The sequence below is a fragment of the Alternaria metachromatica genome (assembly GCF_023757995.1).
Source record: "Alternaria metachromatica strain BMP 0045 chromosome Unknown scaffold_12, whole genome shotgun sequence".
Taxonomy (NCBI): domain Eukaryota; kingdom Fungi; phylum Ascomycota; class Dothideomycetes; order Pleosporales; family Pleosporaceae; genus Alternaria; species Alternaria metachromatica.
In genome coordinates this window covers 638,996-890,185 of record NW_026055503.1, presented here as the reverse complement: position 1 = coordinate 890,185, position 251,190 = coordinate 638,996, and the positions used below count along the sequence as shown (strand labels likewise).

Sequence of the window (251,190 nt, the reverse complement as noted above, 5' to 3'; positions counted from 1 at the left end):
ATGCTAGCAGCCTATAGTCTATTCTTTAGTAGCTTTATATAAGGTAATTAGACTTCTAACACTTAACTATTCTAGAGCTTTATAAATTCTAATAATTAACTAGGTTAGAGCTTTATAGCGCCTAGTAATTAACTAGATTAGAGTATTATAATAACTAGAAGCTTTAGTAGTAATAACCTCTATAAGAATTATAAGTAATTAGAGTTATATATTAAGCGTACCTACTTAGGTTATAAAAGCTTTTAGTTTAATAACCTTAATAATAAGAATGTCTAAGAAACTATTAAGCCTATTTCTAAAAGTAGCATCTTTATTACTAATAATACTTTCTAGACTTAAGATTTAGGCCTTTAGTAATCTAACTATATTAAAAAATAAGGCGCTTAAGATTAAGAGAAGTAGACGTCTCTAAGCAAAGGTTATAGTTATAGTTACTTTTCTAAGAACTCTAAGAGTAAGGCTTCTATAACTAAGACTCTTCTAGATTATCTATACTTAATATATACTAGTTGTTTATATAAGCGAGTTAGAGTATTGCCTAACTATAACGCTTCTTAATATCTTTAGTATAAGCGCTATATTTATTAGTAACTTCTTAATTCTATTCTAGAGCCTAATTACTTTAAGCGGCTCTACTAGGTTATATATTATTTATTCTACTACTCTTATAGCTACTATCTAGCTAATTAAGACCTTTAAGATTACTATATAGATATAGTAGATTACTATAGTGCTAAAGTAAGTTTATAATTCTCTTTTCTTTAACTTTTTTAACTTTTTACTAACTTAATAATAGCGCTAAAACACTAAGAACGCTTAAAAGTATTATAAGTAGCTCTATTAAGATCTCTGCGCTTATAAGAAGTAGAAGAAAGAAGCTAAGAGTAGTTCTAAGACACTAGCTAAATTATTAGATAGAACTTCTAAGTTCTTAGATAAGAAGAGCTTAAAGAGTACTCTACCTATAACTTCTTAAGACTCTAATTAATGTAGTGCTTATAGTAAGTCTATAATACTAAGTAAGAGAATAAGAGGAATTAACATAGGTAGTAGCTAGATACTTCTATCTACTTTTTCTACTTAGAGTTATCTACTTATAGCCTTTAATTTATTATTATAATACTTAGAATATTACTATTAGAGCTTATTCTAGTAGCTACTACTACTAACTTTCTAGCTGCAGGCTTCTTAATTTAGAAATTAGCTACTATAGAATTAGTAGTAGAATTAGTATAGTTATTATTAGTCTTAGTAGTGTAACTTTTAGTCTTAGTAGTGTAATTATTAGTCTTAGCTGCGTAATAATTATTCTTAGTATTATAATTTTTATAATTCTTAGCTATATAGTTACTAGTCTAATAGCTCTATATCTAGTATTATAAGTAATAAGTTCTATTACTATACTTAGCGTTAGCTAGCTAAGGCTAAGCACTAAAAAGTGTTACTACGTACTAAGCATAATTAGATATAGCTTAAGATTTATATATAGAACTAGGCTACTAAGACTACTTATCTAAGAGCTTAGGTTAAGAATTTTAAGAATAGCTAAAATAATAAGCTAGTTTTTAATAAGCGTAACTATAAGAGTTATAATTAGAGAGATTAGCGCTATAGTAGTTAGTAAGTTAGTAGCTATGTAGGTTAGTCTAGTAGAAAAGTTTAGTAATTTCTCTACTTTATGCTTACGTTAATTATTAGTAATTACTTCTCTATAACTAGGCGCTAGTTATAGTAACTAAGATCTAGCTTAGATATAATTAACTTTTATAGTAGTAGTCTAAATAAAGATCTTTCTACTCTATCTACTTCTTAAGAATTAAATATTATAAATCTTATAAGTTAAGTAGCTATTTAAACTTCTTAAACTACTATTAGGTAAGTAATTTAGTTAATCTATCTATAGATATAATTATAGTCTCTAAATACTTAACCTTAAATAATCTTTTAGTATATTTCTACTATAGCTACATATTCTAGATATTAATATACCTAAGCTAAGTATTAATACACTTATTCTTTCTAATAACTAGCCTAATTATCTACTAATTATTACACTAGATAGTCTAGAGTTCTCTAAGATTAAGCGCTAGCTTCTTAAAAAAGCGCCTAAGCGCTATAGCTTTCTTAGTAGTATACTTAAGAGTAAGTAGCTCTACTTCTATAGTAGAGGTAGTAACTATACTTTACTTTATAGCTTTCTATAAGATTACGCCTTTATATAATATAGTAATATAGCTATAAGATAATTAGTAAGTCTCTAGATTATTAGCAAAGAATACGTTTCTAGTAATTATTAGATTAGGCCTATTATAGTTGCTATACTAGATTATATTATAGTAAGTGTAATAAAGATATATAATTACTTACTCTACAGCCTTTTTATACTTATTACTTAGATTTATAAGAAAGTGTAAGAGCTTTAAGGTAGTATACGCTATATCTAGTTAGAGTATAATTACTATATAAAGCATAGAGCTAACTATTTTCTAGTATCTCTTAATCTTAGGCTTAGTTACTTCTCTAGTATTCTTAATTAGCTTCTCTAATAGTAGAAGCGTTAGAGAGAAAGATCTATTTCTAAGCTTAAACTTCTTAAGTATCTTATCTATATACGTATTATAAATAAGTATAATTATCTTTAGATATTAGTCTCTTATTACACAAATACTAAGAAACTACTCTACATCTTCTTAATCTTAGATCTTATACTTGTTAGAGATCTTAGCTTATATAGCTATTACGCGTTACTCTACACTCTTATAATAGAGTAATAGAATATTATTAACGTAGAAAAGAATAAGAATCTTACGTTCTTAATTAAAGAAAAGGTAAAGCTTTTCTTAAGAAGCTATTATACTAATAGCTCTTAGTATTCTTAAGAACTTCTTATACTATAATAGTAGAAAGTCTTATAATTTATAGAGCGCGTAGTTAAGCTATACGCATAATTCTAGCTTTCTAAAGCTATCTAGTATCTTATAGATTACTAGATTCTCTACTATAATCTTTGTGTTAAGAAACACTTCTATAATATTAAACTATTTAATCTCTAGATTACTCTAGGTAGTAATTACTATTATAGCGCGAAAGAACTTTGCAGTAAGTATTACTATATAAGTAGAGTTAATTAAGTTCTTCTTCTAGAGATTACTATAAACTATAATTTAAGCTTTATATTTAAAAAGATAGCTATTCTAATTATACTTATAAGTCTACACCTATTTTAATAGAAGTAGCTAATCTTAGGCTTTTAACTTATAGATTTCTATCTAGGTTTTTTTTTTACTTAGCTAATTAATCTTTCTTTTAGAGGCATCTTTAAAGAGCGTACGCATTAGATACTAGATTAGTTATTTCTATAACCTAGGTAGCTCTTAGAGATTATTATAGTGTTAGTAAGTAGCCTTTAGCTTGTGCTTACTAAGCGCAGTAGCTATAATAATAGAGTTTATAGTTTTATAGCTAGCTTAATTATTCTAGTCTTTTTAAAGACTAGAGAGGTAGGTCTTATAAAAGTTAATCTAGGCTTACTTATTAACTAAGCCTATAATTACTATATTTACGCTATCTACGCTATTACCTCTTAGTTAATTACTAAACTAAGTAGACTACTTACTCTTACTCTTAGAGCGTCTTAATAGTTAATAGACATTTATAGAAAAAAAGCGCTTAGGCTCTTTACTTATAACTCTTCTACTATAGCGCGTTTTAGAGAATTTAGCTACTAGCTAATTCTATAGCTACGTTAATTATTAAGAGGTAGCTACTAATTTAGATAGCCTACTTCTTAGTCTCTTTAGCGCTTACTCTAGTTAAGCTAGTCTTTTATCTATTTCTATAGAACTAAAGTTTATTACAATAAGCTTAATAGATAGAGTTAGATCTTCTAATTCTTGTATAGAAGGCTCTCTACCTCTAGGCTCTAATAAGTTAGCTCTCTTAGGCGTATGTACTACTCTTTAACTATTAAGAACTCTATAATTACTTTAATTACCTATCTCTAAAATCTTACGCTTAGGCGTAGGTTCTAGAGTAGTAAGCCTAGTAGAAAGCTGCTAATTATTAGAAATTTCTAATAGAATACTAGCCTTATACTCTATTGCTATTAAATTAATAGAGCCTTAATTATGTTTAATAGGTAGGCTAACTTTATTACTTTAATTATAGCCTATATTACCTCTAAGATCTTACTTAGTAGTTAACAGCTCTACTATACTTACTATTTAATTAATAGAAAGAATATTAAACTTCTTTATAGAATTAATAAGCTTACTATTATTAAGTATTTTAACCTACTTAAGTGCTTAATCTCTAGTTAGCTTCTCTTTACGTTTATCTTAATAGAACTTCTACTTATTAAAAGTAATGTTGCAAGTTGTAATTACCTAATTAATTACTAGTACTTATATATAATATATATTAGAAGCTTAATAGCTAATAAGATATTTTATATAGCTATAAGGCTTAACTTTAAAGTCTTAATAGTGCTTTCTAGCTACGCAATTACTATTAAGTAGATACGCTTAATAGCTATAAGTATAGAGTCTACTCTAATCTAGGCAAAGATTAGTAGTCTAGTGTCTAATCTTAGATAGCTAATAATATTAGAAATACTTTCTAAACTATTTATGTAATACTTAATCTAGAGATTAATAGCTATAAAGCTGTAATAGACTTATTCTATAGAGTTAAGCTACTACATTTATAATTACTAGCTAGAGCCTAGCTAGAAGATTAGCGCTTATACGCATCTTAATTAACTTAGTAATAAGCTCTTAGCTAGCTCTCTCTGCTAAGCTATTAGGCTTATAGGTATATAGCAGAGGCGTTATAATTATAATTCTCTTCTCTTTAGCCTATTTCTTATATCTTAAGTGCTCTCTCTAAGATAGTGTTGTAGTATTATTATCTTAATAGATTTCTATAATCTTCTACTAATAGCAGCGCTTAACTACAGCTATAAAGCTTATAATAACTTTTATTATAGAGTCTAGCGTCTTATTCTTTAGGTTATAATTATATAGCTTATCTAAATAATTCTTCTTTATAATTAGAGCCTATTTATTAAGTGTATAGCTTATAGAGAAGTTAAATAAGTTCTATAATACTCTAAAGAAAAGACGTAGTAATAGCTTATAAGAATAATAAGAGATTCTTTAAGATATATACGTAGTAGCGTAATTATTACATTTACTACGCTATATACTTATAATCTCTACGTTCTAGGTAGCTTTAATAAGAGCCTTAAGCGCTTACTTACCTAGGTAGCTAGATCTTTAGTACTAAAGATTAGCGTTGCTAGTGCGTAATTATAGAACTTATAAGTAGGTAATAGTATTTATAATAATAGAATTAGAAGAATAAATAGAAGAGTTATATTTAATAAATAAGAGGTTAAATCTATACTTAAGAGTTATAAGAATAATAGACGCTTTTAGCGTGCCTATTCTAATTATGTAATTATAGCTTATATACTATATACTACTATTTCTAAGAAGCTTCTCTAAGATAATATTAGTGTAGAAACTAAAGATAATCTTAACGCTAGTAAGCGTAAAATCTACTTTTCTAGGTTCTTTAGAGGTGCTAAGAATAAGACAAAGTACGTAATTACTAATGCTAATTACTAGAAGAATTTAGCTACTAGCCTTAACTATTTCTCTATTAGTCTTAATAAAGAAATTAGGCTTAATTAATACTTTATTATTAACTAAGTAGACTATAGCTCTACTATTAAGAATTATACTAGCTAAGAGCGTATAAAGCTTAAAGCCTATACTAAAGATTAGAGGCCTAAACTTAGTAATTAGCTTCTTTAGATAAATAATTATTAAGACTATATTATCTAGATACTTAGAAGCTAGAGCGCTTATCTTCTAGCTAGATTACTTAACCTTCTTACGTAGGCTACTCTACTTCTCTTTATAATAGCGCTTTTAGATCTTTTACTTATCTTAAGCTAAGAGTTCTATTAGTAAAATACCTAGTAGCCTAGATCTAGTAATTATAGTCTATAATCTATAATATAAGATAGGCTTTTACTTATATTTTGCGTTAGGTTTATAGAGGTAAGACTTAGGTAGTAAGCTTAACTACTTCTTACCTAACTTAGTAGAAGTAGAGAGTTAACTTATAACAGCGTTAAAGATTATATTAGCTTTTCTCTTTTTAGTAGTAATTAACATCTTCTAGAGAATAACGCTAAACACCTTACTAAGATTACTAAGGCTTAACGTATTCTTTCTAAAGGCTATAGCAAATAATTAATTATATTACTACTAGTAGGCCTACTTAGAATTAAACTTCTTAATTATAGTAAGAAAGTTAGTAATTATAAGAAGTTCTTTAATCTTTAAAAGCTTAAAAATCTTTACCTTCTAGTAGAGTATTAACTAGTTATTAAACTACTTTTTAGTAGTTTCTTTCTAGGTCTTCTTAAGATAAGTGTAATACTTTACGTAAACTATATATTACGTAGTCTAATTAGTAAAAGTAAGTATAGTTTTAAAAGTCTTTATAAGAGACTAGACTATTCTTTTATTATTACTTATAGTTATAAGTAATAAGTACTTAGGCGTAATAGTGCGCATAATCTAGCTCTTAATATTATTAATCTTCTTACTCTTTCTTAACTACTACTTAGACTTATAGTTCTAGATAGCTATAAGCGTAGTACTATTCTTAGTCTTATAATTATAATCTTATAAAAGAGCATTATACTTATAGATAGCTTTATTATGCTTATTTTTTTAATTCTTAGTTAGCTCTACAGAGAAAGAAGCTAAAGCTATAGACTCTAAAACTAGAAAGTTAAAGAACTTAGGCTTCTAAGTATCTATATATTTAATATCTAGAAGATTAGAATTAATCTCTTTCTAGATACTTTTCTTATTATAGTGCTGCTTAAGAAGCGTAAACTAGGTATTCTAGTTAGATTGCTTTTTAAGAAGTACACCTATAGCTATAATAGCTATATTATAATTACTTATATTTATAGAGTTAGAGTGTAGAATTAATATAAAGATATAGAGAGGTAGTAAAGAGGTAGGCAGTAATTAAGTAATTACGTAGAAGAAGTTCTAATTACAGAACGTTTAGAGAAAGTAGAGTAGAATTAAGATTAATTAATCTATCTTCTAGTAAGCTTTAATGCGTAGTAGAAATTAGTTCTATAATTAAGTAGCTAGGCTTATAACTATTAGAGCTAGAGACAATTAACAATTAGAGATAATTAAGTATATTATAATTTTTTTCTATAAAAGAAAGTTAAGATAAAATCTCTAGCTATATATCTAAGAGCTAAGCGATTACGTGTCTGTAATTAGCTAATTATAACTACTCTCTAACTTTAATATTTATAGAATTAGCTATAGATATAGTAGACTAAGCGCGCGCTCTTATATATAGAGTTAATAGTAACTAGAAGTTATAAAGAAGGTTTAGGTAGCTTATAGGCTTATTATACTTCTTTACACTAGGCGTAGTAGTTAGAGTTATAGTTATAATTACTAATATAGAAAATAAAAAAGGTTAAGTTAATAAAGAGAGAAAGAAAATATAGCCTACTTCTAAGAAGTAACTATAGTATATAGAGGTAAGAAGAAAAGATTAAGAAGGTTAGAAAAGAAAAAAAGAAGTAATAGCTATAAAGAAGTATATATATATATAATTAAGAGATATCTATCTATTATAGTATTATAATATTATAATATTAATAGATAAAGTTAGAAAGTAAAATTATAGTAAAGGTAAGGTAATTAATTACGTAATTAGCTATTATATCTAGTAGTGTTCTTACGCGTATAATAGTATTAGTAAATAGATAGCGTAGTATTATTATAGTAGTAATAACTAGATTTTAGATAAAATTCTAACCTACCTAAAATCTATATATTAGAACTATTATAGTCTATAATTATTAGAATTATAGCTAAAAGACTATAATAACTATATAAATATAGTTTAAAGAGAGTTTAAAGCTAGATAGAATAGTTAAAAAAGTAATACTTATTATAATTAGTACTAGTATTTCTAATATTAAAGTTAGAAGAGAGCTATAATACTTATAGCTCTCTTTTTTATTACTTCTAAGAGTATATAAAAGTAATAGAGTATTAGTTACTAAAGATAAGATAGTTATAGTTATTATAGTAGTTTCTAGGTAGTTACGTATAGAGTTACAGCTAGTTATTATATATAGAATTATAGCTACTATATTCTCTAGACGTTCTAAGTATATTAAAATAGTAGTAGAATAGATACGTTCTTATCTATCTAGTAGTAGTTACTTTCTAGAGACCTAACTATAGGTAGGCTAATATAACTAGAAATTACTATTCTAAGCTCTAATTTAAGTAGCTTAAGAAGCTTAGAATAGTAAACTAACTAAGTTTAGGTAGTTATTACTAGGTAGAAGCAACGCTTTAGTAGTTATATAACTCTATAGTCTAGTTAACTAGTAGTAGAGAATTTAATATAAGATAAAATATAGTAAGATAGTAAGAATAGTAGTAGCTATCTTCTCTACTTTATCTTAAGGTTTATAGTACTTATACTCTACTAAGAGTATTTAAATATATACTATCTAGCGCTTATAAAAAGAGGTATTAATATATATAGTAAACTTTTTATCTATATTATCTAGTATTAATATTATAGTAGAGAAGTTAGAGGTAGTAGAGAGTACTTAGAGTAGCGTTTACCTTAGACTATAGTAGTAGCTTCTAGCTAAACGCTGCTATAAGTACTACACTATCTTTATTACTACTTATCTTATAGTTTATAATACGTTTATCTAGTATAGTTTAAGACTATTAAGAGAAGTTAGATACTAGAAAAAGAGTATAATAAGTAAAAACTTATTATTACTATTAAAGTATAAGTATAGTAGAAAAGAAGCTAGAATAAATTAAAGTTAAAAGTAAAGAGAACGCTATCTCTTTAGTTTTAGTAGAACTTATAGAATACTTCTCTATAAGACTAATATAGTCTATATATATTTATAATATTAAGATTCTTTATAGTATAGTTAACGTAATAGAAGAGAAAGAAATAAAAAGAAACTAAAGAAGTATACTTTAAATACTTAGTAATAGTAGACTATATATTATTAAAAAGGCTTCTAGATAAGAAAGCCTATAGTAGGCTTTCTCTTCTCTTTCTTAAGTAAAGGCTATTCTATAGCCTAAGCTCTTTCTCTATCTAATACTAATAATATATTAGAATTAGAGAAAGAAATAAAGTCTAGTCTAAATACTCTCTATTCTTCTTTTATAAAGCGCTTAGTAATAACTATACTTAGCTAACTAATAAGCCTTAGAAGAATGCTTAGCTAGCTAATAAGTTTTAGAGTATTACTTACTTTATCTTTCTTAAGTTATAGTTAGAAAGAAGTATTTTAGCTATCTTTCTTATTATTATTAATAGAGCTAGCTAGCACGTTAGTAGAGATATTAGTATTCTTTTAGTTATCTAGGTTATAGAGCTTTATCTAGCCTTAATATTACTTAGTAATATCTTCTAGTATTTATTAGTTAAAGAGCTTTAGCCTCTTACTAGAAATAGTATATAAAAGTAGTATTCTATTAAGATTCTTAATCTAGTAAGTATCTTTCTCTAGCTATAGACGTTAAATGTAATATAAACCTACCTACTTAGCGTCTAGCTTTTTATTTCTAGATATATTAATCTTTTATATAAAGTTCTATAAAAGAACTAGATTACTAAGTTAAAGCTTCTTATAGTGTATCTTCTTAGTGTTATTCTAATAATTCTTCTTAGCTTATTATAATTAATTAGTATAAGTAATAGTATTCTTAGTAAATTAGTTCTAGAGATCTAGTTATATTACGCGTATTACTAGAAGTTATACGTAATTCTTTACTTCTTAGAATAGAAGAGTCTACTATATTAGAAGCTCTAATTCTAATAAAAAGACTAGATTTTAACTAGTAATTAACTAGTATAGTAAATAGCCTATCTAAGACTAAGTAGAAATATAGTTAGTAAGAAGAACTATAAGTAAGTTATTTATCTATAGGCCTAATAGCTTAGCAAAAGTATTAATAATAGACTTATATCTACTCTTAATCTTACCTATAGCCTATAAGTTATATAAGAATAACTAGATACGCTTAATCTTATAGTTAGCTGTAAGATACTTTACTACCTTAGTAAAGTCTAGCCTACTATTAACTAAGAGCTTATATATTATACTTTATTAATAAATAATATTTTTATAAATAAACTTAGTAATAGTGCTAGACTTATTATTAAAAAGCGCTCTAGCCTCTAGCTATCTACTTAAGTATTCTCTAGCAATAATAAAATACTTCTTACTTTAGTAGTAAGGCATATAAACTATATTAATTATAACTAACTTCTAGATTATAAAGCTATACGTATTAGTTAATATATTAACTCTTCTCTTAGAGAAGTAAAGCTAGTATTTAGAATAACACTAAATTCTTCTTTAAACGTCTTTATATATATTAGACTACTAGTAATATTAGAAGAGTAAAGAGTATATAGTATTAGTTCTATAATAGCTAATAGTCTTATACATTAACTATATAGTTTATAAGTAAATATTAGTATTATTAATAATATAGTATATAGCTATATTTCTTAAAGTTTTATAAAAGAGCGCGTAATTACGTATAAAGAAGTTTAGAGCTCTTTTCTTCTATATATAAAGCTCTTTTAGTGTTATACTCTTAGAAACCTTAAGATTAATAAAAAACTAGATAATCTATTTAGATTATTTAGTATACTTATACTTAAGTACCTAAGACGCTCTAATAGGTAGTAGCTCTTCTTCTATACTTTTAATTATATAGTTAATAAACTTCTTAAGATTATTCTTAAGCTCTTTTAGTAGAATCTAATTATTAGGTTTAGAGTAGTAAAAGAGAGTATCTATAATAATATTTTTCTTTCTAGAGACGTAGATAATGTTAAAGTTCTAAAGAAGAATAGTAGAGATTTACTAATTTATAACTAATTCTAAGTTATTAGTAGAAAAGTAATTAAGCTAAGTAATAAGTATTACTATATTAGTTTTAATAGTAAAGTATATACTATATAGGTATATACAAAACTTCTTTAAAGTTTATAGCACTACTTTATATTCTAACTTAGTAGAATACTAAAGACGTTCTTTTACTAACTAGAGTATACTTTTAAATTAGATAGAGTAGCGTCTACTATTAGTCTATAGCTATTTAAGATAAGCTTCTTCTCTATTCTAACTAGTGTTAGTTATAAGAAAGACTTTATACTTTAAAGTATTAGAGTAGTTAAAGCTTACTAGCGCTAGTACTAAGTATATAGTATACTTAAGTGTATATATTACTTAATTCTAATCTAGGCTCTACCTATACTTTATATTTCTGCAAAGAAAATAGAAGAGAGGCTTAGTAATAGTAGTAAATTCTTTTATCTAGATATAGTAGTAGATATATAGTCTAAGAAATAAGTAAACATTATATATATTATAGTAAGATAGCTAGTCTAAAAGCTTCTAAACTTTCTTACTATTAAAATAGTGTTTTTTAGAGCTAATCTTATAGCTAATAATCTCTAGGCGTTTTATAAAAAAGTAGTACTTCTTACTAGAGACTATTTCTTCTACGCGCTTAATATCTATAAGAATATAGTTAAGTTAGAGAATATATTTATAGATGTAGCGACAAACACTAAGTATAGCTATCTTACTACTATAGTCTATCTTAGAACCTCTATAAGTAATATTATTAATAAACACTATAGTGTTTAGCTAATAGTTTTTAAGAATCTTTATTATAACGCGCTAAAATACTATAACTAAGTTAGTTACTTTTATAACTATAGTATATAAATAAAGAAGACTAACTAGTATCTAAAAAGCTATTATATTCTAGCTTATAGTGTAAAGAGTAATCTAATTATAACTAGAATAGAGATCTATAAAAGAGTTAATAAGATATCTAGTAAAGTGTTTAGAGAACTTATCTACTATTAGTAGTAGGTTTATATTACGTATACTAATAGTATTAATCTTTTATATATTAGAGATCTATTAAGCTTCTTTATTCTTCTTAGAAACTAAGTGCTATAGATTATAATACTAACTATTATAGCGTTTCTAAATACCTCTATTAAGGTAAGTATTAGCTATATTAACTATAATCTACTTAAGCTTCTTAGAAATAGTAAAGCCTTATACTTACTAAGCTTTATATTTAACTATATAGATCTTATATAGTAGATATACGTTAGAGTATATTCTACTAGATTTAGTAAATTTCTATAATAAGGCTATTTCTCTATTATAGAGTATCTAGATAAAGAGATTTCTCTCTTCTTACGTAATTTATAATCTAATATAAAAGTTAGCTAGTCTCTTAAGTATAAGATAAGTTTCTTATAGAAATATAGCGTATTATAGTTTAAAAATATTATTATATAGTTCTAGGTCTAGTTTATAAATAGATAGATAAAGTTATTAACGCTAAATAGCTTATTTCTTCTAGTCTTTCTATCTAAACTCTATTAGCTTATCTACTTAAAGAATATTAATAAGTTAAACCTTCTTATCTATAGTCTTATATAAAGTAGTAACCTCTAGTTACTAATAAGTTTTATACGCGTAATTAAGTATCTTCTTATAGTTAATCTTATATATAATAGTGTACTTAGTAAGCTTCTATTTATACTAAATAATTAGCTTAGTATTCTTATTAACCTAAGGTGCCTCTACACTATTATTAAAAAGAAAGTATATCTATCTTCTTTATATTTATTAGATACTTACTAGAAATAGTATATTATATTACCTAAAACTATATATTAGGTTACACTACGCTTCTTAGTGTAGGTACTAAACTATAGAAGAATTTTAAGGTAGCTCTAAAGTAGAGTTAGTTATAGTGCTAACTTATATATATTCTATAGTATTATTATTCTTATTCTTTTATTTATAGTCTATAGTAGAGAATAAGTATATAGACTTAGAGTCTAAGATAATAAAGAAAACTAACTTAGTTCTATTTTTAGACTAAATATAATATTATACTTTACTAAATATATTATATTATATTCTAATATATAACGCTATATACTATAGTTCTCTAAGTATAGCTAAGTATATAAGGTTTATAATAATATAGAAGATAGTGTAAATAACTATAGTACTAATATATATAGAGACGTTAAATATAGTACTAATAAATAGTTTATAGCTACTATTAGTAGAGATAATACTTTATAGTAGATTACTAAGCTTCTATATCTAGTATTTATATAGTATCTTTAACGCGCGCGCTATACTAAAGTAAAGAATATTTATCTACACGCCTATATTAATAAGGTATTTAATAAAATTACTATAAATATAAATCTAAGCCTCTAGTAAGTCTATCTAGATAAACGTATATCTAGCGCGTCTCTATACTCTATATACTACTTTAGTAGGTATATAGTTAAGAGTATTACTCTATAAGTTACTATAACTAGTAACTTTATATTAGATTTACGTATTTAAGTAGTATATATTAATAGTATTATAAAAGGTATTAGTATTATATTAATATAACTATATAGTTAGTAGAGGTTATAATAGATATTTATAGAAGTTATAATAGTAGAGTATAAACGCGTAGAAGAGTGTATAAATTTTAGGTAAAAATAAGGCCTACCTAAAATCTATAGCGTAGCTAGCCTTAAAGCTATTTACTATTTTAATACTATCTACTTTAATACTATTCTTCTTTAAAAGATTACGTAATTAATTAGTAATATTATTCTAACTAATTAGGTTAGAAACTATTACTTCTTACACTTTCTAACTTAGAAGTACTATTATAATATAATTAGGTTATTCTTTAATAAGCTTCTTAAGTTCTAGGTTAGAAAGAGCGTCTAAGAACTTAACTACCTTCTTCTTATAGCTTTATAATAAATATCTAGAATTAGCTAATATACTATTATTAATATAGATATTAGTAAGTAGGTAAATAACTATAAATAGCGTATTAGAAGCTTATAGAAGAAATAGCTATTCTAACTAACTATTTTCTAGTATTATAGTAGTATCTAACACTTATAAGTTAGAAATCTATCTAATAGTATTCTTTTTAGGTAATAGCTAAGAGCTCTATAATTACTTAGAGAGTCTACCTCTCTTCTTAATATAGCTATTATAGACTTAATTAGAGTTACTAAGAATACTCTTATTTAGGTATTTAATAGTATTACCTTTAGCGCTATAGAGAAACGTAGTATTCTTACTACTAATAATAATACTATTAGAATTAATATTATTAAGTAGCTAGACCTTTTTAGAGTACTTAACACCTTTCTAAAACTAGATAAACTACTATTAAGCGTTCTTATAACTAACGTAATAGTCTAAGTAAGTAATTATATTAGCTAAGTTTAATTACTTAAGAATATACTTAGAGTAAGAGTTTTTCTTAAACTTCTTAGAAAGAATACTAGACGTAGGCTATTCTATTATATTATTAGTAACGTTAAAATACTTTTTAATTTTAAATCTAAGCTATTTAAGCTTATAGATTAATAGAGAAGTACTAGAGATTTAGTTAAGGTAATTATAGAGTAGGCTAAAATAGTACGTTTCTTACTTATACTTACTATTCTAGTAATAGCTAATCTAACCTAGGTTATAGAGGTTATTATAGAGTTTATAATTAGTAATCTTATAACTCTTCTTATTATATATATAGTAAGTATTAGTATACTTAGTCTTTCTATACTAAATAGTTCTACTTTTAGAAGCTATATTTCTAGATACTTAGGTAATAAAAGAACTATTATTTCTTTTAATAAAGAGCTCTTTCTTAGTTATATAGTCTATAAAGTATAAAGTATTATAAAAGTTTTTAAAGATAGAAGTAACTAATAAGTAGACTATAAAAAAATAAACTATATCTATATTAAGCTTTAATCTATTTAGTGTCTTTATAAAGTGTTCTACCTTAGAATCTACGCTAGAAGAAATTAGAGATTCTTGCTTCTCTTACTACTTCTTAAGATTAGTAATAATATTCTTTACCTTTTCTAGGTTAAAGATAGCGCGCTTATTAGTAAGTATAATATATTTTATCTTAGTATCTATACTACTACATTTCTAGGTATATATATTATTAATAGTATTATTCTTTCTATAGTAATTCTTAAGAAAGGTATAAATCTTATCTATATAGTACTTAGTCTAATTATTACCTTTAGAAGCGTTAGGTATTATAAAAGTAACTATCTACTTATTATACTTTAGAAGTCTATAGTAGAAAAGAAAGCTAAGTTTCTTCTATAAAACTTACTTATTAGTAATATAAGCTTTAGCTATTACGTAGAAGTAAGTGTAATACTTAGTAAGACTAGGTAGATTATTTATATACTTATAGATAAAAGCCTATAAGTATAAGCGCTTATCTATCTTAATAGTAGTATTCTTATCTACTTAGTATTTCTTTATATTTACCTTAAGCTTAGCTTAGTTTTTTTTCTTATAACTAGTAAAGAGCTTAATAATATAAGTAATAGAGTAATTCTTATCGCTAATATAATCTAGAAGAATAGAAACTCTTATCTTATTAGAGAGGCCTTTATTATTAGCTTATTAGTTATAGTCTTTAAGAAACTTAGTAATATTATTACTAGTAAAAACTAGAGTAGCGTATTTAGAGTAAACTATAGAGACTATACTATTAGTTACTATTATAAATAATAATATACTCTCTACTTTAGAGATAGTTTTAGAGATTAGTATCTTTAGTGTTAAAGTAGTTAAAGAAGTAGTAGATAAATACTTAGAAGAGAGAATTACTAGATCTCTTAACGCCTTACGCTTCTTCTATTCTTTTAGTAGTTATTATAGTTCTAAATAACTTATAAAGAAGCTAATACTTCTTTACTTAATAGCTTAAATACTAAATAGATATTATACTATAGAGATTATATAATTAAAAGATAAGTTTTAAATACTTAATAATGTTTAATACTCTTTATCTAATAGTAGAAGATACTTTCTAAATACCTTTATAGTTAGTATAGCTTAGCGTTTTACTTACTATAATACTCTATTAAGTTAGTAGTTCTATTAAACTCTAGTTCTACACTAGTGTACGTTCTAAATATACTACTATAGTGTTATACTAACCTTATTAGCTTAGCATTTTATTATACTTCTAATATTACTATTCTAGGTATTAGTTAAATTACTATTTTCTAGTATTTCTAAGTAGTTACCTTATCTACGCAATTATCTTATCTAATATTACTTAGTAGTAAGAACGTAGTTAGCCTAAATATAACTACTATTATAGTTCTAGCTAACCTAAAGAAAAGAGCTAAGTCTATACTTATTATATCTATTATAGTTATTATTACTATATGCGTTATATTAATATATACTAACTACTTCTTATACTACGTAGTAGAATATATCTCTATAGGCTTTTGTTAAAGTTAGAGAGTAGTTGTAATTAGCTAATTATAGACACGTAATTGCTTAGCTCTTAGGTATATAGCTAGAGATTTTATTCTAACTTTCTTTTATAGAAAAAAATTATAATATACTTAATTATCTCTAATTATTAATTGTTTCTAGCTTTAATAGTTATAAGCCTAGCTACTTAATTATAGAACTAATTTCTACTATATATTAAAGCTTACTAGAAGATAGATTAATTAATTTTAATTCTACTCTACTCTCTCTAAACGTTCTGCGATTAGAACTTCTTCTACGTAATTACTTAATTACTACTTACCTCTTTACTACCTCTCTATATCTCTGTATTAATTCTACGCTCTAACTCTATAGATATAAGTAATTACAATATAGCTATTATAGCTATAGGTATACTTCTTAAGAAGTAATCTAACTAGAATACTTAGTTTACACTTCTTAAGCAGCACTATAATAAGAAGAGTATCTAGAAAAAAATTAATTCTAATCTTCTAGATATTAAATATATAGATACTTAGAAGCCTAAGTTCTCTAACCTTCTAGTTCTAGAGCCTATAGCTCTAGCTTCTCTCTCTATAGAGCTAACTAAGAATTAAAAGAATAAGTATAATAAAGCTACCTATAAGTATAATACTCTCTTATAAAATTATAATTATAAGACTAAGAATAGTACTACGCTTATAGCTATCTAGAACTATAAGTCTAAGTAGTAGTTAAGAAAGAGTAAGAAGATTAATAATATTAAGAGCTAGATTATGCGCACTATTACGCCTAAGCACCTATTACTTATAACTATAAGTAATAATAGAAGAATAGTCTAGTCTCTTATAAAGACTCTTAAGACTATACTTACTTCTACTAATTAGACTACGTAATATATAGTTTACGCAAAGTATTACGCTTATCTTAAGAAGATCTAGAGAGAAACTACTAAAAAGTAGTTTAATAACTAGTTAATACTCTACTAGAAAGTAAAAATCTTTAAGCTCTTAGAGGTTAAAGAACCTTTTATAATTACTAACTTTTTTACTATAATTAAAAAGTTTAATTCTAAGTAGGCCTGCTAGTAGTAATATAATTAATTATTTGCTATAGCTCTTAGAAAGAATACGTTAAGCCTTAGTAATCTTAGTAAAGTGTTTAGCGTTATTCTCTAGAAGATATTAATTACTACTAGAAAGAGAAAAGCTAATATAATCTTTAACGCTGTTATAGGTTAACTCTCTACTTCTACTAAGTTAGGTAAGAAGTAGTTAAGCTTACTACCTAAGCCTTACCTCTACAAACTTAATGCAAAATATAAGTAGAAGCCTATTTTATGTTATAGATTATAGACTATAATTACTAGATCTAGGCTACTAGGTATTCTACTAATAGAACTCTTAGCTTAAGATAAGTAAAAGATCTAGAAGCGCTATTATAAAGAGAAGTAAAGTAGCCTATATAAGAAAGTTAAGTAATCTAGCTAGAAGATAAGCGCTCTAGCTTCTAAGTATCTAGGTAATATAGTCTTAATAATTATTTGCCTAAAGAAGCTAATTACTAAGTTTAGGCTTCTAATCTTTAGTATAGGCTTTAAGCTTTACGCGCTCTTAGCTAGTATAATTCTTAATAGTAGAGCTATAGTCTACTTAGTTAATAATAAAGCGTTAATTAAGCCTAATTTCTTTATTAAGACTAACAGAGAAATAGTTAAGGCTAGTAGCTAGATTCTTCTAGTAATTAGTATTAGTAATTATATACTTTATCTTATTCTTAGCACCTCTAAAGAACTTAGAAAGATAGATCTTACGCTTACTAGTGTTAAGATTATCTCTAGTTTCTATACTAATATTATCTTAGAGAAGCTTCTTAGAAATAGTAGTATATAGTATATAAGCTATAATTATATAATTAGAATAGGCACGCTAGAGGCGTCTATTATTCTTATAACTCTTAAGTATAGATTTAACCTCTTGTTTATTAAATATAACTCTTCTATCTATTCTTCTAATTCTATTATTATAAATACTATTACCTACTTATAAGTTCTATAATTACGTACTAGTAACACTAATCTTTAGCACTAAAGATCTAGCTACCTAGGTAAGTAAGCGCTTAAGGCTCTTATTAAAGCTACCTAAAATATAAAGATTATAGGTATATAGCGTAGTAAATATAATAATTGCGCTACTACGTATATATCTTAAAGAATCTCTTATTATTCTTATAAGCTATTACTATGTCTCTTCTTTAGAGTATTATAGAACTTATTTAACTTCTCTATAAGCTATACGCTTAATAAATAGACTTTAATTATAAAAAAGAATTATTTAGACAAGCTATATAATTATAACCTAAAGAATAAGACGCTAGACTCTATAATAGAAGTTATTATAAGCTTTATAGCTGTAGTTAAGCGCTGCTATTAGTAGAAGATTGTAGAAATCTATTAGAATAATAATACTATAATACTACCTTAGAGAGAGTACTTAAGATATAAGAAATAGGCTAAAGAGAAGAGAATTATAATTATAACGCCTCTACTATATATCTATAAGCCTAATAGCTTAGCGGAGAGAGCTAGCTAAAAGCTTATTACTAAGTTAATTAAGATACGCATAAGCGCTAATCTTCTAGCTAGGCTCTAGCTAGTAATTATAAATACAGCAGCTTAACTCTATAGAATAAGTTTATTATAGCTTTATAGCTATTAATCTCTAGATTAGATATTATATAAATAGTTTAGAAAGTATTTCTAATATTATTAGCTACCTAAGATTAGGTACTAGGCTACTAATCTTTACCTAGATTAGAGTAGAATCTATGCTTATAGCTATTAAGCGTATCTACTTAATAGTAATTACGTAGCTAGAAAGTACTATTAAGACTTTAAAGTTAAGCTTTATAGCTATATAGAATATCTTATTAGCTATTAAGCTTCTAATATATATTATATATAAGTACTAGTAATTAATTAGGTAATTATAACTTATAACATTACCTTTAATAAGTAGAAGTTCTATTAAGGCAAACGTAAAGAAAAGCTAACTAAAGATTAAGCACTTAAGTAGGTTAAAATACTTAATAATAGTAAGCTTATTAATTCTATAGAGAAGTTTAATATTCTTTCTATTAATTAAATAGTAAGTATAGTAGAGCTATTAACTACTAAGCAAGATCTTAGAGATAACGTAGGCTATAATTAAAGTAATAAAGTTAGCCTACCTATTAAATATAATTAAAGCTCTATTAATTTAATAGAGATAGAGCATAAGGCTAGTATTTTATTAGAAATTTCTAATAATTAGTAGCTTTCTACTAGGCTTACTACTCTAGAACTTACGCCTAAGCGTAAGATTTTAGAGATAGGTAATTAAAGTAATTATAGAGTTTCTAATAGTTAAAGAGTAGTGCACACGCCTAAAAGAGCTAATCTATTAGAGCCTAGAGGTAGAGAGCTTTCTATACAAGAATTAGAAGATCTAACTTTATTTATTAAGCCTATTATAATAGACTCTAGTTCTATAGAAATAGATAAAAGACTAGCTTAACTAGAGTAAGCGCTAAAGAGACTAAGAGGTAGGCTACCTAAATTAGTAGCTACCTTTTAATAATTAACGTAGCTATAGAATTAGCTAGTAGCTAAATTCTCTAGAACGCGCTATAGTAGAAGAGTTATAAATAAAGAGTCTAAGCGCTTTCTTTCTATAAATGTCTATTAACTATTAAGACGCTCTAAGAGTAAGAGTAAGTAGCCTACTTAGCCTAGTAATTAACTAGAAAGTAATAGCGTAGGTAGCGTAAATATAGTAATTATAGGCTTAGTTAATAAGTAAGCCTAGATTAACTTTTATAAGACCTACCTTTCTAGTCTTTAAAAAAACTAGAATAATTAAGCTAGCTATAAGACTATAAACTCTATTATTATAGCTACTGCGCTTAGTAAGCATAAGCTAAAAGCTACTTACTAACACTATAATAATCTCTAAGAGCTACCTAAGTTATAGAAATAACTAATCTAGTATCTAATATATACGCTCTTTAAAGATGCTTCTAAAAGAGAGATTAATTAGCTAAGTAAGAAGAGAATCTAGATAGAAATCTATAGGTTAAAAGCCTAAGATTAGCTACTTCTATTAAAATAGGTGTAGACTTATAAGTATAATTAGAATAGCTATCTTCTTAAATATAAAGCTTAAATTATAGTTTATAGTAATCTCTAGAAAAAGAACTTAATTAACTTTACTTATATAGTAATACTTACTATAAAGTTTTTCTACGCTGTAATAGTAATTACTATCTAAAGTAATCTAGAGATTAAATAGTTTAATATTATAAAAGCGTTTCTTAACGTAAAGATTATAGTAGAGAACCTAGTAATCTATAAGATACTAGATAGCTTTAGAAAGCTAGAATTATGCGTATAGCTTAACTACGCGCTCTATAGATTACAAGACTCTCTACTATTATAGTATAAGAAGTTCTTAGAAACACTAAGAGTTATTAGTATAATAGCTTCTTAAGAAGAGCTCTACTTCTTCTTTAATTAAGAATGTAAGATTCTTATTCTCTTCTATGTTAATAATATTCTATTACTTTATTATAAGAGTGTAGAGTAACGCATAATAGCTATATAGGCTAAGATCTCTAATAAGTATAAGATCTAAGATTAGAGAGATATAGAGTAGTTTTTTAGTATTTATATAATAAGAGACTAATATCTAAAGATAATTACACTTATTTATAATACGTATATAGATAAGATACTTAAGAAGTTTAAGCTTAGAGATAGATCTTTTTCTCTAACGTCTCTACTATTAGAGAAGCTAATTAAGAATACTAGAAAAGTAACTAAGCCTAAAATTAAAAGATACTAGAAAATAGTTAGCTCTATGCTTTATATAGTAATTATGCTCTAACTAGACGTAGCGTATACTATCTTAAAGCTCTTACACTTTCTTATAAATCTAAGTAATAAGTATAAGAAGACTATAGAGTAAGTAATTATATATCTTTATTATACTTACTATAATATAATCTAGTATAGTAACTATAATAGGCCTAATCTAATAATTACTAGAAACGCATTCTTTACTAATAATCTAGAGACTTACTAATTATCTTATAGCTATATTACTATATTATATAAAGGCGTAATCTTCTAGAAAGCTATAAAGTAAAGTATAGTTACTACCTCTACTATAGAAGTAGAGCTACTTACTCTTAAGTATACTACTAAGAAAGCTATAGCGCTTAAGTGCTTTCTTAAAAAGCTAGCGCTTAATCTTAGAGAACTCTAGACTATCTAGTGTAATAATTAGTAGATAATTAGGCTAGTTATTAGAAAGAATAAGTATATTAACACTTAGCTTAGGCATGTTAATATCTAGAATATATAGCTGCAGTAGAAATATACTAAAGAATTATTTAAGGTTAAGTATTTAGAGACTATAATTATGCCTATAAATAGATTAACTAAATTACTTATCTAATAGTAGTTTAAGAAGTTTAAATAGCTACTTAACTTATAAGATTTATAACATTTAATTCTTAAGAAGTAGATAGAGTAGAGAGATCTTTATTTAGACTACTACTATAAAGGTTAATTATACCTAAGCTAGATCTTAGTTACTATAACTAGCGCCTAGTTATAGAGAAGTAATTACTAATAATTAACGTAAGCACAAAGTAGAGAAATTACTAAACTTTTCTACTAGACTAACCTATATAGCTACTAACTTACTAACTACTATAGCACTAATCTCTTTAATTATAACTCTTATAGTTATACTTATTAAAGGCTAGCTTATTATTTTAGCTATTCTTAAAATTCTTAACCTAAGCTCTTAGATAAGTAGTCTTAGCAGTCTAGTTCTGTATACAAATCTTAAGCTATATCTAATTATGCTTAGCACGTAGTAACGCCTTCTAGTGCTTAGCCTTAGCTAGCTAACGCTAAGCATAGTAATAAGACCTATTACTTATAATACTAGATATAAAGCTATTAGACTAGTAACTACGTAGCTAAGAATTATAAAAATTATAATACTAAGAATAATTATTACGCGGCTAAGACTAATAATTATACTACTAAGACTAAGAGTTGCGCTACTAAAACTAATAATAACTATACTAATTCTACTACTAATTTTATAGTAGCTAATTCTTAAATTAAGAAGCTTATAGCTAGAAAGTTAGTAGTAGTAGCTACTAGAATAAGCTTTAATAGTAATATTCTAAGTGTTATAATAATAGATTAAAAGCTATAAGTAGATAACTCTAAGTAGAAAGAGTAGGTAGAGGTATTTAGCTACTACCTATATTAATCTCTCTTATTCTCTTACTTAGTATTATAAACTTACTATAAGCACTATATTAATTAGAGTTTTAAGAAGTTATAGGTAGAGCACTCTTTAAGCTCTTCTTACCTAAGAACTTAGAAGTTCTACCTAATAATTTAGCTAGTATCTTAGAACTACTTTTAGCTTCTTTCTTCTACTTCTTATAAGCGTAGAGATCTTAATAGAGCTACTTATAATACTTCTAAGCGTTCTTAGTATTCTAGCGCTATTATTAAGTTAGTAAAGAATTAAAAGAGTTAAAGAAAAGAGAATTATAAACTTACTTTAGTACTATAGTAATCTGCTATATCTATATAGTAATCTTAAAGGTTTTAATTAGCTAGATAGTAGCTATAAGAGTAGTAGAATAAATAATACATAACCTAGTAGAGCTACTTAAAGTAATTAGGCTCTAGAATAGAATTAAGAAGTTACTAACAAATATAGCGCTTATACTAGAGATATTAAGAAGTATTATAGTTAGGTAATACTCTAACTTACTTGCGTAGACAACTAGTGTACGTTAGATATAGATAATTTAGAAAAGTCTTAGTTATAGAAGTCTTACTCTTAGAGTTCTTAAAAGAGTAACTATAACTATAACCTTTACTTAGAAACGCCTACTCCTCTTAATCTTAAGCGCCTTATTTCTTAACGTAGTTAGATTACTAAAGGCCTAAATCTTAAGTCTAGAAAGTATTATTAGTAATAAAGATGCTATCTTTAAAAATAGACTTAATAGTCTCTTAGACATTCTTATTATTAAGGTTATTAAACTAAAAGCTCTTATAATCTAAGTAGGTACGCTTAATATATAACTCTAATTACTTATAATTCTTATAGAGGTTATTGCTGCTAAAGCTTCTAGTTATTATAATACTCTAACCTAGTTAATTGCTAGGCGCTATAAAGCTCTAACCTAGTTAATTATTAAAATTTATAAAGCTCTAGAATAGTTAAGTATTAAGAGTCTAATTATCTTATGTAAAGCTACTAAAGAATAGGCTATAGACTACTAGTATTCTAGAAGAGAAAGGTAGAACTTAAGTAGTAGCTTCTTTAAGTTAAGCGCAGTAGAAAAGTTAAGTACTTAATTATAGAGTATTATTAAGTAGAGCGCTATTACGCTAAGCGCTGTTATACTAAGTGCTAGCTTACGTATTATAATTACTACTACTAGAGATATTATAATTAGAGCGTAGAACGCTATTATAGTAGAAGCTAAAGCGCTAGCGCTTATAGCTAGAGGTAGAGTTAGAAGTTAGGTTATTAGACTAAATTATAATAGTTAGCTATTAATTTAGGTATAAAAGTAAGAACTTACTATAGTAATAAAAGAAATAGAAAAGTAAGTAAAGTAGAGAAGTAAGTAGAGTAGTGTATTAAGTAGAGTAGAGAATTAAGCGTAGAACTTAAGAGCGCTAAGGCTTAAGAGCTAAGAATCTTAAGTAGAAGAGTTAATTAGATAGGCAGCTTGTTAGCTTATTAGCTTAAATATCTTAATAATATAGAAGTAGATAATTATAGTAGAGAAGAAAAGAATTAGAGGACTTATTATTATAAAGTCTCTAATTTTAGCCTAAGCGCGTACCTACGTAGGTAGCTAGCGTAGCTTGTTAAGCTTTTAATTACGCTGCAAACCTTACTTAGAAGAGACTAGAAGCCTAGATCTTACTATTAGAATTGTCTCTTACTAGTTAGATGCCTAGATTTCTATAGCTATTAGCTAGATTCTAGGCTATTATAAGGTAATTTCTAAACTAATAGAGTTAATTTCTAGGCTATTAGGCCTTATTTAAACAAGTAAGAGCTTACTACTATTAGTGTTAAGTATAATTAAACGCTTAATTAGGCTGTAACCTACTACTACGCTCTAGATTCTTAAGTCTAGACTCTGCTAGAGTATACTAATTACAGTAGATTTAATAGAATTAATTTTAGTAGAGTAGATTAATGCTCTTACTACTCTAGAGAGTGTGTTAAAGTTAGAGAGTAGTTATAATTAGCTAATTGTAGACACGTAATTGCTTAGCTCTTAGGTATATAGCTAGAGATTTTATTCTAACTTTCTTTTATAGAAAAAAATTATAATATACTTAATTATCTCTAATTGTTAATTGTCTCTAGCTCTAATAGCTTTACTATTTATATAGGTATTAGAAAGTATAAAGATATATTACTATAAGAATATAAGGTAATTAGTATAGGTAAGAAAGTATATAGATATTAGTTTAGTAAAAAAGAGTTCTATTATAAGAAGATTCTATTATCTAAAGTATTATATAAGAGTCTAATACTAAAAAGTATAAGTAAAAGATAAGATAGTAGATAATAAGATAATTTTAAAGAGCTTCTTATTAAAAGACATTCTCTCTCTAAGTAATTCTTAGGTTATTAAAGATTTAATTTATATAAGAACACCTTATACACTAGTATATTACTAGTAAGATATTACTAGTAAGAGAGTAGAGGCGTAATAATTAAGAATATAAGTATAGCTAGTTAGACTACTTAAAGGTAGAGTTTTAAAGTTATCTATATATAAAGACGTGCTACTATTACTTTTACTAGAGTTACTCTTACTAGTAGTAGTTTAAAGTTATTTATATATAAAGACGTACTACTATTACTCTTAAAGATAGAGTTTTAAAGTTATCTATATATAAAAATATACTACTATTACTCTTACCTAGTAACTTAAGGCTAAAGTTAGTACTAGTAGGTAATATAAAACCTATACTATTAACGTTTATAGAAGTACTATTATAATAAGTAGTTATTATAGTAGTGTAGTTAATAGCTTCTAAGTAATCTAATATCTTCTTTAACTAGTATAGAAGGTAATATATAGTTATAAGGTTAGACGTATAGAGTTACTATAAGGTCTTAAGTAGCTATATAGAGAAATCTTTATTAAATAATTAGACTCTATACTACACTAGCGTAATACTAAAGATATACTAGTCTTACTAACTTATCTTACTACTATATAGATAACTACTTATTTTCTTCTATATTATATAAGTACTATAGTAAGTAGATATAAGAGAGAATAATAGATAGTAATTAAGAATAGTAGAAAGTAAAGAGTCTTACTTTAGTATTAGTTACTTTATCTTAAGAAGAATATAATTTACTTATATATTAAAGAGGTATATTAGCCTACTAGCTAGGCTTCTCTAGTAGCTCTACTAAAAGCTTCTCTAGAAGCTCTTCTAAGAGGCTCTATAAGGCTATTAGAGTATTAAGTAGAAGTATAAGTAACTTTATTACTACTATCTTCTTAGAGCTTAAGAACGCTATTCTTTTATCTTAATATTAGTTTTAAGTTTCTAGTACCTACCTACCTCTATATTAATAGTTAGACTAATAAATAACTTAAGCGTTACTAGTAAGATATTAAAAAAGGTAGACTAGCGCTTATTTTATAGTTTAGGTAGGCTAATAGAGTAAGTTTATCTTTACTAGTTTCTAAGTTAGCGCTAGCTTATCTTATACTTATTAGTAATAGTTCTAGGCTTATAGTTAAGTATAGATAGTAAAGCTTTATTTATAGATAAGTTAGAGGTATTACTAGTAGAATATTACTAGCGCTGTTCTCTATCTTTAGTTTCTAGTACCTACCTACTACTATATTAATAGTTAGACTAATAAGTAAGATATTACTAGTAAGCTTAACTACGTTATACTAAGAGTTATTATATTAAGTAGCATAGTAGTAATTACAAGGTATAACTAGTCTTCTAGGCTTTTTAAACTAAGGCTTAAGTATATTATACTATAACGTATAGTAGACTACTTAATAGTAAGGTCTTAAAGTTATTAGTATATAAAAGAATACTATTCTTACTATAGTTATTATCTTAGTTAAGAGAAAGAACATTAGCCTACTAGCTAGGCTTCTCTAGAGGTTTCTGTAGAAGGCTCTTTCTTATAAAAGGCTCTTTTTACTATACTAGCTAACTATTATAACTTTATTATATAGTATTTCTTTTCTAAAGGCTTCTATAAAGAGCTACTTAATATTATAACTTTATTATATTATATTATTAACTATAAGATTACTTAGTATTACGTATAAGAATATTTATATAGTATTATAACTACGTTATATTATAATTATTATTATTATTATTAGCCTAACGTAGAGTAGTAAGGTTACGTAGAGTTCTAAAGTTTTAAAGTTTCTTACGTAATAGCTTTTAATTACCTTATCTTAAATAGCTAATTAGATTTTATAAGCTTAACTAATTAGCTTTTATACTTCTATTTTATATTTATTAGCTAAAAGACTCTACTTTATAGAGAATTAACAGCGTTTAAGACTTTAGTTATATTCTTTAATAGTTAGTTTCTAAATAATAGTAAAGTTAGTAATTAGAGAGTCTAAACTAAGTAGTTTTAGCTTTAGTAGGTACTTACTTATAGCTCTTTACGTTATAGATTTAAATAGATATTATTAAATAGTTTATCTTATATCTACTACTTAGCTTTATTATAATATTACTATAAGTAAGAAATAGAAAAGTGTAGTAGTCTAGAGAGCTAGATAAGATATTACTAATATAATAGGCTAGAGCTATATATAGTAGTAGAGATTATACCTAGATAAGAGTAATATTCTAGCTTTTAGTTCTATTAAATAAGGCGTTCTAGTAGAGAGCCTATACTATTCTTATAACTATTTATGTCTCTACCTAATACTACTCTTACTTTAGATTATTTATTAATTTTCTATCTAATACTATAGTTTAGATTAGAGAATTAAGTCTCTTTCTATTATAAAAGATAGTTTTAAAGTCTTAATAATAAAAGGTTAACGCGTTAATAATATAGTAGACTACTTTCTATATAGTTTCTATACTAATAGCCTTTTCTCTAAGTAGCTTTATATAGCTAATAATAGTTATAATAAATCTTTCTATATCTTATAGTATAGGTAGCTTCTTATTAGTACTAAATAATAATATTAGTAGGCTATAGCGCCTTTTTAAAAGTGTAAACAACGTACTTAGTTACTTCTAGACTATCTCTCTAAAACACTAGTAGTTAATTATACTATATCTATATAGCTCTCTTTATTACTATACTTCTATATATAAGTTAGAGGCGCTTTACTATTCTCTTTAATAATATCTAATTATTAGTAGTAGTTTTAAGTATTAATTATAGGCTTTACTTACTAGTATATTTAAATTATAGAGTAGGTACTAGTCTAAAGTCTTAATTATCTAAATTAATATCTACTATATTATATTAGTATATCTTAAGAATAATTACTAAGGTAAAGATATTAAGAACCTATTTAGTAGAGTGTATTTAAGAATTTAAAGTATTACTATTATAGCTATAGAGCTCTATCTAGTTACTAGTTATAGAAGTTACGCCTAAAGATCTATTAAGTAAGAGTAGTAACGTAACTATAAGTAGTAAGATAGAATAGTGTAGAGAGTTACGTCTACTAATACTATAGCTATTAGATACGCGTATATTATAGTACTACTAGAGCTACTATAGTAGTATTTAGACTACTAGGTAAGTTATAAAACTTAGAAATAACTACGCGTCTACTATAATATACTCTCTATAATATTCTTAACTTATATATTAAAAAGATATAGTATAAGTAGAGATTAAGATAAAAAAAATAATAAAGTTATAGTAAGATTAATTTTAAAGTTACTCTAGTGCGTTAAATAGTAGAGCGTATATAATCTATTAATATTACCTAGATAGAGCTATATTTTTTAATAATAATAATAACTCTCTAAAATATTTATTAACTTAATAACTAAGTCTCTATGCAGCTGTATAGTTAGTAATAGTACCTATTATTATAGTAAACTCTATCTAATACTATTCTACGCTACTAATATTATTATATTTAGCTTTTAACTCTAATATTATCTATCTCTATACTAGTGTATTATAGCTTATAAATTTATAAAGTAATAACACGCTTACTATTAGAAAAAGAAGAAAGCTAATTAATATATAACGCCTTTCTTACCTTCTACGCCTAGAGAATAAGTAAGTATAAAACTTCTAGATAATAGAAGTAAGACTACTAGTAACTCTACTAGTAGAGAGTTAAATAGTAATCTAGCTAATATTATTAGTAGCTTTAGATTATTATATAGCTTGCTAGCTAAGATTAGAATATATATCTATAGCTAGGTCTATAGCTTTAGTAAAAAGTACTAAAGATATATTCTTAGCTATAAGTAGAAGTAATAGTATATCTTTATTAAGTACGTAGATTACCTCTATAAAGAAGTAGCGTAATTTAAGTAAGACTACTTTACTATTATATTACTATAAGTAGAATATAGTCTATATAGACTATATCTACTACTCTATATCTTATAAGGTATATAATCTAAATATAGAGTAGAAGAGTAGAAGTAATTTAGAGTTAACTACTAAGTAGAGTTTATAGAAGTTAAGTTTATAGATAATTAGATTTACTTATAGAAGTAGAATAAAGATATTAGCTAAGTATAGTATATTAATCTTATATACTAGTTTAGTAGATATTTTTAAGAATAGACTCTAGATATATTTAAAGCGTTGTAATCTTTCTCTAATCTCTAGAGGCTAAGCTTTATAATACGTAAGATTAGGCCTAAAGAATAGATCTATATAGTATCTACTATTACTACTATATACCTAGGTTTTTAGGTTATATTTAATATACTCTTGTAGAGTAGTAGCTTAAGTACCTAGAGCTAGTAGTTATAGGCTTAGCTATATATACTAGTTTAGATCTTTCTAATAATATCTTCTTTCTATATATTCTTATATCTTAATATTAATATATATATATATATATACTAGCTATATAGTATTATAGATCTACTAGATTACTTAATAATATATTCTTTTCTATCTTTCTATAGATTATCTGCTATATAGCTATTCTCTTCTATACTTAGAGTAATACTATAAGTTTCTATACTAGCTCTATACTTAGCTCTACTACTACTAGATCTTCTCTACTCTAGTCTACTTTATAGTTTAATATAAGCGTCTTAGACTACTAGATAAGTAGGTATAAAATATACTAGACTAGTAGTCTATATACGCTGCTTAGATCTTTAACTTATATATTCTATAGCCTAAACTCTATTATCTACTTAGATATTATAATATAAGAGTAAAGATTGCGTAGCTCTCTCTAGATATATATCTTAATACTAATAAGATTTAGCTTATATAGGCCTATATTTATATATAGAAAATCTAAAATATAGTATAGCTCTACCTAGGTATTATATAGATATAATAATTAAAGATAGCTAATAGATACTTATAATATAAAATTAAGTAGAATAGAGCTAAGCTATAGCTAGGTAAAGCAAAGAGTAAGATAGCTAATATTTATAAAATATATAGTAATCTTTACTATAGAGTATACTAAGCTTATAATAATATCTACTACTAGATTAGACTATAAGTAATATAATACTCTTCTAGTATATATACTAGAAATAGGCGTAGTAATAGAAATATCTAGTAAGTAAAAATACTTTCTTATTTTAGGTATATAAAGATATAGATTAAAAAGAGAGATACTATAAGAATAAGCGTAGTAGCTATTATAGATTATATAGAATATCTTTAGTTAGACTTTTATATACACTAAAGCTATAAAGATAGTAGTAGCTAAAGATAAGAGTAAGCTAATACTATAGACTATACTTACTATATAGATATAGTTAGCGAGTATACCTCTTTTATATAACTATAGCTTCTCTAGCTAAAGAGTTTACTAAAAGTATAAGACTAATATAAAAACTACCTTACTATTCTATATTATAGTGTAGATAGATATTAATGTATATAGCTTAGAGATAAGGCTCTCTATAGGCCTAGTACCTACTATAGCTATCTTTTCTACTACTTTAATATTCTCTAGCGTATATTATATAGTAGTGCTCTAACTATAACTAGAAACTATAGCTTTAAACTTATAGATAAGTATAGACGTTAGTAGTATAAATTAGATAAGTAAGATACTTTTTTATATATCTTTATCTACGTAAATAGTCTCTAGCTTCTTAAGTCTACTATAAGTAAATAAGATATATAGATAGTAAAAGAGAGCGCTAAAACTAAAGCTTACGCTATTTTATATTTATTATAATACTAATCTTATATAATATATATTAGAGAATTTAAAATACTTAAAAGCTATAAAGGTAATCTCTAGTAAAAGATAATAAATAAGTATATTCTTATTACTCTAGATACTTACTATATTACTTATACTTTATTTATTCTAAATAGTTAACACTTACTCTATTCTTATTAGTAAAACTATATATACTTAGGTATCTTATTATTTAATTCTTATATACTTAATCTATTTAACGTAATAGTAGTAGACACTAAGTAATAATAGAGCTAGATAATATAGTAGTAGATAAGAGAGAAAAGAGGTAATAAATAGAAAAGCTTATATTTCTACGTTGTCTAAGTATACCTATAGTAGTAAGATACGCAGTATTCTAATATTATCTCTTACCTACTAGTTTCTAATCTATCTCTTTTATTTATAGAGTTATATATTCTTACTAATATATTTACTTATTTACTATTAGTATTATTAGTATAGATCTATAGACTTCTATAATCTATATAATCTAAGAGCTACTAGAATCTAGTAGCGTAACTAGTTGTAGAACCTAACGCGTAGTAAAAGTCTTAGATAATACTAGAGGCTTAGAATATAATAAGCTAGTACTAGTACTTATTACTTTATTACTACCTAGCTATAGAAAGTGCTTACTGCGAGCTACTTTATTATTACTACTTACTACTACTATCTTCTCTAGTATATGTCTGCTAAGCTTCTCTATTATACACCTATTACTATTCTTAGATCTAATACCTAGCTAGCTCTTAGAGCCTAGCGTAGTTATTACCTTATTAGAACTTTCTATTTCTAGTACTCTAGTTATTATATCTATAGCTAGATATACTACTATAGTAAGAAGACCTAATTTACTTTCTCTATCTTTTATTATAACTAGAAAGAGAGTAGTAGTTATTTCTATATAAAGAGTAGAGTCTTAAAAGCTACTACTATATTTTTATAAGCTAGCACTACTAACACTATTTACTATTTCTACTTCTCTCTCTTCTATATAATACTTATCTACTATAGTTACTTTACTTTCTTATTAGAGAGATCTAGAATTTATATATAGAATAGAATTATAAGAAATATCTAGTTAAGAAGTAGAAGTCTAGCGTATTATAGCGTTATTAGAGAATATCTAGAGTAGACTATAGAATAGATAGTAAGTAGGTAGAGTAGTTACTTTAAAATAGTTAGTATAGAGTAATTAACTTAATACTTTATATATATATTAATAAAGCTTACTTAGCTCTATAGCCTAGAGACTATAATCTTATACTTTACTATACGTACTCTAACGCGCACTTTACTAGGCTTTTAAAATCTATCTATTATAACTACCTAGCTATAAACTACTCTAGATTTCTCTAGACTTCTTTAGATTACGCTAGTCTATATAAGTATAGGCTTTACTAGTATAGAAATTTAAAGAGCTCTTTTATAAGTAGTAGCTTTACTTAGATTATCTAGTAGAGGTTTACGTTTATATAATTCTATATTAACCTATTTTACTTTTATAATATAAATCTCTATCTATAACTATTAGTAATACTATAAATATAGTTTAGTTATAAGTACGTAGTGTAGTAGAAAATATAGTGTTCTAGGCCTAGCTTAGGCTAGCTAATACTCTATTAGCTATAACTACTACTAAAAAGAAGCTATAAGCTCTAATACCTACTAAGAAGATACTTCTAGTTAAGAAAGAGGTACTTATTAAAAAGCTAATACTACTAACTCTCTAGTAAAAACTTAAATAAAAGAAATAGCTTCTATTAGAAGTAGAATAGTACATAAAGATTACTACTTTATACGTCTAACGTAAAGCTCTTAAGACTATAATTACTAGTAGTAACTTTTACACTCTATCTCTATCTATACTAATACTAGCTCTAACTACGCTAGCTAAGAGTAACTTATACTAGACTAGGTCTTTTAAAATTCTACTTTTAAAGTTTAATTCTCTAACTTACTTTAAAAGTAAAAATAGAGTATAACTTAATAGCTAGACTAAAGTCTATAAATACTTCTTTAAAGGTAACTCTACTCTAGCTAATCTAGTTATATAAGTTAATTTTATAATTAGATAGCTTAGAGACTACTAACTTAACTACTAAGAAAGAATAGCTAGAGCTATTATAGTTAATCTAGAGGTACTAGTTCTAATCTAGACTACTCTAAAGTTAGCTATACTTAAATCTTTTAGTTCTCTTTTTAAACGTAAGTAGATAGCTAAAAAAAAGATTAAGAATATAAGGTAGCACTATTATACCTCTACTAAGCTTCTTAACTATCTTAAAATATAGTAGAAAGAGCTTAATACTTAGACTACTTTTAATAATACTAATAAAGACTATATCTATAACTTCTACTCTACTCTTAATTTAAAAATACGTAAATAACTAAATAATATTAAGTAGAAGTAGTATAGCCTAGTAGCGCTAAAAGCTAAGGCTAACTAGTAATATAGAGCTCTAGAGTTTATACTTTAAGTTAGATAAGTCTAGATAGGTATAGATAATACTAAAAAAGACTAGTTACTCTTTAAGTAGATATAGTATAACGCTAACTAGCGTAGTCTATCTAGCTAAGAAATAAGACTACGCGTGCTACTTAAGAGAGAACTTATAATAACTCTAGTAGCCTAGATAAGTATAAGAAACGTTAGCTAGATTAAATACTATAACTACTACTATAAAGAACACTATAAGAGAGAATATTCTAACTCTACTAGTATCTAGAAGAGAAAAGCGTACTCTTAGACTATCTAACTCTATAGCTTAAGAAACTTATTATATACTTTAAAGGTCTTATTACTACTATAAGTAGTAAACGTAAAACTAGACTAGAGATAGTAAGCTTATCTCTAATTACTATAGAAAGTATAGTTTTATATAAGTCTAGACCTATCTATATTTAGGCGCTTCTTAATAGTAGCACTAAGGCTAACTTTATTAGCTAGACTATAGCTAATAAGGCTAGATATATTCTATATTATAATAGTATAACCTAGTTCTATAGCCTTAATAGCTAAGAACTAGCTATATTAGGTTAAGTAGACGTAAAGTACACTATAACTAATAGCTATAATACTACCTAAGAAGAGTAAAAAGAGTTCTACCTTGAAGATCTTAAGAGTTTTAATATAATTCTAGATATACTATAGCTAGAATAGTAGTAGTCTACTCTAAACTTTATCTTAAAGTCTATATAATTTATAAAGTAGGCTAGATACTATAAGATTACTTTAGAAACCTCTAAGTAGTTTATAGCTACACTTCTTAATAAAAATAATAATAGATTTCTACTAGTAGTAAGCTAGGTAAGTTCTAATAATAGTACTCTACTTTATTAGTACTATAGTGTCTAGGCTAAAGCCTTTTCTAAAGAAGATACTACTATTCTTACTAAATATAAACTTTATAAGATATCTATTAATCTAGAGAAAGAGAAAAACCTACTCTATAAGCTACTCTATAGCTTATTAGTAACTAAAGCTAAGATATTATATAAATATATTAATAAGAACCTTACTAGAGAATAGATTAGATAGTCTACTTCTAAGGTAGAAGCGCTAATTCTATTTATAAAGAAGAAGAATAGCTTACTCTAACTATATATAGACTACTATAGCCTTAACACTATTACTATAAAGAACTACTATCTACTACTACTTATAGAAGAATTTCTTAACTAACTTAGATCTATATTAATTTATACTAAACTAGATCTAAGAGACGCTTACTACTATATTTATATTAAGAAAAGTAATAAATAAAAAATAGCCTTCTATACTAGGTATAGCTACTTTAAATATACTATAATACTATTTAGCCTTACTAATATCTTTATAGTATTTTAGAATTATATTAACTTAATTCTATTAGACCTACTAGATATCTACTATATTATCTACTTTAATAATATTCTTATCTACTTCTAGAATAAGAAAAAGTATATTAGCTAGGTCTAAGAAGTACTATCTAAACTTATCTAGTATAGACTATACGTAAAACTTTCTAAGTGTAAGTTCTATATCTAGAGAGTAGATTACTTAGGCTTTATAGTTACTTTCTAAAAGATAGAAATAGAGACTAATTATATTAATACTATTTAATTCTAGTCTATACCTACTTTAGTTAGAAATATCTAGATCTTTCTAAGCTTTACTAACTACTACTAGCGCTTTATTAAAGAGTTCTCTAGAATAGTAGCTTCTCTACACTAGATTATCTAAAGGCTACCTAAGGTAAGTAAGAGTAGCTACTACTAATAATAGAAAGAATTACGCCTAATTAAGCTAGAACCTAATACTATTAAAGCCTTTAAGATTCTTAAAGAAAGATTTACTATAGACTCTATACTAGTCTATTTTAACTCTAGCCTACTTTATAGAGTAGAAACTAACGTCTTAGACTTTATAATCTCTAAGATTCTAAACTAATCTAAGCTAGAACCTAATAGTAAGAATCTATAGTATCTAATTACGTATTATTTATATAAGATAATCTCTACTAAGCGTAATTATAATATATATAATAGAGAGCTTCTTATAGTAGTTAAAGCTTTTAAATACTAGAGGTATTACCTTAAAAGCGTAGCCTATAATATTACTTTCTATATAGACTACTATAATCTATAAAAGTTTATATCTACTAAGATACTATTATATAAATAAGCTAGATAGGTAAAGTAGCTAGTAGCTTTCTACTTTACTATAGTCTACTAACCTAGGTAAACTAACTTTACTAATAGGCTATTTAGATACCTAGATTATAAATTAGGTAAGAGCGTAGTAGAGTTAGCTAGTAGTAATAAAAAATTACTAGTAGAGCTTTAGTATAAGCTATAGTTAACTAATAAAGATAGCTCTAAAAAGTGTATAGTTACTTTAGAAAAAGTAAAAGAACTCTAGATTAAAGTAGTTATAGGTATAACTAAAGCTATAGCTCTAAGTTAACTATTATTATCTACTAACTAAGCTAAGCTACTATATCTAATACGTAACGCTATTAGAGAAGGTATACTTAGTAATAAGTACGTAGGCCTTACTAGAAAAGTACTATTAATACTAGATAACGCTTAACTATAGTAGGTAGGCTATTAGAGTATAAGACTAAATAATATACTTTTATATAAGAGAAGACTTTATATTCTAGAAGTAGCCTACGTTAAAGTTCTATAAGCTTACTATAATAACTCTCTAGCTAGTTACTTTAGATTTACCTAAACCTTAGATCTTATATTAAGAGAATTCTAGTAGCTAGGCGTTTAATAGATAGTTAAGAACTACTACTAGTTCTATATAACCTGCGTAAGAATAAAATCTACTAAGTATACTAGATATAGAGAACTATAGTTACTACCTATACTAGCTAATATCTAGAAGAATATTATAATAGACTTTATTACTAAGTTATCTCTAAGTACTCTAGAAAGATAAAAGTATAATAGTATACTTATAGTTATATACTACTTCTCTAAAATAGTATACTTTATACTATCTAAAGGTAATCTAGATATACTAGAACTAGCTAAAACTTTCTATTAGAAGATTATATACCTTTATAGCCTACTAAAGTTAGTAGTTACTAATAAAGAAGTACTATTTATATTAGTATACTAGAGCACTTTTACTTAATACCTAGAAACTAGATAACTACTATTAATAGCTTTTTATCTCTAGACTAATAGCTAGATAAAGTATATAAACTAAGTTCTAGAGTAGTACTTTAAAGCCTATATAAACTATAAGTAGAATAACTAAGTAACTCTACTAGCTAACGCAGAATTTGCGTATAATAACTCTAAGTATAACTTAACTAGTGTTACTTTCTTTAAACTAGTATATAGCTATATAATTCTATCTATACTAGAGTTAACTAGCTTAGATCTAACTAAGCTATCTAAGCGCGCTCTATAAAACTAGAAACTATATAAGAAAGTGTATAAAACTATATAATAGAACTTAGTAAAAGTCTAAGAATACTAATAAAAGATATATAATAAAGCTTATAAGCCTAAGAAGTTTAAAGTTAGTAATTAGGTTATACTAAATACGCGTAATATCTAGATAATAAAACTAAAAAAGAAACTAGACTATAAGTAATAGAGCCTACTTAAGGTAATAAAATAAATTAGAAAGTAAGCTTACTAACTAAACTTCTCTAAAGATAGTAGAATATACCTAGTCTTCTATATTAGCTTACTAGAAGACGCCTCTAACACTAATCTAGTCTAAAAAGACTAGAATCTACCTTATTATATTACTTTATAGGTAGATAATAATATATATAAAGTAGATAGAATACTTAAGAAGTAAAGAGTAAAGAACTTCTAGATATACTTAGTTAAGTAGATAGATTACCTAGACTCTAATAATTAGTAGTTACTTTTAGAGAAAATCTCTTTTAGTGTAATAAAAGCGTTTAAGAAGTTCTAAAAATACTCTAATAAAAAGTAAATACGCTAAAGTAGGCCTAGAAAGAGCTAGATAGACCTAGATTAACTTAGTTTAGAATTCTAAAGAGGTAGGCTATAAGATATAATTAAATTATAAATTACTAATAAATTTTTTAAGTATAAAAATTTCTAAAATTACTTAAATCTTAATTATAAGTATATAGAAATTAATAATTATATTCTTAAAGCTAAAGCTAACCTATACTAGTCTAGACTTATTAGAGCTAAATAATGCCTAAAGGCTATATAAAGAGTAAGATAAAGTAAATTAGAACTAGAGAAGGCTCTAAAGAGCCTAATCTAAACTAATTTATACTAGAGTATATTAAACGCTAAAACTTATAACTAGATAACTTTAAACTAAGATAAAATAATCTAAGAAAACCTAGAGATAGCTCTAGATAAATCTAGGCTAGACTAGACTACTTTAAGATAAAGTAGAATAATTATCTCTAAAGCTATCTCTAGTAGCTTTAAATAGCTTACTCTTAATTATAAATAGTAACTTTATAAGATTCTTAACTTTAGCTTCTAGGCGCTTAACTTTCTTTTCTAAAGTATCTATAACCTTCTTCTTCTAGACTAGGTTAGATAGGTCTAGACTAGAATAAATAAAGATATACTTACTTACTTAGATAGAGTCTTAGAAGCGCTATTACCTCTATAGCTAGGCTTAGACTTCTAAGTAATACTAAGAACTCTAGTATTAAAGAAGATATACTTACTAGAGTAAAGTAGAGTCTACTTATTATTAATATACTAAATAGTATTTCTATCTAGATTAGTATAGATAGGTATAGATAGGCCTAGATTACTTATATTGTAAACTTAGTAGCTTAGACCTTAACTAGCTTCTTTAGAGCTACTTTATTATTCTTAGAGATACTTAAAATATTATAAACTAAAGTATTTAAGGCTACTCTAGAATATATTATATAAATTTTATCTTAGATTACTAGAATCTTAGAGATAGAGTACTTAGAAAGCTAGACAGGCCTAGATTAGCTTAGATTATACTAGAGTAGTACTATATACCTAAAAGTAATCTTAGCTAACTAAATTATAGTTATAGTAGCGTAGAAGAGTTTTAGTCTTCTCTTTATTAATCTTATAAGCTAGTATAACTACTATTTTACTCTATAAAGTCTAGGTTAGTATAGAATAGTCTAGATAGCTCTAGAGAGAGATACTAACCTATATCTTATAGTTCTTATTCTTTAGATAATAGTAAGACACTAGAGAAAATAGCTAACTATTCTTAATAGTAGTATATAGAGTATTACTATACTAAATATAGCTATTAGAGTTAAACTTAGTAGTAGTATAAGTAGCCTTAAGACTCTAGGCCTAAAGGTCTTATATTATAGCTAGATTAGTATAGATTAGACTAGATTAAGAAATACTAGGCTAGATTAGTTTTAGATACTACTAGTTATTACTAAGAAACTTTAGATAGTATAAGAAAAGTATAGATAGCGTAAAATAGTACTAGATTATACTAGATTAGATTAATTAAGAGGCTTCTATTCTTATTAGTAAAAGAAGAAGAAAGGTAGAGCTAGGCTACGCTAAGCTAACCTAAATCTACCTAATCTAGAGTAGTCTAGACTAATCTTAATATATAAAGAATTTAGAAATACTTACTAAATAATAAGTAGAAGTAAGAAGTTTAGGTAGGTAGCCTAAAAAGAGATTCTCTAATATTAATATATAGACTATATTTTAGCTAGAGCTTAGCGCTTATATAATCTTCTAAATTTTTTTAATCTTTTATCTTATATAAAATATACTTCTAGAAAGAAGAAAAACTTTATTATAACTACTTAGCTATAGACTACTCTAGATTCTTTTAAACTTCTCTAGATTACGCTAGCCTATATAAGCGTAGACTCTACTAGTATAGAAACTTAAAGAGCTCTCTTATAAGTAGTAGCTCTACTTAGATTATCTAGTAGAGGTTTGCGTTTATATAATTCTATATTTATCTATTCTACTTTTATACTATCTATCTTTCTCTAAAATCTTCTATATAGCTACTATCTAGATTAGAAAGTATACTATAAATAGTAGCTTCTATTCTAGTAAGTTAGTAATAAAGAGACTTATAGATAATAGGTACTTATAGTATATAAAACTATATAGATACTCTTTAAGAATATAGTTAGTATATTTAAATAGACTCTAGAGCTACTTTAGAGTTCTTAGCTAATAGTAGCTATAGAGAAAATTAGTTCTATTTTATATACCTTCTTTATAAGTCTTATAAGACTTTCTATTTTTATAATTAGCTTTATCTTCTTCTATAATAGCTACGTAATTAAGAATAGTAATAAGATATACTTTATTATAAAAAAGCTAGAACTAATTATTCTTATAGTAGAGTAGGTCTATAAGGCTTAGACTATTAGATAAAGATATAGATATATACTCTACTAGCTCTATAGAAATCTAGTATTACTTAATTATAGAATTATAGAATACTAATAGAATAGTTACTATAAATAGCTATAGCTACTAGATAGCGCTGTCTCTAACTAGTCTATACTATCTATTATTTACTAATTTAATTAGCTTATAAGTAGAACTACCTTTCTATTAGCTTTATCTTACTCTAGTCTTCTACTATATTCTCTACCTTACTAGTATCTATATTATTCTACCTAGCTTATATTACTACTAATAATAATATTAATAGTTACGCTTATAAGTATTATTATACTTAGATAATATTACTAAGAAAGCGCTTAGCTACCTAGTATTAATGCAATTTTATCTAAGCGAGTTAACTTTAAACTAATTACTAAAGTAATTAATAAATTCTAAGTAGATACTAACTTTAGCTACTTTCTATTCTATTTTCTTTACCTCTAACTTATATTTCTTCTCTTATCTAATTTATATAACACGCTGTATAATTTCTTAAACTATTCTTTATCTCTACTTACTATAATAATCTTATAATAGTTAAATTTAACTTAGAAGTTAATAATATATATAATCTATACTACTTTCTACATTCTTTCTAAACTACTCTTTAACTCTTTACGTTACTCTTCTTTAAATATAACATCTTAACTACTAGATAGATTCTAATACTATTACTTTATAGACTAAGTGCTACTAGTATAAAAAAACGCTATTCTAATATACTAGTAACTAAACTAATTCTAGCACTATCTAGAGCTTAAATATATCTCTATAACTTTACTAGTAATAATATTTATAAGTAGATATAACGCTGTAGCGCTATATTCTATTAACCTTTTAGTATTAAAATATCTAACTTTAAGAATCTATAAGTATATAAACTAATATTTTAAATATTCTACTAATAGTGTTCTAGGTAAAGCTCTCTAGTAAAGTCTATACTAAGTCTATCTCTATATAACTAGTGTAACTCTAGCTACTAGATTCTCTACTCTAGCGCTGCTCTACTAGATAATAGCTTTTACTAAAATATAATAAAGAAGAGTATTCTATCTACTTTAACTTTTATAGTTATAACCTTTCTACGTAGATTTAATATAGTATAAGAAGAGTTTTACAAACTCTATAACTACGTAATTAGACTTCTTTATAAATATAACCTACTCTATACTAATCTAACTAGATATAAAGAAGCTCTTAACCTAGATTAGGCTATAAAAGATATAATAATATATAATATACTTATATCTAAGATATATATACCTATTACTTAGAGTAGATAAATACTTCTTAGTTTATTTAGATATACGTAAAAGTAGTAGACTAATAGTCTTCTAAAGTAATCTAATATAGCTATTAGATTAGACTATAACTCTCTTATAAACGCTTATACTAACGTTTAACTTATACTTAAGAAAGACTATTTATATTCTAAATTTAATAGATATTACTAGTTCTAATACTAGACTATAACTCTATAGTACTAAAATAATAACACTAATTCTACTACTAGTACTTAACTTAGAGATTTTAGTTTCTAAACCTTAATAAATAGATATAATATAGATACTAAGCCTACACTAATAGACATAAACCTAGAAGATATATCTTTCTAGTTACTAAAGCTAAAACTTAGTAAGTTTAAAGCTATCTATAATAAAGGCTAAGATATATTAGTATATATTAATAAATTAGAAATCTACTATAAAATTAAAGATAAGAATAGACTTAATATTATATATAATAATAAAATATTCTAATTAGCTATTATTATAATAAATATCTAGAGTAAGTAGAGATATAATCTCTATATATTTCTAAAAGAAACTATATATATTTATATCTATAATAAATTCTTTACTAATAGATTAAAGATACTCTTAGCTTTATCTAATAGCTAGAGTAGTAATATACTAAATAAGAAGAGAAAGGTAACTTTATAAACACTTACACTAAGAAAGATATAGAAGTATAGTAGAGACTTACCTATTACTCTAAGTTATTAAGTTAGACTAGAAAAGTAAAATATAGTTTATAAAGATTATATTATAGCTATAAGAGAGTTATAGTTAATAGTAATATAAAGTTCTAAGTTACTCTTTATAATATAAAGAATAAAAAGGTAAAGTTATTTAAGATAAGAGTAAGCGTAAGCACTATACTTCTATACACGTTAAGATATATATAGAAACTATAGCTAATATATCTAAGTTATATACTAAGTACTAGAAAAAGATAATAAGTAAGACTATAATATAGTTAGCCTATTTAGCTACTTATTAAGTAATAGTAATACTAAAATAAGCTAAGAGCTAGCTAATAAGGCTAAGAGAGTTATAAGTATATTAGAGAGATATATAATAAGTAGGTATATAAAGTATCTAATTACTAGAGATAGACTTTCTATTAGTAAGCCTTTAATATAGTAGAGATATAGAAGTAGAGAGTAGCTCTAGTTCTTTTCTATATAAGTCTTATAGAATTTTATATTATTACTAAATTATATTACCTTTAGTACTATTATTATTTCTAGAGCGTAGGCTATTTATAAGTATTAGCTATTTTTTATCTCTTTAGAAGATAGAATAGAGACTTTTTAGAGAGCTAACTAGTTAGTCTAGTACTAGAGCTAACTACTAGAGCTAACTACTAGAGCTAACTACTAGAGCTAACTACTAGAGCTAACTACTAGAGCTAACTACTAGAACTAATAGATAATAGGCCTAGAATGCTTAGATATAGTATTAATATAATAAGTTTTATTTCTTTTAGTCTATATTCTATATATATAAACTATAAAGTATCTATATTATATATACTACTATTACGCACTATCTAGATCTATATTAGATCTAAAGTCTATATTACCTAGTAGCTATATAAATTAAAATATAGACGTCTATATTAACTATAGTAGTAGCTAAAGTATATAATACGTACTTATAAACTCTATAGATAATAATAAAGTAAGATTACTATTAGCTTTAAAGTTAATAGTACGCTAGTTATTATAAGCCTCTAGCTATATACCTAATATCTAGTTTAAGAATTTACTATCTACTATAAGCTATATATTTTTAGTATCTAGTTTATTATATTCTATATCTTCTTTCTTCTACTTATTTTCTTTCTTTTACTTATCTTCTTTCTTCTACTTATTTTTCTTCTTCTACTTATCTTTTCTCTTTTACTTATCTTCTATTATTATTATAGATTAATTAGTAATATATATAGTATTATCTAGGTCTAGGTAAAACTTAGCTTTAATACTTCTAGTTTTATAAATAGTAAGCTAAGTAGTATAAAAGACTAAGTAAGTACTACACTATTATATATAGGCGTCTAAGTATCTTTAGCCTAAGGCTAGTACCTAAAGTAATATAGGCTTTAACTACTATAGATTAGTAAGTATAAAAGTAATAAGTTAGCTATATATAGACTAATAAGTATACGTAGTATAAGTAGTAGCTATTTATACTATATTTACTACTTACGCTAGCTATCTCTACGTAGAAGTATAAGAGAAGTATATAGACGTAGGTATAGATATTAGTAAGACGCTTTTATCTAAACTTACTATATACTTACGTAGTAGCTAGTATAAAGTAGATATATATAGAGTTAGAGTTAATAGATTTAAGCGTAGAGAGGTAAAAACTTAATATAAAAGTAGCGTGTTATATTTTATATATATTAGTTATTAAGACGTAAACTTAGCGCTTATTATATTATAGACTTTAAAGCTAATTAGTATATAAATTAGCTTCTATAGTAGCTACTATAGTAGACTAACTTATAGAATTAGTATAGAAGGTATAGTCTTTTATACACTTTATAAAATATTTACTACTATTACTATTTTTAGAAAGCCTCTTTAGAGGTATATTTATAATTTATACATATAGTAGAGTTTAAAATATAAAATAGTATAGTGTATAAAATCTTTTATTAGAAGATAGCTAGTTTATAGGTATATATAATACGTTTTAGTAGCTTAACTTTAAATCTCTATTAAAATCTTTTATCTTAACCTATCTACCTTTAGTAGCTATATATTTCTTTCTATTTACTTAACACTTTACTCTAATATATATATACGTTTCTATATACTTATAAATATATATATAAATAAGTCTATATAACCTCTTTCTCTACTCTATATACCTTACTTATCTAATAATATAGCTTTTTTACTTCTTATAATATATAAAATTATTAAGTTTTTAGCTATATTTAATTATAATTTCTAGCTTATACTCTCTAGTTTACTATTTAAGAGCTTTAAGTTTACTATATAAGTTTACTCTTATATAAATCTAGCTTATATAAACTTACTATACTAATTCTAGCGCCTTCTCTCTCTAGTAGCTTTAAACTTACTATAGAATTTCTAGATTTTTACACTTTCTCTTTCTAGTAGCTCTAAATTTTATCTATAATTATCTACTACTATAAGAAAAGAGATAAAGAATACCTTAGCTATATAATCTATATAACTACGCTAATTTCTATTATCTAGACTTATAGTGTAATAGCTAGAGATAATAATATTTAATCTTTATAAGTCTATAAAGAATTATTAAGTTTCTAGCTTACGTTACTAATAGTAACTATATTACTTTCTAATAATAAGGTTTAGTTCTAAGGCTCTATACGCGTATCTATCTTTTTTTTACTATTATTATTATATATATAATAAGTTTAACTCTCTTCTATTCTATCTTCTATATACGTACTATATAGCTCTAGCTATCTTTTTATCTCTATAATATAATACTATATAAGTATAAAGCTAAGAATAAGAAGAGTAATAGACGCTAAGATTATATCTAGATATCTAGAAAGATTATAATACTGCGTAAGTGTAAGACTAAAGCTATTAAGAATAGTAATACTAGTATTACTTCTAGAAATACTACTCTTAATAAATAATAACTAGTAGGCGTAAGACTAATACTACTAGGTATACTCTTACTCTCTCTTATATAGTATTATCTACTATAGTAGTAGTAGCGTAATACACTAGTTTATAAAGACATACGCTTTAGTATTATCTAAGTTCTTTTATAAGTAGTTATACTAGTACTCTATTAGATATATAGTAAGAATAACTTTATTAAATAAGAGACTTTAAGTATACTATATATATATACTATTTATAATATACTAGTTCTAAGTTTACTATAAATATATTATTATTAATATTATATTAATTTCTAAAACTAATAAGTTATAGTTATATACGCTAGTTAAGTGCTATACTCTCTCTTTATCTAAATCTAGACTACCTATATATAAGATACTATCTATAAGACTCTTAGCGCTAGTAAGTCTAGTACTAATAACTAAGAAAAGACTACTTTTATTACTAAGAAGTAGTAAGTGTAAGTAATTCTAAAAATAGACTAAATAGATATTTATATTATTTTCTCTTAAAGTGTAATAGAATAGTATAGCTTCTTTCTATATTTATCTAAAAAGTAATTATAACTATAGGCTAATACACTAAGTTATAGTTAAGATAATTACTCTTTAAGTAGTTAGTAATTCTAAGACTATAGTAGCTTATATAGTTATTTCTATTTATATATCTCTAGTTACTATTCTTATCTATAAAGGCTTATATATATACTATTATAGCTATAGTCTAAGTAATAATTATACTTTAACGCTACTTATCTAATAGCTTTTTACTATTTTTTTTTTATTATCTTTTATACACTCTAAGCCTAAATATATATAAATTTATTAGTCTTAGTAAAGTATAAAATAGATATAATATAATAAGTATAGTAGAAGCGCGTAGTTATAAAATAAGAGAATAAGACTATAGTATTACTAGCTAATAGTTATTAATAAAAGACTTAAAGAAAAGTAATATATAATATTAGAGTATAAGAGAGATAGTAGTAGTAGTAGTAGTAGTAAAGTTTACTTTATTATAGTATTAGCCTACCTTATATATACACTTAGCGTAAGATATATTAGATATCTAAATTACTTTAATAGCTACTTTGCGAGAAATTTGTAGATAGATATAACATTTATAGTGTTAATATGTTGTAGTGTTAATATATTGCGGTGTTAATGTATTGCGGTGTTAATATGTTGCGGTGTTACTACTAGGTAGTTGTGTTGCCGCTAGCTAGTTGTGTTGCTAAGGCTGTTAGCTGTTATTCCTAATTAGACAAAAAATTATTACCCTCTGCGGGGCTAATGATTTTTTGTCCGCATAAATTCGTATCCGAATAGTTCGGCTAGTGGGTAGCTGCAGCGGGGTATGCGATTGGGGTAAGCCGAGGGTCTTGGAGCTTTGACGTTGCATGATTGGTTGAATGGGACGTACGCAGTGGTGTTTAGGGTATCGCAGTAGACAATTTGGAAGTGTGTATACATGGTTCATATGATGCATACGGGGTATGCCGCTGCAGAGACGCGGCCATAGTATACCATACTCGAGAGTATGGATGTTTACACGGTACACCTAACATAACCCTTCAAAACTCCAATACGTCCCTTACTTCTCGACTATATAATGCAATCGAAGCCATCATTTCTTCGGCAGCTCCCGGAAGACTTCCTTGAAGATCTTCTTGCTATTGTACAGGTTGACTAACCTCAGGCGCTCGTTGTCCAAATGCGCGCTGTCACTTGCTTGGCCGCACGGCAGATGCGCAGCAGGTGCATTGAACTCTTTCTCCAAGAATCTTATACTGGGGATAGAGCCACCTTCCCGGATGTACAGAGGCTTACGAGACGCTGCTTCGCTTCGAGTGTGGTCCGGCGTCGAGTTGCCAGATGATGGGACAGGCCCTGCGAGAGCCGGATCGGATGAGTTGGCCAGGGTGTTAGATGTCGCTGGCGCAGGCTTGTCTTTGGTAGTAGGTGCTGAAGGCTCGGCCGCTGCTCGTGATAATGGCGAGAAGTAGTCGGGCGGCTGAACTACAGACATGCTCTCTCTTCTCTGCCCAAGCGTTGGACCCCATACTGACATGATGGCACGCTCAAGCGTCTGGAAGATCTCGTTGTTGAAATCGCCAAGCCACGGCTCGGCTTGGTGGTCAATTGTTACCTTGAGCTGGTTCTTTGAGTCAAGATCTTCAAACTCGGATTGCATGAAGGACTTCAGACTCTCTGCTACGTCGCCAGCTTCTTGATTCGGTACCAGTCGTATCGATAAGGCAGCTTTAGCAAGACGAGGGATGATAGTTGAGTTATCAGGACCAGAGGTCTGGAAGCGATGGATGGTGAGCGAAGCCTCTCGCCATCTGCGCATCAATGACTGTGCTAGCTCTCCTGCATCGCCAAGATCTGGGTTACCACGTAAAAGTGTTTCGGTAATCTCGGTATAGAGCCCCTCCTCATCCTCTGTCAAAGGTAGGATAGGGTCGTAGAAACCTGGGATCTGAACCTTGCCGTGTCGTGCAGTCAATCGTGATAGCAACATAACAAGGTCTTTGAGCGGTTCGTCTAGCAAAGCACTTCCATCCACACCACTGTGCAAGTCAGGATGCTTACTCTCAATCTGTACAGTAGCATGTATGACTCCTCGAAGTCCGTAAGTAAGGCAAGGCACGTGGTCGTCGAGCCAATAGCTGTTGGCCAGGAGGATCCAGTCAACATCACCAATGAGATCTTTCCTGGCTTGCACAGCTCTTTCAAAACCGCGAGAGCCACTCTCCTCTTCACCTTCTATGAGGAAGATGATGTCGGAATCCAGGCGCTGTTCGTTTGCAAGCTCATGAGCCGCGTAGATGGCAGCCATAATCGGCCCTTTGTTGTCAGACGTCCCGCGACCATATAAATAGCCTCCCTCTCCCGTCAGCTCGAAGGGATTGTGTTTCCACTTGCGGTGTTCATTTTCTGCAGGGATAACATCGTAGTGTCCGTAGAACAGAATTTTCTTCCGTGAGGCCGCTGTAGCCGGGTTGCCGCGAAATTTTGCAAACACAATGGGGTTGTACTCGCTTGTGTTGATCATCTCGGTAACAGCGCCAAAATTCTGGAAGACGGAACGCAAGTAAGACGCCCCTCTACGACAGTCAGCGCGATATTTGGGCAGCGACGATACGGTCCGAAAAGACACGAACTGTCTCAATGACTCCACCATGAGATCTACACAATGCATTAGTTGAGCAAATCAAAGTTTCGGATGTGTACAAACCGTTGTTGCTTCTGCGTGAGACGGCGTTGGGCTCCGCACAATCTCTGACCTCCCAGATAACCACAGTATTGTCATTGCCGCCGGTAACGAGGGTTGGCTTATCGTTGTATCTGGTAAACGCGGAAGCGAGAATTAGGCCGTCGTGTGCCTTGAAGGTCGTGATGGATTCGTAATGCTCGTTGAATTTCTATCTATGTTAGTCATGGTTCTTACAAAGCAATAAAGGAGACTCACCTGCATTACACCAGTTTTACCACCAGCGTACAGAACGCCGGCACCCAATGTTAGGGTATGAACATCACCGGTAGTCGCTTTCAAACTTCGCACTAGTTGTCGGGTTTCAAGATCCCACACGTTGACCTCGCCGTCGAAGCGCCCACTGTACAGGAAAGAGCCCTCTCTGGCGAGTGAAAGTATGGATTCACCTTCCTCCCTCCCATCTTCCAATGTGTAGAGGCTTGTGATGGCACCACGCTGTGCGGGATCTATGCGCCACAGCAAGATACGCCCGTCTCCTCCACCCGAGACCAGAATCTCCTCGGACGGCGCCTCCGGTATGATGCCGCTGCCCAGGAGCATGCAATGTACGTATCCGTAGTGGGCGAATTGGCAGATGTCATGGCTGTCGATTTGCAGTTCTTGCCCGCCTACTGCGTCGCGTGGTCTCGTATCTGCCCCGCTGGGCTTCGGGGTTTGCGCGCCGCCCGGTCCTAGGGAGTCGAAGAATTTGTTCTTTCGCTCTGCAGGATGCGATGACAGACTCGGGGCCGGTCTAGTGTCTTTCTCTTTCAAATCGTACCACTGCTACTGTCAGCCCATGCATTTCAGTTCAGTCTTGTTTCCTACTTGTATGCTTGTGTTCTGGGCTCCGAGGTAGACGGTACGATGTTGGGAGGAGTATGCGACGCAGAAGATGTCTCCGATATCGTATGGCGACCAGAGCGCGTAGAGGTGTCTGAAGGTCGACGTGCACCAGACCTAACAACTCAGCATACACCGACGATGGACGTTCCAGACTCTCTCACATTGACAATCGGATCTGCTGCACTCGAGAACAGCCACTTGCGGTCATGCGACAGACACAAGCCGAGTACGCTGCCCTTGTGCGCGTGTATGACGCTGCGTCGCTCGTAGGTATCGAGGCTGAAGACCTGCACGTCATAAGCCTGGCGCCTCTGGAGCGCGCTTGGACACGTACTAGGATCTCCCCGCCCTGTGTTCCAGCGAAGATGTACTGTGATGACACTGCTAATGCGAGGATCGATTTGTCGTGCTTCATCCGATGCGCGAGGGCTGGCGTTCGATTGCCATCTAGACCAGACTTCTCTGCGCCCTGCGTCTCCAGGATGCCGTCATTATGCGGAGGCGCTGCTACTGGCATGGTCAGCCCGGCTTGGTGTTGTGTCTCTGGAGTGAGTGCATGGTCGCGTGTAAAGGTTTCGCGACTTGGTGGGAGCGATGACGGCACATTCAGGGTCCAGGGCCAAAAGCGCCGGCTGCGGGGCCCTGATGCATCACCGATGGACGCAGCAACTCGACTAGACGTACCTCTTAGTCCTACACCTGGAGCTGTCTTCACTTCCTGCGATGTAAGCGACGCTGACAAGATGCACATGGTCCTTCTTTCTGCTGAGCTACAGCCTGCGAGGAGATGGAACGGAAAGATGGCAGAAGAAGAAAGTCCCGCGCTGTGCGATAGCGGTGCCTCCCTTACCGTGCTCGAAAGAGGCAGCCGTTGATCGGCTTCATCTACCTCGTTCAGCGTAATATCTGAAGACGTCTCGTCGTCGCTAGGTGACCTCTCAGGGGAGCTCGAGCTTTGCTGCTCGCACTCAGTAACGAGCTCACCGCCCCTACATGGCGAGCGATCTCGCTGCAATGACGCCATATCTCAAAGTGGGAGTGTGCTTCACAGTAAGCTGAGATCACGGAATAGCATCGCTGCTTCCTTTTTCTCGATTCCCATATCAGCATATCTCACAGCAAGCGCAGAGTGGTGCCAACATATGTGCACCAGCGTGCAGTCACGTATGCACGTGTCGTACAACTTGGCGGCGCGCTGTCAATCATGCAGTCGCTCCCTAGTCTGCGAGCTCTAAATAATAGATAGTTCACCGTTCGCAGGCCCGAATACGTGGTCGCAGCGTAGAGAGCGGCTTCCGACGTTGAGCTACCAATTGTAAATGACGCGGTTGGTGTGGCCCGCCTCGAGTCGCTCCAGCTGCTAAGGAGACTTAGGACAGCCTCACGGGAACATGCATATCAGGGCGCGGGAGGCTGGAGGCTGCCGCATGCAGGTCGAAGAGATAGAGTGAAGATCGTCGGTGTGCATTCTGGAACACTCTGCCGCCAAGTTTGAGGATTGCGAAGCGCGGCCGAAGATTGGACAGGATGGGAAATCGGCGAGCAGAGATGCCTGTGTAGAGAGTAAATGGGACCAGTAGCCTTGATCGACTGCGGGCAATGAATCGTCGATAATGCCTCACCAGCACCACCAGGGAGTGCCTTCCTGTCTGCGTTGAAAACGTGGGAAAAGTGGGTTGAGAAAAAGGAGCGTGGGACCCCAACCAAACTACAGCCACACGCTGGCGATGACCAAGACTGTCAAACCTCCGACAGCCTCGATATGACGCAGCTTGCGTAATCTTCTCAGATTTCCAACCTGCTCAGCTCGACGTGGACAGTCTTTTGAAGTCTCGGCCGCGACGATAGAGCGCACCGCCACAGACGCCACAGCAGCACCGCCACGGCTGGCGCGGTAAGGGCAACCTTCCCAGCTGAAGGCTACCAGAGGCTGAACCTAGAGCCGATCATGCCAACTGGACAATGATTGACAATCTCGATACCAGACGGCTCCATGTTGGGGTTTGGGCAGCAACAGTCGGGTTATGGCTGCCAGGGCCTGCATCGTTGCATCAGCACGCGTGAGAACTGAGGCTGCCGAAATTTAGTTGTCCAGTCGCTGTCACGACACGTTCACGATGGCTGCAGTAATAAAGCAAGACAGCCATCCGCACCAATGGCAGGCGAAGCCGGGGCCTCAGTGCTGCAGCGTCTCGCTGCCCGCATAGCCGGCGCCAGGGAAGCGCCTCCAGTTACATGGCGACACGCGCTGCGACTATGCCCGGACTGCACTGGTTGAGTCTTCACGCCGCAGCCCACGAACCAGGGCGAGACGTCACAGACAAGCGATGCGAAGTATGCGGGCAGTCTCGTGAATGGCTTTGCTGCAGGTCGCTTCGGCCACTCTGGTCGCACCCCGCGCTCCACCACCATCATGGCTGCGTGTCGCGGTCGGTAGAAATCGCCTCATTCCGCGTGTAGTGTTCCGACAATAGCGCCGTCAGGAGTGACTCTGAAATTCCTTATAGTCGCAGCCTGGCCGCGACGACTTGGTGATCCAGGTGGGACCTTGTGGAGTTGCGCCAGCTGCCGTTTCCGCGAGCACTGACTGATACATGCTCACCGCCGCCTTTTAGGCCCAGGACACAAGTACCATTCTCACCGCAACCAGCCTCAAGGTCACACAAAACCCCTCTTGCCGCGCGCTGTGCAGCTGCTGCAGGAACACAACGCCCTACTACGTCACCATGGCCGTCGGACTCGGAGAGACTATTACTGTTATTAACAAGAGTGGGAAGGTCGTGAGCAGTGTGAGTGCCCGATAAGCTCGCTAGCCCCCCGATAAGCCCCGTACTCGTACTGACGCCCCGCCCAGAGCAAGCACATTGTCAACGTCTTCAAGGAGGCCAAGGCCGCCTACCGCGAGCGCAAGGCGGAGATCAAGGCGGAGCGCGATGCCGCCGTGAAGGAGAAGGAGCTCGCCAAGGGCGTCAAGGCCATCCGCCTGGATGACGACGATGCCCGCTCCCAGGTCTCGCATCGCTCCAAGGCGTCCAAAGCCCACACCCATCGCACCAAGGCCCATGACCGGCCCGTGATGGAGCGCGGCTACAGCGACAGCTTCTATGCCAACGACAGCCCGCGAAGCAGCAAACACCGCTTCGAAGCCGACCTCGCCGGCGACGCACACAACAAGGAGATTGCGAGGAGGAATTCCGATCAGGCCGTCCAGCGCTCGTCGCAGAGCAGCAAGTCGCGATCCAAGTCAGTCGACATGGACCTTTGCTACGGCGATGTGCCCCCGCCCCTGCCCGACAAGAAGTACAACGACGTCGAGCTGAAAGAGAAGGCTTCCAAGATCGAGTTGCTCCTGGACGAGGCCAACTGCTTACAACACACGGCCACGGCCATGATTGAGAACCTGCAGAAAAACCCCGAAGCGCTTGCCGCCGTATCACTCACGCTCGCCGAGATCAGCGCCATCGTCGGCAAGATGGGACCTGGTGTCCTCATGACGCTCAAGGGCAGCTTCCCTGCCGTTGCAGCTCTGCTCCTCAGCCCCCAGTTCATGATCGCTGGAGGTGTCGCTGTCGGCGTTACCATTGTCGCACTCGGTGGATACAAAATCATCAAGAAGATGCAAGTCCAGAAGGAAGTCGACGCACCCCTACCTGAGCCGCAAATGGCGATGCCCATGCGTGCCGCTACCATGCCCATCGAAGACTCCAACAACCAGCTCGACGAGCTCGAGCCCCAGGAGCTCAGCCGCGTAGAGCTGTGGCGTCGCGGCATCGCAGACGTCGAGGCCAACAGCTCCGGCACCAGTGTCGACGGCGAGTTCATCACGCCCGAAGCCTCCCGCACCCTTTGCGCCGCCGGCGTACTTGACGAAGACGATCTCAAGTCCCGCCGCAGCACCCGATCCAAGAAGCACAGCAGCGAATCAAAACACAAAGAGCACAAGCACCGCGCACCCAAGTCCGAAGTCAGCGTCAAGACCAGCAAGACCTCCGACTCAAAACGTCCCTCCAGCAAGGTTGCCTCAAGTAAAGTCGCTTCCAGCAAAGTCGCCTCCAGCAAATCCGGCAAGGAGAGCAGCAAAGAAAGCAGCAAGACCAAGAAGAAGGAGAAAGAGCCTTCCGGCCTCAAGATGTTGTTCCGCGCCCACACTGTCGCCGTCTAATCCCCACGGCTTCCAACCAAATCTCCTCTATCATAGCGTTTGGCGTTTCCTTCGTCCTCATCATCCTTCATCATCGTACATCAGCATTTAGCGTTGCTTTGCTTCCTCACGTTTATACCATCTAGACGACATTACATGGGCATATCAAGATCCCGTCGTTGGCCGCTTGCTTGCTTGCTTTGGAGTCTTCTGGGTTCGTTCGGCGCAGGGGTGAACATAATGGGTCATGACTATCGCGAGTACTACGAAGATTCTTTTCACGCTGCTTTTATGTAACGCATACGTATCAATTACACATTTACGGACTCGAGCACGAATTAATATGTTGACAGTTGTTCCTCACAGGTATCCCTGTTCTTGCCACTCTTACACCGAGCACACTTCATCGATCCCAAGTCATTCACCACGCACATGATCTGATACCTATCCCCTCCCCACTCCCCACTATTTACCCCTACAACTCGCACCGAGTATAATCAGACCGACATCTACCCCTTCTCGCCCAGAAATCCAGCCTTTCCCCTCTCCCTCTCTCCGCGTCATCTGAAACACCGAACAACCTCATCGACCCAACGTATCGCGCCTTTGTCTTTTACAATGGTAGTTCAATATGTCAGCTTCGTGTTAAGCCTATCCTCAAGCGCAAGATGAGTAACGAAGACGATTCCGGCAGCAGAACGATACGAACAGACGACAAACATAAACATGAATAAGAAGACTACCAACGTGAAAGTATGGACATAACAGGAAAGAGGAGGAACTGGTAAAGTGACCTTTAAGCAAAAATAAGGGTACAAAGTATAAAGAGGAAGGGGTATCATAATCTATCCAGACATCTGCAGTGAAGGCCGCTCGATGTCGCTGTACTGATAAGGTCGTGCCAACAAGCATAGCCATATCGTATCTTCATAACCGCAATATTTGCAGTTCAATCGGCGATCATTTTCTCGAGTCGCATGCTCTCATTTGGGGGAGGGGGGCGGGGTTGCCAGGTGTTACCCCAACATCAGTATCAGCTTCATCAGCGTTGGCCTCAGTCTTTTGTCGCTTTGATGCTGGCTCCAGTGACGTGGATGAGTCAGCGGCTTGCGTACCAAAGCTGTCGGTTCCTGTTGTTGCGATAGCATCTCCCATTGCGGCCTGCTGTTCAGCGTTCACAGAGGTGTTTCCCTCTGTATCGTCGAACTTGCGCTTCATCCAGGGTGGAGTGACTACACCTAGACCAGGTGGGGGTGGCAGGGCTCCGTTCTGATGAGGCGCTCCCGGCCCCTGCTGGGGTGTAGGGTTGGTAGTACCAGTAGGATGTGGCAGAACTCCGTTGTGATGGGGCACTGTTGGCGTCTGCGGAGGTGTAGCAACCACAGCTGGACCGGTATGACGTGGTAAGTTACCATTCTGCTGAGGCACTATCGGCGTCTGCTGAGGCGCAGCGTTGGTGGCGCCGATCTCTGGGGTCGTCAAGGACCCAGTATAGCTTGGATCCATTCCTCTAAGCCAAGTATACGGGCCATAATCGCCTGTAGAGCGCTCTTCGGGACTAATCATCCTGAGATACAGCCACTTACGGTAGATATCTAGGGTGCGGATCTTGCTCTCTGGCTCTAGGGAGGAATGCTTTCGTACCCGTGCATCTACGTTCATGGTGAGAACCATCGAGAATCTGACCAGAGTGTTGCGCTTGGGGTCGTATGAATCATTTTGGTTGACCACCGCAATGCAGTCGAAAGGTGCCCATGGATGACTGTTAGGAGTGGGTGTATTCATTGACATCTTCACATCAGAGTTCGGGTTCATCGCCCGCTGTTGCTTGATCCTTGCTTCGTATCGCATTCGACGATCGAGTCGGATTCGGGTCATTATGGAGAGGTGCGAAGCACAGAATTCTGGGGATTTGGGGATGGTTTCTCCGTCGTCTTGCCAGGCTCCTTTGCCGGAATAGGAGAAAAAAGGCAAGATGTCGACGGTTGCGATGCTATCGTCGTATGATACACCAACTACAAGGCCATCTCGAGATTCCAGGGAGAAGCCGTGTGGCCAGTCCTGCCCGTATCTATTACGTATGTAATCGTTTGGCTGAAACTGAAGTACGCACTTATCAGTATCAGCAAACTCCCAGGTTCCGTCCGGGTGGTGTTTGCGTCGCTGGTAAGCGTCGAGGAGACAATGCTTGATCATCCAGAAACTGACAATGTCTCCGGGTTTGAGTTTCTCGCTCTCTGGCAAGACTAGTCCTGGTTTGCTCTGGATGCGTTGACTGATACGCCCATGTCCGTCCAGAATTGGGGGTTGGATGGCACCGTTACGGGAAGGAGTATTCGGCCGAGCTCGTTGCGAGGGCGGTCGGCCACTCCCGCTTCTATTTGAGTTCTCGTACTTTGTTCCGCTGGCTGCGGTTCTAGCTGCATAGTTGATACCAGCACCATTGCCTGCAGTTGCAGTAGGCTGTGTAGACATGACAGGAGTCAAAGGGACCGAGGTAGAGTTGCTGGTGCTCCGAGCACCAAGAGGTATGCGGTTTGGATTTTGGCCATTGTATACATTGGTCATGCCATCTCCGATATACATGTTGCCTGTCGAACGGTTCCGCTGCAGACCTGCATGTTGGGTGGGTCGTCGATTCCCAGGAGTTGTATCATGTCCTCGAGCTTGGGGTGACAGGGATCGATTTCGAGGCCTTCTGCCCTGATCATCATGGTGGGTGCCCCTTGGTTCCCGACTATTTCCACGTGCATTGCGATCGTTGGGTTGCGTGCCGTCCGCTCTATGCCTCCGATCACCCGACTGGTTTCTGTCTGTCATAGCTAGTTACGTATTGTGGCTGGGTTGAGGAGGTTGTGGTTATATCGGTAATAATAGGGGTCTTGATTCATCAAGTAGTGGCCATTAATATATGACAGAGCGGGCGCAAGGCACCTCTCCGAGTTTAGCGCAGCGGATTTGACCATTTCACCTGCTTTCGCTGTCCAAATTGAGAAGGATTCATAACATTCACGCGCATCCAATTCACAGCGACCGAAGCTGTCGACGCGATGTGGTGTGTACTGATTCTGCTTATGTAAGATCACCGAGTAACAAAGACGGTAATATGACAAAGGCAAGCCTATGCCATTGACTTCCATGTCTTTGTTATTGGTGCAACTTCAACGTTAGAAGACTCATCCTCGCTGCAGTCCTCAAAGTAATGCCAAACAACGATACTTGCGCTGTCATGCACTCAAGAACCGATTCGTAGATACCCGGCAGTCACGACCGATTACTCGTCCAGTGTCAAATTCCATGGCTAACACCGGAAAGTTCCATAGGAAAAGATGCTTTCAAGACATCGTCGACGATGTTGGTCTCCAGAGCGCCATTCATCCGACGGGACGACCATACAAGTTTCTTCGTCTCACGGAGGGCTCTGCACCCTTTTCTCCGGCCACAGCTGGGCGGAAAAAGGCCAGACCTGCGTCGAACTGGCTTTGGCTTTCTCCCGAGATTCACCCTTTGGCCAGTGAAAGAAAATACGATAGGGACTGCCGAGCTGGGGCAGGTGAGCAGTTCCTCAAGCTCGTACCGCAGATACATCCGCAGTACGTAGCCCCAGCCGAGATAGGTAGTAGGCCAGTCGGACGTTCACCGGGCACTTCGCCTGATCAGTCAAAATCGCAAACCGACCATCTATTACACGGAGCGATCTCACAGTCTCCCACCCTGCGACAAGATCTGGACTTGAGACATCCAAAACCTGGCCGGTTCCACCCGGTCATGTGGTGGCCAGATGCCATAAGAAGGGAGAACTTCTATGAGGAAAGTGGCTTGCTACTGATTGGTAATGGCTTCGATGAGTGTGCAGGCATCGTGCCGACGTACGAGATGTTCAATGCCATCGTAAAAGCTGGGTCGGCCCGTCGTAAATTCAATGCATCGTGCGCGTGGCGTGACCGCGAGCTTGATACGATTGAAGCAGAGTATACCAAAATGCAGCACGACGATAATAAATTGGGGGTAGAGGCGAAAGAACTAGATAGGGTGACTTCAAGCAACTACGGTGAGTATGACGAAGACACCTTTGAGTGGGCCATGAAGCGTCGCTCAGAAGTCATCCTACGTACCCAAGCAAACGTTTTACAGAAAGTAAAGCTTGAAGAACAGCAGAATGATGTCTACGCTCGACATGAAGCAGTAGAAACAAGCATGAGAGACGCAGAGCATACGCTATGGGTCTTGCTGGACGAACTGCTCGTAAAGATAGGCGTTCTGCCTGGAATCGACGACGCCGACAAGAATCCGCGGGTCCAAATCCTAAGCGCAAAAGAACCCGTGGACGGTTCTAGCTTGAATTGGTCCGAGAATAATTGGAACGATGAGATACCCGGGGAGTGGAAACCCGCGCCAATTGTGGACAAAGGTAGTGAAGTATTTGGAGCTCTGGGAGAAGAAGAGCCAGAGAGTACTTGGAATAATGCATGGGAGGACTATCCTCGCAACGACCACCTGCTGGCATTACAGGATGTGCTCTACCAAACGGCGGACGAGGCAATACGCGTTGAGCGGGAGTTTAACAATGTTCGTGAGCAGTACGACCAGGAATTGAAGACTTACATGTTTCACCAGAGAGGGAAACGTGGCAACGCAAGTGTAAGGTCGTATCAGTTAGAAGAAGAATTTGGCCCCATATGGCTGGAGAAATGCCGTAAGATTTCTGCGAAGATGCAGGACGCTGACAGAGGCCATGCACAGGCGGAGTGCGCTCTCTCTGATGCAAATCGGCATGATCGCGAGGTTCGAAAAAGGCCATACAAACCGGAGCTGGGCCCTCCGGGTCAGACCGAGGCAATCGAGCCACAAACTTTTGGAAAGAGGATATCCTCCCGTAAGCGGCGCTGGATCGACGAATGGCTTGAAGATGTGTATATGAATCCGGGTGACGAGGATCGCCAAAATCCTGGAGAAGAACCGGGTCAGCCCTTTACGGTTGCTACGGATGAGGCGAGTAGATCACTGCGCTCCGAGGATGTTCCAATGGCTACGGGTAGCCGACGTCGAAGAATCGACAGACATGTACTTCGAAGCCGAGATTTGCGACCAGACACGTCAGATACTGCTTTACAACAGCTGCATCTTGAGTGGGCACGGAAGGTTGGTGAACGGATGTAAGTACAGATTCACTGGTCATACCGGCGGCGATCGGGAGACTTCCATACGTAGATTAGATGAACAAAGTGGTTAAAGATAGCAGTAAGGAAGCGAACAGGGTGATGGGTAGTGTAGAATTAGGAGCATTGAGTGCATTCTTTCTGCGACGGAACGCGGAGATGACGATGACGTAATGATGACATACGAGACCCTGAATCCCTTCGTGATGCGTATCGCCCACAGCACCAACCAACCCTTCAGCAAGACGTCGCGCATCAGCGACCGCGGTCTGCAGCCATTACCGCCCACGTATCTTTTCGTCAAGGAGTTTGTTGACAACATTCATGTGCGCGAACCGAAGGGGCAGTGCTTTCTGAGGGGCCATGAAAAAGCCCACTACCCAGACTTCGTCTTCTCATCAACAACTTCCGGCACCTCATGCTCTCCAGACTCAGCTGGCTCACGGTTAGCAGCCATCGCCGTCTTCCTATCAAGCTACACGAATCGTTAGCACACGCCAAATCCCTTATTCACCAATGATACTCACCCATCTGACCACGAACGCCCATCCAATGAAAGCAAAGACCACCACGATCATGGTGATGCTTCCCTTCTTCCAGTATGGTACATCAGTCGCTGGGTACATGACGATACCCCACCATGTATACAAAATCAGGCCGCCCATGGCCATTGTATACACGGTCACACCCCTCACCGCATCGTCGCCCGTTCGCTGGCAGATGGTTGTGGCCCACCCGTACATGATTGGATTCACGATGAAACTCGTGCCACTGAGGTAATGCGCTGTGAAGATTCCCGCATCTGGAAGGTTTCGCACGAGCAGAAGCGATGCGGTGATGAGCTGCATCGCTCCACTAAAGATGATCATAGGCAGACGATGACCTGTATGGTCGATAAAGGCTCCGCCCAAAATCTGGGAGACGATCGCAACAGCTTGAATCCCGAGAGGGTACGTGTTGATAGCGGTTTGGGAGAAGCGAGACTTGTTGTGCTTGAGCCAGAGGAGGAACATGCCCTGGAAGGCGAAGGCTTCGAGCATGGCGCAGACGACTGAGAAAGTTGTGAGGATGTATCTGCGGAGGAGTCAGTATGACTTCCTGGTTTTGACTAACACGCCAGGTGTTTACTCACATAGTAGGCGTTAGGAGAACACGCTTCGCAAGGCTCTTGAACTCGATGTTGTGGGTGTCTGCTGTCTTAGGTGGTAGACGAGTCATTGCGAGTTGTCTTTCCGCCTGAGTGATGTAGGAGACTCTGGTCGACTCTGGAAGATCCGGGAATGTGAACTAGGGTTACGATCAGTCCTCAGGCTCGGGTACAAGCGCCGACGTAACTTACGAATCCGAAGAGACCAACTGGAATTCCCATGAGACCGTCTGAACCACATGTATCAGCAACGCGCGCGTGACGGCCCTCGGAACCGCTCACGTACCAATGATGAACACCCATTGCCAGCCTTTCAAGCCGCCTTTGCCTTCCATCGTCTGGTGCATTGCCGTCATCATGAGACCAGCGCACATACTCCCGACCTGCCCGACCGCAGTAAAGATGGCAGCCCGTTTGGCTATCTCGGAAGGCTTGCTGCAGGCATCGTGAGCATCTTCCCATGAAAAGGAACTCGATCGACTTACTACCATGAACCCATCACATACACGCTACCACTATACAAACTGGCCTCGATCAAACCCTGGAAGAAGCGGACTGCACAAAGCTGCGAATACGTCTTGCACCCAGCTGAACACATGGTCAAAAGGGACCAGAGGATAAGAGTGAACGGAAGCCATATGCTAGGGCGAACTTTCTGGATGATGAGACCATGGGGTATCTGGCCGACAACGAGACTGCGAAGCTGTCAGCTAGAGTGCCATGACACACCGGCACACTGAACGGACCCCGCAGTGAAAATCGACAGCAAGATGCTATACTCATTGCCTTTGAGGCCGATGTCTTCGCGGAGACCAGCAACATAGGCATTAGCGAAAGCCTGGCGATCCAGGTAGTTGAAGAAGTAGGCTGCACAGCAGAACACCTAGTCAAGACAGTCAGATATCATGAGTAGTCGAGTTCTACGACAGTACTGACCATGATGAAGATGTCTAGTTACATGAAAGTTAGCATGGTTGCGCCATGGGGATAAAGATGCTCATACCAAGCTTCACAACGAGCTTCCTCTCCAAAACTTTCTTCGCATCGCCAGAGTCGCTGGCCCTGAGCCCTGCGCACTTGCATTAGCATCCAAGCAGCCATACAATTCTGGAACCACAAATTCCTCACATCCTAAGGCACCCATCTTCGGTTGTGTACGTTGGTGGATCAGATAAAGCAACGATTATCAGATTGATTAGTCGTGGTACCAATCGCCCAGTTTTAATCCATCTGATAGCACCCGCGTGGGGCCAAGGCCTGGCCTCGGAGCCGGCGTATTGGCATAGAAGATTCTTCGCGCTTGATGATCGTCGACCGAGCATCGGCCCGTTGTTAGGGTGAAATAGGGCCTTGGCCTCGTGTCGAGACCGGGTGTTCTACCAAGAACATCACTCTGGTCCTTTGATCTGCTGATTTCCCAGTCATCATCCATGCTTACCGTTCCCGTTGAGCCCAGAGACTTGAGCGGATGGAGTCACTTCTCCATTACGGTGGTAGAGCTTTGCATTTATGTTACGTTCTCCGCGGGATGTGGGCTGCTTGATGCGAGCGAGCAACCCTCAAACTATCCCTCACATGTTTCTGTCCCGACTGAGTGGTAGCTGGGTCCGGATTTGGCACGATGCATATGCAGTTGAACAGAATGGCCGCGGTATGCGCGACACAGGGAACCAACACTCCCATTCGCCAACTCACTACCTGGAGAACGGGAGAAGCTGTAAAGCTGTTCATGCATATCGGAGTGACCTTCGGTGAGCGACGCTCTGGCTGTGGCCCAATTTACCCGCCTTTTAACCGCTTCTGCTCATCTCTGGCCTTAGGCGTAAGCAGTCACGCTCTTCATGAAGGCAAAACTGCCGCATACACCCAGTGCTAGGTGAGCGGTCGTTGTGTATCTCTCATAGGACCAGATTCCATTGTGGAAGATGTTCAATCAGGATAGAACCCATGCCAACCCACTGGTTTAACGACAATCCATACTGCTTGTCTAGATGAAGGCCTTACCTCAAGTCCCCCCGCTCTTCAGCTTACGAGCACAGCCGTAAGGTAGCAGCCAAAGCGCGTTCGCTACACAACACACAAAACTTCTGATATCTTCCAGTATATACAGGCCAAGATCTAGTCATCATTAAAGCCAGTATAAGCTTCCCAATTTCTGCTCCTACGAAATGACCAAAATCGTACAGGTGATCCTTTCTCCAATACCCTCGTCATATCATCACGAGTCCTAGTCACCCTTCTGAGTTCCCATGATAATGAGAAGGTTTGCTACAGTGAGATGCGTAATACAAAGCTTCAGCTCACAAGCTAGCCCAGCTCGTTAGTTCCAGCAACAGAGCTACACTAAAAATGTCTTCTAATGACCAAGGGGGCGCCAACCGTGGCCCCTCTCCTGTACCTTCTAAAGACAAAGTCCCCAAACTTGTTCGCCCTAAATCTGATAGCTCTGACCATACTGATCACCCTAGTGAGGAAGGCGACTCAATGTCGACTATCGAAACCACAAGCACTGAGAGTGTCGAATTTGATGATGAAGACCAACCCAGCGATGAAGAAAGAGGGGTGCCGATCGCAGAACCACATGATTCGCCTAGACACGTCATCCGCGAGGGTGATGAAGGAAATGAAGGAGAAATTCGAGAAGCGAACCATGAGGCAGATCCAAGGCGACATCCAAGGGAAGATGAAGGACGCAATTAGGAACGCTGGAAACTAGTCTGATCATGAAGCTGATCCGGAGTTGCAGGAGAAATCAGACCATTGTCATCACGTACATGTAGAACAGAGATGTTTGACGGATTAGTGCAAGAGCTTGGTCATCTTGGTGATACATCTTAGTATAGTCTCATGGAGATGGCCTAAACATATTTACCAGTTGAAGATACAGATCATGAAAATGCCTGACCGCGATATATCCCTCTAGACTCATCGTCATCAGCTATCATATTACTCATCTCAGCGGTCGCGACGCGGAATTTTTGAACCAGAACGATCCACACCATCTGGTCTCGACCAATCATCTTCTGAATCATACGGAGCATCCTCATATGGAAGACCATCACCCCTCCTGTACGAACGATCCCGGTACTCACCCATAGCGCCACTGTCACTATGTGGGGCGACGCGGCGACGAGGTGAACGAGATCGACGGCGAGGCGAATTTGAACTATACTGAGGTGAAGTTGGTCGATACTCAGGCGATCCATACTGAGGCGAGGTTGGTCGATAGTGAGACGAAGCTGGCCGATAGAATGGACTATGAGGTGCTTCATTGGCGCGTCGCTGTGGTAGTGGAATTGCGTTCTGCCCGGTTGCAACTGCAAGGCCTTGAGGCGAAGTCGGCCGGTAATATGGACTGTGACCGTAGTGTGGGTTACCTGGTCCCTGATCGTCGCGCCGCTGTGGCTGTGGGTTTGCAGACTGCGCGACTGCGACTAGAGGGCCTTGACGCGGTCGCTCTTTGCCATCCTTTTTCTCAAAGTCCATCTTTCCGATGACGTCGATGTTTTGCTGTCCACTCCCGGTGTTGACGTTTTGGTTGTAGACCGGCGCCGTCACGCGCATGTGCGTGTTGCCATGTGGGCCCTTCAACGTTTGGTTGTGACCCCCGGGATTACCGTCGCCGGCCGTCTTATTGGTAACGGTATCATTGATCGAGAACTTTTGCTGTCCAGCGTCTCGGTTTAGACGATGCTCTGGCTCGGTAGGGATCTCGTACTCGGTTGGCGCGGCGCCGGTAGCTGAGGGTGGCGGAGGTTCGAATACACCATAGACGTTGATATTCTGCTGACCAGACCCGCTGTTAATGTTTTGGTTGTAGATTGGTGCGCTGTTCGTGAGAAAGCTGGTGGCAGATGGGGTTTCGATCGACTGAGAATGGCCGTGGCCGTGTGGACCATTCTGGGAGTTAGTGACGGTGTTTTCCTCTTTAATGTGACGGACACGACCGGATTGATCTAGAGCCTCAGATTTCTGATCTATTTTCCCAGACGGTGGTGGTGGCGATGGTCGAATAGGCTCGCGCTGTTGTCGTTTTGATGCATTAGGTGCTGGTGCCGTGGAAGCTGATCGCTTCCCGCCGTTTCGCAGAACCATTTCTTTGCCATCAGCTTCATTCTCCACGTTTAATGACATGTCGAACGGTCGAAGGCCAAACATCCTCCGAGCTTCTTGAGCGAGGCCCAGAATGCTGTCGCGAACTTCCCGAGACTCTTTCCAAGCTTCCTTCTCGACAGCTTGGGTAAGATTGTTTGCATATGAGGTCTCTATCTGGGTTGGTTGTCGAAGTTCTTTACGGACCTTGGCCATCAAAGACTGTAGATGACCTTGGTTAGAAGTGGGCAACTTAGTCGTTGTACCTGTTGGAGGCGCCATCGTTGGTGTACTTCTGATCTGAAGCTAGGCTGTGTATCTGGTTGGAAGCTGGTTGATAAAATGCAGGTGCAAAGTTAGAGGAAGTCACCAGAGGACCTTTCTCCTCCGTAGGCAGAAGCGTGAAATGCGGAAGAAGAGGTTTCACTTTATGAAGTTCCCCCATTGTTTGTTCATCGAGCAATTTCCTTGTATCAATATGAATCTATATGCGCTTGTTGAGGTTGTTTGACCAGGTAGCATAGAATGGTAAAGACCGAGTTGGCGAACATCATGTTTGGCCCATGTCTAACGACATATCTCAACAGCGTTCGCTACACAGGTGTACCCATTGTTACGATCCGCAGTCTAAGTTGGTGTTAACCCTGTAGAAGTGCCGCTTGTATGCTCCAGTCGTATTAGTAAATGTCAATAGATATCTCGTCGTTCTCGCAGAAAACATTGCAATCGACAATAGTAGATTGATGAATAGAGATAGAAGAGAGGATGGAGTGACGGCTGAGATTTAGCAGGATCGCGCCGGAGATAGCGCGGAGATAAGTACACCAGCCACCTGGACTTCGCAGCACTTCAGCATTCATAACTATAGTCTCTGCAGCAATGATCGCGACACATGTATAGAAATGTGGCGCTTCGATTAAATAAGCTCTTGTTGTACCCCGATTTACATGCTCATGCCAGCCGCCTCTGCTGCATCATCACCGGCTTCCCCAAACCGTGCCTTCCTCGCGACGTCATCCCCCCTTCTCCACCTCCGCACCTGCAGATCATCCCATCCTACCCCAGACGCGCATTTCTACGCGACCATACAACGCCACCAATAGCTCGGCAAGGCTTCCAACGGTACCATTGCGTCTTAATCATTCGCCAGAGCCTCTTGAATAACCCTTGCCCCGCAATTACTCCGTCAATTATGCGCGCAGGCAGCTTATGATAACGGCGATTTTGCCGACTGACCATCTTTTGTGACGTCGGGGTCAGATCTGGCATGCTGCGTCTATTCGGGTGATATGATCCGGGTAGCGAGCGGTGAGGTATGAAGATGTAGGTATAGATGCATGGGCCCGGTGCACAAGGTACTCCAGTCTCCTTTGCATACCCATCACCTCCATCGCGCCTGTGGCATCCCACCACTCAATTCCAGTGGACGTAGCAAGACCCCGCCCACGATGTTTCACACACCCCATTTCAACTGGTACGGTCGCGGCTTCAAACTCCGCGCCGCCATAACAATCGCCTGCCAGCTCGCCTTCGTTCTCTTCGGCTATGACCAAGGCGTCTTCAGCGGCATCGTCGGCAACGAAGACTTCCTGAACACTTTCGACCACCCCTCGCCCGGCCTCGAAGGCATCATCGTGTCGATATACAATCTTGGTTGTTTTACCGGATGTATTCTCAGCTTTATGTTCTGCGAGAAGACGGGACGGAGGCTGGCTATGTGGATTGCTATGGTTTGGATTATAGTAAGAGGGCAGATATGTACTGGTGAGATTGTGGCTAATGATTATAGGTCGGCGGCGCGCTTCAAGCGAGTGCGTACTCGGTGCCGCATATGATGGTCGCGCGTTTTCTGACGGGAATTGGCACTGGGATTGAGACATCGACTGTGCCTATGTACCAATCTGAACTCTGCGAGGCGAACAAGCGCGGTCGCCTCGTCGCGTCGGAACCGCTTTTCGTTGGTGTGGGGATCGAGCTGGCGTATTGGTTCGACTATGGGATGTCTTTCACAGAAGGATCGATCGCCTGGCGTTTACCCATTGCATGCCAAGTAATCTTCGCGATTATCGTCATCGTGCTTGTTTTCGGCCTCCCTGAGTCGCCCCGGTACTTGTATGCGCATGGCCGACATGAAGAGGCGCTTCAAATTCTTTGCGATGTATACGACGGTACGCCTGATGACCCAAAGATTGAGAAGGAGAACAGAGAGGTGCTTGAGGCTCTACAAGTTGAGCGAGAGCATGGAGAGTATAAGTGGTCGCAACTACTCAAGAAAGATCGTGTGCAGACTGGACGTCGTGTGTTGCTTGCATACGGTGCGCAATTCATGAACCAGATGGGCGGTATAAACTTGGTGAGTATACATAGACAAACTTCACGAGGTCGGTGCGCTAACTTCGTACGCCAATGCTATAGGTCGTCTACTACTGTTAAACTTAATAAATTAATGTAGAATAAGATAATAGAGTAGAGTAAAGCTCTACCCCTCTTATATACCTAAGAAGTAGTGTTTATATTTACTATAATATAAACCTACTCTCTAACTAGAAGCTTCTAGTTTTATCTAATACTTCTACTAACTAGAGGCTGTTACTCTATTAACTTTATACCTAATATATCTTAAAGTAATAAGAACCTCTTCTTTATAAATACCTTTATAAATACGTCTACTATATTCTCTTTACTACTTACTCTCTCTAGTAGTTGTTTTTCTTTCTATATATAATCTCTAAGTATATAGTATTATATCTTAATATACTTTGCTCTTTAATAATATTTAGAGTTATTAGCAAAAATATAAGCGCTATTATTATTAATAAGCATCTTAGTTTTCTTTTGTCTAATATTCTCTTAAATATCTAGACTTATTAGAATTTCTTGCGTAATATTCTGTATCTATATAACTTTATTTAATAGATCTACTACTATAATATACTCTACTTTCTAAGTTAACTAAGCTGTAATCTTTTATCTTCTTAAAGTATATATAATTAGAGATATACTAAACATAATAATCTAGCCTATAGTAGAGTATTATGTATTTTTGTATATTACCTAGTTACTATTAGTGTATCTAATTATCTAGGTTTTGTTATAAGCATTATAGAATAATTCTATTATTATTATACTCTTTAGATATTAGAAGATCTAAATTACTATGTCTATGTAATTCTATAATAGGTTTAAGTAATAGCGTAATACTACTTCTACTATAAAAGCTATATTAGGTTATATAATAATTAATAAGTATAGTAGTGCTTCTACTATAGACTAGTATCTCTTAATAAAATTCTTTAATACCTAATTAGTGTTCTTTTTAATTTCTAATAGATTAGCAAAGTATAGTGTTAAAGTAGTGCTAATATTTTCTAGTTAGTATCTTTCTAGTAGTTATCTAATGTATTCTTATTAGTAAAGATAAATTCTATTATCTATTTAATATACTTTAATACTAAGATAATACTAGTATAAACCTATGTCTATTAAAGCAAAGCAGTCTAATAAAGTTCTTTTCTAGACGCTAATATTGTCTAAAGAATCTTCTATAAGTAGAATATTATCTACGTAGATTTCTATAATTAACTTTTTATTAGTATAAAAGTATAATAAGAGATTATATATAGATACTTTCTATTCTATAGAGACTAAATAGTCTATAAGCTTTTAATACTATTATTAAGAAGCTTACTTTAGACTATATAGTGCTTTTTATAGTTTTAGAATAGTGTCTTCTTTAATAAAGTATTTAGATTATTCTATATAGATATCTTCTTTAACATCTTTATATAGAAAAGCTATTTTAATATCTATTTAATAGATATGCTATCTATATTAAGTAGCTAATACAAATAGTAGGTAATAAGATAATATCTTTAGAATAGTAGTAAATATTTTATTATAGTCTAAACTATAATATTATTAAAAATCTTATACTACGTATTAAGCTTTGTATATATTAATTATACTATTAGAGTTAAGTTTACGTTTTAGTACCTATTTTTCTATAAGTAGTTTTTAGTTTTGTTAATATTTAATATAGATCTATACTTTATACTTTTAGAGTAAGTTATATTCTTTATCTATAGCCTTTTTCTATAAGAGCTATTTAGAGAATTACATAGTAACTTTAAGGCTTATAACTTTAGATAGGTCTTCTAAAACTTCTATGTTGTTATAGATTATTAGTATTATTATTTAGTATTCTTAAGAGTTATTCTAATTATCTAAGGCCTCTAAGTAATATAATTAGCTATCTTAATTTTTACTATAATTCTTAGTATTCTCTTCTCTATTATCGCTATTGTCGCTACTATTGTTATTATTACTACTATTATTATTATTACTACTATTAGAGTCTATATTCTTTATTTCTTTATTACTTAGTTTATAATCTAAATTATTTTCTTCTTTATTATTAGATAATTTAGACTCTAAAACCTTCTCTTTATCTTTACTATTAGAGAATTCTAAAACCTTCTCTTCTTTACTACTATTATTAATAAGAAACCTTATATTCTTCTCTTTATTATTATTAATAAAAGACTCTAGATTCTCTTTATTATTATTAGTGTTAGAAAACTCTAAAAGCTTCTCTTCTTTATTACTAACGTTAAGTTACTTCTTCTTACGCGTAAGTGTCTTGTTGTATTTTAACTCTATTCTTAGTAATTTTACCTCTATACTAATAATATAATTATTAGAAACACGTTGTATATTCTTATAGTAACTATTAAGTAGTACTTATCTAACTCTCTTCTTAAGATTATAGAAATAACAACTACGTTAAGTGTAAGATTAACTACCTATTATACTATATACTATAGGTTTATTATAGTAATTATAAGGTAGTTCTCTATTATAGTTTTATAAATTATAAGAATAACTTTTATTCTATATTTTATATAAGTTGCAAGTAGGTCTACTATTACTATCTTTGTATTACTATATTATTATGTCTATTAAGTCTAGATAATAGTACTTTATAGTAGAGATATTATTATTATTTAGATAAGTATACTATTTATAGCCTTTCTTTATATAATATATATAGAGTTAGTCTAAGTTATAGATAAGCGTATAATAGCTGTAATATATATATTATTTCTATTTTAGCGCCTTTTTAATATACTTAGATATACACTTCTTATTTCTTTTTATATATATTAAATAAGAAGATTCTCTATTACACGTAAGTCTTGTAGCTATATATTCTAAGTATTTCTTTTCTTTTACAACTTCTAGTTTATAGAATAGAGCTACTAGTTTATCTATATAAGAAATATTTTATTCTTTATATATTAGATAAGATTTAATAAAAGAAGGTATGCTATAACATATATAGTTCTTTTAGCAATAAGGTTTATAGCGTTTACTTCTTAGAAGTTCTCTACTTAGTTTTAGAATTTTTAGTATACCTTAAGAAATATATCTATATCTTTTCTTTTTATAGTAAGTATATTTTTTGTTAAAAGAAGAAACTCTATTACAGACTCTACATTATTTAGTATAAGCTTAATACTTAGTGTCTTTTTATAGTATAAGTGCTATAGATAGTCTATTTTGTTTCTAGAATAGTAGTTTAGACTTCTTATTCTTACTTCTACTATCTAACTATTCTATATTATTATTAGCGTTAGTATTATAAGAACATACTAGTGCAGATCTTCTATATATTATATCTTATAGATCTTAAGATACTTCTCTACTTTTAATATCTATAATATTAGTAAGATAAATCTTTCTAGAATTAGAATTCTATATTTTTATTTTTAATACTTCTTAAATACTAATAAGGTAACCTATCTATACTTAGACGTTAAGCTTCTTTATTTAATGTGTTATAGTATCTATACGTTATAACTATAGAATTAAAACAAAAGCTCTTACTCTCTATAGTTATAGAATAGATATATCTAGTTTTCTACTATAAAGTGCTTTGTATAGTGTTTTATCTAATTTTAAGGCTCTAGTTAGTATATAATTCTTAAGATACATAGTATAGTAATATACTTTAGGCTATAGCTTTTCTAGTAGAGTTATATTTTCTAATAATTCTTATATTTTTGTATTAAGTATTCTAAGAATAGTTTATATAATAGGTTTATTAGCGCCTAGCTATCTATCTCTAAGAATAATAGTAGTTTAGTCTTATATAGTTTAATTTACGTGTTTAATTACTTCTTCTATATAATATTAATATAGAGTAATAGTCTTAAGACAAATACTCTCTTCTTTATAGAAGGTAGTAAATTTATTTAAAATAATTCTATTATCGCAGCGTATTCTTTAAATAATAATTTTATTAGTAATCTTTAGCTCTTTAATATATTATATAATAACGTTATTAGTCTTTGCAGTCTTTAGGTTTTTTATCTACTAGTATTAAGTTGCATTATCTATAATGTTTAGTATACTTTAAGTACTATTATAACTAGTTAATCTATATAGACTCTAGACATTAATATAAAGAAGATCTCTAGGTTTACTTATAGTATAGCTTACTAGATCTTAAAGTATCTTAATAACGTTCTTTATAGCAGCGCAGATAGAATAGTGTTATTTTATTCTTACTTTAATCTATGCGTAGGTAATAGTAAGCTTAACTTCTATTTTAAGTAACTTTTGTATATTCTTAAGAGTTATGTATTCTAGGTTTTAATAACATTTCTAAACTTTATTATTAAATAAGAAATCTATATATATAGAATTGTCTTCTAAAGTTTTATTTTAATTAATCGCTAGAAATGTATACAAAGGCGTAGTAGTATCTTATAGAGTAGTAGTGTCTATAAGTTTAATAAGCTTTAGTTAATAGAGACTATTATTTTCTAGCGTAATTATAATAGTTTTATTAGTTTTAGTATACTAGAATTAAAAGATAGATTTATTTACTAATCTATTAATCTTTCGCTTTATAATCTATAAGACTAATACTAAACTATAAATAGCATCTAGTAAGTATATAACGTTAGATAGAGTAATATAGTTCTAAGTTCTGTTATCTAGATTAATATCTAAGTATACTGTACTAATTCTAACTATTTCTAATATAGCGTTAGTGTTAGCAATTTATATAGATCTTAGTTTAATATTATTTAAGTCTATAAATTAGTTTTAATTATTATATAGATGCATGCTAGCTCTAGAGTTAATAACCTATTTATTTATTAATAAGTTATCTTTCTTAAGTATAAGTGTAGCTCTTATAACTATATTTATCTTTATAGGTATATAATCTCTTAGTACTATCTCTCTCTTATTTCTATACTCTATATTAACACTAACCTTTTAAGAGTTAGTTAAGAAGTAAGAATAGAGAGTAGATTATATACTAGATTAATTATAATTCTAATAATAGTTAGGCTAGTCTAAGAAGTAACTATTAATATAGTAGCCTTAGTAGTAATTAATAGTAACTAGTTTATTATTATTGCAGTTATCTAAGACCTCTAAGCGCTCTAATTAGCTACTTTAATTTTTACTATAATTCTTAGTACTATTATAAGTAACCTTATCTATAGTAAATTAAGCTTTTACTTAGTCTAGGTTATCTAGCTAGTTAGATAAGTAATAGTTAGTGTAGAAGCTTTAGACTTTTGTAATCTTAGTAATCTTAGTAGAGTAAAACATAAGACTAATTTGTTTATTAAATATTTTATTCTAGTTTTCTTATTTATTTGCTTTATTCTTTAGCTTTATCTAATCTAGTTTAAGTTCTAGATACTTAATAAAGCACTTATCTTAAGAGTAATTATATTCTCTATATTCTTATACAAAGTATTTTTTGCCTTAATTCTTCTTATTATAATAATCTTTATTGTTCTTCTTATTATTAGGCTTTTGTTTCTTCTAATCTTTCTTATTTTAATAGATATTAATTTTAGCGTCTTAGAGTTATTATTTAATATTATTAAAGTAAGGCTATTTAACGTCTTGTCTATTATATAGTATATTTATAAATTAAATAGTTTTATTAAACTCTAGAGTAAGAGAATAGAAGATCTTAGCTTAAAGAGCGCTTATATTATATATACTCTCTAGTTCTTAAAGATAGATAATATTCTCTTCTAGCTAACTAAAGAAGTTATTAAAGTCTTTACAGTTCTTTAGATAGAGTAATTTAATAGTCTTATAAAGAATTTACTTATTTTAGTAGTTACTAAGTTAATATTATTTCTTAAGGTATGTCTAGACGTCTATAGAATTAGTGTACTTATTTAAGACTAATTAGATAGAGTCTAAGATATAGAGTCTAAGAAGTATAAGTACTTAATTAGTTTTCTTATTACGTTTATTATAGTTATATAGAGCACTCTTATATTACTTCTTAGCTTCTTTAATTATAATATTCTAGTAGAACTTAGAGTTATTCTTATTAACCTCTGCTTCTATAATAAAGTTTCTATACTTATCTAGAGTAAGTTAAGTATTAAGTTTAACTTTCTTATATATAGCTTGTAGGTATATAAGAATATTAGATTTATTAATATTTATGTTATTACTATTAAGAATATTCTAGAGGTTAAGGTATTAGGTAATAATCTTAATATCTTATTTCTATTTAGTAAAGTTAGTTTATCTAATAAGCTTAGTAATCTTGTATAAGAACACGTCTTTAATAGTAAGGTTAGTAGTAACCTTGTTAAGAGAGTTTCTGTTAGGTATAATTAGTGTAGTAGAAACTTCTAGGCTTATAACCTGTTAAACTTAATAAATTAATGTAAAATAAAATAATAGAGTAGAGTAAAGCCCTACTCTCTTTATATACCTAAGAAGTAGTGTTTATATTTGCTATAACACAAACCTACTCTCTAACTAGAAGCTTCTAGTTTTATCTAATAACTACATCACCTCCGTCCTAGAAGACAACGTCGGCCTCGACAGAAATCTCGCTCTCCTTATGGGAGGCGTTATCAACCTAATGTTCCCCATCGGCTCTCTGTTCCCGACCTTCACACTGGACCGCACCGGTCGGCGGAAACCCATGATGTGGGGCTCTCTCGGGCTCGGATTCTCCATGATGATGATAGCCATCCTCTTGAGTTTCCGGTCCGAAGGAGGCGACGTATCACAAGCCACTGCTTCCGCTAGTGTCGCTTTCTTCTTTACGGCAAGCAAAATTACCCGTTGCGTGGGAAGTTAGAAGCTGACGAATTGTAGTACATGCTGGCGTTTGGTATGACAATGAACTGTATTCCTTGGGTCTATGTACCCGAGATCCTACCGCTACATGTACGAGCGAAAGGGACAGCTGTCGGGATCTCAGCAAACTGGATTTGGAACTTCTTCGTCGTTATGGTCACGCCTACGCTTCTCGATAGCTTGGCGTGGAAGGGTTACCTTATCTTCATGGCACTGAATTTTGCGTTCATACCGCTGATCGTATGTATTCGAAAAGATATTGGAACCTCCATTCGCTAACGTGTTGTGTAGTATTTCTGCTATCCCGAGACTGCTAATCTTACGCTGGAAGAGGTCGACTGGCTATTTTACGAAGGCGATGTCGTAAAGCGAAGCCGACGTATCGCAAAGGAGGGATGGGAACAAGCGGTTGGCACCGATCCTGCGACTATGGTGGAGACGGGTAGTGTGTCCAGCGGTAATAAGGCCGGACACACGACGGAGAAGGCAGAGCACAAGGTGCACTAGTCCTCATTGGCATTCCAACTGGGACGATGTGACTGCGCTCCTACACCATCGAGTACTTGGTATCAGTCATCATACTCACCTTTGATCAATGCGATGGATTGATGTCTATATCAAGCATCCGCATGCATTGCGGTCAAGAGACAAAAGACAAGCGAATGAGAAAGTGAACGTAAAACCAAGGAAAGGTGATATAGTCTATATGATGTGCGAACCTACATATCGTACAAGGTGGTGATGTATACTACAATGACTTCTCGGCAACCTTGGCGGCCTCGAGTCGTGACCTCATATGAGGAGCAGTGTGGGATCCCGCGCTCTGCGGCTTCATGATCTGGCGAAGGATAGCGCGACGTGGCATGGTAATTCTGCTGCAGAGAACGACCGCTCCAGTCAGCAAAGCAAGAGCTCCAGCTTGATGTGCGGAAGCCAACCACGTAGGGACCATGTAGATCAGCGTGCTGATGCCGAGGGTGACCTGGAGAGTGACGAGATGGACCATGCCTTGGACGCCCTTGTGGGCATCCTTGGTAAGCTTAGTCCGCACACCCTTGCCGAAGCGAGTGTATGCGAAGAGACTCATGATGGCAGTGAAGGTAGTTGTTGCGAGCATGCGGTGGTCAAGCTGAACGAGAGACGGATTCTCGAGCATGTTGCGCCACCACAGGTCTGATTGGTCTGGGACGTGGCTGTAGAAGGGGTCGAATAGTTCTTTCCTGGGTGGAGTGAGACCCATACCCATCCACGGGAACTCGTTGTAGATGAGACCGGCATCGAGACCAGCGACAAGGGCACCTGACATGGCAGTAGTGAAGACCAGAAGAGTAAGACCGAAGACAGAGCGTCTGAAGATGCGGAGTGCAGGGTGCTGCAGAGTCTTGATGGTCTCTGCCGCCTTGACTGGGTCGGCCAGCATGCGGTTCTCCTTGAGGATAGAAAGACCAGTGTATACCATTGAGCAATAGACGGTGAATGCAGCGCCCAGATGGGCAGTCAGGCGGTACTGGCTAACACGGGGGTGGCTACCAGGCTCAAAGAGGTCGTCCTTGAGCCCACTCTTGACCATCCACCAGCCGATCACACCCTGGAAGCCGACCATGCCGCAGATACCGACGAGCTTCCAGGCCATTGAGGGTGCTACCCTGCGACGTGCGATGAAGTATGCAGTTGGTACGAGCATCGTGATGCCAATGACGCGGCCCCAGAGCCGATGAGCCCATTCCATAAAGTAGATTTGCTTGAAGTCGGCCATGTCCATACTCGAGTTGAGCTGGGCAAACTCAGGTGATGCCTTGTATTTGGTGAACTCGCTGTCCCATTCGGCCTGGCTCATGGGCCAGAGGGAGCCGGTGACAGGGCGCCATTCCGTGATGCTCAGCCTGTTCAACTTAGCAGGTGCGGTGGAAGAGGTGACGTCGGTGCCTACCCAGACTCTGTGAGACGAGTCAGACCACCAAACACGACTATACCGAAAACGCTCGCAGCACTGCCCAGCAGCCAGTATGCGACGCTCTTGGAGGTTGTCTTGGGGAAGCTGCTCGACTGGCTCTCAGTCGTGGTCGCAGCTTCCGCGAGTATCGCCCTTCCCGCATTCGGTCCCTCGATGGTCGCGGTACTGCGGAGAGGCTGGGTGGATTTCCACCTCACCGATTGCAGGACGGAGGGTCGGGATGAAGATCGTGAAGCGGAGACGGCGGCTCGAATCGGCGAATTGAGGCATGGCCTGCATACAAAGAGGCGTCGTGAAAGGCGTGGAGCAGCAGTCCGTAGCTGCGGAAATGCCTGGAATATTGAAGCCATTACAGCGACATCTGGGGAGGAAGGAGGAAGTTTCAAGGGCAGCAAGTGTCTACATCATCGACTTTGACTCTTCGGTGGTTCGACGGCGCGGCGGCGCGCCAAGAACGAACCCTGCATATCCACGCCCGTTGACAGGCGGAAGCGACGACCCACTCCGCAGGTTCGCAACTGCATCACCGGACCCCTCCTAGTGAAGATCGCCATTTGGCGTCTGCCGTGCTGGCAGCGTGATGCGCCCAGCCTCCACCGTATTTTGCGACCGCTATCTTCCCTTCTCCTATATGACTTTCACCGTCTCTCTATCGCGTACGTGACCATCCCGTGTTATTAGACCCGGCGTGCACTGCGTTACCCCACCCGCCCCGGTCGCATACCCAGCCGTCGTCGACCACCACGCCCCATGTACTTCCAAAGCAGCTTATAGCATAGCATGGATCCCGCCCATCAACCACCCACAGGTCACGGGAACAACAACCTCGATCATGAGAATGAGCCGCAGATTGGTGGATTAGAGCGCAACGAAACATGGCCGTTGGGCGAGGGAGAGCGTACAGAGGGCGGCGCAGGCTCGAGTAGTACCCCATACGTCAGCCTCTTCTCGCCCAACGTACCCGCCATACCACCATCTGCGCCGTCCGACGTCCCCGACAGTCCCAGGGCACACGTGAGCCACTCGAGGTCTCTCAGCTACTCGCGCTCGATGCCGTCACTGGCCAACTACTCCAGCATGACATCGCGTGCGTCCAGAGCTCACGGTCAAGAGGAACGACCGCCCATAGTTCAGCTGCAAACCCGGATAGACCAAGCCCAAAAGAGCGCCGATGATCCAAACACCCCGTTGGAAGAACAAGGCAAAAGGCGCACGACGTTGGACCTGATGCGTACAGAGCACTCTGTTCGCACCGACATTAGTAGGTTGTTCAGCGAGAGCGCAGCCATGCCTGGAACTAGGGCACCTTCCTACAACAACGCGACGGGACCATTGTATTTGCGAGGTGAGTCTTACTATGAGATTCTCGTGTGTACAGGCTAACATTGTCAGTTTCAGGCGAAGCCATACCTCTGCCTGACCACCTTTACACCCGCGGGCTGCTCGAAGGACGACACTCGGACATTACCATCATCGCCTTTGGCCAGCGATATCCTCTGCACCGCCTCATCCTCGATCGCGCACCCTTCTTCACGACCGCCCTCTCTGAGCCATGGCTCGAAAGCCGGTCCAAGGAAGTCAAACTACACCCGGAAGAGATCGATTCCAGCATTACGCAGGCTTCGTTCGAGCTGGCTATACGCAAACTCTATGGTGTCGATATCTCGAAAGAGCTAGATGCTGAAGCCATTGGTCTCTTCGCGACTGGCTGCTGGCTAGAGATGCAGGACCTCATCGACTCTGCGATCGAATCCATACTGCGGCAGATGGCACCGGAGACGCTGGCCTACCTCATCCGCTTAGTCACCTCCAACTACTATGGCCGATCTGGAGACCGCATACTTGAGTCGGCCAAGGCGATGCTAAGCAGGAACGGCTGGGAAATGCCTCTCAAATACTGGGACGATATGCCCGGCGACATAGTTCGTGAGCTAGTAGGGTCTGACGGGTTCTTCGTGGATAGCGAGTGGGACCGCTGGGTACTTTCCAAGCGTCTTCTCGACCGCCGGCTACGTCAAGCAGCCATCGAGGCTGGGCTTATCCAGCGAGGACAGAGACCCATCCCACAAGCACCCAACTCCCTTCGTCTCATGGCAGTTCGCTTCGACGGTGTTTATCGACAGAATGCCCTGACAACGGCGCATTCCTCATCCGACGCGCAAGCTGACTGGCTTGCTCTCTACACGCTGCCCGACATTGAGCGCATACTCGTGTTGCTAGACGAGGGCATCCACTACATTCACATGGAATACGAGCAGCTTGAGTTTATCCGGAACGCTCGCGACGTATTTGGCCTACCAGTGATGCCTGAAAGGGTCATCTCCAATGCGCTATGGCAGCAACTGGCTCTTCGCCAGAGGGTGCTCAACACCGATGAGTCTGCTCAGGAGCTGGGTCTATGTCAATCAACCCCAGACCCCGAAGACGCGAATGTGGCGACGAAGACTGGAAGCGAGCTCACTAACAAAGGAAAGCAAAAAGAGTTGGCGGATCCTATCGACGAAGGCGACATCGAGTCGGATAGTTGGGACGGCAATGGCAAGCCACGGAAGTTTTGGATCCCAAGCTCGGACTGCAACATTGTCTTGGGAAACGGTGCGGATCCTGTTGTCACGACATCCAACTCTTTCCAGCGCCATGCTTCACGTCTTTCAGCCACAATACAGCCAGAGGATGCGCAATGGGCCACCGACTTTGCATCTACTCCGTCGACGTTGACGAACCCAAATACTCGCATGGACTTTGCACAACGCCCAATCTCTGCTGGTGGCGGCAACGCTGGTCAGCCAAAACCAATCGCTTACACCGAATTTCCTCCATTCCGCTTCTCGGCTGAGTTTCCTAATCCACGATTTCTCAAAGAGAAGAAGCGCGTCTATTCGAGGACGGTATCCTACGCAGGCTCTCTGTGGAACATCTACATTCAGAAAGTTCGCTCTGCCAAGAATATCCAGTTGGGTGTATATCTCCACCGTGCCAAGGAGCGAGAGGTAGATGAGGCTGGACATGTCAGTGGTCTCAGCCAACAGAACAACGGCTCGGTTGATGAGCGTATCGGCCAGCTAGAGCGCGAGATGCTCATGCGTAGTGACCGACGTGATCGGCGGCGCAGCACCCGAGTTCCGTTCATGGATCCTGCTGCTGAAGAGGATACCTCTGGCAGTGGTGGAGATCCCGACCCTGCTCTCGGCTCTCTGGGACTGCGCAACCCACTCTTCTCTAGCGGCAGTCTTGGTCGCCATCGTAGTCGTCTACCCACTCGCGGTATCCCACAATGGGGCTTCCAGAATCTGGCCTCTTCACCACCCCAAGACGGCGATACCATAGACTCTCCCTCCTTCGCTAACGCTCCCTACTCGCCATCCGAACACGACTCAGACCCATCCGATGACGACGACGAGTCAGACGCCGCCGCCTACATCAACCCCTCTCTCGCCTCTAGAGTTCAGCGCAAAACGCGAGCCGTCATGCCTGCACTTCCTCCCTATGTCGACGGCCGCCCCACAATAAAAACCTACTTTAAGATCTACAGCCCCTCCAAGGGTGGAAGGATGCTCAGCATCTATGAAAGCGCGCCTGACCGCTTCAATTTCAGTCAGAGCTGGGGATGGAAGAGCAGCACTTTGATGCTGGACGAAATCACGATCAATAACGGCGGAGATGATACCCTGGCTGGTGCCAACCCAGCTGCAAGCAAGAAGACGGATGGCAAATTGAGATTCATGGTTGTTATCGGCAATTTGTGAATGGCGTATATGGGTGGAATGGTACCTATGGGATGGACTTGGATGGGTGCTGGGTTTTGGGGCTATGCATCAGCGATGGGTGTTTTGGTACAGGCAATAAGGATAAGGCGTCTCGGATTTATGGTGGGAGATGGTTTAGATACCGATTTCTACCTATGCACATTTATAGTTTTCGCATCAACTCGCGCACAAGATTGGGGTGGTGGCCCATGTAATGGCATGCGCTAGCGGCGGACCTAGGCTCAGAAGGATCGCGGCTGTGACGCGTGAACGCGACTGCTCGGTTTGTCGAGACTATGTACCATCACGGACACATTTGCCGGTACTCCTCTCCGCAAATTCCGATCCATCTACTGAAAAAGCAGATCTCACGATCGTACCCAGTACTTTCGATTTTCCAGCGCTGGCGTACACACGGCGCGTGCGGCATGCACTAGGTAGACACTTATTGCGAACAATCACAGCAGTCCGGGCTAATTACTCACGAAACTCAGGCCTTGAGAGGTCAATTGAGCCATATGTCATTGGTTCCAGCTTGTGCACTAGAGCTATCTGTTATCAAGTACATGATACCGCCAATCGAGCTGTTGTGCAGCAGCAGCAAGCACTTTTGCTGGTCTCCCCCCACCAACTTCCACCTTTATCCTCACTCAAGCTTACAACACAGAAGGCTGTCTTCCGCTAAAAATCCGAGTACCAGGCAAATGAACACGGAAAATGAACTCCAAAGCGTCGTCAATACGAGCCAGAGTTTCCTGCACACGATCGTTGAACTCAGGAGACCTGTTGACATCCCATCGCTCCTCATCTAATCCCGCGCCTAGATTGTGCAGACAAACTGGACCCAGGTTCTGAACCTGCTTGCGAGGAATCGGGTGTACGGCGTGCACGATTCGCTCGGTGATGTCGCTCTTCTCGGGGAACTGGGCCTTTGCGCGAGGATCGACTATGATGGTCGTCTTGGTGTAAAAGGGAGACTCGACGACGAGATCACGGGTGGTATAGCCGCTCCACAAAGTGACGACTTCCTCGAAGTCTTGAGAGACGAATTTCCGCAGTTGCATGGGGCGAGTGGGCGCGATCATGCCAGGCGCGGTGCCCGGGGCAACTCCACTAGATGCACCACGCGCGGAAGGGCGAGTCGGGAGTTCGACTAGGGGACGTGCGGTCGAGGGCTGCGCGAGAGTCTCGGGGCCAGGAGTCGGCATCGGTGTGGTGGGCTCGTTGCTCATATTGTAAGATGTTGTAGTAATGGTGTTTGGACTTAAGATTGATGTCAGTGTTTTGATGCGCTTCGCAGTATGGTAATGAGTCTTGGTGCAAAGAAGTATTGAGGATGCTGGTTGTGCTGAGCAGAAAGTTGACTTCCCATTGACTTTATAGGCATGCCGCTACCACTTGCCGTTGGCAACAACTCACCATGTAATACAAGTGTTCGCGAAAGGTAGCTGGCTTTGCTGACATTGTACGTCTCTTTCCTGGTCTGGATCAAGTCAACCAACGCTACCTCGACGGACTCTCGATGTCCGTTGTCTTTTGACAACAAAAGCTTGGCACTGTTTACTTCACCAAACCAAACCAAACCAATATTTGTCACGTTCCTTGCTGATGCTACTCGTCATACCAGTGCTCTATCAAGGGAACAGTGCCAATCTATTTTGACGAATTTGACAAAATCTGATCTTATTCACTGGCGATACGTATATCCAAGGCATGGCCTTTCTATTTCGTCGCTGCATATAGTTTGTCCCACGAAAGGTATGGAGGAATAGAAGGAACGCGCCAAGGGGCGGTTGAAGCTCACAGCGAACTAATCAAGGGAATCTTAAATTAAGGATACACGGTACATAATAACACGGGCCCTTAACCATGCGCAACATAACCCAAACAATCACAGGACTTCATCTTCTCCCTCATGCATAATCTGTCCAATAGCCTCCACCGTCTCACACATCCGTCTAGCAAGCTCACCATCAGGCTGGATCCTCTTCTCAGTCCAGTAGCCGAACAGAAACTCCAACTGATCTTGCGCGAGGCTACGTAGGTATCGCGTTGGTATAGGATGAACAGCGTGGAGGGTAACATACTGTTCCGGCTGTTCTTGATCAGTATGTATATCGCGACTCTCAAAGCTGGCTGGACATAGTCTTACTATAGTACATTCTCGACTTGGTGAAGGATCTGGAAATAGAGGAGGTGCAAACATGGTGTCTGAGGACATGGGTAGTCGGATGTAAGTGTAGTATGGTGAGGCGCGCATCTGATTCAATGTCTGGTATTGACCCCAGGAAGCAACTATGACCCTATCGTGATCAAAATCTAGCAGTGACTCTGCTTCGTACGCATTCTGTCGAGCCCCGCGAGTTGCGCCCAGTGCCGCGGAAGGTAACGCAGGGCTCTCGGGGTCTGCTCGAATACTTGCTGTTGGCGGGCTGTTCATGTCGATATGATACATTCTGATGTATGAAAATTAGGCGAGAGTAATAGAAAAGGGGATAGAAGTGCTGTGCAGCAAGGCACAGTTATATTGCCAAAAGCATGGGTCGTCTATCTTTGTTCTGAGCTTGGAATGATGCAGAGTTCTTCCATTTCGCTGGCTACAAACTATAGAGCTGTCCACGCGAACACTGTCAACATCTTTACGCCAGTTACCGCTTGATAGATATAGCCTGGCTTCGTTGGCTGTCATGGTCCTTCGCGTGAGAACGATCATATTTGCTGTGGTATTGGCGACAACAACCAGCTTCGTCTAAATTCTCAAGCAAACCATTCGTCAATACTGATGATGCGCATTCGTGTTCACAAAGTAATGTTACAGATGAAATGCTTCATTTACAAACGGAACATGGCTATGGCTATCTCAGGCAAGAAAAAAACTTGTAGAACCCTACCCAGAGATTTACTTCCAACCGCCAGCACCACTGATGCCATCTACACTCGTGTCGATTAGCCTATGTATCATAAATTTTGGAAGGTTCACTTACTCTTCTTTCTCCACGCTTGCTGTTCGTGAGGAAATATAGCACCAGCCTCATCATAAGCCCTCTTGTTCATTTCATCCAAGAGAATGGCCGCTGCCCACTTGATCTCAACCATACGTTTCTCAGCATGTTGTCTCTTGGAGTCTGACATCGCAGTATCGAGTGTCTTCTGATGGATCTTGTTCAACACTGTTTGGGTAGTCTCGATGTCTTTGACTGGTGTGCGCCCTCTGTCGGGCAGACCAATGAGTTCGTACGGGTCTTTCCGCTTTTCTTCGTCGCTGTCGGAGTCGTCATCGTCGTCGTCAGAAACGAGCTGATTTTGTGGGATCGGGGAGGACCGCCGTGGTCTTTCCCTTTCCGGTAGCACGCGCTGCTGGTTGTATGATTGACTATCCAAGTCATTTGTTCGGTTTCTGGAGGCATCCAGCTGTCGCTGTCTCTCCTGATCCCGTCTCTCTTGATCCCGCCTCTCCTGATCCCGTCTCTCCTGATCTCGCCTCTCCTGATCTCGCCTCTCCTGATCTCGCCTCTCCTCCTCTCGCCTCTGCTGCTCCCTTTTTGCGGCTGCTTCCTGACGTGTTTGCGCAAACCTTCGTGCAGCATCAATCTTTTCCTGCTCTGTCCTCTCCGTCATCTCACGCGTCTTACGATCCAGCTCGTCTTGTATGCTCTTCGCTTCGTCAATGCGCAGTGTTGTGTCCTCTTTCAAATTATTTTCAATCCTGTTCCTTTCGAATCTTTCCTGGGCCTCCTTGAACTTACGAGCCTTCTCTTCCGCTGCCTCAATCGTCTTCTTCGCTTCAGCTTCCAACCTGGCTCGCTCCTTCACGGCTAGTTCATCCTCGTATCTGTTCTTCATCTTCTCGTTGCGGTTGTTGTCTTTGTTGAGTCGGTCGAGATAGAGCTCGTTTTTGTCTTGTTCGGAGGACCCTTGGATTTGAGCGGGCGCTGGGGCTCCATGCGAGTGCACTACAACGTTCTGGGTGGGAGCTGAAGCTATATGCGAGTGCACTACAACATTCTGGGTGGGAGCCTGGCCAATCATCGCTGGTGGTGGTATCTGCTGATTGATGAAGAAGTTTGGTTGGGGCAAGTTGAAAGAGTAATTCTGTTGCATCTGCTGGAGGAAGGACTGCTGGTGCTGTCCAAGCTGGAGGAAAGCCCATCCGCCATGACTTGAGAACACCAAATCCACGATGTTTTGAGCGGTGATCATCATATCGTCAGCCACTAACGAGAAGCCTTCCAGTCGTAGGACTTCTATCTCTTCCAGTAGGATATGAAAAGCCATGACCAGTTCCTCGTCAGGGTAAGCACTCAACGCAAAAATCGAAATCGGGTGCCGGCGAGTCAGCACAGAACGGCGAAATCGGCCTGAAATACGGAGGGTAAACATGTCGCAAGCTGAAAAGCCAATTCGGAATATGATACTGATGTGAGTACGATGATGATAGATAGAAATGCAGGAGATACGATGGGGAGGGCATGCGCATAGAAAAGGACGGCTTTGTATTGCGTGCGGGTGCGCTCTTCGTGTGATGCTTAATATGGAATCCCAAGGGCGACTTCCAATACCCACCACATGTCAATAGTTACGCATGTCAAGCGTCGGCCTGTGAAGATTCGATCATCCTCGTACGTGTTTACCGCAAACGTCGTGGACACTGTAACGCACCAGGCTTCTTGGGCCACGCCCAATCTTGGAAAAAATGTGGTGAAGCATGATCAACCCGAAAGATTCACAGTCGTTGATAGCAAAGGCAGAGTGAGATCAGCGTGATGTGTAGGAACTTGCAACCTTCCCATAATTGAGAACGCGGAAGGATCAATAGCCAATGATGTCATCATTACTAAGCAACCCGAGGTCCACTCGCTCATCACCACAGTCGTCCATAATCATAGCAACAAGCACGTCTGGATATGAATCTAGTACCATGTATCTCTACTACAGCGGCTCTGTATGGTAAAAGTTTCTGGCGATGTCAGCGCAAGTAAGTGCCCATCGCTGGACAGCGCCATAGCGTGTTGATCCACAGCAGCCTGAACGCGCACAACAGCATGACATTCTATAGGTCACATCAGACACGCTTTCTCTGAATCGATTTCGTGTTCATTTGATCAAGCTACCAGTTCCTCAACATCTCCATATGCGCAACAAATTCCGACTTCGTCATGCTCATCCGGCCCTCTTTCTAAACTAGGTGCTTTCCCTGTTCGCCCAACGTAGCCTGACGCCTCCTACTTGGCGCCATGCTCCGCCTTCCAAGCCGCATATTCTCTGTCGTCCTTCTCCTTCTCCGTCTCGGGGCGTACTCCAAGGCAGTTGCCATAAGCGTCAAATTCTTGAATCATATGTTTGTCTGGCAGCGCTGCCGGGGACGGTAAAGGAGCTGGGGCTGGAGGGGGTACAAAAGTTATGTTTTGCTGTGGAGCTGGAATGGTCTGGATGGTAGCATTCGGCATTGGCGCTGTCTGTGTGATTGAGGGTCCTGACCACAGACTCGGGAATGAGCCTAAGCTTTGCTGGTGCAGACTGATGCGTGATATGCCCATGAAGCCTCCGTTCCTCCGGTTAAGGGTAGACATAATTCTCGACTGAGTCTGCTTCACGCCTGGTTGTTGAAATACGGATATGAACCCGCCCATTCGCTTCTCATCGATCTCATTGTAGAGACCAACAAGGTCTTCATCCGAGAAAACATCCAGTTGAAGATACCCCCAAGGATGTGGGTACAGGTGCATAGAAGGAGCACCGAGTGATCGCATAGTGTTGAACATATTTCAGTAGCGTTTTCGATGATATTTCTGTGTGCTTCGAAATATGGGTACAAGTTGGCTTTGCTCAAAGTTGGAGGGAATGGGACCGTAGATAATCAGGAAGGGTAATGTTTAGTATAAAGAGGAGGTACTGCGGAGATGGCTTTTATGATAGACTGACATTGAAGTCAGGGGTCTTGAGTATGTGTCGATTGCCAGCATGCTGTGGAAATGTGATACCTGAATCGTATCGTTCCGCAGGGACACCACTGAGTCTTCACATGAGATCGTGAAGGTTGTGAACAAAGAACTCCTTGTGCCGACGTACCTTAGTTTACATGATACGTAGAGACCGTGACCGATCCTCAATAAAAACCTACTCACGTTGCAGAGAAGATCTACTTTGTGACAGTCTTGACGCACACTCCATCTACCGGGCTCTGAATCTAGCATAGCAGCGGACCTGTTCACATTCCGCCTTTTGCAGCGCATCCAGTGATAATTTAACCTATGAGATAAGAGCAGAATGTAAAATCAGCATCATTTACAACTACTTAATCATTGGATGTCTCCGCCATTGCTATCGTTATCATCATCCCTCCTTCCTTTCCCACACCCCCATGCGTTCTTCATCCTCCATCATCGCCCGGAGCCATTAGCTTCAATCGCTATCACTGTCGTAATCGAAGAACCCTCGCCTTCCAAAGCTCCTAGGACTTCTCACATACCCGATGCGTGGTGTGACAATTCCCCCAATCACAAAATTTTGCACCGGTGTAGAGGTCATAGTCAGTGTGGCCACAGGAGCAGGAATGCTGAGCACCTGAGGTTGTTGCAGTTGCTGATAAACCACGTTCTGCTGCAGCTGCGGCTGTACTTGCTGGTGGTAGATGACATTCTGCTGCGCGGGTTGTTGTACTGGTGGCTGTTGTACTTGTTGATGGTAGATGACATTCTGCTGTGCAGGCTGTTGGACGGGCTGCTGTTTTACTTGCTGATGAACGACGACATTCTGCTGAGGCGGCTGTTGAGCTGGCATCTGCGCCTGGACTGGTGCTGGTGCTGGCGCTGATATCTGCATGTTGATGTTACCACCCCCTCCCACTTCTCCGAGCATCACCGCGCCGTGCGTCCTGAGATACTCTTCGATCCTACTAGCCGTGCCTCGAACGTTACTTCTTTCCGGGAACTTCTGCAGTTCTCTGTACATGTTGTTGTGTGTCTGAAGAAGGTAGTCCAGACTCTGCCTCTCGATCCAATCCAGGGGCCAAGGATGCTCAGGATAGTCATCCATTCCGCAAAAGTTAGGAGCATGCCTATATGAGAATGCCATTCCAAAAGGCATGATAAGCAAGGTACGCGTAGACGGTCTCGGTATTATGCGGTATTGCGGTGGGTTTTCTTATCGTGTCGATCTGTCGTTGGCGAGGTTTTGCTGATGCTGGTGATGAGTATAGTCAAAAGAAGGGTTGGGAAACAAACCTTATGTACTTGGTAGCGTACAGATTGTATCACGGTCTTGGAAAGCCGCGAACACGCAGCTGTTGCGCACTAGCCTTCTGTGACAGGAGACCTAGTTCACTGACGACGGATACGATCAAGGGAACGCCATGAGTTGTCTTTGCCAACGGTGCATACACCATCTCTCGGAACCGTGTTTGCGAACATGATATCCGAATGTTCGATGCCTCTTCACAATAGTCGGCAGAAACGTTGTGCGTGGAACAACACAGAAGTTGAGGTGTTCCTGTCACGTCAGCGAGCCTTCACAATTTCGCAACTAACGTACCCAACCCAATCCCCACTCTCCCTCACCCACATCCCCAATCCCCGTCCTAGATCTACCTCTATAAGTCAAAGTCCACAGCCTAGGACTATCTCGATAACATAACAACACAGCATTACCAACTGAACACAATGTCAACCTCCCCAACTCTGAACGCCTTCTCTCATCCCCACCCCTGGGCACCCACCACCATCCGCCTCTCACCCACTCCATCTCTCATCTCTGCCCAAGCCTCCATAACACACCAACTCTACATTCTAGACTGCCGCGGCCACGATGCACGCGACATGCAGCGAACGCTCAACTACATCACTGCCGAGCTGCGGATGCGAGAGATCGAAGACCTAGCTCTAGCAGAAGCCAGTCGCAAGATCGCAAGTGCGGAGGGCAAAGACGGTAACACGGAACCCTGGATCAAGAAGAAGGACGGAGGTGCGCGGATGCGGGAGATGGAAGATGAAGATAAGCGCTGGGAGAAGGAAAGTGGTGGAAACCCGCGGTGGGGTGAGGGTAGGACTGCGCATCTGTACGGCAAGTAGGCGATCACGTTCACGGTACCAAGCACTGATTCAGTGATGAACTGGAAATGGATCGAGATCCTGCAATGCGCTATCAAGTAGTAATGTATATGATACATGTTGCGATCCAGTATTGCTTGGGTATCATACCTGTACGCCTGCAAATGCCCAAACTTTCGAGACGCTGTGTCAAATCAATCTTCCGCGTCTCCTCCGCCGCGCTCCATGCGCGCTCTGATGTCTCTCACTAGTGCTTTAGCATCTTCTACTTCTACGCCGTCTTGGCAGAGCTCGTTCGCCAGTTCCATGGCCCGTTGGTACATGCCGCGCATGTACTCCCACCGAGCGAGCCAAAGTCGGGCTTTGCTTGTCGTTGCAGTGACGCCGACACCACCGGCAGCTTCAGAGCCCACTTCTTCGTAGTCTGGCCCTTCTTCTTGTGCAAGCACCAGTTCCATGTATGCAGCGCATTCGTTCATGTTGTTTATCCTCTCGTACAGCAGGGCGATCTGGTAGAGTACTTCGGGATCGAGGATACCTCCACCAAGACCAGTGACCTCACTACTCCCGAAAGAGGCACCAACGCCGGCATCATAGTATGAGCCTGCGACTAATGCGCGTTTGTATGATCGAATGCCATTCATGATCTTGCCCACTTTGCCGAAACATTGGCCAACCGCCATCCATAGCTTTGGATCGTAGGGTCGCAGGGCAGCAGCGCGTTGGTGATAGAAAAGAGCGTATGAGTGCATCTCCAGCATTTCGTATGTCTGACCAAGTCCATACCAGGCGCGATAGTCTTTCCTGTTGACGTCGACGGCGCGACGATATGATTCAATAGCGGCGTGGGTGTTCTTCATTTCCACGAACTCGTGGCCCATGAGCGTCCAAGCGGAAAGGAAGGTCCGGTCTAGAGTCAGAGCTCGCCGGAAGTACATGACGGCCTTCTCATGCTCCGACTTGAGCGAGTAGTAGTTTCCTACCACGCAACATGTCTCTGGTCGGAATTTGTCGGTCGCTGTGGCGAGCTGTGCCAAAAAGGCAAGCTTGGGTCGCATACCCATGACATACAAGATATTGGAGTAATTGTCAAGATGATCGACCCGGTGTGGATCTGATACGAGCAAGTCGGAAAAGATCTGTTCGGCGTCGTCGAAGTCTTTGTTGTGGTAGTGGAGCAATGCCCGTTGGGTCTTTAGGAAGGCCGATGACGGGAAAATGGTCAGTATTTGCGACAGCGAAGTATGAATCTGTTCGTTGACCACGTAGAGCTCCTGAGATGACGTAACATGGAAGATGAAAGTCATGAGGTTTTGCGGTAGGCGTGTGACGATGCCATTGAGCTCTTCCATGGTGGTCAGTAGAGCTTGTAGCTCCTGCCACGCACCCCAGTTGTATGTGTATTGGTGAACACTCTTGATCAGATAGTCGATGGCAAGCTGCTCGTTCTTTCCCTTGGCCAGAACCATGCCGTATAGGTACTCCAGCCAGCCCTGCGGTTGCCGCCCGCTGTTGGGCATGTCTTTGAACCACTCTTCAAGAACAGCAGATACTGTGGGCAACTCCTTGTTCAAGGTGACGCCTCCATCTTGAGGGCCGAGAATCATCTCGCTGTCCTCGTTCATGCGCTTCTCCCCAGCTATGTATTTGGCATAGAGGGCAAGGAACAGCGCCTTCTGACTGATGCCCTTCATTGTATCGTTGGACAGCTTGGACTTGGATGGCGTGACCATCTTCGCCTTCCCCTTGGCGCCTTGCTTCGCCTTTGCTGTAGGCGTAGCAGGTGCCTGTGAGGCGCCCTTGGGCAGAGGGCCAGGCAGGAAGACGGCGGCGCATCGATCATACTCGCGGCAGTCGAAGTATGTCTTGGCGAGGAGAAACTTGTGCGTCTCACGTGCTTCTAGACGTGCTTCGATGGGGTCTTTGCGTACGAGTTTGGGTGTCTGCGGCGGTTGCGCATCCGACATGGGGGAGTCGACGTCGGTGTCCGAGCCTTCGTCATCGGCCGATGGGAGCGAATCGAGTAATTCTGCGGCCCTTGTCAATATCAGCATGCAAAAGTCAGTCTACGTAACCATTGGTACTCACCATTTCGCCGAGTGATAGAGACAGCGCTCCGTGCAGCCGATGACGGCGTCCTGGAGCTGGGCCTTGAGTTGGGCCTCGTCGGCCGGCGATAGAGTTCCCATCGCGTCGCTATCAGGAAGAGATTACTGTTTGCGCGCTTCAGATCATGGTTCAGGGCTCTATCGCGTGATGTCGCTGACGCCGATGCGCGTGTTGATGGGGAGCTTCCTGTCGTGGTAGGGTGGGGCACAAACAATGGCCCGGCGAGCGGTTAAAGGTTGCGCCGCTGCGCCGCGGAAATTAGCCCCTTCACCGCCCGCACCCCTACATCTGCTACTGCCCCTCTATCTTGAACACTGCTCTGCAAAGATACCCAATTCACTGCGTTCAAGATGCCCACCACACTCAAAGAATTCGAGAGCGTATGGCCGCGCATTGTGGCCGACCTGCAGGAGCACTGCAAATCATACAAGCTGCCCCAGCAGTCTCTTGATTGGTTCACCAAGGTAGATATATCCCGAGAACGCGTCCAGGGTCCAGCTCGCTCACCATGTCCCATAGTCGCTGGACTACAACACTGTCGGCGGAAAATGCAACCGTGGCATGTCTGTTATCGACACCACTTCAATTCTGCAGAACAAGTCTCTTGACCCATCATCAGAAGAGTACTTCCGTGCTGCCCTGCTCGGATGGATGATCGAACTCCTCCAGGCTTTCTTCCTGGTTTCGGACGATATCATGGACTCTTCAAAGACCCGTCGTGGCAATCCCTGCTGGTACCTTGCACCCAAGGTCGGCATGATCGCCATCAACGACGCCTTCATGCTGGAGTCGGCCATTTACGTGCTTCTCAAGAAGCACTTCCGTCAGGAGAAGAGCTACGTCGACATGATGGAGTTGTTCCATGAGGTCACATTCCAGACCGAATGCGGTCAATTATGTGATCTGTTGACTGCACCCGAAGACGATGTCAACCTTGACAACTTCAGTCTCGACAAGTTCACCTTCATTGTCATCTACAAGACTGCCTACTACTCTTTCTACCTCCCAGTCGCGCTGGCGCTCTACTATGCCGGTGCAGCTACACCAAAGAACCTTCAGACCGCAGAAGACATTCTCATTCCCATGGGCGAATACTTCCAAGCACAAGACGACTACCTCGATGCATTTGCTGACCCAACTGTTCTCGGCAAGATTGGCACCGACATCATGGACAACAAGTGCTCATGGCTGATCAACCAGGCCCTGAAGAAGGTCACTCCCGAGCAACGAAAGGTGCTAGAGGAGAACTACGGTCAGAAGGACTCGCAGAAGGAGGCCAAGGTCAAGGAGCTGTACCACGAGCTTAAGTTGAAGGAGTTTTACGAGCAGTGGGAAGAGGAGCGCGTTACCGAGCTGAGGGCGAAGATCGACAAGGTTGATGAGAGCGAGGGCTTGAAGAAGGTCGTCTTCGAGGTTTTCCTCCAGAAGATCTACAAGAGGAGCAAGTGAGCTGAAGACTAATTATACCATAGGTGGAGAAACACCTCGGGTGTCCACAGAATCTAAACGGTCTGTCCGAACTTTCCATGTGGCTCGCAACAAATTGTCGCATCGATCAACTAAAATGCCATTGACACATATAAAGTAAAATACAACAGCTTGCAGTGAACCACCAGCGCAGATGCCATTGGAGGCGTGGGTGATGAAGGAACTTGCACATCCAATGGCATACACGTGGACGAATCGCGCTAGGCGCGGGCCGGCCAAAGTGGAGCGAGCCATCCCACCACCCTGTCGCGAGATCCAGTGACGCCGCGTCGCGTCTGCAACCACGAACCTTTTGTCCCACCACTACTAGAACGACAACACGCATGCCTCTCGTTCTCGCGTACTCATACCCGTGCACCTGACGGGTACTATGATCTATTCTTATCTTTGCGCTAAGCGCAATCTGAAGGATGGTGGTACCTGACAATATGGGGGCCGGATTCTGCGACTCAGGCGCCCTGTCAATCAAAGTGGCGTGGTTAACGATGCCCCGTCCCGTGTAAGCGACCCTACTGGAAGTACTCTTTCGTCTTCTGGTCTTTAGTACTTTACTGGGCCAGCATGTTTTCCAACTTTGCCAGTGCAATATCTGGTAATGCTCCAGAGAGAGCAAGCAAAGACGAAGGCGCTTCGCTGACCTCGGTCCTCGAGACACCCACCCTACGCGTCGAACTGGCACTTCTCGTCCTCCTCAGTATCGATGCCATGCGAAACGACCTCACGGCCACCTTTGAGCCATACAGCAACCCCGAACCGAAACCCTCCATTGCGACTCGGTCGCCCGCACCCAAGACTGGAAATCAGGCACCAGATCTCATGAGCTTCGACCAGCCGAGACAGACCACCAAACCAGCGCCTCCCACTAGGCAATCATCACAAGAACATGAGTCCACACAAATGCAGGCTTTGCGACGGAGCACCTTGACCTTTTTTGACAAATGGCGGGCGAGCGTTATGCATCGTATATGCGACGTCCTCTCTGTACGGGGTGAGACTGTCCGGCAGGCGAAAGCAAAGCGGAAGCAATTGCTGGACCAAGCCGACAGGCAAAACCAGGGCATCTCTTCGCTTATCGATTTCGACGACCTCGATCCCTTCGCAAACGCGGCTCCCACACGACCCAAGAACACAAGACACGGACACTATGAGGTAATCGAGACTAGACTGCTAGCTCTTGAGGAAGATAAGCGTGTGCTGGTCTTACACTGCCTCCTGCTGCTCTTACTGAGCTTGGAGCAATACTCGGCATATTCGCGCATCTTGTTGCTACGTCTGGCAAGCAGTCTTAAACTAGAGGCTGATTTGCTGGGCGAGCATGAGAAGTCGGTTGCACAAGGTCTGCTAGCCACGGCTGCCTCTCAGATGGACGCCGAAGCGACAGCCAAGAACCAAGCGTCAAATGACGCAGTATCTCGCCGTTGGAAGGTTGGTCTCGCGACTGTGGGCGGTGCGGTCCTGATTGGTGTTACTGGTGGTCTTGCTGCGCCTCTACTAGCCGCAGGTCTGGGTACTGTCATGGGCGGACTAGGCCTGGGAGTCGTTTCAACTTATCTTGGTGCATTGGCGGGCAGCTCGGTGCTCGTTGGATCACTGTTTGGAGCCTACGGCGCGAAGATGACAGGGCGCCTCATGGATCAGTATGCAAAAGAGGTTCAAGATTTCGAATTTCTCCCAGTCCAGGGTATGTCAAGCAGAGATTAAGTCTTGCTTGAAGCTAACTATGCCAGATCCCGATCGGCCGACGAATCAACGCGAGCTCGACTGGGCTGACGAGCAAGATGCCCGTGACCCACAGAAGCGTGAACAGCATCGGTTACGCGTATCCATTGGTGTCAGCGGCTGGCTGAGCTCCCCATCCGACGTCAGCAAGCCTTGGGAGGTGGTCGACTCCGGTACAACTGAGCCATTCGCATTGCGTTTCGAGCTTGATGCCATGCTGCGTCTCGGCAACTCCCTCAACGACGTACTCTTTGGATATGCCTTCGACGGCGTCACCTACACTGTTGTCAGTCGCACGCTTCTTGGCGCTTTGTACGCAGGTCTGTGGCCTCTTGGTCTCGTCAAAGCTGCCAGCGTCTTGGACAACCCCTTTCTTGTTGCACTCGCACGAGCCGACAAGGCTGGCAAGGTTCTTGCGCATGCTCTCATCGATGGCGTACAAGGGAAGCGACCTGTCACTCTTACGGGCTACTCAGTAGGTGCACGTGTCGTATACGCATGTCTGATCGAGCTTGCGGAACAACATGCGTTCGGTCTTGTAGAGTCAGCTGTTCTCATGGGTACACCTGCTCCTGCCAACAGCAAGCGTTGGAGGCAAATACGATCAGTTGTCGCGGGACGCGTTGTCAATGTTCACAGCACGGAAGATTATGTACTCGGCTTTCTCTATCGGTCAGCCAAACTTCAGGTAGGTGTCGCTGGTCTACAAAAGATCGAAAATGTCCATGGCGTGGAGAATATCGATGTAAGCAAGCTTGTCAGTGGCCACGACCAGTATCGGTACTTGGTCGGTACGATACTGGTCAAAGTTGGACTCGGTGATGTGGACTTTAATAAGATAGCTGAACAAGAACGCGCTCTCGAAGAGGCGGAAAGGCGAAAGAAAGAGGCTCAAAAGGAGGCTAAGCGTAAGGCAACGACTGAGCAAACAAAAGAGTCTGTCGCCAGGCCTCAGCCCCGAAGTCGACCGGTTGCTACGGCTCACGACTCTTCGAACTCTCTGATAGATCTTACAGAGCCAGAGCCTGCCAAAGCTCCAGCGTCCAACAGCGATCTGTCTGGTCTTTCCTTCACCTCCACTGGTGTATCCGCGACTGAGCAACCCTCTTCGAACGTCGAATCATCCACCCCGGCTCTGCCTAAAACATCTATGGAAGAACCCAAGAGCTTTCCTGATACCACTACGAGATCGTTCCCAGAGCCACACGATCTATCAAGCCCCGAGAACTCGGCTGTCCGGCTGCAGAAGAAAGGGACCGAAGTCGCTGTTACTGAGGTTCTTGTCTTGGAAGGCAGTGATGCTGCTAAGGACAAGAGTATTGATGACGAGCATGATGATGAGTTTGAAGACTTCGACTATGATGCCGAAGAAGTTAGTAGCGAGTTTGGAGAACTCAGCATGGTAGAGCCGCTGCCTATGGACGACTTCGATTATGGGTTGATGTAAGGGCGCATGGACCAATCACATCTTCCTGATAGCTCGCAAGGTCCGCCTAACCTGTCTAGTGGTCGTTAGATGGTACGCCTGGATTATGCACGTTCCTTGTATGACGGCTTACATGTAAGGCACCAGCTTGGCTTTCAAAGAACCAAGACACGCTTCTCAAGCCTCGGATGATAAGCTGGATTAGTGAACGCGTTACGCGCGTAACGATATAAAGTCATGTCTTCAACCAAGTTCAGGAAAATCTTTCTACATCCCAGTTTAAATTGATCAGTCGAAGCAGGCGCTGTGACAAAAACACCAACCATCTTGCTGACTTCAACTCATCCATCATGTTATTAGCAACGCACCCTACACCCACATCACCGCCCCCATCCTTCTCTAAACTCGGACCGCGGATATCTCTCTATACCCCACCATCACACGTCACTGGCGAACTCATCATCCTATGCACATGGCTCGGCGCTGCCCGAAAACACATCGACAAATACATCGCGGCCTACCGTACTATCGCACCCAATGCCAAAATCCTACTCATCCAAAGCGACGTAACATCAGTTACAAGCTCCTACCCAGCACAACACAAAGCCATCATACCAGCCGTCGAAGTCGTGCGCTCTGTACTGAGTGACTGCACTTACACACCATCTCCAACAGCAAACACCACCAAAATCCTCATCCACACCTTCTCAAACGGCGGCCCCATCTCCGCTACCGCCCTCCTCCTCGCTCTCCGTGCTCAGACCTCCACGCCCTTACCCGTCACCGGTATCATCATGGACTCTGGACCTGCGGCAGGATACTACTGGAAATCATACAACGCCATGATTCTCTCTCTCCCACCAGGTTCCATCCGCTCAGCAGGCTACGTCTTCGTCCACGGTATCTTAATCATCTTGCGGGCGAGTGTGGCGTTGGGACGGTACGAGCACCCTGAGGTACTGGTTCGGCGGACGCTGTTGGATGAGAAGTTTGTGTCTGGGGTGGAGGGGGGAAAGAAGAGGAGGGTGTGTTATTTGTATAGTAAAGCTGATCGGATGACGGATTGGGAGGATGTTGTTGCGCATAAGGAGATGGCGAGGGAGATGGGATGGAATGTGGGAGAGGTGGTGTTTGAGGGGACGCCGCATTGTGGGCATTTTGTGGGGAATGAGGGGGTTTATGTTGGAGAGATGGGAAAGATGTGGGAGGGTAAGACGTTTGGACAGTAGAGATTCTCTGATTTGCTGGTTTGCCTGGAAGGACAAGTCGCTATACGAAAGATCCGTTGCTGGCTTGGCGCTCATTGTCTTGTTGATTATGACTCTGGTACTTCATCCGCCCATGGTATACTCGATTGCGCACCTGCCTTTTGAACTGTCATTGACGCCGCTCTATTGGCATGCGCAATCGCAGCGTCGAGATCAAAGTCTGCTCCCCTTGACATTGATTTCCAACGCGCAACGGCAACCGTGTACGCGCCCGCAAACGTGTCGCCTGCGGCCGTTGTGTCGACAACCTTGACTTTTCGTGCCGGCACAACATGACTTTGCTGGGATGTCTCTTGCTGCTTCGCAGTCTTATAAAACACGCCCTGAACACTCAAGTAAGTACGAGTCAGATTGCACATCGGGGGATCACTTACCTCGCCACCGAGCGTAATAATAACATTCTTTACCCCCCTCGCAATAAACACGGCAGCAACCTCATCCCACGAAGTCGGCTTCTCGATCCCCGACAATATCATCGCTTCCGTCTCATTAACGATAAGATGACCGAGCCCATGATAGGCTTCATCCGGCAACGGCACCGCAGGCGCAGGATTAATAATAGTCTCGACGCCCTTTTCCCTCGCCGTTTTCATATTATGCAGCACAACCTGCAACGGCAATTCCAACTGGAAAAGCGCAACCCCCGCATCCTCATCCACAAGATCTTGCACCTCAACATCTCCATTCGCCCCAGGACAAAACATGATCCTGTTCTCCCCGGACCCCGTCTCGACGATAATGACCGCAACACCCGTCTTCTTCCCCTCGAGAATCTGCACCTTCTCCGTCGACAATCCATCTTCTCGAAGAGCTTTCAGGAACCCCTCGTGGAACTCGTCGTCACCTACTGCGCCCACCATCCTAACCTCGACATCTGACTCCTGGGACGAAGAGGCTTGCGCTTTGGTGCGAGAGAGACGCGCACATGCGACGGCTTGGTTTGCGCCTTTCCCGCCCCAGCCAATGTTGAAGGATTCACTGGTTAGCGTTTCGCCGCCAACGGGGACGCGAGCTGTACGGGTTACGAGGTCGACATTGAGGGATCCGATGACGGATATGACGGCTGGTTTGGAAGACATTTTCGTTGTTAGGTATGGGAATGTGAAGTTTGGTGAGGGTAGCGTGTTGTATAGGATATGCAATGAGGCTCTGGGAGGTTAGCCGAAGACGCTATCTTGATTAGGCTAGCCGAGCCGACGATGTGGGGGAGGACATCGAGATGTAATGCTGAGGGTAAGAGATCTTGGAACAAGTGACTGGACTGATCGGATTGCAATTTTTGGAAAAGGAATTGAAAATTGGCTTATCGATACATTCGCTTCGCAGTGTTTCATCACCTGATTCTACGAGTTATCCAACCTTGGACCCTCCAACAACGTTCACACAACCTCTCCGCCCAACGCATCAACACAACATCACCGACACGACAATCATCCCTCGAAATGCCTTTCAATCTGATCCTAGACCTACTTCCCGAGGATTTCGACTACCTCCATATATCGCCAGATCGCTGGCAAGATCAAGAAACCACAATAACCCTCATCACGAAGCAAATCCAACGAGAGGAAAACCATCCCTTCGATCCGCACCGAGATCCCCTCCACGTCTCTCTCAGCATCAACAATCCCCAAACCTTAGCAGAACTAGGCGAGCAGCTCTCCAACTTACCACCCAGGACCCAAACCCTCACCCTGACTCTACCCCAAAACCCGCCTGGCGCGAAGCTTTCCATGTCAGATGTCTCCTTGCCGGTCAAATACATCACCGGACTCCGCGTCAAAATCTTGCCTTCCGACTTCCCCGAATATGAGCCCACGCCAGAAGACTGGAATGAGCTCGCTCAGGCGTGGGGGGATGCATTTTTTTGCATGCCAGGGCGACATCACATCGAGAATGTTCTGCTGGACCTACGCGGCATAGACCCTTTCGTGATACCAGACATCGTTCCTCTTCTAGTGGAGGTGACGACGGAGTTGTACACGAGAACGAAAGAAGAAAGTGGGAGGGAGTTGGTTTTTGGCGTTGTGGGTGCGGAGAGGCAGAGGCAGTGGATAGAGGGGCAGTTGCCGGGGAAGTCGGAGGATGACTTGTTTGACGAGGAGTTGGCTGCTGCGCGAAGACAGCGTGGTAGGACGTAGAATTCAGTGGTATGTGGTAGTTTGGCTGGGAGATTTATGATGAGTATGTGCGGAGCTTATGTCACGCGATTACCTCACGGGTACATAGGCTCTCCTTCCTTACTAGATAGCACCTGAGCTTTTACAATAACAATTCCATTACCACATATATCTCGCACTTATGTGACTTGACGTTGGTTTGGGTCATCGTAAATTGACCATATCGTCCTCGCTCGCTGTTTGCTACACGCACGCTCCATACTCGTCACATCTTGAAGAAGGTCGTGTTAGCTGATAGAAACATTGCAACATTGATATTCGTGCCCACACGGCGAAACCGTCATCCTACAATCCTCTAACTCAACCTACTCATCAACTTGACATGGGACGAACTTTTCGCAATCCGCCTCAAGTCGCATCGCGCATCTAAATACCACTTTCCACAGAGATATTGACTCCCAAATTCCGCAACTTATCCGTCGCGGCCTCAACCAGCATACTATTCCGCTGTATAAGCTCCTGGACCTGCTCATTCTCTGCTTTCCTCGAGTAGCTTGGTACTTTGACACCGGTACCTCTCGCTGGCTCGTGTTCGCCTGCTTGCTTGGCATTCCTCATAGCTGCTTCGATTTGTTGCGCTTGCTCCTTCTGTACCTCCTTGAGCCTGTTGAGACGCTGCCATGCCGGGCGTTCGCTACCATCAACAGTGTCGGTCAAGGTTTCGCTTGCAGGGTCAATGGCGCTGTCCATTGTCTGCAACTCTTCGATCCAATTACTTTCTTTCTCGCTGAGCTCACTGGAGCCGATGCTGACCATCTTTCGTCGAAGAGCTTCGTAACGCGCGTTGATCTGATCTTGTCGCGCGGTAACCTTCTCCAAACGCTCGTCGATATTGGCGCTGCCGTATGTTGATCCGTTGTCTGAGCCGACTTGGTCGTTGCCGGTGACACTGTCGATGTTTGCTGCGATCCCCGACGTCCGGTAGATTTGATCCCTGAACTCTTCCTGGAGACGCGTAGCGCGGTTGAACAGATCGGATACGGCGAGTTGAAGTTTGGAAGTCTGAGCAGAGAGCACGCGATGAACATCCATAAGAAGCCCCAGGTTCGCAGGAGATAGCCTAATCTCATCCTTGAGAGCGCCTCTATGCCGTGCGGGGATGTTGATAGAATTGTAAAGATCGAACGGCTCGTAGAGTTCTTTGGGTGGTTGCCAAGCTTGACGCACTTCGTTGTTAGGGCCAGTGATTGCCATGTATTCGGCAATTTCCTCTTGGGTAGGGAGTCCTTCTTCAGGTGCATCGAGCAGAGCAGCTTGGGGTTCACCGTCGATTGTGGTGAGAAGAAGGTAACCGACGTTTCCGTCTTCAATAACGGCGACTGCGGTGACTTCTTGCTCGTCCACATCGCCAGTGATGCGTCGCTGTAGGTATTGGTCCACGGAGGTGTTTGCCGATTCCAATACGCGCTTGATCCGGAAAGGTGAGCCCTCGGTCTGTGGCTGGGATAGCTCGGTCTCCAGCTTCCTGACCCAGGGCTCCATGGAAACGTAGAAGACCCCACTAGCGTGTGAAACGAAGAATGAGAAGTCGGTGTGCACATCTGGCGTGATGCTCTGGTTGAACGAGGGTTCATCGCTCTGCACCAGTGTAATTGTTTCCGCAATGATCAGCTCGTGTTCGGTTGGTTCGGTTGTGTCGATCTCGTCTTCTGGTGATGGCAGCCATCGCCCAACGATGCCCTCAAGGTCCAAGCAGACATGTACCTTGCTCGTTTCGGTGAGCAAGCACACGACAGCGGTCGGCAGACCCTCTGCAGCCTCCTCTTCTTCGCTCTCGGAGAGGGTCTTCAGGGAGAAAACAATCATGTCGCTAAGCTCAAAGTCATCGACTTCAGGCGAGATAGTGAAAGGTCCTTGTAGTAACGGCACCGCAGGCGCACTGTGTGGGCGAGCGAAGACCTGAACTGTGTCACCCTGCGCCCGCTCCTCTGCGAGAGGCTCCTCGTATAAGATGTCCGACAGCCATGAGACCTGCTTCTCTGATGTTTTCAACTCGTCTTTGGGCGATGTCTCGTCTTCTGAGAGCTCGGCGTAGTTGATGTTGATCGACGAGGTAAGGGTTTGGAGGAATGTGTGGCTGCCGGGCGACTCGACCAACTGCCACTTGCTCGGTAGCAGAGGACAGAGGGCGTATACGTCTCCAAGTACCGTCGCGATCCACAGTGTCATCGGCGCCCAGCCATGGACACCTTCTTGGTCTGGGAAGTCGCCAAAGCATGCGGATGCAACTTCCAGCTCGACTGAGTCGGGAGAGAAGCCCTTGGAAGCTCCGAACTTGGAGGCGCTCAAATCGTCCTGGTCGCTAGTAGCGTTTGCGAGTTTGGGCAGATCGATGGAGAGCGATGGCTCACTGAAGGTAGACCTGTCGGCGCGGTTGATCTCCCACAGCCGAACTACGCCCGCCTTTGTGATAGTGACTAGGCAGCGTCCATGATAGCCCAATGGATGCCATAGTGTTGTTGCGACGGGCGACTCTTCGAGAACGTGTACGGTCGGTCCCAACTGGAAGGCCTTTGGCTTCAACGGGCCGTCGTCCTCTCCAGCTCCGAGCAGCGACGAGTCGGGAAGGTGTATTACGTGTACCGTATGCGAGGTGGAGACGGCGAGGTAGTCTTCTTCGGGCGAAATGACGAGACGCGTGATCGGGAGTGGTATCGAGACTCTGAGTGTTCGGTATGCGGGCTGTTGCTCTTCCTTGAGGTTGACCAAGTCTGCCCATCGTATTTCGTTTCCAACAGCGACAAATATCTCGGATCCCCTCGTTGCGATCGTCTTTCGCGGTCCCGGTTCCTGCTTCTTTGCTGCGACTCCATTCCCGTTGGTCTGCTTCGGCGCAAACAGATGATAGCCTGGGTTCGGTCGGCTGAGCCAGTCTGGCGTATAACCCAGTACTTTTGGCATGACGGCGAGCTCCCTCGGACAGTATTGAGAGAGTTAAGAGTGGGTAGGAAATAGCTGCGTGGATTGTAGAGGTAAGAGTGTGGACAAACAAAAGTTCCAGCCGCGCGATACAGCGCCAAGACCGACGCGTCTCGAGAGCTCCGAGCTCGACTTTCGACTTCCGATCCTTACACTCACTCCAAAACAACCCTCGATCTTCTCTCACTCCCCCGGGCCACGGTCGCTTCCTACAAATCTAGCCGACATCGAAGTTGAGGGCGCGCATCATGCCGGCGCTTCGCAGTACCATTGACCGCCTCGACAAGCCGAGTTCGTACGCGACAGCAAAGGTATGGGAGGCTACAACACATCGCATTAGTACTCAAAGACTGACTCTCTTCTAGAAGCGCAGACGCGACCGCAATGGACGTGACGATGACCGCGGCCGCTCTCCCTCGCCCGAAGACAAGCTCAAAGACGCAACCACCCTCTACGTCGGCAACCTTTCCTTCTACACCACCGAAGAACAGATCCACGAGCTGTTCAGCAAATGCGGCGAGATCAAGCGCTTAGTCATGGGCCTTGACCGATTCCAGAAGACACCATGCGGATTCTGCTTCGTCGAATACTACACACACCAGGATGCGCTGGACTGCATGAAGTACATTGGCGGAACTAAGCTTGACGAGCGTGTCATCAGGACGGATCTGGACGAGGGCTTCGCCGAGGGAAGGCAGTACGGACGCGGAAAGAGCGGTGGTCAGGTGCGCGACGAGTACAGAGCCGAGTATGATCCTGGTAGGGGCGGATACGGCAGAGCTGTGGACGAATACCATGAAGCGCAGTAAGATGACGATGGACTGCTATCTCTCAGATCACCAGGACGTTAATCACGAGAAAAAAAACCTAGGCCATATTGATCAGGAGAACCTCGCGCCGCCGCGCCATCCCACGTTGGCAAGCACGACTACGCTGAAACTGAGGACGATGAAGGGCACTTCAGTTACATGAGGGAACTTGCCCAACCCAATTTCAACTGGGTGTCGAAACACTGCAAAGAAGGCGTCTGGCGTCTATCATTCGGCATTGTTCATTAGTGCTAGTTATAAGCACATGCTCATAGGGGGTAAAGATACCATACTAGATACCTTCGCAAAACTCATTCCCATCTTCCAAACACCCTCTCTTATGCTATACAAGAATTCCACCCAGCCATGCGCCCGTCAATGTCTAACAATTTATGTCACTCATCTAGTCCGGTCCGCAAGTTCGAACTGCTGTCGCCTTTCCGCGGCCTTTACAACCTCTCCCAACCACCAGACATGTATCCGTGGGTCATCCGTCAGCTCAGGATGGAAACTGCACCCAAACACATTGCCCTGCCGTACCGCTATTATATCCTCCGCACCCGGATGGTCATGTGCCTGATTCTCCTGCAAAGGTTTCGCGTTGGTCGACAGCGTAGCCATGACCTCAACCTCGCTTTCTAACTCCTTCCTCGCCAAATCATCCACTGGCGTCTTACTCGGCGCAACAATTGTATCGTCCCTCTCGCTCTCCCCTTTTTGTATTCCAACTGCTTTTTTACTCGGCAACAACTCTTCTACCACAGGCGCGCGAATGAAGACGCATCGGTATGGATCGGTCTTGTTCGTTTCGCTCGTCGACTCTAGGAAGGGCAGCTGGAGGTTTGTCTGAAAACTCTCGGTCTGTCGCCCGAAATGGTTTCTGTTCACTCGCACATCTAGACCTCCAATCAGGTCCTGGCCTCCCTTCTTGGTTCTATTGGCACTCTCTGCTAGTAGAATCAGGCCGGCGCATGTACCCCACGTTGGCTTGCGCTGCACTTTGACGAAGTCGCGGAGAGGCTCGAGCAGAGCGCTTCGTGCGGCTACGAGTGACATTGTTGTGCTTTCACCTCCGGGGATGATAAGGCCGTCGCATTGCGCGAGCTGGGCTGGTGTGCGGACTTCAATGAAGTGGAAGGTTTGCGACGAGGGGATGTTCGAGGATGCCGCACGGAGGAGTTGGATGTGTTCGCTGAAAGCGCCTTGGAGGGCAAGGACGCCCACCGTAATATCTTGAGTACCGTTCTTTACCGTCATAGTAAAAACAAATCAGATCCCAGGAACTCCGTGACAGTAGGAAAAAAAGGAATTGAAGCGTCAAGCAAATGTACAGTCATGCAACGGAAAGCGACGGCAAAGGCGAAATCTTTATCGATAAGCCCAGCCCCCACTAAAACGCGGTAATCGCCCGCGCGAGCACATGTCACCTCACACATGCGTTTGGTTCAGCCCTATTGATCCGCTTACCCCGACACGGTGCCGCTCTTCGATCTACCTCTCCATCATCGACACTTCGGACCCCCATTGATGCCGTGAACGATCATGACATGTAGATCCCCACGCGTTCTACACATCACGTCAAGAAAGGTCGTACCTACACTAAGGCTTCCAAGGCTCATATAAGGCCAGAGTCCTTCTAGTAGTCTAGTCTCACTACTTTAGCCGATAACGCAATCCGGCCCAGTATCAGCCTAGGAGCAGTGGATGAAGGCGCTATGATCGACAAACAGGATGAAGAGCCAACGGGACACGGTCTCACGTGCTGGCTACTGGATACGCGATCACTATGGCCTGGGGAAAAGATTACAGATTCAGAATCAGTATGTCGTGGCTCACACACCTATCTGCCTAGAACACCGACTAACCACGTGTAGGCGCGAGAAGCGCTCTCCCTCGTCACCCCCGAGGAACAAGACCTCATAAAACGCAAATACCACATAGCAGATGCGCGAATGAGCCTAGGCTCCGCCCTCCTCAAACGCCTTTTCGTCCACAAAACTCTCGGCATGCCATGGAAAGACATCCGCTTTGGCCGCAAACGCGATCCTAAACACGGAAAGCCTATCGCCCTGCTAATACCACCGCAACATGGCCCCGCTCCCGTGGAATTCAACATCAGTCACCAAGCCGGTCTCGTCGCACTCGTAGGCTGCGCAACCAATGAACTCGATGCAGAAGTCGGCGTGGATATAGTTTGCGTCAACGAGCGAAACGACTACCGCGTTGTCGACGAGGAAGGCTTCGATGGCTGGGTGGATATGTACGCTGAGCTCTTCAGTGGAGAAGAACTCTTCGATATCAAGTATAACGTCGATCCGTTCCCTCTTCTCGATGGCACAATGGTCACGCACGAGATTCTGGGTCGACACGATCGCTGTTGTAGGCGAAATGAGCATCTCAACGTTACGCTACCAAGCGGAGAAAAGAGGGAGCTGGATTCCGACTTACTTATCGACGCGAAACTACGGCGGTTCTACACGTTTTGGTGCTTCAAAGAAGCGTACATCAAACTTGACGGCGAGGCATTGCTCGCAGAGTGGATACCGCAATTGGAGTTCAAGCATGTTCGTGCGCCGAGGCCGGGGACGCCGGCGCGGTGTAGTACGCATGGGACTTGGGGTGAGAGAGCCAGTGACGCGGAAGTTTGGTTTTCGATGAAGAGTGATGGGAAGGGACCTGCGGGTGTGCGGGGCTTGAAGAAGGGCGAGTGTGGCAGATTAGATGATACGAGAGTGGAGATTCAGGCGTTCGAGGAAGACTACATGATTGGGGTTGCGGCGAGGGAGAAGAGAGATTCGGCTGTTGATGGGAGTAGGAAGAAGCTGCCGGATGTGTTGACGCATTTTAGGGGATTGCATCTGGAGGAGGATGTTATGAGTGTTGCGAGGAGTGCATAATGTACATTCGGTCTTCCAAGTGAATTGGGTGTACTACTGGGGCTCGAGCTACAGCGGCGATAGACGGCGAGGCTGCCACCTCGATCTTCAGCTTGTTAGTCGTCGTTCGATAGTATTCGTTAGGATATCATACCGTTCCAGCACATCGACCACATCCTCTTCCTTGTGCATGCGCTCAACATGTTGTCTGAAAGTCTCCATTCGCGGCCATATCTTCTCATGCTTCCTACAACCTTCTATAGCGCAACGGTAAGCACCTGCATCTATTTCGATACTATGCACAGATTTCTTATGGCGTTCAAGATCATTCGATGTAGTAAACCCCTCTGTCCTTTTACATCCAGGAACGTCGCATATGAATGGCTTTTCATGCTTTAACATATGCTTCCTGTGCTCATGTTAGCAGGCAGCTAGTTGCGGGAATCTGGTAGTTATACTTGAATTCGGCATTGCATTTATAGATCTCTCCACATAATGAACATGGGAAATCTTTCTTCGTGGGGGAACGACCAGAACGACGCACGATCGAATCCGAAGAGGCTCGTACTGCTGTCGGGAGAAAGGTCCAATCTTCAAGCGGTTCCATCGCGCCAAAAGACGGCCCCGTGCCAATCAGACGTCCTGAGGATGGTAGAACGTCACCGGTTCGTAGTGATGACGCATAGGCCGATGTAGCAGCCTGGGCAGGGTCGGCCCATGGGTGTATATGATAACCCTCTCCGGACGTTGGCGGTGACTCCGGCTGAGGTACCATCTGCTGCTGAAACGGGACATCAAATATGGGATTCGCCTCAAAGATAGGCATTGCTGGTGATTGGAACCGGGGATCATAAGACATGAGCGAGTTCTGACCGAACCAGTAATCCTCGACTATCGCTGGAGTACAGACTGAATACACTGGAGGTACGAATTGGGCCTGTAAACTGAGACTCCTTATGCACTGCCCACAAAAAGCGTCTGGCCAGCACGTCCATAGCTGGCTCGTAATCATTTCAGCCGACGGTCGGCCTTCAGGTTCGACGTTGAGCATCTGACATGTTGTGTCAATGACAACCTGGAGCCAGATGTCACAGTTAGGACTTGTCCTCCGCATGAGTGTGAAGAACCCTTCGATGTGTTCTCGATATGGAGTCATGTCTGTGTCTAGTGGACCCAGTACAAGTGCACTAAGGATCTCAAGATAGACACAACCAAGCGAAAATACGTCTGTCTTAGAACTGCGTGGGGACCGTTCGTGCAACTCCGGGGCAGCATATTTGCGGGTTATGGAGGTAAGGCGGCCTGTCGTAATGCTGCGCGTGGCTGCGCTGTAGTCCAGGGACGAGCCAAAGTCCGTGTAAATTACAGACTCTCCATGTACTAGGATGTTCGATGGCTTAATGTCCTTGTGTCGTACTCTTTGAGCGTGCATGAACTGCAAGCCACTAGCGAGACACCCAAACGAGTTGTACAAGGTATTTAACTCAGTCCCCGTAAAGAGACCGTCATGAGCATCCTGGAGGAATGTTTCCAGCGAGCCGCGATCGGCGACTGGTGTCAGTAAGATGCCTATTTGACGCCTCCCTACGTATGTCGCAAAGATCCGAGTGATGTGGTGATGCGGGGCTAACCGGCGTATGACCTTGACCTCGTTGTCAAAAAGGCGTTGTCTCTCAACTGAAGAGCCGACAAATTTTAAGACCTTGCAGGCCAAGACCGCGCCAGTATGTCGGTCCTCGACCTCTTCCACGTTGGCGAATCCCCCTTGTCCCAGATTGCGAAGTAACTTGTACGGCAGCTCGTCGTTGGGTTCGAGGAAGTAGTGTTGACCCTCTTCGATGCGCAACATCCGCTTGGGGCCGTTGCCGCCGTTCATTGTGGGCAGGAATTACATGTACGTGAGGATAGGTAGTCGCTGTGTTGTAACGATAAGCGTAGGGCGCGGCTAACACATGTTAGCTGCTGGCCTGACAGCTCTACTATCTTGCCTTGAAGTCCCCACGGCTCGTAGCTAGAGTAACGACCTGGATCGCAATCTCAGCAGGTTCAGAAAGCTAACGTACAACACGCTGAGCTCTGGGCTCGTTCGGTGGTGGCTAGGTAAAGACGGCCTTCGCAGTATCTATGGGGAAACGCGTTAACAGGCAACAAGGAAAAAGGTAGGTAGCCTCGAAGTTCTTGAGAGGCTAGAAGTGAAGCATACGATCGAAGTTGACAAGGCTGGCTCGCGCCTGGTTGCATGGCGCAGGCTGAGCGCTGCATAGGCGATTGGCCCTAGTAGAAGCACTGCTTGTAACGACGTCGGCAGCCGCGATTGAGTTTCAACTAGACCTCTGAGTACTGCGGCGGAGCTAGTCTCTGAAAACTAACACTTCAGAGGCTGCATGAGATGTATCTCGAGGAAGATGAAGCATTAGGGCTCGGATTCGTCAAGAGGAGAAAGGTGGCGTATGCGATTCGCGAACGAACAGAGTCCGATAGAACCTCAACCTCGGTGCGACAACTCGCCAGAAGAGAGACGCTTACACGCTATTTATCAGTATTTTCATCAGCGGTTGGCTGTCATGAGGGTCAAAGGTGTGGCAGCACGGCGAGTCTGGCGTGTTTCGTAGCGTGGCTGAGTAAGCCCAGGTTCTATTCCGAGATGGCCTCGAACGGCAGGCGCGTCGACCTTGGCCCCTCGATGTAAGTTCACTGGGACACTATTTGGCCCTTTCACAATACGACGAACCCTACGAACATGCCGAGAAACTCAATATATCGAAGCACCTTATGTTGATGCCTTGGGTGAAGATGCCGAAGAAGATACGCGTCATGATTGCTGGACCCTGAGCCCATAAGGTTTGATAGCTACGTCAACGCACCCGAAGTCAACCCGCAGCTATGTCCCGATGTATATTACACCCCTCACCAACTCGATATCACGCCCGCAGTTTCCGCCTTACTCCAACTTAGTCAATTGAACGATATCCTCGAAAGACGCACCCTCAAATCGATCCAGAGACCGCCACAATGTCTTCCAACTCGCTCAACTACCCGCTCCTCGCCATTCCAGCCTACTATGTCTTCTCTCTCGTCCCGCACATATACGCAGCTAGCCTTCTCACAGCCAACGGCTACAAGATCAACAACACGAACCCCAAGGCGGCGTTGTCACCGGAAGCCGTGAAGGGCAAGGTTCCCGATGCTGTGTAAGGCTTCCCCACTCTCCCCACCAAAAGTCCCTTGCTAGCACGATACTAACATGCCTACAGCTTCAAAAAGTACCAACGCGCCGAGAACGCCCAGTCGAACAATATGGAACAAATGCCCCTCTTCGCCGCCGCCGTTATCGCTAGCATCATTGCCGAACGCACCACCGCAACAGGGATAGGACGAGAGGTCATCTCAGGCGATGCGACGGGCTTGACAACATTTGTCACAGCTTGGTTCGTAGTCAGGGCCGCGTACTCTCTGGCATATGTGCAAATCGCGACTTACTCGAAGAGCATGATCAGGAGCGGCCTTTGGGCTATCGGAAGCGGTCTAGCGATGTACCAGATCTACAAGGCTGCCGCGATCTTGGGCTAGAGATCATGGACAATGAAGCGGTACGGTGAGGACGACAAATACAACGAAGACAACATGGAACAAGAAATCGAGTGCTAGGACTACCCTGTAGAATCGATGTGCAATGAGATCAATTACTACTCAATTCAGGTGTGCCGATAACTAGGAACTTCCGAATCCACAATACCAGCGATCGACATTTGCCAGTGTAACCTCACGTCGCCATTCCAAAACGAACAAGGTCCAGGCACGAACCCGCACAACGGTCACACGAGTATATCACGCGTGGTGGCGCAGTCACACTTGGATTGGTCTGGAACGAACGACGAAACTCATTGAACGTACAAGTTACACAACGAACCTGCAGGAGACTTTGGCAACTAGAGGGCAGCGGTAATTCCACGCAGTTGTCTATATTTGACCCATTAACTCTGACATTTCGCGAGCGTGGTGTCATAACCTACTCCTTCAATGCATGCGCTCACTTTCTACTGAAGATACACCAGTCGTTCTCTATATTACATCATGATTCACCCCAAATCATGGCAATCACTTCGTTTTGTCTTGGCAACTCTTCTACGCTGTGCCGCGACACAATCGTCTTCAGCCTCTTTCCTGTACCCGGAAATCGCTTCTTCCATCTTGACGATCAACGTTTACGATTTTGTAAACGTCAAATGGACGTCCAACTACGATCGCGCTTACTTGAACTTGTGGTGTGATGCCACCACTGGAACTGGCGACCAGGCAGAATGTATGTAATCACCCTTGTAAGGTTTCTCAGTTAAGCTCAACATCAAATCAGGTTAAATTGCTGAAGCTGAGATACTATAGGGTCTGGAGTGAATTTAGGGGAGGTCGAATCAACCGGCGAAATGACCTTTTCGCCCCAGGAAAAATTGGATACAAGCAGCGGTTGGAACGGTCCCATCGCATGTTACTTCGACATCCAATACTATGATCGCGGCAATGACGGGCCGCAGGGTCCACTGTTCACGATCGTGTCAGATATCGATAGTGCCCCAACTCTCTACGATCAATCGTTCACATCGCTCTTGACTCCTACGACCAGTGAGATGACGATGACCTCCCTGCCATCCTCTTCAACCATTACTTGGTTGCCAGTCTCCAGCGTAGCAACGGTATACGATCAATCATCCACGTCACTCATCGCATTTACTACTAGTTTGACGACGACCTCCGTTTCGGTCTCTTCATCCACTGGTTTATCGCCTGTATCCAGCGTAACAACCGAGAGGCACAACAAGACACTCTCGGGCGGTGCAATAACAGGGGTAGCATTAGGCGCAGCGTTCGCAGTGATGGCATTGGTAACAGTAGGATGGTTCTTTTGTAGGTACCATCGGAGGATAAAGGCGTTAGAGACAAGAATGTCTGGAGCTGGCGGCCCAACGGGACATCCATCGCAGAGGTCGATACCTATACTACCCGCGGAGAAGCGTGACAGGCCACAGGCTGAGTTGTCTGAATTGGTGGCATAGAATGCGGGAACCGATGTTTTATTGTTAAGAGTCGGACTGGCCTGGTGTCAAACTTTATCGCCGATACCTCCCCACGCTCCATGTTCGCCCTCCGCCTTTGTCTTCCCGATCCTCTCTAGCTGCGCCTTCATGCCTGTATTCGTCGCCATAGTCCTCATAGCCTCATCACAGTACTCTACACCGTCTCGGAAGTAGAAGTTCTTGCCAAAAAGCTCCACAGTCAGACCCCAGTTGTCTTTGCCCGCCACTTTCTTTCCGTTACCGTCCGCAATGTCTCCTCCATCCACCACCTTCACCACGGCGTCAACGACTGTCTCCATGGGTGTCATGAAGCTCTCTGGGAGAGATCCCCATTCCTCTTCGCTCAACAGGCCGGTGCGAACGATGCTTGGGCAGACCGTGAACGTCCTAATGCCAGCATGGTGGTATGCTACTGTGATAGCACGGTTAAAGTGGATTACTCCCGCTTTAGCACCAGAGTACATAGGGCCGAACTCGGCTGGATAGAGGCCACCACAGCTCGCAGTCATGACTAGGGCCGCGTCATTGTTCGCTCTGCCATGCTTGGCCTGGGATTTCCGGAAGTAGTGGAACGCGAGCCATGAGGTGTTTATCACTGCCGTGTAATTGACATCGACTACGAGGCTGTTCGGCGGTGGAGGCGGCGCGTCGAGAGCATGTTCTTCGTAGAAATCTAGGTGTTGGTGATCAAGTCAGTTGGTGTCTGATTTGCCATACGAACAGGATTGCTACGCACTGTCTTTTTCGGCGATACCAGCGTTCGCGAAGACGAAGTCGAGACGACCTGACTTTGTCCATGCTGATTCGAAAGCCGCTACCAGCGAGGCGTAGTCGGCTACATTCGCCTGGTGAGCGTGCCCATTCTTGAGCGAGGACGTGGCTTTCGTGAGATTGTCAGCGCTGAGGTCGACAAGGTACAGGTCCCACTCTTCATTAGTACGAGCTGCGAGGGCTTCAGCAACAGCGAGTCCCATTCCACTAGCCCCGCCAGTAATGAGAGCTACTTTCTTGACCATGCTGAGATTGTTCAGTCGAGTAGATGAGTGATTCTTGTAGAAATGCGTATTGAAAATTGGATGGTTTGGGGTGCAAGAAGGAAGTCGTTGGAATTTATAGATTATGCGTACGAGGGCGACCAGCGCGCTTGAAGAACTAGAAGGGCTGAAATGGATAGTACTAATGTTGCGATATCCCTGCTCTCCATCAACATTCCACCGTAATAAGGTTGCGATATGTGCGATGAAGGGCACTTCTGCGAGCACGTGATGCCAAGGTACACGCTAGAGCCAATCCTTGTGTGCATCGGCGTGAGGACGCCGACGTCATTCTGACTCATTCTCACTCATTCAGCGCCGGCTTTACAATCGGCCGGTGGCTGAAGCGCATCCTCGCGTAGGCATCCGGGTCTAATGCGCGAATGTGCCCCGAGATAGTAGCAAATGCGGCCTCAAGGTTGCGCATCATGCTTTGGATGGCATCGTCAAGCGCCGGCTTTGTCGGACTAGACAATGCAGCGAGAAAAGGCGCCTTTTCAAATTTAGACCAATACCCCAGTCAAATCTGTCGGAATAGGGTCCTTTCTTGACGAACTTAGGCCCGTACTTGGACTTCAGCAAGTGAACCCGACGTTGGTTCGGGAGGTCAAGAGGCAGAATGTCCCTCATGCTGTCCTGTGCAGACTTCTTTTCCACCCGACCGCGCTGGTAGTTATGCCGTCTCTCCTCCTTTCGTAGCTGGCACTCCGACATTCTGCCGCCTTGGCTCGACATGCCGCCGTTAAGCGTCTGAGCAGGACTTCAAGGCAAGTGCAATGAAGACTAGAGTGTGGTGTTGTGGGCAAGGCGCAGGAACTTCGGTGGTAAGAGAACTGCGGGTTGGGGCCTGAGCGGCGGTCGCGGGGAAGCGACGGTCTCGAGTAGGCGTCAGTGGTCAGGAAGTTACCACGGCGAGAGAGCGTCGTTGGTCAGGAAGCGGCAATCGCGGGTGAGCGTCGAGGAGGGAGCCGCGAAGTTGATGGCTGGTGTCAGTACAACGCCCATCGTGGGGCTCTAATGGTGATCCTGCGACGTCTTGGGCTCTCGTCCTTCGTTGGCTGACAAGAAACATGGACGCGATAAAGGCGCGCAAGCAGCGGGTGCAATCAGCGGATACATGCCAGTGGTCATGTCGCGACTCCGGCGTTGTTGTTGTGTGAATCGAGGGTGGGTTTGGCGGGCCCGAACAGACAACCACAATTGCTGACGCATCGCTCTGACAGCTGGGCCGTGCAGGCACTGGTGAAGGAGTATGGGCGCAACATGACAATGCGCGTTCGAGGCGGAGGCGTAATCGGTGTCAAGGTACAGTCACGAAGATGTAGTCGTGAGGATGTAGATGAAATTGATGATATAATCGCAGCGGCTGCCTGCTTGGCGCAACAGTGTTGTCTGATGTGCACGACGTCATTCGAGATAGGATGCAGGTGTGGCTGCATGAGCGATGTCATGTCAGAGGCTGCAAATAAACGAACGATTGTTGCTAAAGTTCCATCCGAACCCAGTGTCTGCCAAAATGCTTTTACACGCATACATGTCGGCATCGAGATGTCGCCAGCCAGCGTAGGCAGGGTGGAACGGATGGGCTCGTCCATCCGTATCGAGTTGCGTTAGAGCAGCCAAATAACAAGACAGGATATCGGATAGACACGGATTACAAAGATAGCAAAGGCTTTCCTGTGGAGGTATATTAGAGAAGACATTGAAGACATCTTGTTGAGGAAAGAGCGACTTAAGTCGCTCGTGCAGATTGCGCTGCACAGCACCAGTTATTTGTATCTTTCTAGGCATGGAGAGGCGGCCTTACTCATACCTGCGGTAAACTGTCGCAAGCGGTCGAGAGCCGCATGGCATACCTCTTACATTGTAGATCAAGCAACGCGCAAAAGCATCAATTGAGGATAGCGCGACCAACAGATTCAAGACATTCTTCAAGGTAGGCCCGAACTTGAATCGTAAGTGTGGGACCGTTATCTCGGTCGTTCACGTCGGCAGTATTGATGCGCCAGGGTTCACGCATCCTAGCCCCCGCAGTATTTCTTCTGGAATCTCAACATCCCCGAAGGCTTGGTTCTGCATTCTCACTCGCTCGTTTCCTTGTTCAATTCGCTGCAGCTGGTAATACGGAAAGGATGTTGTCGTCAACTCCCCTCAAGACAGCCGCATGGCTTGCGTTCACGGCTTCTTTCAGCTCAGCCACACCCCAGTATGGCACTCCTCCAAAGGTCCAGTTCAAGCACTGGCCTGCTGAGGCAGCGACTGCCCTCTCCACCATGATCGCAAAGAACGCCAATCAAAGCAACTATGCGGTCTTCGACATGGACAACACTAGTTACCGCTACGATCTCGAAGAAGCGCTTCTTCCTTTCCTGGAGAACCGTGGAGTCCTAACGCGCGATAATCTGGACCCCAGCCTCAAATTGGTCGATTTCAAGGACACTGCGAACTTTACTGAACCGTTGTACAGCTACTACAACCGCCTGTGCGAGATTGACGACTTTGTCTGCTATCCATGGGCCGCGCAAATCTGGTCTGGTTTCACACTGCGCGAACTCAAGACCTACGTGGATGAGCTCATGGCATATAACTCATCCATTCCCACGAAGTACTGGGACGGTGACGAAGTCACATCCAGCAGCGTAAACCCGCCGAAGGTGTTCCGGGGCCAGGTCGAGCTCTACAATGCTCTCATGGACAATGGCATCGCCGTTTATGTTATCAGCGCTGCGCATGAGGAGCTTGTCCGCATGGTGGCCAGCGACCCGAAGTACGGATACAACGTACCACCTCAAAACGTCATTGGTGTTACCACCGTCCTGAAGAACGTTACCTCCGGCGAGCTCACCAACGCTCGCAAGCAGATCACAGAAGGAACCTACAACGAGACCGCTAATCTCGACCTGGTCGTGACTCCGTATCTGTGGACACCTGCTACATGGTTTGCCGGAAAATGGGCTGCTATCCTTACCTACATCGATCAATGGAAGCGCCCCATCTTGGCTGGTGGTGATACTCCCGGAAGCGATTCGTACATGCAGTTCCATGGGGTCGACACGGCAAAGGGTGGTGTGCATCTGTGGATCAACCGTAGAGACGCGTACTTTGAGGTTCTGCAAGAGGAGATCAGGAACAACACTCAGGCGCAGATTGCCAATGGCAGGGAGGTTACGGCGGACAAGAACTGGGTTGTTGTCAAGCCCGAGGAGATTCTGTAAACATGTAATGCAAAGGTGGAGAGGCAGAGATGCAATAGATAGTGGCAGATGAATGGTAGCCCGCACTCCAGGGCTGCCAGAGAGACAAAACGCGCTAGTTGACGTAATCGCTCGGCTAAGCTTTCTTCCAGCTTTTAGTCTCCCCCTTCTCGTGCCTGTTGTCGACGCGTCAAGCTCACCAACCACCTCACCCACCCACGCGCCGCCACTAACCATGCAAATGACGCGTTAAACCAGAGCGCATGCATGAAGGGATAGTAAGTTGCTCTCTCGTCGCCTTCCACCTTGTCCTTCCTTCGATGATGATCCCACATTACACTTGAACCGAGATTCTTTAGTTCCGGCCCTTCCTTCGTGCGCCTCGTGGTTTGCGAAAGCTAGCCCGGGTACACTGGGTTGGGTCAGACTTTGGTTTCGATGCGCGAGTAGAAGATAGCTCTGATTTGCACAATATTGTACCAGTAGAACCAATTGGCATGTTATTAGTGCTAACGGAGATCAAGTAGTTCAATGTACAACAATTTCTATAATATAATATAGTGGCATCTAAAGCGCTGGCACGATGCGAAACGAATGCCGAAAGAAAATTTATCGAAAAGAAAACCTAGCTTTCATCTTTCGATCAGAACCACATCAGCGTCTGATTCACTCTGAACATCTTCCCGTACCTCATCCGGCTGATCTTTTGGCATTTCGGTCTTCTCTTCCGGTTCCTTGTACCAGACTTCACTTGGGTTTGCCAAGATGCTCTTCTGCAGCGCATCGCTGAACATCTGCATCACACTAGACGCGCTCGCATCTTTGACACGGGTCTTTCCCATGGTTGTGTAGTGCCTAACGAAGTTCCCGTTGCAATCCGATATATCCTTGTTGGCGGTACCAGGACGAGATAACATATCCTGGCGGAAACCGGGCCACCCTACCGCATCGTCGCAGGGTATGGTAACGATCGTTTCTGGCGTCTTGTTGAAGTCGTAGCGGATGTATTCTGAAAAGGCGCGCTGTTCGTGGCTCCATTCGTATTTCCATTTCGCGCAGCCTTTGTAGCGTGTTTCGGATGTACAATCGCGCCACGCATCCAGTAGTTCCAAAGTCGTGGATGAGTTTTGCGCAACCACAAGGCCGGTATTGAGGACGCGCATCCCCTTGCTGTCTAGGCTAATCGAGCCTTCATCCCGGATTTCTTCGGTATCCCATGGAAGAGCTATGGATGTGTGCTGCTTGATGCCCCAGCGGTTGAACATCCACTCGAAGGGAATGTCCGGATGCGCTATCGTAACGTCGGCATCCATTACAATCACGAACTGATATTCAGGTATCAGTTCGCGCAGGACGTGGGGTAATATCCACGTGTTGTAGTGGTCCTTCATGTCGCGCGCTTGATAGAACTTATAGTCGTAGCCATGGACCATGGCGTACAGATAATGGTTCATGATGGAGTTGGAGACCAGGCCGGCGCCTTCGGTCTTGAGGTTGTCCCAATCTAAGCGTTCTGGGTTGAGAAGCTCGTTCTCGCCAGTCGGCACACGCGTGTCGATATCCACTATCAAGACCTTTTTGCCCAGAGGCTTCGTCCAAACCGTTTCACTTCCACCTTCATAGTATGTACCGGACGGATCAACATATTCGGTCGCGCTCGGATCGTGTTTTATGGACGCAAACAAACTGGCAACCGTGTCTCGGAGGGTTGGGTTCGACGACCTACACTGAGTGTTAGTGAAAGAGGCTCTATATCAGGACCTGGATTGACATACGGACGTGTGATCCTCGCCACGACGAATACACCTTGGTCGCGGAATGCATAGAAAGAGAGTGTGGCCACTATCACGAAACTGGCAATGGCCACAATATAGGTACGTTGCGCAGCGAGCATGATCAAAGGAGCGACAACCGGGGAAGCAAGAACCATTACCTGTTCCCGAACGCTACGAGACAACGAGTGCTCAAAGGAATGGGATGACGCAGGATAGCATTAGTCCTACGGGGAGCGAGTTGGCTATCATCAAATCGTGCCATCACGCCGAGCTCTCCAGCAATGCGCGTCGCTGGTTCCTACCCTGTCACTTAGCGGAATGATACACGGTCAATCCATGTGCTACAAGCTAGGCAAGCTTCCATCACAAGAGATCTGATGAACACCGCCGGCCCGTACGGTAAACCGTTGCGTTTGAGTTCCCCTATGCTAGATTTGGCGAGCGGTTTATCAAGACCTGCAGGTAGCATCAAACTTGTCTACTCTACGACCGCATTGACACATCATTATAGGACTGAAACGCATCGTTCACTCGCTTTGGGATTGTACGGCAGATTCCCAAAGAGGCCCGTGGTATGACCGTTTACTGATCGCGATCACGGACACACCAATCGTTGGTTTCTCGGCCCCATCCGGATACGTGTAACGGCTTCGCGATTGTGGCTGACGACGAGTCTGATGGAAGCTACTAGCGTCGTCGACAGCGTTCTCATCTGATCTCAAATGACTGTAGCTAGAAGCAAGTACGATGCGATCAACCACTTCACACACTCGGGCAGATACACACGGTGGTGCTTTCGTCAGTACGGAACAAAGGCTTTTTGTCGCAACTTCATCGCGGTACCATCATTTGAACGCGCCCGACACACCAGATTCATCATTGCGTTTCGATCATAAAACGTGGCGGATCGTTGAACGTAGTATGATTACTTCGGTAGGAACGTGACGGAGAAGAGGCCGCGCCGTGGACGCGACCTCGGGAAGTAGCGCCGATTGATACATTCCGACGCTCCCGCCGCCTTATTCTTAATCAAACTCAACTTTACTAATCATTAACACAATGCGCAACGGCGTGTAAAGATGACAGTCATTTGACAGAGTTCCGCATACGCTTCTAGCATCGGTGTTGCAAGCTGTAGTACACTCAGACTAGCGAGGTGATGGTGAACTGAACGAACCGACGCTTAAGTGTCAACAATTGCTATCTCGCGCGATTTTACAGATTGCTTTCACATGTAAACAACCACGTAAGGGCGCACGTAAGAATGATGGCATGTCAGCACTAGTGCGCAATGTTCAATCCCATTCGTAAGACACGGCATTTCACCATTTTGCATCTACGACGATCACAATTGCGTACACCGAGATAGTTCTGTCGCATTGCGTATACATGTATCTGTCACGGCCTTATTATTCTCCCATTCTCTACTATTCAGACTCTATCGTCTTGCTGTAAATACTACTGCACGTAGTACTCATCGCAGATGCCCAGGTGCCAACAGTCACGATGACCACAAGTTCTTTTGGAATCCTCGCCCCTAAATATTTCGTTCGTTCGAAAAGACCCCGTCGAATTTGACGAGATCGTTTTTCTAGCATGAGATCGCACGTTTTTGTTTGAGACGCGTGTTGAAGAAGGTAGGCGGGATGAAAGCAGGAGAAGCGCCAAGCATCTCGTGACCGAGGCAATTACATAATCACGTTCAAACTTCCGATCTCCGCCCGCACTCGCTTTCGTTCTCGAGAGCGCAATCCAATTGCGCCACCCCAGCCCGCATTCATCCATCCACTCACGTACGGACGGGACGTGCATCTGAGCTCGCGCGAATGCCTAGGTTCGGCTCCAAGAAGACGCGTTCGGGATGCGCACAATGCAAAGCCAGACGCGTCAAGGTAGCTTCCCCTTCAAAATCTGTCGCGTTGGCGTATACTTACCCACATTCAGTGCGACGAGAGTAGACCATGCGGCGCGTGCACTAAGTATCACGTCGAGTGCAGTCTTCTGGGGGTTGCGAGCCAAAGTCCAAGCCGTGTAGACACAGCATCTCCACATAACGATCCTGCCCCAATAAACGCATCAACACCTACGAATGGAAATGGTGCAACCCCACTGGACACCGGCCTAATCCAAGAGGAGAGCGCATCTCCATTATTGGCAGGTGTCTCAGCAGAGGGTTGGATGCAGGACTTGGAACTGACGCACCATTATACCGCACATGCATACCAAACTATGCCGGGCGCCGATCACGTGAAGCAAATCTGGGGACTCGCTGTTCCACAAGAAGCCTTCAAGTATCCTTTCCTCTTACACAGCATACTAGCCTTTTCCGCGAATCATCTCGCTTACATCAACACTTCCAGGGCCACACACTTTCGTATGGCCGCCTCGACACATCAAAGCGCAGCACTCACGGGTCTAAATCAGGCCGTTGCCAACATTGGGCCTCTGAACTGCCATGCTATCTTCGCTGCAGCATCAATGACTGTTATCAACGCATTCGCTGATGCGCGTGCGTACAACTTGGACGTTTTGGTGGAGATTTTGCAGCTAGCACGCGGCATGGATTATGTACTTAACAGTGTGACTGACATGCTGAGAAAAGGCCCCTTCGCAGCCATTGTCCGGCCTGCTGAAGAAATGCCTAAGCCACCGTCCTTGTTATCTGCCCTCCTCGTGGACATCCAAGCGCTGAGCTGTCCCACTTCTGCCAACCCATCGCCGGACGACATCAATGCTGCTAGGGCGGCTGAAGTACTCCGAAATGGTCTTCAATATTCGTTGGAGACTTCTACTCATCCAGCCTTGCGAGCGACCATGATCTGGCCGATCGCTGTCGCGCCAGAGTTCATCGAAGCGCTCAAATCAAGGACACATCCTGGAACTAGGGCCATCTTCAAGCATTATTGTAAACTCATGGAGTATGCAAGCACTGACTTCTGGTTCTACACAGGATGGAGGGGGATTTCGCAGCACCTGTGAGGTGTCTTACACGTTAATCTCCCCTATAGTCTCCGCAACAAAGGAACGAAAGCATTGATGAGTAAGTCTAATCATTTCCTTCTAGATGTCGTAGACTCTGACATTGACAGGTTTGCAGGATCAAAATGAGATGTGAAAGTACTCATGCCACCCCCCACAGTCCACTCGCAACTCAACATAACTCTACTGCTTTTCACTGCAGCTTCTTATTGCCACACTGTCGGCCGGTTCAACCTCTGGAAGCTCACAGTTGCTTCCACTCTAGTAACTTGCAGTAGTGAATCAACATCACGAATGCATCGTGTGCATATAAGCTCCCTGATAAATCACCTTCCAAAACTCACATCCAAACACGACCACCCCCTACTTCTTCGCCTGGGCAAACTGCGCTCTCGGAATCCATCTACCCGACTACCAAAATACCAGTCACTGCAACTAAATTCGAATATGTCAGGCGCATCCTTCTTCAAGGCTCTGGGCCTTGCCCCGACGGCATCGGAAACTTCGGTTCGGTCGAGGTTCAAGATTTTAGCTTTAGCTTACCATCCCGACAAGACAAATGCAGTTAACAAAGCAGTAGCTACTTCCCGTTTTGTGGAAATACGACAAGCTTATGAATATTGCATGTCTCACCTCAGCCCGGAAGAAGAAGTGGAAGAAGACTACGAAGATGAGGACGATGATTCGGACTGGCGAGGCAAGCTTCCTGCCGGGATATTTGATGCGAACAGCGCATGGTGGGACGGACTACAGGGCGATGAGCCCATGGCTATCTTGAAATGGGCCGAGGCTTGTCAAAACGCCCAACGCTTCGATGCTGTCAAGCTTGATGAGGTGGAGCAACGTAAGCTCAACGTCAGTTATCTTAAGGCCTACGAAAACTTCGAATACTGGCGTCGTAAGCATATTGAAAGATATGACGAAGAGGACCGCATACAGCAGGATATCAATGCTCTTCCAGAGCGTCTTCAGGTCCACGTCCGTCGGTCTCTTGAAGCTAAACGGGCTGAACAGGACTACTGCTATGAACAATATCAGGAAGACCATGACGAGGAACAATACTTTTGGGAGCAAGAGGCCTTGGACGATCCCGATTCCATACCCATGCCGACCGACACATGGCGCTACCGTCACAATGCGGTGGAAAATAGCGCCACCCCCAAACAGCACCTCACAAATTTCAGAATACAGTGTGCGGCAGTCGAGAAGCGCAACATAGAATGGAAGGAACAGGGTATTGAGTACTATCCTCAAGCGGAGATGGATCGCCGTGCCAGGAGGCGCAAAGCCACGGAAGCTAGGCTTCTCGAGGATGTTGCGCGCGCTGAGAAGCAGGCTCGCGAACGCTTCCTCATCAACAATATCAACTCCGCGAAGCGTGTTGGCCGCCTTGCCAAAGCAACCGCTACCGAGCTGATAGACGGTGTCATACCCCAGTGCCAGGAAGGTAGTCCCGAAGACGATGCTGTACCTCACAGCCTGGAAGACTGTGCTGAGGATGAGGCCGCATGATTCACCCTTCCCTCAATTTGTAAGCCATCGAATTTGGACATGGAGGCAGCTGGCTCTCTTCACCCTCACTCCAGCACTCATGGCCATCTTCAAGTGATCCAGAAGGAACCTCGAGAGCCCCAATTAGAAAGAATCGATCAGAAAATTTTGAATTCAGGTCTTGCTGCATTGCTTCAACTTTGTCTTTCCACCTTCTATTGCGATGATTTCTACATGCGCTTTGTATTCCCTTATCAAGTACAGTCAAATTATCTTCGCCGCATTGTCTGCCTGGCTATAGTCTACGGTGGAGTGAGTCCCCACGCTGCTGGCCTCATGTCAAACTCCGAAATCTCCGAAACCATCTCCGCCGCCTTTAATCCGTAACACTGTCCCACAACCCATAGCGAAGTGTCGATACCCGAGCTAACTCCACCAGCGGTCACAATGCGCACACCCGCCTCGGTAGTGCCCGCATCCGACCATCGTTGCCTCACAACGTTGATTTTCGAATCACCGCCGGCAGCTTCGTCGGCGAGCGTCTTCTGCAGGTCGAGCGACAAATGATGTGTTGTGACGGTACGGCCTGCAAGTACCCCAGAAGCGGCTAGGATAAGGCCTCCAGTGCAAACTGATTGCAGGAATCTCTTGCCCGTCTCTTTCCTTGGCTTCGTGTTTGAGAATTGTCGAATAAGCTCAGCCAACTCTTTGCCCTCTTTGCTGCTCATGAGTTGCTTGATGGTATCGTCGTGCGCGCCGGGAATGACCAGGATGTCGTATTCTTCGATGCGGCTAGACATTTCGGCGAAAGTGGCGTTCGGCAAGTAGACCATGGCTTTGGAGATGGACGTGACGGGGCTCTGGTGGGCGAAAGTGGTTACTGAGAAAGGAGCTGGTTTACTCATGTCCATTTCCATGTCGTGGTAGTGGCAGTATATCTCGGCTGGACCCGAGAAATCCAGGAGGTCGCCATCTGGGTAAATGTAAATTGCAACTTTGAACTGAGACATTGTTGCGTTTGATAATGAGTGAGCGTCTGGCTTCATGAGTTTATATGGTCTTGCTTTTCCCTTTTATAACCACCGGCTCATCTCTGTGTTGTTGTGTGACTGATACCTCGTAGCACGCCTTGCCCGGATCGGATGTAAGTTTGTGTCCGGCTTCCGCGATCGTCAAAGAGTCCGCTCCGAATGTTGTACCACGAGCAATTATGCACTGATTACTGTAGTCTGATACCATCGTGCGATGCGTAATTGGTTCTTCTTTGCAGAGCCGAGGACCAGATTCTTGTCATTCATGCACGTGTCAACATCGTGTGCTGCTGATGTCTGCTACACAAGCATAGTAAATGCGCATGACGACGTCGCATGGTGATCGCGCTCAGACATGATTGTGTCGCACGGAAGATACCTATATCAATACAGCGCCCATTGAGAGATGGTGTGATCGATCGAAATGAACGCGGTTGAAATAATTGGAGATTGCTGCGGCCTATGTCCCAAACCTAGCACCGAATTCTGCATGCACTGCCTCAACATGCCCTACTGTTCCTCTGCCTGCCGTGTCGCAGATGCGGAGAAGCATGCACCGCTGTGTGGTACCTTGCAATACTTCGGACAGAACGCTCGCCCGTCCTGGTTATATTCTCGCTGTATTTACTTTCCAGTTGACTACTCACAGCCACGTTTCGTTTGGCTGAAGTATTACGGATTACCTTGCCAGCGGCACATCGACCGCGAGGACCTAAGATTGTTCGTAACCGGTGTACCTTCCGGCGGGGACGCAACTTTTGACTGCTTCCGCGAAGGTAACAGGCAACTGCGTGATCGGATCACAGTTCGGCATGACGGTAACGCTCTTGGTAACAAGCAACCCTACAACCAATGTGTAATGGCATTACTTGGTCAAGTGGCTGGTGAGTATTGGAGAGGACCGCTGTTGGCTCAGTCTTACAGGTATCGCGTTGATGACGACCTGCATCGATGGCCTACGGGGGATCGAACCGAGGCGAGTGAAATCTTGATCCCCGTGGATCTCGATGCTACATCTCTGGCGCCGATTCTCTCATTCATGAAATGGAGGGCGACGTCGACGGATGACTATAACTTGACTATCGCTGCGGAGGACGCGACGCTTAAAGCGACTATCGTAGGGAGCCTTTCTCCAAAGAAAGCTTCACCGAAGAAGTCTTCACCAAAGAAGAAGAAGAAGTGAAATCCAGTCGATGGTATATCGGTCGAGACGGAGGATAAGACGGAGGGCGTTATTAGCTGCAGGAATACGCCTGCCGGCGATTGGGCGAGGACCTGAACTAGCCGTCGGTCAGGAAGAGAGTGGATTACTGTACTTGGAATGGACATGATAAGCGTTTCTAATGGTGATGTTGCGCAGTAAAAGTCGCCTACAGTGTGGGGCCTGACGACGTGAAGGTCATCCTGATATTGCGCACGTAAGCTGACACTAATACTTTCAAATGTGATCGTCCTGCTTGTGATGTAGGATAGGCGATGTCTGCAATGTATGAGACGACAAAGACCAAAAGATTTCGCGAAAGACAAGTGGCGAACCATTGATGTCGCTGTGACGAGGGTTGTAAACTGATAATTGTGCCTACCTCGAAGATGTAACATCTTGGCTTAGCACATATAGCGGAGCCTGCAAGCCGACTGCATATCGAAGCAGCTTATCTAGGCGCTAGAAATTGTCCTGGATGATCCTCACCCATTGTTATGGGTCGATAAGCCGTGGGTGTCGTTGCAGTGAGGCCTCGCGTACCTAGAATTGCCTGGTCGATCCGCAAATGCATGCAGATGGGACTTTCATGGCCCACCATCCAGGCAGACGGAACCCTTACGATTATAGTTTTTCGAGAACAAGTAAGCGACCCATTGGTAAGAAGGTGCCTATGATCAGCATTGACTTCATAGAGACGAAGTGATGCCGTGTGATCTCCGAATGATCCTACCTGCCTCGTGTTGCAGTGGTGCGCATGCTGACACGATAACGAGCTTGGAAGTCTTCATCCTTCCCACATCCGAGTATTCTTGAGCCGACACTTGCCCTATGGCCTTATCATGTTCCTCATCTTAGCATACGCGATGGCAGCAAGCGCCCAGACGCGCTGCGCCGCTGGCCAAGCTTCGATGCACACGCGACGAAAGCACCAAGGCTTCGCACTCCTCCACACAAACGTGGATGATGATTCCCCACAGTGTTCTGTTATCCGTGTCTGGTCCAATAGCGTGTCATGTCTCGAGTGGAGTGGTGTAGCCATGGCTTGGCAAAACGCTGCCGGTCAACCGACCCTTGTTCGGCCAAGACAGGACGAGACGGAACTCGGAACGCAACTTTGCTTGTAACCTTCCATTTCGTGCGATAGTCACCAGCGCCGCCAACAGTTCCAAGGGTCGAGTTCCAATGCCTGGGGAGATAGTCTGCACTACTGTCGGGCTTTCCGTCGCGACCTAGACTCAGACATGGCGAATCGATGCCCGCGGATCCAAGTGGCTTGTCCTTGTGATAGGCCGTGGAGACTGGGGTCGGGCGTTGTCTGAAAGTACGGTAGCATCCCGAAGTATTGGTAACAGAATCGTTATCTCTTGGTTGCCACACAAGTGATTTGCAGATACCAAGGGGCGGGGTTCATGTATAAGATGTCCTGGATGTGTGTGACCGACTAGGCTGCCTGCTCGACTGCTGTTCCACCACTCTCTCGGAATCCGAAGAAGTCTTTCATTCTTTCCGCCTGCCCAGAATCTGCCAATCATGGGCGAAGCCGGAGAAGTAAAGCACGGCGAGGCTGCTGTTCGCACCACCTCGAGCCCGAACAGCACACCGTCAGAAGACATCATGCCACGGCCGACCGTCGCTGAGGAAGAGAAGAAGACGTTTGTGCAGAGAGTCATGACGCCAGGATCAGTATGGCAGATCATCATCGCCGCTCTTCTGGCCATTGCTATTGGTTTGGCAGTTACCACTACGGTAGACGAAGTACCAGACGCGGCCATCACGATACTTGCCATCCCAGGTAACCTTTGGTTGCGCGCATTGAGGGCAGTCGGTATGTTGCGATGAAACCTCTCTAGACGCGTGAGCTGATTATCGCAGTCCTTCCAATGATCGTTACCGCAATGATTCTGGCAATCCAACGTCTGCGCAACATGACACAGGGAGGAGGTGCAGCGGGTAAACTCGCTCGCTGGACAATTGGCTACTACGTCATCACCACCATCCTCGCTGTCGCACACTCTGCCCTACTAGTCGGCCTGGTCTGGAGTAAACTCATGAACCCAGTCTCAGGAAGTGCTCTGGATCTGGACGACGAGAACAAGGAGCTTGTGGACGAAAGGAAAGAAACTGCCATCCACGATGTCGTCGAAGACATGTTCTTCTCGTTGGTTCCCAACAACATCGTCAACGCCCTGGCGACCGATGCCCTCCTTTCGGTACTTGTCACGGCTGTCGTCCTTGGATATGTCATCAAGCCAGGAGGTGCGATTCATCGAGCTGTCGAAGAAGTCGAAGTTATCGTCCTCAAGGTCATCACAGTTTTGATCCACCTTGCGCCTATTGGAGTGTTCTTCTTGATCATGCCGAATCTGTTCCGTCTCGATATTGCTGAGATTGGGACGAACCTGGGTATTTTGATTGGTGGTACCTTGGTCGGCATGTTCATCCACCTTTTCATTGTAATTCCCATCATTTTCTTCGCGATCACCAGATCCAACCCGTACACGTTCTGGATGAAGATGAGTCCAGCATGGATTACCGCTTGGGGAACCGCCTCCAGCGCTGCGACCTTGCCCGTTACCATTCGCTGTGTTTTGAAGCAGGGTATTCCCATCACAGGTCAGTCTCCATGGTTATAGGTAGTCGATCGCGATCACTGACACACAGTTAGTAACCAAGTTTGCCGTACCTCTCGGTTGTTTGATCAACATGGATGGTACTGCGATCTACTTCCCGATCGTCGTCGTATTTTTGGCCGCCACTCAGGGCATCACCCTGAACGGTGCCGATTACATCATTGTCATTCTACTCTCGACTCTCGCTTCGATCGGAACCACACCTATTCCAAGTTCGAGTTTGGTCTTGGTTGTCATGATTGCTTCCAGTGTCAACATCCCAATCACCGGAATGTACGCCGTCGTCATCGCTATTGACTGGTTCCTCGACCGCTTCCGAACTGCAATGAACGTCAGTTGCGATACCTTCGCAGCCAAGGTTGTCACGCACATAACGGGGATCAAAGACGAAGATGGTCAGTCGTACGATGAGGCCGAGAATGTCGACCCGAACTCGCTCGGACGAACAGATGAGTCCAAGGTTTAGATGCTGTCTCCCCAGTTTAACATAACGGTCTTGAAATCTCCGAATTCTTCCGAGCTCAATCTTAAGTAATGCAATCCTCTTTCGCTCATACTCAACAGCGTTCCTTCTCTTTGTGATCGTGGATCAAGGTACTCACTTCACGCGATCTGACAGCGTATTTCGTAAGGCCATCGCATCGACCAGCCATGTCGGCATGCCGCGTGACAAGCGGACCTCAGATTGCGCGACTTGGACGATGGGGTCAACAACACAATGAAAAGAATGCGCAAAACTAAAGAGGACGTGGTGGAAGACATGAGCAGTGCTGCAGAGCGTTTGCCGCATATGCCCTCGCTCCTGATATAGGCGCGCACGAAGTCTGGAAATGTGGCCGGTCCGGAAAATTAGCCGGCTCGGAAACGTAGTCAGTCCGGAAAAATAGCCTGAACACCCCCCCTGTGGATCTGGCAGTTGTTCCGGACGGCGTAGTGCTGTGGAAAGACAGCATTCGTGGGTGTTTTCGTGATGACACAGTCGAACGCTTCGTCGTGGCGGCCGGGAGGAAGCTTCGCTCCACTTCGCGCCGAATCACGGGTCCTGGCGCGTCAGCTGCTTTCCCACCTAGCCATCATTGCGTCATGAACACGAGGCACGATTGAGATGTGCCTGCAACAGAAACGAACGCGTTCTAGTCGCGACTCTTACGCGGAGTGGTTCTATTAAGTGCTGAGGAGATAACTGGCATGGAGGGATGGTTCATGTCGTCGCGTATGACGACGTTCTGGTCCAGCACCGTCCAAGGTACGTGTTCTGACCCCTATCAGTCTTTACTTCCCGAGGTCCTCATACGAGGGTTTGCATCATCTTATGTTCTCGTTCGAACATTCTCGTACAGCTCAACGCTACGCGATAGTCAAGTTTTCGTCTCTAGTCTATCACGCGACGTGGAAAGTCGCGTTGTTGCGCGCGTTGTATGGTATCGGCGACCCTTGTTGATGCACAACCTGTTCGCTTGCAGTCCCGTCGCAACCTATACGAACAATATCCAGAGCAATGCACTGAAAAACGCGCGGTGTACATAGGAAGGCTTTCACCACAGCCTCGCGCATCGCTGCTACAAGCATCTTCGCCCTTACTGACCGCTCGCGCATCTGCCATGATGTTGAAGAAATGATACGTAGCTTAGAGCGCCCATGGCAAACAGGACGCAACAAAGCTCATACTTGGACCGTTGCGCTATCCGCAACCAAGAGACCTCGCCAACCCGATCAATGGCATGGCAAAAGTGCCTCCGGGTTCAAAGGGTACTAGAGCCAGAGTGATAACTAATCCTCATGCTAGCAACAATTTACTTCGGCACGTGGCCTGGACCTCCAAGAGATGCAAATTGCTGTGAGCAATGGCTACAGGCCCGTTCTTCCACATACTCAGTTTGCCATACTTCTATGTAGGTCTCCCCGGATACCAATGTTCTGGAAGATCTGGTTCATGTGCGGAAGCTCTAATTAGTCCATTTGCACCAATCAGCAGCCAGATCGGATGCTTGGCCATTGCGATCACAATATATCGCGGGGAAGACTAATGCGGAGTGCAAGATGATCTCGTGAGATGGCTCTCCGTGTCCAGAGTGGTATAGCGTCAGAATGCTCAGAAACCGAAACGGTACATATCTTTGCAATACGCTTAGAAAATGAGGAAACACACTCAAGCAGAAAGACTAACCAAGATGTTCTACGGCCTTGCTTCGCTTTTACTGCTAGCTACTAGTACTTCAGCTGCAGTAGTTAGCAGGAAAGCACCCGCTGGCTTTGTCACAACCAAAGGCAACGCCTTCAAATTAGACGGAAAAGATTTCTACTTCGCAGGTAGCAATGCCTATTACTTTCCGTTCAACGACGTCAGTATATTTCACTTCAGACTTGCCACACTTACTGAAACTCCACAGCTCCAATCCGATGTAGAGGCTGGCCTGGGTGCCGCGAAGAAGGCTGGACTCAACGTCTTCAGGACATGGGGCTTCAACGATCGCAACAGGACGACTCTCGCAAACGGACTACCACAGTACGGTGGCGAAGGTGCTGGTCCCAGTCCGAACGTCCTGCAATGGTGGAGCAACGGAACACAGGAGATCAACCTAGTACCGTTCGACAAAGTCGTGAAGGCTGCGGAGAAAATTGGCATGAAGCTCATCGTTGCTTTGACAAACAACTGGGCCGACTATGGTGGCATGGATGTCTACACGACCAATCTCGGCTACAAGTACCATGACGATGTAAGTCACACAGTCTTTGCCTACATGATCATAGACTAACATAGCGTTCGTTAGTTCTATCATGTCCCAGCCATCAAGAAAGCGTACAAGAAGTACGTCAAGGAGATTGTCAAACGCTACGCTAAGTCTTCGGCCATCATGGCGTGGGAGTTGGCGAACGAGCCACGATGCGGTGCTGATGGTGTGCGAAACTTGCCGCGCAGCGAGAACTGCACTCCTGACATGATCACCGAGTGGATCGATGAGATGAGCACATATGTCAAGTCGCTTGACAAGGACCATCTTGTTACATGGGGTGGTGAAGGAGGCTTTAACAGGCCTAGTGACGATGGCTTCTATAATGGATACGATGGTGGCGACTACGACAAGGAGTTGGCGCTCAAGAACATCGACTTCGGTACCTTCCATACATATCCCGATTGTACGTATATTTCATTCGACAGGCATCAACACTATCATTCCTTGAGCTACACTGACTAGACTTGCAATAGGGTGGTCCAAGAGCGTCGAATGGGCCAACCAGTGGATCATCGATCACGCCGAAGCCTCCCGTGCCGTTGGAAAGCCAGTCGTACACGAAGAGTATGGATGGCTGACCGACGACAAGAGGCAAGAATACCTCAGCAAGACCTCGAATGTCACAAGACTTGAAGCTATCGGACTATGGCAGGCCACCAGTCTGAAGGAGAAGATGCCGGATATGTACTGGCAATTTGGTTACTCTGGTTACTCCTATGGAAGCAATCACGACGACGGATTTACGATCTTTCTGGAAGACGCGGAGGCCAAACAGCTTGTTTACGAGCATGCGAAGAAAGTCAATGCTTTGAACAAGAAGTGAGATGTTGCGCTGTCGGGTTTGTGTCGCGCCTGTCTCACAGCAAACACTTAGTGCTGTATGAACTAGAGCTCTATCTTCCTGCAAAAAGCGTATGTTTGTCCGGTAACGCATCAGAACTGAGTGGTGTCTTTATGCACATTGGCTCGGTTTGCGGAGTGTTCTCACAATGTATATAGTCGAATCCTTTCACTTCCTCCCCACGCCACCCGTTATTTCTTTCGACATCGTGCACTGAAAAGGGTGCAGCAACGTACTTCATTATTTCGAACTACACCAACGTGTTTCTTCGACCCTGCCAAGACGAAAAGGTTGCACTCCTCTTCCGTCCGACTATACCACACTAGCTTCCGCTACTACAGCTGCCTGAATCTACACCATCCTAGGCCTGTCATTTTACGCCCATTCTCAGACCATCTCTCACACAACCTCAAGTCAGCCATCCAGTCTTGTCGACGATGTGCGGCTTCACATGCATTACATACAGCGAGTGCGCCCACACCGTGCTCTCAACGAAGCCCGAACACACCTCTCTTTGCTTTAACGCGAAGGAAATACATTTGGTCCAAGGTGTCGACAGCGCACCCGCCAATTGTGTTCCAACTGACGACACAGAAACCCCGATTGCCGCGGAGAATACTTTCTTTGATTACTGCGATGACTGCCGAGCCGAAGCACGCGCTGCTAAACCGATTGAGCGCGGTGAGATGGATGACATAGTCCAGGCTCATGCGCATGCAAAAGAAGAAGACCAAGGCTCGTACGACGAAGACGAGACGGATCAGCTGAAGGATTTAGCCACCTACCTCGATGTAAAGCATGCTGCCGGTCTTGAGACTATCCAACAGCTCAAAACTTTGTCGTCAATTCGGACCATTCTCGCACTCATCACAGACCCCGAACTTCGCGCCCTTCTGTGCGCACCAGACGTGGAAAAGCACTTCGCTACGTTCAAGTACTGCTCAGAACTCTTTCCAGTCATGGGCAGCTACATCCAACAGCGTGCTCCAAACAAGTTGTTTGTAGAGACCTTCTTATTCCTGCAGGACAAAGCGAAGAAGGCGACGGCGTTACTAGAGTGTTTCCAAATCGTCATCGAGTGCCTACTAAACTACGAGCCGTCTCGACCTGAAGAGCACTTCAACGGTAGCGAAGCCCGATTGGAGTTCTTCGGCAATATGCTCAAGTGTATGGTTACCGGTAGGGATCTTGAAGTCCCTCCGATCGCCTTCCACTTCCATGAGAACAGCTTTGCAGTTCCAGAAGCCACTATTCAGCAGCTTGAAGAGGAACAGGACGTGCCGCGAGCTTGTGCCCAGAAACAGGAGAAGAATTTGGTGATGAAACCATCGCGGAAGGAGCGTGGTATTCTCAATATACATAATCTGGCGTTCGACCCAGAGTCTCTGAAAGGGCTATTAGATGACGAACCGTCCCGTGAAATCGAAGCAGTACATGTCGCTTTTCCGGAAGATGAGAACGATGTGAGTATAGACGTGGAAGATGAGCAGGGTAACAAGCTCCTTTGGAGCGATGGAAAGTCGCACATCATCTTGGCTGTCGTCGAAGCTGAAGATAAGTATGCCGAGAAGGACACAAATGAGCAACCGACAAAAATTACAGATGAGCTTCAGACTGCGCCAACGAAGACACCAAACAAACCAACGGGCGGCTTTGGTTTCGATTACTCAGATGATGAAGACGATACACTCGTTCAGACTGAAATGGAAACTAAAACTATTGCGGACAAGAGCAACGGCATGTCCTCAGACCCATCACCATACCTATGCATACCCTCCTCCCCACCCGTATCGACCGCAGAGTGTTCATTCCAGGCTCATTCATCTAGTGCGTCTTCTCCATCCTCACCATCCCTTCCAGCTCTTCCGAACAAATTCAGGAACGAAGACGCAGAATCAAGTCAACCCAACAGTGGCTCCTCCTCACCATCGTCTCGTAAGCGCAAGTCATTATCGAGCGAGTCAAGCGAAGACAACAAAGGCATCAGCGGTGACGATGAAGAAGGAGGTAAAGAAAACCCCGACCCTCCCATGAAGCGAAGCTGCAGGACCAGTCTATCATCCAATTCTTCATCTTCACGATCTACAACGCCTGTAAAAGCGAAGTTGCGCAGTTCCCCATCAGCGCCATGTTCGCCGTTGGCGGACCTACCTCCTCTCCCATCTTCGCCTGCATCTCCAGATAGCTCGTCGTTGTCTTCTGTATCGTCTTATGTGGACTCCGCATCATCGTCTCGGTCGCCTCCTGCACCCCTTCCGCCGCAGCCGACGACGCCACAGCACCGCATGCAGACGCGTGCTATGACACGCAGTGCAAGTACCACACCAGCGCCTCCGGATGCGGCATCTACAAGAGCAACGCGTTCGTCGGGTAGGTCGTAGAAGGAACAGTGTCAGCATAGGGGATAGAGGGGGCTGTTCGGATGGATGAAACTGGTAGAGAAGAGGGAAACGAGAGAGAACAAGGCCAGATCTCAGGAAACTGCATGAGAGATATTTGAGCGGCTTGAGGTCTCGTGGATCAGTGTTGTTGTATAGGCTTTTGGCGTCGCATTCCGTCGACAGTTATCGTGTGTTTTGTTACGACTAGTGTCAAGACTATTACATTCATTTAGTCAACAAGAGTTTCCAAATATGTGGTCGCGGAAGTTGTGACAAAATTGACGAATTCGTATTCAAGAAGAACAGAAAAGCTTTGGTGGGTATCAAACGACTCACTACGCCCCGACTAAACCATGCGCATGTATTAGATATGGTGCCGCATGCTCCATAATGACAAGCGTACGCAAGCGCGACGAAACACGATACACGTTGCAGACGTAGCTCATTCAGAGTCGTCACCTCCGCTGTCGCCGCTCTTATCATCCTCCTCGTCTTCCGACTCGCCCTGGACATCGTCATCATCGTCATCGTCGTCGTCGTTATCATCGCCGCCAGCCTCTTCCTCGCTATCGTCTTCCAGTACAACCTTCTGCTGTGGTACAGGTTTTGCTGCTGCCCTTCGGCTTGGCCGACCCGTGGCTGTGACTTCACTGGCTTTTCCCCACGCCGCTTCACCTTCTTTGATTGCCTCGAGGTCTTTCGCAAACTCCCTCTGCTCTTTGATCTTGGCTGCCTTTTCAACCGAGTATTTGCCATCCATGCCCACGTCCTTCAGCCAGCCCTTGAGCACGTGGATCTTATCCTTTGATGTGTCGCACTGGGAGAGCTCAGGGTCGCGCGACCAGACTTTTCGGATGCCGCACTTCACGAGCCAGCCTTGGAGTCGCTTGACTTCGGCGGTGTCGGGGTCGTCCTCGGTCTTCGCTTTGGGCGCGGCTTTTGGTTTCGCTGGGGCCTTTTCTTTCTTGCCCTTCGCAGCAGGGGCTTTCTTCTTTTTCTTGGGCTCTTCGTCTATGACGCTGGACAGATCACTGTCTGATACGTCGCCCTTTGTGTCTGCCTTCTTCGCTGGCTCAGGTTCGATGTCGCTCTCATCGTCGACCGCGGCGCTGGGTCTGGACGTCGGCTTCGGCGAATCCTCCTCGTCCGAGTCTTCTGCCACAGTCTTCTTCCCCCGCCGTACTAATTTCTTAGGTGGCTCGCTCTCTGCATCGGATATCTCTGCAGGTGGTTCTGAGAGCTCAGCTTCAGACTCTTCGGACTCGGTCTTCGCGCGCTTCTTGGGTTTCTTGGCAGGTGCCGCAGCCTTGCGCTTGGTGCCTCTGGCGTTCTCGGTGGCAGCCTTGGTCTTCTTTTCGGCGGGCTTCGCTTTGGGTTTGGGGGCGGCTTTTTTGGGAGTAGGCTGTGGTGAGGGCTCATCGGAGCAGAACTTCTCCTACATTTTTTTAGTAACTGGTCAGGCATTGGAAGTCGGGCTTCATACCACTGCGTCTACGATGACTTTCTGTGACTTCTCTTTCCATGTCGAGTCTGTCTTGAAGAAGCCTTCGTCTAGGGCTAGCTCCTTCTCTGCGCGCGCCCGAACGCGCTTGACGGTCAGATCCTCGCTTTTTCCAGATTTGTGGATCGCGATGACAATGTCGCGCAGTTTGGTTGAAATGGTCGCCTCAGAGGGCCGGTCTGCTTCGGAATCCGACATGATGGGCGGCGCGTTCGTAGATGGTGTTGATGATCGACGGCCGTACGCGATAGACGCGGCGGTTAGGGCAGGCACGTCGCCGGTAGCGTACACGTGACTCCCCGGAGAGATCCAATGGCGTCAAGTGGCATCAGGGCCTGCGGGGAATTTGTCGTGTCGAGCCACGGCGATGTATCAGTTGAATCCCATTCCTTCCTGCTGATTGCATGAATCGCATGGTATTGCCAATGCAGATGCCCATAGATGATGCTGGGCGCCGCCCTTTGACGTCGAGTTGGTCTGTGAGCGCCCCGCGTCTGCTGGGTTGGGCAGCTCCACGACCGACGTCACATTTATTCCCAAGTTTCACACAGACACCGCCAGCTTCATTCAGTGTTTTCCAACGCGGCCTACACCTGTCAGCGACCGAGCTGCATGCCGCCAGTCCCGACCGCCCCTAGCCCCAGTCATCTTCAACTTTAGCATCTGCCCGGGTTGTAACTGCGCCCTGCCGTCTGCCAACTCTGGCCGCTTGAGCTCGGAACCTGCGAGAAGCCGCCTCCACCTTCGAGCGGGCCTTGATCTATTATCATTCTTTCGTCACGCCAGCACCACAATTAAAATAACTGATCCCTCCCCCCTCGCGCCAAAGGAAACCTACCCACACCGCCTGCTCACCGGCCCCAGCCACGTTGCGGAGGTGAATGCTGACCTCGCCCAACACCCTACGCCGCAGATAAATTTCCTGTCAGGAGTGTCGCGACTCAACCACCTTACAACCCCCACTATCCAACATATCCACCGCCAAGATGTCTAACGCGCCCACAACCCTCAAGCAGCCCGAGTCGTCGGAGGGACGTCTGCTGCTCGTGTCGAACCGACTGCCCATCACCATCAAGCGCTCCGATGAGGGCAAGTACGACATGTCCATGTCCTCGGGAGGACTGGTCAGCGGTTTGAGCGGACTCTCTAAGACCACCACCTTCCAGTGGTATGGCTGGCCCGGACTTGAAGTCCCCGAGGACGAGACAAAGACCTTGAACGACCAGCTCAAGGAGAAGTACAACGCGGTACCTGTCATGCTCGACGATGAGCTCGCAGACAGGCATTACAATGGATTCTCAAGTGAGACTACCAATACCAAACTATATCACTGCAAGCGCTAACAGTCGTAGACGAGATCATGTGGCCGCTCTTCCACTACCACCCCGGTGAGATTACCTTCGACGAGTCCGCTTGGGACGCCTACACCGAGGCCAACCGCCTGTTCGCAAAGGCCGTCGCAAAGGACGTACAAGACAACGACATGGTCTGGGTGCACGACTACCACCTGATGCTCATGCCCGCCATGTTGCGCGAGGAACTCGGCAACACCAAGAAGAATGTCAAGATCGGCTTCTTCCTGCACACACCTTTCCCCAGTTCCGAGATTTACCGAATCCTCCCCGTCCGCAACGAGATCCTGCTCGGCGTTCTCCACTGCGACCTCATTGGCTTCCACACATACGACTATGCTCGTCATTTCCTGAGTAGTTGCTCGCGCATCCTGTAGGTATCAGCCCAAGGGCAGAGTTCGCACTTGCTAACTCAGACCAGGGGACTTGCTACAACACCAAACGGAGTCGAGTTCAAGGGCAAGGTCGTTACTGTCGGCGCTTTCCCCATCGGTATCGATCCCGAGAAGTTCGACGAGGGTCTCCAGAAGCCCAAGGTACAAGAGCGGATAGCAGCCCTCGAGAAGAAGTTCCAGGGTGTCAAGCTCATCGTTGGTGTTGATCGCCTCGACTACATCAAGGGTGTACCACAGAAGCTGCACGCTCTCGAGGTATTCCTCACAGAGCATCCCGAATGGATCGGCAAGGTCGTGCTTGTACAAGTCGCCGTTCCTTCCCGGCAAGACGTCGAGGAGTACCAGAACCTCCGCGCAGTCGTCAATGAGCTTGTTGGTCGCATCAATGGCAAGTTCGGCACTATCGAGTTCATGCCTATCCACTTCATGCACAAGTCGGTCTCTTTCGACGAGCTTATTGCGCTCTACGCTGTCTCAGATGTCTGTCTTGTATCTTCGACACGCGACGGTATGAACCTGGTGTCCTACGAGTACATCGCGACACAGGAGAAGCGACACGGTGTCATGATCTTGTCCGAGTTCACTGGTGCTGCACAGAGCTTGAACGGCAGTCTTATCGTCAACCCATGGAACACCGAGGAGTTGGCGGATGCTATTCATGACGCAGTCACCATGGGCGATGAGCAACGCAGTCTAAACTACCAAAAGCTGTCCAAATACGTCCGGAAATACACTAGGTAAGTACCCACGATTATATATCGATCGACACGTTCTAACATCACATAGCGCATGGTGGGGCGAGTCGTTTGTCACCGAACTTAGAAGGATCTCGGAGACGCCAGACCGCAAAGTACACTTCGCTAACGCTCCGGTCGCGGGAGTTGATGACGCTACAAAGACTGCTGGTGAGACGAGCTCAGAGCTACCGATTCGTCAGGAAACCGGCAACAAGGACAAAGAGTCAGACCCGGCCGCTGCTGTCGATGCTCAAAAGGAGATCGACGGCGCATCTAGCCGATAGGCGCTGTGCCCCACGGTGAGCACCTCTGATTATTACGACGGATGATTTCATGTGACGAAAGTTCGGCGTGATGGATTCGCTTGGGTTAGACGATTGATGAAGGTTCCAATTCTCACAGTACCCCCTCAATTACTAGATCTTCTTACCTAGAAGCTGTAGTGGAAACATCACTGCAGCAACAATATACCCCTTCTACACACGACCTTGCTCTTTGTACTCTGATTGCTACTGTTTTGTTCCGCGAATGAGTTCGTACCTTTGTGAGAAACGTGTAGGCGTGGGCGGCGGATGATGCTCCTGCCTTCGATTGTCCCTGCCAAGTCATTAGCGCGTCATCACCCGCTCTTGCAAACCTCCCACCTCCGGTTTTCACGTGTTCAGCTCCCCAACTCTCATCGCCGACACGAAGATTCCCATCAACAGGCTTGGAAACAAGGGGTGATGCATTCTGTTTTACGCGTCAACACGGATTTGTCTTTGATGTTGGCGCACAAAACACGATCATAAGATACCACAATGGAGCAGCCTGCGTGTTTCATCTGCGGTCTGACTATCTCGGTATAGCACTGACATGACCAGATCTCAGCAGTCGACCTACTCAGCACCGCCTATCCATTACTCAATCATAGCGCCAGAAAGCTCAAGCTCTACGAGTCGAACCAAGCTTATGTGCGCAACTGCTGCGTCAACTCGGAAGGAACTCCCGACCCTCTTTCCAGATAGCACCAATCCCTTCAAATACCGACATTTGCGGCCTCTTCAACCGCCAGGTCACCGTTTGAACTACCATCCTCACTTCTGTTTGAACATCTTTCCCTCCCATCCGTACGCACGAGCGAGTCGACGGCCATACTGCCTGGCCAACGTTAACGGCACCTCGCCGCCGGGGTGTGGCTCATGGAACTGGATGCCGCGTGGCAAGTCCAGCTTCTTTGGTGTGAACTGCCATGCTGATCCATGCAGCTTCTCGACAGCAAATCCCAGCTTGGTGAGTGTAGCCACAACCTGGTCCCAGCGTATTTTGCCTGGAGTTTCATTATCGTTCGGCATGTAAAACAACGCCTTAAGAACAGCGTAGGCATCCTTTCCAACGTGATATAACGGTTTCGACACAAGCGTCGGTTGATCCTTCGGGTGTTGGTCGACATCGCTGATCACGAGTGCCATCGCGCCATGCGTCTTCGATTTAGACTTACTAGCCAACGCTAGTCGATTGAAGTTGCCAGTGATCTCCTGGGTTGAATCGTGGAATGATTCGAATACCGGAATGTACTCATATACAACGGGTATCGAAGTTGTGCCAAGATCTTCGGGGTCGTGCCACTGAGCTGTTCTGCGCATTGGACCGCCCTCTTCGAAAAGCCGACGTATGGTGTCATGCTGCGAACAGCCCGTGAGCTTGCGAAACGAGTTATCTACGTACCTCCAAAACCTGTCTAGATTGCGTTCGGCTTTGCGACGTGCATCAACGGTCTGTTTGGAGTGGGCATCTTCACTAGGGTAATTGAACTTTCCATCCGTCGGATCACCGAGATTTGGCGCGATGATCCCTTCGCAACAACTCGACATTGTTCCACGCCAGGCTTCGAGACCCTTGCAGAAGTCTTCCAACATCCCAGGCAACAGCGGTTTCTTATCCAAATGGCTGAACATGTTACCCAGGAAGTCATAGCAGGAAGAGATTCGCAACTGATGAAGACATTCGACACTGATAGACAGCTCATTGAGAGTGACTTCTATCATAGGTGAAAGCTTTTGCCTTGCTGATGGTTCGCGTTGACAGTGTGTCTCGAGAAAATCCAAAAGAAAATGGAGTTTGTCGGCTTCGTCGTACTCAACGGAGAGAGATGTCAGTAGTACTTGTGTACGCCTTCCAATTTCATCGTCGGTCTCCTTGGTTTGAACGGTATAGTCAGGTCGTCCAGGCTTGGGCACGCTGACCCGAAGATGGCGTAATTGAGGTGCGCCGAGGCATATGTTCCGCAGATGTCTCTTCGCTGAATCCTTTCTTGTACGCAACATGTAGTACACAATCCCCACTGCGTCCCAATACCGCTCAATGAGCTCCGATGTCGCTGGCCCATTAACGACACATTCATGAAGAGCTTCCAGCTTGACGAGCTCTTGATGTATCTGATCCCAGAAGATGAGACCAGCGTATGCCTTTACCAAGATTTCACGAAGGATACTGCTATAGAATTTTCTGCTTCCCAGCATCGAGCATGGCTGCCCCTTATCATTCAGGACGTTCTCGTGGCGATGGTCCGCATAAGCTTGGACATATTCTGCGAAGTACGCAGGGTCCTCCCGTAAAGCCCAAGCGTGGTCTTTGGCATTCTCTAGTACTGTCGAAACTAGATATCGAATTCGTGCGAAGTCTGGTGCAGCTCTCGCAGTATACGGTGCCTTGCGAGATGCATCGGCGAAGCTGCTAATCATCTCTTCTTGGCCGGATAAGCTCGGTGGCATAGGCTTGATGGGGAAGAGATCGCTGCACAGAGAATCTGGTGTGATCTCATGCATGATATTTTCGCAGCAGCCGACAAGAAACCTCAAGATACCCTCTTGGATGCGAAGAATCTGTAGCCCTAATCCTATCTCATATTCAATCTGCTCTTCCTCGTCATCCTGGCTCTTGAGTTGCGGTTCGCATTCAAAGCCGACCACACGACCATACGCCCACTCTTCTTCTATTTCTTCATCACCTTCACGCTGATCCCCAATAAGAATCTTGACGTGCGCGTAGCGGTCCCCGGTCGTATGGCGTATGCCCAGCGCGGAGAAATTAGGTTCGGATGGAGCAAACGTTCCAGGACAATTGCGGCCGCGCGCGTTTACGAAGACGAGTAGTGACTTCGCATCCGACAGATCCTCTAGGTTGATATAGGGCCAGAGGTCGCTTCCAGGTATCGGCTTATCCGCTTCTTTGCATGCGCAGTCAGCGCAGTAATGAGGAGGCTCTTCGCAATCCGGTCGGTGCAGGTGAGGAATATCAGGCTGCACCACACAGAGTAGCTCCCGACGCTTTGCCTGCGACTTCTTCTTCCATCGAGCTCGGATGGTGTCTTCATGTCGCACCAAGATCTCATTGAGTTGCCCCCAATGTGTGTATATGTTTTCGCTCATGGAGCTAACTGCATTGACAACCAAGTCCGGCGGCAGATCAAGCTCCCCGTCCTCGCTCCGCAGGATCTTGAGGATGGTATCAACGTCGTCCATCTGATTGAATCTACGAGTATGTCAATATGCTTCTCGTGACTTGCAAAGAAGGGATACGTACATTGGCGTTGTGCTAGGTAAGAGAGAATTGATCAGCTGGAAAAGTCCAGCGGCTGTTGTTGATGCAAAGTCAACAAAGCTATCTCGCGTCCGCGTTTGCGGTGGAGAAGCGGGTGTGAATTTTCACGGTGAGTGAGTCTATTTGCAAACGCAACGAGTGTGGCGCTATGACCAGCAACAGGTTGCCTGGGTGAAGCGCAAGTTGCGCGCATGTACATCTACGATACTACTAGACAAGCCTGCCAGAACTTGCAGCATGTCACATTCCCGGTCATTGTTGTTAAATCGTGAGGCATCATAGTCGTGTGCTGTCATGTCTATCTGGTGGATTGCTTGCTGTCTTTTTCCTCGAAAAGTCACTATTCTGCTCCCTCCTTCTGCGATAAAGCACCCTCCATATCACGCGCATAACTGGTAGCTGGACCTTTCATGTTAGCTGTGCAATCGAGCGCTCTTTTCTTGTAGTTTACAGTTATAGAGGCTAGTCTGTATGCAATCAGAAGTTCATTTTTGTCATCTGCGATTACCCGCATGTCACGACATGGGTGCACACACTATCCGGGGGAACAGTTCCCCGAGGGTCTATTATTATCGCCAATAGGTTCGCTTACTCGGTTCAAAGATCTCGTCTTAAAGTTGTTTGGAAATTTCTCATCAGAAAATACCCCATCGTATGGGTACAGTATGATCTGCGGAAGTCGTGAGTGCCTGATCGTGGCCATTATGCATTAGGAAATTACCCTTAGCTACAGTCTATTTGGATTGATAGCATCTCACACACTCTCAGTTGAGCTATAAAAGTAATGTAGGCAACATAATGCCCAGGTGACGTACCTGACGGCTCCCACTTCCTCACCTCCCGCCGCACCTCCCAAGTGAAAGGAGCGCTCTTTCCCCTCCGGTCCTGCACCCACCTCTATATCTAGCATTACCAGCTCTCCCTACTGACCTTCTACACCACCCATACACTATCTCCACATCTCCACTATGAAGTACCTCAGTATCATCACCATCGCGAGCCTAAGCGTAAGCGCCCTCAGCTCCGCCGTACCACGCGGCGTACTCTCGGACTGCACCCATAATCAAAACGGCGCCTGCGTCTCTTCGCCCGCACAGTGCACAGAAGGCGAACTACAATGTCTGACTACTCTCCACATCGGCTACGACGGTATAAACATCTGCAAGAACGGAACATGGGAGGCACGCGACACATGTCGCTGCAAGGATACGCCATCGCCCCAATGCATCGACTCTGAGCTCTCTTCTCGCGACAACACCCTGCACCGCCGATGCGAGGAAGGCGTGCCAAAGTGTATGCTGCGGGAGAACAACGGGATGGGAGGCGTGCTCTTCAACTGCAAGAACGGGTTCTGGAAAACTGCTATGCGTTGTCGGTCTTCTGAGCGTTGTCATGATGGGAAGTTGGCTACTTGTTCGTGGCTTGGTGCAGCTTAGGGGAATGGATAGGAGAGATGTTTTGGCTATTGTCGTCGCTGAGATGGGAGAGCTGGGTAGTACTGTGAGCTCTGGGAGTAATAGCCGTGAGCAGGGAACAGGCAGATGGCACGGATGACCGCTTTATCACTTTGTTGTATTCTTACGACTCTACTATCAACAGGAATGGAAGAATGCTATCGCCATCTCAAGGTATCGCTACATCCCCAACTCTTCAAACGCCGTCAACACGTACTCATTTCGTATAAATCACCATCTACATGTTCGCCAACAAGTACTTCAAACCAGCCCACATCTCCTCACCACTGGGCAAGATCTGCGCAGCGGGCAGGACGAATCCGTAGTTGCCGGTGTCCCTTAGCTCCACGGTCATGGAGTAGTTTGCCTTGGCAACCTCGAAGGCGTAGTCCACAGAGTCGCCGCTGACCTGGTAAATCGTGTTGCAGATAGGGCCACCTGTGAATGTAGTTCCGTGCACAGCCTTGACAGCGGCAATGGCGCCCTTGGTGAGGGAAGCATACTTCGAGGAGTTGGGGACGACACCAGAGCATGTGTATCCGTATGGGTACATCCAAAGCTGGCTGTAGGCGTGGATGTCCATGTACAGCGCGATTCCGCGGCCAGCGGCTAGGCTGTCTAGTTGGGCCTTGAGCAGCTTAGTCTCTACACCGTCGCCTGCAGATGGGCCCTTGTAATCTTGAGCGCAGGGGGAGGTCGAAGCGCCTTGGGGTAGGTCCCAGTGGGATGGCCAGTTGCGGTTGATGTCGCGGCCTACGCAAGACGCCGAGGGAGTGGTCTGACGGTTCTTGCGCCACAGACGGTCGGCTGACTGGGTGTAGGCGAAGCCATCTGGGTTCACGATGGGGAAGATGTAAAAGTCGTACGAGTTCTTGAATCCGGCCGTGGTGGAGTCGGTGGATGTGAGCAGCTGGTACGCAGCGTATTCGACGACCTGGACGAATCGATTAGTATAATGACATTCATTCCCAGGGCAAAGTTTCGACATACCATTGTTGTGATCCATTCTCGTGCGTGGACTGTGCCGTGCCAGACTACAGCCCGCTTGGATCCCTTGCCGCCGCTGCCCCAGATGTGGATTCCTTTGATGTCGCGACCCTCGACTGACTTGCCAGCGGAAACTACTTCAGCATTTTTTGGGTACGCCGCGGCAAGATCTGTGATCCATTGCATATGGTCGGCAATAGAGTGGTACGCGTTGAACCAAGAGGCACTTGGTGCTGCACCGGCTGGAGCATACATTAGAATAGAAACATAAGTTTACGAATTCCCTACGACAATGTAGACTTCTGGTGTATTTTCCTGCATGGTATGGAGTAAGCTTACCGGCATAGATGCTGACAGTTTGCTCATCCGCGATAGAACGGCCAAGGTTGTCGTGCATGACCTTGGTCTATCCAGTTGTTAGTGTCAAGAAAAGCTTGTAACTAGGAGGTTACATACTGTCAAAAAGTTAGCTAAATATCTTCAAAAGTACTCGTGGCGGCAACTTTACCCTCAATATCCTTTGTCGACGCTTCAAAGTCCTTGACTGCCGAAGGTGGGACCATAACGTCGACCACATCGCTGGATGCTGGCTTGCCCTTCCACAAGTCAAGTGAGAGCTTGCTCATGACATCGCCGATTTTGGCAGCGTTGGCACCGACATTGACGCGGTACACCTTCCAGTCATCGTAGTTGACCTTCTTTGTGTTGACGGTGGCCGCAGACGCTAAGCCTAAAGAAGCAAGGGCGATGTTGAGGAGCTTCATGGTATGTGAGGATGAAGGAGAAGCGTGAGGGAAGACTCCAGATGAAGGCACCGACTATGCTACCTATATATTCAGTGGTAGACCAGATGATATCGCGCAGCCCTGCTCTATACCGGCACTAAAAGGTTAGCCCCGGCTCCTCCAATGCAGATGCGGAAGGTCGTCAAAGATCCCCAGATTCGCGCCGACCCGGTCGCTAGCACCATGAACGGAAGGAACGAAACAGGTGGCTGCAGACTACATTAGTATGAAAACGAAAGTTTGGGAGATCCGTAGGGTAATGTAGACTCCCAGATCATTGTTTGTTTGGTCTCTGATTTGGATGGGGCCGACAAATCAACGTCATCATGTACCCAACCAACCAAAGAACAAAATAATTGCAATCGGATCACCACGAAACAAGCGCGACCACAAGAAGATCCTTGAATCAGGTGCTGCTAAATTCGAGATAGAGACGATCATAAAAACACCAACGCGCGACCATTCGTTGACGGTGACCCTTGGCGTTTACGTGCCTACTGGTTTAGGCAGTTCGCTGGCTATGGCGGTTTGGTCCCCTGCTGATCCGTCTAGGCGCATGATGCTTGGGTCGCCTTCGAGCTTATCGTGGCCTTGGGATATTAACTACCGTCGCAATGGAAACAGCTTCCTGGGCGAGCGTTTGCTCCGTAGGAGATTAATGCGAGTCGGGCAGGTGGGCTGTGGGGGCGCTACTGCCATTGAACGCGGTGTGTTTGTTGTAGAGTGTGAGTGGTCATCTGGTGAACTTTTGATCGACTCCGTATCATGGTTGTGTATTGAGCCAATAAGTCATGTGTAACGAGATGGTAAGGTTGTGCAGGGACAGTGAAGCGTTCCGAGGTTCGCTGTGGCGGGGCGGGGTGCACGTGTTGTCTTGGCAGCGATCATGGCAACACCATGGAGCGCAACGATCGTTCGTGTTTCTATCTTGCACATCGATTCACGTCAACTTAATAAAAACTTAATACCCTAGAGCCTACGTTAACGTTAAATTACCTACTTTACAGGTTCTTGTCTTAATGTAGTCCGCAGACCTGTTCAGTTTTCTTTTCGTGTACAAGGTGGATTGAGGCATCTTGGAGTATAGAGATGTCGACGCGCACCCTACTCCGTTCGCTCCTTCAAGCTCTAGCGGCTAGACCAAACAATAACGTGCCATACTGAACGAATCGCTATGGCCTTCGTTGTAATTGTTCCAAGATTCGCTAAAGAATGGCTGTGGGCACCATAAGGTACACGCGAAACTTGGTAGAGCCACTGCAAAAACTGGACATGATCTTGGCTAATTGTCACTCTTCGTCGCATTTCTTCCACATAACACACTCTCCATTTTCCTCAGACTCCCTCTCATCATCCACGATCTCATATCTTCGCCATGTCATCACTACTAATAAACGCCGCGTGCGCGTTATCGACCTACGTACAGATGGTAATACGGCCGACACCTTCACAAGAGCCCAGCGTAAAGATATTCCACACCTTCTACATGCTGGTACCAATGTGCTTGTGGACCGTATACTGCCAAGAGCGCTTGGTCAATTTGATCGTAGGAGAAAGACAAGGTGGGATAATGACGAACTTGAAACACTTCGTCGCATGGTGGCTGATGTATTACTTGGTATACTTCATGGCGTGGAGCCCGACGCTGCTTTATATATACCTGCCCGTTTTGTCTGAGTTAGGTGTTAGATGGTCTATTTGACCTTCTTTCGGACCTCAAGCGGCTGCGAAAACCGCATTGGTGCTTTCCGGTAGCATTCCCGTATAGTCGACCCTTTACTCTCTCTTCAGTCCGACCTTGCCCGCCTTCCTTAGCCCCACGACAGCGATCATCATACAAACGACCATATACCCGAACATAAGCCAATAGCTCGCCCTATACCCCTTCAACACAGCCACATCATCCTGGTCCTCAAACGCTCCGCCGCCATCACCATCACCATGGCCACCAGTACCCGTACTCCCGCTCTTAACCTGCACCCCCAGCGCAACAACCTGGCAACTACCCATACCCAAGCTCATACCAAACTGCGCGACAGTATTGAACACAGCACCAGCGAGCGCCTGCGTCTTCTCCGGGAAGTTGTCACTTACGATGATGAGACCAACAGTGAACAAGACATCGGCACTGAACGGGGCGAATATCTGCGCCCAGAAAGCTAGTTTCCAGTAGCTCCATGCTGGGGGTACAACGGCCATTAGGAGGGGCGAGATGGCGCAGATGAAGGCGGAGCCGGCGACGAGCCAGCGGGCAGACACGCGGTGGACGAATAGACCGACGGAGATTTGGATCAGGACGCCAGCTAGGAGGTCGGGGAGGAGGTAGAGGGATGTTGCTAGCATGGAGGCGTGTTGGACTTCTTGGAAACTGGACTTGGGGTTAGCCATGGACTTTTGCCTTGTTGCGCAATAGGATGGTGGACGGTGGATGGTGATACATACTATAGACTGGAGAAGAGCTCAATGGAGTTCATGACGCCGTAAGAGAGTGCGACCATGATGCATGTGCTGGTAAAGGGGAGACTGCTCCACAGCTTGTTCGGTACGAGGGCTGTTTTTCCACGTCGCTCGCGGTAGTGCATCCAGGCTGGAAAGACACAGAGAAGGAGGATACTGATAGTGAGAAGCGAGGCTGTCTCGGCTGAGCGAATGCTTGTCAGGTCGGCGCTGATGATACTACATGCTGTCAGCTTTATTGGAATCAGACGATGAAGAGAAAACACATACGCAAGGACATATGCGAGGATAGCCAGGCCGCCACTAGATATTATACCACCAACCCAATCAATCTCCCTACCAACCTTCTTCCAAAGCGCAACCACACCATCCTGATTCTGGGAAGGCAGTTTAGGAAGCGTCCAGACCGCAGCCACAGCGGCCGCCAACGTACACCCTCCAGTCACGTAAAACCCTAAGCGCCATCCCGCTCTTTCAATCATAACACCACTCAAGACCAACCCCACAGCAAACCCAAGCGGCTGACTGAACCCCAAACACGCAAACCCAAGATTCCTCGCTCTTCCGGACGGCACAGCACCAGTAATGATGGCAACAGAGGCGGGTAAATGCAACGCAAGCGCCACACCTTGAAGAGCCCGAAAAGCTACGAGCTGCCCGCCGGTCTGTGCAAACCCACATGCTAACGTGAAAACACCGAGGAAGGTGATGCCAGTGAGCTCCACGGATCTAGCACCTACTATATCGGCTACAGAACCAGCGATGAGAAGTGCAGCGCCGGATGTGAGACCATAGACGGAGGATGGCCATAGGTAAAGAGAGCGTTCGAGAGCGATGGAACGTGCGATCGAGGGGAGGCCGACTGTGATGATGCCGTTGGTGAAACTAGCTATGAAGCCGACGAAGGAGGGGGTAAAGATTGTGAGGAAGGTACAGAGGGTGGATGGTTGTGTGACGGATGCCGTGGTGGATGACTCGGTGTCGGAAATGCGGTGACCATAATTCGAGACTTCTTGCGATGGCCGTGGTGGATGATAGATAGGTTTTATGGTTGTGGTTTTGGGTGTTGGCTGGAGCTCGAAGACCGAAGTCGCTGTTTGTGTCTGCGTCGCCATCTTCCAACCTTTTCAACAGGGTATGAACGAACAATTGTTCTGGTCTTAGAGAGAAAAGAAGCTCTTGAGAAGACTATAATGCTCATAATGTTCTAGTGGGTTCGTTGAAAATTGTGGTAGAGGAAATCCTTTGGTGACTAGCTTCGCGCCCTACGACGGGCGACATGTCAAAAGTCAGGGTCCACCATTTGGGTCGAGAATTTTGATCATCGGGAGAAGCATGGAAGAAGACAGTGTATTCATTGTCAGCTGTCAGTGATGCAGTCGCATCTATCGAGGTTGAGCGGATGGCGTTCACGGGTTGCCAAGGCTGTTCTTCGGATGCAGGTACAAGCCCTGGAGAGAAGGAACGAAGGCGCTAAAGTTTTGCTGAGCTTACGACGGTTACTACGGTGCTACGGTATGCGCAAGACATGGGACTAGTTCGGGGATGTGGACTTCCCGCAAAAGCGTGATGCAGGGCGCTGCAAGCCCTTTATGGGGCTCTTCGCGAAGGCGATCGTTGGCGCGCATGGCCACACCGCCGACTCCGTTTCTACGCGTCGCGTCAAAAAGCGGTAAAGAAAAAGAGGACAATTGTTGAGATGGTGTGCTGTACCGTCTGGCCTAGACAGACTTCCAATCAATCGCGCGACGCCGCGTGGCATTCAACTGGATTGAAGTTGGCGGCCGTGCTGTTGCTGCATCAACGACTTTGTTTGGGTGACGTCGGCTCGCGTCCCCAACCTCGTCCTAACCTCCTGCATTTGCCCACCAGCCACCCGCACCCAACACGCTTCAGACCAAAAGTTAACGGGAGCCACGCTTCCACGCTCCAAACCCCACACTACACATTGCTACCAACACTACAGAATACTCTCTGACTACTTTCTGCCAGTTGCATTCGCTGTTCGACTCGCTATAATCGACCTGCACCTGCGAAAACACCACCACCACCCTCTCGCCTACCATGGCGCCCCATCCCGACATTGCCGCTGACGAGCGGGCACTCTCGCCCATGGCCGTGAATGCTCTGCAGCTGGCCAAGTCAATGGTCAAGCGCGACCAACCTGAGCCATACAAGAACCTCGCCTCAGCGGGTGCACGCCCACCCAACGACCTCTCAGGACCCGGCTTCCAGGCTCTGTTTGCTCTCATCGGTGTCGGGCTCGCCCTCGGAGCCATCTGGTTCTTCTTCTGGGCTAAGAACGGTGGCTTCAAGTGGCGCGACAACGACTGGGAGGACTACAAATCAACTGTGCTAAGACGCAAGGGACCCGACGGAAAGACTCTGTCCAACGCAACCAAGAGCACCAAGCTCGGCGGTGGCAGTGTCGTACACGGTGGCAGCTACTTCGGCGAACAGAGCGAGCTTAACTACACGGATGAGTCTGGTACCAGTGTCGACCCCAACGAATACCGCGACGCCGAGAGGGGCGAGGGCGGCCTCCGTGGCGGAGACGGACGAAGGCATAAGAAGCACCGCCGCGACCACACCAACGACTACAAAGACCCTGAGCTCCGCAAGTACCGCGAGGAGAAGGCTGCCCGTGTCGGTGGCCTCAACCGCGTTGGCGATGGCATGTACACCGACTACTCCGGCTCTCAACCCTCTGAAGTCGGCGGCTCCCAGGTCTCTAGTAACGCACCGCTTGTAAAGAAGGACGCCAAGGAAGTCAAGGACCCCAAGAAGGAAGCCAAAGCCAAGGAGATGCGCGCAAGGGAACGCATGCGCAAGGCCAAAGCCGCCGAAAAGGAAGCCGCCAAGAAGGAAGCCGCTGAAGCCAAAGCCCGCAAGGAAGAACAAAAGGCAGAGGCCAAGCGCGCAAAGGAAGAGCAGAAGAAGTCCAAGAAGCACGGCACACCCTCTGAGGCTCCCGAAATGGCTGAAGTCACCCGTCCCATGATCGAGTACCGTTCCCCCGAGAGTGACTACACCCGCGCCTACACTGAGTACACCGCCCCATCTGAAGCCGGAACACCAACACGCGCTCCCACAAGGAGCAAGGCCCCGTCAGGACCTCGCCGTGCTCCTCCTTCCGCTGCATACTCCTTCACCACCGGCGACGACGACACCGCAACCGTCTACACCGGCGTCTCTACCTCTGACTTCGCCAAACCGCCTCCACCAAAGGCTGCCCCCAAGACCGAGCGCAGCGCCCCCTCCGAAGTCACCGAGTCAAGCTACTACTCTGACTACCGTCCCAACGCCGACAAGTCCCTCTACTCCGACCCCAACAAGCATGCGCCCCGCTCCCGCTCAGCCCGCCCATCTCAAGACCGCCCTTCCCAAGACCGCACCTCGCGCTCCGGCCGCCCAACCTCTGAGTCTCGTCCCCGCCCCTCAGGCTCGCGTTCGCGTCCTACCTCTGAGTCGCCCCGCAAGCAACACCGCACTTCGCGCCCTGCTCCCCCTGCATCTGACATCTTCACCACCACCAACGGTGATTCTCAGGGCCACATGAGCTACCCGTGCCACATCCCTGGTCTTAGCCAGGCGGGTAGTGTGCACCCCATGGAGAGCGTTTCTCAAGTCGGTGTCCCGACTAACGCGAGGAGGGAGAGGGGCGGTAGAGATGTCATGGATGGCTACCGTCGTGGTGGCGTCCGTGCCGTTGGACGAAGGGATAGTTTGAGCGACAGCGACTAGATTCGTCCGCTCTCGTCTTCTTTCTCTTTGGTAGTATGATTCGGCATTGCATACCCCCTTCTTGGCGTTATTTGGGCTTTTTCTTGATAGAGCGACTTGATCTTTCTTTGAACCTCAGGGTTTCAACTTTGTACAGCGAGCGCGATGAGAGATTGATGTTATGGATTGGATGTACAGACTTTGGAAAGGGTATACCAGTGATGGATGGAACGACGGTGGAGGTCTCCGAACGAATGAAGGTTAATGACCTTGTATGTAGCAACACTCACAAAGCAATACATGATGACACGGAAGTCACGATAATCAAAGACATCCTCTCCCACACTTCCACATTATACATGTTCGTGACACGCACCGACCACCAACCTCACTCACAGTTCCAATACAGCACTCAAATTGCAGAAACAACACATCTCAATCGAACGAAAAGGGTATATCACATTACTCTGTCCACTTCTTCCGTCGCAGAAAAACGAACTAGTAACTAGACTACAACGCTAGAGCTTGCTTGCTGGCATAAGAACAAAAGCGGAATCCAGTTGGGCTAATCCTGAGAAAACGCAAGAGCAGATATAGAGAGACAAGAGACTGAGACTGTTCATAGCTACATACATAGGCATTACCTCGTTGGTTTTCCGATTTTCCTTTCCTTCCTTTCCGTGTTCCGTGGTTCGTGGGCCAGATCAACTGGCCTTGGTTGTGGGTGGTGAGTGATGGGTGATTTGTTTGAGATGATAGTGATGGGGTTGTGCAGGGGTCGTTGGTCGTTACGATTGTGGTGGTGGGGGTGTGCTGATGATGTATTGATGTCGTGTTATAGCGAGTGTGCTATGTTGTAATGTGTTGAGAGTATGGTGATGACTTGGACAAGTAGGAAGCAGGCTTCCTCAACCCATAGTCTACAACTCATCCCTCACAGCCTGGGTGGCTTGAGTAGCGGCGCTGGAGATACTGCTGACAGCTTCCTCAGCGCTACCAGAAGCAGCTGCGTACATAGACGCGATACGGCTGTTGGCGGCGGCTACGGCGTCGGCGATGCGGCTGTTGGCAGACTCCATGGCTCCTTGCTCAGGTCCGTAGACGGCGGAACTGGCTGCCGAAGAAATGTAGGCTGCGTTCTCGCTAGCAGCAGAGGCAACGTACTCGGCGTTGACGCTGGCTACAGACGAGATTGAGCTGTATACACCACCGGCACTGCTTGTGGCTGAAGCGACGTAGTCGCCTGCTGTTGGCGTGCCAAAGATGGCTTCGCTGATAGCAGCTTGGGCGGATGCCGCGGCTGACGAAAAGCTATCTTGAGCTGATTGTGTTCCGTAGAGCTTCTCGCTCACTTGAGACTGAATGGATGAGTAGGCGCTCGCAACTGACTCACTGGCCTGCTCAGCGGCACCCTTGGGCGTTCCATAGAGAGCGACAGAGGCACTCTCAACAGCGAGATCCAAAGATGCGCTAGCCTGGCTCAGAACATCTTCGATCATAGCCGGAGGGGTAAAGACGGCGCTGACGACTGACGAAGCAGAAGCATACGCGTCAGCAGCCGCGTCGGTGACAGCATCGTAACTGTCGCCCGCGTACGAACTAGCAGCGTTGATACCTTCACTGGCATATGACTGGGCAGAAGCCATGGCCGCGGGCAGACCCGTGGAGTAAGCGGAGGCAAAGCGGTTCATGACGCTCTCGGTGAAGTCGGGCTCCTTGCCAATGACAAGCTCTGAGATAAGAGCCTGGACCTCGGCATATTGTGCAGCAGCGGCAGCGGTAGCCTACGTGTACAAAGTCAGTATGTCTCAAATGCATTTTATTCATTGGACGGAGTTCTTACCTGAGCACCGTAAGCGCCAGCTTGAGAGTATACAGACTCTGCCCATGGTGTAGGCTGGCCGTAGACCTGGCTACTGGCCTGAGCAATTAGTGCTTCCCAGTTCTGGCTGGCTTGGGAGGCAACCGACTCAGTCCAGGGAGTTTCTGAACCGATGACACCAGAGCTAACCTGGGAAGCGGCAGACTCAGCGGCTGCTTGGGCGTTGGCGACAGCCGACTGTGCTGAACCAGACACGTACGACGCGGCAGACTCGGCCGATCCAGATACAGCAGACGCAGCAGAAGCGGCTGATGCGGAGGCGACCGAAGCCAAAGACTCAATCGTGCCTTGTTGGGGACCGTATACAGCGCTCGATGCAGCATCAGTAAACTCAGAATAACGGGCGTGCGCAAGGCCCACAGCTTCGTAGTACTGTCGGCGAGCGCTGTCAGCGACACCGGTGGACTGAGGTGCAGCGAACTGTGCAGAAGCCTGGCTGAGGCCTTCAGCGAGGCGAGATGATGCGATGGAGGAGACCGACTCAAAGTAACCCTGAGTGGGACCGGCAGCGTAGCTCTTCACTGATTCAGTGTATTGCATAGCATTCGACAACCTCTCACTAGCGACTGCAAGGGAATCGGAGTAGGCCTTCTCAAAGTAAGAAAGCATGGTTTGGTGCGCAGGCTGGGGCTCTCCAGAGATCAGAAGAGACATCTGGGCCTTCGCATTCTCGAACTGCTTGCTCGCAGCGCTGACAGCATCGTTGTATCGCGAGTTTGCCTCAACTTGTACAGTCTTGATAATGGCGGTCGGCGTTGGGGTACCGTAGATTGCGTATGATGCCGCAGTCACAGCTTGAGCATACTTGTCGGCAATGACGCTGGTCGCACTCTCAACTGCCGGTTGCTCGGTACCATACAGTACGCTTGATGCAGCAGCAAGAGCACTTGCGTACTGTTCGCTTGCGATCGACGAGGCAGACTCGACGGTACCTTGCGTCTTGGCAGGGCCGAGGAGCGCTTCGCTGACTGCTCGGCTCATCTCAGCTGCTCGGTCGCCAGCGTCGGCAACCACGCTCTGCACTTTGCTGGAATAGGTGTCGACGACTTCGTCATCGTCTTCCAGCGGCTGATCAAGTACAGGTTCGCGGGCTTCAGCGATGATTTGCGCATTAGCTCCTCCCCATACCTTCTTAGGCGATTCGTAAGCTGCGGATGCCATGGATGCGGTGTCGTCGATAACTTCAGACGCCTTGGACGAAGCTTGAGAGAGAATACTCTCGGATGAAGGCTCACCATAGATAGCCTCAGATGCTTGGGACGAGACCTCAGATGCTGCTTGTTGGACGGAGGACGCAACACTCTCAGCGAGAGGAGTTGAGCTACCTGATACGGCCTCAACAACCTGCGATGAGGCTTTGGATGCTGCCTCCTTGACAGACGACGCGATACTCTCGGTAAGAGGTGTTGAGCTACCCTGAACAGCTTCGGACGCTTGTGAAGAGACATCGGAGTACATGTCCTTGGCAGACGATGCGATACTCTCAGCAAGTGGTGTCGAGCTACCTTGGATCGCTTCGGCAATCTGGGACGATGCACCCTCAACGTTATCCATAACTTGCTGAGCAGCCTTGCGAACACGAGGCGCGAAAACCTTGTCAGAGAAATCATCGCTAGCATCGCCGGCCCAGATCTTAGACTTGGACACATCCTTCAAGCGTACTAGCTCGGCGACCATGTCCGACGCAATGGCCATGGCCTTGTCTTCAAGCTTCTTGGACTCTTCGTGGGCGACGCGGAGGCCTTCATGCCTGTTGCCAACGGCTTCGACCTCGGCCTGCCATTCGTTGAGCGTGTTCCTCAGCTTGTGGTAGTTCTGCCAGTCCTTGTACGTGACGCCATCAGTCCACGCCCATCGCATGCCTACTTCTTGGAGGCCAAGGCTGTGGATCTTCTCAAGTACTTCGACAGTGCTCCTGACAGCAGCTTGTACCAGGGAGTCAGTCTCTTGATCGTATGACGCTTTCCAGACACGGATGTCCTGGGCGCGCTCCTTGACGGTGAGACCGAACTCGCGGGTCTTGGCGCCGCAGTCCTCGTACGCAGCCTCAAGCTCGGCGTCTGAAGCATCCTCTGGGAGTGATTGAATGGTCTTCTTGATGTAGCTCTTCAGCTTAGCGATGGTCGCGTCGGCAGTCTCCTCTAGCTTAACAACCAGAGCCTGACCATGTCCATTGACGGCATTGTCGACCTGTCGCTTTGTAATTTCTGCGACGCGTACCTCGAGATCTTCAGAACCCTTGTCGGCGGCTGTAGCGAACTTGGTCTGCCAGTCGCGGAGATCCTGGTTGAGCTTCTCTTGTAGTTCGGCGCCTGTGAGCTTCGGCTCAGAGGGCTTGACTTTGGTTGGCTTTGCTTCGAGTTCGTTGGAGGCTGTGCTGGCTGATTCGCTGCCAAAGAACTCATCAAGGACACCCCAGCCAGATCCCTCAGTAGAGCTGGAAGGGACGATAGAAGCGGAGGAGCTTGCGATGGTGGGTGTGTCCTTGGTAGACTGAGATGGGAGGCTTGTCTCAGCATCGACGGCAGAGACGACAGACTCGATCTTCTGCTGGTCCCTGTAGCGGCCTAGACGCTCAGAGATACGGACCAACTGGGGCTCGACGTTGTCTCCATACAGCACGCGCAGCTGGGGCCACACAGTGCGGAGGAGGAAGGCCCAGGTGGCATCCTTTGCGGTGTGGACATGGGGATAGACGATGTCGACGAGGACGTGGTGGCCGTATGCGTGACCCTGTTGGAGGTAGGGCTTGGAGCGCTCGTAGGCCGGGAGCAGTGTCAGGTGGTAGATCTCTTCGGAGCTAGTCCTGAGGTCGTTGTAGTACGGGGCAGCAGCATCAGTCGCCTTCTTGACATGAGGGCCGAGGTACACGTCGTACTGGCCCTTGATTTGCTTTTGGGCATTCTGCAGCTGGGGCTGGACAGACTTCTCGTACTGGGCCTCTGCGTATTTCCTGGCATGCTCAACCCTGTGTGCGCCGTAGGTTGCGTAGTTGTCCTGAGCGAATGTGGTTATGGGCGTCGTGTAGGGCTTGACCTTTTCAATCTGCGGGGCGACGTAGGTCTCGTAGTAGGGGTCGACATAGGGCGCAGCGAAGGACCGGGTCTGCAAGTAGGGCTTGCACACGCGTGGAGAGTCGTGGTTGAGCTGGTGGAGCGAGGTGGGACACCGGAAGAGGAAGGTGATGATGAGATACCACGTGGAGAGTCTCGCAACCATGCTCGTGAAGGCGCCCACGAGACTCCGCCTGGGCTTCCGCGAGCGAGCGGACCGCGAGGTAAGCTGCGTCTTCTCTGCGTGGCCGTTGGCGGTGCCATTGGCGGACCCGTTCAGGCTGCCATTTTGTTTGGACTTGGTCGCCCTTCCGTTGGCCTGGGCGGCCATGCTCGCGTGTGGTGGACGATGAAGCGGTGACGCTGTGTGGCTGACCAGCTTCTGCGTGTGCGTATTAGTGGTACTGCCGCAGCAAGTCGGCGTCTGGCTACGTACAAAATTCAGCGACAGGTGGCAGCGTCTAGGTTGTTGATGTCTCTTGAATAATGGCGATGGCTGCTCGAAGTGACTTGTCTGTTAGCGCTGGGGGGACGACAACCGAGCTGCAGCAGTGATGTAATTGCACGTGCGGACGCGGGAACACGATAGCAAGATCAAGGTTTGGACATGCGATAGGCGGTAGGCAGCGCACAATTACGCGATAGGGCGCGAGAGATGACAGAGGAAATAGAGTCTCTGAGTCTGCCTGTCGCGATTGCCCAGTCCCAGACGTGTGGAGTGCCTCAGGCTGCCCCTGCGGTTCGCGGCGTCTCATGTAGGGCTGGATGCCTTCACCCGCGCTGTAGGACCCTGTGACGCTGATCAAGCACCGAAGACACGCCATGCATGTGCAAATCCGATCGCTTGTCCCAGGTACCAGACTAAATAATTAATTGTCCCTACACGTGCACTAAGTGTGGCTAGGTGCCATCGCTCTGCCAGGGGCCCGGGGTGCTCGACTGCCAAGACCGAGACTGTCTGGCGGCGGCGACATCACCACTTCCGTCGCCAGAGCTGCTGCACGCAACCACGGTTCCGGCCGCATCCACCCTTGTGCGCTTTCCCCCAGCTCTATTCACGTCCCTAATTTCCTGCATCTGCATTGTCCTTCATCGCGCAGCACTGCACGCCCGCTCTCTTCACGCCGCTCCCTCGCTGCGATTCCGATGCCTACTTGAGGTCGACTTGTGCGGCATCTGCCCGAACCCGAACCATATCTTCCGATTCGATACAACCCCCCTCTTACCAAGTGTATACTTTTAATCTCCCTCCGCCATGGCAACCGATGCCGAGCCCCTCACCGCGGGGCTGTTCGACGATGCCTCCGCGCACGACAACGCCCCCCAGACTTCCGAGGAGCGAGCCATGGACAAAGACGAAGCCGACACCTGCCGGATATGTCGCGGGGAAGGCACCACCGAAGAGCCTCTGTTCTTTCCCTGCAAGTGCAGCGGTAGCATCAAATACGTCCACCAAGAATGTCTGATGGAATGGCTGTCCCACACCCAGAAGAAGCACTGCGAACTGTGCAAGACATCCTTCCGCTTCACCAAACTATACCACCCCGGCATGCCGAATCGCATACCCACGACCGTCTTCGTACGCCGCGCCGCTCTGCACGTCCTCAACATGTTCACAACCTGGTGCCGAGGGGTCCTGGTGGGCGCCGTCTGGCTCTTCCTACTACCCTGGTGCATGCGCGTCGTATGGCGCAGCCTGTTCTGGGTCGGCGATGGTGGCTGGTCACAAGACATGTTTGCCGACACACCTGAGACGTCAGTAATGCCCGCGACCGGTAGAGGACTGGCCCCTAGCGATATCGACCTGATACGCTCTGCACTCGATACCGCCAAGAGCAACAACTCGACTGTGCATGTGGCAAGTACCGTCGGGCCCATGAAGATAACCTATACTCCAAACAATTCCACGACTAGCGAATCCATCCTCTGGACCTATGCCAAACGAGTCTTCTTCGGGGTCCCATTCCCCTTTTCCCAGCTTGCACAACCCGACAGAATAACTACTCACGTATCTGTCCTTGACAAGAACGGCACCGTTTCCAATACTACCTCAGACCATCTCGGTGTTCGCAGTCCGTCGCTTCTCTCCGATGTCCCCTTCTTCAACTGGTTCCAGTCTCAAAGCGCCAATCGCTTTATTGTTGACGTGATAGAGGGCCAGATCATCACTCTACTCGTTGTCGTGGCGTTTATCCTTGTCTTCCTGATTCGGGAGTGGGTGGTCCAGCAACAACCTGTCATCAATATGGTTGCCCTCGGTGATAACGATGCTGCGCAGAGGGCTGCCATCATAGAAGAGGAGGCTCTCGTTGACAATGTGGTCGTTGATGAGGGCGAGCTGGAAGACGCTCTAGATGCTTTGGACGCCGAAGTGGCTGGGGAGGCCGCAGATGTGGAAGAAGCTCATGAACCTGAAAATACTGACCATAACGAGCCAATTGCCTCTGGAGATTTCGCTCACGAGAATGATGAGCCCGAGGCTGCCGAACCTACGATACGCCGCGTTCGCCGGTCTTCCTCGCTTCGCCGAGAACGCGACGAGCTTGTTCGCAACATCGTACGCGAAGGCCTCTCGGGTGATTTGAGGTCAATGATGCAATCGGATGAGCTTGTGGATGCCTATGACGATGGGTTTCCATCCCAGAGCTTTAACGAGGCTATTGAGCGAGCAATGATGGAAGACGGCGAGGCTAGCAGCTCAAGCTTTCCTGCAAGAACCTCGTCACTCCACCAGCCTTCAGGCGTAGCGCCAGATCTTGAAGGTTCCGAGTCGTCTTCATCTTCGCACAGACCAAACATGCCAGCACGCGATAGATCCTTCATCGCGACAGAGATTCGTCGCGGCCTAGAAGAGGGTAATACATGGTCTTTCGAGAACGTACCACAATCGTCAGCTTCGAACGAGGAAAGTGCTGAAAACGTACCTGAATCGTGGGAAGACGATGACAACGCAGACCGAAGAGCCGATCAAGGACCCGAGGCTGCATCGGACCACGAACCGGGTAGCGAGCACAGCAGTGGAAGCTGGCAGCAAGTCCCTGAGGCTGTAGAAGATGACTCCGACCAAGCGCTGGAAGGAGAACATGTTCACGACAAGGGTAAAGCTAAGGCTGTCGACGCCAGTGTCGAGGATAATCTACCCGAGTCAACGTCTTCTGCACAAAGCAGTTCTACTCATCTAGACAACTCGATTACGGTCGATACTACGATTGAAGTCGACAACAGCAGTAGCCAGCCTGACCAAGACTCAACCACCCGCGAAGATCAGGAGCATTCTGAAGTGGGTCAGCAAAACCCGGACGGTCAGCCTGCGGTTCCAGCCAACGCACAACCAGCAGCGCCTCAACCTCCACAAAATCCAGTGAACCAAGTATTGGACTGGATGTTTGGAGACATAGCCCCGATGGCTCAACCTGTCGAAGAGGGAGGCAACGATGAGCACATTGTGCGCGATCTGGCAGACGAAGCGCCTTTTGTGCCCTTCTTAGGGAACGAGCCGCGGGATCATGGCAATGCTGCGCCCCAAGATCCTGAAGTTGCTGCTGCTGCTGCACAAGCTGGCATAGATGTCAACGACCAGGAAGCGATTGAAGACGCTGAAGACCTTGAAGGTATACTTGAGCTCATTGGTATGCAAGGGCCTATTGTTGGTCTTTTCCAGAACGCCCTGTTCAGTGCCGTGCTGATCACCTGCACATTGGCGTGCGCTGTATGGGTTCCTTATCTCTGGGGTAAGTTCGTCATAATAATGGTGGGAAGTCCTATCGAACTCCTCAAAATCCCTCTACAGGCAGTCGCTGCAGTAACGGACTTCATAGTCGACGTCACGCTCTTCCTCGTAGCTGGTACGACGTACTGGAGTTCTTATGCCATCTCCAGTCTGGTCAAGCTGTGTTCCTTGGGGAAGCTGTCACAAACCATAGATGGTCCACTCCGTGCAGTATCTACGCCAGCATACTCCCTTGCAGAGAGTGCGATGGTTCGTATTGGCAAGATGTTCATGGACTCGCCATTATCGTCTCAGCCCAGCTACACCCAATTCACGCTCAACGCACACGCTTCACTACGAAGCCTGCAGAACACGACCTCATTTGCGCTCAATGAAACGAGCAGCTTTGCAAACGCCATCATCGAGGAAATTTCAGCAGACTCGCCACCCAAGCTTGTGCTGAGGGTCCTTGGACGCCTTCCCTCGTTAATTCAAGATATCTTTACGACTACCTACGGTCAGTGCAGTTCTCTGCTCTCATGGCTTTGGACGGCCAAATCGTACAAGATCACCATTGATCTAGACTCGAATAGCAGCACCGCTGCAGCATATACTGCATTGGAGCGATGGACGGCGAGTGACCGCCTGATTGCAATACTTGCTGGCTATGGGTTCTTCGCTTTTCTTGGTGCGATATATCTCAGGCGCGGCACACCTTTCAGCTCGTCACAGCAAGGACAAAGGATCGAACGCATTCTTTCTGATATACTACAACAAGCCGGAGGTGTGCTCAAGGTGATCCTTATCATTAGTATCGAGATGTTGGCATTTCCGCTGTACTGCGGGCTGCTTCTCGACTTGGCCATGCTCCCACTATTCCAGAACGCTACGCTGTACAACCGGTGGCAATTCGCGAGAGAGAGTCCTTGGACATCTGGATTCGTGCATTGGTTTATCGGTACCTGCTATATGTTCCACTTCGCGCTCTTTGTGTCCATGTGCCGCAAGATCATGCGCAAGGGTGTGCTTTACTTCATCCGCGACCCAGATGATCCGACCTTCCATCCTGTTCGGGACGTCCTAGAGCGTAGCGTTACGACTCAACTTCGCAAGATCGCCTTCAGCGCTCTTGTGTATGGAGCACTCGTTATTGTATGCCTCGGCGGTGTCGTATGGACCTTGAGTCGTGCTACTACCAACGTGCTGCCAATCCACTGGACTACTGAAGCACCATCGCTGGAATTTCCGCTCGACCTTCTCTTTTACAACTTCCTCACGCCGGTCATCATCAAATTCTACAAGCCTAGCGAGGGTCTGCATACCATCTACAAATGGTGCTTCCAGAAGTGCGCTGGGTTCCTTCGCCTGTCCAACTTCCTCTTTGGCGACAAAGTCCCTGCGCAAGAGGGCGATGATGGTCGATACGTTCGTGCACCCGCTTCCGATCAAGCTCGCATCCCCAAGGGCCAACCTGTCTTCGTCGAAGTCGACCGCGACAATGTGCGCAAAGATGGAGAGAATGAGGGCGGAGTGCACAACTCCGATCTCGTGTCAATGGTATTCATCCCACCATGGTTCCGCGTGCGCATTCTCTGCTTCATCGTCACGATATGGATCTTCATGGGTCTATCAGGAGTAAGCGTAACGATCCTACCCCTCCTCTTCGGCCGCTACCTCTTCTCGCTCTTTCTCCCACCAACCGTTGAGATGAACGACATCCACGCCTTCTCCCTCGGTGTCTACACTCTGGCCAGTATCGGATACTCCGCCTACCACGCCTTCAAATTCATCTCCTCGCTCAACCGATCCATCCCAGATCCCATGTCCACACTCCACACCATCGCAGCAACCACCTCGCGCGTCGGTGGCCGAGCCCTCCGCTTCTCATACGTCTGGGCAACGCTCATCTTCGCCATCCCCTTCCTCTTCGCCGTCCTCCTAGAACTTTACTTCCTCATGCCCCTGCACGCCTACCTCGGCCCCAAGGAACCCCACGTCGTCCACGTCATCCAAGACTGGACTCTCGGGTTCCTCTACTCTCGCCTCGCCGCGCGTCTCGTCTTCGCGAACCGCAACTCCCGGCCCGCACGTGCGTTCAAAGCTGTTATCAGAGATGGCTGGCTCTATCCCAACGCCAAGATCGCGACACGCTGTTTCCTCATTCCCGTGCTCGCGCTTTTCCTCGTCGCAATTGCCGTGCCATCCAGTCTGGCGTTTGTCACGAGTCGAACGCTATATCGGAATGCGAACGAAGCAACAAAGAACTTACTCTGGCGCTTCAGCTTCCCGGCTGTGGGACTTGCTTTGGTGGTTATGTGGGCATCCTCGGCGGTTGTCAGGCTGCTCGTGAGATGGAGGTTGGTCGTTAGGGATGAGGTTTATCTTATAGGAGAGAGGTTGCACAACTTTGGGGAGAGGAAAGCGCCCGTTCAGCCTGCTTCTGCTGCTGCTCCTGTGGTGGGCGTTGAGGGTGTTGATGTGGGCACGCAGACTGCTTAGTTTCGTGGGTTCGTCGGTCGGTGTGTTGTCGTTTTGCGTGTAAGAGTGGAATTGCTGCATATCTTTTTCATTATGCATTTGCTTTCGCTGAAGGGTTTAGAAGACATGTCAGTTGTTCTGTCAGCGGGCTAGCTAGATAGCCAGCCAAGTTTTAGTATCCTGGCATAAATCTCGCGCTGCTCATCCTTGTTACATTTATCTACACTACTGCCCTGTGAAATTGATCTTTTGTCGATTGGTCTATCGATCAATGTCGTGGTCAACTAAGCCTAATGTGAATTTACTCCGCCCTTGTACAAATTCCCTTCTAGAACGTGTCAACGTCCGAAGCCTTCGACTGCCACCCTCCCTCTGCCATAAAAACCTTTCCAAGAATTCTACTAATCCGAAGAAGATGCCTATCGCGCCCTCTTCCTGTAACAAGAGAAACACCAACGGGCATGCCGTTCATCCCTATAAGAGTAGGCATGTGTACCACTGGCACATGCAGACCCTGGATAAAGTCAAACACGTTTTACCTTCCACCTGTGACAAAGTCAACTTACCGTCCACAGCGTATTGAAAACCGGACTCCCCATATCACCAAGGCCCACCGGCGCCTCATCTACAGCACTCGGCGCGATGATGACAGAATACTGAGCCGCTATCGCGTCGAATACCGCACGCAAATGAGCGAGTTTATCCAGAGCTTCCGTTTTCTCTTTTCCTGCATCGGTGTGTTTAGAGTGTTTTTCTACTAGATTCCGGATCGAGACGTTCAAATCACCCTTGTGCGAACGGTATTCTTCGCGGAAGGCGAGTGCGGTCTCAGTGTCGATGATTGCATTTTGAGAGCGCGTTAGAATGTCTGCGTTGCCAAAGCCATCCGGTAGAGACATCTCTTCGGCTTGGACGCCGTGGTTTTGCAGTATCGCGGCTGTTTTATGCATGGCGTTTATAGTACCAGGTCCGGCATATGACCACATGGGTGTTTTGACAAGAGCGACCGAGATATCTCCCAAGCATACCTTTCCTGGGCGCTGGTCGTCAGGGAAGGAAAAGACGTCTGCTAGTAACTGCAGATCCGGTATGCTGCGAGCGAAGAAGCCGATAGTATCAAATGTAGATGAAACGGTCTTTTGGCCTGAGGTTGAGATGGCGTTGTACGTGGGTTTCATGGCAAAGATGCCGCAATAGGCTGCTGGTCGGATGACGCTTCCGCCTGTCTGGACGCCTAGAGCAAGTGGAATCTGCATATCGGCTACTGCGGCGGCGGACCCGCATGAAGAGCCGCCTGGGGTTCGAGATGGGTCGTGTGGATTGGCGGTTGGAGGTCCTGAGTTAGGGACCGAGAATTCAGTTGTCGTTGTCTTGCCTGTGGGAGACGTCAACAATCATTCATAGGGAAGGTGAATTGACAGACCGAAGATAAGGGCGCCTGCAGATCGCAGAATGGCAACAGCCAATGAGTCGAAGCCAGATCGGTGTCCTTCGTATATCGGAGAGCCGTATTGCGTAGGCATGTCTGGAGGTCATCAACATCTGGCTTACAAAGGACTGTACCTTGCGACCTTTCGTGTTCATCACATCTTTTATGCCTATTGCCAGTCCATGCAACGGTCCTCTCTGGTTTTCTGGTATTTGATCAAGTTCTCTAGCTCGGCGTAAAACAAGCTCTTGATCTGCCATTTGCTCAGATCGAGACGTGTTTATAGGCAGAGCAAGACTCACCGAGGTGAGCCCATGCCTCCACAATATTGTCGCGGTCGTGGATGCGGTCGAGGAGGGATTGCGCATAGGCCTCGACTGTGATGGTGTTGGCTTTGAGCAGTTCCAGTACTTGCACTGCTGTCAGAGTGTATAATTTAGGTAGTGTTGACATAGTTGGCGAGTTTTGGAGAAAGAGTAGCCTAGAAGGTGGTGGAGTACGGAAAGATAGACGAGTATCTACGATAGCGTGCATAGCCGTCACGTATGCAAGGGGGGATGCTGAACTCGCTAACGATGCAGATAGATGTTTCCACTCAAGACACGAAAGAGCCCATTGCAGATTTGAGATTTTTGTATTGCTTTCTTCCCATAGCGCCGTATCTGATGCAAATTGTACAGTAATACATGGTATACACACGTGCGACCGTCGTTCCCAGTGGGGACTGTCTAGAAACCGGGAGGGTTGAGTCGTTGACTGACTCTCGTCCACTTTGGCACCTCTATTGAATGTCAGCGACCGCAACTTCAGAGTGTACCCTATCACGAGTATTCCTCATTCGCCTTCTGCCGCCACCAGGCTTTGTCCCAATGCACTAGAAGTATGCAACTTACTGTGTATTCCCTTTCGATACCTCTTCACCTTACGGTCGAAGACGGTGTATTTGTCCTTGGGCAGCATCTCTGCCTCGGTCGGCATCTCCATCTTCCAGCGCTCCACCTTCTTCATGCTCTGTCCCATGCGTCGTAGTGCGGTATCGAGTGTGCCGACCACAGTGTCGACGTGCCGTAGGCGCTCGCGCTGCCTGTACTTCTGATGTCTGGATAGCCGCCATGGTATCTTCCTATAGCTTTGTCAGCACGGGCTGCCGGATATCGAGTCGCAACTGATAGAAGGTGCATCGGAGCGGGAAATGTGATGGCGACGACGAGCAATTGAGCGCGGGTGACAGTTCGGGAAACGCAGGGAGTCGCACCATAATAGACCACCCGATAGCGGGTTTGTGAGGCGGAATGGACCGAACATGGTGACGTGCTGGGGTTGGCGATGCTGGGCTGCGCAATCGAAGTCGCGATATTCTTCGAAAGGCACTCCCGCGGACTTTCTTGGCGGGCATGCCGACTAGCGTGGGGAAGCTCACCAACACACCCCACACGCTGCACAGCTAAACCCAAGCTACACTTACGACGATACGAATTACGAATCCTGGCGCCTTTATTTTCGACATCAGTGAAAGCCAGAAAGACTGTACTAGGATAGATCACGCATCCCTACCTGGGCCACGCGGCGCACGCCAAACACTCCACACGTATACCGACGTACAACCTCATACCTCACCATGTCGTACACATTCTCCATCCTCTCGCCTCTCGATGTCCCTCTATTCACACACGACTTCGGCACCTCACGGAGCGGCGGCACCGGTGTCGCGAACTATACCCCCGCCGAACGCGCCCTTGTCCCGTTCATTCTACACTCGTCTCTCGATATAGTTGAAGAAGTGCAATGGGGCCCTTCTACATCCAGTGGCTCCGCGCCCATGTACCTGAAGCACATCGACAAGTACCAGAACTGCTTCGTGTCGTGCTGGATCACCGGCGGCAATACACGCTTTCTTCTGCTCACAAGACCACGGGACGAAAGTCTAGGGCTAACGAGTGGAGGTGCTGGAGGCGCGAGGGGAAGTCTAGCGGGTGGAAGAGCTGCTTTGGGAGGAGGTGCTGGTCTATACAATCCGAGTAGCCCAGCCACGGAAGAAGCTGTTAAGAACTTCATGGTCGACGTATACGAGGCATGGGTCAAGACTATTATGAATCCCTTCTTTGCCGTGGGCAATGGAGAAGTCATCAAGAGCCCAGTGTTTAGGCAGAGAGTTGCGACTGCCGCGAAGAAATATCTATGAAGGGAGAGAAAGCATCACGGAATCACCGATTCAAGAATGGAGACGACCACAGGCCGAGGAGACATTTTATACCCGGGTGCACGGTGAATGGCACAAGAGCAGTCTAGATTATTGCGATCTAATTGGAGAGTATCGGCAAGATAACTGCTGAAAGGTCTCACTTCCACTTCGCAGCGACGCAAATCTGAGACAAGGAAGGCAGCAACGGAAGCCTTCGAGCTAGCTGCGAGCCTTTGCACTGAGCAGGTGTATGGCTAATCATGCCCGCGAGGCTATTAGACCTAGCCGAAGTCGACCTCGCGCTTTGTATGGGTCATGATAATTGGGAACAGGAGGATCGATATCCTGAGAGTCGATGCGATGGAGTCTCTGTCGCGCACGCATCTTTTGATAAGCACTGCACTGGACTAATATATTGCTTTGGGCTTGCGCGCAGCCAATCCCTCTCTATATAGCATCCTAGGTCACAAACAGCTACTAGGTCAAAAGTGGATACTCGTCGTTTGCATCTCGGCGTTCCGTTTACCTATTATTCAAGGCACTCTACCTGCAAGCCTAAGCCATGAACATAGAGGTCTTACCTTACTTACGCATCCTCAAAACTGTGGTCACCATGAGTTGCGCCTTTACCTTGGTCCCGTTTGCAATCGCGCAGATCTCTCACTCACCTTCACCTTGTCCAAGCTGGTATATCACCACTCCATCTACCCACCTTCTCCCGCTCGCAACGAAATCTCTTACCTCACAGTATTTAACATCTTTGCCTTGACTTCAGCGCGTTGCGACTCTCAGCATGGCATCAAAACCCCCCGAGGTCAGTGCTGCAGACAAACAGTGGCTCACTTTTCGACAAAAGCACGACGCTGAACTTAAGGGCTTTCAACGATACGCGACGGAGGCCTTTGCCAAATTTCAGGACAATGTCAACAAGGAGCGAGCGAATATTCTCGCAAAACACCAGAAAGAAGAGGAAGAGTTCTGGAGCAAGGCAAAGGCGGCAGCAAATAGGGAGAAGAAAAAGGTTGGTAACACGGCTGTCGGGTCTGAGACGGGTGTCCAGAGTCAGGCGGATCGTCGTTCAGCTGCTGCACCACTGAGAGCTGCTCCCACCATCAAGAAGACGCCGGCGCCCAGAGCCAAAGCACCGTTCATATCCAAGCCAGCGAGCAACACAACCACACCGGTAGCAGGACTCAGGAACAAGAAGGCCGCTGTCACGATCATTGATCTTTGTTCCGACGAGGATGACGATGAACCAGTATTACTCAAGGAGAAACCTGCTTTGCAGATAGTCGGGCAAAAACCTATCGCGAAAGACCCTCCCGGCTTGTCTGGCAAGATCGAAAATGCGGTAAGTCGGCAAATCCTAAAAACATTATTGTCCTAAGACTAACTTATATAGAATACACCAAAGCCAGAGCAGTTGAAGCGTGGACATAGTGTCTTTCCTCAGCAACCCCAACACCCACTTATACAACCGCCCGCGCTATGTGCAAGTAACAGTAACACTCCCGGTGTGCACGTCTCGAACTCCGTCGCCTCTCAGCATGCGCCGGCAGCTGTTCTCAGTACACAGCCGAACCTGGTCGGGGGCGTGGGTTTTGGCAACTGGGCGAATGTGCCTCGCATGCCAGATACTCGTCGGGAAACAACGTTCAATGTTGGAGGTAGACCATTATCGACTTCCTCTCCATGGGCTACCCCAACGATTTCTGCTTCACAGGGCATACAGCCGACGAGCGGTTTTGCTCCTTCGAGGCTCTCTCAAGACCACCAGCCAGACAAGTTGCAACCGCGACAAAGTGGGGGTCACCAAGTAGGCCAATCATTGATGTTTCGGGAAACAGCTTTCCATGGCCTTCCGCGGGCCGACCAAGCAGTTTTGCGAAAGGAAGGCCATGCTTACTATTTGAATGGCTCAATCGAGTCTTCACAAGACCTTGGACGTAGAGACAGGTTCGGTCCTGATTCTGTCCCGGATCATGCAATCAAAAGCGTGGAGAGCGACCTTCGTAAATCGGGTTCGAATGGTATGGACACGATGATGTATGAAGCTCCGCGTAGTAAGCTTGCTATCTTCGATCTTACAGTGACTGAACTAACATGTAAATAGCTCCAACAAGACCACAGCAGCACACTCCAAATATGCTTCCATCACCACAAGATACTAGTCTCGTAGCCACTCAAGAGAGCCCTCGCACCCCAACCGCAGAGCCGCTTACCCCTACCACTCCTAAGACCCCCAACTTCAGAAGGCCATTCCTCCCAGCCAGTGCCACCAAAGACAGTGTTGCGGTTGCTAGGGGAGTTCGGGCTGCGTCGCAGGTATCTACTTCTACGCCTACTAATCGCGCCCCGAGTGTTTCGCAAAGTCAACGCGATGCGTCAGTCGTATCGCATACCTCTTTTTCCTCGCGTTCAGGCAGAGGCAAGCGGAAGGTGGTGGATCTCAGCAGCGATGAGGAGAGTGACTATGCCCCGCCGTCTGATGATGAGGAGCCTAGTTCGCCTGTCATGATGGACGATGCTCCTGAGCCTGTGAAGAAGCAGACATCTAGGCCGGCGACCAAGAAGGCAAAACTTCCTCCGCCACTACCACCAGCTTTAGCATCAAAGGGTGTGTACAACAGGGGAAAAAATGGCTTTGGCTTCACGAGCTTGCAGAAATCGAAACCCAAGGTTAACAACCAAACTGATGCGGCATTACCGACCACCCCACCGCGTGTGCCCAACAGAAAGCCTCAGCCGACGACACCATCTACACCGACACCTGCGTCTCAGAGGTTTAAAAACGTCACGTTAAAGACTCAAGGAGCAACAGTATCGCGCTCACCTCGAAAGGCCAAACTTGACGCGTCTGCAAAGATCACCCAACTTAGCGAAGCCGAATTAGAAACTCGGACCAGCATTGCTATCGAAGAAGCGAACCAGCGTGAGGAAGCAACAGCTCAAGCTGGGATTTTCGAGCAAGTCAGAGGTGGCATGCGGGCCATGTCCATCACTCCAGCGCCTAGCATCGCTGGCAACGCTGCAGAGGACGTAGAAATGCTGGCCGACGTTTCAGACTCCGAAATCGCATCCCCAAAACACGGCGCTGGATTGATTTCATGGACAGAGTCTCGCTCCAATGGCGACAGGTATCTTGCCAAGTCCCGCGCTGCTCGACCCATAGTGGAAGACGACGAAGACAACGATTACGATGACCCGGACATCAGTAAGTACAGCGTCATCGACGGCGTTATTGTGCATGAGGCGGATCGGGAAAGACTGAGACTGACGCAAGAGCAGGAAAGGCTTACGAGATCAAGAGGGACAGACGGTGGCAGTCGCGCACGTGTAGTGACCGCAGTTGAGATGCCGGAGCATGCCCAGGGTATGGCCGGGCAGAGTGGGAGGCGCGCGAGAAAGACTATGAGGTGAGAAGCATGGGACTGGAGCCATGGGGATTAACTGAAAGCTACGCCTTGTACGATGTACCTCGAATGAGACTACCATGTCGCCGGAGGGTTCGGCTCTGGAGATGTTCCTTGCAGAGTAGGCAGTATCGAAGTATCTTTATCTTCGTCTACTCCCATGAAATCGCGATATGCTTCGCACTAGCTACACTTCTATCGTTCTTCGAAACTCTATGCAGTTTTTACTTAGCTAGTGGTGACGAGAAGCTGGTACACAGTCTCAAATGGTATCACGCTTTAGCCTATCGAACACGTCAAATGTCTCTGCGAGAAGGCAAAACGAACAGCCCCCGGCTAGCCACCCCATCCACTGCTTACTCACAGTCAAAGCATCCAGATCACCACAGACTGCAAACAGGGAGATGACGATGCGCTGCAGCTTATCAAAGCACCGAATCGGCCAGACACACTAGTTCGGTCCCCGTTCACGCACCTGCAACCCCACTCTCCTAAGCGCATGACAGCAACCGCCCAAACGCCTTCCTAGAACCTGGATCTCGACGCGTCGAAAAGTCTCATCTACAGTAGTAGTAGACGCCCTAGCAGTGTCAATAGGAAAGGCAAAGCTTTTTGCCCCGCAATGGCTAAAATACCTAGATACTAGCTCATTAGCTCACGCGACCAGCCAGTCAGCCTCATTCAATCAACGGCGCTCCGTGCATCTAAAAGAGGACGAGCTCAGTCAACCATCCTGCACACGAGAGCCAAGACGGGGAAACGAGCATCCACGACGCAGGAAAAACGGTCGCGGTGCTAATACTTCAACGGTTTGGCAAGTCGCGCCGAAGATTAACGTTAACGTCGGGTTAGCTGTTTTTAGTGCCGGAAAGTGGGCGTTACCAACTCGTGACTGGCTGGCTTTGGGTGCCCGGAGTTTTTTTGGAAAGTGGAGTAGCTACTAGCTAGCGACGTAGTTGGTTTGGATTAGTTAGTTCGCTTTTCTAGGTTGCAGACTTGCAGTGGAGAAGGTCTTGGGAGTTCGGTTCTTCTTAGTATTAGCATCGGGGCGGCCGCGAGTGGATGGGATGACGAGAGTCTTTGATGTGGGTTGCGTACTCCGAGTAGTTGCAGGAGTGGCATTGCGGAGGATTGATCTGGGATACTGCGAGACGGGACAGAAGGCGTTGGTTAGAAGGAAAATTGTTGCAGGTAGAGTGCGCAGACGGAGAAAAGCATCTGTTTCACACACGAGTATACCAAGAGCCTTGGAACTGCCGTCAGCGCGAAAAGCGAACGATATGTCAGCCCATCTCTGGTTTAGTTTTGACAAGCCAACTAGGCATATCCCGCCCAGTGTGACATGCCCTCCAAGCACCATCGCTGCAACTTCGGAGAGTTTTTCTTACGTTGCTTTGGCAGACGGAGGGAGGGAGGGAGGGAGGGGGGCCTTTTCCGACTACTCCTAGGTTCGTAACAGTTTTACCGTTTTCGACGCCTTCGGGGGGGTTGGCAGCAGTTGGTTGGGGTCCTTTCCGCGCGTACCTCGTCTCGCGTGCCACATGCCACATGCATGCATGGGTAATTTCGGTCTCCAACGGCCAGCCGTTCCGGCAATCGTGTCTAAACCGCAATCAGCCTGTTCTGCCCACACAGTGGCACACACCCCAACAACCGTCGGGTCGCGTCGCGTCGCACAACATTGCATTGCGTTGCAGTCGTGTGCCTGGCCTTCTTTGATACCCTGCCCTGTTGCGTGCGGTGCGCCCCCCCTCGCCCCTTACTACCCACACCTTACCCACCCTGAAAAGCAAATCATCCTTGTGTGCCTGAGCTGGGTAGTCAGGCACCAGGCACGCAACGCGTAGACATGAGTGGTATTCAGCCACGCGAGACCAGGCTCTCCCGGCCTGTCACCTGTCCGCCTTCCGCTTTGCGAACGTATGGGGGAGGGATGTCCCTAGGGGAGAGTAGGTCGACCGAACGACTATCGACGTGATTTATTTGTCTCGGACAATATCACGTCGAGCATGCATGGAAAGGCTTGCGTGCCGTACCGCTGTGAGTAATCGTGAGTGGCTACTGAGCGGTTCGTGTGGGTTCTCTTCTCGTTCGGTGCTTTGGAGGATTGCGGGCGAACTGGTCAGCTGGCTGCATCTGGGATGCATCCTCCGGGTCTCTTTCGATGATACACAAAACGCCTCTTCCAAGGTTTGGGGGAGGGCAATTTACTCTGGACTTTTGCCGGGCTGTAAACACTCGCAAGTAATCACTTAATGTCAGACTGCATGTTTGTTTTTGAAATGTCTATTATATGTCCAGGGTAGCAACAACTAGCCCATCTACCGAATACTCACAAAACATGCGCAATATAAACATATCCGAAGACGCAATCATAGCCGACAAGACTCCTTCCTCATGCCATAGACAGCGTCCTGAGTCATGCTTTTAGATGCTTCCTTGTCTCTTTTTACCGCAGACGCCAAAGTCCATTCGCACAAGGGATGATCGCTCAACACGCTATAAACAGACAGGAAAGAACAGACCGAAAACCGACCGAGTATGTCGCAAGAGATCATAACTTGCCGACGGGTATCAAGACGGTGGTGGGTGGCCGAGAAGTATCGAAAAGAGAGAGAAGCAGTCATCGGCAGATGAACGACCAGTCTGAAACCCAATACAGCCACGATGAAACATGGGTGTAAGCAACAGCCGGGCCTGTCGCGAAGGATTTGGTGCCGAGTCGAAAAGGGTTGTCAACCCCGGTCGTTCGTAGGGGCTCCCTGCAAGTGCCGAGAAAGTGGGTCAACGGGGCGGCTGCCTGCAACCAGGGCATCCGTTTGGAGCATGTGGCCTGAGACTTCTTAAGGAGAGCCATCGCGCCTCGCCTTCTTGCTCTTCTCGATTCTCTCGTTCCACCGTCTCTTTCCAACACGAGTCTCGAAATGTGGGGCTACTTGGGTCACATCTTGACCTTGGCCCATCATGCTACTTCTCATCTTGTTGCGGTAGGCATCAACTGTTGATAAGGTTAGTAAAACGTTCTTCTTCGTACCGAGCCATTGACTTACGAGACTTTTGCAGAAACAATGTCCTTCCTGCGAAAACACGACTCTGGCTCCAGCTCATGCGGTAACCAAGATCGTTCAGCGTAATCTCCTTCGACCGCTTCGCACGAGTAAGACGCGGCTTCGGCACACGAGTCTCGCCATCCAGCGTTGGAACAGGCACAACAGTAGAGCCAGCCAGAGGGAAGCTCGGGTCGCTCTCAACATCGGGCTCGTCAGCAAAGACCTTGCTGCCACGAGGGCTGGCAGGTGGAGAGGTCATTTGCATGGCGAAATAGCTACGGGGGAATACCGAGTTGGACTTGCGGTAAGAATCAGGCATCTCCTCCATCTTGACCGTGTCGAGAGTAACTCGCACGCGAACCCTAGTTCCTCGTTGCGCATCATCTACAAGGATGAATTTGCGGCGCTTCGAGTCAGGTAAGTCGCCAAACATGGCTAGCTTTCGCTCTTCTTCGTCTTGCTCTTGCTGCTTTGAAACGGGCACACCCGCTGCGTGCGATGGAGGCGGAGGGTGGCTCAGGCTGTCGTGGATCGGCGGCATGCCGCTGGACCCTGCGACGGAGTCGCTCGATGGGTAATTCGGGTAGAAGCTCTGAGCGGGCCGCCCGTCGGTAGGTGATGATGATTGACCGTTTGGCGCTTGGTGATGGTGAGTGTGTGATTCACCGTATTCATTGGCTGTACACAAAGAGAGTTAGCTTGCACGTCCAAACATGTCTCTACTTCCCGTCCTGCGCTGCTGAACCAAAAACATGTGCAACTATGGGGTGGGTATATATGCAAGCATGCATGGGGCAGTGGTATCGAAGGGGTATTACATCAAGGAGTATGTAATGTACATGGAGAAAGAACGACAGAGGTATCATTTAACAGCCAACAACAATCGCGCCTTATCACATCACATCTGGTGAAACATACCGCTAACGTCATCTGGTCCTCCGTGGGGCCCTCCAGGTCCATCATGGTGATGGTGCATCTGAGGGCCGCCCATGCCCATGTTCGGTTGTCGGGGCGGTGCTGCTAATCCGGCAGAGTTGGGAACGCCAGGAGCACCTGGTCCACCTGGTCCAGCCATGTGGTTACCATGGTTAGCCGATTGGGCTTTCCTTGTGGTCATCTTGGCCATTCTGCGCACACGTCGGCTCCTTAGTCGGGGGTCTTGGTTACTGTTCCTCCAGCTGTCGACGGCACGCTGGATGAGACCACGCTTTCCGCGCAGGCAAGGGTTCAACTGCGCTAGAGCCCACCCGACGGTGTTGCATTCAGTCTCGTAGTGAAGACGGTTGCCCTTGTATTGATCCTTGGCGCAGCAAGCGCGAGGGTATACACAGTTCTCGGTCTTGAAGTCTTGCGGCAGCTCGTCAACATTGATAGACTCGACATCGCAGCGGATGGTGTACTCCATCTTGACCCTGTCGCGAGAGTACTCAAACGCGATCCATTGCACACCATTCTGGTCTTGTCGCACAACAAGGGGAGTGGTGGCAGGAATGGGACCAGGCGCGGCATTAGGGTTGACATTGGGTCCTCCGGGAGGGCCAGCGTGCATGTTGGGGGTGCCGACGGGAGGGCCTTGAGGCGGAGCTTGAGGCGGGCCGAGTCCTGACGGTGGCCGTTGAAGTGGCGTCTGCGACATGCGCGACTTGGGGCTTCCGGTCATTCCAGGAGTTTGGGGATGATGCTGCTGATGTTGTTGCTGTTGCTGATGCTGCATCTGCTGGTTTTGCTGGTGGGACATGAGCAGCGATTGCGTCGCCATTGGTTGCTGTGGCGCGCTTGAAGGATGCTGCTGGTAGGGTGACTGTTGGGGAACTGGCGCCGAAGCATAGGGTGTGTAGTACATTGATTGAGGCATCTGGCTGGGCGGTTGTCCATAGATTGGCCGGCCGTGCTGGTCGTGCTGTGGAGACTGAACAGATGCTGGTGAGTTTGACTGCGGGGTGTGGTATGAGATCGGAGGATATCCGCCCCTGTTCATTGTTGCGGCCGCCATGAGCTCTGGGGTTTCTGCGAATTGTTAGAATTCCATTTTGCGCCGGGGGGATATACGACGGGGGCATCCAAGTCGAGGCGTAATTAATGCGCTGGGCGCATGGACAAACGCGTGGTGATTTGTGTACACAAAAACAAAACATACCTGAGGAGGAGTAGTTACTCGGCGCACTGTTGGTGCTGTAGGGGCTCTGGTGGTGCTGGGAGTAGTAGGGAACCTCTTGCTGCTGTTGCGGCGGTGGGGGGCCTTGGATCTGCTGAATGTAGGGTGATTGGTGCTGCGGCGGGCCCTGAGGGTTTGGGTGTTGTGGTGATGGGTAGTGGCCCTGTGCAGGACTCTGAGAAGGCACCGACTGGTGGGGAGAGTCGGGATGGTGCTGGTGTTGATGTTGTTGATGGACTACACCAGGCCTAGGGTGGTGAACAGGAAGGTGACTAGGCGGTGGCAAGCCCTGAGCCGAGTGGGGATGATGCTAAGAAGACAGCCAGTCAGTAAGGCTGCTGGGGGCAAACAAAAGATAAAAAGCAAGCGTCGACTCTCGGTGCTGTGGTGGTGATCGGGGCTGGGGGTGCAAGCAAGGTGAGAGGTGGGGGTGCGGGTCGCTGTGGTTGGCTGGGCGGCTAGGGTGTAGCGACCGATGTGCAGCAGCAGCGTGGTAGGCGAGGGGCAGGGTCTGGAAAAAGACAGGACGGTAGGGTATAGTTTATAGGATGGGAAGGGCAGACTAAAGAAAGCAGGGCGGGACTTCGCAACGTTGACAACACAGAGCGGACCAGCGGTGGGAGCGGAAGGCTGCTAGGATGGCAGGGATTCCGCTGCTGGTAGGCTGCGTGACAAGAGGCTTGGACTGGCTTCAGAGGAGACAAGGAAAGCTTTGGCAAGTGCGACAGGGGAGGCGGGTTTTGGGTAGCAGGGCTGCTTGGCGGGAAGGGCATACCATGTAGGCAGAGACGCGCCGGAGCTGGGGTAACTCGTTGTGTGTGGCCGCGACGTGCAGTGGCTGCTGCAGCATGCAAAAAGCGCGAGGGTGAAGCTACCAGCGGCGGTGACGGGTTTAGGGAAGGGTTCTGCGACGCGCACGACGAAACTCCAACGGTCGAGGGTGCGGCAGGGCCGATCAAGATGGGAGCGAGCGGAGGGTAGCGAGTGTATGGGATGATGCAGGTGGTCGAGCGTGCGTGGTAGGGGGTGCAAGGAAGCAGAGGCAACTCACCATCTTTTGCGACGCTACAGGCGCCGGGTCTTCCTTATACTTGCGGGCCCTATCTGGGATTTTTGGCTGCGACATTGTTATTATTGCGCGGTGGTAGACGTCGAAGGATCCGGGCTGCGAGGGTCCGGGCGCAGCGGTGGACGAGGGTTGGGGAGCGATGCAGTAGCGTGGCCTGCGCAATTTCACGCGCAGAGCAGGTGGCGCTAGCGACGTCTAGGGAAAGGCAGCGAGGAGAGTCTGCAAAGGCGGTGGGAGGGCCGAGGGTGGAGTCGGTCGTTAAATCAACCTGGAACAGCCACCTCCCTGCTCTGCTGCACGCTCGGACGGAGCAGCTGTTTCGAGCGCCCAAGCCGCGGATGCGAAGGGGCCGGGATCAGGGATCGCCGGCGGAATAGCCCTGGTCGATGGCGATGTCGTCGCGGAGGGTGGGTGCTGCTGCGAGGATGAAGCTGCTGTTTGATCGAAAGGCGCGTCGTCTTGCTGCCCGCTGTCGCGTCCGGTGGAGCACGTGACGGTCAGGTTTTCGGCGTGTGGGGGCTTGCTGCCCAGAGCAATCGAAAAGACAGCACTCGAGGACGAGCTAGCGGTTCCTTCGCGACGTGAGACTGATAGCAGCTGCCGTCATCGCCCATCGCGCCTGCCCGTCGCATGCTCGTCGCCCCTGCCTCGCTCGGCTAAATCCTCGACATGGCAGTCGCGACCCCGCGGTACCTCCCTCGCACCCATGGCGCACCTGGCGTCTTAATCCGGCCTGCTATAGCTCGCACACGATGCCACCTGCTGCTTCTGCCATTTCATCTCGCCCAGGGCACACGGTGCTCCGCCCGCCGCTGCTCTGACGCGTCCTTCGAGTCCAATTCACCGCCGCTAGTCGACCGTTTTAGCAGTTGCACCACCCAGCCCAGCGCCCCGCCGTCTCGCACGCCATTGGCCCGTGGCGCCGGTGAGCAGACGCCCAAAACGGCTCACCAGCATGTCTCTTTGTGCCCCCAACGTCGCCCGCTGTGACTGGCCGATGCACGCCCGCAGCCTCCAATCGCCATCGAGGCCTGATCGGCACCGCCATGCCTGATGCTGCCACACGGAGATGCTTCTCGGGAAACGGGTCATGGGCTGCCTGCTCAAATCGCCGCTGATCGGCCCTGGGACGTCGGGTTCGCAACCTCTGCGGAGCCATGCCACCGAGCAAACTGCTGCTTCAGGGGCCGCATCGTGGCAGGACCGCCTTCAATGCGCCAGTCAGCCCTGCCATCCAATTGCTGCTGTGGCTATTCCCAGTAAAATTGCCCTCATGCTCAACGCGAGCAACACGCGTCGATAAACTCCGCTACAACATCCGGGCGAATAGCCGCTTGGCCCATCGCGATAGCAATACACGTCTGCAGCCGTCTCGGTGCATTTGCTCCATCGCTTCCGGCGTCAATTCAATGCTGTAATGCCGTGCCCTTCTCGGACGTCTCAAGCCTGCTTCTGCGCGCTTGTCCTCAAGTATCACATGCGCACTGAAACACGAGACGCGACCAACACAAATACTCCTGTTCTGTTCGGCATGTCTCTCTGCCAGGCTTCGAGAAGATCGCGTTGGAAACAGCGCGCCGTTCCATGTTGTGAGCATTACCCTCCCTGTCACGATCGTGAGCATGGGACCTGTGCTTGTAAAAGTTCCGAGCGAGGCGTTCGCAGTGCGGAGACACCCTGGGAGCACGCTTGCTGGCCTTGTTCACGACAAGGGAGATAGGTCAGGTACCGAGCGACCATCAACTCTATTCTGACGCCGCCCGCTACATTTCGATACAACACAACACTTGCTGACTACCTTCGTCGCCCACCTCGCGGCGCACAAGGGCGCGCGCATTCAGTCTCTCCCCGTCAGCATGCGCATCGACGGCGGATTTGGCAATTCGAAATCTTCACTGCCAACTTTGTGCAAGCCGAACTGCTCCTGAACACCCTCAGGCGGCGCCTCTTCACGCTTTGACGATGAGCCACGCTTGCACTAGTTGCACAAGATGTGGACATAGCCATGTCGATCTTGTCAGCGAAAACGATGCCGTGTTACATCGGGTTGCTCTTCTCACTCCACCCATATGTAATGATTAGCTGTGTGTCTCCGCAACGTGGTGCAAACACGGCTGACGGCGACGTGCATGACGGCCAAGGTCAGCTGGGGTGGCTCGTCGACATTCTCGCGCGTCGCCCGCCGCCAGGTTCTACAACAGCCTCCAACTCCGTTCATGGTGTCGCTTCCATGATGACCGTTGAACAAGAAAGCTCTATCACGCCCAATATCGCGAGGGCGTCATGGTTGTTGCCTTCGCGTACGGTTATTTGGTTGACAGGCCATCGTTTTGGCCAACCACATTTTGCACACCGTTGTCCGCTCGCGGGAAGCAGGGATACATGCCTGGGCACCAACGGTCGACGATCACAAGGGACAAGGTGCGCGACGCTACCGTACATGGATCCGACTCGTCCCGCAAGTCTCTCGCCCACCGCCAGCATTGCACACTGGATGATGCTGCACACCACCGCTACCACTACCGCGTATTCCCGATTCGTGATTTCGCGCGTGGAAATAACGTCAAATAAAGCTACCATGATATGCGAAGCGCGGTCGCAGGCCCCGATGGTTCATCTACCGAAGGTTCTCTGCTTATTGACTGACCGGGGAGCGATCGGCAGGTGAGCCCCATCACATCGAGCATTTTTACAATATCAAGTTTTCTCCGCTCGCGGCAGCTGTCGTGTGGAATAGGCTAGGCAGCTGTGATGGGCCTAGGCCTGCATTTACTTATTGCAACTCTATCGGCAGAAATCAGTCACATTCAAAGAAGCGATGCAGGAATATCTATCAGATTGTGCGATAAGATCTTGATGCTGGCGATGCGCGCTCCAGTCACCCACCCGGTTGGAAGATCTCCAGGCCCCCTCGACCTTGCTTCCCGCATCCCTTGAGGGTCGCGGTGCAGCTTGGGTGTCTATCCGACATCTGTTTCCCGGGGTATATCATGAGTGGGCTCCAGGCAAGCATTGTGCCGAACACGAGTACGCGCCCAAGATGCCGCAGTGCCACAGGTTTCGCAATTTGGGAGTGAAGGACTAGACCTTCTCGTCCTGCTTTGAAATCGCTATTTCTCCAGCCGAGCCTTCACTTGCGAACGTTACTGCATAAGCGGCACTTCTGACAGGCGACAGCTTTGTTCTCATTGGCTCAAGGAGTACTCTCCTTCTGCCGGCTTTAATCATGAGACGGAGTGATCCGTGCCATCCCAGTCGATATCATCGAGCTGCAACAAGGTCCGGCCGGTCTCCCGTCCTTTCCCTGTTCTCACCAGGCCTTGCGGCGGCACTGATTCGAGCGGACACTTGTGGAAAGGATTCGACATGGGCTGATGGATGCAGCGTCACGTTAACCGCTGTTTTCCATGATGTCAGTCAGCGCTAGCTCCCGATGCACTGCATCAAGCTACCACCCTCCTGTGCGAATTGGCCCGCCTCGGCTTATCAGCCATCTAGGCCCAGCCTCTTCGATATTCTTGATGGAGAAGCCACAACAACATACACATCGAAGGACAGTGTAATCCCGCGTTCTATGTATATATGTCGCCTTTATCCAAGCAGCTTGTAGCACATTGATTTAATGACGCGTATGTTTTAATTCTACAACAAATTCCTCCGAGGCGCGTGACTGGAATAGAAACAGCCAGTTCCATCTGCGACCCACAGGCGAGCCTTCTTGATATGCGCTTGGCAAAGTATCAGGAGATGGCCTTCTCGGTGGAATTCTTGGTGGCTGGCATGTCGATATCATGCGGGTGCGTACTGCTGGCTCTATCTCGGCTCAAATGCGCTCGGTCATACATTCACCTTCTTCTGGATCTTACATGACACTGTCACTGGCGCCGATTTGGCTCACAATAGCCGTACGTGAGTTGTCGGCATACAGTCTGGTCGAGAGATTGCTCTTGCAAAGCATCAGTACGTGCATCCATATTTGGTCCTAGAATCAGCACTGCATGAGGTGCATTGCATCAGAGATTAGGACCATGCGAAGTCGGCCCTTCTGTGAGATGCAGTCCGCCTTACGCTGCAGAAAAAAATAACTTTGAGGCTTGCCTAACTGGAGCTGTGTGCGTACTCCAGTCGAGATACGACTTGTGATTGGCCCTGGCTCACGTTTCACGATCTTAGTATCCTTCTAGCGGCCTTCTGGAAGGAAGCGGTGACCATTGTGCTCGCCCAATGCTCCATGCTTTTTCGCGAACTCGAGTCAAGACCTTTGACGCAACAGCCTTGCAACTGCATGTACGCTTGCTCTGTTCATGCGCAGTTTCCCATATCGTCATTTCAAGCCTGACTGGAGGGCCTTCGTCAAGTCATCTCGGCGCGACCGAGTGTCGATTGATGGCAGAATTAACTGAGCGCGATCTGCAATCTCCTCCGTAAGCTCGTTCGGTGGACGTGAAGTGAACAAAGCGCCGAGCTCAGCCTCCTTTGGGTTGCATCTTCTTCACGTCCTTCACCTTGCTGCGCATAGCACATCCAGAACGCTGAACGCGACCACAGACGAGAACCGGAACTACATCCCCATGCGCCACGTGTAGCGTGTAACAGCAGATCGGACTCGAATAATCCCAAAGGACTGGTTTCACGACATTGAGCCTAGTACAGCAGCCCCGAAACTTACACAGATATTTCGTCACTCGAAATAGCTTTGGGACCATCACGTACCGCTGATACTTCTGCGCCTTCGGAACATGCGAAGACCTGCGAGCCGACGCATAGCGCATAGTTGTAGTAGTGTATGCGATGCAATTGTCGGTTCGAAGATACCGAGATCTCATGAAACGTTGACATGTTCGAGAAGATACTCAGACTGGTGTTTCAAGATCGCGTCCCGCATTGACAGCTGGGCGCCTCCAAACTCAAACGATCGAGGCTAACATCTCTCTCGCCAACAGCCTTGTATTTCACCTAGGATCTGGTTGCCTGGGCTCCCTCGTCTTGTTTCAACCTGGTCGTACGACCTGGCAATTATGGATCGGTTGTCGCGCTGGGAGCATCTTGCCAGTCAAAGATGTCACAGTCCAGTCTCTACAAGCAGCAACATCCTTCTGGAATGCCGTTGGTGGGAACGCATCAGGCTTAAGATCAGGGTTTTCTGGCTAACAGCACGTCGCATGCGCGTGCCGCTGAGAACGCCCTCATTGATAACAACAACCGGTGTGCCACTCTTGACATGCGCAGCGGAGGAATGTCCCGGGTTGGAACACTCGCATTGCGCCGCATGAAGTTTGAACGTTTCGAGATACTCGGTCCGCTTGCTCCATTCTGGATGATGAATCGGAAGAGTAGTCGTCAGTGATTGCCTGATTTTGACTGACAACACCATCGACCGCTCCCAACCACCTGTGTAGCCTAATAACCTTTAACGGCTCGAACTATCTCATCATTGACCCTCACGGTCGGTACAGTCAAGCCCCAACATACACTGTACTGTAGTTCTCATCAGATCTCAACGCTCTTTACCCTATCGGCCCACCTATTGACGCGTCACACTGCGGCTTACTATACATGCGATTGCTACCCAAGATCAGCATCAACCTGCCGTTGTTCTAACCGTCCGCCTTGATCCGAGAGAGATCCAGACCTCGTAACGACTGCTCAAAAGCAAGTGAGGCGTGAAGCGAAACGCAAGTGTGCGGGGAACATAGATGAGCTGGCAGTCATCCCGTTGGCCAATTTTGCTCACAGGATGTTCCTGGTCCACGGGAGGAGCAAGGGAGGCCAACTACCGGGATTGCCAGTGGCCCAAAGCAACTTGTTCTGAAGCAAGCCCAACTTGCGCCTCCAACCAGTCACAGGTTGGGCAAGGGTAGTAAACCGCAAGTCCGGCACCAGAGATGACTAGAATACCTGATTGGAAACTTTCTTCGCCACAGACTACTGCAGTGTTGAGGTGGGGGAGTTACTGCCTTGGGCGTTTCGAAGTCACGAACTGCATTGCCATGCACTGGAGGGGAAGCCTCGTCATTACAGTCGTCGGCCTCATTGCCCCGTTACAGAGTCGTCACTATGAACAGCTGATGCGTGCAGCCATGACCGGCTCCGCGAACCTTTTGTGGTCTCGCCAGACCTGGTGAAGATCAGACTCGCTGGGTGTCAGCTTAATGTGGGCCGCGGAGGGCTTCCCCATACAATGGTGCTCAGGATCGATGACTGATCGCGGAATCCAGGGCGGAAGGGAGGCCCAGTAAGTCCCATCCGATCCGCACTGGGAGTCCAGATGCTCTGCACAGCGATGCCTTGATCAGAGAGGTGATGAGTGCCAGCAGTGCCAGCTGTTGACGTACAAGGACGTGTCCTGTCCTGTTCAGAGGACATCCTGATGTTTATTGAGGTCATATCCACGTCTCCCTAGTCACTACTCTTGTTTTCTGGAGCACTCTTTCCAGCCGGGTACCAGACCAGCTATCTCATCACAGCCCAATGCCTACGATCAGTACGAGCGAGAGATCCAGTACGCTTCTAACAAGTAAGGACAAGGCCAGATCATCGTCTTCCTACGGTCTTATCCCTTGTACATCTACATCCACCATATCTCACTACAACTGTGTCTATTCCAGCCCGTCACCATACCTCACTTACATGCTTACTACACAGGAGATTCTGCTATGGACCCCCTCACAACACCCCATGGCCGCCGTATCTACGTCCCACGCCTTCCTCGTCCGTCTTCCACACTCCCTCGCGCCTACCATCGACTTTGGTGAAACAGCTCCGCCGAGCTCAACGCCTTGGTTAGCCGAACATGACGTTGATAACTGGGTAAGGAAGCAGACGACCAAGATGGACAGGCTCGTACTACGCATAGTACTACGGTCTCTCTTGTGGAATGAGAGGCGATTTGAGGGTGCTGCGAAGTACGATACACAAACGGTGCAGCTGCCTCAAGTATAGAACGCAGCTACGATAAAATGTCACGTAGAACACTCAGAGAGTGAAGTCGTAGGTTATGTGATTCACGGTTCACTGGATGATGTGCTGGAACAAGCGCACTGGCGTCCGTACTTACGGTATCTCGTTTATTAGTATAGAATACAGTCATAGAACATTAGTATACGACGCTTGTCTGTTGCAGAGCTTTGATGCGCTGGTGAACTCGCGCGATACGTACACCTTGTTCTACATGTCTCCCCATACACTTTGTGGACAGGTTTGTACTAATGAAACATGATGAATGTCGGTATCATATCATAACCACCTACCAGTATTCATGTTACCAGGATATGTAGATTTCTGTCGCATGAGCTTTCCAGGTGGTGACAGCATCGCGCGGGTAGAAGTGTGCTGGTGCATTTACGAATTTAGATGAAGAAGATCAAGTACGTTGAAATAGCACAACACACAGACACGCTGCAATAAAGATACATCTTACAGTAAAACAGATATATGTATATCGGAATGATTGTAAGATTGGTTTACGGTGTCGTGTAGGGCTTCGACGTCGTAGCTTTTGCAGTCATCTCCGCCGTAATTTTCCACACATCGTAACCACTAGGACATTGGAAAATAATCATTCCTCAACACCACACCCTAAACCGAGCATCACAATTCGGGAATCTCATGTTTGTCCGCTTCTATATACATTTCAACTTTTTTCTGTAAACTAAAAATCACTCCTTCGCCTCCCCCTCCGGCTCTTCAAACTCCACCAAAGCAGTCCCCGCCTTGCACAAATCGCCCTTGCCATGAACAATGCGCTTCACTATGCCATGACTAGGACTCCTAATCACAGTCTCCATCTTCATACTCTCGATAACGACAAGCGCCTGGTCCTTCTTGACCTCCTGACCCTCTTCGACTTCTACTCTGAGGACCTTGCAGGGCATGGGGGCGAGGACACTGTTGGCCACGTCCTTGACGCCGAGCGCCTTCTTTGTCCACTCTGGCATGGCGAGTTTGAGGCGGTACTGGCGGCCGAGGTGGAAGAGGGTGAGGCGGTCTTCGTCGCGGATGAAGGTTGTTGCTAGGCGGGTGTGGGGGTAGAAGGATGTGAGTGTGTTGTTTGAAGGGGAGAAGGTGGATGTGACGTTGCTGTATGTCTTGTCGCCGACGTTGATGTCGAATTGCTGGGGGCTGGTTTGTCGGATGCTGACTTTTGTTGCTGTGGCTTCGCCCTTGCCGTCGGCGGGGGTCTCGATGAGGTTGAACTCGCGCTGTTGGTATGAGCTGCTGAAGCCGAACCCTACGGCTGTCACGGGCGGTCCGGTCCATACGTCTCTTCTTGATGCTGAGATCTCTTGTAGCGCAAGGCCAAGGGCGGCTTGTGCGTAGACTTCTGGTGCTGGGGCTTCAGGTGTGAACAGCTCGGCGTGGTGCTTTTGGATGTATCCCGTTTCTACGTCGCCGGCGACGAAGTCGGGAGATACACACATGCGCTTGATGAACTCGATGTTTGTTATAGGGCCCGCGACTTCGTACTCTTCTAGGGCAGCCCGAAGCTTCTGGATTGCAGCCTCGCGTGTCGGGCCTTGGACGATGAGTTTGGAGATCATGGGGTCGTAGTGAGAGGATACTTCGTCACCAGCAATGAAACCAGAGTCGATACGAACGGTGGATGTGGGTGTTGGGGTCTTCAGGTGGAGCAAAAGACCAGAGTCGGGAATGAAGTTCATGTCTGGGTTCTCGGCGTAGATGCGCGCTTCGATGGCATGACCCCTCTCTTTGATCCTCTGTTCAATCTCCTGTTGGGTAAGAGGTAGCTTCCCGCCCTCGGCAACGATAAGTTGCCATCTCACAAGGTCCTCACCAGTCACCATTTCTGTGACGGGGTGTTCGACTTGCAATCTTGTGTTCATCTCCATGAAGAAGAATTCACCCGTCTCGTTGTCAAAGATGAACTCGACTGTTCCTGCTCCTTCGTATCCCACTGCGAGTGCAGCTTGTCTCGCCTTCTCCCAAATGTCCTGCCTGATGGCCTCATCCAGATGCGGTGCTGGTGACTCTTCGAGGATCTTCTGATGCCGGCGTTGTATGCTGCAGTCCCTCTCTCCAAGCGCAACGCAGTTACCGTGTTTGTCAGCGAAGACCTGTACTTCGATGTGACGAGGCGTGGTGATGTACTTCTCCACCAGCATGACTTCGTCACCGAAGGAGTTCCGCGCCTCTGATTTCGCTGACGCGAGTTGGTCGAAGAACTCGGCTTCGGTGTTGACGATGCGCATGCCCTTGCCGCCACCGCCCTTGACGGCTTTGAGGAGTACGGGGTAGCCGATGCTCGCGGCCTGTTCTTTGAGGTACGCTGGATCTTGTTCGGAACCGTGGTAGCCTGGGATACAGGGAACGCCGGCTTTGGTCATGATGTCCTTGGACTCACTTCTATGTGTTAGTCACGATGTCTGTGGTACGTGCTAGTCACCTACCTCTTGCTACCCATAGACTCGATTGCTTGCCATGGCGGTCCGATGAATGTGAGGCCAGCGTCTGTACATTTTCTTGCGAATGTAGGGTTCTCGCTCAGCTATCTTCCTGTTAGCTTTGTTCCACCTCATCGTGTACATGAGCCCTTACAAAGCCGTAGCCCGGATGTATGCCCTGGCATCCTTGCTCTTTCGCGATCTGTATTATGCGATCTCCATCAAGATATGCAGAAGGGTCTCCAAGGTTTACGGCGTAGGGAGAGCTCAGCGCGTGTTGCGATCGAGCATCTGGGTCGGTAAAGAGGGTTGTGGTCTTGATGCCATATTCTGAAGCTGTTCTTCCAACTCGTCTGAAACCGCGTTAGTTCTGAAGTTGGGAATCTTTTTGAAGACGCTCACAGTGCAATCTCTCCGCGATTCGCTATGAGCACCGAAGTAAGCGGTTTGGCAGCGGGCGCAATGGTAGAGTTGTAGCGGGCGCCATTGGTAGCAAGAAGCTGGCGCGAGAGGTGAGTGGACTTTCTAAAGGCACGCATGGTCACAAATGGGTATATGGAGCAAAAAGATTGATTGCACAGCTACAGAAGCACTTTGTTCGTGGCATGGCGGAAGGAAGTTTGGGGAGCCTCGGTGTTGTTAAGCCGCGTGGAGCCGTTCGCGGGGAAGGCGCGCTTCGTGTTTACTGTAGCAAACAGTTGCGGAAGTTGCATCTCGGGCCCCTCGATAGGGAAGGAGCCTATGGCGGCATCTGGAGTTGCACGGGCAGTCACACATGCCGAGTTGTCTTCTCTCCGCTGGTCTCGACTCGCTCGAATTGGTGGCTTAGGGTTGCGCTGATGACCACCGTGCACTCAGGGAGGAGAGGAGCGCTCTGCACGCCCGCGTCATACCCTTACTCACCCCGACTGCGCGACCTCGACTCGACCCTACGCCCCAACCACGCAGAAGCGCAATCACGTCGTCACCTGTGTCATCACCTCTGTCACCACTCCACCTTTCGCGCAACGAACCTGTACGGTCGCGCATCGCATCGCAAACGACGTCCTCAACTGCACTCAGCGCATGTGATCGCATACACGACCACCGACCCTACCCAATATGAGCGATTACGACGATGACTACGATGATTACGAAGGCGACTTCTTCTATGTTGAAGACGAATACATGGCTGCCGACGACCTTGCAGAGCACGCCGTCGCCTCACCACCACCAGCAACATGCGGCGACGAGGACATGGAAGACGACTGGGACCGCTTCGACTACTTCAACGACCTCGAGTACGCGTCGGATGGCTACGATGATACCAAGTTCCAAGCGCTTGATGTCAAGGGCGCAAAAGCAGGCTTGAAGAGGAAGCGGGCAGTGAGGAGCGCACCACCCAAGAAGAGATTGGCCAAGGAGAGCGTGAGCACACAGACAGAGACAACAGCGCTGGGACATTCACCCATTGTCTGGCGCTCACAGGCGAGCCGTGGAATCAAGCCCAAGACCCTCGACGACAACGCGCAACCATATGCTTTGTTTAAGAACTGGAGGGAGAAGCTCGCAGACATACCAGAATGGGCGAAGGGTTCACCACCAAGCTCACCAGGAGCGCTGTCTTCACGGCCAGGCAAAGGAAAGGCAAAGATGGCCTTTGTCACGGAGCCCGCCTCGCCTCCATACGACGATGACGATGACGTCGACGACGAAGGTAACGACGGCATGGATCAGGGAGAAGAAGGCATACCACAGGACGCGCTATTGGCAGCATTGCAACGGCAACTCGCTGCTACTGGCGGACCGCTCACCGGCATGGACCCCCAACAGCTGCTCGAGTTTGCGATGCGCATGGCAACAGACAATGACGCGGGCGATGATATCGCAGGCGAGATGGCAGAGGCAATGCTAGGTGGGGAGGAGGACGAAGACGACGCAGAGGCAGAAGAGAAGCTTCTCTCGTGGGTAGCCCAACAGCGCAACGGGAAGACCGAAGAGACGCCTGCGGAAGAGGAGGACGACACGATGGAAGGAACAACGCAACAGCCCCCGTCACCGCCTTCATCCGACCTCAAACGCAGCATCCGCATCGCTGAGACCAACACAAACAAGTCCTCTCTTAAGCGGAAGGCAGAAGACGAGCCCACTGTCGAAGGCTCTACAAAGGTGGTCAAGAAGAAGGCAACACGGTCTTTCGATGCGCCCACAGCAGCAAGTCAGGCCAAAGCCGCTCCATCGCGACCGACGACACGATCGAGAGCTGGGAAGCGCAAGTGAGCACGGCGTGTGTGGTTGATTACGGACAGCGGGAGCGCAAGCTTGCGCCGCTAGCATACGTTTGATAACGGATCTTCATCTCTTTCTTTCTTACATGACACATTTGTATATTACTTCCACGATGGACGAGATGACATGAGATACGGAGGAATTGGCTGGCTATTTTCGTTTGCGGTATGCAAGGCATGTCGCTTGCACGTATGGATAGCACAGCCTCAGTTTCTCACAAAATGAGATGAGACCCCGCCAATGAGCATCTCATCGAGTCTCCGTGCGAGTGAGACCTCGGAGTATCAAACTTCACCGGAGGCGTTTACAGAAGTTTTGAACAATCTGAAAAGATAGGATTTGCTGTTTCTTACATGCACTTATGCTTCATGACACAGTCATTCGCCTTCCAACGATTAAAACACCTCAACTAGAACAACATGCCCAGCTCATTAGAATCAAACCCCATACCCTCAAACCCCAGCCCCTGAGCATTCCACCCCATGTCCAACGGCAGGAATCCATTCCACAACGCCGCATCATCCGCCGGCGCATTCCCCCCACCCCCACCCACCGCAAACTCATTAACAGCGCCCAAATCCGTCCACCCAAAATCGCCCATCTGCTCCGTAAGCGCCGGACTCTCCCCCGTCCCGTTACTACTCGCCTGCGGACTCGCCCCCACAATAGGATGTTGAGGGAACCCATTCTGGTCAACCGGATTACTAGCAATATGCGTGCCTGGGTGGCGGAACGACGAGCGACTCGCCTTGTCCTTCTTTGGTACTTTTGCCCAGAGGAGCTTGAGGAGTTGTGAGTAGCGGGAGCCGGGGTGTTGGATGCCAGCGCCGGCTCCAACGGCGCTGCGCTCGAGGCGGGCGACGGTTTCATTGATCATGGCGCGGATGGCGCGGTCTTCGTCTGCGCTTATGACGCCTGTGCAGCGTGCGCGGTAGAGGAAGACGCCGGCGTAGACGAGGTAGAGGTAGTATCTCAATGGCATGAAACGGAGGGAGCGCTCTGGATCGACAAAGTTGTTCACGGTTGTGAGAATCGCTTTTGCGGCGTCGAGGCCTTCGTAGATGAATCGCGCGTCGCCTACTGCGCCGACGTTATTTACGAAGACGCGCTGGGGGACTTGCATGCGGCCGTTTGCCATGGTGGCTGGGGTGCCGACTACGGGGTCGGTGGATGTGGATGAGGAGGGCAGTGCCCGCAGGACGGTGGCTTGGAAGGCGAAGGCGTTGGTGTAGAGACGCAGGTAGTCGTATGACATGAGTAGACATGCTTTGAGCGGTGGAGAGCATGTCAACGTGCCCCAGACGCTCTTCCACCCGTATATGGCTGACCGGAAATCGTCGATGAATTTGATGTAGCTGCCGCTCATCTGCGATCGGAAACTCGAACTGGGGTTTGAATACAAGGTATCGTGGACGTTGCTGAAGAGCTGCGTGAGTTCAAGATTCGCTTGGAAGATGGAAGCATGGTCCTCTTCGTTCGGGCTCTTGGGGATCAACGATGGGTAATCCTCTCTTCGCAGCGTTGTCAAAGGCCCCGGTCCACGCGACCAGAACGCCTTCCCGATTCTGATGCTGATGTGGCGGTCAGACACATATGCCGCTGTCCAAATGAGGCGCTTGCGATGATGGTCCGGATCCTTGCCCTGATCCACGAAGCGGAACGAGTACCGATCGAGAGCAAGGAAGTACGCGATCCTCAGAGCAAGACCAACATGCATCCAGCTCTCTTTATCTTCCTCTCCCTTTCCAACCTTGCCAGAACCACGCTGTGTATACGGCGCCCACTCAGCGAGCAGAAGTAGAGCTTCTACTGCTTCGATGCCAGCATCGCCTCCCGCTGCCAACGTCGAGACAAGGCTCTTCATGTGTTCGGAACAGGCTTCGTAGATGTGCGGTTCGTCGACGAGGTCTTTGGAAGCGATGAGGAGGATGGCTGTGAGGAGGTGTTTCTCTTTGTTCACCATGTCGGATAGGCGCGATGTTTCGAAGGCGTGCGCTGGCGCGAGTGGGTAGTATGGATGGTACTGCTGTTGGAAGCGTACGAGCAGCTGGCATAGAGAATGCACGGTGAGTATTCCGCGGTCTAACAACGGGTATGAGAAGGACAGCGGCGCAGGCATGCTGAGAGATGACCCTCGCGCATGTCCTATGCTGTTGTTTCTACCCGTCCCATTGATCTCGTCATTTGAGCTCGACTCCCCAGCAACTCTCGCCAGTATGCCCAGCGCATCCGACGGGTTCTGCAGGTTTGAAAAGGGTATTTCATCGGTATTCGAAGAGCCTGAGCGTGATGCTTGGAGCTCTTCGCTGAAAGGCTGTACGCCTGGGTCTTGCGACCATGTTGTTCCGAGATTTCCCAGCGTGTGAAAGCTTCCTTCGGGTGCGGTATTCGCCAGCGATGGGAGCGGCTGTTGTGGTAGCGATTCAGATTGCGACTGCGATTCATCGACGCGTTTCTTCTTGCGCTCGCGTCTTCCGCCGCGGTTGCTGCCGCCTAGTACGCATTCGAGGTTGTCGCGCTTGCACCTTAGGCATGGTATCGAGTTGTCGGAGTCGCTGCAACGCCACGTTAGATTTACATACGATATGCAAGCGCATTTCGCGTCGCGACACAAGCTGTCCACGCGCAAACTTCAATCCAAGCAAGCTTCAAATCGCCGACGCGCAAACAAACAAGAAACCTCAGCCACTTACAGCAAACACCGACTCTTCCTCTTCCTGCAGTTCAGACACGCAATCTGCGTCCTCTTGATCTTCGAAGCTTCATCCTCATCCGGGTTGGTGGCCGCCTGCGCGCCAGCAGGCTGTTGTGGGGCATTTGCTTCCATGCCTCATCTCGAAGCAATGCGTCGTGTCGGTGTTTGAAGCTGTCGGGAATTGTGGGCACCTTAACAAAACGCGGGGACGGCAACGCTGGCATCGGTTATTGCTGGTATCGGGCCGAAGTCGTGAGCGGACATGGACTTTTCAGTTCTCAAGGTCATACCATGGTTTGCGGATCGTGGCAAGGGTTGGACTTGGTTTGCTGATCTTCAAGATCCAGCTGCAGTGGAAACGTAGTGATTATCATGGTAGTGATGGCGTTTGGTGTTCTTGTCCGCCCGGGTAAAGGTAGATTCGTGATCGCGCACCGCCGGCCCCTGACCCAACCACGTCTGCTCAGTGACATGTAATTCCCCACTTTGACCGTAGAACGCTTAGCTCTCCGGCCCAAAGATCGAAAACCACTTCTTCATCCTCGTCGTGGCGTCTTGTAAAATTCAGACCACGCAAAAGTGTGTTTTTCGACTTGGTACATATTTTGGTCTTCTTGGCCAAAGTTCATCAAGCAAGGCTCGTTGGTGTAGTTGGTTATCACGTCAGTCTAACAAAGGCCCTCAAAAGCCCGTTAGTACACTGAAGGTCCGGAGTTCAAACCTCCGATGAGTCATCGCCTCCGGGCTTTTGAGAAACACGTTTTGGGAACAAAACACTTGAGGCCTTCGGGTTATTCTTTTTTGCCAATCTAAGCTCCTGTAGTTGGGACGTTGTGAGTTAGCAGACTTTTTGCCCATCTGTAGCTAATAGCGGGAACATCGTGATTTCGAGTTTACTGTAGGATGCAAGTTGGTACTGCCTCAAACTATATCCTGTAGTCTCGGTCTTTGCGCTAGTCTTTCCGGACACTGGAGACCTGTCAAACGTGAAAGAACGGTTGCCCTTTCGCAGTGAATCTGACGTCTGGTTTCTAGGTGAATCAGTGTCTCCTTTTTTGCGTTTCGCACATCAGTATTCCCTTCTTTTCATTTCGTACAACATCCGGTGGTACACCATCCGAAGACACATCATCCGAAAGGCACAACATCCGAATGTCGCATGCAAGGCACCGATCTTGCTCAGATTGGCAGGCTCCAGTTATATAGCCGCTACTGTTCTGGTGATCGCATTTTCACATGCGCGTAGGTAGCTGTCTACTGTTTGATAAACATCACAGTCGTGTCTACGCACCAAGTCGCGTGCAATACCGCAACAACCGTCTACTACAGCAACACGACTCAGTCCTCGTCATATATCACCAAGACACGTATCAGTACATGCGATTTTTGCCTCGATCTTTACCACGCTAGACCGTCGTCGGCCCTATAGCGGCGTAGGTGACGCTCTAAGGATAATCTTGGAACCTTCCACGATTAGGACCCATAGCTTTCGAAATCAACCGGTAGTAACCGACGGTAACTCACTCGGTGATGAATAGGCGACACAGACGTGTGATTTGGTAAGGCGGTCTAGTGGCGATTATTCAGCTTTCTGTCGGATGGTTACTACAGTACAACAGGTGTGATATAAAGACGTAGCTGCTCGCGATCGTTACTCATATCTCCTCACTACAACATCGATTTCGAGGTTATCAATTCTACCCTTAGATTGTAGTTGCAATCTACATCGTCTTTTTGTGCGCAAAAAGAAACATTTCCATCCAGCAAGGAACCTGCACTAATTCCAAACAACGTAACGAACCCCATCCCACTGTCTCAGCACCCACCAGTTCTAATCACTCACCTCACAGACAATGTCCTCCGCCCTCCTCCCCTACCTGACCCGCTTTACGGAGTTCATAAACAGCGGCGACGTCGCCATCGGAAAAGAAGTCATCTCACCTAACGCGACCTTCCACGTCCCCTTTGGCGGCCCTCCTCTCCAAGGCCTTGACGGCTACCTCCAAATCCTGGGCATGATGCGCAGCGCCTTCCCCGACATCCAATGGAAGATCAAAGAAACAATTGCCGAGGGCGACAAAATCGTATGTCGCTTCGAAACACGCGGTACACACAACGGACCCTTTATGGGCGTTGCTCCTACAGGAAAGAGCATCTGCATGACAGCGCTGAACATCTATCGATTTGAGAATGGCCAGATTGTGGAGGAGTTGGGCCAGCCGGATATTTTTGGACTGATGGTGCAGATTGGTGCTATCCCTGTGCCAGGACCTTGATGGTTGTGAAATAGAGTAATGAGAAAAGATGTCAAGTACACCGAATATGCTGTTGTGAAGATGAGAGTGATTTGATATATACTCTTCTTAGCGATGCTCACATCGCCTTCGGTAATGAGATTAGTAGTCGATATGTAAAAGCGACGACACTATATCGCGCTTGCCCCTTCGTTCTCCATGGCTCTTCTATGCACCGCTCATTATGTTTAGAGCCCCACTAACCCCCCTAGTTATATACTCAAGTTGATCCAACGGCAACGAGCTTTTCCCAATCCTGATACGCCAATGCTAACAAGCAGTTTAATGGACAAAAGAAACAACAAGTGATGGACAAAAATAACATGCAAGAACTAATATGTACGAAGACGGTACGTCGTGAAAATCTTCATGGCTCATAACTTCATCATTGCTTACGCAACGTAAGCGGGCGGTGCTTCGATCTCATCGTCGCTCTGCCAAAAGCCTCCTGTGGGTGCTGTCTTTGTCCGGGTGTGTGATGGTCGCCGAGACGATCGGTCCTTTTCTTCTTGGACCTTGCGAGCAATCTCCTGCGCCATCTTCGTCATCCATGCTTGTTCGAGGATGCCGCCGGAGCTGGCCATGACGTCAGCGTTCGGTGGGGAAGAAGTACGCGGCGGCGAGCAGAGGGCTGAGAGCGATGAGACTTTGTCAAAAGACAGGGAGCGGAGGAGCGGCGAGGTGGATTGCTGTGCTTGGCGTAGCTTGTTGCGCGACAGCGGCGGACGTCTGGAAGAGGTGTGGGATATGAATGGGTCTTCGAGGTGAGCGGCTGGTGGGGTCTTTTGCTTCGATTTGCCAGGCTTCGATGACTCTGAGAGGACTGGCGCAGGGGCGAGAAGAGGGCCAAAAGCAGGAGGTTCTTCGGGTATCCGTTTTGGCGTACCGATGTCCAGACTGCCACGTCTACTCTCAAAGCGCATGCCAGGTTGTGCGGGGCTCGTTGGTGGGGTAGCGAGTTCCTCCTCTGCTTCTCTTTCCTCTGGAATGACGCTCGATGTCTCGGAAGCGTATGCGCTGGGCAACGGTGTGTTGGCGCCTGTAGAGACGCCAGAGTCGACGCCGTCCTTTTTACGTAGATCAACAACACGCTTCTTCCGCTTCCGCATGCCGCCAGTGCGAGAGCGACTTGAGCCAAGACTGAGCCCTGCCAATGTCGAGTACGCCGATGCCATGGTGGGTCGCGAGCTCAGCGTCTCGTTGCCCGTGCTGCCAGACGCGACTGACGAAGCGCCAGACTTGAGACTGCCAAACGTCGACTGTATCCTTGACAAACTGCCTTGTGTGAGTGCGGGCGTCGCAGCACCAGACTCGGGCCTGTCTGGGTGACCTGCCCATGCTCGGAAGACGGCATCGCGAATGCCGGGTGTGAAGAGGGAAAGGGTTCGTTGCGATTCGGAGAGGGCGGCTAGGCGGAGGATGTTCTTCTGGGAGAAGGAGGCGTGTATCTCGCCAGAGTCGAGCGACAAGGCCGAGATCTGGGCTTCGTCTAGTGGGTTGCCGAAGGCATCGACAGCGTCTTGTGGTGGCGATGCGAGGGGATCGATGGCTGCGGTGGTATCGTTGGCGCTCTCTAGCCGCTCTTCTGTTTCGATTTCCTGGTACTCGGGCGACAGCATGCGGAGTGACAACCTGTGAATGATAGCTGGCAAATCTTCCATGAACAAGACACGCAATTGGCCCTCGATCTCCTTTTGCAGGTAGTCGCGCACAAAGGGGATGGAGTCAAACGTCGACGAGACCTTGAGCGAATCCAGAGGGTCGTTCCTGAAGACCAGCGTCAAGCCCTTTTGTTTGGAGAAGACCAAGATGACGAAACCAGACAGTCGGATATTAGACAGTGTAATTTGCAACGGTATAGTCAAGCCCGATGACGCTGCCAGCGGCTGCGGTGACGCAAAGTCTGGCTTGTTGGAGAGATACGTCTTGAGCGGATTTGCCTGGACTTTTGTTTTGAGCGTCAGAAACGCGTCGCCCGCATACGACATCTTGAAGATGCCCCTGAACCGGTCCTCAGCCAAGTCTCCAATCTCCAGTATCTCGAGCTCGGGCGGGGTGGTGCCGAGATTGAGCTCGGTGACGATGATGTCGTCGACGATAATCGGCGGCTTGGGCGACTTGTTGAGGGCCGTCGTCAGCATGTCGCGCGCCCTCGACGTGTCGGCTATCAGCGGCGACCAGTTGAAGTTGAAGGCCATGGTGGGTGGTTGATGCGTGGAGCGTCGACGTGGTTACCGCGCGGGTGCTGGGGATTGGCAGATGATGCTGCTGTCGCGTGCATTCGCCATGCGATCACACGAGGCCAATTCTGGGGGGTGGGCGTATTTCGGACGGGACGGGCGGGGTGACGGGCGGGCAGTGAATATTGCGGGCGGTGTGGGCAGGTATAGATGGGCGTGTCGTGGTGGAGAGAGCGTGGGAGCACATGCGGCACTCGAGGGGATTTTCCGGGTGAAAGGTACCGACGTCAAGGATGATGCCGCCAACTTTTTACACAACCGCTCGTCGGCCGTGCGCAGACAGCACCCGCCCCTCGCATCCGGTTTAGTCTACCTGAACATCGCGACTGGCGGTGAAGAGCCTGGAGCCGTTGCATGCACGTCTACGTTACAGACTAGCATCCCGCTGCGAGTGATTCGCTGCCACCACTGCCACCTTGATCGACAAGTTTCAAAAAGCCCTACGTCTAGCCACATGTCAACACAATATGCTTCCATCGCTGCCGTTTGGCCTGTCAGGTACTAATTTCCCCATCTTCGCTATAGCCCAGCTATCCCAGCAGCTCCACGCCGTCGAGTAGGAAATTGCCCAATTATAGCAGCGGCCGATTGTTTGAATCACCATCCGAGCTTTGGCAGGCAGATCTGCCTTGCGCGGGTACATCATCTGTAGTCGTGAAATTTGTTTTCATGCATCCGTCGTTATCGCAGGTGGTTGGTACACGTGGATGACCTGGCGACCTTGGAACTGAGACAACACACACATTCCTTCAGTCACGCGCATCCTGATACTCGGCCCATTACAACGCTGCGCCTTGATCCTCCTTGAGCAGCTTCTCCACAGCGTCCACCTTGTCCTTGAATCCTTGCTTTTTGTCGGTCCTGCTCCCCACACGAATATCGCTCTGAATCCTCACAATCCCATTCTGATGCAGCATCGCATGGCATTGCCCTATGACCCGCATAACGTCGTCCCACGAGCCCTCTAACCATAATTAGCATGCACATTCAAGAATCTTCCATAGACCCCTCCACCTTCCAAGCCACCAGGCCCGCATACCGGCCGAGAAGAGGGTTGGCTCGCACGCGAGAGCGTACAGAATACAGAAGGTGGGGTGTGTGCAGGCACATACCAACTGTTGTCCCCGCGGAATGCATCGAATAGTCCAAGCCGCTTTTCTTGAGGAGCCGCTGCACTTCCGCGACTTCCTTGGACACCGATGCTGTGGGGGTGCCCAGGGGGATCAGACAAAAGTCTGCAATGCACGCTGGCGGGGTGGCAAGATTGGTGAGGTCGTCCGAGGCTGACATGATGTAGTTCCGTTATTGCAGCTGTGGGGTATATGCAAAAGGAAAGTCTTGAAACAAACGGTCGTTGAGTGAGTCCGGATATGGGTGACGTCCGAGTTCCGTGTTCGTCGGACCTTCTTGACTCCAGCACCGAGCTCGCTGCCCTGCCCGAACACCAACAGGCGGATGTAAACAAAAGAACTACTACTACGACAAATTAGTTGATTTGCGTGTTGTAAAAGATATGAGGGTTTGGATTATACAAATGAGCGTAGGGGTAAATTTTACACATATCATCTGCCAACCACTGTCTCCAGGACTCTCTACCTACCTAGGTAGGTAGTCTTTGCGATACATTCAGCTCCCATCAAGACATACATACCTATGAGGCATCATGAACTCCAGGAATCTATCCCGTTCTTTGATCCATAGAAGAATTCCAGTCCTATATCGACCAAGCAAACAACCCACCACCACGCGACCCCAACAACTCCACGCCAGCACACTCACCCGTCACACCACCAAGCAAACGAAATGTCGCATCCCGTTTCCCAAGCAAGCACCTAACAATCTAGGTACTCTGTCGCTGCTACTCTCCCGCAATCCTCCACCATGTCACCGCATTTCACCCCCCTCATACCCCCTCACATAGCCACGAGACTACCCAGGCCCATCACAACACCGACAAGCAACGTTAGTGACAATGTCGGCATCCACGAAAACCGGTGGCGACCCTCCGATAATCATATCGATGGGCCCCGCAACTACTATCGTGACTACCATGGACGCACCAACTATCGTGACTACCGTAGATGCGACACCCACAACCCCAACTGATTTGGAGACTTTTCCCATAGTCACGAGACCGGATCCTGTCACTATAGTACCCTCGACGACTGACGCCGGAACGACTACCTCAACTACTGAGACTGGAGATGACAAGTCATCTTCAGTGATTCCCACTACATCTACTGTTACAACGCCCCCTCCAGACCCATCTTCCAGTCCACAAACAACTCTCTTTTCGTCTTCGTCTGATGCAGCTCTCTCTTCGTCCACCGCACTACCCTCCATTACAGCGGAGCCTGATCGCGGTCTAAGCGTACCAGCGTCAATCGGCCTGGGTGTTTCTACGGGCGTTATCGCGATTTGTGTAATAGCCAGTGTGTTGTGGGCGATATACGGCCGGTCTCTGAAGAATATGTGGAGAAATACTGGACGTGGGGCTGGTGGGATGGATGGGAGGAGGTGGTGGAAGAGAGGGAGACGGGATAGTTTTTAATTTTGATTGGGTGTATTTTGGATAGGTGTTCATACCTCCACCAAAGACACGAAGAACCCGATTTGCTTCCAAGCCCACCCTTGACTTGACCCATTTGTGAAGCCGACTCAATCATTCCCTAGATACCACCAGATCCATCAGGTATGCCAACCTAGACCTTAATGTCAGGAAGCTGGTTTGGCAAACCCGCCGGACTATCCTCCAAGATCCTCTCCTGACAAAATACCTGGTCATTAGCAGTCAAGACCCACATGAAGCTCTCCCACAAAGTGAAGACCACCTGCCGAATCTTCTCATACTCGGGGATGAAAGAAGCCAAAGGTATGCCCGAAAACTCCGCGAGGGCAAGCACCATAGTCTGAGCAAATGCCTCTTCGAGAGAAATCTGAGACGTAGGGTTCATCACCGCGGTCGCGTTGTTTTCGACGAGGTCAGACCACGTCTGATCGGACCACATGAGAGTACCGGAACCTAGAGGGAGTGAGACATGGTTAGCAGCGGCAAAAAGAGGGGTGATGGGGAGTGCGAGGTGACTTACTCCAGATGCCAAAGCCTCCGCCTACGTACTGGCCCATTGACCTTGCGGACTCGGCGATGATATTGTGTAGGCTGGCTTGTCCTTTCCAGACTATAGTGTCGTAGTCGTTGTAAATATCTCGACCACCTTTGTCATCAGCTGGCAGCGCGATGAAGTGGCGGTTGAAGCGTCGCATATTAACGGGAATCAGGCCGATGTAGAAGTTCATGAGGTCGGGTTGGTACCAAGCGTCTTTGTGGCGACACATGACCCATGGTTTCTCATAGCACTACCGACTCATTAGCACACCGTCATTTAACAACAGCAGACATCAGTTCAAACTCACATCTTCGTACTCAACCTCGAACATCTCAATGTCCTCGACTTTGTAGCCTTCCTTGGTGAAGATCTTCTTGCACGCGTAGTTGATCTTGCTGTCGTTCCACATTTTGACCACGTTTACTGTCTAGTGCTTGAGCTGTTTGACCAGGTACTCGCTTATGTCCAAAACTGGAGGGTTGAGAGTGGGCTTATCGACGGGTATGGGCTTGTCTTTGTGGCTGAGAAAGACTGGCATCGGGTCATTGGAGTCTCTTGCGGGGACTGTGCCGACGGCCATGCTGGTGAGCGCGGTAAGGCATAGCAGAATGGCTCTGGTGAGCATCATCTTAAAGAGAGGTATCGTTTTTGATTGATGATAATGGTAGTATGGAGAGGTTGAGACGGAAAGTGTGGTGTAGGAAGGTTTGTCACTGAGAAAGACCGTTATGATATATATCTCACCTGTGCTCCAGATGACGCTAGTGGCATCTGTAATACGATGCTGGCCACTAAGGTAAGCGATTGAGATAGTAGTCAAGGTGAGAGAGATTACATGTTCTAGTGATAATCGAGCAGCAAGTACAGGACCATGCGCATCCCGATGAACTCAAGAACTTAATAATTCATTTCGAAGAAACCCTACACCCCAGAGAACATAAAAGAACCTACAGCACTAAGCACTCGCAGCAACTATCCCACCACGTGTGATGTGAGGTCTTGCAGCGATCTTGTCCTCCAAGTCTAGCAAAGAGAACCTAGGCCTGCGATAGGTGTAGCCTACGAAAGCACCCTTCTTCCTGATTTCCAGAACAGTTTGACTGACATCTGGATCTCGAAGAAGCTTGTCACGCGGTCGTTTCTTCTCCCTTTTGCGTCTCTTCATGTCACGCAATGACTTGGCAAACCCTTCTTGAGCTGGCGTTGCTGCACCATCATGCTGGGCAGTCGGCTGGACCGGGGATGTAGCATCATCCCCACCAACTTGTCCTTCTACTGCAGGGTCTGCCAGCCCTCCGAGAGCTTCGTAGCTCGAAGAGTCGAGATGATCAGACGCGCTCATGATCTCGGCCTCATCGTCGAAGTATTTGGTGATTGGCTGACCGCCGTGAACGCGTGGTACGAATGGTGGACGAGTCAGATGCAGTTGTGACCACTGAATGTTGCGGAAGAACGGGTGCGACTTGATGTCTTCGGCATCGTTGGGGTAAACAATGTGACCGGTGGTGTTGACGTTACGATTGCGGCGCGCACCAGCAGCTTTGTCGCGGAGGGCCCAGTCGTTCTCACGGTATCGCTTAGCTGAGAGTCGGTCTTGTCTGTCCTCGAGCAGTCGCATCATGAGGTCGATTGCGTTGCGTGAGACTGGCATGAGTGGTACGCGGTCGATGTTGGGACGAGCATAACGCTGGTCAGATGGGAATCGCAGCCACCTCCTATGATCCTGTACGAGTCAGCACCAGAACGCGGCGTACGATGACTAAACTTACGAGTATGCGCATCTTTGTAGCTTGACGGTTGTCGCAGAAGAAGGGCGTGCAACCGTAAAGGCACTACGAAATCGTCAGTGAAAACACGTACAACCTTTCGTGGCCACATACCTCGTATAGTATGATGCCAATGCTCCACCAGTCACAGCGACCGTCGTAGCTTTCGCCTCGTATGACCTCTGGTGCCATATATTGGCTCGTCCCAACAACACTCTTGGCGAATTCACGCCTCTGCTCTCGGTTCAACCAGTCGATGATAGGTCCATGCGTTGAGTCTTGTCTGGTATGGTAACGGCCGCGGGCCGCTGCGCTCCCATTGATGAGATTCATGGTTTTGCGAGCGTCAGATCGATCCTTGTCTTCTTCAACGTCTTGTGCGTCGCCTTTGACATGTAGATCCAAGTCGCGGAGTAGACCGTATCGTTGCTCATTGTAGTACGTCTGGTTGTGAGCCCAGTGCCCATCAAAGGCTAGGCCAAAGTCCGAGATCTTGAGATGACCAGACGAAGTGATGAGGAAGTTGTCGGGCTTGACATCGCGATGGATCCAGTACATCTTGTGTGCCTCCTCGATGCACAATATCATCTCCGCAAGATACCATTTTGCAACGTTCTCATCGAGGATGTCTTCACGAAGAAGTAAACCTAGGAAGTCGCCGCCCATCATGTATTCCATGACGAGATAGAGGTTGTTGTTGTCCTGGAAAGCAGAAATGAGGGGAACTACCCATCGCGCATTCTCCGACGCGACTAGAAAGTCTCTCTCTGCTCGCAAATGTCCCTCTTGGCTATTGCGAAGCATATCCGACTTTCTGATGACCTTCATGGCGAAGACTTGCTTTTGTCTGCGGATTGTCGGGGAAGGCCTATCAGTTTTTGGCGTCAATGAGCCATCGAGATATCCCATACTGCAGCTGCTTCCCCGTAGACTTCCGCAATTGTCGCTCTTCTCGCGAACGAGACGGACAACACCAAAGCTACCTTTCCCGAGAACTCTTACGATGTCGTAATTGGAAATGTGCACTCCTTTCATTGTCTGACGCGCTAGGGTATTCGACTTCATGACACGGGTTTGACGCAGATGATGTGTCTCTGCAAGATACTATTCTCGCCTTTTGGAGTGACGTTGCTCATTCGGTATGGCCATGGTAAATACTTTCCGCTCCATTTGGCGGCGACGCATGGATCGTGGCGTGACCTTGGTACCGAGAAGCTGGTTGAAGTGTGACTCGAAGAAGATCTTCGCCGCTGCTGCGTTCTCAATGGTCGCAATGGAAGGTTCACACAGTCGCGGTGCGTCTTGACGTGGGAAGACAAGAAATCGTGAAGGTAAACGCTCTGGGGTCGCCTCGCAATAGAGCGCGGGTTGATTGTCGGTTACATGGCGACCGTTTTGGGTTCGATAGGTGGTCTCAGCAGACAGCAGCGCACCTGATGAAACCAGCGATGTCGGTGCAGTCGACTGACTCAGCGGTGCGACGCTGCTTGAGGGGCTCAGGACACTCGATGGAAGAGAAGGGACCTCTGACATGGGGCTTTTGGGCGAGGTGGTAGTTCGCTGGTCATCACTTGGATGCTTGAAATGGTCCGTTCGAACGATTGGCCTAGAGCTCAGCTTGCGTCGGCGCACTACCGTATCATTGTTCATCAGGGCGTTGGAGAGCTTGGTGGTGAGTTGCTGTGAGAGACTTGGTGTCGACCAGCTTGTTGCCATGGGCGTAGGAGGTGGAGTGCGAGTTCTTGGTATAGGTTCTGATTCGCCATCGAAGACGGCAGCGTTTGTGAGTTGGAGTAAAGACGAAGAGTCAGGATCTAGGGAGAGAGCTGGTAGAATCATAGGTATATCGGGAACGACAGGGCATTGTAGAGGAGAGTTGGAGTAGGAATTGATGTTATCGGCACGTGGTACGTCTGCTGGTTTGTTGACCGTTGACCCAGTGCTACCAAAGGTAGCCTCGCCGGAGCTTGGAGCGGAACCTGTTAGTACTATTAGTGGAAGCCATGAGGTACAGGGCAGATATGGGTGACAACTCTTGCCATTGCGGAAGATTGAGAAGATCCTGATGCTTCCGCGACGGAGTGTGGTAAAGGTACGGCTAGCAGGGGTGGTGTTGCGCCCCTGTAGGTTCTTCGTGGAGCCGCTGGAGTATCCTTCTGCTGATCGCTCAATGACGCGAACCTTGCCTTTATCACGAGACAGTTGTATCGCGTTATGGGCTTCCTTTCTCTTCCGCGCTGGGACGAGCGACAACATGTCAGTAGCTCGGGTGTCGGGTTTTGACCTAAGTTAAGATCGAACTGAGTAATAATGTTCGATGAACGCCGCGGACATCGAAGAATATCGATGCAGGACGGTTGGTGACAAGCAGAGCCAGAAAGGACCTGTAAGGTGGACACTGTTTACACCTGCGATGTTGGAAGGCATGATCTGAGTGACGGGGCAAGAAGCCTCATCGCGGGAAGGTGGCCATGGTTTCTCCGTGCTCGAGGAAGGCGCTCATGGCACCACACCTGGCAGCATCAACAGCGGTCGTCCACGGGTACCTCACGCAACCGTTATCCCGGACGCCAGAATCAACGAACCCGTGCTCCCTGCGTCTAACACGATCTACAATCTTATGGCGCTTGGCTAAAGCGATGCTTGTTCGCTGCTAACCCCAGTGCGCAACGATGTTCCTTTGCCTCAAGCAAGGGGAGTACGAATGCGGTACCTCGCGCCGTACAGACAGGCACTAGCAGCGAACCGCAGGAAAGATGGCACTGCGCGGATGGTGTGCTGGTGCGCTCGGCACGACGCGGCCCAGAAGGAATGCCTTTTCAAGCAATTGGTTATTGCGAATGGAGGCTTCGTTCGTCCCGGCGCAGTGGACACTACCAAGCGACCAGGGGCGGCGAAACAAGCTCCCAATCAGCATCCTCGACACTCGGCCTTCCCCAGCTATCGCACTGCAGCCCTCATGCAGCGATATGAGGATAGAAACATGCGCATGTTGACGGCTGGGTATTATATTGCGGCGAGGGCGTTGATCGCCGTTCGTTTGGGGCCAGTGGCGGCTAGCTGACTGTGCGCGCGATTGTCTGCGTCTTTCAGCATTCTTCTCCCACGAACACAGACGTCGCCTACGCGGTGTAGCTGCGGCGTTTCAAGATTCTGCATCACGCCTTGGTCACACTATCACGGCCGAGTCGCGCGGATGAGGGCATTTTTCAGATCCGGAAACCTTCCTCGCTGTCTGCTGGTGGGCATGTGGACTCTGGAGTAGTTGGGCGCTTAGAGGTGCCTGGCCGGACTGCCGAGACTCTGCAAAGTCATCACACGCCTCTGCAAATCAGAGGCGCCATGCGCATGGCCACCTCGGACGCTATTCGCTCCGCCGACAGAGGCTTTTCCCTCCCGCCCGACAAGACCTGCATACGCGAAGCTCAGTGGTCGCTGGCCCCTGTAGATTCAATATGCTAGCGACATGCCTATTCGCTGCCTACTCAATGCTTCGAGGGCTGACATGCAAAGGCTGGCCATGCTGGCGGGCCCGTTTCGCTCTGTTCATTCGCCTGAAGCGTCTCTTTGGCGAGCAATGCCATGGTTGCACGAGGCCCTCGAGGCCAAGTCCGTACTCCATAAGTGCTGATGCCCCCCGCCACCGCACGCTGCCCGTTCTGCGTCGACTACCATCAAATCGTGTACCCCAAAGCTGACGGGTCACTGAATCAATAAAGACAAGGATTTCCGCTTCGCAACAGTCTTTGCTTTCCACATCGCACCGCCAAAATGTTTCGTTTTACCGAGCTCGTTTTTATCGCCGCTACCTGGTCGCTCGCTACTGCACATACCGTTATCGTCTACCCAGGATGGAGAGGAAACAACATCCACACCAACGGGACCAAGTCTGACACAGACCCATCGATCCCTGATGGCTCGATTGGTATCAACTACCACGAAGACACCGGCACATATGGATTTCCATACGGCATGCAATGGATGTACCCATGTACGTTTTCCCGATTGGGTATTCCGCGCAGGAGAAGATAACTAACATGAACTTCTAGGTGGTGGCATGCCAATGTCGCAAAATCGCACAAAGTGGCCGGTTAACGGTGGCGCCGTCGCAATCCAACCCGGATGGTTCCCAGGCCACTCGCTCGCCATGTTCTACGTCAACATGGGTTACGGCAACGAACCGCTAAACTACTCGCACACGATGGTCCCAGTCTTCCAGATTACAGGGCCTACAAACCAAGAATACCCCGGTTCCTTCTGTCTACCGCAAGTCCCATTACCTGCCAACTACACACCCCAGGTTGGAGACAATGCGACTATCCAGATTATTGAGCTTGCGCAACACGGCGCTGCTCTTTACAACGTGAGTGCAAGCGCCTGAACATGACAGCCGCATAGTTGCTAATAGATTCCAATAGTGTGCCGACATCACTTTCGCCGAACCAGAGGATGTTCCCGAAGTCAACAGCTCAAACTGCGTTAACACAACAAACGTCGACGACCACATTGGCTTCCAAATCGTATACTCGACAACATCATCGCCAGCGCCACACAACATGGTCGTCAACACCTATGCATCAATCATAGTGCCGGCAATGCTTGCAGCAGCGTCGTGGATTACATGGGTTGTCTAGTGTACGAACCTGACTTTTATCTGCGAATATAGTCTTTTTACGGGCAAGGAGTTTTGGCGCGAAAGATATCCGGTCTCTTTTGAAGCGACGATCTCGATTTGGAGCGTACGCGGTGGTTTGATCTGGGTGGTTGGTGGACCAGCTGTTCAGCAGCTATGACGGTCTTTCTTAGGGGCACATAACACGTTACTGTGCGGTATGATGTACAGAAGCTACATATACAATACCATCCATAATCCCAACACTTGCGTTTCCACTCGTCGCTCACTTGTAAGCTATATGCTGTCATGCTTATACCGACTGCAACAAAAAATAGCTTGTGTATCTAAGCCGTCAGCAGGAGGCCTGATCCGCATGCGCAACCCGGACATGAACGGATGGCTTGAACTACAGCTGCAGGCCAGATAGCAGACCCCTAATCAGGAGAGGCACAGTTCCCACACAATCTTTACTGTGGTTTGGCGGGCTACAGCCAAGGTCGCCGGCATTCCGCCTCGGAAATCCCGTTCCGAGCCTCCCTTTCCCCACTAAAACCCAATCAGACCCTGGCCTCTCACGATGATTTTCTACGCGCCCAGGTGGTCCCTTCCCGTCATCGCCTCGCCCTCGATACTTTGGCCACGCCTTACTTACGCGCCCATGCAAGCCGCACCTTAAGTCGACGACGCGACGATCGGTATACCTTTTTTGTGCAGTGTGCGTCATTGTGGGTTTGAGGTGCGCTTGTGGTGAAGGGAGTATGCGCTTGAATTCCTTTTTGCCAAGACCGAGTAAAGAAAGGTGTGTAGTGGGGAGATATGAGTAAGAAAGGAAGAGGTCGCGTTAAGAGGAAGGAGGTGCAGAGTGATGACGGGTGGACCGTCATCACCCATGGCTTGGCGAGTATTTCTCTTGATGGGAATGGGAAGAAGGAGGCAGATGCTGGGTCCTTGCCTACGAGGATTGTGGAGGGACTAACGGCGGAGAAGTTGTTGAACGATTTTCGCCTCCTTCAAGAGCGGTGGGAAGATACGCTGCTTGCGAAGCAAGTCAAAGAGATTGTGGAGAAGAGAAGCGCTGATGGCAAATGGGGTGTTGAAGAAGCGGTATGCATTGGCATCGGCAGTTTCAGTCGAGACTGGGCGCATCGGTGGAGGAGTCTCTGGCAGCTTGTACTGTTTGTCGATGTAGTCAACCGGCGTATGTCATTGATATTCCACCCTTTGCATCCGCCCAAGATAACTAATCTCCACGCAGTCAAAGACGAAATCAAGGACACCAAGATACAATGTTTCGCCCAAGACCCAGCATTCACAACCCTCGACATCGAATTTCTATCGTACTTCTCAATCACGGTCCTTGACTCCGATCTTCAGACCCACATTACGTCCGAATCCTTCGTCTACTCGCCATTCGTGGATTGGTTCCTTCTTCTACCAACTTTCCTCAAATTGAAAGACCCGGTGCTGTACGTAGGCAACGAAATTCTGGACGACTACAGTGTGTATGCGCAAACGAAGGAGAAGAAAGAGCGGCTAGAGGAGTGCAATGAGGTGGGCAAGAAGTGGATAAAAGGCCGGGAAAAGGTGGCGCTAAAAGAGTTTGAAAAGCATGGGAATGCGCTGAATGGGATGGTGGTTTATATGAGGGAGAGTGATGACGACGCGGAGGGAGAGAAAGATACTGAGGCGAGGCCTAAGGAAGCTCATGATAAAGAGAAGACTCCCACGGAAGACACCTAGAGTATCAGACCGATGTACCCACCCTGGAGCGTCTTGATTGTAAGCCTTGGTTTCAGTTGGTTTCCGGCAAAAATTCGGAAATCTCAACCAAAGTACACCTCTGGAGCTAGCACATGATCTAAGCTTGCCGATTTCTTCATTCCACTCAACTGATATACCAAAACTCTCAAAAGCTCGACGAAAAACGCCTGCTAGAGCTCTACCTCCACACTATCGCGAGATCGCAACTTCCACACTACGCGGCAACGACGCGTCAAGGCCACCTAACTGCTCGCGAACACAAAGCCACGGAATGACAATGCAGGCGGCTAACGAAAACCTGGTGCGCATGCGGTCAGAGAACCAATCTTCTTCTTTGCATCAAGGATATGAAGAGACTATCCCGGCGCCTGTGCCGGAAGACAAGCTAGCCATGTAAGATGTCAGCTCACTGCAGTCAGGCATTGCTAACTAATTAGCTCACAACGCAACGCATCTGTTTCACCTCTCCTACGTTTACCGGCCGAACTCCGAAACCAGATCTGGGAATACTCCATGAGTTGCGCCTATGTAAAAATCAGATATCGCATTCGCTGGAGCGGAGCACATTCCAAGCACCATGGGATCCCGATGAACGATGATGGCACCCCCGCAAAAGATGTTGCCCTCCGCTTACCAGCGACCTCGAGGCAGATCCACGCGGAGACCCGGTTGCTGATCTTCGCCCTAGCAACTTTCAAGATTCCTCAATTTTACCAGGCTCGATGGGTCTCCGATCACGCGTATCTACGAAACATTCAATCCCTCCGTATATCCAACGCAGGCTTGTGGCACTTCAGATTAAGATATCGAACCTCCATCGATGGTCGAATCTTCAATCAAGTACCCCATTCTAAAAGTGGTTATCTCACTGAATCGTTCCCACGTCTGGTACACCTGGAACTCGCTCCCCGCACTGCGGACGGCTTGCACGATTTCGACCACCTTGATCCAGAGGACGAGGAAACCCGCACAATGAAAGGAGCCGAGTTTTACCGTAGGCTACTGGAACAGCGGATACGGGAGCGAGAGGGCCGACCTTGGCTGACTTTCAGTTGGAAATGATCTATGGAGCAGCTGGCGCTTGCGATAGCTGCAAATGATAGCTATGCTTATGAGCTTCGGTACTCGAGCTCGCTACGTCAATTCTTAACGTCACATGAGGCTCCGAAGGCCACAATTTCACAGGGCCTGGAAGAAGAGGCTCTGTCATGGGCACATGGTAGCTACAATGTAATGAATACAGGATCGAGCAAGAGTCACTACTGGAGCATTTCAATGAAAGAGAAACAGTCACCCCAAGCACCGATAGCGCACAGACCAGACAGGCAGGCGAAATAAGCGCCCTCCTACCAAATCAAGTTTTGTGTACCGCTCAGCTTATCCACTCTATCACATAGCTCTATCGACATAACTGCAATCAACCTCTATCGCGCTCCAACGCTTCAACATGAAACATACTCCAGAACCCGATAATTCTGCGTCAATGTCGCAGCAGCAAAACAATAGCAACGTGGCAGTGATCTTACCAAATGGGCTCTTGGACGTATCTCACATGTCTGAACACATCACCGCAATGTCGGTATCTCTCCCGTCTAAGCTTTGCCACATTACTGACGCAAATAGTGCGGCTCGCAATGCGACAACCTCTCGCCTTTTACAACTCCCCGGCGAACTCCGGAACCAGATATGGGAGGTAAGACCTGGATACACACAATCTGTCTGTGATATTCTCTGACATCGCCTCTCTATCTCCACAGTACACGTTAAGCAATCCCTACATCGCCCTGCACTTGCGCGCCAACTCCTCGCCCGAATTTCCTGGATCACATGGATGGGCATACACCTACGCGGACCCCAAGGAACGAACAAGCTACATGCCACTCAAATCAGCGCTACACCTCCCCGAGACCTGCCGCCAGATCTACAACGAGACAGCTACGTTAGTGTACCAACTCAACACCTTTGTATTAAAGGGCTCAATGGTGCATCCCGAAGCGTATATGTTTCGCACATCCGTACAAATGCTGGCAGTTCGAACAATTCAGCTACGCGATTATGAGATGGATGCTTTAGTAAGTGCCCCTTCAGGCGGAAAAGGGACTTGGTTCAGTGGGCTCCTTGGCTTAAAGCGACTCGAGATCGTGCGGACATACGTGCGCGGAATAGCGGAGGAACGGGTGAGAGAACTGGACTGGCGACTCCGGATGGAACGAAACATTTGCGAGTATAGAGGAAGCTATGATCTCGATATAGTATGGCTGTTAAGAGGAGGGTAAACGCCATGGAGGGCTGTCTGGAAGACCGGACTATCTACACTGACCTTTGAGTCCTCGAAGGTTCAACACTTGGAATTGACGTTTTCAAAGCTCGCACATCGCACATCATCAGTCTCACCAGAAAGTCTTTGAAAACCCAACGTCAAAAATCGATGAGGGGTATAAAAGCGAGACTCGCTCTCCACAGACGTCTGTGCAGTGCTTTCAATGGAGGTATATAAACTGCCACTTCTCCACTTTGTCTTACTTCCTACTCAGCACCTTCCTCCAGCATTTTTCCAAAATGACGTTGCCAATGATCTATGCGAGTTTGCTGTCTTCCTTCTCCTCCTATTTTTAAAACGGCCAATATATCATTACATGTGATTGTGTCACAAAAATCGTACTGCTCATCGGTTCATGCGAAATCCCTCCTTCTAAGCCTCTCGAAAAGAAAAGTTGACTCGATACAAAACATGCCGCGTTTTGCTCGAAACTCGAGGCTGTAAAACATCCAAAGAATCGACGATGACTGATGATGGAGATGTTGACGAATGGGAGCAAGAAACGCGACTTAAAAAGCCTACGAAAGTACGACATGTATCCGTCCGCCTCGGGAGATGAGTATTAAAATGTCTCCGGACGGTTATATCTCTCTTCCTTCTATCATGTCAAACTTTGCACGATTCTTCAAAACGACATTACGGATGTTCTATGTCCGCGTCTTCCCTTTTTCAAAAGCATCGACTACCAGCATATGCGCCTGTTGTCTCCGCGCTTCTCTAGCCACGGAATTAGAAACCTCATGTACCGATTTTAAACATGTTTGGCGGCATTCAAAAAGTGCTGAAGCAGCAGAACATGGAAAGACTGTGCTTCCTCGTTCAAAACATGTCGGTTCCCCACGATGGGTGCGCCCTCCGGATGACTCTGGACGCATATAAAGCTACCTCTCTGCCTTCTTCCTTCTCTCTTCCTACACACTACAGTTCTCTCTTCTTTCTCCAAAAGTATATTTGTCTTGCTTTATGGGTCTTCTCTTCTCCTCGACTTTTCGCACCTTGGATATCCACAGGTTATTCATGTGTCTCATCCTACTTCCAAAGACTTCTAGCGAACATATTATGTCTAACCAGGCAACATACCGAAGCTTTGTACTCTGAAAGTGATTCCTCAACATGGCATGTCGTTCTCCTCTCGACTCTGCTCTTTGAAAAGCTACTCTCGGAATAGCAGAGACAGAACTGTCATGTGGAGAAGACAAGAAGCTGTGCAAAAGAATAGATCCGCAAATCGATGTGTTGTCACTCCCCTCGCCTCAGCCATAAAATCTGCGCTTCTTCCTCTTCTTTCTTCTCTTATCCACATATTCCAGAGTCATTCTACAAAAATGGCGTCTCCTGTGCCCATGACTGTGGGCTCGCGGTGTGTTCTAAAAGACATGCAGATGTTTCTGATGTGTTCAAATGGCACAGCGGATGAGGAAATGTCTTCGTGTGAGGAGAGCATGTTGGAACTGGTCATGTTATTACAACAGAGCCAGCGGGGAGCGCATGGTACCAAAACGAGTCAGGGATGCTCTCATGTTTTGGTCGAGAGGCGGTCGTTGTTGAGCTTGGAATGAAGTGTGATGATGGTGATCGTCATCGTAATGAGCTTCGATATGAAACGACTTCCGTAATATCGCATGTTCATTGCATTCAGGGCATTGGTAGAGGGTAATGACATTTCCTCGACCAGAAAGAGGTGTTCTACTCCCTGCGTATCCCACCACTCAGTGTCCACAAACACAGCACATGCTCCCTCAAGCCCTCAGTCCACCACCTACCCATCACCATCTATTTCCCCATACCCTTAAGATAAGCCTCCCATCCATCCTCCAAAAGCGCCTTATCCTTACGCATAACCTCCTTCTCATTGCCCTCCATCCAAACCCTCAACCTCTCGCGGATCGTCTTATCCTCCGCACCAAGGATGCGCACAGCAAGCAGCGCAGCATTAGTCGAGTTGTTGATACCAACAGTAGCAACAGGCTCGCCACGGGGCATCTGAGTCATGCTAACAAGACTGTCCCAGCCATCCATCACACTCGCCTTGACAGGGAGACCGATGACAGGAAGTGTGGTCCACGACGCACACATGCCGGGTAGATGGGCGGCACCACCCGCAGCGCCAATGATGACTTTCAGAGACGTCTGAGAAGCGGTCTTGGAGAACTCGCGGAGCCAGTCGGGGGTGCGGTGGGCGCTGGTGATGCGCGTGGTGAAGGGTATTTGCAGCTTAGTGAGGGTCTCTAGGCCGGCGCGGAGAACGGGGAGATCGGAGTCTGAGCCCATGATTACGGCAACGAGAGGCTCTTCTTTGGAGCTTTCTGAGCTGCGTGTTTCGACGCTCTTGCCTTTTTGGGCGTCCACAAAGTCGACGAGGGGCTGGATCTCGCGTTCTGCGGCTGCGAGTGTGGGGGCTGTGATGGTGATGTGGCCCATCTTGCGGCCGGGACGCGCATCGCCTTTTCCGTAGAGGTGAATGGATGCGTTTGGTGACTCAAGAGCCCTCTTCGCGACTTGAACGTGGGAGTCTGGTGTCTTGCCGCCAAGGATGTTCAGCATGATGGAGGGCTCGCGGAGGCGCAGGCTAGATTGCGAGATGGGTAGGTCAAGGATAGCTCGGAGATGCGCGTCGTATTGCGAGATGGGGCAGGCTTCGATTGTGTAATGTCCCGAATTGTGTGGACGAGGCGCAATCTCGTTGATGAGTAGGCTGTCATCCTTAAGCAGGAACATCTCAACACCGAAGACACCCTTGCCTTCGAAAGCACCGATAGCCTTCTTGGCGAGCTCCTGCGCCCGTTGTGCGGTCTCCTCTGCTACGTTCCTGGGCGGCGCGTATGTAAGCTTGCAGATGCTGTCCTCGTGGACAGTCTCGACAGTGGGGAATGTGAGCACGCCGTCCTTTGTCTTGACGACCATGACTGCGAGCTCCATCCTGAAGTCCGCCCAGCGCTCTGCATACAACGGCCTCTTCCCCAAAGCCTCAAATGCTGCATCAACATCCGCTTCCGTCTTCACCACAAAGTTGCCCTTGCCGTCATACGCCTCTGTCTTGCTCTTGAGCATGAAGGGATAACCATATGACGAACCTACTTCCTTCAACCCCGCAACACCCTTTCCTTCGAGATCGATGCTATCTGCGACATCCACTCCATGCTCTTTCAGGTACTGCTTTTGGGCGTATTTGTCTTTGATGGTCCGTAGTGTTTTCCAGCTGGGTTCAACAACGACCTGCCCCGCTACCTCTTCGAGCATATGGGTATCGACATGTTCGATCTCGACAGTGACGACATCGGAAGATTCTGCGAGTTTCTTTACAGCCGCTGCATCCTTGAAAGATCCCTCGATATGGCCGTCGTGCGCTGATATCTGCTTTGCTGGTGATGCCCCTACGTCCAGGATATTAACTTGAACGTTCAATCGGTTGGCAGCCTCGATTAGCATACGGCCCAGTTGGCCGCCGCCTAGCACTCCTACTTTTCGACTGTCGACCATTTTGCCAGAGTTGTTGTCAATGTCAAGTCATTCAAGTGATGCAGTGACTAGTCGGGGTATTACGTCGGGTGGTTTAGATTGGCTAGCGCTGGTTGGCTGAATGTGGGGGAGCCGCAGAAAATTTAGCACGCGAAAAACTTCGTCGTTCAACATCGCTATACAGTATTACCTGTTGCGGGCAAATTATCCTGCATGTGAAATTCACGAATGCTCATACTGACAATTGAATAGTGACGACATGCACGTTCATAGAAGATGGTTGTTCATGATTTAACCATGAGCTCGGGAGAGCCCACGTGTATGCTTTCATTTCATGTTGAGCATTGAGTATCTTTTTGCAGGCTTTCGAAGAGCCTTTGCCAGTCATGAAGCGCGCCTCGTAAGAATTCCCATGACCATGACCACGCCAACCCAGAGAAACCAAGAGTGCTGTAAGCACACGCTTAAACCTTGAAACCACGCGACCTTCTGCGTCCACGGGCACGCTCGAACTTGCGGCCCTTGCTCTCGACGTAAGGCTTCTTGTGGGAGTGGGGACCGAAGCCGAAATGCTTGAAGGCCTCACGGGCGTTCTTGGGTCCACGGAGGAGGAGGGTGTTGGATCCAGTGGGGAAGCGGGTAGCGACCTCGTCGATGGTGAGGCACTCACCACCGGCCTTCTCGATGCGGGCACGGGCAGAGGCGGTGAAGCGGAGAGCCGCAACGGAGAGCTTGGGGACCTCGAGCATGCGGTTGTCGTCAGTGACGGTGCCGACCTGACGGAATGTTAGCCATTGATCTTCGCTTCGGGTATCGCTTGACGTACAACGACGACGGTCTTGCCGGCGTGCTCCTTGGCGGAGTGCTTGTTGGCGGCGTTCGCGACGATCTTGGAAACGGAGACCGGCTATGCTGTGTTAGTTACACTGTTCTGTCGAATATGCGATCGGTCGTCTTACGGGACGGTTGGTCTTCGACATCATGAGGCGTCGCAGAACGGTCTTGTTGAAGTTGGCATCGGTACGGCCTGTCCACTGTTAGCACAAACGATGTGCGCATTTGTCTGGTGAAGTACTTACGAGCCAGGAACTTGTAAAGGCGCACCAACAGCCTGACGTAGGGGTTGGTGGACTTAGGGACCTCTGTATACTCGTCAATCTCTCTCCTTCGAAGGCTTCATGTTGCGTCTAAAAGACAGCTGTCGCCAGCGCATTGCTGCGCCGACTCGACGGGGGATCACATACTGCGGTGCCCGTCTCGAACATGGTGGCGGTCGAGGTCGATTCCCATCTTGACTGATTTTGAGCGTGTTGTGCTGTGGGTTAGTAACGACTGAGGGAGGAAGCTGAAGTTCGCGATTCGAATTTGGCAGGAAAGGGCAGCTTGGCGTGGTGTGGCCCGTGCGAAGCGAGAACTCCAGAACTCCGCTCGGCAGGAGCGAAGGCCGCGCATGCCTCACAGCACGACAACATAGAACATCACAATCGATAGTTGTTATCCAAGCCCGTGAGCGTATTCTGCATGCGGTGCCAACTAGTAGTGGTATCTGATTTATTGTTGTTTGCCCATGCTATCCGTCTGGAAATACATCACAAGTACAGTAGAAGATATGCATCGGATGCTCCACGGCATTACCAATTATATAGCTACAAGTATATACTTTCGCTCGCAGTTCTGTGAATGCCTGCAAGATCTATGTGCCAAAAACGTGTTACTTAATCATTTCCTGTCATTGCTCCCTGACATGCGATTGACACCAGTCGCGTACCGAACCACAAAAAGCATCAAAGAAGGCTCCGTCGGCATGAAAGCTCCTGCTCGTCTATGCGTATAAACACCGGTCACCGTACACTCCAAGCCCGCTCCAAGCTACAGATAAAACGACAAGGGGGAAGGGAAATCGAGGTAGACCAGCGTACTGCAAGTAGGCCTACTCCCAGCTAGAAAATGGCCAAGACCGATTTTAGAAGGAACCAGTTCTTCATACAGCCTTGTCGCCAATGAGCTTGCCGATGCCGTTGTAGACCTGGTTGGTCGAGTCGGGGGCGTAGCGGGGTCCGAGAGAGCCAAGGACGAGGAACATGCCAATGATGACGGCGGCGAAGACCATCAACTTGCGAAGGACGGGGCGGGTGTGGCCAAACTCTTGCCACTTCATGCTGCCCTGGCCGAGGTACTCCTTCAGCTTCTCTCCGCCGAGCTTGTAGTAGACGAGACCGCCAAGCGCGATGGCGTAACCGAAAGCCTGGAGAGGAGAGACGGGGTCCTTGAAAAGGAACATGGACGCAAAGACGAGGAGGATGTCCTTGAGTACACCGGAGAGGGTAAGGACGAGCGAGGAGGTCTTGCCAATCTGAAGATGTGTTAGTGAATGTTTTTTGAGTGTGTAGAAGGAACGTACCAGGAAAACGACGGAAACGTTGAGCAAGAAAGCGACGGATGCGTTGGCCAGCAGAGTGGTCAGACCAACGCGGTCGATGTCAGCCATAGACATCTTGGGGAGCTCAGTGAACATGAGAATGACACCGTTGATGAAGGCGCAAGCAGGGGCGTAGTAGTAGAGGGAGACGAGCGGGTCCATCTTGAAGTCGGCACCGCTGAGAAGGCGCTGAACCATGACCAGACGGACAGCCTCGAAGACGATACCAGCGGCCTGGAAGAGGAAACCGACCATGACGAACTTGATCTCTCCCAACGAGGCAATGACTACACCGATGACGATGAAGGAGACGTTTCCGAGAGTCTTGAGGTTGACAGGCGCAACTCCGAGACTCCAGGTGGTGATGAGGACAGCGACGGGCATAGTAGCCTGCTGAGGTCAGTAGCTGCTACAGGTCCAAATTCGTGGAGAACATACCTTCAGCATCTGGATGAAGGCCACACTCAGGTACAGATATGCCTGGTTACCGCAGATCAAGCTCATACTGAAGAAGATACCGATGGGGACGATGGCTCGCAGGTATACGCGTCCGGTCATGGGCACCTTTTTCCGGGAGTCGAGGACGGTGGTGAAGCGGGCGAGGATCTGGGTCATGACGGTCGCGAAAACCAAATGCCATGTTGTGAGGAAGATGGGGTAGTCTGTCGGTGTGTTAGAATGCGGAGGTGCGGCGGAGCAGAGTGAACGTACGGAACTTGGCTGTGTCTAAGATGTACTTGTTGAAGACAATTGTGCTGGAACTGAGCGAGATCCATGTTGCAATGTATACTGCAGGATGGAAAGATGGCGCCTCGGGGGCTGGCTTCTGCGCATCTGGGTTGACGGTCGGCAGCACAGGCAGGGCGGTGTCGCGCGAGGCCTCGACCGAGGATCTCATCTTCTCGTCGGACATATTTGCGGGTGGTGGCTAACGAGGGACGGTAAAGGTGTTGAGTGAAGGTCAAAGGAGGTGGTTGCGGCGCTGGGAATGCAAGTTGCAAGGTTGCAGTAGCAGTGGGCTAGCGCTGCTGACTGATGGCGGGTGTTGCGCGTCAAGGGACAAGCGTGGCACAAGCAACACGAAGCAGCTGTAACAGCGCTGGAGCAATGAGGAGATAAAGAGCGACGAGAAGTGTTGAGAGCACTTGTAATGTGACGGTACTAATACCTCGACTGCGCTAGGGAAGGGGAGGGGCGGAGCGGGAATCAGCCAGACGACCTTCTAGAGCCGGTGCACAGGGGGGGTTCTGGTTTAGGCGTGCTATCACTGGGCAACGGCCGACTATGTACTAGAGCTGATATGAGGCCAGATGAAGATTTGCCAGGAGCCGCGCGGGATTTTGCAAGTGCTCGATGAGGTGAAACTGATCGCCCGTGGAGCCCTGAGTGGACGCGCAATCGACCACAGCGGCGAGGACTCCCATCAATGGCGCCGAAATTTTGAGCCGCCTCTTGCACTTGCTTGTGTAGGTGTGTACGCGTACTGGCACCCTGCACAGAGGCGCCGAAGACACCGGTCCCACATATATGTAGAAAAGTGACAGCTTCATGCACATCGCGCACTCTCGCTGCTGCCACGCGCAGCGGTTTACATTGCAGGAGCTGTGCCGCGTCGCTGGAGCGCAGGGTGAGGCGCACCGTTAGGGGTATGCAGAGCACTTCGCACACAGGCGTCGTTGCACCGTGGCACTAGCACGACACCAAGTCGATGCGTCGTTGATCTGAGGCTGTAGTCCCCCAGAGATAGAGTCGGTCAAGCTTCACCATGTGCTGCAGCCCGCCAGATTGAGGCTCCACCCGCGGGAACGTGCAGAGGCCATGGTGACACACGCAACTCGAGGCCACGGGCAATGGCAATGAACATGTTGCACGCACGAGTGGTGAAGCAGACGGCCGGCACCAATCAAGGCGCCCACGAGCAGCTGCGTCAAGCCCGATCGCCGGTCCCCATGGCGGCCTGCCCCTTTTCTCGCCGTTGCAGCGCGGCCGTCTGAAGCCCCCAAGCTCTCCCCAGCCGACTCCTTCGGCGGCTGGCCCTCTGTTACCCTGGACCCACTTAACGCAGCATCGCCTTGGCGTCCTTAGTTTATCGCCAGCTATATTCCTCACCACGCCCCAAACGTCTGGCCTCTGCTCCACACCCTCTCTATAACTACAAGTGCTGCTCGCCCGCAGAGTACATGCTCAACTACGCCCGCCAGACTTTGAAGCGCGTTCCGAGTTTCCAGGAAATACTACAGGGCAAGATGGGATCCGCCAAGGAAGAAATGTATGTTCACCGCCTGCCCACCCACACGGCATCCTGCTGAGCACGAGCTGACAATGCCATAGTTCGGTCGACGTGCTCGTTATCGGTGCTGGTCCGACCGGTCTGGGAGCAGCAAAGCGCCTCCACCAGATTGTATGCTCAACACAGAGTCCAAGTGGCGGGGCACATGCTAACAACAACAGGATGGCCCCTCATGGATGATTGTCGACTCCAATGAGACGCCTGGTGGTCTGGCTTCGACCGACGTCACTCCAGAGGGCTTCGTGAGTACCCCCACCCCCAATTGACTGCCCGCCTCTAACAGCTCCCCAGCTCTACGACGTTGGTGGCCATGTCATCTTCTCCCACTACAAGTACTTCGACGACTGCATCGACGAGGCCCTCCCCAACGATGACGACTGGTTCACCCACGAGCGTGTGTCCTACGTCCGCTGCAAGCGTAACTGGGTCCCCTACCCATTCCAGAACAACCTGTCCATCTTGGACAAGGACGACCAGGCCAAGTGTGTCGACGGCTTGATTGACGCCGCACTCGAGGCCCGCGTGGCCAACACCAAGCCCAAGGACTTTGACGAGTGGATCATGCGCCAGATGGGTGTCGGCATCGCTGACCTCTTCATGCGACCATACAACTTCAAGGTCTGGGCTGTGCCCACCACCAAGATGCAGTGCCAGTGGCTCGGAGAGCGTGTCGCCGCCCCCAACGTCAAGGGTGTCATCAACAACATCATCCACAACAAGACCGCAGGAAACTGGGGCCCCAACGCCACCTTCCGCTTCCCTGCGCGAGACGGTACTGGTGGTATCTGGAAGGCCGTTGCAAAGACCCTGCCAGACTCCAAGACAAGATACGGTGACCACGGCAAGGTCAACAAGGTTGATGCCGACGGCCACAAGGTACACCTGAACGACGGCACAGTTGTCAACTACAGGAAGCTCGTCAACACCATGGCTGTCGATCAGCTCGTCGAGTTCATGGGCGACAAGGAGCTCATCGACCTCAGCAAGGGTCTCTTCTACTCCACCACCCACGTCATCGGTGTTGGTCTCCGCGGCGAGCGACCAGAGCGCATTGGCGACAAGTGCTGGCTGTACTTCCCCGAGGATGACTGCCCATTCTACCGCGCCACCATCTTCTCCAACTACTCGCCATACAACCAGCCCCAGAAGGACGTCAAGCTCGCCACTCAGCAGATGGCAGATGGCTCCAAGCCCAGCTCCACTGAGCCCAAGGAGGGCCCATACTGGTCCATCATGTTGGAGGTCTCCGAGTCCAGCATGAAGCCCGTCGATGAGAAGAACATGCTCAAGGACTGCATTCAGGGTCTCATCAACACCGAGATGATCAAGTCGGATGACGAGATCGTCTCCACCTACCACCGCCGCTTCGACCATGGATACCCCACCCCATCCCTCGAGCGTGAGGGCGTCCTCACCAAGCTTCTCCCTGCCCTCCAGGCCAAGGACATCCTGTCTCGTGGCCGCTTCGGCTCATGGCGCTACGAGGTCGGTAACCAGGACCACTCCTTCATGTTGGGTGTAGAGGCCGTCGACCACGTTGTCAACGGTGCTGTTGAGCTTACCCTCAACCACCCCGACTTCGTCAACGGCCGCAAGAACGAGGAGCGTCGTCTCAAGGACGGTGCCCAGATCTTCAGCCAGAGCCCCTTGGCTCTGAGGAACAAGGGTGTTGAGTAAGCGCAGACACATGAAGTGTTCAATATGTGTAGTTTCGGGAATGTTTATGGGATACCACGTTTGTTATGAGAAGGGATGGGAAGACATGGAGTCGGCGCATTTGTGCGGAGACTCTAGGTAGATAGTTGCATATAGTTTGCATCTTGAGAAGGTGTTGAGCAAAAATTACACATTTAGACTTGCACTCCAACACATGTTGTCTTTCCACTTGCTGTATCAACTTCTGTCATCGCTTGTCTGAACGCATTCGTGGCGCATCACCTCCACTTTCACACTTCCATGAGACAATACCCTTCGAGACCACCAAACAATCGCATTCGCATTCCGATCGATCGATCCCAACAACAACCCACCTCACTCTACATGACTAGCCCTAATCAAACCACGGACATTTACACCGTCACATCGTCATCTCATTTTCCCGCGCACCAAGGTTGCGCGAGTCGGCAGCAATTACATTCGTACACACCAACAAGCGTGAAAGTGGGTAACGACCCCCACCCCAAGTGTACAACGGGCCGATTAGGTACGGCATGCCAACCGAAAGCAATCTGCCCTCGTTACACCACAGCGCTGCGGTGGAGTACATGCAATGCTTGGTAGAAGACGCGTACAACATTCGATAACTACGGTTGTACTACGGAGACGATCCAGGATCAAGAGGTAAATGGAGGGATGGATAGGAATGCGTGACGAGGTGTGAAGATTTTTTTTCGACCGCGGGCAGGTAGGTAGAGAGTACAGTAGTGGGTATGGGGTAGGTGGAGCGAGAAGGTAGGTGCATGGGGAAGGTGTTTGTAACGTGGCATTCTTGGTGATGTGTGTCTGCGGGTTGCAAGTCGGTGTATTTGGTGGGGTTGTAATGTGCACATACGTCGCGTATATTGGGTGTTGTATTGATCACGTGGTTTTCTTCTGTCGACACACCTGCATACTCAGTCCGACTCGATCAAGCCTTGCTTGCCCTGAACTTCCTCAATACCTCTCTCTCTTCGTCATTCCGCGCTACACTCTCTTCATCACCAACTGGCAGGCGCTGATGTTTCCACTGCTTGCCTCCAGCGCCGTAATCTGCACTGACCTGCGCATCACCTACAATGACCCATTTGTAAATCGTCAAGCCTTCTAGTCCAACTGGTCCTCTGGAATGGATCTTGTTGGTTGAGATGCCGACTTCGGTACCGAAACCATATCGCTGGCCATCTGCCATGCGCGTGCTGGTGTTCCAGTAGACGGAGGATGAGTCGACGGCTGCGAGGAAGGTCTTTGCTGTGATTTCTGAGGTGGTGAGTATGGCGTCGGTGTGGTGGGAGCCGTGAGCGTTGATGTGGTTGATGGCTTCGTCGACGTTGGTAACTGTCTTGATGGCGAGTATGTAGTCTAGGAACTCAGTGTCGTAGTCTTCCGGTCCGGCTTCCTGTAGAAGCGTAGCGGAGTGCGGGTCTAGTTTGCCTTTGAGGGCGAGGAGCGAGGTATGATCACAGCGGAGTGATACACCCTTTTGTAACAGTGCTTCTGCGACGGTGGGAAGAGTGGTGCTTAGGGCTGCTTCTTCAACGATGAGTTGCTCGAGGGCGTTGCAGCCAGCTGGGTAGCTTGTCTTTGCGTCCAAGACTATCTTGGTGGCCTTTTCGGCGGGGTAGTCTGCGCAGAGGTAGGTTGAACATATTCCATCTGCATGGCCGAGGACAGGGATGGTGGTCGTGTCTTTTACATAGCGGACTAGCTTGTTACCACCGCGAGGAATACAAAGATCGATATATGTATCCTGCTTCAGCAAGTCGGCGATGACATCGTGTGTTTGGACTAGTTGCAGGCAATCCGATGGGACCGCTGTTGACGTAAGAGCCTTGGAAATGATGGATGCAATGGCCGCGAAGCTGTTGCTGGACTCTCGGCCACCTTTGAGGATAGCTGCGTTTCCAGACTTGATGGCGAGCGCGGATATGTTCGCGATGACTTCAGGTCTAGCTTCGAAGATGATGAGGAGAACGCCAATAGGACATGTTATCCTTGAGAGGACCAAGTCATCATCCAGTAGGGTCTTCGCGGTGGTCTTATTGATAGGATCCTCCAACTCCTTCACGTCCAGTATCCCCTGCAGCATATCTTCATACTTCCCCGGCTTCCCCAGATCCAGTCTTTTGACCAAACTTGCACTTAGCGTGCCTCCTGCTGCGGCCTTGTTCGCAGCTTCCAGATCCCGCGCATTGGCCGCTAGAACCTCCTCTTTTCCAGTTGCTAATGCCGCATGGATAGCAGTCAGTGCGGCATTCCGCTCCTCGGTAGACAAGACAGCAAGTTTCCGGGATCCGAGTCTGGCCGCCTGGGCGACCTCGAGCGGCGTGGCGTTGGTGAGCGACATTGTCACTTGGGTTACTTCGTGAGGTGGTGAGACCTCGTAACGTCGATAAATTCTTGATGGACGTGTGACTCAGATTCGTCTAGAAAGGGACAAAGTCTTCCACGGTGTTCTCGGAAGGATCGTATGCAGGGTCTTGTGCCGCTGCAGGTGCTATTGGAGACTAGAAGCGGATCGTATGCGGAGTGCGCGTTGTGTCTAAAGATAGGTGCAGGATCTGGTGTTGCGGGGTCTGGATGCTGGATGCGTTGCGCCACTTTTCGACGCCACACCCGAGTTGAGGTCTGGGATACCGCCATGTCGCCTACACCGTGTTTTGCACTTTGCGCGATACCTATAATAGTGTAGCTTAGCTGTCCTGCAGCGCAACCTTAGGTAACCTTAGCAAGCGCTGCAGAAGCGTACCTTAGCTATTCTTACTTAGTATCTAAAATAGCTTAGTACTTTAGAATTTTTAGCTTATTTATTCTTAATACTATATTAGATTAAACTAAGATAGATCTAGATCTAAAATATATAAAACTAAAATCTCTATTTTTAACTTTAGTATATACTTAGTATAGTTTAATATACTTAAGTTTTATTACTAATACTATAGTAGTATAAAAGCTTTTTTTATTAGCTTAGCTATAAGTAACTTATATAAAGATAAAATCTAAACTATACTTAAAGACTACTTTAGTAATATAAACTTACTACTTTAAGTTAAATATATAATAATTACTTTATAATAAATTATAGTATAGCTTTAGTAGAACTTTAAACTATATATAGTTAAGTCTCTTAGCTAATACATAGTATACTTAATTACTATCTAGTTTAGTTATAAAGTATATTTAGTTTAATTCTATAGACTTTAGTTAGTTACTATTAACTTCTTACTAATTAATACTACTACTAGTACTACTATTAACTATAATAAGCCTTTAAACTTATACTTAAATAAGTTACTAACTAAGTAACTTTTTCTTTTAAGTATATATATAACTTAAGTATACTATAGTATAGCTTATACTAAGCTTTTACTAATTTAATTTATCTTAGATAGATTATAGTTACTTTATTTAGCGTAGTTATATACTATTAAACCTATTTTATAATATATCTATAGTATTTTCTATATATATAGTATCTAAGAGAAACTTAGAAGAATCTCTAATAAAGTATATATAAGTAGATAGTATTTAGAGTAGTTAAAAGTCTAGTATATACTTAGTCTAGTTATAGTCTATATCTTACGCTAATAATAAGTAAAGTAATATCTAGTTTATCTATATAGTAGCTAAGCTACTAGTATAAACTTTTCTTATACTACTATAGAATATATATTACTAGCTAAACTTAAAAAAGCCTTCTAAAAATATATATATATATTACCTAAATTATACTAAGTTTATTTCTAACTTATAATAGTCTAAGTTCTTAGATATTAATATTAATAGTTATTAAAGTTAGAGAGTAGTTATAATTAGCTAATTGCAGACACGTAATCGCTTAGCTCTTAAGTATATAGCTAGAGATTTTATCTTAACTTTCTTTTATAGAAAGAAATTATAATATACTTAATTATCTCTAATTATTAATTATCTCTAGCTCTAATAGTTATAAGCCTAGCTACTTAATTATAGAACTAATTCCTACTACGCATTAAAGCTTACTAGAAGATAGATTAATTAATCTTAATTCTACTCTACTCTCTCTAAATATTCTGTAATTAGAACTTCTTTTACGCAATTACTTAATTACTACTTACTTCTTTACTACCTCTCTATATCTCTATATTAATTCTACGCTCTAACTCTATAGATATAAGTAATTATAATATAGCTATTATAGCTATAGGTATACTTCTTAAGAAGTAATTTAACTAGAATACCTAGTTTGTACTTCTTAAGTAGTACTATAATAAAAAAGGTATCTAGAAAGAGATTAATTCTAATCTTCTAGATATTAAATATATAGATACTTAGAAGCCTAAGTTCTCTAACCTTCTAGTTCTAGAGCCTATAGCTCTAGCTTCTTTTCTTGCAGAGCTAACTAAGAATTAAAAGAATAAGCATAACAAAGCTACTTATAAGTATAATACTTTTTTATAAGATTATAATTATAAGACTAAGAATAGTACTACGCTTATAGCTATCTAAAACTATAAGTCTAAGTAGTAGTTAAGAAAAAGTAAGAAGATTAATAATATTAAGAGCTAAATTATGCGCACTATTACGCCTAAGCACTTATTACTTATAACTATAAGTAATAATAGAAGAATAGTCTAGTTTCTTATAAAGACTCTTAAGACTATACTTACTTTTACTAATTAGACTACGTAATATATAGTTTGCGCAAAGTATTACACTTATCTTAAGAAGACTTAGAGAAGAACTACTAAAAAGTAGTTTAATAACTAGTTAATACTCTACTAAAAGGTAAAGATTTTTAAGCTTTTAGAGGTTAAAGAACCTCTTATAATTACTAACTTTCTTACTATAATTAAGAAGTTTAATTCTAAGTAGACCTACTAGTAGTAATATAATTAATTATTTACTATAGCTCTTAGAAAGAATATATTAAGTCTTAGTAATCTTAGTAAGGTGTTTAGCGTTATTCTTTAGAAGATATTAATTACTACTAAAAAGAGAAAAGCTAATATAATCTTTAACGCTGTTATAAGTTAACTCTCTACTTCTACTAAGTTAGGCAAGAAGTAGTTAAGCTTACTACCTAAGCCTTACTTCTACAAACCTAACGCAAAATATAAGTAAAAGCCTATCTTATATTATAGATTATAAACTATAATTACTAGATCTAGGCTATTAGGTATTCTACTAATAGAACTTTTAGCTTAAGATAAGTAAAAGATCTAGAAGCGCTATTATAAAGAGAAGTAAAGTAGCCTACGTAAGAAGGTTAAGCAATCTAGCTAGAAGATAAGCGCTTTAGCTTCTAAGTATCTAGGTAATATAGTTTTAATAATTATTTACCTAAAGAAGCTAATTACTAAGTTTAGGCCTCTAATTTTTAGTATAGGCTTTAAGCCTTACGCGCTCTTAGCTAGTATAATTCTTAATAGTAGAGCTATAGTCTACTTAGTTAATAACAAAGCATTAATTAAGCCTAATTTCTTTGTTAAGACTAATAAAGAAATAGTTAAGACTAGCAGCTAGATTCTTCTAGTAATTAGTATTAGTAATTATATACTTTATCTTATTCTTAGTACCTCTAAAAAACCTAGAAAAGTAGATCTTACGCTTACTAGCGTTAAGATTATCTCTAGTTTCTATACTAATATTATCTTAGAGAAGCTTCTTAGAAATAGTAGTATATAGTATATAGGCTATAATTATATAATTAGAATAGGTACGCTAGAGACGTCTGTTATTCTTATAACTTTTAAGTGTAGATTTAACCTCTTGTTTATTAAATATAACTTTTCTATCTATTCTTCTAATTCTATTATTATAAATACTATTACCTACTTATAAGTTCTATAATTACGTACTAGCAACGCTAATCTTTAGTACTAAAGATCTAGCTATCTAGGTAAGTAAGCGCTTAAGGCTCTTATTAAAGCTGCCTAGAATATAAAGATTATAAGTATATAGCGTAGTAAATATAATAATTACGCTACTATACATGCGTCTTAAAGAATCTCTTATTATTCTTATAAGCTATTACTACGTTCTTTCTTTAGAGTATTATAGAACTTGTTTAACTTCTCTATAAGCTATACGCTTAATAAATAAGCTTTAATTATAAAGAAGAATTATTTAGGTAAGCTATATAATTACAACCTAAAGAACAAGACACTAGACTCTATAATAGAAGTTATTATAAGCTTTATAGCTATAGTTAAGCGCTACTATTAGTAGAAGATTATAGAAATCTATTAGAATAATAATACTATAACACTACCTTAGAGAGAGCACTTAAGATATAAGAAATAAGCTAAAGAGAAGAGAATTATAATTATAACGCCTCTACTATATACCTATAAGCCTAATAGCTTAGTAGAGAGAGCTAGCTAAGAGCTTATTACTAAGTTAATTAAGATACGCATAAGCGCTAATCTTCTAGCTAGGCTCTAGCTAGTAATTATAAATACAGCAGCTTAACTCTATAGAATAAGTTTATTATAGCTTTATAGCTATTAATTTCTAGATTAGGTATTACATAAATAGTTTAGAAAGTATTTCTAATATTATTAGCTATCTAAGATTAGGCACTAGGCTACTAATCTTTGCCTAGATTAGAGTAGAATCTATGCTTATAGCTATTAAGCGTATCTACTTAATAGTAATTACGTAGCTAGAAAGTACTATTAAGACTTTAAAGTTAAGCCTTATAGCTATATAGAATATCTTATTAGCTATTAAGCTTCTAATATATATTATATATAAGTACTAGTAATTAATTAGGTAATTACAACTTATAATATTACCTTTAATAAGTAGAAGTTCTATTAAGGCAAACGTAAAGAGAAGCTAACTAGAGATTAAGTACTTAAGTAGATTAAAATACTTAATAATAGTAAGCTTATTAATTCTATAAAGAAGTTTAATATTCTTTCTATTAATTAAATAGTAAGTACAGTAGAGCTATTAACTACTAAGCAAGATCTTAGAAGTAACGTAGACTATAATTAAAGTAATAAAGTTAGCCTACTTATTAAATATAATTAAGGCTCTATTAATTTAATAGAGATAGAGTATAAGGCTAGTATTCTATTAGAAATTTTTAATAATTAGTAGCTTTTTACTAGACTTACTACTCTAGAACTTACGCCTAAGCGTAAAATTTTAGAGATAGGCAATTAAAGTAATTATAGAGTTTCTAATAGTTAAAGAGTAGTGTATACGTCTAAGAAAGCTAACCTATTAGAGCCTAGAGATAGAAAGCCTTCTATATAAGAATTAGAAAATCTAACTCTATTTATTAAGCCTATTATAATAGACTCTAGTTTTATAGAAATAAATAAGAGACTAGCTTAACTAGAGTAAGCACTAAAGAGACTAAGAGGTAAGCTATCTAAATTAGTAGCTATCTCTTAATAATTAACGTAGCTATAGAATTAGCTAGTAGCTAAATTCTCTAGAACGCGCTATAGTAGAAGAGTTATAGATAAAGAGCTTAAGCGCTCTCTTTCTATAAATATCTATTAACTATTAAGACGCCTTAAAAGTAAAAGTAAGTAGTCTACTTAGCTTAGTAATTAACTAGAAAGTAATAGCGTAGATAGCGTAAATATAGTAATTACAAGCTTAGTTAATAAGTAAGCCTAAATTAACTTTTATAAGACTTACCTCTTTAGTTTTTAAGAAGACTAGAATAATTAAGCTAGCTATAAGACTATAAACTCTATTATTATAGCTACTACGCTTAGTAAGTATAAGCTAAAGGCTACTTACTAATACTATAATAATCTCTAAGAGCTGCCTAGGTTATAGAAATAACTAATCTAGTATTTAATACGCACGCTCTTTAAAGATACCTCTAAGAGAGAGATTAATTAGCTAAGTAAGAAGAGAACTTAGATAGAAATCTATAGGTTAAAAGCCTAAGATTAGCTACTTTTATTAAAATAGATATAGACTTATAAGTATAATTAGAATAGCTATCTTCTTAAATGCAAAGCTTAAATTATAGTTTATAGTAATCTCTAGAAGAAGAACTTAATTAACTCTACTTATATAGTAATACTTACTATAAAGTTCTTCTACGCTATAATAGTAATTGCTGCCTAGAGTAATCTAGAGATTAAATAGTTTAATATTATAGAAGCGTTTCTTAACGCAAAGATTATAGTAGAGAACCTAGTAATCTATAAGATACTAGATAGCTTTAGAAAGCTAGAATTATGCGTATAGCTTAACTACGCGCTCTATAGATTATAAGACTCTCTACTATTATAGTATAAGAAGTTCTTAGAAATACTAAGAGCTATTAGTATAATAGCTTCTTAAGAAGAGCTCTACTTCTTTTTTAATTAAGAATATAAAATTCTTATTCTCTTCTACGTTAATAATATTCTATTACTTTATTATAAGAGTGTAGAGTAACGCGTAATAGCTATATAGGCTAAGATCTCTAATAAGTATAAGATCTAAGATTAGAGAGATATAGAGTAGTTTCTTAGTATTTATATAATAAAAGACTAATATCTAAAGATAATTATACTTATTTATAATACGTATATAAACAAGATACTTAAGAAGTTTAAGCTTAGAGATAGATCTTTCTCTCTAATACCTCTACTATTAGAGAAGCTAATTAAGAATACTAGAGAAGTAACTAAGCCTAAGATTAAGAGATACTAGAAAATAGTTAGCTCTATACTTTATATAGTAATTATACTCTAACTAGACATAGCGTATACTACCTTAAAGCTCTTACACTTTCTTATAAACCTAAGTAATAAGTATAAGAAGGCTATAAAGTAAGTAATTATATATCTTTATTATACTTACTATAATATAATCTAGTATAGTAACTATAATAGGCCTAATCTAATAATTACTAGAGATACATTCTTTACTAATAATCTAAAGACTTACTAATTATCTTATAGCTATATTACTATATTATATAAAGGCGTAATCTTCTAGAAAGCTATAAGATAAAGTATAGTTACTACCTCTACTACAAAAGTAGAGCTACTTGCTCTTAAGTACACTACTAAAGAAGCTATAGCGCTTAGGCGCTTTCTTAAGAAGCTAGCGCTTAATCTTAGAAAACTCTAGACTATCTAGTGTAATAATTAGTAGATAATTAGGCTAGTTATTAGAAAGAATAAGTGTATTAACACTTAGCTTAGGTATATTAATATCTAGAATATATAGCTGCAGTAGAAATATACTAAAGAATTATTTAAGGTTAAGTATTTAGAGACTATAATTATACTTATAGATAGATTAACTAAATCGCTTATCTAATAGTAGTTTAAGAAGTTTAAATAGCTACTTAACTTATAAGATTTATAACATTTAATTCTTAAGAAGTAGATAGAGTAGAGAGATCTTTATTTAGACTACTACTATAAAGGTTAATTATACTTAAGCTAGATCTTAGTTGCTATAACTAGCGCCTAGTTATAGAGAAGTAATTACTAATAATTAACGCAAGTATAAAGTAGAGAAATTACTAAACTTTTCTGCTAGACTAACCTATATAGCTACTAACTTACTAACTACTATAGCGCTAATTTCTCTAATTATAACTCTTATAGTTACGCTTGTTAAAGGCTAGCTTATTATTCTAGCTATTCTTAAAATTCTTAACCTAAGCTCTTAGATAAGTAGTCTTAGTAGCCTAGTTCTATATATAAATCTTAAGCTATATCTAATTATACTTAGTACGCAGTAATACCTTCTAGTACTTAGCCTTAGCTAGCTAACGCTAAGTATAGTAATAGAACCTATTACTTATAATACTAGATATAGAGCTATTAGACTAGTAACTACGTAGCTAAGAATTATAAGAATTATAATACTAAGAATAATTATTACGTAGCTAAGACTAATAATTACGCTGCTAAGACTAAGAGTTACACTACTAAAACTAATAATAACTATACTAATTCTGCTACTAATTCTGTAGTAGCTAATTTCTAAATTAAGAAGCCTATAGCTAGAAAGTTAGTAGTAGTAGCTACTAGAACAAGCTCTAATAGTAATATTCTAAGTATTGTAATAATAGATTAAAGGCTATAAGTAGATAACTCTAAGTAGAAAGAGTAGGTAAAGGCATCTAGCTACTACTTATATTAATTCTCTTTATTCTCTTACTTAGTATTATAGACTTACTATAAGCACTACGTTAATTAGAGTCTTAAGAAGTTATAAGTAGAGTACTCTTTAAGCTCTTCTTGTTTAAGAACTTAGAAGTTTTACTTAATAATTTAGCTAGTGTCTTAGAACTACTTTTAGCTTCTTTCTTCTACTTCTTATAAGCGTAGAGATCTTAATAGAGCTGCTTACAATACTTCTAAGCGTTCTTAGTGTTCTAGCGCTATTATTAAGTTAGTAAAGAATTAAAAAAGTTAAAGAAAAGAGAATTATAAACTTACTTTAGCACTATAGTAATCTACTATATCTATATAGTAATCTTAAAGGTCTTAATTAGCTAGATAGTAGCTATAAGAGTAGTAGAATAAACAACGCGTAACCTAGTAGAGCTGCTTAAAGTAATTAGGCTCTAGAATAGAATTAAGAAGTTACTAATAGATATAGTACTTACACTAGAGATATTAAGAAGCGTTATAGTTAGGTAATACTCTAACTTACTTACGTAGACAACTAGTGTATATTAGGTATAAATAATCTAGAAGAGTCTTAGTTATAGAAGCTTTACTCTTAGAGTTTTTAAAAAAGTAACTATAACTATAACCTTTACTTAGAGACGCCTACTTCTCTTAATCTTAAGCGCTTTATTTCTTAACGTAGTTAGATTACTAAAGGCCTAAATCTTAAGTCTAGAAAGTATTATTAGTAATAAAGATACTACTCTTAGAAATAGGCTTAATAGTCTCTTAGACGTTCTTGTTATTAAGGTTATTAAACTAAGAGCTCTTATAACCTAAGTAGGCATGCTTAATATATAACTCTAATTACTTATAATTTTTATAGAGGTTATTACTGCTAAAGCTTCTAGTTATTATAATACTCTAATCTAGTTAATTACTAAGCGCTATAAAGCTCTAACCTAGTTAATTATTAGAATTTATAAAGCTCTAAAATAGTTAAGTGTTAGAAGTTTAATTACCTTATATAAAGCTACTAAAGAATAGACTATAGGCTGCTAGTATTCTAGAAGAGAGAAGTAGAACTTAAGTAGCAGCTTCTTTAAGTTAAGCGTAGTAGAAAGATTAAGCGCTTAATTATAGAGTGTTGTTAAGTAGAGCGCTATTACGCTAAGCGCTGTTACGCTAAGTACTAGCTCGCGTATTATAATTACTACTACTAGAGGTATTATAATTAGAGCGCAGAACGCTATTATAGTAGAAGCTAGAGCGCTAGCGCTTATAGCTAGAGGTAGAGTTAGAAGTTAAGTTATTAGACTAAATTATAATAGTTAGCTATTAATTTAGATATAAAAGTAAGAACTTACTATAGTAATAAAGAGAATAAAAAAGTAAGTAGAGTAAAGAAGTAAGTAGAGTAGTATATTAAGTAGAGTAGAGAATTAAGCGTAGAACTTAAAGGCGCTAAGGCTTAAGAGCTAAGAATCTTAAGTAGAAGAGTTAATTAGATAGGCAGCTTATTAGCTTATTAGCTTAAACGTCTTAATAATATAGAAGTAGATAATTATAGTAGAGAAGAGAAGAATTAAGAGACTTATTATTATAAAGTCTCTAATTCTAGCCTAAGTGCACACCTATATAGGCAGCTAGCGTAGCTTATTAAGCTCTTAATTATGCTGTAAACTTTACCTAAAAGAGACTAGAAGCCTAGATCTTACTATTAGAATTATCTCTTACTAGTTAGATACCTAGATTTCTATAGCTATTAGCTAGATTTTAGACTATTATAAGGTAATTTCTAAACTAATAGAGTTAATTTCTAGGCTATTAGGCCTTGTTTAAATAAGCAAGAGCTTACTACTATTAGTATTAAGTATAATTAAACGCTTAATTAGGCTGCGACCTACTACTACGCTCTAGATTCTTAAGCCTAGACTCTGCTAGAGTATACTAATTACAGCAAATTTAATAGAATTAATTTTAGTAGAGTAGATTAATACTCTTACTACTCTAGAGAGTATATTAAAGTTAGAAAGTAGTTATAATTAGCTAATTGCAGACACGTAATTGCTTAGCTCTTAGGTATATAGCTAGAGATTTTATTCTAACTTTCTTTTGTAGAAAGAAATTATAATATACTTAATTATCTCTAATTGTTAATTATCTCTAGCTCTAACAATAGTAATTCTAGTAATTATTACTTAGAGAATACTAAGATTAAACCTAATATACTAGTTAATTTAAATAGCAAAGTAAAAGTTAAAGTAAATAATAACTTTATTATCTAGAATTAAGATAGTACTTAGACTACTTCTCTAGAAGTATTAGTGCTCTTTTATATAACTATAGTACTAATATACTCTTATACTTTACTTACTAGTACTATATATATAGTAGAGTTACTATATATAAAAACTTAATATTAGGCTCTCTTAGTTATAATAGGTGTATTAAGTTAAAATTATATTACTAGTAAGATACTACGTTATAGAATAAATACGCGTATACGTAAGGTTTTAATATTTCTTACTTAATACGCGCTAGACCTAATTAGGTAAAGTTATAGGTTTAATCTATAACACTACTCTTCTCTCTTTTTTAGGCAAGTTCTAATACCTAAAACCTTTCTTTACTAAATTACTTTTCTAGTATATTATAAAAGTAATATTATATCTAATTACGTAAATCTAATATATAAAAAAAACGTTTATTTTATAAAAGCTATATAAACTAAAGCATCTTCTATATTCTTTATTATAACTAGTACTTATATCTCTCTACTTTTTATTCTTTATCTATTATTGCGTTGTTAATTATAGATTATAGCGCTTAGTATAGCTTTTAGAGTAGCGTATAGTAGATTATAAGGTACTACTAGTAGTATAGAATATAGAATTATCTAAAAGTGTTAGTATAACTATTAGACGTAATAACCTTATATAGGTGTTTTCTAAGACGTTATAGTCTCTTAATACTCTAGTCTTAATAGTAGTTTAGTAAGTTATCTAAACTCTAAGTTACTATTATATAACTAGACGTAGTAAGAACTTATTATTAAGAGTACGCTTTATATAGTTATTAATAGACTCTCTATATAAGTTCTATTATTATAAAAAAGTGTTAGGTTAACGCTAATTATACTATAGATAGCCTATAGTAATAGTCTTTCTATTATATAAGTAACGTATTATAATAGAGTATTACGTAACTTTTTTTAGAGTAAATAGTTTAACTAGCCTTAGTAATCTATAATATTACGTAAATAAATTATTATTATAAGAAGGTCTTACCTACTAGTTAGTGTACTAAACTTCTAATAGAGTTCTAGTTTAGATAGTTTGTTATAGTAATACTCTAGAATAAGATTAACTAATCTAATAAGGTTTATATATAGCTTTTATAAAAGGTTATTAGATTTCTTAGAGTAGTTAGACTATTAAATCTTATATTATAGTAGACTCTTACGCTTAAGTTTAGAGTTATAGAGCTGCTTATTAATATAACTATCTAGAATAGCTTCTATAGTGTACTTAGTGTTATTATTAATATTAGAGTTAGCTAGCTCTACTAGGCTCTCTTTATTCTATACCTACCTAAGTAGTAGTAACTTATTAACTTAGTAAAGTAGCTAAGAATAGAAGATATTATAAGTATATATATCTAGTATAAGCGTAACCTTATACGCTATATTATTAATTACCTAAGTAATAAGAAATAGCTCTCTATTCTTATAGTTAAGAGAATAGTTTAGGTAAGTTATTCTTAGGTTATAGAAGTCTACTATAACTTTATTACTAACTTAGAACTCTAGCGTAGAGATATAATAGTTATTTATATACTTGGTCTACTTAGCTTAAACCTAAGTAAGTTATTTATATAAGAAGCCTTATAGTTTCTTTAGTTAGTTAGTAAACTTATCTATATTTAGTTAGTCTTATTAGATAGGTATAGTAAGGTGTAGTACGTTTAGAGCTTAAGTAGGCTTAATACCTAATTATAGCTTATATTCTTTAGTAGTAACAAAAGTAGATACGCTAGTACTACTACTAATAACTAAGTTAGCTTTAAATTCTACTATAGAAAGTAGTAGCGTCTAATTATCTTATTTATAGTTAATATATATATAAAGGTACTATTTAAGAAAAGTATTTATATTCTCTATTTAGCTATTAGTTTTAGAGTAATAGGTAGTTAATAGCTTAGGTCTTATCTCTAACTACTAGTAGAGATAGGTCTAGAAATAGAACGTAAATTAAAGCCTCTAATTAGATATAATATATTCTAGAAAGCTCTTTTTACGCTACACAAACTTTATAAATACGTAGACTAGAGTATTAATACGTAAGTCTATAATAGGTATAAATTCTTTCTTTTTACTTAGCTAGTCTATAATTACTAGAATATTCTTATATATATAGCTATTATTAGTATAAAAAGAAAAATAGATAATATAGTCTATAGAAATTAAACTCTAATAGTAGTCTAGTATAAGTAGTAGGTAAAGAAGTCTTTATTTACTCTTGTAATAGAACTTTACTCTTTAATAGACTAAGTAGATATAGATATACTACGCAATATTATAGATTATTTAGAGCTAGAAGTACTATTAAGTAAGCTTAGCGTAGGTCTTATATTTTCTACTATATCTATCTCTATATAGTAACTAATAGACTTAGTCTAAGATACGTGTATAGAGTTATACGCTATCTAGAATATATACCTTATCTCTAACGTATAGTAACTTGTTATATAGAGCGTAGTTACTAAGTTTAATATATAATTAGTAGTTATAGTTAATAAAGTTAGCTAGAAGTTACTATTACCTATTCTATTTTATAGTAATAATAGCTTATAGAAGCGTGTTATTAGCGTAGATAGTTTAAATAGCGTTAGTAAGATTACTTATAAGCTTAAAGATAGACTTACTATATATATTTTTCTTTCTAGGTCTAGTAGAGCCTTTAGAGATATCTATAGTAAAGAGTATAAGATATAGAGTGTTATTAAGAGCGCAGCGTTTACGTATAGTTTCTATCTTACTATTATTATATATATAATAGGCAATATCTATTAAGAAAAGCTAAACGTAATATAAGTAATAGCACGTAAGAAATAGAGTATGCCTAGTGTCTAGTCTCTAAGAACTAGTTATTATAGCAACCTTTAAGATAGAGTTAACTTAATATAGCTTAATAACTATCTACTATTAATACTAATAGTAATTATTAGTAGCGTTATTAGAAAGATTCTCTAGTTACTTAGTAAGCGTATTAGACTTAGTGCTCTATTTACTAGGTTAGTAGGTAATACTAAAGTTAAATTCTAATAAATACTCTACTTATTAAGCTTAGTAGTAGTTTAGGCGCTTATTTATTATAAAAGTCTATAACGCTTAATAGTTAGTAAGAATCTTAACTAGATCTAATATACTAGTAAGTTTAAATTACTACTTCTTAAATGCGTAGATAATAGCTAGTAGCTTTTTATTATAGATTTTATAGTTATATTTAGCTAGATTTATCTTATAGAAGATAAAGGCTATAGACTAAAGAATTCTATTATATATTTAAAAGAGAATAGTAGTAGTAATAAAGTCTAAAGTATTAGTTTCTAGCTAGGTTTCTAGGTTAGTATTAAAATAGGTAAGTATTCTAGCTATTTAGAAGGCCTCTTTAAGTAACTAGAAGGCCTATACTATCTTAGAGTTTAGTGCTAGTAGAAATAACTTCTTAGCTTCTATTTTAGTTAGTTCTATAAGTAGCTTTACTAGCGCTAAGAAGCTGCGTATAAACCTATAGTAAAAGTTTATAAAGCTAAGAAAGGCTTAAATATCTTTAATATATTAGAGTACTTACTATTTAAGCACTATACTAACCTTCTTTAGATCTATTTTAAGCCTGTCTATAGTAAGTATTAGGCTAAAGTAGTAGACGCGCTTTGTAGAGAAGAAACACTTTATTATATCTAGAAATATACTAGCCTTACTAATCTTACCTAAGATAGTAAGTATATAGTTTTTATACTTTCTCTTATTATCTAAATAGATAAGAATATTATTAAGGTAAGCTATGTATATAATATTAAGGTAATTATAAAAAGTCTTATTAATAAATATTTAGAAAGTGCTAGGTACGTTATATAGTCTAAAAGATATTACTAAATACTTATAGAGCCTATATCTAGTAAGAAATATAGTTTTCTTCTTATAGCTATTCTTAATTTATACTAAATTAAAGGTAGTAATAATATTTACTAAAGTTATAACTTAGACTTTAGCTATTCTAGCTAAGGTCTTCTTAATAGTAGAGAGTGTATTTTAGTTCTTATAGGTAACTATATTAAGTCTATAATAGTTAATATAAATATAAAGGCTACCTAAAGGTTTCTTAATAATAAGAATAGGTAAAGTGTATAGAGAAGTAGAAGAGTAGATAAAGCTCTTTCTAATTATCTTATTAATATAAGTCTTTATAGCTATAGTCTCTTCTTAGATAAAGCTATATATATATAGTTTTAGTATATTTATACTAGATTTAATATTAATTATATAGTTAACGCTAGGCCTACGTAGTAGAAGAACGTTAGCTAGCTATAGACTAAATAGATCTAGAAACTTAGTAAAGATATATAGTAGAACTAGCTTACTAATCTCTTTCTTACTTATAGGTAGTCTCTCTATCTTAGCTATATAGTGCTTAAAGTCTACTTACGTAATAGAGGTAAGATCTATAACGTACTTCTTAAAGAAAGATAGATTATAGTTACTAAATAAATTCTTAGACTACTTAATCTTATTAAAGTAATATAGCTCTAGCTAGATAACAGACCTAGAATCTTTAGTAGTAGTAAGATAAGTAGCTTTAGCGCTAATTATAGTAATTATAGTATTACTAGAACTAGTATTCTTACTATTAGTTTTGCGTATAGAGCTCTTAGGTAGCTAGTTTTTATAGATAGTTTTCTAAAGCCTATTCTTTAGATAATTAACCTTATAGTTCTTATAATTAAACGTTATTAACTAGAAGGTTCTAAATCTAAGAATAGATTAATAATAATTAAGCTAGTTTATCTCTAAGATAATATTATATTTACCTATATTTATAATATAATATAGAATAGTAGTAACGTAGTTACTATATTTAATAGTAATATTAGTAGCGTAAGTTAGTTAGGCTACTTCTTTACTATCTATAAGAGCTAGGTAAATAGGCTTTAAGACTTTAAAAGTAGTATACTATTATTACTTAATCTATTTCTAACTTACAAAGTATACGCTAGCGCTAGTATTAACTAAAGTTATATTCTTCTACTAGAAGCCTTACTATTATTTTAGACTATAATAGAATTTTAATTAATAACTAATATTAGTCTAGAGTCTATATAGAGAGGTAGAGAAGATATAGTGTATACGTTAAATCTCTTTACTAGAGTTAAGATAAGATATAGTAGTAAGTTTCTAAATCTTACTTTACTAGACTTAGTGTTTAGCTACCTAGGCTATATTACGCTAGTTCTACTTCTACTTATAGTTTTAATTAGAAGCGTCTAAAAATTCTAATACTTATTACTCTTATTAGTAATAAGGTTATTAACCTCTATTTTATTCTTAGTCTTATTATTATTAAGCGTTAGAGTAGTAAGAAAGAGAATATTACTAGAAGACGTAATTAGCTTTTCTTAGTAGAGTACGTTTCTATCTAATTAGTTATAGCTAGTCTTTCTACACTTATAGTAGATATTATATTTATAATACTTTTTCTTATTATCTATAGTACGTATGTTCTAGATCTTGCACTTAACGTAATAGTTACTACACTACTTATACTCTAGAGACTAATTACTAGGTATATATTACTAAGACTTAGCTAATATTATAGAGGTAGTAGTAGTAGTCTTACCTTAGGTAATATTCTAGAAGGCTTTATTAATACTATAGGCTTATTAGAGAAACTTTATAAAAGTCTTCTAGTTATTTAGTACTATAGCTATTATATTATCTAGTTATATATTTATTAGACCTTACGCTTTCTTAATAAGAGTACGCTATAGATATATATAAAGAACGTTAGTAACACTAAAGAAGCGCGCTTACTAGATAGTAAACGTCTTACTTTACTTCTATTAGAGACTACTATCTATAAGTACTATCTTAGCTTTTCTAAACTAGTTATAGATAAGGTAAGTACTATCTAACGCTTCTAAGTACTCTATATAGTTAGTAACTTTTATCTTTTTAATAATTAGCTATACGTTACTACTAATCTTCTACTTAAAATAGGTAATATAGTAGATTTTATTAGAAAGAGTAGTGTACTTATTAACTATAGTCTCTTACTAGCGCTTATAGTTATTAGTTACCTTACTACTAAACTTCTTAATCTTAGGTATTTTATATAAAGATAAAGAAGCTATTTCTAGAGAATAAGTACTACTAGGTAGTACTAGCTAGCTATAATAGCTAGAAGCTAGTGCCTAGTTATAGTATAGGTTAGTAGCCTATAGTAGTATAGCTAGCTATTCTATATTAGAACGTAAGTTACCTATATTCTAAAAGAACTAGTTACGTAATACTTAAGTATTATAAAAGTTCTAAATAGATAATATCTATTACTTAGACTATAGTAGTATAGTAGAGTTAGTACGCTTACGTGTAAGAAAGAAGTATAGTTAATAGGTAAGCTTATAGCAAAGAAGCTTATTAATAATAGTTTTATTCTTACGCTAGGCGTTCTATAGACTTAAGATAGTCTTATTAGTTACTTTCTAAGTAGAAGTAATAGCTCTATTCTTAGTAACTAACGCCTTATAGGTCTACCTATAGGCTATAACTTCTTAGTTATAGTAAGTGTAATATAGCTCTATATCTTTATATTTAATATTATAGTTATACTTTAATAAGTTATACTCTACGCGCTTAACTAACTACTTAGTAGTAATCTTAAGTTAATTACGCTTAGCCTTTAAGGCGTTACGCTTAGTAATAAGAGCTTTATAGATAGAGAGATTATAGAGCTAAGTACTCTACTTAGCGTAGAGGTAAGTTATCTATTACTATAGTAGCTTTAGTTTAGTGCACTTAGTAGCGTAAACCTAGCTATTAATACTAATATTATTATTTTTAAAAGCTTTAATCTACTAGGTAAGCTTATCTAGATAATTATTCTTAAGCTTAGTTTTAAATATAGTGTTATAGATAACTATAAGAAGAGAAGTAATAAAGTAGTGCTAGTTCTATAGTTAGTCTATAGCTTACTTACTAAAGTTCTTAATATTAGTAATAGTAGACGTAAGAAAATCTTAAAATTTTCTATTCTAGCTAGTAGAGTAGTCTTAACCTACCTAGATAGTAAATAATAGTAGTTTATTATTATTATTAGAATTGTTTTTATTATATTATTATAGTTTAATCTAGTCTTATAGCTTATTCTTAGTATTATAGAATATAACGCGCGCTTTAACTTTATTCTAAAAGAGTACTTTAATAGTAATATTATTAAACTTAATATAGATATAATAATCTTCTAGAGTCTTAGGTTCTTTATAACTACTATCTAAACCTACTAGTAGAGCTTTAGATATTAGATAGAAGATAAGAAAAGAGCTCTTATAGTGCTGTAAAGATATCTTTAGTAGTAGAAGTAGTTCTATAGAATCTTACTAGGTATTATCTATAACTATATAGAATTCTTATATATTAGTAGTAGAGAAGCTTCTAGAGAAGCTGCCTAGACTACCTGCGCTAAAGCTACTAAAGCCTATTCTAGATATAGATATAGTAGTAGTGCTAGCTATAAAGTATAGAATATAAGATAGAGTATTATAGAGACGCTTCTTATTGCTTAGACAGCGTATACTACGTCTACTTACTTAAATATTTACTACTTATATATATAGAATAAGCTAGTTCTCTACTAGCTTTATAATCTAATATTATTTATATAACTAAGCTAAACACTTCTATAGTATTCTCTATTAATAAATACTAACTATTATAGTAGTAGGCTTCTAGCAGGCTCTAGATAGGCCTCTTTTATTATTTATAGCTCTATTATCTTTAGTACACTCTTAGTAGAATAACTAGTAGTCTATAAGTTCTACTCTATAGTTATATAGTAGAGCTCTATAGGCAGCGTTTTATTAATTTCTACTTTAATAGCGTTGTTTCTAAAAGAGTATATATATCTAATTTACGTAATAAGTAATAGTAATTACTATAGCGTTATATCTATAGTAGTAGCGCTTCTTTAGTAAACTTATATATAGTCTTTTAGCGTAACTAATTATAATATAACTTAATAAAGTTAAGAGTCTAGAGTCTAGGTATAGATAGGCTTTAAATATAGTATAGTATAATAGGTATATTAAGTTAAAATTATATTACTAGTAAGATACTATATTATAGAACAAATACGCGTATACATAAGGTTTTAATATTTCTTACTTAATACGCGCTAGGCCTAATTAGGTAGAGTTATAGATTTAATCTATAATATAGTAGTTAAGGTATAAGAGAATACTTAGTTTATTTTAGTATTTTACTAATACCTATAAAGTAATCTAGTATAGCTATAGCTAATCTCTCTAGGCCTAAAAGACAGAGCCTACAGCGTACTTTTTTAAAATTACGTAATTACGTAATTACGCGATAACGTATTACTATATTAGACTCTAAAAGTAAACTTAAAAATCTCTAACGTAAGCCTAGATTTGTAACTTATAATACTTATACTTACACTACTACTACTACTACTATTACTACTAATATAATAGTTACTACGCATATAATTATAATAAGCTAACTACTTTACATTTATTATATATTACTAATAGCTATCTAGACTATTAACTAGCACTAGCACTAGCTTTATGTAATTACGTAACACTAAAAAGAAACTAAGTAAGTCTACTACTAGTATAAAGCCTCTAAACTAATCTAAGACACCTATATAACGCCTATATAACGCCTATACTAGTAACTTATATTCTATATATAATTACCTATAAGCTAGCTATATTAGCTATATTACGTAATTCTTTAGTATACTAACTATCTATTCTGCTTATTATTGCGCGTCTATTAGTATAGCCTAATACTACACTATATATACACTACTTTCTATAGCTAGTAAAGCGCTATCTCTCTCTAGCTAAAGAAAATATTATCTTTTATAAGCTTAATAAAGTTAAGCTTATCTTAGGTTACTAGCGTATTTACTACCTTAGCTAGCTTCTTATCTAATATACTAAGCTAGTTAAACTATTTCTTTATAATTACTAGAATATTAGAAGAAAGATTTATTTAGAAGAGATAGTATATACTTATAATATATAAAGCTATAAAGCGTCTTCTATTACTAGTAATTACCTCTATCTACCTTATACTATTCTAATAGAAGTTCTTTTCTAGCTTTATTCTTATAGCTATATTTTATAAGTCTTTTATTAAGGTCTTTCTAGAATAGACTAGAAAGTTAAATACGCTGCGCGTATAACTAGTAAGAACTACTAGTGTAGTATATTCTATTACGCTAGACGTTATTATTATTATTATTATAAGAACTAGAGCCTCTATTATAAGTATAGAAGAGAAGTTTAGTACAGAAGGTTCTTTATATTTAGTAGATATATTAGTAGATTTTTTAGATATGTGTAGAGGTATTAAGAAAGATATAGAATAAAAAGAAGTATTCTCTATATATAAAGCTTTATATAATTCTCTTCTAGGCTGCTATTCTCTATACTATAGTTTACCTACGTAAATATCTTTTCGCATTTTGTAGTACTATGATTTAATATTATTCTAGACCTAAAGTTTATCTACGCTATCTAAACTTCTACCTATCTACTTCTATAGCTAAGAGAAAGGCACTACGCTCTAACTTCTACTCTTTCTACTAAGATTTCTGTAAGAGCTTTCTCTTAGAAAGCTTCTACGTTAACTTTTAAAAATATTTTAATATTTCTATAGCTCTATACGCCTATTACTACCTCTAAGTCTACCTCTAAGTCTACCTATAAGTCTACTAGAGACGCCTCTATTACTATTACCCTCTATAAGCACGTTATTACTATTTATATCTATAGTAAACATTAGAGAGAGAGTTTTATTAATATCTATAGTTATATATAGTAAGTATAAGGTATTTAGAAAATACACCTATATTAAGATTACTATATAGAGTTACTAACTGCGTTTTGTTACTCTACTCTATATTAACACTTTACTATAATAGCTATAGCTAAGTTTAGAAAAAAGATATAAATAAGTTAAAAAATTTTAAGACTAATTATAGTATAAAAGTCTAAATTCTAAGTAATATTAAATACTATTACTATAAATATAAGTACTAAAGTATTAAATACTATAGCGCGCTTAGTTCTTAAGTATAAGAGTTATCTTACTCTTATTATAGTAAAAGTATAGTTAATACTATATATAAGATCTATTTCTATAAAAATAGAAACTCTATATAGTAAAAGATTTATAAGTATATAGTAATTTAAATTCTACTAGGTTTAGTCTAATAGTTATAGCTACTTTATAGCTATAATTAGAATCTTTTATCTTAGAACTTTATATAAAGAGTATAATACTAAAACTTATTAGCTTACTATCTAGTAGAATATAAATATTATTATAAGTTAAGAGCTATTTTATATCTCTTTTATACTATACTAATATAAAAACTTATCTAAGTGTAGACTAACTTTATAAGATAATATCTAAAACTCTATAGTACTATATTATATATACTTATTAATATAACTCTAGTATTTAGTAGAGTAAGTATTTTAAAAGAAAAATCTTTTCTAAATATAACTTAGAGATACTCTTTTTAATATAATAATTCTAAGAAGATTATATATCTCTAGTAATAACTAAGTATTATATTATAGAGTAGAATAGAGTAAGAAAACCTACTTACTATACGTATATATAAGAGCTATCTTAGTTAATACTTATATTAACTAGAGATTATCTACCTTACTAGTAAAAAACTAATTATTAACTTTCTAATATAATTTCTAGAACTAGGTCTATATCTAAATATCTTCTATATCTTTATTCTAGTTAAAATTAAGACTAATTCTATAATTATTATAGTATTCTATAATAACTATAACTATCTACTACCTCTACTATCTAAGCTTTTACTACTTATAGAAAAAGAGTTATATTAAATTATTTATACTATATAAGAAGGTAGTTAAAATATAAGTATATATATACTATTAATTAAGTACTAACTAAAACTAATTCTAACTAGTAACTTTATTATAAAACTATTTTCTCTATAAACTACTTTAAGATAGAGGCTTAGTATTAGTAGCTAAGCTATATACTTCTCTAAATAATCTTAATATACTCTAAGCGCTCTATTATAAAAAGAATTTAACTATAATACGTTATAATAATAGAATTAAGAGTATTAAGATATATTACTAAGTAGAGTATAGAAAGCTAGATAAAGTAAGTATAGAATAGAAGTAATTCTAGTATACTCTAGACTAATATTATCTAGTATATTAAACACTTCTACTATAATAGAAATAACCTAGTTATTATTATATTCTTCTAGTCTTAACTTACTCTACTCTAAGATAGTTCTTAGCGCTAGTTTTTTATTAATATAAGTTTTAAGTGTATAGCTATAAAATCTATATAAAAGATTACTTTTACTACTTACTTAGAGAGCCTAGATAAATATATATTATATAGTTTTTACTTAGACTAATTTAATATAGTACTATAGTTTATATAATTATATAGGTATACATTAATAAAGATACTAGAAAGATATACTAGAAGGTATTTACTAGAGTATTCTAAGAATAGCGCATAGTAGAGTACTTTATAAACTAGTATTACTAAAATAGAACTAGAATTTAAATTATTATTATAGATATATACACTAAGTAGCTTAGTAGTATATTACTACACTAGTAGAATATACTAAGATTACTTATATATTTATAGAATTTAGTAATTACCTTATATATACTACTTATAATAGTAGAGATTAGTAATAGTATATTATATATATTATTATATTTTACGTAGTTTACTTTATAAGAAAGATTATAAAATTAACTTAAAGTATAAACTAGAATATAGAAAGCTTAAATAGAGCTATTAAGAATCTTATTAACTATAAGATATTAGAGAAATATAACTAATTTATTAAGAGTCTAATTAGTATATCTAGAATATACTAAGTCTATACTAGACTAATATTTTAGCTACGTTCTCTAATAGTAAAATTAGTACTTAGGTAAAGAATAAAGAAGATAGAAGTATATACGCTATAGGCTTATATCTTATAAAGTCTTTTATTAAGCCTAAAGTATAGTAAAATACTTAATATTAAGATAGTAATAATTTAGAGTAGAATTATTATAGAATAAACTCTATAAATAGAGCTATATCTCTAGTAAAGGCTATTAGTAAGTAAGTTACCTTAGAGTATACTTAATAAATACTACACTAATACTACGTAGTATAAAAGTTATTAACTATAGTAATAGTAAGGTATATAAAGCCTATATAGTCTATAGTCTTAGATAGATATATAAAAACACTAGTCTAAGAGTATATCTAAAAACTACTCTAAATAAAGCTAGATATAAAAAGTATAATAAATAAAATATTTAAAACTACTAAGCTAAGAATAGTCTAAAAGTAGTCTAAAGTAATATACGCTTATTATTATAGAGCTAATAGTATATCTTTTCTACTAGTATTCTACGTAGCCTATCTAAAAGCTTATTTTAAAAGTTATCTTAGTTATTTATAAGTTTATTAGCTAGTTTCTAAGGCCTAGTCTAAAGATTAAGTAGTTAAGTATAAGAATATACCTAGACTACTTTATAGTTAGTATTAACTAACTAGTCTATAGTAGTTTAAAAGTTTAACTAATAATTAAGATAGATATATATACTTATATATATAAGGCATACGTATAAACTAGTTTTACTCTACTCTTACTATACTAATAAATATAGTTAATCTTAACTAGTAAGTTTCTTCTTTATAGAAAGCTTACTATTTATAGAAAGCTTACTATCTATTAAAAGCTCTCTATCTATATAAAGCTCTTTTATTATAAATATATAATATAGTTTAGTATCTATATTATACTAATAGATATTTAAGAATATTCTAAGTTACTACTTAACTATAGGTAGGTAGGTAGCTATACTTCTATTTCTCTAAGAGCGTACTCTTTAGACGTAGATAGTAGCTTAAGAGTTAGTAAATACTAAGAGAATACTTACTATATTCTAAGAATATTAGACTAGTAGAATTAAAAACTAGTTCTCTATAGTTAATCTACAGGCTTAAGCTTTACTAAGATCTACCTAAGTTAATACTATAGAGTAGTAGTAATATAATACTAGTACTATATTTAATTAAATAATATTTATTTATCTAAATAAAGTAATAATATAGCTAAGAGATAAAGAGATAACATAATATAGCTAGAGTTAACTAAGTATACTCTATAAACTCTATATTAATCTTAAAATATAGTAGTTATAGAAATAGTTATAGTTAAGAATAAAGAGTACTATATAGATTATACTAGATTAGCTCTACACTACGCGCTACGCTTAGCTAAGGTTAAGAATAAAGTTAAGAATAAAGTTAAGTATAAGATTAAGTATAAGGTTAAGTATAAGGTTAAGTATAAAACGTATTAGTAGATTATACTAAGTTAGATCTACGCGCTATATAGTATACTTAGCTAAGATTAAAAATAAAGTTAAGTATAAGGTTAAGAATAAAATATATAAGTAAACTATACTAAGTTAGCTCTACGCGCTATATAGTACGCTTAGCTAAGATTAAGAATAAGGTTAAGTATATAGTTAAGAATAAGGTTAAATACCTAAATATACTCTAGCTAAATAGCTAGATATAACTTAGTTAGATCTTAGTAAAGCTAATTAATAGTAATACTAGTGTCTTAGCGCGTTTATATACTTTACTTAGTATCTATTTTTATTTTTTCTATTTACTTCTTATTCTTAACCTTATACTTAACTTTATACTTAACTTTATTCTTAACTTTAGCTAAGATCTATCTTAGTTTACTCTACTTCTATTATACTCTTTCTATTATTTACTATAGTCTACTATATAAAAGCTTCTAAACTTATAGATTATATACGTAAACTCTTCTATATATAGTCTTAGTGTAATTAATCTATATAGCTTATATATAAAAAGTATATAATATACTTTAACTAACTAAAGCTTTTTCTATTTTTATACTATACTAGTGTATAAGATATTCTTATATAAATTAGATCTTTAATAACCTAAGAATTACCTAGAAAAAGAATATCTTTTAATAAGAGCTCTTTAGAATTATCTTATTATCTACTATTTTATCTTTTACTTATACTTTTTAGTATTAGACTCTTATATAATACTTTAGATAATAGAATCTCTTTATAATAGAACTCTTTTTTACTAAACTAACGTTTATACACTTTCTTACCTATACTAATTACCTTATGTTCTTATAGTAATATATCTTTATACTCTCTAATACTTATATAAATAGTAAAGTCTATAGAGATATATTCTACTATGTAGTATAAAAAGTAGTTAGTATATATTAATATAATATATATAGTAATAATAACTACTATAAATATAATAAGTATAAACTTAGCTTTTTTCTTTAAGTTAGCTAGAACTATAATAGTAGTTATATTTAGACTAACTACGTTTTTACTACTAAGTAATATTAGATAAGATAATTACGTAAATAAGATAACTACTTAGAAACACTAGAAAATAGTAATTTAACTAATACCTAGAATAGTAATATTAGAAGTATAATAAAATACTAGACTAATAAGGTTAGTATAATACTATAATAGTATATTTAGAATATATACTAGTGCAGAACTATAGTTTAATAGAACTACTAACCTAATAGAGTATTATAGTAAGTAAAACGCTAAGCTATACTAACTATAAAAGTATTTAAGAAGTATTTTCTACTATTAGGTAAAGAGAAAAAAATACTATTAAGTATTTAGAACTTATCTTTTAATTATATAATCTCTATAGTATAATATCTATTTATATTAGAGCTAGAGATAATTAATAATTAGAGATAATTAAGTATATTATAATTATTCTACTATAAAAGAAAGTTAGAATAAAATCTCTAGCTATATACCTAAGAGCTAAGTAATTATATGTCTATAATTAGATAATTACAACTACTCTCTAACTTTAATATACTTTCTAAAGTAGTAAGAGTATTAATCTACTCTACTAAAATTAATTCTATTAAATCTACTATAATTAGTATACTCTAGTAGAGTTTAGGCTTAAGAATCTAAAGCGTAGTAGTAGGTTATAGCCTAATTAAGCGTTTAATTATACTTAACACTAATAGTAGTAAGCTCTTGCTTATTTAAATAAGGCCTAATAGCCTAGAAATTAACTCTATTAGTTTAGAAATTGCTTTATAATAGTTTAGAATCTAGCTAATAGCTATAAAAATCTAGGTATTCTACTAGTAAGAGATAATTCTAATAGTAAGATCTAGGCTTCTAGTCTTTTCTAGGTAAGGTTTATAGCGTAATTAAGAGCTTAATAAGCTTTACTAGCTACCTATATAAGTGCGCGCTTAGGCTAAAATTAGAAACTTTATAATAATAAGTTCTCTAATTTTTCTCTTCTCTACTATAATTATCTACTTTTATATTATTAAGATATTTAAGCTAATAAGCTAGTAAGCTATCTATTTAATTAACTCTTCTACTTAAGATTTTTAGCTCTTAAGCTTTAGCGCTCTTAAGTTCTACGCTTAATTCTCTACTCTACTTAATATACTACTCTACTTAATATACTACTTTACTTACTTCTCTATTTCTTTTATTACTATAGTAAGTTCTTACTCTTATACTTAAATTAATAGCTAACTATTATAATTTAGTCTAATAACCTAACTTCTAACTCTACCTCTAGCTATAAGTATTAGTGCTTTAGCTTCTACTATAATAGTGTCTTACGCTCTAATTATAATACCTCTAGTAGTAGTAATTATAATACGTAAGCTAGTACTTAGCGTAATAGCGCTTAGCGTAATAGCGCTCTACTTAATAACGCTTTATAATTAAGCGCTTAACCTTTCTACTACGCTTAACTTAAAAAGGCTACTACTTAAGTTCTATCTTTTTCTTCTAAAATACTAGTAGTCTATAGCCTATTCTCTAGTAGCTTTATATAAAGTAACTAGGCTTCTAACTCTTAACTATCTTAGAGCTTTATAAATTCTAATAATTAACTAAGTTAGAGCTTTATAGCGTCTAGTAACTTACTTAGTAATAATAATTTATATAAGAGTTATAAGTAATTAAAGTTATATATTAAGCGTGTCTACTTAGATTATAAAAGCTCTTAGTTTAATAACCTTAATAATAAGAATATCTAAGAGACTATTAAGCCTATTTCTAAAAGTAGTATCTTTATTACTAATAATACTTTCTAGACTTAGAATTCTAGTCTTTAGTAATCTAACTATATTAAGAAATAAAGCGCTTAAGATTAAGAGAAGTAGGTGTCTCTAAGCAAAGATTATAGTTATAGTTACTCTTCTAAGAACTTTAAGAGTAAAGCTTCTATACCTAAAACTCTTCTAGATTATCTATATCTAACGTATACTAGTTATCTACGCAAGTAAGTTAGAGTATTACCTAACTATAATACTTCTTAATATCTTTAGTATAAGCGCTATATCTATTAGTAACTTTTTAATTCTATTCTAGAGTCTAATTACTTTAAGTAGCTCTACTAAGTTACGTATTATTTATTCTACTATTCTTATAGCTACTATCTAGCTAATTAAAACTTTTAAGATTGCTATATAGATATAGTAGATTACTATAGTACTAAAGTATATTTATAATTCTCTTTTCTTTAGCTCTTTTAATCTTTTACTAACTTAATAATAGTGCTAGAATACTAAGAACGCTTAGAAGTATTATAAGTAGCTCTACTAAAATCTCTATACTTATAAGAAGTAAAAAAAAGAAGCTAAGAGTAGTTCTAAAACACTAGCTAAATTATTAGATAGAACTTTTAAGTTTTTAAGTAAGAAGAGCTTAAAAAGTACTCTATCTATAACTTCTTAAGACTCTAATTAATATAGTGCTTATAGTAAGTTTATAATACTAAGTAAGAGAATAAAAGAGATTAATATAGATAGTAGCTAGATACCTCTACTTACTCTTTCTACTTAGAGTTATTTGCTTATAGCCTTTAATCTATTATTATAATACTTAGAATATTACTACTAGAGCTTATCTTAGTAGCTACTACTACTAACTTTCTAGCTATAAGCTTCTTAATTTAGAAATTAGCTGCTATAGAATTAGTAGTAGAATTAGTATAGTTATTATTAGTCTTAGTAGTGTAATATCTAGTCTTAGTAGTATAATTATTAGTCTTAGCTACGTAATAACTATTCTTAGTATTATAATTCTTATAATTCTTAGCTGTATAGTTACTAGTCTAATAGCTTTATATCTAGTATTATAAGTAATAGGTTCTATTACTATACTTAGCGTTAGCTAGCTAAGGCTAAGTACTAGAAGGCGTTACTATATACTAAGTATAATTAGATATAGCTTAAGATTTATATATAGAACTAGGCTGCTAAGACTACTTATCTAAGAGCTTAGGTTAAGAATTTTAAGAATAGCTAGAATAATAAGCTAGCCTTTAATAAGCGTAACTATAAGAGTTATAATTAAAGAGATTAGCGCTATAGTAGTTAGTAAGTTAGTAGCTATATAAGTTAGTCTAGTAGAAAAGTTTAGTAATTTCTCTACTTTATACTTATATTAATTATTAGTAATTACTTCTCTATAACTAGGCGCTAGTTAGAGTAACTAAGATCTAGCTTAGATATAATTAACCTTTATAGTAGTAGTCTAAATAAAAATCTCTTTACTCTATCTACTTCTTAAGAATTAAATATTATAAATCTTATAAGTTAAGTAGCTATTTAAACTTCTTAAACTATTATTAAGTAAGTAATTTAGTTAATCTATCTATAGGTATAATTATAGTCTCTAAATACTTAACCTTAAATAATTCTTTAGTATATTTCTACTATAGCTATATATTCTAGATATTAATATACCTAAGCTAAGTGTTAATATACTTATTCTTTCTAATAACTAGCCTAATTATCTACTAATTATTATACTAGATAGTCTAGAGTTCTCTAAAATTAAGCGCTAGCTTTTTAAGAAAGCGTCTAAGCGCTATAGCTTTCTTAGTAGTATACTTAAGAGTAAGTAGCTCTACTTTTATAGTAGAAGTAGTAACTATACTTTATTTTATAGCTTTCTAAAAGATTACGCCTTTATATAATATAGTAATATAGCTATAAGATAATTAGTAAGTCTCTAGATTATTAGTAAAGAATATATCTCTAGTAATTATTAGATTAGGCCTATTATAGTTACTATACTAGATTATATTAAAATAAGTATAGTAGAGATATATAATTACTTACTCTATAGCCTTTTTATACTTATTACTTAGATTTATAAAAAAGTGTAAGAGCTTTAAGATAGTATATACTATATCTAGTTAGAGTATAATTACTATATAGAGAATAGAGCTAACTATTTTCTAGTATTTTTTAATCTTAGGCTTAGTTACTTCTCTAGTATTCTTAATTAGCTCTTCTAATAGTAGAGGTATTAGAGAGAAAGATCTATCTCTAAGCTTAAACTTCTTAAGTATCTTATTTATATATATATTATAAATAAGTATAATTATCTTTAGATATTAGTCTCTAATTATATAAATATCTAGAAACTACTCTATATCTCTCTAATCTTAGATCTTATACTTACTAGAGATCTTAGCTTATATAGCTATTACGTATTACTCTATACTCTTATAATAGAGTAATAAAATATTATTAATATAGAAGAGAATAAAAATTTTATATTCTTAATTAAAGAAGAGGTAGAGCTCTTCTTAAGAAGCTATTATACTAATAGCTCTTAGCGTTTCTAAGAACTTCTTATACTATAATAGTAGAGAGTCTTATAATCTATAGAGCGCGTAGTTAAGCTATATATATAATTTTAGCTTTCTAAAGCTATCTAGTATCTTATAGATTACTAGGTTCTTTACTATAATCTTTGTATTAAGAAACGCTTCTATAATATTAAACTATTTAATCTCTAGATTACTCTAGGTAGTAATTACTATTATAGTGTAAAAGAACTTTATAGTAAGTATTACTATATAAGTAGAGTTAATTAAGTTCTTTTTTTAGAGATTACTATAAACTATAATTTAAGCTTTATATTTAAGAAGATAGCTATTCTAATTATACTTATAAGTTTATACTTATTTTAATAGAAGTAGCTAATCTTAGGCTTATAACCTATAGATTTCTATCTAGGTCTCTTTCTTACTTAGCTAATTAATCTCTCTCTTAGAGGTATCTTTAAAGAGTGTATATATTAGATACTAGATTAGTTATTTCTATATTTTAGGTAGCTCTTAGAGATTATTATAGTATTAGTAAGTAGCCTTTAGCTTATACTTACTAAGCGTAGTAGCTATAATAATAGAGTTTATAGTCTTATAGCTAGCTTAATTATTCTAGTCTTTTTAAAAACTAGAGAAGTAGATCTTATAAAAGTTAATCTAGGCTTACTTATTAACTAAGCCTATAATTACTATATTTATACTATCTGCGCTATTACTCTCTAGTTAATTACTAGGCTAAGTAGGCTACTTACTTTTACTCTTAGAGTATCTTAATAGTTAATAGATATTTATAGAAAAAGAGCGCTTAGACTCTTTATCTATAACTCTTCTACTATAGCGCGTTCTAGAGAATTTAGCTATTAGCTAATTCTATAGCTATATTAATTATTAAGAGAAGGCTACTAATTTAGGTAGTCTATCTCTTAGTTTCTTTAGCACTTACTCTAGTTAAGCTAGTTTCTTATCTATTTCTATAGAACTAGAGTCTATTATAATAAGCTTAATAAATAGAGTTAGATCTTCTAATCTATATATAGAAGGCTCTCTACCTCTAGGCTCTAATAGGTTAGCTTTCTTAGGTATATATACTACTCTTTAACTATTAAGAACTCTATAATTACTTTAATTATCTATCTCTAAAATCTTATACTTAGGCGTAGATTCTAGAGTAGTAAGCCTAGTAGAAAGCTACTAATTATTAGAAATTTCTAATAGAACACTAGCCTTATACTCTATCTCTATTAAATTAATAGAGCCTTAATTATATTTAATAAATAGGCTAACCTTATTACTTTAATTATAGTCTACGTTACCTCTAAGATCTTACTTAGTAGTTAATAGCTCTACTATACTTACTATTTAATTAATAGAAAGAATATTAAACTTTTCTATAGAATTAATAAGCTTACTATTATTAAGTATTTTAACCTACTTAAGTACTTAATCTCTAGTTAGCTTCTCTTTACGCTTACTTTAATAGAACTTCTACTTATTAAAGGTAATATTATAAGTTATAATTACTTAATTAATTACTAGTACCTATATATAATATATATTAGAAGCTTAATAGCTAATAAGATATTCTATATAGCTATAAGGCTTAACTTTAAAGTCTTAATAGTACTTTCTAGCTACGTAATTACTATTAAGTAGATACGCTTAATAGCTATAAGTATAGATTCTACTCTAATCTAGGCAAAGATTAGTAGTCTAGTGCCTAATCTTAGGTAGCTAATAATATTAGAAGTACTTTCTAAACTATTTATATAATATCTAATCTAGAAATTAATAGCTATAAAGCTATAATAGACTTATTCTATAGAGTTAAGCTACTATATTTATAATTACTAGCTAGAGCCTAGCTATAAGATTAGCACTTATGCGTATCTTAATTAACTTAGTAATAAGCTCTTAGCTAGCTCTCTTTACTAAGCTATTAGACTTATAAGTATATAGTAGAGGCGTTATAATTATAATTCTTTTTTCTTCTACCTATTTCTTAAATCTTAAGTACTCTCTCTAAGGTAATATTATAGTATTGTTATTCTAATAGATTTCTATAATCTTCTACTAATAGTAGTGCTTAACTATAGCTATAAAGCTTATAATAACTTCTATTATAAAGTCTAGCGTCTTATTCTTTAGATTATAATTATATAGCTTACCTAAATAATTCTTCTTTATAATTAGAGCCTATTTATTAAGTATATAGCTTATAGAGAAGTTAAATAGATTCTATAATACTCTAAAGAAAGAACGTAGTAATAGCTTATAAGAATAATAAGAGATTGTTTAAAATGTATAGATAGTAGTGTAATTATTATATTTACTACGCTATATACTTATAATCTCTATATTCTAGGTAGCTTTAATAAGAGCTTTAAGAGCTTACTTATCTAAGTAGTCTAATCTTTAGTACTAAAGATTAGCGTTACTAGTGCGTAATTATAGAACTTATAAGTAGATAATAGTATTTATAATAATAGAATTAGAAGAATAAATAGAAGAGTTATATTTAATAAATAAAAAGTTAAATCTATACTTAAAAGTTATAAGAATAATAGACGTCTTTAGCGTATCTATTCTAATTATATAATTATAGCCTATATACTATATACTACTATTTCTAAGAAGCTTCTCTAAGATAATATTAGTATAGAAACTAGAGATAATCTTAACACTAGTAAGTATAAAATTAGCTTTTCTAGGTCTTTTAGAGGTACTAAGAATAAGACAAAGTATATAATTACTAATACTAATTACTAAAAGAATCTAGCTACCTATTTTAACTATTTCTCTATTAGTCTTAATAAAGAAATTAGGCTTAATTAAAGCTTTATTATTAACTAAGTAGACTATAGCTCTACTATTAAGAATTATACTAGCTAAAAGTACGTAAGGCTTAAAGCCTATACTAAAGATAGAAGGCCTAAACTTAGTAATTAGCTTCTTTAGGTAAATAATTATTAAGACTATATTACTTAAATACTTAGAAGCTAGAGCTTTTATCTTCTAGCTAGATTACTTAATCTTCTTATATAGGCTACTCTACTTCTCTTTATAATAGCGCTTTTAGATCTTTTACTTATTTTAAGTTAAGAGTTCTATTAGTAAAATACCTAGTAGTCTAGATTTAGTAATTATAGTCTATAATTAGTAATATAAAATAAGCTTCTACTTATACTTTATATTAGATTTATAGAGGTAAGGCTTAAGTAGTAAGCTTAACTACTTCTTACCTAACTTAGTAAGAGTAGAGAGTTAATCTATAATAGCGTTAAAGATTATATTAGCTTTTCTCTTTCTAGTAGTAATTAATATCTTCTAGAGAATAATACTAAATACCTTACTAAGATTACTAAAGCTTAACGTATTCTTTCTAAGAGCTATAGTAAATAATTAATTATATTACTACTAGTAAGTCTACTTAAAGTTAAACTTCTTAATTATAGTAAAAAAGTTAGTAATTATAAGAAGTTCTTTAACCTCTAAGAGCTTAAAGATCTTTACCTTTTAATAGAGTATTAACTAGTTAGTAAACTACTTTTTAGTAGTACCTTCTTAAGTCTTCTTAAGATAAGTATAATACTTTACGTAAACTATATATTACGTAGTCTAATTAGTAAAAGTAAGTATAGTTTTAAGAGTCTTTATAAGAGACTAGACTATTCTTCTATTATTACTTATAGTTATAAGTAATAAGTACTTAGGCGTAATAGTGCGTATAATCTAGTTCTTAATATTATTAATCTTCTTACTCTTTCTTAACTACTACTTAGAATTATAGTTCTAGTAAGCTATAAGTGTAGTACTATTTTTAGTCTTATAGTTATAATCTTATAAAAGAGTATTATACTTATAAGTAGCTTTATTATACTTATTCTTTTAATTCTTAGTTAGCTCTATAGAGAGAGAAGCTAGAGCTATAGGCTTTAGAACTAGAAGATTAGAGAACTTAGACTTCTGTGTATCTATATATTTAATATCTAGAAGATTAGAATTAATCTCTTTCTAAATACTCTTCTTATTATAGTATTACTTAAGAAGCGTAAACTAGGTATTCTAGTTAGATTACTTCTTAAGAAGCATACCTATAGCTATAATAGCTATATTATAATTACTTATATCTATAGAGTTAGAGCGTAGAATTAATATAGAGATATAGAGAATATAATTAAGTAATTACGTAGAAGAAGTTCTAATTACAGAATATTTAGAAAGAGTAGAGTAGAAATAAGATTAATTAATCTATCTTCTAGTAAGCTTTAATACGTAGTAGAAATTAGTTCTATAATTAAGTAGCTAGGCTTATAACTATTAGAGCTAGAGATAATTAATAATTAGAGATAATTAAGTATATTATAATTATTCTACTATAAAAGAAAGTTAGAATAAAATCTCTAGCTATATACCTAAGAGCTAAGCAATTACGTGTCTGTAATTAGATAATTATAACTACTCTCTAACTTTAATAACTCTAGATACGCTACTTTAGTTTTTACTAGTAATAACGTTACTAAGTTTCTTAAAGACTATAACTAACAAGCTAATAATAGAGACCTCTCTAATAAGATAAGAGTCTCTATTCTTTTAGATTATATTAGTAATAAGAATTACTCTATTACTTATATTATTAAGCTCTTTACTAGTTATAAAAAGAAGAACTAAGCTAAGCTTAAAGCAAATATAAAGAAATACTAGGTAGATAAGAATACTACTATTAAGATAGATAAGCGCTTATACTTATAAGCTTTTATCTATAAGTATATAAATAATTTACCTAGCTTTACTAAGTATTATACTTACTTCTATATAATAGCTAAAGCTTATATTACTAATAAGTAAGTTCTATAAAAGAAACTTAGCTTTCTCTTCTACTATAAACTTCTAAAGTATAATAAATAAATAGTTACTTTTATAATACCTAACGCTTCTAAAAGTAATAATTAGACTAAGTACTATATAGATAAGATCTATATCTTTCTTAAGAAACACTATAGAAAGAATAATACTATTAATAATATATATACTTAGAAACGTAGTAGTATAGATACTAAAATAAAATATATTATACTTACTAATAAGCGTGCTACTTTTAATCTAGAGAAGGTAAAGAGTATTATTACTAATCTTAAGAAGTAATAGAAGAAGTAAGAATCTTTACTTTCTTCTAATATAGATTCTAAAGTAGAATAACTTATAACTTTACTAAATAGTCTAAAGCTTAACGTAGATATAGTTTATTTCTTTATAGCTTACTTATTAGTTACTCTAATCTTTAAGAATTTCTATAATACTCTATACTTTATAGACTATATAACTAAGAAAGAGCTCTTTATTAAAAAAAATAATAGTTCTTTTATTACTTAAGTACCTAGAAATATAGCTTCTAAGAGAGAAACTATTTAGTATAGAAAAGCTAAGTATACTAATACTTACTATATATATAATAAGAAAAGTTATAAAATTACTAATTATAAACTCTATAATAACCTCTATAACTTAGATTAGATTAGTTATTATTAGAATAGTAAGCGTAAGTAAGAAATATACTATTTTAGCCTACTCTACAATTACCTTAACTAAATCTCTAGTACTTCTCTATTAACTTATAAGCTTAAATAGCTTAAATCTAAGATTAAGAAGTATTTTAATATTACTAATAATATAATAGAATAGCCTACGTCTAGTGTTCTTTCTAAGAAGTTTAAGAGAGACTTTTACTCTAAGCACGTTCTTAAGTAATTAAACTTAGCTAATATAATTACTTACTTAGACTATTACGCTAGTTATAGAGACGCTTAATAGTAGTTTATCTAGTTTTAGAAAAGTATTAAGTACTTTAAGAATATCTAGCTACTTAATAATATTAATTCTAATAGTATTATTATTAGTAGTAAAAACACTACGTTTCTCTATAGCACTAAAGGTAATACTATTAGGCGCCTAAATAAAAGTATTCTTAGTAACTTTAATTAAGTCTATAATAGCTATATTAAGAAGAGAGGTAGACTCTCTAAGTAATTATAGAGCTCTTAGCTATTATCTAAGAAGAATACTATTAGATAGGTTTTTAACTTATAGGTATTAGACACTACTATAATACTAGAGAATAGTTAGTTAGAATAGCTATTTCTTCTATAAGCTTCTAACACGCTATTTATAGTTATTTACCTACTTACTAATATTTATATTAATAATAGTATATTAGCTAATTCTAGATATTTATTATAAGACTATAAGAAGAAGGTAGTTAAGTTCTTAGACGCTCTTTCTAACCTAGAACTTAAAAAGCTTATTAAAGAATAACTTAATTATATTATAATAGCGCTTCTAAGTTAGAAAGTATAAGAAGTAATAGTTTCTAACCTAATTAGTTAGAATAATATTACTAACTAATTACGTAATCTTCTAAAGAAGAATAGTATTAGTATAGATAGTATTAGAATAGTAAATAGCTTTAAGGCTAGCTACGCTATAGATTTTAAATAAGCTTTATTTTTATCTAAAATCTATACGCTCTTTTATATATCTACACTCTACTATTATACCTTCTATAAATATCTATTATAACCTCTACTAACTATATAGTTATATTAATGTAATACTAATACTTCTTATAATACTATTAATATATACTACTTAAATATATAAACTTAATATAAAGTTACTAGTTATAGTAACTTATAGAGTAATACTCTTAACTATATATCTACTAAAGTAGTATATAGAGTATAAAGACGCGCTAGATACGCGTTTGTCTAGATAGATCTACTAGAGGCCTAGGTTTATATTTATAGTAATTCTATTAAATATCTTATTAATATAGGTATATAGATAAATATTCTTTATCTTAGCGTAGCGCGTACGTTAAAAATACTATATAAATACTAGATATAGAAGCT

The 251,190-nt window shown here is 43.2% G+C and overlaps 54 protein-coding genes and 1 non-coding gene across 55 annotated transcripts; 25 read left to right on the top strand and 30 right to left on the bottom strand.

Annotated features, from left to right (window-relative positions):
* Positions 1 to 46,376: 46,376 nt before the first annotated feature.
* On the bottom strand, positions 46,377 to 49,371 carry J4E83_005999 (uncharacterized protein; the record flags this gene model as incomplete). The annotated part of the gene is made up of 7 exons (XM_049332914.1): positions 46,377 to 47,859; positions 47,917 to 47,941; positions 47,991 to 48,177; positions 48,225 to 48,791; positions 48,837 to 48,968; positions 49,016 to 49,141; positions 49,189 to 49,371. 7 exons carry the CDS (start codon positions 49,369 to 49,371, stop codon positions 46,377 to 46,379), a joined length of 2,703 nt encoding a protein of 900 aa, XP_049188156.1.
* A 2,209-nt stretch (positions 49,372 to 51,580) lies between these two features.
* J4E83_005998 (uncharacterized protein) lies at positions 51,581 to 53,016 on the top strand (the record flags this gene model as incomplete). Its single annotated transcript, XM_049332913.1, has 2 exons — positions 51,581 to 51,643; positions 51,709 to 53,016. 2 exons carry the CDS (start codon positions 51,581 to 51,583, stop codon positions 53,014 to 53,016), a joined length of 1,371 nt encoding a protein of 456 aa, XP_049188155.1.
* A 939-nt stretch (positions 53,017 to 53,955) lies between these two features.
* On the bottom strand, positions 53,956 to 55,470 carry J4E83_005997 (uncharacterized protein; the record flags this gene model as incomplete). Its single annotated transcript, XM_049332912.1, has 1 exon — positions 53,956 to 55,470. One exon carries the CDS (start codon positions 55,468 to 55,470, stop codon positions 53,956 to 53,958), a length of 1,515 nt encoding a protein of 504 aa, XP_049188154.1.
* A 1,506-nt stretch (positions 55,471 to 56,976) lies between these two features.
* On the top strand, positions 56,977 to 58,228 carry J4E83_005996 (uncharacterized protein; the record flags this gene model as incomplete). The annotated part of the gene is made up of 4 exons (XM_049332911.1): positions 56,977 to 57,636; positions 57,739 to 58,059; positions 58,114 to 58,151; positions 58,207 to 58,228. The coding sequence occupies 4 exons, from the start codon at positions 56,977 to 56,979 to the stop codon at positions 58,226 to 58,228; spliced, it is 1,041 nt and encodes a 346-aa protein (XP_049188153.1).
* Positions 58,229 to 58,660: 432 nt separating this feature from the next.
* On the bottom strand, positions 58,661 to 60,240 carry J4E83_005995 (uncharacterized protein; the record flags this gene model as incomplete). The annotated part of the gene is made up of 7 exons (XM_049332910.1): positions 58,661 to 59,228; positions 59,287 to 59,441; positions 59,494 to 59,531; positions 59,588 to 59,736; positions 59,787 to 59,996; positions 60,048 to 60,184; positions 60,238 to 60,240. The coding sequence occupies 7 exons, from the start codon at positions 60,238 to 60,240 to the stop codon at positions 58,661 to 58,663; spliced, it is 1,260 nt and encodes a 419-aa protein (XP_049188152.1).
* Positions 60,241 to 62,256: 2,016 nt separating this feature from the next.
* On the bottom strand, positions 62,257 to 63,609 carry J4E83_005994 (uncharacterized protein; the record flags this gene model as incomplete). Its single annotated transcript, XM_049332909.1, has 2 exons — positions 62,257 to 63,570; positions 63,601 to 63,609. The coding sequence occupies 2 exons, from the start codon at positions 63,607 to 63,609 to the stop codon at positions 62,257 to 62,259; spliced, it is 1,323 nt and encodes a 440-aa protein (XP_049188151.1).
* Positions 63,610 to 72,687: 9,078 nt separating this feature from the next.
* On the top strand, positions 72,688 to 73,041 carry J4E83_005993 (uncharacterized protein; the record flags this gene model as incomplete). The annotated part of the gene is made up of 2 exons (XM_049332908.1): positions 72,688 to 72,774; positions 72,826 to 73,041. 2 exons carry the CDS (start codon positions 72,688 to 72,690, stop codon positions 73,039 to 73,041), a joined length of 303 nt encoding a protein of 100 aa, XP_049188150.1.
* A 241-nt stretch (positions 73,042 to 73,282) lies between these two features.
* J4E83_005992 (uncharacterized protein) lies at positions 73,283 to 74,758 on the bottom strand (the record flags this gene model as incomplete). The annotated part of the gene is given in 3 exon segments (XM_049332907.1): positions 73,283 to 74,417; positions 74,465 to 74,664; positions 74,681 to 74,758. 3 exon segments carry the CDS (start codon positions 74,756 to 74,758, stop codon positions 73,283 to 73,285), a joined length of 1,413 nt encoding a protein of 470 aa, XP_049188149.1.
* Positions 74,759 to 75,268: 510 nt separating this feature from the next.
* On the top strand, positions 75,269 to 78,234 carry J4E83_005991 (uncharacterized protein; the record flags this gene model as incomplete). The annotated part of the gene is made up of 2 exons (XM_049332906.1): positions 75,269 to 75,833; positions 75,881 to 78,234. The coding sequence occupies 2 exons, from the start codon at positions 75,269 to 75,271 to the stop codon at positions 78,232 to 78,234; spliced, it is 2,919 nt and encodes a 972-aa protein (XP_049188148.1).
* Positions 78,235 to 78,890: 656 nt separating this feature from the next.
* J4E83_005990 (uncharacterized protein) lies at positions 78,891 to 79,442 on the bottom strand (the record flags this gene model as incomplete). Its single annotated transcript, XM_049332905.1, has 1 exon — positions 78,891 to 79,442. One exon carries the CDS (start codon positions 79,440 to 79,442, stop codon positions 78,891 to 78,893), a length of 552 nt encoding a protein of 183 aa, XP_049188147.1.
* Positions 79,443 to 81,210: 1,768 nt separating this feature from the next.
* On the bottom strand, positions 81,211 to 82,509 carry J4E83_005989 (uncharacterized protein; the record flags this gene model as incomplete). Its single annotated transcript, XM_049332904.1, has 1 exon — positions 81,211 to 82,509. One exon carries the CDS (start codon positions 82,507 to 82,509, stop codon positions 81,211 to 81,213), a length of 1,299 nt encoding a protein of 432 aa, XP_049188146.1.
* A 3,383-nt stretch (positions 82,510 to 85,892) lies between these two features.
* Positions 85,893 to 86,300, top strand: J4E83_005988 (uncharacterized protein; the record flags this gene model as incomplete). The annotated part of the gene is made up of 1 exon (XM_049332903.1): positions 85,893 to 86,300. One exon carries the CDS (start codon positions 85,893 to 85,895, stop codon positions 86,298 to 86,300), a length of 408 nt encoding a protein of 135 aa, XP_049188145.1.
* A 173-nt stretch (positions 86,301 to 86,473) lies between these two features.
* On the bottom strand, positions 86,474 to 88,468 carry J4E83_005987 (uncharacterized protein; the record flags this gene model as incomplete). The annotated part of the gene is made up of 2 exons (XM_049332902.1): positions 86,474 to 88,316; positions 88,368 to 88,468. 2 exons carry the CDS (start codon positions 88,466 to 88,468, stop codon positions 86,474 to 86,476), a joined length of 1,944 nt encoding a protein of 647 aa, XP_049188144.1.
* Positions 88,469 to 88,738: 270 nt separating this feature from the next.
* Positions 88,739 to 89,837, top strand: J4E83_005986 (uncharacterized protein; the record flags this gene model as incomplete). Its single annotated transcript, XM_049332901.1, has 2 exons — positions 88,739 to 88,852; positions 88,908 to 89,837. 2 exons carry the CDS (start codon positions 88,739 to 88,741, stop codon positions 89,835 to 89,837), a joined length of 1,044 nt encoding a protein of 347 aa, XP_049188143.1.
* A 600-nt stretch (positions 89,838 to 90,437) lies between these two features.
* J4E83_005985 (uncharacterized protein) lies at positions 90,438 to 93,042 on the top strand (the record flags this gene model as incomplete). Its single annotated transcript, XM_049332900.1, has 2 exons — positions 90,438 to 91,557; positions 91,604 to 93,042. 2 exons carry the CDS (start codon positions 90,438 to 90,440, stop codon positions 93,040 to 93,042), a joined length of 2,559 nt encoding a protein of 852 aa, XP_049188142.1.
* A 1,294-nt stretch (positions 93,043 to 94,336) lies between these two features.
* Positions 94,337 to 95,368, bottom strand: J4E83_005984 (uncharacterized protein; the record flags this gene model as incomplete). Its single annotated transcript, XM_049332899.1, has 2 exons — positions 94,337 to 94,612; positions 94,664 to 95,368. 2 exons carry the CDS (start codon positions 95,366 to 95,368, stop codon positions 94,337 to 94,339), a joined length of 981 nt encoding a protein of 326 aa, XP_049188141.1.
* A 1,464-nt stretch (positions 95,369 to 96,832) lies between these two features.
* On the bottom strand, positions 96,833 to 99,367 carry J4E83_005983 (uncharacterized protein; the record flags this gene model as incomplete). The annotated part of the gene is made up of 1 exon (XM_049332898.1): positions 96,833 to 99,367. The coding sequence occupies one exon, from the start codon at positions 99,365 to 99,367 to the stop codon at positions 96,833 to 96,835; it is 2,535 nt and encodes an 844-aa protein (XP_049188140.1).
* Positions 99,368 to 99,633: 266 nt separating this feature from the next.
* Positions 99,634 to 100,194, top strand: CBP20 (Nuclear cap-binding protein subunit 2; the record flags this gene model as incomplete). Its single annotated transcript, XM_049332897.1, has 2 exons — positions 99,634 to 99,696; positions 99,751 to 100,194. 2 exons carry the CDS (start codon positions 99,634 to 99,636, stop codon positions 100,192 to 100,194), a joined length of 507 nt encoding a protein of 168 aa, XP_049188139.1.
* A 399-nt stretch (positions 100,195 to 100,593) lies between these two features.
* J4E83_005981 (uncharacterized protein) lies at positions 100,594 to 101,451 on the bottom strand (the record flags this gene model as incomplete). The annotated part of the gene is made up of 1 exon (XM_049332896.1): positions 100,594 to 101,451. The coding sequence occupies one exon, from the start codon at positions 101,449 to 101,451 to the stop codon at positions 100,594 to 100,596; it is 858 nt and encodes a 285-aa protein (XP_049188138.1).
* Positions 101,452 to 101,909: 458 nt separating this feature from the next.
* On the top strand, positions 101,910 to 103,091 carry J4E83_005980 (uncharacterized protein; the record flags this gene model as incomplete). Its single annotated transcript, XM_049332895.1, has 2 exons — positions 101,910 to 102,014; positions 102,069 to 103,091. 2 exons carry the CDS (start codon positions 101,910 to 101,912, stop codon positions 103,089 to 103,091), a joined length of 1,128 nt encoding a protein of 375 aa, XP_049188137.1.
* Positions 103,092 to 106,082: 2,991 nt separating this feature from the next.
* Positions 106,083 to 106,640, top strand: J4E83_005979 (uncharacterized protein; the record flags this gene model as incomplete). The annotated part of the gene is made up of 2 exons (XM_049332894.1): positions 106,083 to 106,261; positions 106,325 to 106,640. 2 exons carry the CDS (start codon positions 106,083 to 106,085, stop codon positions 106,638 to 106,640), a joined length of 495 nt encoding a protein of 164 aa, XP_049188136.1.
* A 1,528-nt stretch (positions 106,641 to 108,168) lies between these two features.
* J4E83_005978 (uncharacterized protein) lies at positions 108,169 to 109,158 on the bottom strand (the record flags this gene model as incomplete). Its single annotated transcript, XM_049332893.1, has 2 exons — positions 108,169 to 108,815; positions 108,879 to 109,158. 2 exons carry the CDS (start codon positions 109,156 to 109,158, stop codon positions 108,169 to 108,171), a joined length of 927 nt encoding a protein of 308 aa, XP_049188135.1.
* Positions 109,159 to 111,308: 2,150 nt separating this feature from the next.
* J4E83_005977 (uncharacterized protein) lies at positions 111,309 to 112,391 on the top strand (the record flags this gene model as incomplete). The annotated part of the gene is made up of 1 exon (XM_049332892.1): positions 111,309 to 112,391. The coding sequence occupies one exon, from the start codon at positions 111,309 to 111,311 to the stop codon at positions 112,389 to 112,391; it is 1,083 nt and encodes a 360-aa protein (XP_049188134.1).
* Positions 112,392 to 113,002: 611 nt separating this feature from the next.
* Positions 113,003 to 114,264, bottom strand: J4E83_005976 (uncharacterized protein; the record flags this gene model as incomplete). The annotated part of the gene is made up of 2 exons (XM_049332891.1): positions 113,003 to 114,092; positions 114,146 to 114,264. The coding sequence occupies 2 exons, from the start codon at positions 114,262 to 114,264 to the stop codon at positions 113,003 to 113,005; spliced, it is 1,209 nt and encodes a 402-aa protein (XP_049188133.1).
* A 3,484-nt stretch (positions 114,265 to 117,748) lies between these two features.
* J4E83_005975 (uncharacterized protein) lies at positions 117,749 to 118,636 on the top strand (the record flags this gene model as incomplete). Its single annotated transcript, XM_049332890.1, has 1 exon — positions 117,749 to 118,636. The coding sequence occupies one exon, from the start codon at positions 117,749 to 117,751 to the stop codon at positions 118,634 to 118,636; it is 888 nt and encodes a 295-aa protein (XP_049188132.1).
* A 281-nt stretch (positions 118,637 to 118,917) lies between these two features.
* Positions 118,918 to 119,661, bottom strand: J4E83_005974 (uncharacterized protein; the record flags this gene model as incomplete). Its single annotated transcript, XM_049332889.1, has 1 exon — positions 118,918 to 119,661. One exon carries the CDS (start codon positions 119,659 to 119,661, stop codon positions 118,918 to 118,920), a length of 744 nt encoding a protein of 247 aa, XP_049188131.1.
* Positions 119,662 to 122,380: 2,719 nt separating this feature from the next.
* On the top strand, positions 122,381 to 123,946 carry J4E83_005973 (uncharacterized protein; the record flags this gene model as incomplete). The annotated part of the gene is made up of 3 exons (XM_049332888.1): positions 122,381 to 122,675; positions 122,723 to 123,463; positions 123,516 to 123,946. 3 exons carry the CDS (start codon positions 122,381 to 122,383, stop codon positions 123,944 to 123,946), a joined length of 1,467 nt encoding a protein of 488 aa, XP_049188130.1.
* Positions 123,947 to 125,615: 1,669 nt separating this feature from the next.
* On the top strand, positions 125,616 to 127,038 carry J4E83_005972 (uncharacterized protein; the record flags this gene model as incomplete). The annotated part of the gene is made up of 4 exons (XM_049332887.1): positions 125,616 to 125,822; positions 125,871 to 126,197; positions 126,252 to 126,618; positions 126,689 to 127,038. The coding sequence occupies 4 exons, from the start codon at positions 125,616 to 125,618 to the stop codon at positions 127,036 to 127,038; spliced, it is 1,251 nt and encodes a 416-aa protein (XP_049188129.1).
* Positions 127,039 to 127,742: 704 nt separating this feature from the next.
* Positions 127,743 to 129,437, top strand: J4E83_005971 (uncharacterized protein; the record flags this gene model as incomplete). The annotated part of the gene is made up of 1 exon (XM_049332886.1): positions 127,743 to 129,437. One exon carries the CDS (start codon positions 127,743 to 127,745, stop codon positions 129,435 to 129,437), a length of 1,695 nt encoding a protein of 564 aa, XP_049188128.1.
* Positions 129,438 to 129,879: 442 nt separating this feature from the next.
* Positions 129,880 to 131,136, bottom strand: J4E83_005970 (uncharacterized protein; the record flags this gene model as incomplete). The annotated part of the gene is made up of 2 exons (XM_049332885.1): positions 129,880 to 130,872; positions 130,921 to 131,136. 2 exons carry the CDS (start codon positions 131,134 to 131,136, stop codon positions 129,880 to 129,882), a joined length of 1,209 nt encoding a protein of 402 aa, XP_049188127.1.
* Positions 131,137 to 131,924: 788 nt separating this feature from the next.
* J4E83_005969 (uncharacterized protein) lies at positions 131,925 to 133,706 on the top strand (the record flags this gene model as incomplete). The annotated part of the gene is made up of 4 exons (XM_049332884.1): positions 131,925 to 132,240; positions 132,291 to 132,663; positions 132,712 to 133,422; positions 133,472 to 133,706. 4 exons carry the CDS (start codon positions 131,925 to 131,927, stop codon positions 133,704 to 133,706), a joined length of 1,635 nt encoding a protein of 544 aa, XP_049188126.1.
* A 792-nt stretch (positions 133,707 to 134,498) lies between these two features.
* On the bottom strand, positions 134,499 to 136,925 carry J4E83_005968 (uncharacterized protein; the record flags this gene model as incomplete). The annotated part of the gene is made up of 1 exon (XM_049332883.1): positions 134,499 to 136,925. One exon carries the CDS (start codon positions 136,923 to 136,925, stop codon positions 134,499 to 134,501), a length of 2,427 nt encoding a protein of 808 aa, XP_049188125.1.
* Positions 136,926 to 138,696: 1,771 nt separating this feature from the next.
* On the bottom strand, positions 138,697 to 140,209 carry J4E83_005967 (uncharacterized protein; the record flags this gene model as incomplete). The annotated part of the gene is made up of 4 exons (XM_049332882.1): positions 138,697 to 139,392; positions 139,449 to 139,687; positions 139,785 to 139,851; positions 139,949 to 140,209. 4 exons carry the CDS (start codon positions 140,207 to 140,209, stop codon positions 138,697 to 138,699), a joined length of 1,263 nt encoding a protein of 420 aa, XP_049188124.1.
* A 1,797-nt stretch (positions 140,210 to 142,006) lies between these two features.
* J4E83_005966 (uncharacterized protein) lies at positions 142,007 to 143,802 on the bottom strand (the record flags this gene model as incomplete). The annotated part of the gene is made up of 4 exons (XM_049332881.1): positions 142,007 to 142,566; positions 142,680 to 142,906; positions 142,958 to 143,064; positions 143,428 to 143,802. 4 exons carry the CDS (start codon positions 143,800 to 143,802, stop codon positions 142,007 to 142,009), a joined length of 1,269 nt encoding a protein of 422 aa, XP_049188123.1.
* Positions 143,803 to 144,751: 949 nt separating this feature from the next.
* J4E83_005965 (uncharacterized protein) lies at positions 144,752 to 146,431 on the top strand (the record flags this gene model as incomplete). Its single annotated transcript, XM_049332880.1, has 1 exon — positions 144,752 to 146,431. One exon carries the CDS (start codon positions 144,752 to 144,754, stop codon positions 146,429 to 146,431), a length of 1,680 nt encoding a protein of 559 aa, XP_049188122.1.
* Positions 146,432 to 147,330: 899 nt separating this feature from the next.
* J4E83_005964 (uncharacterized protein) lies at positions 147,331 to 151,676 on the bottom strand (the record flags this gene model as incomplete). The annotated part of the gene is made up of 2 exons (XM_049332879.1): positions 147,331 to 148,194; positions 148,254 to 151,676. 2 exons carry the CDS (start codon positions 151,674 to 151,676, stop codon positions 147,331 to 147,333), a joined length of 4,287 nt encoding a protein of 1,428 aa, XP_049188121.1.
* Positions 151,677 to 152,600: 924 nt separating this feature from the next.
* J4E83_005963 (uncharacterized protein) lies at positions 152,601 to 157,553 on the top strand (the record flags this gene model as incomplete). The annotated part of the gene is made up of 1 exon (XM_049332878.1): positions 152,601 to 157,553. The coding sequence occupies one exon, from the start codon at positions 152,601 to 152,603 to the stop codon at positions 157,551 to 157,553; it is 4,953 nt and encodes a 1,650-aa protein (XP_049188120.1).
* Positions 157,554 to 158,089: 536 nt separating this feature from the next.
* Positions 158,090 to 160,266, bottom strand: J4E83_005962 (uncharacterized protein; the record flags this gene model as incomplete). Its single annotated transcript, XM_049332877.1, has 5 exons — positions 158,090 to 158,907; positions 158,956 to 159,057; positions 159,264 to 159,371; positions 159,855 to 160,084; positions 160,217 to 160,266. The coding sequence occupies 5 exons, from the start codon at positions 160,264 to 160,266 to the stop codon at positions 158,090 to 158,092; spliced, it is 1,308 nt and encodes a 435-aa protein (XP_049188119.1).
* Positions 160,267 to 160,579: 313 nt separating this feature from the next.
* Positions 160,580 to 161,143, top strand: J4E83_005961 (uncharacterized protein; the record flags this gene model as incomplete). Its single annotated transcript, XM_049332876.1, has 1 exon — positions 160,580 to 161,143. One exon carries the CDS (start codon positions 160,580 to 160,582, stop codon positions 161,141 to 161,143), a length of 564 nt encoding a protein of 187 aa, XP_049188118.1.
* Positions 161,144 to 167,399: 6,256 nt separating this feature from the next.
* On the bottom strand, positions 167,400 to 169,365 carry J4E83_005960 (uncharacterized protein; the record flags this gene model as incomplete). The annotated part of the gene is made up of 3 exons (XM_049332875.1): positions 167,400 to 167,554; positions 167,607 to 168,284; positions 168,525 to 169,365. 3 exons carry the CDS (start codon positions 169,363 to 169,365, stop codon positions 167,400 to 167,402), a joined length of 1,674 nt encoding a protein of 557 aa, XP_049188117.1.
* Positions 169,366 to 178,488: 9,123 nt separating this feature from the next.
* On the bottom strand, positions 178,489 to 180,770 carry J4E83_005959 (uncharacterized protein; the record flags this gene model as incomplete). Its single annotated transcript, XM_049332874.1, has 4 exons — positions 178,489 to 180,190; positions 180,238 to 180,335; positions 180,386 to 180,584; positions 180,634 to 180,770. 4 exons carry the CDS (start codon positions 180,768 to 180,770, stop codon positions 178,489 to 178,491), a joined length of 2,136 nt encoding a protein of 711 aa, XP_049188116.1.
* Positions 180,771 to 181,332: 562 nt separating this feature from the next.
* On the top strand, positions 181,333 to 182,490 carry J4E83_005958 (uncharacterized protein; the record flags this gene model as incomplete). The annotated part of the gene is made up of 1 exon (XM_049332873.1): positions 181,333 to 182,490. One exon carries the CDS (start codon positions 181,333 to 181,335, stop codon positions 182,488 to 182,490), a length of 1,158 nt encoding a protein of 385 aa, XP_049188115.1.
* Positions 182,491 to 182,908: 418 nt separating this feature from the next.
* J4E83_005957 (uncharacterized protein) lies at positions 182,909 to 185,326 on the bottom strand (the record flags this gene model as incomplete). Its single annotated transcript, XM_049332872.1, has 2 exons — positions 182,909 to 185,054; positions 185,193 to 185,326. 2 exons carry the CDS (start codon positions 185,324 to 185,326, stop codon positions 182,909 to 182,911), a joined length of 2,280 nt encoding a protein of 759 aa, XP_049188114.1.
* A 504-nt stretch (positions 185,327 to 185,830) lies between these two features.
* J4E83_005956 lies at positions 185,831 to 185,928 on the top strand. Its single transcript has one exon. It is a non-coding gene; the product is annotated as a tRNA-Val (tRNA).
* Positions 185,929 to 187,047: 1,119 nt separating this feature from the next.
* On the top strand, positions 187,048 to 187,470 carry J4E83_005955 (uncharacterized protein; the record flags this gene model as incomplete). The annotated part of the gene is made up of 1 exon (XM_049332871.1): positions 187,048 to 187,470. The coding sequence occupies one exon, from the start codon at positions 187,048 to 187,050 to the stop codon at positions 187,468 to 187,470; it is 423 nt and encodes a 140-aa protein (XP_049188113.1).
* Positions 187,471 to 187,880: 410 nt separating this feature from the next.
* On the bottom strand, positions 187,881 to 189,686 carry MDM34 (ERMES complex subunit; the record flags this gene model as incomplete). The annotated part of the gene is made up of 1 exon (XM_049332870.1): positions 187,881 to 189,686. One exon carries the CDS (start codon positions 189,684 to 189,686, stop codon positions 187,881 to 187,883), a length of 1,806 nt encoding a protein of 601 aa, XP_049188112.1.
* Positions 189,687 to 190,507: 821 nt separating this feature from the next.
* On the bottom strand, positions 190,508 to 191,018 carry J4E83_005953 (uncharacterized protein; the record flags this gene model as incomplete). The annotated part of the gene is made up of 2 exons (XM_049332869.1): positions 190,508 to 190,692; positions 190,841 to 191,018. The coding sequence occupies 2 exons, from the start codon at positions 191,016 to 191,018 to the stop codon at positions 190,508 to 190,510; spliced, it is 363 nt and encodes a 120-aa protein (XP_049188111.1).
* A 1,412-nt stretch (positions 191,019 to 192,430) lies between these two features.
* Positions 192,431 to 195,429, bottom strand: J4E83_005952 (uncharacterized protein; the record flags this gene model as incomplete). Its single annotated transcript, XM_049332868.1, has 6 exons — positions 192,431 to 192,750; positions 192,818 to 193,085; positions 193,143 to 193,258; positions 193,820 to 194,558; positions 194,605 to 194,667; positions 194,716 to 195,429. 6 exons carry the CDS (start codon positions 195,427 to 195,429, stop codon positions 192,431 to 192,433), a joined length of 2,220 nt encoding a protein of 739 aa, XP_049188110.1.
* A 2,943-nt stretch (positions 195,430 to 198,372) lies between these two features.
* On the top strand, positions 198,373 to 199,235 carry J4E83_005951 (uncharacterized protein; the record flags this gene model as incomplete). Its single annotated transcript, XM_049332867.1, has 3 exons — positions 198,373 to 198,592; positions 198,651 to 198,964; positions 199,020 to 199,235. 3 exons carry the CDS (start codon positions 198,373 to 198,375, stop codon positions 199,233 to 199,235), a joined length of 750 nt encoding a protein of 249 aa, XP_049188109.1.
* Positions 199,236 to 200,032: 797 nt separating this feature from the next.
* Positions 200,033 to 200,956, top strand: J4E83_005950 (uncharacterized protein; the record flags this gene model as incomplete). Its single annotated transcript, XM_049332866.1, is given in 2 exon segments — positions 200,033 to 200,036; positions 200,052 to 200,956. The coding sequence occupies 2 exon segments, from the start codon at positions 200,033 to 200,035 to the stop codon at positions 200,954 to 200,956; spliced, it is 909 nt and encodes a 302-aa protein (XP_049188108.1).
* Positions 200,957 to 205,070: 4,114 nt separating this feature from the next.
* J4E83_005949 (uncharacterized protein) lies at positions 205,071 to 206,777 on the bottom strand (the record flags this gene model as incomplete). The annotated part of the gene is made up of 1 exon (XM_049332865.1): positions 205,071 to 206,777. One exon carries the CDS (start codon positions 206,775 to 206,777, stop codon positions 205,071 to 205,073), a length of 1,707 nt encoding a protein of 568 aa, XP_049188107.1.
* Positions 206,778 to 207,220: 443 nt separating this feature from the next.
* J4E83_005948 (uncharacterized protein) lies at positions 207,221 to 208,021 on the bottom strand (the record flags this gene model as incomplete). Its single annotated transcript, XM_049332864.1, has 5 exons — positions 207,221 to 207,532; positions 207,583 to 207,663; positions 207,716 to 207,783; positions 207,836 to 207,896; positions 208,001 to 208,021. 5 exons carry the CDS (start codon positions 208,019 to 208,021, stop codon positions 207,221 to 207,223), a joined length of 543 nt encoding a protein of 180 aa, XP_049188106.1.
* Positions 208,022 to 208,737: 716 nt separating this feature from the next.
* On the bottom strand, positions 208,738 to 210,088 carry J4E83_005947 (uncharacterized protein; the record flags this gene model as incomplete). The annotated part of the gene is made up of 4 exons (XM_049332863.1): positions 208,738 to 209,109; positions 209,158 to 209,565; positions 209,614 to 209,837; positions 209,887 to 210,088. 4 exons carry the CDS (start codon positions 210,086 to 210,088, stop codon positions 208,738 to 208,740), a joined length of 1,206 nt encoding a protein of 401 aa, XP_049188105.1.
* A 1,267-nt stretch (positions 210,089 to 211,355) lies between these two features.
* On the top strand, positions 211,356 to 213,142 carry J4E83_005946 (uncharacterized protein; the record flags this gene model as incomplete). The annotated part of the gene is made up of 4 exons (XM_049332862.1): positions 211,356 to 211,444; positions 211,507 to 211,576; positions 211,627 to 211,707; positions 211,757 to 213,142. The coding sequence occupies 4 exons, from the start codon at positions 211,356 to 211,358 to the stop codon at positions 213,140 to 213,142; spliced, it is 1,626 nt and encodes a 541-aa protein (XP_049188104.1).
* A 949-nt stretch (positions 213,143 to 214,091) lies between these two features.
* J4E83_005945 (uncharacterized protein) lies at positions 214,092 to 215,507 on the bottom strand (the record flags this gene model as incomplete). The annotated part of the gene is made up of 1 exon (XM_049332861.1): positions 214,092 to 215,507. The coding sequence occupies one exon, from the start codon at positions 215,505 to 215,507 to the stop codon at positions 214,092 to 214,094; it is 1,416 nt and encodes a 471-aa protein (XP_049188103.1).
* Positions 215,508 to 251,190: the final 35,683 nt, after the last annotated feature.